The sequence below is a fragment of the Astatotilapia calliptera genome, chromosome 12, assembly GCF_900246225.1.
Source record: "Astatotilapia calliptera chromosome 12, fAstCal1.2, whole genome shotgun sequence".
Classification (NCBI taxonomy): Eukaryota; Metazoa; Chordata; class Actinopteri; order Cichliformes; family Cichlidae; genus Astatotilapia; species Astatotilapia calliptera.
Genome location: NC_039313.1, coordinates 29,981,006 through 30,203,296, shown reverse-complemented (window position 1 = coordinate 30,203,296; position 222,291 = coordinate 29,981,006). Strand labels below are relative to the sequence as shown.

Genomic DNA, 222,291 nt, shown 5'->3' with positions numbered 1-222,291 from the left:
CCATTAAGGTCGCAAGAATTTTACTCAGAGGTCAGGTTCAACAAGCATTTCTTTATTGACCTTTGGGCAATGTTACAGACACAGAAATATCCTTTATTGCCCATACTTGGGAAATTCACATGTTTCAGCACCAAAGTGACAGGCGGATACAGATTCTCACAAAAGTAAAGAATATAAAATAAAAAAAACAAGAAATGGAAAGCACAGGGCAAATTTACAATGTAAGAAAAAAAATACTGTATAGTTATTAAAAATATACCCAGGCTCAAAGAAATGTGCAGCTGAGTAGGATGGGTTTTTTTTTTCTTTTACAGAAGTACAAAAAGTGCTGTGAAAAGTGCTTAAAAACAACAAAGAGACACACTTTACAGGAAATTGAAAAACTGTGCAAATAACAGCAGTGATGCAAACAACTTATTGTGTTCATTGGGATCAGTGATGGATACAAAGTCTAACAACTGCTGGGAGGAAGGATCTGTGATAATGCTCCTTTGTGCAGCTAGGATGCAGCAGTCTGTCACTGAAGGAGCTCTCCAGTTCTGCAACAGATTCATACATGGGGTGGGAGACACTGCCCAAGATTGATTTATTTTGGCCAGAGTTCTTCTGCCTCCTACCACCTGCACTGGGTCAAGGGGGCATCCTAGAACAGAGCTGGTCTTCCTGATGAACTTATCAGGGCGATCGTCCGACTCTTGGGCGATCGTGGCTCAAGAGTTGGGCGTTCGTCTTGTAATCGGAAGGTTGCCGGTTCGAGCCCCGGCTCCGACAGTCTCGGTCATTGTGTCCTTGGGCGAGACACTTCACCTGTTGCCTACTGGTGGTGGTCAGAGGGCCCGGTGGCGCCAGTGTCCGGCAGCCTCGCCTCTGTTAGTGCGGCTACATGTAGCTTGCCATCACCAGTGTGTGAATGTGTGTGTGAATGGGTGGATGATTGTGTATAGTGTAAAGCGCTTTGGGGTCCTTAGGACCAAGTAAAGCGCTATACAAATACAGACCATTTATCCAACCACTTCCTTCCAGCTGTAGATAAGTTGCTGTTCCAACAGACAACACCACAGAAGATGGATGATGCCACCAAAGAGTCAAAAAAGTTCTTCAGGAGCACACCCTGCACTCTAAGAGATCTCAGTTTTCTCAGCAGGTAGTCTGCTCTGACTGTTCCAGTAAAGAGTATCCACGTTGTGACACCAGTCCAGATTATTGTTCAGGTAGGGGTACACCCAGGTACTTATAAGAGTCCATTATCTCAATGCTAGTTCCCTGGATGTTCACTAGTGTTGGTGTGGTTGATCTGAAACCCATCATCAGCTCCTTGGTTTTCCCTACATTGATCAGTAGATGATTCTGCTGGCACCAGGCCACTGTCTGTACTCTGGGTCATCCTCAACTTTGATGAGGCCTGCTATGGCAGAGTCATTAGAGAACTTTGGTAGATTTCAGCATGAGTAGTTGATGGAGGGGGGAAAGCAGCAAGTAATTATACTGATATTGTTTTGTTTACACTCTTGTGAAAAAAGTGTAAATAATTGTAATAATAGTAATAGTTATAATAATTGTAATCTTTTGTTTTAGTTGTTCATTCAAATCCGCTAAATGAACAGAAACTATTATGAGAATATTTGATGGCTTTTATTTTTGAAAACAAAACCGGAAGTCGTCACAGCTCGTTTCACACACCCTGCGTGCATGTGCCAAGCATCGGCATAAACCTGTAGCTTTAAGAGGAGGGGGCGTGTCTTTTCTAGGGCTGTCCCTTTATTTGAATATACAGTAGTTAAGCGGGGCTGGCGTATGGTTGCGTCGCATGTTTTTCTCTTTTCTGAGAGAAGCACCAGCGTGACGTGGGTTTTTTTTATTCGGCGGAAATACTCATGACCTATGTCTCTTTAACATTTGAATGATATCATCCAGCTAGGAAGGCGTCTTCTCCGCCGCATGCAGAAACAGAGCAGTGGAGAGGAACTGCTCGCAACCAGAAATATGGACTTGCACATATTGGACCACAGGCTGAGGGTCACCAGTATATCCAAGAATGGTCTGGTGAATTTCACACACCCACTGATAAAGCTGATATTTCTCCGGAACAGGACACGGTAAGGAGATTCGTTGATCGGGCCAGATGGTCATGTCGCTTTGCTTTACGAAACAGCTTTGGTAATCCAGTACGGATATATGAGATAACCTACAGCGCCTCTTCATTCACTGGGTGGCCGAGCTATTACTGGGTGATTTGCCTGCACATGCTTTGCCTCCATGAATCATTCACAACAGTGCATGTAGATGTAAAGAATTGCAGTAGCTTTTGTTTTTAGACATTCTGTTTTATAGTTGCATTTGCACAAAAATCTGCAGCATTTAAACGGAATTTTTGTGCCCTGCATACCTTTAATACGCGATTCTTCCAGTGGGCACAAAATCAGCTTTAATCAAACTACTTCAGAAGCGTGCAGTACCGTTGTGTATTTTGGTTGGATCCCGTCTCTCCGAAACAAACTTAATACATGACATCCTGCGCTCGAAACCAACGTTCAGCCTGCAAATTTTTCTCATCTCACCCAGGCATTAGTACCAGTTTTCAGCTAATCCCTGGATATCCCTCCATTGTTATGCAATTGTTTATTCTTGCGGCTGGCCCACATATAAACGACCAAAAGAAGAGATCGGCATCTGTCTTCAGACCACCATGATATAGGCCGTGCGGGGTTCAGCTGCAGCTCTCGTGTTGAGTAACAAAGAACCTGTAAACGACTGTCTAGAAAGCGCTTCCTTATGTCATCGCCTTAGTGGATTCTGAAGTCTGTACATCACACCATACTCTGAAAGGTTCTTATGATGTACCTTATTTTGGCTTCCTCTTAAAAAGAGAGCAACGTTTTCATTATTTGGGGCAGATGGGCAGTAAAAGTGCATCCTTACAAGACCATAGAGAAGTTACATCTAACATAAATCCATATGTCAAATGCATCTCTGTACATGCTCGATTGATTTCATCTGTACTTGGTTGAGTATTGGGTAATGGAATAAGTTTGACATGTTCAAACTAGACACACTGTGTCATGATGACTTATTCTACAGTACTGTAGAAAGTAAATAACATGTCTCTGTGAATAATCATAGATGTGTGGGATTTGTGTGAGGAAGGCATTGGGCAACCGGTTAACAAGAAAATCCATATAAATATATAGTTACTTTTAAAAACTCACTTGAAAGGTATAAACATTTTTTGAACAGGTTTAGTGAAGCATTCAGTATATGTTTAAAAAGTAGGCGAAGCACTGAATAAACCAGAAAGGGCATTTTGATCATGCTTTGGAGTTATGTCACCATTGTTTTTCCTGTTTCTTTTTCCATGAGCAAGAGGGATTTTTTATTTTTTCCACCTTTTGGTCAAATACTAGGTGATGCGGAATGGGGAGTGGTGGTGAAGTTTGTTTTTAGTTGCTTGATTTCAATCGGGGAGCAAAAACAAGCCTGATTGCTCCGGGACACTTTTAGCCATCTCCCTTTTTCAGGCCTCTGCTATTCATTTGTGAACAACTCCCTGTGCAAAGCGATTTGAACGCAGCTCTGAGCAGAATTTTAAGGAGGTAATCACATGTGGCATAGTGGATTTTTCTTCAGCGTCCATTCGCGTTGGAGCTTACTATGTCTATAGTGCAGAGGCTAAAAGTAGTGAAAGGAACACTTTTGCCTTGTCTACAAAAAAATATTCATATGACGGAATAAAGTTTGCACTATTAGCTACAATATTACTCTGTAAATGTCAGTGTCATTACCAACTTAAACATAAATGTCAAATACTCTGTTTTGCAGAATATAAAATATCAAAGTTATCAGTGAATTCTCCTAGAATGGCTGAAAAAATGTGCACCTTGAGCTTCTAAGCCATTCTAGTCTTATTAGTATTCTGGTTTTGTCTTTAGTAGTTGTTTACACTTTGTAGGTAGAGTAATAAACAAAGCTCAGCATCAGCTCAATATATTGTTCTTCCTGAATTGTGGATGTAGCCCCGCAGGCTCCACACCGTCCTCCTTTCTTCTCTTTGGCGGCTAACTAACAAGAGCATGGGTTGGAACAATACTTCAGCCGAGCCAGAAACCCGGTTGGGAGTTTTCCACTTGTCTGCTTCAGTGATCCGTCAAGGCTGGGGCTCCCGCTCCTCCTGTTTACAGAGGACTTCCCACACCCCGTACCCACCCGCCTTTATGAAACTGGGGGGGGGGAGCCCGAGAGAAAACTAGGAATCTTGTTTTCATAAGTTGCTAAGGTAGTAGACAACTTGTCGTGCTGTGATCATAGGACTTGAGTCGCTTGAGGCTCATTCCTCCCCCTTGAGCATCAGTTTTCTGTGTGCTTATCATGTTTTTTCAGCTGGAGCATCAGTTGCAGGCCCAGTGCCGTCACCAGCCCTCACTCCCTAAGTGCTGCTACCACCCGTTGTTTTGTGCAGCTGGATCAAAGTCCAACCTCTTGTGTGCTTGGTTTTCATCTTCCCCACTTGGCCGCTCCCTCGCTACCCGTTGCTTCCTCATCTCTTCTAGTTATTTTCATCTCCTTCTCTCAGTGTTCCTTCTACTTCAACAGAAGCTTATTTTTCCAACCCATGTTACTGGATGCTGTACGAAACATGTTTGGGGCACTGACTTTGCTTTGCCACTGTAGATTCTTTGCCTGAATCTACAGTGGCAAGCCTGCAAATGGATCTGTGCCACTGGTGTCCACCAAGTTATGAACAGCAATAACTCTTTTTGTTGAGCAGATTTATTCTTTGAAGGAAGCTGAAAGAAAATATACTTTTTCTACAACAGTAGACGTCAAATTGGATCTTCCTTTTGACTTCATAAGAGGTCCTTGGCTGTACTGACTGCAGTTCTGCAGTCTTCATGTGACCGCAAAAACAATGCAGTGCAAATGGTTTTCCAGCTTTCTTCTTAGTGCATTATAATGCATAGATGTATAGGTGAAACATCTGTCTTGCATGTACTTTGCAAACAGGAAACCAAATATGCACACTTGTTTCACAGATAGTTCCCTCAAACTGTCAGAATGTTGCTGAGCTGTGGCTTACTTGGATGTACAAAGTCAGTCTTCACCCTCTGCTCCAAACGACACAGCACATTCATTTGTGCACTAAACGTTGCCGTTTTTACTTGCAGGAAAGCTGCTTGACATACACTAGCTGCAGGAAACTGCTTGCTAGGGAAGGTGAGGGGTCAACAGGAAATGAGAGATGTATTGTAACACAATTGGCTGGCTGAGCTTGCTAGCAAAGCCGGTAGTTACTGTTAACAGCATTCTCTCTGCCTCTCTTTGTCTATGTGGCGTGATTGTCCCATTTCATGCCAGGGATTACTTTTTGCTGACTCAGGAGTTAGACTGTCTCTCTCAGGTTTTGGCTGTAGTAGTCTAAGCTGACTGATAAGCAGAGGAAGAGGAATGTATCTTCAGCGACATTGTAAGAATACAGGAAAATCGCACTTCCTTGTTAGGGTTTCAAATGAAACAAAGAGATCTTCGATTTAGAAACTGCTTTTAGGTTCTCCATCACTAAAAATAAAAACACTCGCTAATGAGGCCCCTGCTATAGCCTGACTTCTTTCTGGCAAAACGTGTTTATTATCCCCCATTGTTAATCCACCAGTTATTAGCAGATATCTCCCTTTTAAGGGTATAAGTATTAACTAGTTCTAGCTAAAATCTGGTTCCATAATTGCCAGTCCATCTAAATCATATGCTTTCAAGCTTATCAAATCCTTTCAGTGCTGCTTTTCTGACACTTGCAGAGGAGCACAAAATAATGACATCTGACCTGTGGCAGTGGAATTTGCACACCTGAAGTTTTTTTGTTTTTTGTTTTTTTTTAGGTCATTGATCAGTTGCTTTGGTCTGCCATTTGCTTTTGTTGTTTTGTTTTTTCAACACAGGACATTAAATAGGGACCAAATATTGACTTTAAAAAATCAGTGTTATGAAGAAGAATCAGTAAAAATATTGGTGTTTAATGAAATTCCAGAAATATCAACCCCTAATCCTTTGTTGCTTTGTATACTCATAGGGCACTTCATTGGGTGTACCTCTTTGTCCCTTTTGCCTTCAGAACTGCTGGAAGCATTCCTCAGATTTGTGTCCATATTGTGACATGATAACATCATACAGTTGCTGCAGATTTGCTAGCTGTACATCCATGATGTGAACTTCCTGTTCTACCACATTCCAGAGCACTCTGTTGCATTGAGATCTGGTGAACGTGGAGGCCATTTGATTACAGTGACTTCAGTTTTCAAGAAACGAGTCTGAAATTATTTGAGCTTTGGTGGTCATAGAAGGATGGACATGATGAGCAACAATATTTAGGTAGGCTGTGGTTTTTAAATGATGTTCAGTTGGTAGTAGAGGGGCCCAAAGGGTGCCAAGAAAACACTCTCCACACCATTACACCAACATCATGAGCCTGAATTGTTGATAAAAGGCAGGATGAATCCATGCTTTCATGTTGTTTACACCAAATTATGCCATTATTTATCCAAAGAACTACCACTCACTGGATATCTTCTTTTTTTTTTTTTTTTTTCTGGGAGAGAGCGTTGTGGGAAAATTCCTGTAGATCAGCAGTTTCTGAAATATTCACATTTAAAATCCCATAAATCACCAATCTTATGCTCTGTTTGAACTTGATGACATTGCTAAATACATACACTTACTACCAAATTATTGGCTAATTAGACATTTGTGTTGATTAGCAATTGAAAAGGTGTACCTAATAAAATGGTTGGTAAATATATATGCCAAGATTTGACTCTTCAGTATGAAGTTTCAAGTTTATCTATAGCAGCCTAGAAGACAGTGTTTACTATCACATTGCATTCTGTGAGACAAACATCATCAGCTGAGCTTTGAAGGACAGAGCCAGGCTACCTGTGTTTCCATCCCCAAGTCAAGCTTGACTTCAGAAATGTTTGATTGTAAGTGTTAGAAGCCCTCCAGTCCAGAATGGCACCAGATATGAAACAAAATGACAACAGTTTAAACTCAACACATCAGCAGTGTGAACTGTGGCTGTTTTTCTTTTTAAAGAAGTGCAAATCTTAAGTCTAGCCTGGCCAGTGAAAAACGAAACCCTGCTTTGTTTTGTCAAAGTTCATATTAATGTTTAAGTAGACAATAGACAGAGTTATGCACAGATCAGTTCTATCAGCTTCCCTTTGTATTCTTTACTTGTATGTTCTTTGAGAACGTACCAGATTGTTGAGTTTTTTTTCCTTTGTCAAACCACACAAAATCCTATTGGCCTAGTGTTTTTTTTTTTTTTGTTTGTTTGTTTGTTTTTTCACAGAGACACCATTCAGTAGGACTGAACATGAGCCACTGAGTCTGCCTTTTTACAACAAATAGCTCAAAGCTTGGTGAAGAGATTACAATAAATTGTCATCAATGTTCTGTCTTGTTTCATACCAGCTGCTCTTTTCTTCAAAAATTGTTAACCCTGTTGGGCTGTATCAGCAGGCAAAACGACACCGTTTTCAAACATTTAATGAAACTCACACTTTTTTTTTTTTTTTTTTAAAACAAGCTTCAAGAAGACCATAAAGATGTAAACTGTTGCCTATGGTTCATCCAGTTGTGAAAAACAGATTTAATTATAGATGTGTATAAACAATCTAGTGACTTTTATAAGCTCACATATCTCCTTTTAAACTGTGCTGCCCAGACATTATTTGAAAGGAGTGTTTGTCAGCCAAAGCAGTGCCCCAGTTTGGTATGTTTCCCCTCCATTTGCTATAGACAATGGAGTGATAGAAGCATAATATAGAGCTTTAGGCTTGTGATAATTAAAGGACATCCAGTCCTGAACCCCATGTACATATTGGTGAAAAATTCCATTTACTTGTTAAAGGAATATATTGAACCTCCTTTTGTTGGTTGCAAATGAATAACATGGCCTTTTTTCCTGTTTCTCTTTCCCCTATTGTCATCTCCTACTTTTCATTTTTTCTAATTTTGTGCCTCCTCTCCTGTTTCAGATGCAAGTTCTTTAGTCTGACTGAGACTCCAGAGAACTACACAGTTGTCCTTGACGAGGAAGGATTCAAAGGTATAATACCCTTGTTCATTTGCATTTCTATTTGGCAGGGGGTTATGTTTCCACATTTTAGTACCAACTGAACACTGTGTGCAGATATCGATAAATGTGTGCTATGTCTAATCTTTGTAGCATATCTGTTTGTCAGCCAGCCTTATCAGAAGAAAAAGAATCTACCAATAATGTAAAAATTTAGGAGAAAAAGAGGCAAAACGCACAGACACGGTCTGATAAACAATGTAAGGAAGCTACTGCCGATTCCAGTAAAAACACGATTTGGAATTAGTATGTATTCTTGAATTGGTCCACAACATAGGGCTGTGTTGTTTTAGCGGTCTAATGTTGCTTCCTTCCTTTCTTGTTCAGCCTCACAGATATCACACGGTAGAATGGTTGTAGACTTAAAACTGTGGAGATACAATGAGAAGAAAACAAGTCTTGTAAACTTAAATTATGTCAGTCGAGCAAAAAAAGTGTTTTTCGTGGCCTCCCAAAGAGCTTATGCAACTTTGCCATACTTCCAGTTTCACAGGAGATGATCTAATTTATCTCTGATATCAGTGAAGGAAAGAAGGACTGACAGTATAAAGCATCACTAAAGTGCTTTAAACTCCCTGCCACATCTTAACAATACATTCATATAGAACTTTATTCTACTCACTTTAAGCACTTTATCAACCCGACAGCCACGGCCAATTTAGATTTACCAGTGAACCTTACATGCACGTCTTTAGGATGTGGAAGGAAGCAGGAGTACCCAGAGGAAAACCCACAAAGGAACCCAGCCAGGGTTCAAACCAGAGACTTTCTTGATGTGAGGCGACAGTGCTAACCACTCCACCACATAAGGCTGTTGTCTTTGTGCAGAGTATAATCTGTTGCATACACGGACAGGTAGTCCATGGACGAGTCGTCGTTTGGTTTGCCTAGATGCCTGCACAGAGCCTCACACTTACCATCTGATGATGAAATGCACAGCACCACATAACCTACAGTGGTCTAATGCAACTTTCCGGGGGAAAAAAGTTCAGCTTATTTTGCTGAACTTAGTAGAAGAAGTAGAATCTTGTGTAAAAAGTAAAATAAATTGTTAGAGCAATTAAAAAAGGAAACGCAGCAATGAACTTTTCCAGACATCACGCAGAGAAGGTGTGTGTGACAGCACCTGCTGCCATCTCTAGTACAAAGTCTTTGTAATGTCAGAACGAGCCCGTGTGAATCTGTGAATAGACCAGTTGTCCAGAGAGTTCAGTGCAAGCGAATGGACGTCATGTGTCCTGCCTCTTACATGCTCTACCTAGGCACCACCTCTCAGCTAAACCATGTGAAGTGTTTCAAGTAGTGAAAACAAAATCTCCCATTGTGTTCTACTTGTGAGAAAATCCAACTTTAGACAATGCCTGGACCCGATTATCGCAACATTGTTGAAGTTCATTTGGAAAAACAACTTTCTGATCCCATCCAGTGCTTTTGCTGCCATTTTTGTCTCGTCCTTTAACACAAATGTAGTTGTTAAAGGCATGTACCGCCTCGGGGTTCTCCATTACTCTCCTCTCTTGCTCTCCTTCTGACGGAAAACCTATTTTAAGAGGTTAAAGCTGGTGTAGTGAAGCCGCAAGGGGCTTCCTGTGACAAATTATGGCGACCAGAACATTGCTTCTTTTGAAGGGTATAAAGAAACAGAAAGGGGAATATTCACTGCAGGAGGTAGACAACATTTAGTAATGTTCTACGTTGTGAAGGTTTCCCGAAGTTCAAATCAACGTGCATGTCAAAAAGTATTCATGGATGTGTTTTTGTTTTTTAAATGTTTATAAATAGTTTATGAAAGGTTTGGCATAAAAGATGAAAAGTTACAACATGCAATTCCCAAGCTTGTAACCTGAGTATCTCTGCCTAAGCTGTTATTGCACATGAACTCTGGGCAGTCAAGACATTGTATTCAGTTGCTTTTTGTCACAAAGCAGGTTTATGTAAGAGTGCTGCCTGGGTAAGGCGTGCCCACAGAGTTGCTGTGAATTCTTCTGACATTTAATGTTGCTATTACGTGGGCAGAACGTTGCAAGGACTGAAAGTAAAGACTACTTGGCGTATGATCTAACTGCATTGGATATATGTGATCTTGCATAAAGCTCATTGTGATAATGTTGAGAAAATTTCAGGGGTAGTGTGAATTTGTGAAAAATCTAGACTGTATATAAAAGATGGTTATAGCCGCCATGAAGGTGGGCTTTTTGTTGTTGTTGTTTTGGTTTTGGTTTTTTTATTCTCACTGTTGAAGCCCTTTGCATGATTGCCTCCACCTTCTTTTTGTTTTTTGCAGGGGGTTGTAATTATATTTGAACAACAGGATGAATTCCTTATGAGCTATTGCTAGTAAGCCTGGATGGGTGCATTGTGCAAACAGATGCCTGCTTTTTAGCATTAAGTAACATAAAAATATAAGGAAATACAGTTTTCCACTGGAGCAAACACTTATTAGATTGTCTATTAGACAGCTGATCATACGGCAAGCCATATTAATTTTGATATAAATGCAAAATAGCTTTAGAGAGTAAAACTTTTGGGCTGTAAAAATTGTGTGGGCCCCGCCTCAAGTGGCTACTACAGTTTTCGGCACTTCCACATTAGCCCCAGAGGTTGCCACTACCAGTTAAGTTACAGACATGCGTTGCGAGGGATCATCTATTTTAGCTTTGCCCCATAAAAGCACTGGTAGTAAGTCCCACTCTATGATCAAGCACTTGCTGTAGTGCTGCTCACATCTTATTTCACTGCTGGCCGTTTGCGGTGTAAATAGCGGGGACATGTTAGGTCTCTGTGGCAAAGGAAGAGAGAGCAGGTGGGAGAGAGAAAGTGTGGGTTCAGTGTAAAGAGCAGAAAAAGCAACAGGAAGTAATCTTTTAACACCGCCTCGTTTGCAGCCTCACAAAGATACAGATACATCAACAGCAGCAACATTTTAAGAATCCACTTTGCTGCACTTGATCCTAAAGTAGATTAAACTGCTACTGTTTGTGGAACTCATGACTGATCCTCTGAGAAGCTGTGCGGTTGCTCTATTAGAATTTTGAATATTTATCAAATGTAAAATATTTACACAACATGTACGCTCAGTGTGTTTTCAACGGCTATGCTGCCAGCTGCAACTTCTGAAAGTTTTGCACTTTTTTTTTTTTTTGCAGATTGAGCTTTATGAGAAAATTTGCTTGGTTTCCTATTAGTGTGACAGTGGCATCGTTATTATTTTCTTATAGATAAGTTCTTTTTTTTTTCTTTTTTTTTTTTTTTTGGTAAAACAAAAACATGGCAACAAATGTAAATGGAAGCCACCATGTTGGTAATTTTTAAACAGCATCTAGGCCTCTTAAGTCAAAGCACTTCCACAAAAGTAGGACAGATTTTCTTAAAAAGTGAATTATTAAAATCTGTGGCACCAAGGCAGTCCTGAGTTTTGAAATCTCTGCTTAAAAGTTCCAACACTGCATCCTATCAGTTCATCCCAACCCCAAATTTCTCAATCTACAGAAACCCCCCCTAGACTCGCCATGAAGGGAATACTGAAACATGCAACATTTTCACAGCCTGAGTAGTACATCAGCAGCATTTTAACAGTATTAATATGTAGTTGGGTCCTGCTGGACATTGAAATAAACACTAGCCAAGGGTATTCAATTAATATTAGCCTTTTTTTGTTTTCTTTTTTAATCTATCCATCTTTTTGTTTTTTGCTTACCAATCATCTTTACTCTTATTTCTACCCTTAGAGCTGCGGCCCTCTGAGCACCTCCAGGTAGAGAGCGCCATCTGGCTGCCACTCAACGTGGTCTCTAATGGCAGTGCCTCCAGCAGCTCTCAGGCTGTTGGCGTGACTAAGATTGCCAAGTCGGTCATTGCACCCCTTGCCCAGCAGCATGTCTCTGTTTTCATGCTCTCCACTTATCAGACTGACTTCATCCTGGTAAGCACCATCTATTTAAATCTGCAAACATTTTTTTTATCCATTTTTATTCTGCTTGATTACACTCCAGTCTTATTAGCTTCCACATCGTGTTTAATTAGCCACTCTAAACTATTCACGGTTGTATAATTTGGATCAATTTTTTTACATTCTAAATACAATTTTAAATGCATTTTTTTTTTAAAGTCACCCTGCAATTATGCACTGAAACCTTTTGCTACTACTGAGTTTTGCCAGATAAAAGAAGCCTGTGTTTGCATTTTGTCCATTCACCAATTTGGCAGTTAAGGGATTAATCCTCAACAGTGCTGAGGACACTAAAAAGTTACATATTAGATGTGAAAAGTGTGAAGTGGGCACAAATACATAACACCTTGACAGATGTTTGTGTCAGCAAGTATATTAATGTCTCACATGCTGCTTGAGCTCAGGTATTTCCTTAAAGTGAGCGAGTGTAGTATCCTGAAACAGCATGACATTATAGACAAATGAAATGCTTATGGAGGAGGTGTTGCATATGTTTAATCGATAAGCTGTCTTACTAGTGATGTTTATTTTCAACAATTTCTTTGTTGTGTAGGTGAAAGAGAAAGACCTGTCTGTGGTCGTCAGCACACTAGAGGAGGAGTTCAATATCTATAAGGAGGAGGGAGGAGAGTCTGTTCCTGTGCATTGTCAGGATGTTTCCAACGGCCTCCACAAGAACGGCAGAGAAGGTACAGGTCACAGGGCTATTTAGTATGGATTTATTCATTGATCCAATTTGTCTCAGAGGAAGTACGGACATTAAAATGCCAGAGCACCACGTTCACTAAGGCCGGTGTCATCAGGTGACTGTTTTACAGTCCAGGTCACAAATCATTAAACGACAACTGAAGAATGATTTTATCTATGGAAAAGTACTTAAAAGCAGTTTTTTTTTGTTTTGTTTTTTTCATTCCACAAGCATCTTATTTTAGAAAAGTCTAACACATGCAGTAGTGAGTATGTAACGCTAAGTATTTAGGACTAAATGATGACTTGAAGAAGAAGTTCTTTTATTGGGCCAGATTTGTGTTTGCAATGTCTTGTACATATATTGAATATGGGGAAGGGAAATGGAACCACAAGCATAATGTCTTATTTTAGCAGTGCTGTGATTTTCTGTGCAAGAGTCCTAAGATCCTTTTTTGGTCCTTTTCTTTTAAAGTTCACTTTTAAGGTATTCCTCCTTAGGGTCCAGCTTCATACAAGGGGGAAATATGTCCGTAATCCAAAGACGGCTAAGTGGGGGAAAAGAAAGAATGGTCCTACCGGCTCGCCACTTCAATATGAAGAAGATCAATTCAAAGAGGGAAAAAAAAACCTGACCTGTAGGTCAGAAAAATGTCCATTAGCACATCAAGTTCAATTCAGTTTACCGGTAAAAAAAAAAATGCTCTTCTGCAAGTCTAGGTAACAATGCAAATCATCATCAATCAATGTAAAACAGTTAAATCATTAATCATCTTGGCTACGTAGCTTAATCTATACATTCCAGTAGCGTTCGCTACAAACAATACAAAAACAACAATAAAGAAAAACAACTGTCTAACAGACAGCATAGCCGAATTCAAGGCAACACATAACAATAATCTTTCAATCGCACTTTGTTTCAAAGTAAGCCCATTAACATGCTTAAGTAAATAAAAGTGTTCAAAAACAGCGGTTTTTGAACCGGAGTTCTGCTTGCGGTGGGAGCGCTGCCGCAAAGTCATTTTTTAATCGCGAAAACGATCGGCTGGTTACTTACAACCAAAGGTTGAAAGATATTAAGGACACTTACCGCTGAGTTTAAAGTTTAAAGATGAATTGAGGGGAGAAAACGCTTTGTTTTCCAATACCGTTCTAAATGCCATAAGCTCACAGCCACAGCAGGAGTCGAACCCGGAAGTATCCCTCCACAGCCGGTTTTCAGAGTTGCCGCGACATGGAAGGAGCCAATCAGAAGAGGGACCTCAAATCAGCTGACGTGGGTCATGTGACAGGGAGTAGTTGATATGGGTTACAAGTACACTGCAAATATTGTAGCAGCTTCTGCTGTGAGTGGTCTTGCATTCTCAGACTAACATTTGTGCAACCTTACACAACTCAATTTGAATGTAAGGCAGCCATGTGAGCCCATGCAAAGTCATTATTGATGCAGCCGTGTCAGCGCTGGCATCACTGCTGTTCTTTGATATTTTATAACTCAGCAGTGCTGCCACGATGCTGTACTGAAGAAAGAGAAAATGCTACAGAGAGAAGCGAAGTCATGATTGAAAAGACAGCAACCAACTGGGACTTACAGCGCTGTGCAAAAGCCTTGACTAACCCTCATTTCCTTATATTTTGCTAGGAAAATGTGAAGTATGTGCAGTGATTTATTAAAACATGCACAGTATTTTAGGCAAAAACAGAGTTTGTACAATATGAATGAGCTTGAAGGTCAATATACACGTAGAAGCTGAAAAGCTACCACATTATTATTATTTTTTTACTTTTGTTTTTAACAATAGAAAACAGTAACAGAGTAGATCCATAGATCAACAAAGATCCACTGATAAAATGATTTTTGTCTTAAAAGACAATTTATTCTCTAGAAAAATCTGAAAAACCTGTGCGCAATGCCCATTTGTAGTAGTTCCAATCCTTCCCATTTTTACGGCTAACACTGTGCTTGTTCTTGCAGCCATTCAGCCTACAGTTCACCCGGTTCTGATCCCAAAGAACCAGTTTTGTGTCATGTCCCTGGATCCCGATACACTGCCGTCCATTGCCACTACACTCATCGATGTTCTCTTTTATTCCAGCAGGTGACGTTTTGTTTTTGTTTTTAATCACTTCACTGCAATACCTGTTTTAAAGCACAAGGTGGCAGCAGAAGACTCAAAGTAGAGTTCAGTTCAGTCAGTTCAGGCTTTTTTTGTTTTTGTTTTATTGATGGTAATATGAATTTATTTCATTTTTTTCTTTGCAGCATTGCTTTGATTGTGTTTATATTACCATTAAAGTGAAAATTTATAAAGTATTTTTATTAATTTTAGGACACGCTTGAAATGAAAAAACACTTGTAGCATATTTTATACTAAATCTAGGCTGATAAAGACTGCTTTTATTCTGCATACATATGTTTGTTTAACATGTTTTCACGTATAATTCTCCTAAAGTAAGACCAACATTTTTATTTATGACTTGCTTTTTTGCTCTGTGCTTGACAACCGTAATAAATGTGTGGCTGATGCAGTTTGTTATTGTGGTGTCCTTATTAAAAATTTAAAAAATGTTACTGTCTTTCTGTCACATTTAATGTGTTTCCTCCTTTTCAGTCCTAAAGAGGACCCCCAGCCAAGTCCAAGCCAGGATTGTGTTAAATTCTTCTCCTTCTCCCTCATCGATGGATACATCTCACTGGTGATGGACACTGAGGCTCAGAGACAGTAAGCAATCTAAATTTCCCACACTCTTAATTTACTTCATGGTTCTTTGCTGGCATCTATGACTTTCTTGCTTACGATGTATGAACAGGTATAACCCCTCAGGTTCTCTGGCACGAGTTATTCCAAAGTTCTGGATTAAATCTTTAAGTCATATGTTTTTGCCACTGAACAGTCAGAGGACTTGAGAGCCGAGGTTATTAAAGTTGAATAAAACTAAAGTAAAGTCAAAACCATTTTAGCTAGCTAAAATAAAAATACACTTAAGAAAATGTTTCAACTAACTAAAATGCTTTTATGAAAATAGAAAAAAGACAAAATAAATAAAAATAGACAGGAATTGACCTTAGTTTTAGTTACTGTCAGTCTGGATAAATCTGCCAACATGGCCTGCCTGAGAAGCCTTTGTGAACATTTATTAGTGCTTGCTGATGTCTTCATGACTCTTAAGTCACCTGCCTTTATAAAGTGTTTGAATTGTTAAATCTATGACTTTCCAAAGTCTTTTAGGATTAAGTTCAGAGGTTTTAGGTTTCATTTTACAAATTGTCTAAATAATTTCATTACAGATCATGAAGGCAAAATATATTTTAGAGCCCTTTAAAAAGAAAAATCCTTATTTTAGTATATTTGTTGTTTAATCTTCGGGTGGCAGCAAGAGCATTCTCTGGCAAGAGACAAAGCTTAGTTCATGGTTCAGTCCCCCACATAAGTAAACCCACATAAGTAAACTCATGCTTGATGAATCCAGACATTTCAAACTGAGTCTTATTCTGGCTTATAAATTGCTCAAGTTGCTTCATGTCTGAAGTACTTTGAGCTGCACATGAATAGGTGCCACATAAAAAGTTTGCTTACTTGAGTGAGTGCACTGAAGGCTGCTTTGAGTTCATAGCAGGTTTTCTGTCTTCTTAATGTCTCAGGCACAACACAGCTCATGTTGTTTGACGCTGCTCTATTTGATCATTTTAATGCAGGCGTTTTAAGCCAAGTGTGGACAATTTAACCTCATTGAGTCCAAAAAAATATGAATATCAAACTGAACAGCAGTTGTTTTGATGTTTTCTCAGCTCACTGCATTGCTGCTTTTGCAGTATTTTATCTGGTGATTGCTACAGGATGTTTTTCCCCGCTACATTTCTGACGTAACAAATCAGCGTTTGATTTGTGTGCTCCAGGTTTCCGGCCGATCTTCTCTTTACCAGCTCTTCCGGGGAGCTGTGGAGAATGGTTCGCATAGGAGGACAACCGCTGGGTTTCGGTACGATATTTTACTCATTCACCAAATGTTTCAAAATCAGCCATATGTGTTATCAAGAGGTAACTCTATGCATTTGGCTGTATCCGTCTTCACTTATCTCGACAACCGCAGATCTAGTCCACTTCCGATTTGGCAGGTAAGTAATTAGGAACTTGGTGATTGGTGGAAGTAAAGACTACTATGCTATCACACTTTCACAGCGACTTGTAGTTTGCCTGTCAGGCAGTTGGATAAATGTAATATAATATAAATTATACCTATGGGAAAAAACCCTGCCTTTAATTGTCCCCAAACGGATGTTTTACTGTGCTGACCAAATTAGCATACCTGATGGTTGAAGCCACTTTTACTTATCAGGTTTTTAAATGCTTAACAGACTTATGATTGATTTGATTTACCATAATCTTTGTCACCAAAAACTTGTTCTGTCAACAGGAGAATGAAATGAGCAGGCAACACTGTGCTCATTAAATTTACAAACAGCTGAACCCTCATTATTATTTTTTATTTCGCTTTATTATGATTGTGCTGCTTATTCTCCTTCTCTCGTTATGTTTCATAGATGAATGTGGTATAGTTGCCCAGATATCGCAGCCTCTCGCCGACAGTGACATCTCTGCCTATTACATAAGCACCTTCAGCTTTGACCATGCTCTGGTGAGTCCAGCATTTTGATCACCTTAAATTATGAACAGTCTCAATCTGACATGTCATGGGTTATGCAAATAAATCGAACAGATCACATTTGTGATTAATAGATAAATACGCCACACAAGCTTAGCAAAAGTATAACGTGTTATGACGCAACTAGGGAAATGTAATGTGTATACTGGAGGTTTAACTTATTCTGTTATTAGACGACAGCATGGAGGTCAAAAGATTAATGTGATTGGGTAACATCCTGAAGAGAAATCGAATCAGCAAATCAGTGGAAATGCAAATCACTTCTTGTCAGAGTTAAGATTAAGATTAAGCATAAAAACAGGATGCAGATGTTTGCCTTTCGAGTTGAAGTCACAAACTTTGTGTTCAGTCAGTCATATATGCTGCTAGTAATTCGATCATATAGATTCAACTAAGTCTATAATGTGAATCGTTATTCAGGCTATGGACCACGATTCCATCTTAAAAGACTATTGTAGGGTCAGATCCCAAACCCTATAGGCTAGGCTGCTACACTTTTTGCTTTGGATGCTTAAAAAAAGTGAAACTTAACTCAGTTTTATATCTCAGTATCATTTTTATTGTCTAAAGACTTCAGGTTTGGATCTGTGTCTTTATGCACAGATAAAAACCAAGTGTTGGTCACATAAATGTCATTCGTGGAAGCATTACTCAGCATGCTTAAACTGGTTGACTCACTTAAAGGATATTTTGTGCAGTATATTTTTGGATATTTAACATTTAAGTGAAATTTATAGAGGTAAGTCCTATATTACACTCTCAAAGCAAGTTTGTTTTTCTTTCCTCCACAGTTTATTTTAAATTCAATGTACCGGTACATGTAAGGTTACCTGTCCCTTACTCAGTCTGCCGTATTAGCCTCCACACACCTGAACCTTACCAAGATGAAGGTGATGGTAGCTAAATTGACTCCAAATACGATGCTGAAACTCTGTACTTTCCATGTGGTTTGATAGCACATCAAAATTTGACGTGTCTTCAAAGGTTCATTTTGATATGTACATTATCGTGCCTGTCAAAAATCGGTTGCATTGAAATTGTGTATGTGCCAGCTTGGTAAGCAAGTTATCTGCATTATCTTGAAAATTACTAAGAAAGCTTTATCTGGCTCATTTGTTGCCATTTCCGAGAAACCTCCCTGTGAATCAACAAAACCAAGTTTCCCCTCTACATTTAGGCAAGAAATGCTTTTTCTCATGGTGTCTGTAAAGTGAGTAGAGAGATCTGAGGTAAACCACGTATGATATTGCATTTCTCTACTGCAATATTAGACTTCTTATCTGCAGCTATAATCCAAATAAAAAAAGTAGCTGTCTTGTATAAAATGTAAATGAAATGATTTGAAAACCTTAAGAATCTTTGAGAACAGTACAATAATATAATAATAAAATTATACACCAATGCAGCGCCCGGGGAGCAGTGTGTAGGGACGGTACCTTGCTCAAGGGTACCTCAGGGTAGCCGTTCAGTGGAGTCGAACCCCCGACCTTCCGATCATGGGGCAACCACTCTACCTACTGAGCTATCCCTGCCCCTTGTGTGACAACAAAGTGTTGTTTTTAATTTAATGAAATATGGTGAAAGGCCAAATATCAAACAACTAGTTAAATTGATTAGTAACATGACTGGGTATTTAAAAAATAAATACATAAACTGACTCAGTCTTTCCAGACTAAAGATGTGGAGAGGCCCCCTACTCTGTAGAAGACTGCATAGGTGAATAATTCACCAATGAAATAAATAGTTCTCAACTATTTATTTTAGTTAAAATCCTTAAAAATAAAGGTATTGAAGAGGTGCAATCTTTGGGTGCTTAAGCAGCACAGCAATTAAAACCGACAAGATCTGGTTCTGGAAACCAGGACGTCGGGGATGGGCAACTCCAGGCTTCAAGGGCTGCTGTCCTACAGGTTTTAGATGTGTCCTTGATCCAAGACAGCTGATTTTAAATGGCTAAATGACCTCCTCAACATGTCTCGAAGTTCTCCAGAGGCCTGGTAATGAACTAATCATTTGATTCAGGTGTGTTGACCCAGGGTGATGACTAATACCTGCCGGACACAGGCCTTTGGGACCTGGAGTTACCCACCCCTGCAATACATGGATTAGAAAAATGTAAAAAAAAAAAATCTCATACCTCCCACAAACACAGGATCAAATTTAAAGAATGGCAAAGAAAAATGCAGCGATCTTGAGCTAATTTTCATTTAGACACGTTGTCTAAGGAGCTTGGAAAGAAAAGTGTCCGGACTTCTTTAAGTTGCTTGAAGTTTCACCTCTCATCCGAGAAGCTTCTTCAGTTCAAAAGGGTCAACTATGCGAGTGTACACCCCCCCCCCCCCCCCCCAAACAGGCACAATCGACGTCCTAATGATCCTCTACCTAATCACATGAGCCAAGGTGTGAAAACTGGTGTAGGTCATAGTCAGTCAAGGCTTCGCGCAAACTCATTTTGAAACTAGTGTGTGGTCCGTGTGTGTGGGCTTCCAGTAAACTTCAGGGTTGACGTTTCCATTCTCTTCAATGCCCGCGGCACAGTCCAGGAATGGCAAACAAAAACAACAACAACAAACTTTATTTATAGAGCACATTTAAAAACCAGCGGTATACCAAAGTGCTTAACATAAGAGACAGAGAAGTAACACGAATATTATAAGGCCTTAGCAAAGTATCAAATATACCCACAGGTCAATGCCACTAATACACAGGGGTAATATAAAATGCATATCAAAATAAAAACATAATAAAAGCACAAGCCATAAAAAAAATATGTATAAGGAAAAATAGAGTAAGTCTAAGAGTCAGGTGCGAGCATTAACAAGCAGGAAAGGCGAGATTAAAAAAAAAATAGGTTTTTAACCGTGATTTAAAAGATTGGATGGAATTGGACGCCCGGATCACAATCGGAAGGTTATTCCACAACTCTGGTGCAGCCAGGGCAAAGGCCCGGTCACCTCTAGACTTCAGCCGAGATCTAGGCTGCACCATCTTAATGCTCTGGCAGGAACATACGATTTAAGGAATTCCTTAAGGTAGCTCGGTGCTGTGTTGTTGGTAATTTTAAATGTAAGCAGCAGTATTTTAAATTGGATGCGGTATTTTATGGGTAGCCAATGCAGGTCAGCTACAGTTATCCTTTGTCTTCCCTGGTGACCTTTGTTTTTATCCACAGTGTTTATATGAGCAGTGAAGGATTCAACTTCTTGGGTTTTGAAGAAGACACTTTACAATCCCTTTATTCTGTTCTTATTTATGGTATGATTTATACAGTGTCCCATCTCTTTATGAAACAGGGTTATAAATTTTAAATATTTGTACAATGTTTCAATATAACATGGATGGGTGTATGGATGACGGGAGTAATAACCAAAGTCTTAGTCACGGAACACTATTGCTTTCTGTTCTGTCACTGCAATCAGGTGCTATCTTTACTTGTGAACCATAACCACACTGTTCTGTTAATAGCAAAGTCTTGCAACTTTAAGAGAAAAAAAGTAACAAAAAAGTAACAAAAAACACTTCCTGTGACGTCACAATGACGTGTGCACTTCTGAGAAATTCTTTGCATTAGTAGATAATTGCAATCCTGGAATATTTTTCTGCTATGTCATCCAGTTGTAGTATTTGAGATGTATTTCTTGCCAATGGGCACCCGCAAACAGAGGGTGTTTTGATGGGGAGTGGGGTAATGCCATCGTTACATTTTTTTTATTTTAAGAATTTTTTATTTTTTTTTTACACTGATGAAAAGGATTGAAAGTCATGTTAAACAACACAGCAAGAGGTGCAGTGACTCTTTCACATTACTGTAGAGCAAAATCATTTTAATTCAACCACACTGGAGGGTTTTCGAACACGAGTGACCCGTTTAACGTCAAGCCAAAGTATCTGGTCATATTTAAGACTTTAGTAGGCCACTCCAAAGCCATTCAGAGTGGAGGTCCTGGTGCCTTTCAGATAGTTGTGTTCCTGCATGATTATCATTATGTATTATTAGCATTATCCCCTAATAAAGGAAATCATTTAAAACTGCACTTTGGATTTACTTGCGTTATTTTTGCATAATGTTGAAATGTGATTGAATCTGAAACAAGTGTGACAAACATCCAAAAACAATTAATCAGAGGGGTGTTTTCAAAGCACTGTACGTCAGTAGTCCGTGTGAAAGAACATGTGCATATGAGATGGTGGTAGGTCAGCACCTTTCAGTGAATTTATCACAGTCATTTTATCTTTAACTAAAGTAGATGGGCCAGTAAATGTCAATTGATTTCATGGAAGTTAATCATTGTGTAAGCTCAATGTTTTGGTATTAGGAACTGTAACTTTACTGTTTTGGTTGATTCTTAGCACTGTGATTAACCTTGTCTGCATCCATATTAGGCTAATTTAACTGTAATAAAACAGTTGTTACACTACCTGCCCAGCAGAAAACACTGTACAAAGTGAGTCCAGATTTTTTTTTTTTTAAATGAGATAACAGAAGCAACCACAGTATTTCCATCATGTCAGCTTTATAAGATTATAACACAATAAAGCTGTTCTTTAAGTTGCCAAGCAATAAATGTAATAATACGTATTTAAATTTTTTTTTCTAGGTCCCTGAAGAGGACATAGTCAGTGTGACAGACATGCTTCAGCACCAGAGGAACGAACCAGCCACCAGCTGATTTCTGAAGGACTGATAGTTGTTGATGATCTTGGCTCTTTATGTCCTCTTGCTCCAGTTCTAACAGCTAGAGGTGTCAGGCCAGCAGAGAAGGAGACTAACTCTGTGCCTAGATTAAGACTGCATTGCCAGAAGTATTAACTACTACAAATTTGCCATGAACACCGCAAGCGCTTTTCTGTGGTGCGTGCACACAGTTTGTATGCGAGGCCTCCTGTTATACCTGTCGAGGCAGGATGCACAGGATGAGCCTTAGGGGGTCCTCAAGCTGACAAATGCACATCACAGTACACAAACACTTGAAAACGGACACAACCACACTTTAGCATTCAGTTTCACAAGCTGAAAGTTGGGCTTGAGCGTGTATAATAGACATGTATGGTCAGAAGATGAATTGTTTTGCAGCATAGACCAGAATACACTCAACACACATCTTAGTCTTCCAGTGTGGTGTTATATTATAATATCATGTCAAAGCAACAGTTGTTTTGTTTGTGGGGGAATTTTTTTTCTTCTTTTTTCATTTAAAGACCATTTGCAAGTATTGCTGTTTTCATTTGTGTTCAACTGGAAGTGTGTAGCTTGAAACGCAACGCGGTGACAAACAATCGTTTGTAATTATCATGCAAAAAATTTTTGGTTTTGACAACAGAGCTCACTTGTTCTGGTTTGAGAAGAAATATGTTGATTCTTGTGTCAAAACTACCACAATCTCTGTAGGGGGCGACCATTTCTCCTTTTTTAAATAAATAAATAAATAATGGGTCAGCATTTCTTAACCTGAGGTCAATAACACTATGTCTTATTTTTTGTTTTTTTTGTTTTTTTTGCACAATAAACTTTGTATCTAGCTATTATCACTTAGATCGTTTTTCGGTGGTACAAATGCATTTTATACAATTTGAAGTAAAATTCTTTTTGTGCTGCTTCAGTTAATAAAAGTTCTTTAAAATAAGTTCCATGTTGGCTTTGGTGTAAGTCATTCCAACAAGTACTGACAACAAATGTTGCTGTCATTTGTCCTACATGATGCAACTGGGCCTGTATTAAGTAGCTTTGATAATAGTTATTTATGGGAGGGGGGTTTCTTTTTGAAGAAACGGTTGAGACAGCTGAGAGGCGAAATGTGGTGTTCTTTTGGTTTTCATTTTAAGAGTATTAACAAACCTAAACCAACACACTAAAAAGTTCTTCCCAGCTAGAGGTGCAGTAGGGCTCAGATCAGTGATATTCCTGTTGTGGCTGTAACAGGAGCAATTACCTATTAAGCACATTTGTTGAAGATTTTCTTAAGTTCAACCCAAATCAACATTGAACAGGCTATTGGGCAAAAATCCTGACTGTTTACCTGCAGGAATTTGGTGTTTAAATGCTCATCGCTGAGTTTAAATTCCAAAGATGAAACCAAAGCATAGCTTGTGCGTATTTGAATAAACAATAATATTTATTAAACTGATTGTTGTCCAAAGGTGACATTTAAAAGACAAAGTGGAGGTCCCAGAATGGATCCTTAAGAAATAAAAGAAGGCTGATCTGTAGATCTCCAAGCAAAAGGGTTAAAAAAAAAAAGAAAGCGAGAGAGAGTCTGTTGCAGGTTTGCTCTGATCATTTTTGTTAATCACTGACTGAACTATACACCTACTTTACTGTTTTTGTAAGAAAAGTTGAAGAAAATGCGACAAAAGAAACATAACAATTTTGCTTAAGACAGCTTTTGAGCTTCTTCTACACCTCTTCTTTAAGGTTTTTCTTTTTCTCTGTAAGAGATTTTATTAAGCAACACCAGCAGCAACATAGCCGCAAACACAGCACCATGCTTTTCTGCGAAAGCAGGCTAAGTCTATTCTTGTCTGACAGGTTGGCGTCTGCGTGACGTCTTAAAGCTTCAGTCATAAAGGGAAATTTGTGGTTGGAAGTTACATAAAACCATGATGGGCAGGTAATATCGGAAAAACATAAGAGACAAATACGATTTTCTTTTTACTTGACATATACTGGATGCAGTTAATGTCCTTAATAAGACATAAATTAAAAAAAAATTTTTATCAAACCTATTTACACAATATTTCCCTACCTTTCTGACTTGTGTCCCCTTTAAACAGAAGTGGGTACTAATGAGTCTTTGTCAAAGTTTTAATATATTATTTTAATTAAATGGGATTTTCTTTTTCCTGTGTTAACTTTCAAATGGTTTATTGTTGAGCGTTATCCATGTTATCCAACTTCTGTTTAAAAACCTGGCCTATATAATGCAAGCCACATCGCATGCAGATGGAATGTTTTTCATGCTCTGATATATTTTGAGGATTTTAGTTATCTGAGGTCTATCTGACCATGGTCACACCTCTTATGAAATCATATGATCCAATAATATGTCATAATGTGAGTGATGTTAAAAAAAAATTTGTCATGGAATTCCTTTGTATGAGGTGAATGTGGGCGTACCTAAAATGCAATTTAAGCCGGCCTACCAAAGCAAAGTTGCATGTTGCTGTTTTGTATGGTTTATCACGGACCACTGAGGATAAGAGTTAGTACTGCTACTATGGGTTCTAAACTCAATAGATCTCTCCTGCACTATGGTAAATATATATTTTTATTATTATTTAACAAACACAAATTTGACATGGTTAGGCCATTAGATCAACAAATACAACTGATACTACATAGTTTCATCATTACATCAGGAAGCCTCATATACTACTCGTTTAATCTGGTTGCATTATTTTGGTAATTTTACAATTTCTTGTTTAAGAGAACATTGTCCAATTCCATTTGTTTTTGTTTTTCTTCAGCAATCCTCTTGATCTTCCTGGAAGTTCAGTGGAGTCCTGTGTTTTCTGCTCCGATTTGTCCATCTAATAACTCCTGTGATCATTTGAAGAGAACCAATGACCTTGCCAAGTTATTCGAATTCGAAGCAACTGAGCTACTGAATTTATCTGTAAGTACCATCTAGTTAATCTGCTGTCATATACTCTTTGCATGATTGCTGTAACTATACAGAGGACATTCTGTAGACTTTACCTAACTGCTGCAAAATTGATCCAAATCTTATATGTCATATTTAATCTCAATCATCTTCCAGAGTTTAGTCTTGATTTTTCACCTCATGTCTGTCCTCAGAGAAAGCCTGTTTAAAATGGTTTTAAACTCTAGAGTTTACTTCATGTAATATTTAAAACGCGTCTGTCGAAAATGTTTAAAATGCTCACTGATGTATAGTGGATGTTTGCATGAACAGATGTAGTCAGTAAGAGCTTAAGTAGCCAATACATAACGGTACTCTCAAAGGCCCCTCAGTGTAAATGCCTAGTGTCTTACTTGTGTGCTTTTAATCTAAACTACTAGTGCAAGAACCTGCTGGGGTTGCAACTTATGGAAGTATATAAATATAAATCTTAAATTAGTAATGCTGAATGACATGAATCCGTCATGTCTCTTTGAATCTGCTGTTTGTGAGCACAAAAATAGACAAGTTGACGACGTACACGGCACATTATTTTTTCCAAAGTGTATTTAGTTACATTTATTCACTCATGACTGTTCTTATTACTTGTATGAACGTGTCACAAAGCATCAAGTGGTTCTGTTCTTATTTGAATAGAGAATAAGAATTTTACAAGTTTTATGGTGAATTCTACCTGTTTTTTTTTTACCTACAGATAAAAAAATATGGAAAAAGGAATGAGACAATACGACCTGAAGTTCCTGACACCCAGATATCTGGTGAAAGCACTTGTGAGAAGCTGCAGAACATCTATATCAAGAATGAGCTTTTTAAGTTACACGTTTTACAAGCCAAAGAATATCACCAACAACTTTTGAGGTACCCAGTTGAAATTTTTAATAAAACAGAGCGCGTTGAAAAAACACTAGAAAATTTAAACATTATGATAAAGACTATGCTCGGACCATTCGATTTCACTCCCCCAACCCCACCCCGAGAGTTAACCGATCACCACAAACAAAAAATTTATGTATGGAGTGTTGCGGTCAGACTGACGGAATGGTCCAAACAAGTGCTGACGGTAGTTAATCAGACACTCTGTCACTAATAAGACTGAGAAAATATCTCTGTTATCTGGGATCCACCACCTCTCTGCTATTCCTGTCACGGTTAAGGTTTCCTTTTTAACCCTTGATGATGTTTTGACAGGGAATTCAAAGTTGTGCATTTCAGAATGGTCTCTTTGGCCATATATTAATTATTTACTGGTACCTTGTTTTTATTTATCTATTTCTTTGAATGTGAATATGATGTAGCTTAAATTTGCAAAATTATTTATATTTGAGAATATTTATTTATTTTGTTATGGTTAATATAATACCAGTCGCAGTGTTAACAATATCTTAAAATGTTTTATTATTTAATTGTTCCAGTGTTTCAGAAAGGTTCATTCATTAATTTGTCATTTATTTATAACTTAATATTATTCGAGTGTGCATATGTGCTGTGCTGGTGTGTGTGTATTTATTATCACATCCTGTTTAAGGTACAGTGATGAGTAAAACCAGTGTGCTCTTAAAACAGAGGAACTTGTCAAATTGTGTAAACTTTTTCTGCAATAATCAACCTTCTACTGAAATTGTGGGTTGTGTATGTGTACCCAGAGATTATGTAATACCAACAGAAAATTGTTTATGTGAATTGATGCCTTCAACTGAAATATGATGTTTCTGTATGTTTCTGAAATGCATACTGTATGTGGAGAGTATTACATAACTTGCAAGTTTTAGTTTTGTTTTGTTTTTCTGTTTGAAGCTTAATTTTCTGTAACCTATTTATTTATTTATTTTCCAGCCAGTTCTTTTTTAACTTATTTAGTGTTTTTATTATATATTTATCTCTTGAAAATGGCAACTGCTTTGTATACAAGAGGCAGGTGTCTGCGGTTTATATAAAGTGCAGCAATGACCTCACCTCTGTAAAGCCTTACGACCTACATTAAATTCAGATTCATCAGCTTGTTGTTTTGTTTTGTTTGAACTTACGCTGGGAAAGAGTCGTTTGTGTTTTGTAAATACAAAAATTTTACTTTTAATCCAACTTCAGCGTTTTGAATTGAGCTGCATTTCAAATTCTTCTCCCTCTGATTTGCTTGTGAGATCAACCAACAGGGTTGAGTTAAAATTTTAGTCAGGACATGAAACTAGTCAAAACTGTTGGGCTGTGGTTAGCTGCATCTACGCAGTACTGCATGACTCATTTATAGAATATTTCATAGAGTACATATGTCATCACAGAATTCTTGCTAAACTACTTACGTAAGCTAAAGAAAGCTCATTTAAAAACTAAGAAATAATCATGCATTTCACACTTACACAAACTACAATTTCACTTATGTTATGTAGCTCATATAAGATAAATAGCAGCCAGTTTTTAAAATATACCCTTGCTATCTACAACCTAGTTTCTTAGTCTCCTTTTTAAAATTTTTGCAGAGAAACTAACCCATTTATCTTTTAATATCAGTTTTTCTTTTCTTTTTTTTTTCTTTTTTTTAGTTTTCAACTCTATAATCTAACTGTTCTAGAGTCTAGAGAATACTTATCATCATCATCAGTAATTTCCTTTGGTGGAAGAGGTGGTGACCTGCCAGAAGAAACTGAATTGATTGGTTCAGTGGTTGACTTTCTTCATCAGAGGATATGGTTAAGTAAGCGATAGGGCAAAATTATATTTCACACACCTACTGCCCTTGTCACAGTAAACTATGAGGAGAATTACAATGGGAGAATATAGAGCAGGTACAGTATACCATGCAACAATGTGAAGTAGTTTGTATGAGAAAGTACACCAAACTTAAAATGTTGTGATTGTACACTTGGTTTACAGGTTTTCTGAAACTGGCTTGTATCTGGATGGCGATTCTGATGCACGGCTTGGATGCACAACTTGCACCAAAGAAACATGCTGCAGGTGCATCGTGCAGTCCCAAACACCTGACAGCCCTGACCGAAAGCTTGGTCAATGAAAGCTTGAGATGCTTTGTAAGTAACTTTAAAACTATTCATTTTCTCACCAGTGCAACCCAGAGAAGTGGTTTTGTGACGCTATTTGCAATCTGCCAGCGTGCTTGGATGACGCAATAGCTGTGGGGAGGTAGTCTGAATTTTTCTATCACTTAAATTTCGCAAAAACAGTGCAGCTCCCAAAGCTCTGCTGAGTAGTGCTGTGTCACAGCCTTCATTTCTAGAGTGTGTTACTCCAGATTAAGACACTTTTAGTGCCAGTACCATAGCAATTCTGTAGTCATTCTTTGAAACAGTTTCAGTTAAATTGCACTTTGTTGCTATTAAGATGTCTGCTTTTTTTTTTTTTTTAACAGAATTACATCTCAGGTGTAGATTAAACAAGTTTTATCTATGAAAGCGCATCAGCCAGAAAACTAACTAACTAAACTAACTGGGTATTTTTTTCTGGTTCTTACAAAATAAACAAGACATGTCCTTGTAGGGGATTGGAGGAATAGGACAGAAAAAGTTGTTATTTCTATTGCCTGAATAATCTCAGGAGACACAGATTTTTTGTGTATATAATGGGTTTAAAAACACATCGTTTGATTAAATCTAGTGTTAAGTTTCTTCTTTTGCTGTGGTATAGATTCATGCTGAGATGCTTTGCATGACCTTTCAGGGGCAGTTTAAGAGATTAGCTGCGTATTCATGGGATGAGCAACACACGTCTTCAAAATCTCCTCGCCTCACTCTTGTCTTTTCTTTTAGGATGAAGCCAATGGAAAACACCTTGGTATTTGGTTACCTGGCTTCCCTGAGCTCCACGTCCAGAAGAGCTTTCCTCCTAATTGGACAAAAGTTCATTGCAGCTTGCGCTTCATGTATGAAGGTCTAAATGACATCTTGGAGGACCAGAAAAACAACCTGAATCCTCAAAACGTTTCACTTCACAAGAAGCTAGAGGAAACCATTGCCAGGATTAAAATGCTTGCAAATTGTATAAACATCATCTTTAAAAGTACATGTCCCTCAAAGCCATCACCACCTAAAATGCCTAAACAAGTATTTGAGAGGAAACAGTGGAGTCATACCCTGCTAAAGGCAGCCGGGGATTACCTGGTATGGCTGGAGCAAATGTTTGTTTCATATGTTAAAGGAACAAAAATGGGGAAAGGTAAAGTAACAAAGACCCAGCCTCATAAGTACCTGGAGGGGAGTGGATACCTGCTCTGATTATGAACAAGTTTAGCTGAGTTTGTGGTGAAAATGCGGTTATAGTTTGTGGCAGCTTTTCTTTAGCCCCCCCCCCCCACCCCCGTCCAAGACTTTTAAATGCTACTTTTTCATGCATTCAGTATGCTGTTATGCATTAAGGATCTTTACAGTGTCTCTCTCTATAATATATCTGATATTTCAGTACAAACAACAACCGACATGGTTAAAACAGCCAAAGAGGGGTTTTTTTTTTTATAAAATTTATGAAGGGTGTACTTTGATATTTTGGAAAATTGAGCTGTTCTTATTATTTTAAATGAGAAAGTACATGCAAATGTCTAATCGACAACATAAGTAAGGCACAACTGGGGAAGCAATTATCCAAGCTTAAACCTGACAGACAAAAAAAAGGTGAAAATCGCTGCTTTTGTCTGCTATCACCCAAATCCACCAATCGGCACCTCTTAACAAATGTAAACCCCAGTACTGCTGCGCTAACAGCTGGATCTTTTTCTAGCTGGCTGCTATTTGACGCTTCACATTTGATATCACAGGTGTGAATGATAACAACCATCTCAACAAATTCTAATAAAGCAAATATCTCCGTTTACCAAAACGTCATGTTGCTACCATAAAAGCGTTATCGGAAATGTCTTTGTTCCAAACCTGATAGCTCAAAGCAATCAACATGTTCCCTTGTGGCAGTAATTAATCAACTTGCCAACCAGGAAAATGAGAAATGGCTCTAATACATCTCCTAATTATGACAGTTTGTTTTCCTCAGCCTTCACGTTGATTAATTGTTTTGCTCTGACCAACTATCCCATGTGTGGGGGCTACATTGCCTGAGGTAGAAAGAAACAGATAGCAATAACTTACAGAGAGCTATTAGTTTGGACTCCACATAAAAAACAATCAAGTTATATTAAATGTTTCTATATTTTCAAGAACTTTTAATCAAATTTTGATTTTTTTTTTACTGTTATTTATACTGAAATTCCTTGCATTATCTTTCTTTTCTGTGGAACTTATATTTATTCACCATAACTATTAATTTTTAAAAAATAAATAAATAAAAAAACAGCTGTTATTTCAAAATGATGTCTTGTTTGATTTTCTTCCTGGTGCTTTAGACCCACAAGCTTAATAAAATTTGAATGCATGACATTGCTATCTACCACTGTTATTTCAGTTAAATAAAACCTGCTAGAGTTAAACTGCCATTTAAACCACACTACTACAAAATCTACATGTCACCATTCAGAGAGAAAAAAGCAGAAACTCATTCAGTTTCACAGTCCCTTTTATTAAATAAGCATTTCATCTGCATGCACTATACACAGAGGTTAGGACACATTCTTTGCCATTTTAAAATGTTCAGAACAAAACAGAAAGGTTTGTTTGATTTCATGACATGACTTTATGACTTGTTTGAAGCAAGTGTTGATGGATGAGCTGCCTGCTAAATAGACCTGATGATCATCACGGATGAACGGATAAAGCGTATTATGCACTTATGAAGTGTAAATAATTTTAAAAAAGAAGAAAAAAAAAAGCATACAGCGTTTTGTCCTTTTTGAGGTTGGTCTTGCATTCCTTCATCTCTTTGCCACAATATTGCAAAATTGTCCAAGCATTTCATATGCACCATCTCTTCAACAAACACCCTTATTTGTCAATTGCTATTCCATTGCTCTTCGATTACTAAACACCAGAAGCAAGTCAAATAGGCTCATACAGGCAGAAGTTCTGGAGGACTCTCACCATAGCAGTACTTTGCTTGAGGGTTTCGGTACGTGTTTTCATGTTGAACGCTCTGGAGAAGGGGAAAAATAGAAATGAGACAAACTAAAAAGTTTTTTCACAAAGCACTTATATTGCTCTTCTCAATACTTTCACAGTACTGAAAATATTCAAAGCTTGTGCAGATTCAGTGATTTACAATGAGATTAGCCGAGAATCAGTTTTGTTTCTGTTTTTTATTTATTTTTATTTTGGGGAGTTTTTCAAATTTCTAAATGAACCAACTGTCTCAGGAAATTCATGAGAAAATCATTATGTGTCATAGTGATGCATCAAGTTCAAATAAAAGCGTATCTTTTGTCAACAACTGTCTGAAAAATATACAGATAAATGTATGAGCAAAATATCGACTTTGAATGTCAAGAGATAAGGGTAAGTGTTGCTGCATATCCGCCAGACTACTAATTTCACTATTCCTTTGTTTCCAAATGATTACAGTTATTGTTATTATGATTTGTATGGGTCAACACTTTAAAACTGGTTTGGAAAATCTAACAATTCATGTTTGTTTCTTCTGTTGAACTTAACATACTTGTGAAGATGTCCTACACTTGGCCAGACACAACTCAAAATGATCCTCGACAGCAGTGAAAAGATTCTGGAAACCTTCAGCTGCACGATTCAGGAAGCGCTCAAGAAGAAGTTGCTAAACAAAAATAGAAAGAAAAGAAATTGAACATGTACAAAAACATGTATAGATTTATAATCACTTAGATTTATTATCTGTTCCCATTGCATGCACTGCTTTGCTTAAAATGCAAACTCAATATGCAATTTTAAATGATATCTTTGGTTTCAAATAGGGCTGCTCGATTATGGCAAAAATGATAATCACGATTATTTTCACTGAAATTGAGATCACGATTATTTGACGATATTTATTTAACCCTTTAAGACCTACTATAGAACCAAGTCCGCCAGAGCTTATATTATTTTTTTACATGTTGTAGTGCCATTTATGGGAGCATTTCAAGTTGCTATACAACTGTTATAGCCCATATTTTAATAATATGTATGCATTAAGTCCATAGTAACTACATTAATTGCAAAAAAGTGCAATAAACTACAAAAAAAAATTGAAAATCGTTTTTGTTTGTTTTTTTACATATATTTCTACTTGGAGAAATTTAAGAGGTTTATCCCTCAAAACTTTAAATACAAAAAAGTTGCAAAAAATAGTTTACAACAACAGGAAACTTATTTTGAGTGTGTTCATAGTTTTATTTTGGAGATACACCAATTTTTATATACTGCAGGAAAAACAAAAAAACAATCCTATGATGCAAATTTGCAAAGAAAACAGCAGGTGCATCAAAATAAACTATTTCCAGCTGTGCAATTCGAGTTCTAAGCATCCCAGAAACTATTCAGAAAAGTCAAACATGACCAGTATAGGCCTTTAAGGCCTACAAGTAAAAAAAACTACATTTCCGCGAAAATGACGTCACTATCGGTTTCGGCCAGGAAATGGCGGACATGTGATAGTTCGCGCTGACGCCTGTTTCACTGTGGGAAGTGTTACGAACAGCTGATCGGATCAGCGAAGCGTGTTTCTGGAATATTATGTTTTTGTTCCTGCAAGCGCTTTTTATGCAATTTTTGCAAAGCTTTATGTGGAAGGAAACCGTGACCGAGGACAAGCTGATGGTATGAGATGTAAGTACAACTCCTCCGGTTTCATATGCAAAACAAATTATTGCGCTAGCTTACATGGTCCAGGTTCTACAGGGATTTAAAAATAGTTACACAAAACGGAGCGTGCTGCTCTGACGGCTTTAAAGGGTTAACAATGACTTTAAAAAATAATATAAAATAGTGTGCAACACCACTGAAGTTTTTTTTTTTTTTTACGTCTCTTTTCAACCAACGGCAGTCACTCTCCAAATAACTTCTGCTTAGCTTTCCGAGCTTCCCTCGGGTCCTCTTAATCAGCGGTCTCCAACCTTTTTTGCACCACGGACCGGTTTATGCCCGACAATATTTTCACGGACCGGCCTTTAAGGTGTCGCGGATAAACGAGGGAGGGGCTAATAATCGGCTCAGTCATTTTTAATGATCGTTGAAAGCCCAGATCGTAATCGTGATTAAAATTCGATTAATTGAGCAGCCCTAGTTTCAAATGTGTGCATGCAAAGGTGCACAGCATGTGGGCAGATATGCCTTTTCCGATGAAAGTTAAACGCGATGATCCTGAAGGCCCTTGATGTGACAGATTACCTTATCGGGCTGGAGACAGCATGACACGCAATACTCATAGATGCTACAGCATCCATTGGCCAGGCAACTTTTACATATGTACTGTCTGGTGCTGGGAGCATTGACGTTACAGCAGCCATTAACGAGCAAGTCTTTTCTCTCACAGACATATCCTGTAAAACATTAATGCAGATTATGATAAGCACTGGTTACAGGCTACATCCGATGTGTTATCACTGTATGGTGTTGAGTAATCTCACCAAGTTCGTCTGTAAGCAGTGTCTTGCCCTGGATGGAATTTCTACACTGAGTGATCTGTCGGCTGCTGTTCCCCAGGTTAAAGCGGACTTTCCAGGGGATGCGATGATCTGAATCTCTAACTTCTAAGAGTGTTCGGTCTCGTATGGTCCGCTCCTCCTGAAAAATGCACACATACAAGAAACGGGTCATGGAAAGCTAATGAAGAGCAACATAAATTTCAGAATATGGTTGCGCATATAACCCTATTCTAAATTCACTATATTATTATTCTGACAGATAATATCTGTCAATAACAGTAATGTTTCGAGAAACTATAGCCACTGTTTCAACAATGTAGAAGACAAGTAGAGTAAGAAGGCCATAGTGATCGATGTAGCAATACCCAGCAGTAGCAATACCAAGCAATAGCAACATCAGGATGAAGAAACACGAGAAGCTTGAGAAATACCAAGGGCTGAGAGAAGAGCCAGAGAAGATGTACAAGGAGAGGGGAACAGTGGTCACTTTGATGATCTGAACACTCTGGGCAGTGAAAAAGCAGATTCCAGGAATGAAAACCGACATCTTTGTCCAGAAAAGTGCAGTTCAAGGAAAAGCAAAGATCCTGCGCAGCATCACCGTAACCAAACTGAATAGGCACATGAGTCCGCACATGAGCACAGCATTGGAAATAACGGGTACGTTGACCAGTAGCTGGGTCAAAGCACCAGCTACTGGTGCAGCAGTAATCCGAGACTCTAGACATTAAGGTGTCATTCAGACTGAGTGAGTGTGTGGCTGAATGGTTAGAAAGAAAGTAAAGGTGATCTGGACTGAAGAGGTGGAGCTGCCAGGAGGCAGAACGGTCAGCTCAATGGTAGTCATCAGATAATAATAATAATAATAATAATAATAATAATAATAATGAGAGGGCCACAGGTGCCACTGATGAGTTCTCCACCCAAAGGCCATCACCCTGAGGCTCTATGAGCAACAGAGAGAGGAATAAAGAGGATTAATGAGTGTCAGAGCCACAATCCAGGAAGAAACGTGGAGCCTCCGTTAATGCATCAGACAGAGAGCCCCCAAGTTAAGCTGCTCTATGAGGTCTTCAGCTGGCTGAAGGCAGCTGGTGATGAGGAACAAGAGGAGCTATCATACAAGACCAAGCCCCTACATGGGGTGTACCATCAACAGATGGAGGAAGTGGCTGGCATCAAGAAATCCTACCAGTGGCTAGAGACTTAAAGGACAGCACAGAGGCAGCTCATGGCATCACAAGAATAGGCCCTAAGCACCAGATCCATAGAGGCAGGGGTCTACCACAGCTGACAGAAACCAAGCTGCAGACTGTGCAAAGGCTTCCTAGAACTATCCAGCACACTGCAGCAGAATCTAAGATGCAAGAAGGGACAACATACATTGAGAGGACCTATCAAGTGGCTGGGATAGTGTACGAGAATATCTATGCGCATATGTTTTAGAAGTCTACTATTACCTGCTGGCTGAAAACTGCAGGGCTAAGACCCTGTGGGACTTTCAGGATAGAGAAGAAGCTGATGGCCAGCCACACAGAAAGTGGTGGCTGACAAAAAGCAGGAGACTGCAAATGTCTCTATCCCATGGGACAACAACTTCAAAAAGAAAGCATGAGAAAACTGAGAAGCTGAAGGAACAACTGAAGCAGACGTGGAAGGAAAAGTCAAGTGGCCCCAGTGATACGAACTGTAAACCCCAAAATTGAATAGTGGCTCCAGCAGACTGCAGGCTGACCATCAGAGGCCTGTCCAGAAGAGTGCAGTCATAGGAACAGCTAAGATCAGAGCCCTCACATTCTCGGGCTGCTGGTAGAGGACCCAAGCTTGAGGAACACATACACACACAAAACAGAAAGCACAAACATTTTCATTTAGAAATCTGTCAAAAAAGTGGGCATAAATTATTGTTTAGATGCTGGTAAAAGTCTGTAATATTAGACCCAGCTACACTTTCAAAAAATAATGCCACAAATTGTGATTATTCAGAAGAATAGTTATTTGGACAAGGTAGAAGCTTGGATATACAGCTCCCTACTAATGCGTGTATGTTTGGTTTCCTACTTAGAATTGGCATGTAGTGTGTTTTTTTGTTTTTACAAAGCAAAGAAAAAAGAAAGTGACTAGATCTTTTTTTCCTCTTGCATGTTTTTTTCTGTAATCGACTTATCTCAGTGTGAGTTTCTGTACCTGTTTGAGTGTGCTGGTCAGAAAGTAGATGAGGGAGAGTCCAAAGACAACTCCCAGCACCCAGCGCTTTCTCAGTAGCCGCCGTAGCACCATCATAGCATGGCTTGCTTTGGGGAAATGCAAGTGACAGCCCAACACATCAAACCTCCACGGATAGCAGTTCTCTGGCTGTCTTCAATTTTCAGGAATATGAAAAGGCTAACTGTAAATAATGTAAAGCTAGCTCAGTTGGTGGTAAAAATGCAAATATAGGACATAGACGGAAAATAGCTAACTCTAGCTAACCCATGTTTTAACTCTTAAACTCACAATAGCAACCTTTAAATATAATGTTTTGAAACTACCGAATTACGCGCTGGACATGCAAGCTAAGTGTTTCACTGTAAATGCCAGCTTTGTTAGCCTGCTAGCTAGCGCCGTCTGCTCTCGGTGTTGCTAGATAAATAATGAGGAGCGATAACCAATAAGCTATGACGCTGTTTAATAACGCTTCTTCGTCTCCTCTGTAGATAATAATTCGATCATGTCCAAAATTATGTCTAGTAAGAAGAAACGGTGGGATTTTTTTTCAGCAAAATCTGACATCCAGCATCAGCAAAACAAATCCCCAGCACGGATGTAGTGTGGTCGGAAAGAAGGTGCTGATTGGTAGATGGCGGTCTTAGTGACGCCACACCGGAAGTTTCCCGAGCGGATCGTCTGGGCAGCAGCAGCAGCTGTCTAGCTAACCATTTACAACAACCATGACAAGAGCTGTAGTCCAGTACACCGCATTAATTCAGGTAAAGTGGTTTATATTTCTGGTCACTTCTGTGAATCACATACTGGTGATGATACTGTGGATTTGTGCGTTTACAGGACTGGACCATGTGGTGATGATCGGTATGCCATGCAGAGGAGACACAGCAGCAACACGGATGGCATGCCCTCTGAAAGGTGGGGAAAGGAGGTGCTGCACAAATGCACAGATGCTTTTGTCACCCCTTCTGCCTGCACCGCCTGTATGCTTTCTTGGTAGTTTTGGCAAGGCCACATATTTGCAATTGTAGGTTATATGTGCTTTCCAACATTGTTGCAACACTTTGAGTTTGGCCTTCCTCCATTTGTTGCCTTATAACTCTTAATTACTCTCAGCACAAAACAAAAGGAGTTATAGACCAGCATCATTTCATTTTGCCAGAATAAAAAATTGGAGCTCCAATCGCGTTTAGTTCAATAATTCAGTGAGCAACATACTGGCAGCGGAAATGAATGGCGCTCAGGCCGGCCTTTAGAGACATACTAAAGACCTCGGTCATACAGGAGGAACTCAGAATAAAGCTTTTACTCCTCTGCAATGAATGAATCAGTTGAAGTTGTTTGGGCATCTGACATCTGGACCACCTGAATGCCTCCTGGGTGAGGTGTTTGGGGCATCCCCTACTGTGAGGAGGCCTTGGGGAAGACCCAGGGTACGCTCAAGAGATTATGTCTCTGAGCTGGCTTGGGAATGTCTCAGTGTCCCCAGCAGAAGAGCTAGAGGACGTGGCTCTGAAGAGGGAGCTTTAGGCTTCTTCATTTCATTCATTTAACCCCTGTTTAAGAAAAACTGCAACTGAAAGCCAAACTCATCAAGTTTTATCATCAGTCTCAATTTAATATCTGTGACTTGGAGTAAAAGAAAAACACATCTTTGTCCCCAGAGGTTTTCTGATAATTGAAGAACACACTACACAGATTAAGATGCTGATGATTATTCAAAGACTGCATACTATACTACGTGCAATTTTTCTCCATTTAGGAGCCGAAGCCAAACTCTGGGATCGGAAAGCAGCCTGGATGAGGGTGGTGTGTTTGACTGCCTGAAGCCTGAATCACCCGCTTCTCCCCAGCAGATCTTCTCCGGCCTTGTTGGTGTCCCCTCCAGCTCTGTCTCCTCTGCCCAATTCCAGGCAGCCGGCTTAGTCTTGGGCTCTCCCCCTGAAGTTTTTATCCAGATGACAGCATCATCCAGAGAGGAAGGGGGGCCCCATCGCACAGAGGGTGGACCTTTTCTCCCTCGGCCACCTCAGCACCATCATCACCATCACCACTTCCACCATCAGCCCCTTCAGCATAGGACCTCGTCCCTGCTCCAGCAGGCTACCACAGCAGCTGGCTCAGAAAGGCACAGCTCCAGGGAGGAGGCCCAGGAAGACCAGTCCACCCCAGCCCCAGCTTTGTCTGAGTTGAAAGCAGTGGTCACCTGGCTACAGAGAGGCTTCCCCTTCATCCTTATTTTGTTGGCTAAAGTCTGCTTTCAGCATAAACTAGGTATTTCAGCTTGTGGAGGACTAATGTGGCTAAGATTGTTTAACGGTACCTCTCATGCACTGATGATATTGCACCTCTCTCGCAGGAATTGCTGTATGCGTGGGGATGGCCAGCACGTTTGCCTATGCCAATTCCACTTTAAGGCACCAAGTATCATTACGGGTAAATGGTAGAACAAAATCCAAGAAGTATAGCTATTTTATTCTTAGATCAGATTCACGCTAACGTTTTCCAAGCACGTTTTAGCACAGCAATTATTACTGAAAGATGTAATTATGTTCCTTATTTCTCTTTATTATACTTAATAAAACTGTTAAATGATATTAAATTAGTAATTATTATTATTAAATAATATTTTTAGTGATGTTAAAACAGAATGCACTGATCCATTTTTTGACGATATTGTGTGTTAAATGTAACGTAGTGCCGTTTCAATAACAATTGGACTACAACAGAGCTGTATTGTAAAAATAAATAAATAAGTGTAATCATTTTTTGGCAGACAGAAGATTTTGTAGGTGGATTAATTCATCATCGTCGTTGGTCTTGATGAGCATAAGAAAAATATACGCGCTGAATAAGTCTTATTCTAAACATCATAAATCAATTTGGTGTATAATCACTGAAATACCTTTTAAAATTGACTTTTTATGTACATGCTCTTTCACATTCAAACAAACTCATAACACACCAAGCATTCTGTTAGTTTGCAGCAGCACATTTAGAAGAAATGTATGGTGCATGTTGCTTGAAATCCCTCTATGTGTCTCTGTTACCAGGAGGAACGTTCTGTATTTGTTGCTCTATGGATCATCATGTTCCTTGGAGGGAACATCGTGTATATCTACTACACATTTAGTCATGAAGAGCTGCACAACAGGTAGTGTACCAGCAAAGATTTTTCTAGTAGTTCTGTGTTTCTTTGCCTGCCATTTTATTTTATTTTTTCTACATATACATTTAGGTTTTTCCCCATTCATTTTTATGTTGTGCGTTTTATTTTTACTTCCATTTCCTTCAGGCAGTGTTCCCGTTCTTGTCTGATCTTGTCCTGTGAGTATTTTTGTTTGTTTTGTTGTTTTGTTTCCACAGAGTTTCTGACATGTTCTGACATCTTTTCCTGCTGTTGTTTGTCATTAGACGAAGTGTAAGCAACACCATCCTTGACAATAAGTTGCTGATTCATTTTGTTTTTCTCTTCTAGCCTCATATTTGCCAAGCCCATCCTCAACAGCTTTGATTTCTTTGATCTGATCTGGGCAGTGGGCATCACAGATTTTGTACTCAAGTACGTCACCATCATCCTGAAATGCTTTGTCCTCTTTCTGCCTAAGATTCTCCTGGCATTCAAATCCAGGGTAAGAAATCCAGATTCATTCATTTTCTAGAGCTTTTTACAGAAAATGCACGTTTTTCATGTTAAAAAAAGATACAGAGACCAAGACAACATTTTGATTTCAGTGAAAGTGTAAATTAAGAAATAAGTATCCATTAATTCAGCGGTCCCTAACCTTTTTTGTGCCACAGACTGGTTTAATGTCAGACAATGTTTTCACGTACCGGCCTTTAAGGTGTCGAGGATGATACGACCAAGACAAAAAACTGTGGCATTTTGTAAAAATAATAATAAATGCAAATTCACTGTGTAATTGTGTAACTTTATTAGCAGCGTCCTCCTGAAATGCGCCAACGACATTGAGAGTAACATCAACTCTCGCGGCCCGGTACCAAACGACTCATGGACCGGTACCGGTCTGTGGCCCGGGGGTTGGGGACCACTGCTTTAATTTTCTTCCACTTAGATCGATGTCCAATAGAAACGTCCAGATTTTGCACATTTTTGAAAAACCTCATTTAGAATGTGGCCAGAAGGTATAATAGTCAGATAGCTAAATCATCTCAACCAGGTCCTTCCACTGTGACTGGGCAGCGGCTTTAATCTGAAACTCTGTGCTCATTACTCTGTCATCAGGTCTGGTCAGAGTGATGTAAGAGTGTTGTAGATTTCTTCATCAGATAGTGATGCAGTGAACAGATATAACAGATAAAAATGAATTCTTCTTTGCCTTGATTTTCACTGTAAAGCAATCATTTTGTCTGTGTTAAAATCAAGCGTACTCCTTTCCTTGACAGCAGTCCTCTTTTGCTCCTCCCTAAAAGTTCAACTTTACTCATTATTTAGCTCATTTAAGACCAAGATGATGGAAAAAGAGTATTTCGTTAACAAGCAGTAATAGACATAAAAGATTTCGGTAGGTAAACTTGTGGAAGGCAATTTAATGGTTGCAAGGTCTCAGGGGATTTCTCACAGTGTCCCCTTTTGGCGGTCAGTTGTTTGTTGGCTTTATGTTCTCAGTCTCTCTCCCCATGGCTACCACGCTGGCTTTGCAAGCACATTCAGCCCGGTCGTCTTGTTGCCTTCATCTGCAGGCCTCCTGCAGTGGAGGCTGCAGGCAGGGAGCGACTGCCAGGTGACTTTGCAGGAAGGGTCATAAACTCACAACCAGATGACTTGTGTCTTTGACCACGTTCACGTTTGCTTTTCATGCGATTTCTAATTAAAACCCAAGCAAATCCTGTATTTGGAAAAAAAGGGAATCAAATGCAAATGTTAAAGTTCATGAAAAATCATAAAATATCAAATAATTGAGATTATAATTATTGGCCATACAACTGATTAATTTTGATTAGGCTTTTACCAAAACTGAGCATCTTTACTTTCCAGATCATGTCATTCTTTTCTTCTTCGATTATCACACTGCAAATTATTATTATTAAGATTTAGAACAACTTGATCAAAAACCTTTCTTTCTCTTTAACTCATTAATGAAATACCAGGTTGTATATGTTGTAAGATTGTATAGCAAACTTGAAAGACATCTAAGCCAAGTTTCTGTCAAAAGGCAGTATTCATGCTTGTTCACAACATGTCAAGTTACAGGGTGCTCACTCTTAAAGTTGTTAAGCTCGGTTCATGAGGTGAAAAAAGAAAATTTGCTAAACTATGATGAAATACTCCACTGAGTGAACAAAGTGCTAAAGGGTCACAGTGTGAAGCTGTTTTGTATTCATTAGGTTTTAAACGGTACTCCTTAGGTGAGCCTTGTGAGTGCGGGTGTCTGCTTGTGTGGTTTTTTTCTGTCCTGAGGCGACAAAGTATGACTGCAAATGCGCACGCACACACACACACACACACACACACACTTTGATTTCCATACAGGTGCAGCTTGTATTCCTGTTGTGTGCTTGTGCGTTAAATGGGAGGTAGAGGAGGGGGGAGTTATAAAGTATTAGGATTAAATTTTCCACTGATAAACAAACCTAGAGGCCTATCAGAACCACACCAGCCAGCAACTGAGCTCATTTGCCCTCGAGGGGATTGCAGAGGTGAGGTCATCCCTCCCTGGAGCTGGACCATTACCTGTATCCTCCGCTCACAAACACACAAATATACACACACGGATTGAAGCTTCACAGTTGTGATGGGACACGTAAAATATTTTGGTAATCCCCAATTATATCATCAATTCTTAGCTTTTTTCTCATTGAAGCCAGACAGTGCTGTCTGTTCTGAACCCCATGAAGTCATATAATCTGCCTTTTGGATTCATTACTGTGTCCAGCTGTGGATACACTAATGATTCCACATAATCACTGCAGTCAGCACAAGTTTGCACAAGCAATAGCGGGCATGCGATTAGAAGTTCCATGACGGTTATGTTTTAAAGGCATAGACTCATAAAACTGCTTTTGCTTGAATCTTATTTAATGGGTAATTACTAAACATGTATTTTCAGTGTTATCAAGTTGTCGCTAATTTCAGTCGTGCTAATATGGAGTTAAATATATTTTAAATACATAAGATATACCTAATAAATCCCAAGAGTAGAGAAATTACTATAAAATAAATGCATATCGCAGGTATGCATATCAAAGACCTTTCACAGAGTCTTTGGATTTTTTTTTACTCTATTTCTTAAGAACATGACTTTCAGCTACTGTAATATACTGTAGATCATTTTTAGGGCATTTACTTCTTCTTTTGCCCTTCATTTTTCCTCATTTCTTTTAAGGACACACACTTTTAAAAAACAAAACAAGAAAAGTGTTCAACTGAAAATGGTCGAGTACAAAGACTGGACCGCACGACAAAGCTGCCAATGCCCAAAGAAAACCTTTAAAAGACCTTCAGAAAACCTGGGAAACTTTTGCTGAAGACTACTTTTTTTTTTAAAAAAATGACAAGAAAGGCTGGTTCCTTGGAAGAACAATATAAAGAAGTGAGCATTTGCGCAAGACCTTTGCACAGAAATGCAGCTCTGTTAAGAAAAAATAATAAAAATAAAATAAAAATAATAAACTAAAGAAGGTAAAGAATGCACAAAAATTATTTTAAATGTTTGTTCTGCCTACGCCAGATAGATTTCCTTTTTAGACTTTTGGTAGCTGTGGAAAAAATGACTCGAACAGGAGCGTCCAGTAAGTTCTATTAACTAAATCTCATTGTTAAAGTTTTTTAGTTTGAACAGTCATACAAAGTCAAATTGTATTACATGTAAGGCAGTATAGAACAAAGTAAATTCATGTTTCGGGTGAATTGAATAACTGTGTAGCTAATTTTAGTGATAAGATTTGTCCAGCTTGCAGTTTCTGTGTAACTGTCACTGCAATTGTTCTTCTTGTGTAACTTTCTTACCACCTCCATACACTCGTATTTTATATATAGCTAAATTTGAGTGACGCTATTATTACTGTTATTTTATTCATATTGTGATAATATTAGTGCATCCTTTTTTGTTTTGAGGTCCAAAATAACATTGGATATTGCAACAGCCCTAAAAGAATGACCCACAATGTGCCAGTCAAAGGAAGTAAGAATAAGCTATGACAGAACCGACTACACATTTTGTTTGTCAATCCTTTCTGAGTAATGTAGATTCCAGTCTTATAGATAAAAATGTACAGTAATGGCTAAGCTAAGGACTACTCAAGCAGTATCTGCTACTCACACTGGCTGGCTCATCTCCAAACTTTAAATTTGACAGTTTTTACGTGGGCGTGATGGGCACTGTGGGATGCCAGACTGAGGGGACAATAAGGAAGATGAATTAGTAGCTAGTAGAGGTCTACTTCCCCTGCCTACCCAGCTGCTTGTGCCTCTTTACCCACAGTCATCAATCTTTGTCAGCTATCATCCAGGAAGTCATTATGCAAGCCAGGGCAATCGGGGAATCAAGTTTGCCTTCGTTTTGTTCGCCCCCGCTTTTAACCGTCCCCAATTCACTTAACACACTTTGTGGCAGTGGGGACAGAAGTACATTTCTACTCTGTGATTACGGAAGGGAGGCCCTTTAAAGATAGCTAGCGAGCCCCCATAGGGCTGAGCTTAATGTGGGCACTGGGTAGCAGGTGGAAAGAGCCGCTGCCAGTTTCCCTTGCAGTGTGAGGAAATTGCTTGTACTGCTGTGAAACTGCTGAGATCTGGACAGCGGCCACATTTGGGCTGGAGGCATGCTGTTTTAAGCTTTTAATACCACACTGCTCTCAACTAGATAGAAGAGTGCCCTGAAGCTACTGAGTCCTTTTTGCTTTTTTGGACAGCTAGTGAGTGGAGCAGACAAAGAATACATATTGTCTCCACTGGGTATATATATTTTTTCCTTATATTTGAAACTTGTGTTATGTGTCTTTTTTGTTTCTTTTTCAAAAGTGCTGCCATTCAGTTTACATGGCCACATATAGTCACTGACACTGAATAATTGAAGTCTCAGCTATTGATGTAGTTTTTAATATTGTGTGTGTTTGTGCAGGGTAAGTTCTACCTGCTGATCGAGGAGCTGAGCCAGCTGTTTCGAGCCCTCGTTCCCATCCAGTTGTGGTACAAGTACATCATGGGAGAAGACCCCTCAAACAGTTACTTCCTGGGAGCTACACTCATCATCATCTACAGCCTCTGCAAGGTTTCAGCACCTGAGGGCAAAATTGCTTTTGTCCTTTTTTTTTTAGGTTTTGCATGGAAGGTTTCCACTAAAGACTTACTTTTAGACTTCTGGTAGAATTTTAGTGGTGCTCCTTTGCAAACAAATCATCAAAATTCAGTCATTATTTTCAGTCATGTATTGGTATGAGGGGGAGAGAATCCAGATGAGGGGTCATTTAAAATTATCAGACTTTTCCTCAACCATTCTTTTCTCCCCAATAATTGTAAGTCATTAGTACCATTTAGTCTGCTGTTCCCAGTATGGACAGGTAATGCCTCTGCAAATTTCTGTAAAACTGGTGGAAAAAAAAAAAAAAAACCCCAGCATTGTCACATTTGACAATGATGATGTTTTTAAGCAACATTAGTTTCAGAGTAAGAATGCACCTCAGCTCATGGACCCGTGACAGGGGAAGAAAGAAGGCAGAAAACTTAGTCAATGGTCACAGGAAGGTCAGCCTTTAAAAAGACTTCAAAACTCAGAAAATAGACTTTCTTGGGCAATGACTCACTAAAAGTTGGACACGACATTCTGTGGGAGAACAGAAATAGTGAAAATTAATGGAACATGAATGAGCAAGTCTATGGATGATGCAAAGATTATTTACACTCTGAGGCTATTCATTCTACAATGTGTGGTTACAATTATTGACCTGCTTTCTTTAAATATAACAGTGAATCAGATGTTGTAGTTCTTAAATATGGGGGTGTTCGACTGAGTTACGTGGGTAATCTCCTGGATGTGCGTACTCCATGTACAAGTTGCAGCACACAGGTGTTTTCCAGAATCAGGCAAAGCAAGGCTTGCTTTAGTATAACAGCATGCTGATATGAATGCTTCTTTGAGTCATTGTCGTCATAACGGTGTTGAATGACTGGGCAACAGTTGAATGAACTTCAAAGAAACGAGCTTACACCAGAAGGCTGTAGGTGAAGGAAGTTATCAAAGGTCTAGTTTGTGTGTAACTGAAACAATTTGGACTTTTGATCAATTTGTAATGGCTTTATTTCATATAAAGACAGTGAGATAAGAATTAAGTTAGTGAGGTGTGCCCCTAAAAGAAATCCATTTTTGTTGTTTTAAAGTTGAAATGAACAGTTATGTAAAATAGATTTTTGTTTCTTTGTTTTCATTTCAAAGCAGCGGTGTGCCCAAATATGGACTTGTGAATCTGTTTGCATGTCTGTAAACTAAGTCCTTTCTAATTTTGGATGAAATGGGGAATCCTGACGGATGCTGTAATTCCATATTTTTTTTATTTTTTAAATAATTGTGCTTTGTCTTGATCTTGATGGATTTGCAGTCCTTTGACATCTGCGGACGTATATCTGCAATACACAAGGCCTTGGTCATGCTCTGCAGCTCCCAGGTCAGTTGTGGGTTTTGTTTTTTGTTTTTTTAAGAATTTATAAAAAATCTAAATGACTATCCAGAAGATTTCACTCCTTTGTGTGTTTGTGCATATGTCATCCAGAGTTATGGAGTGAGAGCTGGCAGTCAGCAGTGCAGCGAGGCAGGTGATGTCTGTGCTATTTGTCAGGCTGATTTTAGAGACCCCATTGCACTTCTCTGTCAGGTAAGGGTTCATTAACTGGTAACAAAATGGTAAAAAAAAAAAAAAATCTAAATTTTGCAAATTATTTGGCTCATTTAAAGTCAAAATTGTTGTCACTGAATGTCACTATATACTGACTGTTATTTGGGTGTGGTTAAAAGTTAATATGACCTACTTTTGTTGCTCTGTTATCATCTGTAAATAACAATTATGTTATAGACTTCTATAAAAGATGGACATAGTTTCTGGGTCTGAAACCAAACCTGCATTCTTTCTAATGGCCAGCAGAGGGTGGCTCTGTGGTCACAAACAGCTTTTAGATTCCTTGATCCTCTAATAAGGGCTCAGTCACTAGGTTCAGTGACTGATGTTAATTTTTGAAATTACAGCCCCCTTTATCCAAAAGAGCAATAATGCAGGACAAGCCTAACATGTGATTATTGCTTTTGTTGTTTCCATGGTTATGTCACATGGTTTCACAGTCAGATGTTCCCTGCAGTTGTGACATCTGGTTTCGGAAGTGCTTATACGGAGGGTCAAGTATGCTCAATGTTTCACAACGAGGCTTCATTAACCCGTGATGATTTCATGGTGACTATGTCCATTTTTTTTAGATGCAGTTTTCACAAGAGTAGCTTGAGCGACAAATTTACTTATTTATTGGTATTTTTAGCAAGATATCCTAGCTATGTATGTGTCACACTTCTGCCATCAAATAAATGAAGATTTTGTTATTTTGCAGCACGTGTTCTGCGAGGAATGCCTGTGTTTGTGGTTCGATCGTGAGAGAACGTGTCCACTGTGTCGGTCTACTGTCATTGAGACCCTGAGATGCTGGAAGGATGGCACCACCTCAGCTCACTTCCAAATTTACTAAGTTCTAATAATATAGCATGAGCATCCAGAGATATGTGATTGTACTCTGAAGCCAGGTAAACAGTGATGTTTCTGTAAATGTCTTATATAAATCAGGCAAGGAATAATTGGGGTAATACATGATATATTGGGGACATTAAATTTATAGGCATTTGAGAAGGCCATAATCGAATATATTTAAAAACAATCATCTCCTATAAAGCTGGTGATTGAGGCCACATGTTTAAAGAAATGATCAATGTGGTAAAGGAACATAAACTTGAGCTCAATTTCAATGGTTTGCTACTGTTGTAATCTATGGGTAACTTTTTATTTGACTTTTTTTAATATAAAAGTTTGTTTTAAGTGCGGTTATTATGTAAAACGTGACTGAATATACACTCTGAGTTGTCTTTACAATTTCATCACATGTATTGATTTAGTTCTACAAATGACTTTATTTGAAAATGAAATGTCTCAGAATGATTCTTAATGGAAAATCAGTTTGTACTCTTTAGGTAGAAGATGTTGTGGTTGGTAAAACATAAGCATATATAGATACTGAATAAGGAACAAGGTGGTGTGTGCCGTTTAAGTAGCCTGACCATAAACGGTGCATTGTAAAAGTGTTGATATGTAGTACATACATTGTCACTGACATCAGAGGCACATATCTGATAATCGTCCACACTGTAAATTGTCTTCCATTGTTATTCCTCATTTATGTTGTTACTGTGTATTTTATTTAGAATAATTTTCCTCGGGCTGCTTAATAGACTCTAGGACTATATGGAAAATGCGCAGTGAAGCACTGAGATCATTGGTTTTGAAATAAAGCACTTAAGCTCAAATATCAGGTGTATTTCTTGTCTAAATGCAATGACACAAAGAACATATCTCAGTAAACGTTTTTTTATTATCAGGACTGCTAAAAATTCATATGAAATGTTTTAAAAGTATAAAGACCATACACTTTATAAAAGACCGTTTCAGGAATTTTACCCACATTACATTAAATATACTAGGGGGGAAAAAGCTTTTTTCTTTTTTGCAGAAATCACAGACAGCATAACAGCATAGCTTCCTAGGAGTTTTCTTTATAATAACAAGCCACATAACACTCCCCCCAACAGATTAAAAAAAAAGCAGAGTAATGTGTAAACATCATCTAAACACTGTAGAAAACACCTGTAAAAACCACTCTCATTATTTACATGCTTACACTTATAGCTTATGTTTAAAAAAAAGAAAAGGTACAGTGCATTATGAAGCTTGGAAACATTTCAGTGCATTATTAAGGATTGCTGCACTAATTGTAGCCTAGATACAGAAGGTCTAATGAGTTTAACCCCAGTTTTCACTGATGCACTCGCATTGTGGGAGGTGAAAATTTTAAAGGCGTACTATTAGTAAGCTTTTCCCTCCACTCTACCAGGGGAAGATTACATCACCGGCTTGTAGATGGGATGACAGAATTGGAGAGTCACGTAGGGGTAGATATAGCCGCTGACTGACTGCAGGGCTGCTGGTGTCGTCTCAGCTCGGTATAGTGCATCCATATCCGACCTGAGTTAGTCTTCATGCCACATGCAGAATAGTCAGAAACGCAGTTCCGTTCCTGAAACACAAATTTAACCCGCTTCCTCGTTTGTCGCTTTTCCACCCGCTGTGCACACTTCTTCCTGCACCGCGTCCTCCGACTCTCCTCCATCCTTTGCTTTAAGTGCAAATGATGAGAGCCCGTTGCTTTCCCTCATGCATAATCTTAAAGGCACCGTCTATGATGAGATAGAGATACACGCACTTTATTGAGACGCATTATAAGAAACGTGAAACCTGCAGTAGAGCTATAATTTCTATTTAGCACCGTCTGAAAATGAAATGTAGAGAATGGCATCAGTTCTATCCTAATATTTATTTCATCTCGTTTTCTGTAGAAGTGCGACTCTTAATAATTACCTAATACTTAAAACATTTTTATCGCCAAATTTATTTATCCAGTTTTTATGGTACCTTGATGAAAGTTGTTGTGCAAATATTGAGAGGTTAAATGTATTTTTATATCTTAAAATTGATTATTTCATTTGGGAAAGGCCAAGAAAAGTTGATGGAAGTAGTAAAGAAAATGTTTTCTTGGCCTGCGTCAAAAAAAGCATTTTTGTATTTATTTAGTGTGTGTGTGTGTTTCAATTTGACAAATATGCCTAAATGAATTTTCATCCAAATCTGAGATAGGCTTAGTGGTTTCGCGCTCGAACAGGTGACGTGACTCTGTTTACTCACCTGTTGCTGGTGAGGCAGCCTCGCGCCCTACAGGTGTCGCCTCGCGACGAACAGCACGAGCACGGTGAAGTGCAGCGCAACGCACAGGAAGCCCTCCTTCAGGTGACCCCGTCCGCTTACCACCACCGTCCCTCTGTCCCCGCAGCTGTAGCCGACGTCCGCCCGCTCGGTCGCCCAGCTTTTCTCCAGCTTATCCCCGATCCTTCGTAGGCGCGACGCGAGGAGTTGAGCCACGGAGCACGGCGAGGGTCGACGGGAGCTGCAGGTTGAGTCACCTGGAAGCAGCAGAGGATGGTCTATCGGCAGCCAGCACATCTCGTCTTCGCGGCAAAACGCACGGTCTACTCAGTTTAAGTCTTGAGGATACAGGACCCTCCTTCTCTTTTTCTCAGCAAACCTTTACAGTGTTTGCGTCCCCCCTTTCTCCCCCACCTCTCTCACTACTGTATTATTCATTACAGTGTCACATGGTGTGGGGTTTACATCATCTTTTCCCAAAAGAGCGATGCAATGATTAACTCTTGGATCGCTCCTGTTTGGTTTTATCTTGGGGAGTTTTCTGCATTAGCACGCTTAAATTCTTTTAAAGTTCTAATAAAAATTGCACTTTTTCTAAAATGTGATCATCCTGTACACATAACTATGTAATACGAAATAATAAATTTTGTATAAAAACAAATTGCCAAAACATTGCCCACAAATACAATATATCTCCCCCTGCAATCGACGCGTCTATAATAAAAATGCGGAATTAAAAGTTTGGCGGAACTTTTGCACATTTGCTCGCTTTCCCTCTTCGGACTATTTATACAGGAGGACGTGCTTGTTTTTTGTCGGTGTCGTTCTGTTTCTATTCTTAACTCGTCTGTAAAACTACAAAATTTTACTTTGTAATGTTGAAAAAAAAGTTAGATTTTCAGCGATGACAGAAGAATATGGCAGAGAACGATCTTGCTGCGTTCAGGGAGCGTTGGAAACGAGAGTTATCGAGTAAAAAGGGGGAGCAACGACTGGTTTGTGCGCCTTCCTCTTCCCGGGATATTGATGATCAGTTAGGCCAGAGAGACTTAAAAAATCTTAACAAGGCCGGTAGTTATTCAAAGCCAGAAGAAGGTGGTTGCACGGAGCATGTTCGTGTAGGGGGAAAACCTGCTGCTCTTGCTGCTGCCGCAGAGACAGAGGATCAGCCTCAGTATGTGTCCATTGCAAGTAGTTTGCTGGATGGAAGGACCAGCCCTCTGTTGGACAGAATTGAGGAGGAGAGGAGCAGGAGAAAGAGGCAATATCATAACATGACTAATGTCTGCAGCTCATCCTTGCAGCAGCAGCCTCAGGGAAAGGTCAAGAAAGAAGAAGAGCTGGTAGACCAACTCATTCAGGATCTGGTATGAGAGCGATAATGCACACCGTCAGATGGTACTTGACCACAGTCAGCTGGGTATATAATGTGTGTTTAATGATCTGTTTTGCAGAATGAAGTCAATGACATTCCCTTCTTTGATATTGAGTTGCCGTATGAGATAGCTTTGAAGATATTCCAATATCTCAACTGTGCAGAACTAGGCCGATGTGCCCAGGTAAGCAGTCTGAGTAAGAGGCTGGACAAACGTCACCTCAGGGGTGCAGGTCAGTGTTTTCATCCACCAGCTCCAGAATGAATCTTAGAGGTTAATCAGGTTTTTCACAAGACGACGTTGCAAGGCCTTGTATTCACTGATGGAAAACCCTGGTACTGTAGTTTTCAGCCAACAGAAGGGATTCATTTGATGAAAAAAGTGTTTACATAAATAGGACATTGTTTTGGCAGTCACTTCAAAATAAAATAAATTGTCCAATTAATGGGACAGGAATGGACATATGCTTATCTGGTTACTCGTGAGTATTCTTCGCTATTTTCTTGTGAAAATAGAGCTCTAAAATGTGTTTAAATGGGCAACAGAGAAATAAATCATTATTTTATTGAACTACTTGGTGACTTAAGTCTTGCTTAAGTGAGCGAGTGGATAACATCAAGGGGTTATTGCAAGTATCTATCTTTCACATTCTAAAAAGGGTTTTTGAACCTCTACTTTAGAAGAACAGTTGCACACTGACAAGCGTTACAATCTGGGAGTGATTCAAATTAAAACAACTCTGAGGCTAAAACAAATTATTTTGTTGCACAGGGACCAGAAATCTTCATGGCCAAAACCGCACCCCAGCTATACAATAGCGATGTGTTGTGATTTAAAAAGTTAAGTTCTTCATTTGTAGCAACACATACTGAATTGCTTAGGGCAGCTTTATTTGCCTTTCATGACTTAATTTGGTACAGATTAATAAATTACATTTTGTGTGCCAGACCCGCATGTGACGAGTCCATTTGGCAGTCAGCCGAGCTTGTTAAATAGAAATAAGTGATGCAAGCTCTTAATGTATGCTGACTCAATCCACAGTTACACGGTTGAATCTTCTCTCAGGTGAGCAGGGCATGGAGAGTCCTTGCAGAGGACTCTGTTCTGTGGTTCAAGTTGTGCGTGAGGGATGGTTACCATCAGAATGCCAGCATGTCTGACTCGCCCTGCTGGAAGAGTATGCTGCGAGACTGCAGGAACTCTTCTAAAACGGTGCGCTTCAACTGGAAGGTGAGCTTGAACTACTTTACTGTGGCGAATCAGATGCTTCCATCCAGCAGCTGTGCAAAATTGAAGAATAAGTCAAAAGACAGTCTTTGAATGACCTACAGATTCACAAAGATTTCATTTTCACTGCATTTCCTCACTGGACTTTGCACAACTGGAAAAGCTGGTGACAAGTTGACCTAGATAACTGCCTTTCCTGCTTTCTCAGAAAAAAGGCAGACTTTGGGAAAGCGTCTCCTGAAGCACTTACTATTCAAAACTGGGGCCCATTAAAATGTGGGACATTATGTCAATTTGTGATACTGGGACAGAGGATGAAAATCCTGTGCTGTCATACATAAACTGGGACATCGACTTACCCTAATTGTATCGGTAAAACTAACAGACAGACATGCACTCACACTTGCACCTACCTTCAAAATATGTGTGAGGTAGCCAGAGAAAAACCCGCACAGGCAGAAGAACATGGACACTATACAGCAAGGCCCTTACAAGCTTTCTTTTGTAAAGCATCACTGCTTCACTTCATTGGGAAATACTAATTGTTACTGTATTTCTCAGACTGATATTAGTGCAGAACTGACAGTAGACCAGCTGCGCGTCTCTCATCTAATAAAATATATCAGTTTTCAGCCAGCCTATAATTTTCACCTAGAATCGAGTGGGATCCATCAGCCAGCTGCAGTTCGAGTTGGGAAAGGTGCTCTGTGACGTCAGCTCCTATGACAACTTCGTCTTAGCTGGGTGAGTATCAAGGATGCATATAGGATGCTTCTGACAGCCGATTAGTAACGATGTTAACTGTAATGTTGACTCCTCATATACTCAATTCTTCTGCCTTGTGCTTCTGTCTCTTTTTCTTGTCAGGTGTCTTGGTGTAAATTAATCTTGATCATAACCTTTCTGATTCTTTCCTGGGTGTTTAATTAAACATGTATGACTATATGTCTTATTGCAGTGGTTACTGACAATCCAACACATTTGGTTTTCCCTTATTAGGGGGATAATTCATTTAAAGTCAATTGAAGAATCAAGTGAAGCAGTTAGAAATGTACTTGCAGTAACACTTAAGTGACTTCAATTTCATGGGATGAGACAGGCGGTGAATTTAAGACTATAAGCTGGTAATAATTTTCTGGTCAAAGATTTGGAACATGTGATAGTTAACAGTGTAAATAAATGATTTTCTAACATTGTTACCAAAAATTAACACGTAAGTCAGTACTTATCAAATATCGTTTATTGTTCCATTTTTACAGTTGAGATCAGTTTTTCACTTTGCTGACATTCACCACCACCACCCCAAATTTTGAGAAGCTTCAGAGAAAGAGGGTGGAGTTGAAGTGATGCAAAAGATTTTGAGACTAAAGAACGTGCACAGACGGATGCCTTAAGTATCCAAATGTATTGCCACATTCAGTCACGTGTCATTGGCCCACATGAGTGTGATGTCCACAATTATCATTCGTATAGCTCACAGCACTGACATTTACAAAAAAGCCTTAAAGCCTCCCATAGGGTTAGTTGCCAGGGGGCTAAACTGTTAGTGGACGTTCTATGTGCCATCTTCTAATTCCTTTTCCATTTCCATTTCTTTTGATGATGAAGATGAAGATGAAAATAAAGGCCAAGTTAAAAGAGCCATGATAATGTACTGAGTACTCTGGAATTTAGTGACTGGTGTGATTCAGTCAAAACGAGTGTCTTTATGGTCCTATGGTGAGGGAAGGGTTAAATAAATTGCAGTTTAAATAAACTGCAACTGCTTTGAACTAGTTGGCTGAGACAGTGATTGATTGTGAGTGGCCAAAGGGACCCAATAAGGCCTCAGAAATTTGGAGCATCTCTTTAGAGTGATGTGATTAGAGTCCCCTCAGTCCTGCTGTGTCCCACTGATAAAAAGCACATGTAAGACACATAAAACAACGAAAATTGCATTTATGAAATAAGGCACCTTGCACAATGTTAACATGCTGTTAAATTGTTCTTTTTCTTACTACTGCTATTAACAAATTAACAATATCAATACTTTTCCCATTATATTAAAAGTTAATTCAACTAAGGTAATTCAACTACTTGAATTTGTTTTTCTAGAAAGGAATCAATGGCCGTTAAGAGTAATCAGAAGTGATTCAATTGTCTCCACTAAATCTTATTAGAAAACCAGTGAAATGAGATTTGGCACTTAAAAAGCAACATAAGATGCTGTCTCGTTAACCCAACAGTTCTTAAAGTCACACAATAACATAGAGGCCGGATCTCCCGAGGCTTGCGTGAAGATTGCAGTAATCAGTGCACAACTCTTCTTGTACAAAGTTTTTGACGAGTTCCTTGGATATGATTCAACATCATCTTCCTCCTGTTGATAGCTGGCATTGTGCTGACGTACCAATTAAGTCAAAGTGTGTGTCCCAATTGTCTACTCTCTGCCAAACCCCGCTAACAAAGTCATGCATGCAAATAACGGGTGCTCGCATGAACACCCTGTGTCACACTTGCTGTGACTGCATGACACACTGCGACTGCACACTTGTTCAGACATGATGGTATCCGCGGAGGTGGGAACTTTGGCAGTTTGCTGTCTCCTGTAGAGAGAGCTCATTGGCTTAGGCGAAAAAAGAAAAAGAAAAAAACAGGAAAGAGGAAGGTTTGAGAGTTTTAGGTGTGATGGGATATAGTTAGGGCTTTTCCACTAACTTGGAGTCTGGTGAAATGACATGACATGAACAGAAGGTCATGTTCCAATCTGTTGAAGAAATTGTGCTACTAGAAATGTTATTTTTGAGTGAGCTGCATGAGGTATTTTATGATCAATTAATCATCCTTGCAAATAAATTCACTTTTGTGTAACTAATGTTAATTTAATCCCTGAGGTCTACATTGGTATGACCCATTGATTGGATTCCCGATAAGTTAGATTGGTTTGGCACCGAGTTAGGCAGACAGCATCAAATGTATGAAAGAAAATGAAAGAAAACCTTTTTTTGTTTTTTTTTCCTTGAAAGACTAAAAGTGGAGGAAAAAAAAAATCACCGAAATCAAATTTAAGCTTAATTTTAGCATCTGGTCTAGGGTTATTAATTAGTTTGTTGATAGATAAAAAATGTATTTCATTAAAACTTTTGAAGAAAAACTGGTAAAGTAATTTGTCAGCCAATTGACCAAATTAAAAGTTTTTAAATGTGAGAATTTCTCTAATATTTGTAAATTTGTAAATTGCATACCAATTAATTATCAAGCCAAACTTCATACATGGTCTGAATTAGTTTTGTTTTAATGTGTCTGAAATCGTACATGCATATTCTTCTTCTTATTATTCATTTTTTTAAATATATAATGCATCTCTATGTATTATAAGGTAAGCTAAAACTTTATTTATATAGCACCTTTCTAGATAAAAGATCACAAAGTGCTTCACACAACGACAACAAAGTATAAAACAAAACAGACAACAGTTAACTAAATGCAATTCTAAAAAAAGTGTTTTTATTTGTTTTTTTAAAAGAAGCTACTGAGTCCAGAGATCTTAAGCTCGGTGGGTGTGAGTTCCACAGTCTGGGAGCCACAGTGGCAAAAGCTCTGTCTCCCTTAGTTCTCAGCATTGTATAATGAATGACAAGTAGACCCTGCTTACATGACCTACAGTGACCTGCTAGGGACATAGGGCTGTAGAAGTTCAATGATGTAGGCAGGAGCTTGTCCATGAAGAGCACCAGAATGTTAAAATGGACTCTGAATTCAATGGGGAGCCAGTGCAGCTGTTTTGGTCAGAAGTCTTGCTGCAGTGTTTTGAAAAATCTGTAGACGCTCCAAAGAGTCTGTTTAAACACTTAAACAGTAAATTACAGTAGTCTTGATGAAATGAAAGTATAAACGACAATCTTCAGTTCAGTACGAGATACAATAGGGCTTAGTTTAGAAATGTTTCTTTAGTGATAAAAGCAGGACCGAACCAGAGATTTGACGTAAACATCCGAAGTGAAAGCTGGGTCAAAGATTGCCCCTAGATACCTGATAGACGATTTCACAAATGTTGCAAGGGGACCAAGAGCATTCATTATCTTAGGTACGTGTCTATCAGGAGAACATACAAGGACTTCAGTCTTTCCTTCTATAAGTTGGAGGAAGTTGTCAGCCATCCAAACTTTAATGGAATCTAAGCACTCATTCAAAATCTGTAGCTTAGAAACATCTTGGGGCTTAAAAGAAATGTATAACTGGATATTGTCTGCGTAGCAGTGGTAACAGATGTCCTCAAAGGGGCTCAAAACATGCTGGAGGGGAAGTAGATATATTAAGAACAATAAAGGCCCCAGCACAGAGCCTTGTGGCACACCATAGTACAGGGACGTCGAAGATGGCCTGTATTTAGAAACTACCACAAAAAAGTAACGTTCATACAGATATGATAAGAACCACTCTAAGGCAGATCCAGATACACCGACCCAGTATTTTAGTCTTTCAAGTAGGATGTGATGGTCAACGGTGTCAAAGGCCGACGTGAGATCCAACATCAGCAAAACAGAACATTTTCCTGCATCGTTTTGCAACAAAATATCACTGGAGACCCTAAGAAGGGCTGTTTCAGTAGAATGGGTTCTACGAAAGCCAGACCGGAATTTGTTAAGAATATTATGTTTGTCTAAAACTGTAACTGCTGGTAAGAAAAGGTCTAACTTAGGTTTTTTTAAAAGGGGTTGTATACCAGCATTTCTAAAATAAGAAGGGACTTTACCAGATGTCAGAGAGGTGTTAATTATGGTGAGCACACAGGGACCAGTGGAATGGAAGACACTTTTGAATAGCGATGCAGGCAAACAGTCAAGTGAACAGGAGGATGCTTTCATTGAGCTAACTATTTTTACCAGCTCGGGTAGTGAAATGGGTAGAAAATGTTCTAAAATAACAGACCAAGCTAGAGTAGGATCAGACAGTGCATAAGCTGATGGGGAAAAATAATTTCCTATATTACTAATTTTTTCTAGAAGGAAGGAAATTTTCACAGTCTTCATTTGAATAAATGGGGCAGCAGGTGGAGCAGGAGTAATAATGTCAATACAGTAATAGTGTCAAATAACACCTTAGGATTACCTCTGCCCTTTGCAACCAGATAAGATAAATAGGCAGCCCACGCATCTCTAATTGCATTGTTGAAAGAAACTAACAGATCCTTGAAGTAAAGGAGATGAACATTTAAATTAGTTTTCTTCCACAAGCTCTCAGCTTTGCGACAATCACGATTTAAGCAGGAAATATTGTCATTTAGCCAAGGTGAGGACTAAAAACAGAAGCTTGTCTCATTTTAACTGGACAAATTTCATCCAAAATGGAAAGACAATGCTTATTAAATAGATCTCTTAAGAAATCGGCATCGCTTTGAGGGGATGGATTTACATTAAAAGCATCTAAAAAAGTCCCGCTGTCGAGGAATTTATGAATACAGCGGCGAATACAGTGATGATCAGAGATAAAAATGTCATCAGAACAAATAAAATCAATATTCAAACCCAAAGTAAAATCAAGGTCCAGTGTGTATCACTGTGTATGTGTGCATATCCCAGTCTCAGTGAAAGTATACTTTTAAATAAATGATCAAATATTACTTCATTTGTAGTAAGACAGAAGTTTTAGAGCTGTGATGTATAAAAAATTTAAAAAGGAACTGAAAACTCGTGGTGCGCAAGCTGTCCTGGAAAATGGGGCGAAATGTTTGTTATTGTGTCGCCCAAACAACACCATCGTAATTGTCGAAAGATCGTGTAACAAAGGATGAAAACAAAATAACAAGTCAGAGTGAGCAAAGGAGGAGGATGTGAAAGGGGAAATGATTCAGCGGTGAGAGGGTGACGTCAGGTGTTCTCGAAGGTGGAAACTTTTCAACGTGCTGTAAAAAAAAAAAAGGTCAACAAAACTTTCCTTAGACTGATGAACTTTTTGCGTGTTTGGATTTAAGGTACATGTCTGGTGATGTGAGGCTGTGGGATACCCTCCACTGGGACTCAACGGCTTCGTACCTGAAGGCCAATAGTCTGTCTGCTAACACTGAGCCGAGACCACATGTTAGTCACGTCCAGGTCAACGGCACGCTGGCTGCTGCTGCGTATGAAGATGGTCAGTGTTTGTGTGTATATGTGTAATGCAGTGGTATCTTTTGGGCAAAGCATTGCCCACACCAAATACACACTATGTATAACTTCTAATCAAAAGCAAGGCAATCATTAGTCTTTTCAATCAACTTTTCTTTATCAAGCCTAGAAACCTATGGTTAGATGCACTTGTAATTTCTGTACATGATGCCCTTTGTTTATCATTTTTCCTTATGTGATAAATGCATACATTAAATGCATACAGTAAAAGACTTGGGGACTGTTTTTGGGATAGGCTGTGTAGACCTGTGGAGCACAGAGACAGGTGGGGAACCCATCTACCACTACCAGACTCCAGGGAGGATCCAAGTTCTGTCCCTAAGCCCTGACAGTCCTGTCCTGATCTCTGCCACTGGATCAGATGTTCGGCTTGACTGCGCAAAAGACTGTGGCTACTGGAGGACAGTATGCCAGACTCAGCTACCCAAGACTGTGAGTCAGAGTTCTTCATTTTTATCAGATGACACATTTCAATGTGCAATTATGTTAATTAATAGACTGTTGCTTTCAACTTTTCTCTGAATATCAAGTTAGAAATTGGCTTTCGTTGGGGTTTGGACTGTGGAGGAAATCACTTAAAGTACTGGTTATTTATTTAGTATCCTGGTAGTTTGAGTTCACAGGCATAGTAGTAGGCATTTATGTGGCAGGTAGGGAAGGACAAAAAAGACCAAGGTGACATGATCAAAGAATTAAAAAGTGCAGTGATTAAATGACTTGTACATAAGTGTGCAAGTAATGTACTAAAATGCAGTTATATACTTAATAAAGTCACTTTCTATACTGATGTATATGTAAAAAAAAATTGTGCTCCATCCTGTCTAATCTCACAGGTAGAGAGCATGACTTTAGTCCCAGGTAGGGACCAGCAATGTCCGTTGGCAGCTCTGGCAGCAGGAGAGTCCATGTACCTGTTGGACCCTCGGGAGGAGGAGCCATTGATGCTCCACTCAGTCTATGGTCATCCTGTTACCTGCTTGGATGCCTCAGAATCCCATGTTGCATTTGGGGTGAAGCGCACAGGCTGGGCCATGCATGACGGAGGGAACAAGGTGGGTTCAGCTTCTGTGTACAGTTCCCATAGAAAATGAACACATAGGTTTTAAAAGTACCTTAATTTAATCAGTGTAATTACACAGTTTCTTCAGAAAACCTAAAACTGAACCCTGGCACTTTTTTGCTATGTGATGTATATGGCACATGAAAAATCAAAGTTGAGTAGGCCTTAATGTTTATAAAGCACTGCAAAGCTTCAGGTCTGCTCGTGGATGAAATCAGCAATAAACAGTACAGCTGGCCATGATTGTCCAGTTTTTGACTATGATGATGTAGTATGAACAGGGAATTATTCGTCTGCTAATAGTGGCAAATGAACCATTTTCTAGTCTGGTGTAAAATCCATTTACTCAATAATAAATGGATTTTTTTTATTGGGAAAGTGAATTATTTTATTAAAACTAGGGGTTTTGTGATATACCAGCATTAACAATGATTATGACATTTAAAAATAAAAACACATGTAACATTTTTGTTTTTGTAAAGCTTATGCATGCTCACACATGCACACATATCAGGTGTTGCTAGTTAGTGGGGACATCTCATTGACATAATGCTTTTCCTAGCTGCTTATCCTAACCCTAACCATCAAAAATGAATGCCTTACCCTAAACCTAACCATAACCCAATTGTAACCCTGACACTAAAACCACATTTTGAGTGTGAAAAATGCCTTCAACCCCATAAGCACCTGGATTTTTGGTCCACATGTGGGCTGTTGGTCCCCACCAGTGTAGTAAATTTGAGATTTTGGTCCCCACCAAGACATTAAAAACACACACACACACACACACACACACACACACACACACACACACACACACACACACACACACACACACACACACACACACACACAAAAACAAGCTCTCAGTAAAAGCTATAAAAGTCAACATAAAGCACGTTGTTATAATGGTACATCTGCAACTCTTCACTTGACATATGCATTTTTTTTTTCTGGGAGAGAATAAAGTGATTATCCACAGTTTTGTTTTTTTTTGGCCACTAATTTACATGCTGTTATGATGATTATTTAAGCCTTTATGAAGGGCACTCCAGTATGTATGTATGTGGGATTGTAATCTAGTGTTTGTATGTTAATGGAATTGATGGAGCTGTATCAAGGTTTTGTGGTGGGTGGAATTGAAAATACTGCGAAACACAAATAAACCTAAACAAAACCTTGAACGTCGACCAACTAGATGGAAGGCCTCTGGACTCTGCAGCTGGATTTTAAATGTATAAAAAGCTACCTTGACCTCGCTAATTGAAATGGAAGGTTTCCATCAGAGTTAACAAGGTCAGCTGTGCTCACAGCAGGTGCGTAATGAAAAAATGGGAAGTTGTACGGGGTAAATAATTTGGTTTGTTTAAATGGAATGATGCATGTTTTGTTGCACAAATATAATTTACTGAGTGAAAAGCAGTGAGGACAAAAGTTTTGGCTTTAGGCCAGTGTCAGTTTTAATCACTGGCTTGTAGCTGAAATACCAATCTTCTCTTAGAAAAAAAAGAACAACATTTTGGGGAATAGATTCATTTTCCCTTTTTAAATCTGGTCTATATTTACAACTGCTTCTGGTTTTTAGGTGCTCTGCTCTGTGTCTAAACTTTCTTGCGGGTGTGATCACTATTACTTGAGGTCCCTTTAGACCCCCTGGGTCCCTTTAGAAATAATGTCATGTGCCTGTAGGGGATTAGTTTATAGCATAAATAGCTAGCCTAAATAATGCAAACCCTCTCTGGACCTCTGCTCTTAATTACTAGAGCTTTAGGAGCACCTTTTGTGGAGTGTTGTTCCTTGATCTGTATCTGTTTGCTTCTAATAATACTGTGTTTCTAAGGACTCCATGTACCTAATTGACTCTTAAGCCATTACTTAGAGACTACAAATAGCCATGAGACAAACTCATCTTTTGGGATCTGGGGACAACTAGTCAGCAGTTATTATGTGGTCAGGTTCACTTCATCTAAATCATGTATTTCTGTGATGATAAAGATTCAAGTAAACTGCTTATTCAAAGAAGGCAGTCTCAATTAAATGTGGTGGTGGAGTGGTAGCTGTAGAGCTGCAAATACCCACTGTGTGTGTGAGTGCACACACCAGTTTGTTGGTGACTTATTGCTTTTTGGCAAAGATACTACACTGACATCATTCCTGTTAGAAATCACAGCTGGAACGCTGCAGCACATTTTCAGCGACAGCACTGAAGCACCACATAGTGGACCAAAGAGAGACTAGCAGTGAAACCTTAATATATGATGATCCTCTTAAATAGTATAGAGACTGACATTTAGGTAAGCATTTGTTATTTTAAGGGTCTCACTTTTGTATCACTTAATTAAATCCACCAACCAAGAAGGTTATCTGATTGATTCAATTAATATATTTCTGTTTGTTTGTCTAATTGCTAACAGAATTTTTCAAAGATTCGAGCCAGAGTTGGGTGAAAATATTTACCTGGGGTAGAGCTCGATCCAACTGGAAAGTGGTTAACTTTTTTTTTTAGTTGGAATTTTGGAAGTATTTTATGCCATCGAAGCTGAGGCAAAGTTAGAAATTTCCTTTCATATCTTCACAAAACTCTTTAACTGAAACAAGAAAAACTGGGAAACATCGTCTTAATGTTCTCAAGAAAATATCACAAGCTAATACGGATGGATCCATGGATGCAGTCTCAAACGTGCTGTTTTTGCTGTTTCTGTATTTAATTTTGAGCTGATTTGTAGAAAAAATATTTGTAGCTTGATAAAAGAGGAAATTGGTTTTATAACTGAAAACATTCTTTGCTTCTTGCTTTTCCAGAGTGAGAATTATCTGTTTTTGTCTCTTTTTGCTTCATTTTTAATTGATTACTATCAGTTTTTCTTGTGGGATGTGGGGGTCTGTAAATCAGATAGCACCAGATATGAAATTTGTTTCCTAACTTACTGGTGTTCATAGACAGTGTGACAAAATATTTACTGGAAAAATTATAGACAGCTAAGTGGATCATTCAGGCTGTAGTTGGCGCCCTACTCCTAAAGTGTTATCCCGAGTACTGTACATTGTTGGGATTGCCTCTGATTCTAAAACCCCCCACCCAGCTCTAACATTATTCCGTAAACACAGCTAGTCTCAGACAGTCCAACTGAGATCATATTTTTTATCTTCAGCTTTAAAATTGGTTAAAATTTTAAAGCTGGTTAAAAATGAAAATCAAAGGTTCCTCTCCCAGTATGCACTGCCTTTTAGATCTGATTAATTTCACTCGCAGATCAGATACATGTGGTCTTTGGTATCCCATCTCAATTATGCCAATTCATGATTGGCATGACTAATTAAAATATCTTACAAATTTAATTAACTTGTCTGTCACTCCTGTCACGCTTCTATCAGCAATTTTCATACCGTGAAGAAGACAAAGCACAACTTGGCTGCAACTATTAGTTATGCCTTTAGTAAGAAAACATATGGTTCATTAAAATCTGTTAAGATACATGGAGGTGGCATCCAAGGAAGTCATGTAACACCTTTTTTTCCAGACAGAAGAGTGAAGTATTTCAATTTACAGCATTTTGACCCAGATAAAACTAACCGTGCTGCCACGTTTCTGTTGAGCTGACTAGAACTCGCTGTGTGACTTTATTGAAGTTTTGTTTGAAAATCAAAGTTTGTTTTGTGTCGATCACATCAGAGATTATCTCTCACACGTTGGCTTGCAACAGCTTTTAGCTTGCACCTTTTTCTTTCTTTCTTTTTTTTGTAAATCTCCCCTCCCTCGTTTGTGTGTGTGTCTCTGCGTGTGTGGTTGAAGCTACTCTCCAGGTCCTCATTACTACTAGTCTTCCCCTTGCCATTGGACTAGGGGCACCCTGGCATCTGCCCTGCTTGTGGCACTGCATTCAGAACAGGCTGGCTTCTTCACTGGCAAACTATCAATCCTCTGCAGTGGATCTACCGCTGAGCTCAAGTGCTGTCTGAAAACCTGTCATCTGCTTGTTGCCCAAAGTTCAGAGGGCTGGTTAGATGGGCTGTGTTTGTACAGCATGTACAAATGTGGGTTTTCTATATTTATATAGAGAACTACTAATCTGTCAGGACAGAAATCAGATCATTAGGGATGAATTGCTCAATAAAACCTGAAATGGGTTCCTTCCCAGGTAAATAATAATAATAATAATAATAATAATAAAGTTTGTAAAAGAGCCCAATAGCAATTTTCAGTCACCTGTGCATGATTAAGTAAATATTCTGTAAGTATGCAAATCTAAAAAGAGCAGCATGGCGCGACATCTGACGTATAAATGTAAATTTTTTGTTTGTCCATAGAGAATTCAGCCTCAATCCCAACCCTCTGTACGACACTGTAAGTGTTCACAAAGTGAAATGTAAAGTGCAAGTCTTAGAAAGTGTTGGCTGGAACAAACCTAACAATATGCGTTTCATCCGATGCGCTCACATCTGTCTGTCCGTATATTTAAAGCAAATATAGAGCTGAATCCAAACAAAAGGGTGTGGTCCAGTAAAAAAGCCCGCAGTCTGTAGGTTTTTTTTAAACCGGTGGATTCTTTTGTTGGAACAAAAACCAACAAAAGGATGATTTCCCATTACTGGTCTATGATATGACACACCAAGCCAGTTTCTGCGCTTTTGTACAGATTATCAAAGCATAAAAGATTTTCTTTGACATGTAGTAGTAATTGCTAAGCTTTTCATCTTTTTAAAAGCATACAGAGTAATTACATAAACATCCCAATACAAGCAACTATTAGAGCTGCTTTTGTTTGGAAGCCTCACTGGAGATTCATCTAATGCATTAACCTAACAGCTTCTCTGTCGCCATACGATTATCCTTTCTCTGCTGCTTTCTTTTAACTGCCTGTAATATTATCACTAAACAGCTCCTTTGCCTCCCTCAGCGATAATTTTAGTGGGTGAGGTAGGCAGATATTTAATAGAAGTATCTTCCAGAATCTGCAGTGATTCATTGTGAACAGCAGGCTTTGTGCCCCCCCCTCCTTTCTCAATTCATGGTACTCCCTCTTTTCTCCTGTCCAAATCCTATCAAGCTGTCATTTCAAAGTCCGGTGTGATTTGGGTTTTGCCCCGGGGTGGTGCACAATTAAAGCTCTGCTTGGCCCAAATAAGGGACACACAAAAACTGCTGGCACCTCCTCAAGGCTTACATCATCTTTCTCCTTTTTTGAAACTTCTTTTATGTTTCCTGCTGTCTCTCTACCCCCCTCCCTCCCTCTCTCTCTCTCTCGCTTTCTCTGTCTGTCCTTTTCTATCCCTCCTTTCCTTTTGGCCCTCTTTCGTTCTCTCCCTCCCTTCTCGCTTTAATTTCTTTGTCGTTTTAATTATTCAAAGACAATTTTGCCTGGCGGTTATCCTGTTTGTTCTGTCTCGTTTGGATGAGAAAACACCAGCCGCTAATTGACCAATTAGGCCAGCTCCAGATGACATCATTGTAACTTGTATGAGGAAAGTTTATTGCCGTCATCAAGCCAAAAGCAGGAAAGGCTGTAATTGAAGTTTTCCTTCAGGTCTTTTTTTCCCCCCTCAGTTCATCTTCATGCATTCACATAATTGGCCAAGGGTGTTTGCCGTTACCTGTAATTGTCAATTGTACAGTAAGTTAGTGCAGTATTACCGTCTATCCAGTATCACAAGTTTTACTTTGAGGTGTAGTTACATATTGTGTGTGTGTGTGTGTGTATAATTTATTTGAGGAAAACAAAGTGGATCAGAATGATCTAAGCATCATTCATTGTGATTCAGGCTTTAGCTATTTGAACTTTCTGATTTTTGGTCAATTTCCTGTAACATTGTAGGAGATTTGTGATTAAAGTTTAAAAACAATATTTTAATGGAGATAAACATAGTAATGTGTGTTTGAATATCTCTTGAAAATCCCAGCACTTAAACTATTACAATAGTTATTCACCTGTGCTTTCATTGCTGCACTTAAATTAGATGCAAAATGAAGCAGCCATTGTTGGGTAACATGAAAATGTTTGTAGCCTTATTGACTGTGTGTGCGCAGATCAGATAATCTATGAATTGTAACACTTTTTACACAAAATTTTATTAGCATATATAACTAGATGATGATTAACACCGATAAAAACAGTTAAAGTTGTTATATACAATAGATTCTTTTTAACTGTCTCTGTAACAGTGCAACCCACTGACAATGCACCCTTATGCAGTTTTTATATATTCCCTGGCGACACTCAGCTGGGCATGCTTGCTGGTTTTAGGAGCTTTTTGTTGTATTTCTAGTTTTTAAGTAGGATGCTGTTATTTCGGTTGATTTGGTTTCACACTTCCACTGTAGTGTCTTATATTGAGAGCTAAAATCTGCTGTACGGTTTATGCATGTGGTGACAGTCTTGGAAGTTGACTAACTGTCATATATGAAAAGAGTAATGTTTGTCTCAAATTTCAGATCCACATCTACAGCCTGGAGACGCGCAAACCGACAGTTTCTGTCGGCAACTCACCGGGAGATTTCACTTGCATCAACCTGAGAGACAGCTCTCCTCATCTGCTGGTGTGTGGGAACAAAGACAGGAGGTAGGACACAAAAACACACATACAGATGTAAAATCGTGCATAATATCAGAAACCTGAGCCAAGAATGCAAGCTAAAAGGAGTGTGCCTGTGAAATTGTTTTCTCAAAGCGACACCTGATGATGAAGAAGGCTGGAAAGCTAAGGTTACTTGAAGTGGATAACAGATGTTTTGAAAATGTGTGAAAGACGTGGCTTGATTAAATTTGTGAATTTTTTAGAGTACAACCTTTTATGTTGAAAAACAAGGCTTTGAAAAGCTTTTTGAGATGAAAATTAATTCATTAACAGTTTTTTAGAAGAGTGATGTTCTGTTCTTTGTCTTAAATAGACAAATATCTCGCTTTTCATTGTCTTTCTCCTCCAGTACCTGGGATACTATAGAAGAGAAAAATTTGGCTATCTTGATTCTCTTCATTCATGTAGACACACTTACCACATTGCTAACCTGGCTCTCCAGTTGAGAAAAGGACACATAAAAGAGCCATTCTCTACTTGTTAGTGGTGCTACAGTGCATGAGCTGGCAGGAAAGAAAAAAATCCCTGGCGTGTCTTTGTCCAAAGCTGCCCCCGCTGTTTCTATTCAGCACCAAATCCATCTGGCTGTTAAGTAGTTGGCTGACAGCAAAAGACAGACCACATCGTATTGTTTAGGTTCTATTTTTTTCCCCCTCTTCTTACTAGTTATGACTCCTGACATTCATACAAAAGCAGGAAATGCTCCACTAAAGATCTTTTGTCAAGTGTCACAGAATTGTGATTTTCATAGTAATATTCAACAGCACCCTTTGAATGAATAATTCAGTGATTTCCTCTTGGACTTTCTGATCAGATTTTGTCCAGAGAGGTACACACACCAGGTTGGCTCTTCCACTCTGGCCCCAGCTGATGCAGCGCACAGCCGAGGACAAATGGAAATTGGGAAACTGAGGGACAGTCTGAAATCTTGGCCCTTCAACAGGGTGGCTTAAGGCCAGAGCCTAATGCATCCCTTCTTTTTGTCCAAATGAGTTTTGTCCCTTTGTTTTTTGCGAGATCCAAGGAGCACATGAGGAGTCCAAATGATGGCTGTCGGGAAAAACCTTGCCATATTTGTGTAAACAGGAACAATGTAACAAAGGGAAATATTACATATATTTAGAAATTGAAGAAATAATGAGTACTGTTACAGTTAAGAAGGACTGCACATATTGTGTTCAGCTTTGAGACCGTTTTACTGGCAAACTTATCCTTCAATCAAATGTTTTGTGGCACGGCTTCATGAACAGCTATGCCAGTTTGAAGTTTGATAGGTTATACATGGGCTTATCATGCTGACCTACAGAGGTCCATTCTAACCAGGAACATCTCTGACATACAGTGAAACAGTTAAGGTTTTATTGAATGGTTTGGACCAAAATATTTCACAGACACTGTTGTGACCAGACATTTACATATGCTTGTAATGATTTCTTTAAACTGTTGATTTTTCAGGGTAGAGCGATTGTACAGCATGCATCTTTAATAATCTTTTTAAAAAAAGAAGACTTGGGTGTATAAGCCTGAATTTTGAATATTTTGGATTTTCTCTTTTGCAAATGCGGTCAAAATTATCCATGTACTTAAATACATATATTCACTTAAATCTTTTGAGGACAAAGGGAAAGTCCAAGGAAGGTCTAAGAAGGAGAACTGTAGATATACAAGTTAGGAAGGTTTTGGAATGGACTAAACAGGATAACACTAAGCTAATGACCCGCCCAAAGCTCTGACCTCAACAGTACTGATATTTTTGGACTGTGCTTAAAAGTCGAGTCTATGCGAGGAAACCAACCAATTTAAATAACTTCTTCCAATTCTACCTAGAGTGGTGAAGGATCCAGCCTGAATTATGAATGAAGGAGCTTGTTGATCACTACCAAAATCACCTGGTCAAGGTGCAACTTGCTACTGGACATTTACTTGAGCAAGTATACTTTAGACAGTATGTGGATTACAGATGCACAATGCACTAAAAGCTCCAAATTACCACGACAGTCATGCCCATGATGAGTGCTTGTAAACTTCTGACCAAAACTGTATTTACTTTCTTTTGTGGTCCTTGAACTTTTCTTCTAGAGAAATAATGCGGTTGATATTTGTGGTTTTCAATGAAATATTTTTCATTTGGCATTAAATTCCAAACCGCCATTTGTTTCCCACAAGAATAAATAAATAAATAAATCCTAATAGGATTAACATCACTCTCAGCTATACTTTGTGCTAATTAGAAAATGCTAGCATGCTTAGTCTCGAAACAAAAGAAAGAAATTTGATGTCCTTACGTCATGTCTGGGCTCGCCTCTGTAACAGAATGCAATCACTTATTTAGCCTTTTTTCCATCAATCTTTCTGAAAAAATGAATGTCCCTGTGTTTTCCATAATCAAAGACTAATGGACATCAACAACAGCACTTTACATCAGATACGAAAACCTAAGTGATTTTTGCTTTGTGGCATGCTTTTTTCACAAACCACAGATGCATATTTCAATCCAAAAATAGCAGGCTTTCAATTGAATAAAAAATTGCTCGAGAAACGCACAAGAAAATATGGGTTTAGTTGGAGATCGTGTTGCCCACTGCATATGCAAATGAATATTTTTGCTACAACATTTTCGGTGCACAGGCTATACGTGGCACAGCATTATCTGGCACGCAACACAAACTAGCAGTTTATTCTACGCTAAGGGGAGCATCCACAGTTGTGCACATTATATTACTCCAAAATCGATCAATTTAAAAAAAAAAATTGTGGTGGAATTTGGTTTATTCCACTTAAATCTCCATCTTATTGTTGATCATTTAATACTTAACCCATAACTTTGAATGGAAAAAAAACAAAATGAACTTAACAAATTATTTGAACACTGTTACTCAACTGTAGGAGCCAAAATTAGTTATTCCCAGTTTTTAAGACATCCATTTTAACGGAATATCAAGCTTAGCTAAAACTACAAGACCGGTGCAATCATCCAATCACACCACTGAATCGGTTGTCTCTCTCAGGGCGCAATGATTGATGTCTTCTTCCAGCGTTAGGTAAATAGCTTTTCAGGGGTTAACTGCACTTCTCCCACACATCTCGTATTAGGGAGAGCTCCTCTTGATTAATGAAGAAGAGCCTAGCCAGTGACAGTTAACTGAAGACAGAGCCGCCTTCTGCTTTAGATTTATGGTTCCCCAAGGTCTGGCAGTAATGGTCAGTCCTCATTGTTTAAACGTGTGCTTCCATCACGTAATGCCACTAAACAGGCAGAACTAACTGCAGACAACAAGTCCTCAGTGCCCATTTAGCTATTTAAGGCTGATTCTTTTAAAAAGTTTGGAAGGGAAAATGAAATCTGTCTGAGTCCCCAAAGTGAATTTGATTATGGTAATGAGGTCTTGGAAGAAGGTTGGGCCTGGATAGAGTCATGTCCTGGATGCTTTCAGCTGCAATAAACCCACAATGACAACAGATGGAGCTGAGGGTCCCCTGGGCTCATGTTGCTGATAAAACCTGGAGAGTAAAAAGCCTGCTCTTATTGCTTTTCATCCCTCAGATATACCAGCAAATTAATAATAATTATCATATCATCATAAAAGCTTATTTTAACACAGAAAGGATCAGAGAAACATAGAAAAGATTAAAAGAAAATCCTTGTCAAACTTTAAAAGAGAAAAACGGTAACGTTGAATACAAAAGTGAACAAAAGTACAACAAATGAAGTAAAACTTGCTACACTTTATTAAAAACATGAGGTGACAAAGATACGTGTTTGAAAATGGATCAGAGAAAGTATCCTTTGTCGTGTTCATTCTGTCACGTTCGACATATGAACTGTTTATTTACAGTGCACAATATACACTCCCTATATGTGCTGTCAAATATATTTATACACTTTGAATTCCTTCTTATTTTCTACAGTATCTGCACAACAGCAGCCTTTTCATTCCACATTTGTGCATGTGGGTGTTTTGCTCGCCCTTTGTGTTTTCTTTTTTTGCTTCGTTCTTGAATATTGTTTAGATCCTTGTTTAGTTGGTTTTGGATTTCTGTCTGTATTCCAGTTACTTATTAGTTGGTAGTCATGTTTAAATAACTACTATAATCTTGGTTTGTTGAATCAAATTATGAAATAGTTGTCCAGATGCGAGAACAAATCAAGCTGGGACTAAAGTTTGGAGTGGGCCATCTGTGCTGAAACGTTTCCTTCAAGAAGTGAGAATAGAGTCCTTTTGTCTGCAAATGAATGCACTCTTTGATAAACTGTAGCTCTCCCTTGGTATTAGATGTCCACTTTTGTTAAAAAAAATCCAAAATTAGCTAGAGTGCTATTGTACTTACTTCACTTATTTTTCTTTGGGTCTTACGCTGGATCGTCAGGGGAGTTTTATCAAGGATACCAACAATAAAGTGGCCTGTGAAGGATGTCTGACTTAAATAACTGTAGTTTTATGACAAAAGTAAGCACTTTTCTCTCAATAACTTAATATTAGTTTTGGTTTTTCCTTACTATGTCTCAGGGTGAGGGTGTTCGACATAAGATCTGGCTCTTCTGTCGCATCTCTGTACGCCCACCACTTGGGGGTCACCTCTGTGCAAGCGGATGACTGGAAGATTGTGAGCGGCGGAGGCGAGGGATTGGTGTGTGTCTGGGAGATGAGGATGGGAGCAAAGCTATGGGAGATGCACAACAGGTAGGACTGTTTTCAGTATAAACTGTCAGAAACACTAAAATTGTTTTTTAAACATGTTATTTCTGCTGTATCACATTATGAGTATGGTATTTGACTTTAACATTGTAGTAAATGTAGTTCCTCATTCGAACACATTTAACCAGTGATTATGATTACTCTGTTTTCTTCTCATTTCAGTTTCTTGTGCCACAGTTAACGTAATCTTCTCACATAAATGTTTTTATTTCATGTAAATTAAATTGCTTAAGACAATATTGTGGAGTCAGTTTAGTATCACACTCACATCTCCAAGCAGTAACTGTCATTTTTGTGGCGCCTTCACCGCATAGAAAACATTCAGCATCTTAACTGGTATCTTTTGTAGATGCTACAGTAGTGGATACATCCATCAGCGAAACACATGCTGGCAAGAATGCGATTTATATATTTAATATTCAAGGTGTTATCCATCTTTGCTGCAGGCATCCTGTAAGGCATGTACGCTTCAACACCAGCACTCTGGTAACAGCCAACATCCCTGATGACAAGTCGCCACGGGGAGCTTGCATCACAGATGATGACCTAACAGCTCATCGCAGGTCGTGATCTCCCTCCTACACTTTTTTTTGTTGTTGCCTGGATCTCTTCTATTCTTCTACCTCCTATAAGTCTCTTGTACAAAAGCTGGGATAGGCTCCAGCCACTATGCAACCCTGATAAGGACAAGCAGAAAAGAATGGAGGGATTGATGGTTGATTCCTTTTGAGAAAAGCGATACAGCTGTCATTTCTGAGTCCTCAGCAACCTGTTTTTCAACAGGTTGCTGAGGACCTTCATTAGCAAGAAGGTAGTCTCACTGTAACCAGAGGTAGCAAAAATCCTTAGGTGAGATCATGTTTTTGTACAGAACAACAGTACCTTCTTTTAGTAAGACCTTACTCATCACCTTACCTGTAATTTGAGAAATCTGTCTGCCTATGCTTCTGTCTGTTCTTGGTAGGTCTATTAGTGGACACACACACACACACACACACCCTGTGTCTTTGTTAGGATGAGCATTTTTCACATTTGAGCTAAAGCGTGTTACCAGCATCTCCCCAAAAATGACTGCTGTGTGGCTGCGTCGCTCAGACAAGCACGTTTGTTGGGCTATTTTTGTGAGGAGATTCGCTGTTAATGTAGTCACAAACTAACAAATTTAATTCGTACAGGCCTTTTGAATGGGTATGGAAAAAATGACAACTGGACAAACCATTTTACAATGTTTAGTCACAAAGAGATGCTAGACATGTTTTTGTAACGTCTTTGGCTTCCTTCAGTCACATTTCTTCAGAAAGCTACAGTCTGCCCTGAACACACACAAACAATCATTAAGTGATTGTTATCCCATATCCACATTTAAAAACAGTAATTTATGATTTTCTGGAGATGATGCATTTAGGAGATAAATGTGCTAAACTGCATGTCTGCCGTTTTGTCTCAGTCTTCTAAAGCAAAGTCTAAGCATAAATGACAATCAACAATACAAAACCTAACAGTTACTGATGTCAATGTTTTGTTTTTCTAAACTTCAGACACAGAGGAGTCATCTGCCACTATGACTTCTCTGAGGACGCCCTGTCACAGGATCACATCCTGCCCATCTGCAGGTCTGACTACATAGAGTCTTATGGCTACAACTACAACATCAGCCTAGCAGTGCCTTACGACAGGCTGTCTGGTTCCCATCCGTCCCAATGACACGCAGTTTTCCAGACTGCAAATGGACTTAATTGACTGCAATTGAAAAGACAGTAACATTTATCAGTTTGAACCTTTAAACTCTGTCGTTTTATTTAACAGGTCCTCTTTCATCATCCTGATCAAATCAAGGCTATTAAAATGTAGTAGTGTCGGTGTATTGTATATAACTGTTGCATAGGTATCTCTATGTTATTGTTGAATCTAGCTGCCCGATGAAACACTGGGTTTGATGTAGTCCAACATCACAGGAATAAAGTCATTTTTACCTCATTTACTATATGCAAATCATTTGAATATTTTTTCCTATTAAAACAAAAAAAATGTACACAAGCATTTTTCTTCACATTTATTTTGTTTATTAATAGAATTAATTGAGAGGGATGTCAGATTTCACCTTAGAGAAAGTACACTCTCCCATATACCAGTAATCAAAAATAGTGCATTTTTCTACAGTACATCAGTAGTGGTTGGTTAAACAGAGGAACACAGCAAAAAGAGCTATTCTGGAGCTACAGAGGAAATGGTGTGTGCCTGCAGCGTCTCACTTTGGATGCCATAACAGTTGACCCATGAATGCCAGAGTAGCCACTGAGTTAAGCTAAAGTGAAGATTCTCTCTAGTATAAAGAAACCCTCACATTACCTGCTGGCTGCAGTGGAGCTTGTAGAATAGTTGTAGTGCTGAGAGACTGGTGTGTGTTGTGACCAAAGCCTAAATGTAAACCTCACTGCATTCGTTCATACTAGCTATTTTTCAGATAATAAAACATAAAAACTGAATTCTTAAAGCTTAACTGAAGAACTCTAGAAAGGCACAAGTGACATGCAGTCTTTAAAACTGGCATGAAAATGAACTTACAGCAGTGTGTTACATTTATTTAGCATTTTTTCCTGTTCAAAAATATATTTGTTTGTCTTTATATATTTATTTATATCAGAAATGGCTGGCTTCATTCCTTTTTACGACTGGTGACACTGTGCTAAAACAGCAGCAACATAAATATTTCCTTACAACAACCCAATCAAGAGCTTAATTTCCCACAACGCATTGTTGCGGTGTTCATGTCCAAAAAGCGAATGGACATCCTGGACTCCATTTCAATGCCTTTTAAAATCTGTGGGCAGAAAACAAAATGTTTTTCTTACATTGAAAATATATTTATCCATCTAAATCTAATATATAGATATATCTGCATATATAAGGTAAGTGCAAACCTGTTCAAAATGCTCAAATGTGATTCCTTCATAGAAATCATCCGGGGCCTGGAATGAGACCAGTGACTGTGTTACTTCGCTGCACATGTGCAAATTTCTTGTAACATTTCAGCTTTGGTGAGTTCTCTTACCATGTGGGGCACATTTGTGCTTGCCACCTCCAGCATGGCAGCATCTGCTATCGACCTGGCAACCTCAGTCTCAATGGCTCCGCTTTGAGACAGCAGCTCCTCTACCACCTTGGATGTGAACAGAATATTACAAGTCGACTCCACACGATGATTTCCAAATACAGCGAGAGGTAAGAAATTCAGCTGTTATATTTTAAGAATGGTATTCGCAGCCAATCAGCTTGCTTCGATTAAGTGCCCAAAAATCCACTTGGATTTATATTAACAGTCTTTGTGATAAAACATTATCTGTAAATCTTGCTTTAACCCAACTTAACATCTGGGTTAATTCTTGCAAGTATGAACAGTCTTTTGAGCTATTAAACTCTAACTTGTTCTGCAGTTGGTTTGCAGTTAATCGCGTATGTGTCACAGCAGGTGCCTACCATGTTATTTTCACACGAAAATTAACGGTGAAGATGGCTGAAGAGTACTGTATGTTATATGTCTTTATGTGCTTTGGCTGATAATGCTGTTTGAGGGCCATGTGGGTGTGTACAGACTGGTTCAGTCAGTCTTTCAGTGCAAGGCATTTTAAATCTTTTGCAACATTAGCTGATGAGTCGTCTTAAATATAATTTCAAGGAGATTTCTGTTTTTAAACCTGAGATGTACATTTAGTCATCAACATTTCCACAGTCCAGCCTTTTAATACAAAATACTTAAAGTACATACACATTATGTGCAGGTGGCATTGTTTTATAATGCTGCCTAGTGTTTAAAACAAGGGCCAGTTGGGTTTCAGTAGAGTATATGACCTAGTCTGGTTATCTTAATCCCTGAAGAAAAAAAAAAATGTCAACACAAATAATTAAAAAAAAAAGTTCCTCAAGGGCACTTATGTACTATATCAGGACTGCTGAGGAAAAATGCATTTGTAAGTTCTGGTGAAAGCCAGCCCTTCAGATTTTCTTACACGCAAGGAGCTACATCATAGCCATAGTAAGCACTAGTTAAATTAATAAACCATTAAGAAATGTGCTTCACTTACAATCTCCCTTGATTACTTCATCCTTTATAATAGGAAAATAGATAACGCTGTCCCACAATTCAAAGTGACACAATAGTCGACTGTTCACAAAATCAGTCAACATAACTGACAGGACAGATAATGTAATTGTTGATTAAATAGAGTATTATTCTTTACCCGTCTTATTTTGAACCCACAGGTGAACTTTGAACATTACAGCACTGTAATAAAAAGGTTTGTGTAACATTGTTTTCGCCTGTGATGAATGTCATTTTTTAAAATGCTCTATAAATAATTTGAGCTATATTAAAGTAATTAAAGTGACTTTAATATTTACAATAATTACGTTTGTTATGTCCTCCGTTTAAATGTTCCTGTGTTGGAATTTTTACTTAAGGCTTCTTATCAGCAGCTATTGTGTATGCTAGTGTGTGCATGGTTAATTTCTCTTACCGTCCTGTACTCATCCAGAGTAATAATGCCATCATTGTCTGTGTCGTGCATGTTGAACAGGACTATAAAACACACAAACAAAGGAAAAATGGTTTATCAGATTTTCATCAAGTCACAGGATTTCACAGAGAAAGTTGAGGAAGAAGCAATTAGACGTATGCTTAAGAAGATACTGGAATAACAGTACTATAACTATTTACTGTAGCCCCATAACAAATTTACTAGTAACAGCCATAAACTACTCTCTGCTAATAACCAGACATTTTGACTATTTTGCTGATCTGAGATTTAATGTCGCATTGTCTCCGTTTTACAAATGTATCAGTGTGACAGTAGGAAGGCTATGCTAACTTAAAAGTTGCCCAAAGTTTAAATAAATAAAACATGGGAAGTAAATATTCAGAAACAACAGGTGACAACACAGAAAGCATTCCTTTCTTTTTATGTCAAGTAACTGACTGTTGGAGAGCAAACTGTTTTTCCTTCTTCTTGTTATTCTAAATGTCATTTATTCTTAAAAGGAGTTCCAAGAGTACACAAGAGGTCACATTAGTCACTTGCACGCCTCCATAGTTTAAGGTTGTCAGAGACTGAAACTTATATTACCTTTCTATTCATCCCTCCCTTCCTGCTCGTCATGGTTGTGTTAACATTAAAAATGTTTGTGGTATGCCATTTCTTCTCTTTAGAATTTAAAGAGGAATAAAACTGCCAAGAATAGTAAAAAAACTTTTCAAATTACATTTGTTCATGTTTTATCAAATTAGACATTTAGCCAGGAGACAAATTAGCTTTAAGGTCAAGTTTTATGGGCATATTTTTGTAAGACTTCAAAGAAGTCTTACACAATATACACTGTAAACATTCATTCATCAGGTATGATGAAACACAGAAAGAATATGCCAGGACCACACCAAATTAGGGCAGTTAAAAGAAATTAATAATTGCCTGTATGAACCATGAGTCACATCTGCTATTGTAGCTTCAGGTTTTGACCCATGGATCGAACAAGAAGGCCAACTACCTGGATCCTATCATGCATCTGTCATTTTGAGCTCTTCTGGTATCATACTGTGTCATGCTTCCTTGCCCCCGTGCAAAACTAAGAACCAAGCACTAGAATCCGGTACTGCTAAAGATAATTTTGCAGGTTGAGGAATGACTCAATTCATTTACAGACACACTTGTGCTCACAAATTACTCAGCTAACCCACAATTTGCTGTCACTTGCAAATGTTAAATATTCCTTATCATCTAACATTGTGTTATATGCATTTGTCCCACTATACAACAAGTAGCTTAAAAAGAAAGTGAGTCCAAAATAAAGAGAAATCACAAATGTAGACTGTAGTGCCTACTGGAACACTCTGACTAATTATTATCTATTCCTATAGAGATAAGATACTAAATTTATTTCAACCCACCCACACACACACACACACACACACACGTGTGGTTACAGGGGCATAACTACATGCGTAGACTCATTATTCAAATCTGACAACAACTGCTTAGAAGGATTCAAAAACAACCCCCCCCCAAAAAAACAACAAAAAACTGGTTTTAAAAAGCCTTCTTTCCCTTTAAACTGTACTTCAACCATGTTTTGGGTCCAAGGCTCTCCCACAGATTTCACGTCAGCATTTATTTGAATCTCATGTGTCTCACTCTTCTATAATAGGACGAATCATACCTTTATACTTGTGACATTTGACATTGTGTGGCTGTCCTGGGCAACATTCCCAGTCTGGTCATAAATACCTTTGTGGCTCTCAATATAGTACTGGACAAGCAGTGAAGAATTCAGTTGTCATTTATGTGTAAGCATCACCACACAGTCTTATCCAGAAGCACGGCACACTTTTTAAAAAAATTTAAACTTGAGATACACACAAAGAGAAGTGAAGACAGCAGTGGGGGGGGAAAAAACAAAAAAACAAAACCACCTCGATACTTACAGCGAAGCTTTTGTTTTCTTACAGTCACCTTCTCTTCTTCTGTCGCTGTTGAATTCACAGGGCGGAAGTGGGACATGACCATGAGGAACTGCTCAAAGCCAATCTCGTCAAGGGAGCCAACATCATTCTGATGCTGGTTCCTGTATCACAATCAAAACAAACCAATGTATAGGCTTGTTTTAACCAATGCAATTTCTGCATTTTCCTGCCTTTTCTGGTTAAAAAAAAAGAATAACTATAAATAATGATAATCCTAAACTATTCATTTTGATACAATGGATGAAAATATCTCCATATTGTGGGAAAATAAAACATTTTTTTCCTTATTCAGTTTGTCACAAGAGCTGTTTGCTTGTGAGCAGAAGCCACATGCATTCACAGACAGCTTGTTTATTATGCAGTTCATTGTGGTTTGTTCTGCTGCTTTCCACCCTCCAAAGCATGACACAGTGATTAAAAATGCCAACAACTGTCTTGTAATAGCAACAAAACCCTCATTTTCAAAGCTGCTGCTTCATGTGAACAGGTGGATAATGTGTGTTCACAAAGTGTATGGATGTTCTTTTAGCTGAAGACTGAACCCAACAATAACAGTTACTTCCACATATTAGGTTCTCTTCAGCCTATTGTTTTCATCAGCCAAAACACACAGAAGTTGACAGTAAACAACTGATTCTGATTAAAGAGTTCAGTCATCTTGACATTAACCATACAGGTAACAGAGAGAATATGGTGTCATTTGATTGTACTCACCTTTTATCAAAGAATGCAGTAATAATTTGCTTTCTGATTGGGTTGTTGTTCAGGGCCGGTATGCGCTCCAGGTCATCTCGGCTGCAGTGGGACAGGATAAGGTTTAATTCAGTTTTATTCATGTGGTACCAAATCGCAACCTGTCAACTCAAGGCACCTGTTGTTCACTATACTCCAGTCTACTACACAGTCAGATTGGGGTTTTTTTTTTTGGACAAATTTAAATAACATTAGAGGGTGGTAATGAGTGTGAATAGTACTATCTGTCCAACCTACCAGAACAAACATTTGTTCCCCCTTTCTTTTTCAAAATAAGGAACCAAAACCCAGCCACTGTGATCATGTGGCATGTCTATATATGAAGTGGTGTGTTTGCACAGTAAGTGTTTGCTCTGTATTACTAATGCATCATTATCTGCATGTTATATTTGCCTAATGTCTCTCTTTTGGTGTGTGTCTGTATTACCATTACATTACTTGTTTTTGTCTGTGCTGGAAAAGCCAGAAATCCTCACAGTTCCTCAGCCTGACCATACAGTATTTCATCTTTTAGCAGCAACTGCAACGTCTCCATTGTGAGTCTGAACTGCCACTCTGCAACTGCCATACTACTATATCAGCCAAAGAAAGCCCAGGTGTTTCCATTAAAACCACTTGCGAGCTGACCCCCATGTAACAAGACACGTTACCTTATTTTTTCATGATTTCCACTCAGCTGCTGGAATCTCTGGTAAAGATTTTTGATCTGCTCCTGTGAAACTGTAAAGAAGCACACATCAACAATGTGAATGTATTTGTGAAGATTTTTACAGTAATGCTTATAATTATACATTCACTTAACTTTGTTTGTTTTTAATCAAATTGCATGGGTGCTGCTTTGCTATCAGTCTAATGGCAGTGCAAACAAACTGAACACCTTTATGCAATTTCACATGGTTACTTAAATCAGCACTCATTTTTTTTAGGTCTACAAACACATACCAGAAGCCTTAAGCATGATTTTCTAGTTCTACCTGGTGCCTTATCAAACTAGTTTGGAATTTCTAATCATTGTGGACAACACCCCTGTTTATTGTGACCTTTCCCCCGTTTCCCAAGAGCATGTAAATTAATGCTTTTCTACAAACCAGTTTGTTAGTCATTGTTGGTGGTGCAACAAACACTCAACTTCATGGACCAATTAGCCAAAGCCAAAAGGGGGGGCAACAACAACAACAGAAGAATCTGTAGTATTGTGCTCAACAAAAAGCACACACACTTGTGGGTGCAATGAAACATATCAATTCATCAAACTGCGCAGAACTCAAGTCCAGAAAGCTCTCCAGCTGAGCCCAGAGAGAGACGCACCTTGAAGAAATGAAGGCAATAAAATAGTTCAAAGTCTCAAACATACAAAAGCCATAAAGTTGATTCAAATCTAATCCCCGTTTATCAGACTGGCATGCCGCTACTTGGAGACTCGCCTTTTAAAAAGAAGACGAAAAAACAAAAACTCTACTTACTAGTGTTTTAACTTGTTTATTTCACTCTTCCACATACAGACGGTAAAGTGTTGAGTGCCTCAATGCGCCAACAATGTATACAATCGCACTGAACAGTAGACCTGATTTTAAACTTGCGTCTGTTAGTCATAACTATCGCTATTAGATCGTTTTAAAGATCCTCTTTTGCATATTAAGTACGTAAATATTACACCTGTCACACCATGTGTCACATGTCGAGCCCATTTACACAAAGTTATGGGACCTTCTCATTTCTTTGACAGCTACTCCGTGTAAGCAATCAACCTCTCTTCTTCCCGTTGAGATTAGGTTTTTAATTTAAAAATAGCTAGGCGTTTGAAAAACATTGGAACAAAATGCGGTTATTGCTCTTTCCGCCTTAAACCGAAATTGACCTACTTTTGCTAAGTACCATTTAGACCTCTTTAAGATAAGCGGTTTTAATATCAGCCAGCACACTAGAAAAACAGGTCGGCACGGCTATCAACTAATTGTTAATCACTAGTCTCCCTTCGTTTCCTCGACGACGCGTATCACAGCTACCAGCCTTTCCACGATGCAAGTGAAGCACTTAACTCAAACAGCATGGTGCACGGCATCAAACGAGAATCTTCCTACTTACATCCACTTTTGTCAGTCAGATCGTCGTAGTTGTGCTCGGGGCGCGTCTGCGAAGCTCCCATTCTTGCTGCTTCACCGCTCCGTCAGAGCGCATACTTTGTTTGAACTTTTCTGTAGTGTTGCAATATTAACCCGCTTCCCTCTGCAAGACACTAGAAGTGTAGTTTGCTTCTGGCGTCCTGGGAACGTCTGGCGTCCTCAAGGTCCTAAATCCACACAGTGTGCGGATAAACCACCTGCTGCTTCATGTTTCTCATTAGCGCAGATGTAGTTAGTGATGTGTCGTGAACTAGAAAACAATGAATACACTAAGCGAGAGAAATGAGTCAGAAAGTAAGTATTACAACCTGGAACGCTTTATTCTTTTTGTCTCCTCAAAACTCAGTCATTTCGGCTTCAAGTAGTTGGTGTCCTTATTGGTTCCACTTATTTTTGTTTTTTTCATTAAAGACTGATGAGCCATGGCATCCTACTTATTTCACTTGTAAATATACAGGAAAAAAAATACTAGAAATGTGAAAGTTAGACCTTCATAAGTGAGTGTCACCATTAAAATACGGAGAAATAAAAGCAAAAGTCAATTTACAAAGTTAGTCGTCTGGGTGTCAATGTACTGGGGATTTAGGGTAAATGGTTTTAAGACTGGTGCTGGATGCGTGGAGTTGTGGGTAAAAGAGCATTCCTTGGTTTTAGACAATGGGGATTTGCAGCACGTGGACACTCATTCTGATATTTACTTGTCCGCTTAATTGTTTACTTTAAATCTAGTGGTTTCTAAAGTTAAATTATTCTGGTTTTGATTAATTTTCCAACTTGGCTCTCTGAAGGTATTTGGGTTGTGAAAAATACATCCCTGCTAAATGAGTATCATACATCATTGTCTGACAATTTGAACCTTGATTTTACAACAAATACACGGGTATTAGGACAGATGTATCAAAGCAAAAACTCTCTGTTCCACACGGCTAGAGGGGTCTACTACGAAGTAATTTCAATGGCTTAGCAAGCTACTTCCACATAAAGTATTCTGTGTCATGAAAGTGGTCGTCTTAACTGGCTAAATCACCATGGTAACTTGTAGTGTTCTCGTAACCTGGTCAGGAGCTGGTTATGTTCTGGTTTTTAGTTTGAAAATCATCTGGAAGCGCCAGGTTTTCACACATTGCTAAAGTGACTGAATAAAGGTTCTTTGCATTGTCACAGGAAGGTGAATGTATTAATTTGGTGATACTGAAAATGTATAATTTCTTTTATACTTTTATACTTTTTTTTATACCTATTCAGTCAAATTGATTTCACTTTGATCTGGTGAGTAAACAGTATTGCATTTTACTGTTATATTTTTCAAATTTCCTTATAGATTTTAATCACCTTTTATAATCATCATCATATAATGGCTCTGAATGGAAAGGGTAGCACTCATATGGGTCATTTTATATGCAAGAAGAGTTGCATGTCATGTGAAACTCCCCTCTTTTATGTGAGCACACACAGAGTTTGAAGCAGAAAGCTTAATAGAGAACGCTGACAACTACCGTCATGGTACCGATCATCTCCAACTGGGTTTTTAGGGTCTGTTACGCCAGCTAAGGCAACAAAAGCCTGGCTTTCTTGAATTTCCTTCATAGTATACCCCTCTGGTTTTGACAACAAAGCACCAGCTAAGTTAATTGTGACCTGTAAGCGGTTAGCCTGGGTTGGCAGAGTGCTAGACAGCGCTGCTTGCTACATAGACATGGCTTGTTGGTTGTTTTGGTCTGTGGTAGGAGCTTCTTCTTGGTTCCCAGCACTGGGTGTCAGTCTGTGATAGAACTCCCGGACTGTACACAAGGTTTCATCCATGTCCTCTGGGTATCGTGTCTGCAGTTCTTCATTGGCAACATAGTAGGTGTCAGCAAACTCGGAGAAGTAGCGACCCACCTCTGGGTGGCCAATCTCCAGGGGGGCTGAGTGAGGCTCCAGGTTCTCTGGAGAACAAAGGAAAAACATACTTCAGGTGGGACTGAGTATATGTGACATGTCCATAAGTATTTGAACAAGGACTTATGTTTTTGTAATTTTACCTCTGTAAACCACAGCTGTCAGTATTCAATAAATACTAGTGACACATTTTTACTGGCAGCCATACATGTTTGACAACTGATGTGGTATGCTTTGGATCATGAGCTGTTCTTTTCCCCTCTCCATGCTTTTCCCTTCCCATCATTCTGGTATAAATTCATCTTGGTTTCATCTGTCCAAAGAACGTCATCAACATTGTATCCATTTTTTCCCAGAACTTTGCAGCCTGCTCTAGAGGTTCTCTGGCACGGTGTAATCTGTCCTTTTAGCCCAACGATAGCCTCTACATCCTTATCGGCCTCTTCAGAGTGCAAGTGAACAGCTAACAAATGCAAGTTTAACACTTAAAATTAGCCCCAAATCCTTTATCTGCTGAATTTCTTATGCAATATTGGGGGAACTGACCTTGTCTGGCCATGAAACTGAATGTTAGTAAATGGAGTAATTACTTTTGAGCCTCTGAAAATGGGCATCTATGTACAAAAAAAAATGGGTATTTAAAATAATGCAATACTTGTTAAACCTTATAAATTGAAGCTGAAAGGGTGACACGAATCACATCTGATTGATTGATTTTAAAATCCACTGTGGCGCTGCACAGAGGACAATTACAAAATAACATGTCAAAATTGTGTAATGAAAAATTAAGTTCATCAAGATAATTTCAAATTAAATTTATTTTCACATCACAGCTTAAAGTCCTGTTCATTTCTGGAAAGTGGAATAAGCACCAGAGCAGTACAGAGAGACTGGCTAATGCTGCATTCTTAAACAAGTCTAAAGTTGGAAATTCAGCGTTCCCAGTCTGATTGTTTTTGTGGAATGCCCCTTTAACCTGGAATTCCCACTCAAAGTCAGAGCAGACCCACATACCCCAAGTTAGTAAAACTACAAACTTTCAATCTGTACTGCCACTGTTGTGTGCTTTTTACTCTGTAAATAAGCCATACGTAGAGCACTGATCAGACTCTGTCCATTAATGTGTATTACAAGTGCCAACAAAACCAAACAAACAGCTATATGCCACCTTGAAGGTGAAGGAATTTACCAAGTATATACATTATTTACACATTTTTGTTTTCAATCACACAACCTGTATACAGGGGATGTTAATAGTTACCATCACCACACTACTGTATATGATTCATACCTTGTGCTGCATAGCGGCAAGTCCCATCCTGCACGAGTACATTGTAGAAAGGCTGATTAGCCCCATTGGACAGCTGATGGACCCTCATGGTGGAGATCCACTCTGGACTCATTGTACATTTAGGGTCCCATCCATAGATCACACAGTTATACCCAGAGCTGATAAAACAGGTGGAAAAGAGCCAAAATGCTCAGGTGATCAAATATACAGGGTATGATCAGAGAGAAAGATCAGAAAGGATTTTAGGGTTTGTCATGTATGATGCATGGCGAATGACATTACAGTGTGACCTACCGCTTGTGTTTCATAATAAGGCCGACTGAATACTGGACTTCCAGGTGTTCTGGAGCACTACGCCTCTTCACCTCGGGTGTCACAGGGTGTTTCTTGTGCTGGATGTGCTCCAGCGTATGTTGCACCAAGTAACCCACCGCTCCGTGCTGGGAGGGATCCAGTGCCTGAATATGCTGCAGGATGTCAAGCACCTGGGAAAAGGATAAAAGTCAATCCACAATGTGTTTATGTCAGATATATGACCTCTGAGAATAGCTGTCCTATGCAGCTGCACATTATGTTACATATTAAACTATTGTGCAAGAGCAGTACAATGTTAATTGTTTTTTTTTATAATATTTAACACTTAATTTAGGTAGAGAATGAGGAAAACAATTCCAGTATAGTAACACTACAAAAACTACTTTCAGTAGTCTAAAAATCAAGACTTATTTTTAACACATAGTTGGCTATTCTGACCTTTTCTGGCCAGATTCCCAGGTGGAAGTAGAGGCGTGCCTGCAGCAGCAAATACTGCACATTATCTGGGTTGATTGTGAGGTAGAGGTCCAGAGAGTCTCGGAGTAGCTGGTAGGATTTTTCATTGCCCTCACTGACAAGGGGGGAAAAAAAAGAAAAAAAAAATAGAAATAAAATAGTAAAGAGAAGATGCTATTAATTTATTCATCTGACAGACATCAAATCCATTTTAATCATTTATTTTGCTTTGAGACCGTTTAATGCCATAATTATTTTGTCAGATCATAAAACAAAAAGATAAGCAGGAATTTAGAGCAACATTCTTGATTAGCCTCTTTGTTTTATCATCCACTGATCCGCCCTCCATTTATCTCTAAGCGATTGTAGCGATTGTAGAGTCAGGTGTTCAATTTCCCTTACCCTCTCTTGCCGATGTTAAGCAGGTTTCCCACCATCCTAAGCAGCACCTCTGTGGTGCTTATGGCACTGTAGTAATCTGCTGTAACCTGGTGGCCGATGAGGTACTCGCACTCCTTTGCTGTCAGCTGCTTGCCTTTTCCAAAGGCATCAATGTAGACAAAGTCATAGATATCCTCAGTCCTGCAGGAAAAAGAAATTCCATTAATGTCATAGAAATACACATTTCACATTAAACACACACTTTGCCACCAGCTTTAGCTTTGTATAATTTTATAAAACATAAATGATAATTAGCTTAGGAGTTTTAAGAATGTTAAAGGAAGTTAAAAAAATTGTTTGTCCTTATCTCTGAGTAAGGTGCAGAAATGTGTTTACACATGTTCCTATGTGTCTGTTAAAACACACTGGCATACATTTAACATACTCCAAACTCCCATTAGGAATGGTTGTTCTAACTACTGTAGCTGGATTTCATACCTCTGCTATGCAGCCATCGCCGTTTATCATTTGTGTCTATTACAGGTAACCTCAGCAAGGGAAATCAATGGCAAATGACTGTCTGTGGTAGCTTAAATCAAATGAAAGATAAAAAAAATAAATGAACATCACAAACTGTAAACTCCCACTTCCTAAAGCTGATGCTGATGAATGCTGATGGGTGTTGATTTACTGATTTATGTGTGCATAAACCCTGAAAATGGATGCTTTGATCTTGATTATTTATTCCTCTCCTCCATGCTTTCCCTTCCATAAACTTCATGCATGACAGCTTAAATTTCAGTCAGTAACTGGATCTGAATTTTTTTTTTTTTAAATGAAAGCTGTACCCTGTCGGTTTCTGGCACCAGCGCAGCAGGAAGTGATTGGGAAAGTTGACGGGTTCCAGCTGAACACCGAGCCTCTGGGCCAATGTCATGTAGAGAACGGAGAGGCTTATGGGAATGCCTGTACGACGTAGTAGCACCTGCACAATTACCAAGAAGATAAGTGAAAATATTCCACAAAGAAGAATAATTTGAAAATTATTCAAAAGCTTGACACCTTGAAGATAAAGGATTTCTGGAAAGTCTACCTGGTGGATATAAGAGTTGAGGGGGTTGTAGTAGTCACACTCATTGCCTTTGTATTGAAGCTGCTCATACAGGACAGAGTTAAGGGCACAAATGACCTGTCTCTGGAGCTCAAAGTCCTCTACAACAGAACAGTTACCTGCAATACACACAAGAAATAAAACATCAACCAAACTTTGCATTAAAGTGAAGGTTATGGATTTTGTGCAGCTGTGCCACCTTTGCCAAACATATTTGCTCATATTGACTTTTTTTAGAATGCACTAGAAATGGAAAGCCCAAGCCTTCAGGCTTTAGGCATCAACTGATGATAAATCTTTGGAGAAACATAATAAAGGGGAAAAAAGACAAGAAAAGAACGGAAAAGAAAAGAAAGCAAATGTTCTTTTCAAGTTCTGTGAGACTTAAAAGCTGACCTTGGGCAATACGCAGGCTGGGGTGAGATGGGTTCTTGATCCTCAGCATCTTCTTGACTTTCTCTGTGATTTCATCCAGCTGGGCTGATATGCTGTCAAGTGTAACATCAGCCAGTGGGTTACAATACTGATCAACTAGTACAGCACCTAAGGAGGAAAAAAAAGGAACCACAGGAATTACATAAGGAAAAGGCGGAAAGTTTAAATGCACTGTTATTTCAATATATTGTGCATAACAAATTTATTAGACCACCACCACAGTAGCCTAAACTCGTTTTTTCTAGGTTTCTGTAATGGGTAATTCACCAGTTTGCACAAGCTCGTCAATCGAAATTGTATCTTTTTATGCCAAAATAAAATGATTGAAGTGACTGTTATTTGTTTTGAAAAAAAGGTGGGAGAAAAATAGTAACTCACATTATTTTTTCTCAAGATGCCAAATGACAGGCATTTACTTGCATTCCTGAACAGAAAAATACATTTTAATGGTTGAATGTTGTCATGGATCAATGTCTGACTTCTCAGAACTCAGACGTTTGCCGGCTGAAATTTGAGTAGAAATTTTTAGTTTTAAAAAAGGTTTTTGACAGATTTCTAAAATATTTGTGTTTTTTTTGTAGTTGTTGTTGTTTTTATGACTAATAATTTGTTAAGCACAGTATAATGTTATAATTAGTAGCAAAATTAGTAGCTATAAATTATTAACACAGTAATAATAGAGATTTATAAGTCTACATAAATGTATAATAACTTTGTATTATCGGGACAGATGCCTCACCTTCTAGAGCTGACTGCTGCTCTGTGGGCTGCTCCAGGAAATTCTTCAGACTCTTCAGGATGTTTTGCTGTCTCAGGAAGTAAAGGATTTTCTTTGCATAGTACTTCAGGGTCAGGCTTTTCCTAATTTTGAGTCGAGAATGGAGAGATGGTAGATCAAAGGAGAGCGCATGCAACAAAACAAAAGCTATCATAATCACAGAGGTCTTAGAGAGGATTAACATGATCAACACCCAATTTGGCTGAATGTCCACTACATCCCAAAGGTGCTCTATCAGACTGAAATCTGGTGACTGTGAAAGCCGTTTGAGTGCTGTGAACTCACAGTCATGTTCAAAGGGATAAAAGTGTGCAAGAAAATATCAGCCACACTAATACACTACAACCACCAGCCTTACCTGCTGATACAAGACAGGATGGACCCCAGTTTCGTGTTGAGATGTTGGGTGTTCAGCATTTTCTGAAACTGCTAACTAACACCAGCCTGTATGGCACTAACAACCATGCTGCATTCAAAATCCCTTAAATTACTGTTCTTCCCCATTGTGATGTTGATGAACTGCATTAGGTCATCATTACAAGCCTAAATACATTGATTTTCTGTAATTGGCTTGTTAGACACTTGTGTTAATGAGCAACTGAACATGTGTACCTAATACAGAGGTCAGTGGGTGTGCAGCTACAGAGCAAGAATTTCAAGTACTGAGATTATAGTATAAACACAATGCTGCTCTCACCTCTTGTCAGAGTTGAGTATGAAGAGCAGCTCATCTTCACAGAAGTGCTCAGGCATTCCAAGTGACTCAATTTCTGCAAAGCTGTCTCCCAGCACCTGACCAACGCAAGGCTGCGTTACAGACCTCAAGATTAGTTTGGAACACTGAAAGCTCAGGTTTTCTTGCATAAATATGTGCGCATGAAAAACCAAACAAAGACCATTATATCTGTGTTTTCCATGCTAAATACTAGACTTGTAACCTGTACAGTTTGCATGTGTTAAGAAATATAAAAAAAATTCAGACGCATCCCACGTAATCTCTCACAAACATGCATTTAAGTTGGTAAGATCAAATGTTGCATCTTAAGTGAAATATGTATAACTGCTACTGATCCATGTGTTGCCAGTCTATCACAAGGTATTGAAGTCACACATAACACTAAAACAGATAATGAAAAAAAAACCCCAACACTGATAAAAATGATTACTCACAACTTCTGTGAAGAATCTCTTTGAGATCGATTCCACAGTCCTTCGTATTTGTATCCCAACTCTATGGCGTGTTTTGTATTCTCTGAGCCAGTCACAAGACTCATTCTGACGATAAAACCTCTGCAGTCTTGGCCATCTGTTAATAAAGGCAGTGTAATTATTTTATTACAGGAAAACAGATTAAAAATTCTGAATTATTTAACTGCCTGGTGCCTCAAGCATTAGATGTTAGTCTCTAGAACTGTTTATCATTTTGCTGAAGAGGTGTCTTTTGCTCTGCTTAAAAAAAAGAGCAAAGCTGTCAGCCAAGGCACTCAGGAGGAGGGCTTACAGTAACTAGCTTTTGCCAAGAGCTTCACTCTTCTGCAGATCAGAGGCTAACATTCAAGGTCATACAAATTCATTGTGAATGAATTCATTTGGTGTAATGGAGAATAAATCGCTACTTGCAAAAGCTGTAAACAATTATAAGCCTCATTGTTGTTGCAGGAGGTAAGCCACCGGCATGGCGTGATGATGAATTTGGTGCATCAGCACAATGTCAACGGCTGACAGCTGCCTGTGAGTTCGCAGTAAACGAACCCACCTCAGAGCAGACATTTGGAGATTAATAGCTCTAAACTACGCATAAATAACAAAAGAGTCAGATTCATTTCTATAGACAGCACAAAAAGTCACCAGAAGCCAGCATAGAGTACCACAAAAAAACAGCACCTGAGTTTATACTGGTGTCCCCAGACCTTCCCCCTTCCATGACAAACGTCGTGTAGCCGCTTGCAGCAACAGGAGACGTTACAAATGTCGACATGTTTGAGGACAGGGAAGCACAGGATGTGTTCGAGCAACTCGGTCGGCAGGTCTGTCAGTTTTTTTGTTTGGGGGTCGGGAATAGTCCCATTTAGACTTGGCTGTCCCTCTCCATCCACAGGCGTCGCCATCTTTACTGTTTACCCCGATTACCTCATTGCCTTTTCGCCGCCCCTTTATGGCGCAGGGGGCCGGGCCGAGGGTGGAGCCACGTTCACTCAAGAGGAAATAAAAAGCGGTGCCGCCTTCATGACCATCGGAAATTCTGCATATATTTTATTTATTTATTTATGTTTTATTTTTATTTTTTGCAAAACAAACTACAGGCAAGTCAAAAACATAAAAGGAAACTTTAAAAAAAAAAGTACAAGTTTTGTTTAATAGGCAAGTAGTGTCAGATGTAATTAACAGGTCTCACTTATATATTCTACAGCATTTTACCCTTTGAGAAATTATTTAAGATATTAATAATTATAATAATAACATCCATTGTCCCTCCTCTGCAAAAGTCCAAGCCACCGCCAACCAAGCATCTCTAAACTCTCGAAACTCACCCTTAGTGTATTGACTACACCATTTGGTGTAGTCATTTCTAAGGCAGCCCATGATCATTCCCATTGCAAATCTTCCCATTGTCAACTCTGCCTCCTCTAACTCTGCCTCCTGGCTATTTGTAGGTCCACTGTCTCCAAACCATCCATCATAACAGATCTTACTATCATCTTGTAGTACCATCTTCTCACATCTCCACGCTCTCTTCCACTACTACTACAACTACTACTAATAATAATAATATTCTGTGAGTGTTATGGTAGATAGTTATTGCACGTGGTACTGGTGGGTTACTGGTGTTGATTTCCAGGAACGAGATCCTGTATTTAGAACAGATGTATTTGTTCTTCAAGAATCCACTGCTCAAATGCCCAAGATGAGCTGATATTGTTTTCCTTTAATTTAAATGTTAATTACTTAATTAATTAATTTTACTGCCCAGCACTTTAAAATCAAATATATTCAGATTATGATCCCATTTCACAGACTAAAGCAGTTGCTTCTCATAACTGAGACACAACACAATTAGGTCTGCCATTTTTGTCTGAAAAATACAACAACATTTTTATTGATCACCAGAATAGTTGTGGATTTAGTCACCACAAAGTGAACCCCTTGAGCTTGTCTTAGAGTAAGAAAGCGAAGTGCATGCAAGTATTCATTTATAATGGCCTAGCCATAAATAGCATTCTCTCCCTGCCATAAAATAAAATGGCATTTTATGTCAATGCCATTATTATGTACTACTTTGTCATTACAACATTTTGGGCGGTACCCGAATGCATCATTGGATGAGATGGCTAACAAGTGGTTAGCAGCGGTTAGCTGGTGTTTCGCTTCCTTTTTAGCGTAGTTCATGTGTAACAAGTTAAGTGTTTTGACGTCTCCAGACGGAATGATTTGGGTGAGACGCATAAATGTGAACATTATCGTATTTCTTACGGGTTTATTTAAAGTTGTCGCCACTTAAGGGTTCATATTATATGTAATCTTAGTTAGCTAACTAATAGCAAGCCTAACAAGCCTACGCTGTATTTATCTGCTTGGGATGAATATATTGATAATTTTCTTTTTGGCAGTTAAAGGGAAAAATAACATAAATACGTAATTGCGGGACAACAATAGAGCAATAACATGCCAGTCAGAGTCTTAAAAACTCATGTAACTCTCGTTTGAGCATCCAGCGATAGATGAACGATAAATACTAAGTCTGGAAAGTCACATGCACAGCTGTGTTCATCTTTCAACTATGCCGGATGACTCGTCTTCTGTTTCCATCAGAGAGTTAAAAAAGTTAATCAAAATGGCTTGACCGTGCACTCAGTTTGTAGGTAAGTGTAGAAGCGACTTTGAACAATTGAATTGTTAGTTTTTTTGAACTGTTCGCCATGGCAAGTGCCTTTGCAGCAAAAATGGGATTTAACTCGCTGATGAGAAAACAAGCGAAGACCTTCAACGTCAGGATCTCCACAATGGAGTCGGACCTGGAGTTCAGCTGCGAGGTGAGACTAATCTTAAATCCATTCAGCTTGAGCCGAGACTTTTCGACATTTGTAGTGACCGTGGCCACAACGCCAGGTACTGCTAATAACGACTAGTTACTAATTGCTATGCATTGTAATGTATTTACAACTGCTTGATAAGAATCTAATGGATAGAGTAACTGAATGGGTACAGGTGTCCATTCCTTTTTAAGATAAACAATTAGCACTTTTCGACACTAGATGGCAGCAGTCAACTGTGACCCATGAACTGAACAGCTGTAGCTGATATTATGGTGATATCAACTACAGTTTATGTATAATATTATATATAAACATATAACATATAACAGATGATTATCTGTTATATATTTATCTGTGTCTTCTGCACCAATGTGATCAGGGAAATAGTTGGTGGCAAAAGTCAGTGCATTATAAGGTTTGCTGAAGTTTATCTGCTAACAGAGATTTATGCTGCTTTTTAAAATGTAATTTTGGCCTTTGTGTGGTGTTTTGGGTTTATCAAATGACTTGGGGATATGTGAGAATTGAAAGGCTTCAAAATGACTTGCAGACACCATGCCTTTTTTAATTTTTACAAGGGAGGAACCCCACTAAACTTTAGAGATAGTAATTACACATAACAGCGTCATCCGAGTTACAGGTTTCTATTTTCTGTGCTAGGATGACGATTGTATCAATTATGGGTTGAAGAAGAACCACATAATAAGTATTGGTCATATAGACAGTGTTCTTTCAGCCTTGCATAGAAGTATTGCATGGTCAAGGTTGCCATTCCTTGTGCATGGAGAGTTTTTTATCCTATTCTTTTGCGGTTCTTAGGGCATTTTTTCATGCCAGCCTTGGAAGCACTTGACAGTAGCTTGCAACCCAAGTTAACTCAGAGGCTAGAGATGAAAGCCAATCTAAATTGGATATGTGTCCCTGATATGCCTACCTCTTAGCTCTCAGCAGGATGAGGAGAACATGTATGATTCTCTGCTTGGAACCCAGTGTTGTAATAGAAATGCCAGTATGACTAGATAACAAAGATGCAGGATATTATGAATGCAAAATTCCCTCCTATTTTTTTCTGTGTTACAGGTCAAGTGGAAAGGAAAAGATCTTTTTGACTTGGTGTGCCGAACTCTTGGACTGAGAGAGACATGGTTCTTTGGTCTCCGGTATAACATCAAGGACACAGTTGCATGGCTTAAAATGGACAAAAAGGTGACTGCTGCACTTAAATTGTTTAAAAAAAACTATGTGCTATGTAAATGCTGTTAATATAGATATAGGAGTCATGACAATAAAAAAAAAAAAAGTTGTTTATTTGTTGTTGCAGGTTCTAGATCAGGAGGTGCCAAAAGAAGAACCCATCACCTTTCACTTCCTGGCCAAGTTTTACCCTGAAAATGCAGAGGAGGAGCTAGTGCAAGATATCACACAACATCTCTTCTTTCTACAAGTAACTATACGCTGTTTATGTGCATCATTTTGTACATTTAGACATTTGTTCTCTCATTGTCAATGTAAGTCAGGACATATGTAGTGCACACTGAAATATTTGATTTTACCAGATTTTTCTTCGGCCTCTGGGTTTGCTATGGAGCTTTTGCTTGTCTCTGACATTATGTTATCTCAGCAGCTCTATAAGTCAAAATTACTGCAGGATATTAGCTACACAGCATGCTTGTCTTGGAAGAACCGTGGATTTTGGATTATTACTTGGGTAATAGGGAAGAGCGTTTTTTCTCTCTCTACATTTTCCAGTGCAGGTGTGGGCATGTTTGAGCCTTTAAAACAACACAACATCAGAGGAGGAACTTTCTGAAAAAAAACAAACAAACAACCCCCCCCAACAAACCTGCACCTAAAGCTTTGAAAATACTTTGCAACACGGAGATTATCCATTGCACATTTGCACAACATGCATTTGGCTAATGTGCTTTTTCTGTGACTTTCTTACTCTTCTAATCCAGTGGCAACAGGGCCTCTGAATCTATATTTTTCCCCCTAGGTTCTTGAGCAGAAGGCTCTGTAATATACTTTTTCTGTTCTCTAGGTCTGATTGTGTGCGGCCACTTGGAATCAATGCACAACATATTACCACTATCCTTTCTATCCTTTTAATACTCTTCTAGGATTTCCCGCAGAGCCTGACACACCATTCCCCTCGCACAAGATAGGATTTGTAACTGTGCGCTTGTCGTCCAGTGCCACCGGCCACGTTTATCAATTAATAGTTAGATTTTAAAGGCTCAGTTATTGCCCCAATTAATAACATATCCTCTATGGAATGTTTATCTCCCCTAACACTCCCATCATATCTAGCCAAATGTGCTAGTTTAACGTGACTTTCAACTGCAGTGCATTCCAGTGTTTGGGTAGAGCACTTATCTACTTAAGGCATATAAAGTGTCTCTCTGTGTCCTTAATCCGTATAAAGGTAGTTGGAGTAATTTATTTATTCCAAAGGGAAGACCTTGCTTAAAAAAAGACAAGAGCAAAGAAATAAGAGCAGTGCACAAGAAGTGCAGAGCTACAAGGGGAAATAAATACAAATGTGTAGTGAATTGCGTTGCTTGTCTTCCTATTACTTTGCTCTCATTAATTCCTATAATGTCAAGAGGTGCTCTCTGTTTAGTGTCACAGGCATGTCAGGTGGATTAGTCCTTATCAGAAATGGTCACCCACCCGTATAGAAACACACACACAACACACATAGACACTTATCACATACTTTAGACCACTCGCACAAACAGACACATGCACATCTTTGTCACCTCAGCCTGTAATCTTAGCAACAACTTTGTCTCATTTGTAAACCAGATTCCAGCGTCAACCTCTGAGTGCATGCCATGATTAGGGGCTGTCACCTCTGGCTCCACACCTTTGTTAGTTCAAAAACAAGAGAAGACAGCATGACTGGCTTTGCAAATTAATGAGGTTAAAAGCATAAAATTGTCTTATATAAGTACAGCTGAAGTATGTTTGCACCATCTAGCCTTACCATTAGATTTTGTGCTCAGTATGCAGTTATGCAAGCATGAAACTCAGTTAGTTTGATAGGTGATGCTATTCAGGTAGTGACACCTAATGAGAAGCAGAACTCTTATCAGGAGGGACCTTGTTATAGGGGATTCATGCCCATTAAAAAAAGTCATATTAATATTGTGATCCTTGACAGTTAAGTCAACACTAAACATGCACCGGTCTTTCTGTAAGCTACAAACTGTTTACCACTCTTGACACTGAAAAGAGTGAATTCATAGACAGAACAGTTAATCCTGGAGATGCAGAAATAACACATATTATAAAAACGGGTGGTTCTCCTTTAGTTATCATTTGGTGCTTTTTTAGGACTTGTCATTAGGCTCTTCTGGTATCTAAGCTGGTATTCCTAGGGCATCTTAATGATCATATGAAATGGTGTTGTTTTATGTACATAGTTCCTGGCTCTGTCTAATAGGTCCCTATGTGACTATGATGTTTAAGTCTTACAATACAGTGGGGCAAAAAAGTATTTAGTCAGCCACCGATTGTGCAAGTTCCCCCACTTAAAATGATGACAGAGGTCAGTAATTTGCACCAGAGGTACACTTCAACTGTGAGAGACAGAATGTGAAAAAAAAAATCCATGAATTCACATGGTAGGATTTGTAAAGAATTTATTTGTAAATCAGGGTGGAAAATAAGTATTTGGTCAATAATAAAAATACAACTCAATACTTTGTAACATAACCTTTGTTGGCAATAACAGAGGTCAAACGTTTACTTTAGGTCTTTACCAGGTTTGCACACACAGTAGCTGGTATTTTGGCCCATTCCTCCATGCAGATCTTCTCGAGAGCAGTGATGTTTTGGGGCTGTCGCCGAGCAACACGGACTTTCAACTCCCGCCACAGATTTTCTATGGGGTTGAGGTCTGGAGACTGGCTAGGCCACTCCAGGACTTTCAAATGCTTCTTACGGAACCACTCCTTTGTTGCCCGGGCGGTGTGTTGTGGATCATTGTCATGTTGGAAGACCCAGCCTCGTTTCATCTTCAAAGTTCTCACTGTTGGAAGGAGGTTTTGGCTCAAAATCTCACGATACATGACCCCATTCATTCTGTCCTTAACACGGATCAGTCGTCCTGTCCCCTTGGCAGAAAAACAGCCCCATAGCATGATGTTTCCACCCCCATGCTTCACAGTAGGTATGGTGTTCTTGGGATGCAACTCAGTATTCTTCTTCCTCCAAACACGACGAGTTGAGTGTATACCAAAAAGTTCTACTTTGATTTCATCTGACCACATGACATTCTCCCAATCCTCTGCTGTATCATCCATGTGCTCTCTGGCAAACTTCAGACGGGCCTGGACATGCACTGGCTTCAGCAGCGGAACACGTCTGGCACTGCGGGATTTGATTCCCTGCCGTTGTAGTGTGTTACTGATGGTGACCTTTGTTACTTTGGTCCCAGCTCTCTGCAGGTCATTCACCAGGTCCCCCCGTGTGGTTCTGGGATCTTTGCTCACCGTTCTCATGATCATTTTGACCCCACGGGATGAGATCTTGCGTGGAGCCCCAGATCGAGGGAGATTATCAGTGGTCTTGTATGTCTTCCATTTTCTGATGATTGCTCCCACAGTTGATTTTTTCACACCAGGCTGCTTGCCTATTGTAGATTCACTCTTCCCAGTCTGGTGCAGGTCTACAATACTTTTCCTGGTGTCCTTCGAAAGCTCTTTGGTCTTGGCCATGGCGGAGTTTGGAGTCTGACTGTTTGAGGCTGTGGACAGGTGTCTTTTATACAGATGATGAGTTCAAACAGGTGCCATTCATACAGGTAACGAGTGGGGGACAGAAAAGCTTCTTACAGAAGAAGTTACAGGTCTGTGAGAGCCAGAGATTTTCCTTGTTTGAGGTGACCAAATACTTATTTGCCACCCTAATTTACGAATAAATTCTTTACAAATCCTACCATGTGAATTCATGGATTTTTTTTTTTTTCACATTCTGTCTCTCACAGTTGAAGTGTACCTCTGGTGCAAATTACTGACCTCTGTCATCATTTTAAGTGGGGGAACTTGCACAATCGGTGGCTGACTAAATACTTTTTTGCCCCACTGTATTTATTTGGCACACTTCATCCTGTTTCCAGACCTCTCTCGAAAGTGATCAAATACCAAACACTGTAGCAGTGATAGTTGAAAGTGAAGTTACCTGGTTTGAAGACTGCATTTATGTAAGGAAATAAACACATCCCTTGGCACTGTTGTTTTTAACCATCTTTGATCAAGCAAACACGTAATCTGCTTTGAAGCACTGCCTTTATAATGGTAATATGCTCAAAGACACATAAAATTGACATTTTGTCATAATTCAAATAAAACAGATGAGTCACAAGAAATTGCTAAGTATGATTGTGGGAATCTCGTGAAATCAGGTTGAATCATGCAGGAAGAGACTCAGAAGATCAAGGAGAGCAAAGATGGTCGCATGTGTTGACATGATGTACTGCTACCCAATTGTGAAAGCTATTTCTGTCAGGGTATATTTATACTCATTCGTTCTACACATTTCAAGTGTTATTTAAGCAAGGTCCATGCCTCTCTTCACAAAATTAGGTAAGAAAGATGGTTCTCAGGAAGAGATGAATAGAGACTGTTCTCTGAGGCTTTGAGCTGTCGGGTCTCTGAGACCTTATCAAATGGAAAAATCTACTCTAAACAGAAAATGTCTTACAAGCTCACACCTTCATTTATGACAGCTTCATATTTATAAAGTTAGAGTCTGTGGTTCCAGGTTTAGTACCAATGAATGGAAACTTTTTTGTGAAGTTAAAAATGGAAACTGTCTGATTAAAAAGCCTGACATAGCCAGGGTCAGGCCCTCTTTTGTATGTACCAAGATCTCAAGAGCTTTCTATGGCTTTCAGAGGAAAAAAGTAAAGCTGGTTATATTTCGGTACTCCTCAGGTGAAAAAGAAGATCCTTGACGAAGAGATTCATTGTCCCCCTGAGGCGTCTGTGCTGTTGGCCTCCTATGCTGTCCACGCTGAGGTAGGTACTCATTTTGGGACTTTGTGGATGCAGCTTACTAAAAACTTTCTAAAATGAACTTGTAAACAGCATGGATTTATTTTATGGGATTTCAGAAGAAATGGCATTTTCTCTGTTCAGTACCTGAATTTAGTACTGCATGTACTGTTTACTCTTATGAACTGTGGGTTTGACTTCTATAATCTTCTCATATTTGGCTTCGCCTAGAGAAGCCATAAATCATCCAATGTGGATCCAGATTGCTGCTGTTCAGTTCTTGATAAGGACCAGAAGAGCATATTTCATTTTCCCTTGATAGTTCCAGTGTTTTTTGGCTGTTTTTACAAAACTAAGAGGTGGAATTTTATGAACAGGAAGGAACTTGGTAAAAAAGTCTCCTTGAGAGATCACTGTCTTTAGGATAGTGGTAGGATATTAGAGCTCTGCCTTTTTCATGAGGTACTACACAACCTCAGCTGAAGTATACAAACCAAGAACCTAGCTACAAGCTTATTTTTTTTAAAATAAGTGTTCTAAAACATAGAATTAGCTACACTCCTAAAGCACCAGCTGGGTGTTGCAGCCACCCAGCAGGTGTGGAGGCAGCAGGAAATCTCAGCTAAATAAAATGGCACAATCCATTTTCATTAAACAGTAGCATGACATTCGTTACTAAACAGGTGTGAAAGAATAGTCCATTGTTCAGTTTCATGGCTTTAGCATTTTGCTCTTTTAAGTAAGGTGTACAAGCTGTAACAAGAACAAGGAACTTTGTAGTAATAGGGGTTAACACCTTGAAGGATGCAATACTGTTGTGGAAAAATCCTGCAGTTGGCAGCAAATGGTTTCCCGACAGAGAAGTCATAAATCACCCTTAATTGATCCAGATTGCTGCTGTCTAAGTGAAGGAGGTTGGGTATATTGAGGTCTTCTTCAAAGGCAAGACTATGATGATGCATGAGATCGATAGGGTGACTGATGGATTACGTGGTTAGTTGTTGTGTTTATGACATTCCAAACAACTTGCCAACAAGGAAGTTGCAGACTGACCTCTGGTGGACAAACTATGTAACACTTAGTCATGACATGGTTGAAAGGTGTTTCTTCTGTCTCTTACTCAAATTCAGTAGTTCATTTATCGGTCGTTATAAATGCTGAAATGGATATATTTCGGGAAATAGCAAATTTATAGGCCAGATAAGTTTTAGATCCTCAATAATTATTGTACACTCTAGTTCTAACTAATAATATACATAAAAATACAAATGTTGTTAACTAATATGGAAGAAGCTTGTAGTAGAGCCATTTGTCTAGGAGCCGGTTATGGAATTGGCTGAACAGTCATTCAGATTGCTAGACTTGCGTAAATGTTGATTTAAACAAATCAAAGCCTGAGAAATGAGAATGTAATCAATGTGAATCATTGAAGATTCCCAAAATGGAAGAAAATGCAACTAATTGCACTGGTGGATTATTCATGCCAGCTCAAACTGACCTTTCCAGAGTGGCTTTTGCCAAGGGTTAGGTTTAGGGTTTAATTTTGTTGGTTTTTACTTAAGATTATTAAAATTACTTTGATGTCTGTTAGCTGGTGATATGTGTATGCTAGTCAATATCTTTTCACTGTTTATTTTTTCAGTACTTTACATGAAAGTAGGCATATTATCTCTATAAAGTGCATTGCCCTGTATGAAATGTGCTCTGTTTTTATATGTCTTTGATCTATTGGTAAAGGATCACATATGTTACCTGTAGGCTATGGAAATCATTCCACACAAAAGAGCACACTTAATAAATGTCAAGCGATCTTAGTCGTCTTGGTTGAAGGATCCCATCTCTCTTAAACCCGCAAGAAAATGATCGGGAAACTGAGGTGCAGGCTTTTGCTTGCTACCTCAAAGATTTGCCCAAGAGGCCTCAGAGACTTGCCTTTCCATGCCAATTTGACAGGGCTAGGTTAAAAGAAACTGTGTGGATCAAGAAAAGTCAGCAAATCAGCACAATCCCTGTGCTCCCCGGTATCAGCAACAACATAACATACTGGTCCACAATCTGTTTTTTATTTAATCAGCAGTCCACTTTGATTAGTGTCAGTTCGAATAAAATGGGATTGTAGAAGAGGCAGGTAGTTGTTTAGTAGTGCAGCTGCTGAGAGGGTTTTGGCAGACGTTTCCCTTCTCCTTCTCTCATCATGAGCTTTTTTTGTCCATAACCACTGTGCAGACAGTGAAGTAGAGTATATCACACAGTGGGATCTACTTTGGTGCTCTGCCACATCTTTAATCATGATTATGCCACTCTGAAGACAGAAATAGGAGGAGAGTAAAGGCTTATTCAAGACCGCTTTAATGTTTAAAAGAGAATTTCTTTATAATGTGGATCATAGCTCTGTTCAGGTCACAGAGAATTCTTCTGTGTAATCAGTTTTAAAGGTTAGTAGAAAGTGCTGTATAACTCACAGTGAACGCAGTGGGAAGCTAGAAAAGCTAACATTACCATGCATGAGTTGTAAAGAATGCGCAAATAGAGCAGAAAATAGAGGGTGGCGAAATTTGTGTGTAGACAGAGACTCTTGATTCTTTTGCAACTCTGTGTGTAGACAGAGACTCTTGATTCTTTTGCAACTCTGTGCCCATGCACAGGTGAAAACCTGTGCATGGGCACAGAGTAATTTTCATACAGTGAATTCAAAGAATATAAAAAAATAAAATACTCAAAGGCATAAATAACCAGCACTATTTTCATCAGTGATTAATCTGACAGTAACATTCATCATGGTCTTGCCGATGGTCAATAAAATGCCCACTGCAATTTAATCAAGGCCAAGGTGAAGTCTTATGTAAGAGACTTCAGATTGTTTCACAGTCATGACTTGCACTTAGATGTAGAATACATATAATGGTTTATAGAAGTTTCCACCTTACACTCGCATACAGATCAGAAAAATGTGAAAATGTATAAAATAATTATTAGTTACTGGATTTGAGATCTATACCTGCTGCCCTGTGCTTATGTGTGTGTGTGTGGATTTTACAGTTGTGAAAAATTCAGTACACTCCATGGAAATTATTCTTTTTTATAGAAGTTAAACTTTGATCATCTCTTAAGCTGCACATATTAACCTGTCAGGGTTTTCAGTCTTTTATGTCAGTGTCTGATGTTTTCAACTCAGTGAATGATATTTCAAAAGAAATAATATAACATTTCAAAAAACTTGTTCTGAAATATCAGAAAGTAGAGAAATAGAGAAATGCAATATGCATTCAAGAGGTTGATCCATAATATAATTTGTTGACGGAGTATCGTCATTAAACGGTGAACTTGATATCAAAGGAAAGCTCGCTTTGTTAACTGAGAGTAAATGTTAAATCTTATAAATATATAAACCTTTAGCTTTTTTTTTGCTGCTAACAAAACTATATTCTTGAAATTCCATAAGAAAATAAGCATAAATTAGTCTCTATTAAACTTTTTTTTAATGATAAAGACAACATTCCTCTTTGAACTTTGGGGATATCTACTGTTGGTTCCAATTGTACACAGTTGTACACGTTGGACTTTGTGTGTTCTATATGTTCTTTATTGTATCCATTTTCTAAACATCTTATCAGGGAACGACAGGGGCCTGAGTAATGGAAAAATGAGCTGGAAAGGAAAAATATTCCACATATTTTACATCTAAGTGAAAGATTCAAGTCTACGATTGTGGGAAAAATCAGAAGTCTTTAAATTGAAGACATGACCTTGGTGGGGTTTTTTTTGACCATCTGATGATAAACCATGGACCAAGACCATGATAATTATTTTTTAGATAATAACTGATGAAAATAGCCCTGGAGATTTTTTGGTCATTTTCAGAATTTCATTAGGGAAGAGAAAACAGATAAGTTGCACAAAAAAGTAAGTACACCTCTACATTTTTTGGATCCATTAAAATTAACTTAGAGGGTTCAAACTAGATGCCAGTGACAACTTTTTGTTATTGAAGTGTGGTATGTTTTCATGCCAGCATCTAAAGAACTCTATGATTGTGGAATCTTGTGAGTCTGGAATGAAAGTCATCTAAAAGACTTGTCTTGAATTGGTTGCCCCAATGTATTCAGCCCAAAAGTACACTGTTTAATGTCTGTAAGATCACCAAAATGTCCTCAATATCTGCAGGTAATTCTCACAGCTGCTGGCTGGTTTGAAAGTGCATGTGTATACAGCCAGAAAGAGATTGCAGAAATTTGACCTGCATGGGAGGCATGCCAGGAAAAAAGCCTTTTATGATGAAAATGGTTTGGGGTTGAGTCACTGCCTCAGGAATTGGGCAGCTTGCAGTCATTGATTCAGCTTTGAATTCTGCATCAAATCAGAACATACTTAAAGATAACATGAGACCACATATCCAAAGCTGTTGTCAGAAACAGTGGGCAATTATTCAAAAATGACTTTAAGAAATGATATCTGGTGAAGGGAACAATCCTAGCTTATGTATTAAATCTTTCCACAGATATTAAAAGTATTCATATTTAACAGCGGTTGCCTGGTTTGAGTTTTCATGGTGACTTTGCACCCTTTGCAAAGTCAGTTTCAGTTTCTTCCTTCTGGATGAAGGTTTCTGGTCCCAAAATGTTGAACAACAAGGTTTAAGAACAGCTTTGTTCAGCAGCCATCACACAGATGAATAAATTATAGCTTTGTTACTTTGTGGATTACATGATGCTCAAAACTATTATTAGTTTTTAGTATTTTGTACTACGCTTATCTGTTGTCTGTTGTGTCTGTATTGAGAGTGTGCATGTGAGGATCGATGATTTACAACTGCAAACCAGACCTACCTACGGGTACAAATAAAGTAACCTGAACCTGAACCTTTTATTGGGAGATTACTGGAAAATTTCATTTTCTATGTGGTTGCATTCATGTAAATACCCTCTATGTTTTGGTTCTGTATCTGATGCGATGCCTTTCAGTAAAGCCAGCAGTGTCCATACTTTTTCAGCCTTTGTAGGTCTGCAGAAGTTTTACTGTGTCCTTTTTTATATCCTAAGCAAGTGCAGTGCTAGAAGGGAGTGTTGACATGGAATTTCAACAAGAAGCCACCCTGGAAAAATGTGCAGGCAGTCATTTTGGCACAGAGGGTATGTAGGGAATGAGACTGAATCACTCGGCCATTTGTAATACGTGTCGTGCTGAGTGGGGAGGGATATGAGAAGCTAAAAGGCATGAAAGACACAGGTGGGAATAGCTCTGTTTTACAGGTGGCTTTCACAAAACATGTACTAATATATATTTTTTGAAAATCCTGAGCCATAATCTACTTACTTTGTAGTTGTATCCCAGTCTGGGTTTTATGGGACAGATACAATGATTTCAAATATGTCGCTTTTTTCAGTTTAATTCTGGTTATTCAGTATTCATTGGAAGTTGTCAGCTTTGCCTTGAGAGTATTAAAATTCTACCTGTCCAAAGTGTTATAATGGGTAATCCTGCCACAGTCAGGTCATCTAGCATTAACATTTGTGACACTGAGGCAGGGAACTGTGGAAAAAATGATATAGACAACAAGCTGGTGAAACACATCAGGTTAATCCCCTTTTGCAGTCGTTCACTGTAGCAACAAGTAACTGGAAAAGCTTAGCTATGAAACCAGAAAGTATTTTTTATTTATTTGTCATTGTTGTTACTTATATTATTCCAACTGTAGTGCACATGGGTTAGGCTGAAGCATGTTTAAATATGATGACTTAAATGAACAAAGCCTTTCCCTGTTGGCTTCTTGCTTTTTCCAGACAGAGTGAGATTCAACCCTTGTTGTTTCAGCCAGATAAATCCATTTTGTAAAGCTTTTATTGCACTTGTAGTAATGTAACAAGTTGTCTCTAATTTGAGTAACACTCTTCTTCTCTACCTGACTGTGCTCCATGTGTTTGGTAGGGTTTTACTCAGTGAGTGTAAACAGTTATACCAGGAAACATCAAGCTAATTTACTAATATGAGAGCAGTTTGAAGCGGTCTGACACAAGCGTGTTGATGTCATGAAATATTGCACTTGCGTGGTCGATATGTAATCTTATTTTGTTGCCAAGATAATTGCTGGTAATTTGAGCTAAATACTGAGGCCTACTTACTGTTACATGGTAATTAAAGTAAATGCAATGTTTAAGATTTTCTCCATCTCTTTGTGCAAGCATCTTAAAATTGCCATTTAGCACAGAAATGTCTGAGAATTGTTGAATCCATAGAACATTTCCTTTGCTGGTGTGAGAAAATCTGTATTTTTCATTTTTTATTGGTTTTCTTTACATGGAATAGTGTGATAAATTCCCTTCTTCTGTTGTATTTGGGGTTTATTGAATATAATGTCCATTAATTAGCCGTTGCAGACTGCGGAGCTGCTGTTGGCGGTCATCAGTTAAAGATATTGACAAAAAGCTATCTTGGACAGTCGATTACCACAGGTAGTTTGGAGTTGTTTTGAAATAATTGGAAGGTAAGTAATCAGAACGTATCTGAGAGCATTGTCACTGGCAAAATATCACCGTGTCTGTCACTGAGCTGAAGCCCAGTGGAGCCACAAAACCTTAATAAGTCTATATATCATCAATTATGAAGCAATTACAAACAAGCAGGTGTTGAACCTCGGGAGCAGAAGTGGGAAGATGGGAAACTGAAATAAAGGGATCTAATTAAATGGCCATTGGCTTCACCAGTCTGTTAGTCACTGCAGTGATGTTCAGGATTTGCAGGCATATTACATTTAGGTCTGTTAAATACTGTTTTCACGCTATTGTGCACAAAAATAATATAAAAATACCAATATTAAAGCTTTAATCACAACCAAACAAAGTATTTGTTAATTTTACTTTGTTATAGACAGACACATGGTCAAAAGATAGACACTTAAAGTGCAAAAGATCATTGCGTTGAAAATTGCATTTCAAAGCTCATGTCATTGTTTATGGATGTATTTTCTATTGAATGCAACATCAAAGTACATGGTTTTGGTTCTTCATTTCCCAGTTTCTTTGTTGTGTGTATTTTTCTGCTTTACTTATTAACTAAAGGTGACTCAGTTACATTTTCAATACAATACCAGTAATAGCAGTAAACGGTTTTTAGCAGCCTTAACTTTATATAGAATAAGATTCCAGAATCAGAGTAAGGAAATTAATTTGTTTTGTACAGCACCTGTTTTTCACCAAGGTATAACAAAAAGGTTCACTAGTTGTAATGGTTGAAATCTATGTGAAGAGATATACAGACACAATACTTAAAAACAGAGTTGTTCAGTCATCTTTCAGTTGGATCAGACACTACTCAACCCAAGAAACGGAAAACTTCCAGAGAAGAAAACAGGGGACTGGAACACACTGATTAATTTAAAACCTTTAATTGTGTGATGGAAATGTTTTTACACTTTGCCTTCATCAGCGTCAACGTACACAAAGCCATGCAGCAAACAATTATAATCAAGCTAGAGCGGGTGTGCACTTGTCACTGGATATTTGGTTGAACAGGGTTTCAAAGGCTTGGAGTTTCACAGTCAGTCTCAAGTGGAAAACCCCAAGACAATGTCATAAATAAAAAACACCTTTCTGACTTATATTTACAATGATAACAGTCGAAATGTAAACATACATCAATTGTGGAAAATTAGAAGAAACGGGACAAATTAAATTTTTGATTTCTGCAGAGCCGCGAGGGTGTTTTTGTTTTCTTTTTCCCAGAACGTCTTCAGTGTACTGTTCACCAAGGTTCAGGAACTGCATAGGTGACTTTGATGGTTTCTCTCTTCAGTTTATGCACTTTAAGATGCCCTTAAAAGTAATTTTCTATAACGGTCTACCACAAAAGATGCAGCTCATCAGTGAGTTAGCATGATGGATTACAGATTCAGAAAACTGTTGAAGGGCAACTTTTAAATGGAGTTATATTTTCATATTAAAAACTGAGTGACTGGTAGTCACACAATAAAGAACTGTCTCGATGCGTGCTCAATCATCCAGGTAAGGAAATCTCAGAAAGTTGATTCGTGAAGTCACTTGGATGAGCGACAAAATGTTTCCCATTGAAAACGCTACGTCCAGATGAACAGAATCAACATTTTGGGACAGTAAAGTCTATTTGTTGCTTGGTGTAATTCCCAAAAATATAAACTATAGGATTAAAAATTGTTATCCTCATTACCAGACTCATCTTACATCAACCACAAAGTGCATAGTGCATATAGCAATGTACAGCTGTGCAGAAAAGAAAGTCAGTGTTCATATTAGCCTACTTTAAAAAATCTCCACTTTTCAGACTATAGCCGCATGTATAATTCACATCCTTCTACCTGTTTTACTGTAGCCCAGAGCAAATTCCCACAACTCCTCAGTTGGAGATGCCTAATCCATTTATATCTCTATTTAAACATGCATAATATAATTTGCACCTTAGATCTATGCTGATAAGTGATCTCAGTTGTCCAAGAGATATTTCTAATAACATCATTTACACTATCTCCCAACAGCTGGGCTCTGATATGTGCAGTGCATATGAATGACATTCATTGTCCAGGAAACCATTTTCTTAAAGGTGCTCTAGTTCTAACTTATGAACAGCTCCCAGGAGAGATATTGTCTTGGCTGTTATTGAATGAAAGGTGGATAGTGATTTTAACAACTGGGGCACTTTTGCTCTATTTTACAGTACGGAGATTATGACCCTGCTGTTCACAAGCCTGGCTTCTTGGCTGAGGAGGAACTGCTGCCAAAGAGGGTGAGTGATGGCCATTTACCGGCTGTGACAGAGAGGCTGATATTGTAACCGTTCACAAAAGCATAGCTGATATTGTTTTCACCTCGTGAGGCGGTGTGCGTGTGCGATCATGGCAAAATGTGGTCCTGGAGACACTTGATGTAGCAATGTATGTTTCTATGAATAGATGTTGTTAAATCAATAGGATTACAACAATTACAGTAATTTAAGGCTTTACAGGTGAGTAGTTGATCTCAAAATGAAGGCCAATTTACAGATAAGTGAACTGAAGTATCTGGTGTGATAGTTTACTCTCGATTGACATATTTGTTATATTATTGCATTATTAGCATTTTCCATCCATCCACCTTCTTCTGGTTATCCGAGGTCGGGTCACGTGGCCATTTTAATATGTGTTATATCCTCTGTATTTAAATCTGTTCCTCTCCATTTCAGGTGATTAACTTGTACCAGATGACTCCAGAAATGTGGGAGGAAAGGATCACAGCATGTTATGCGGAGCACAGGGGTAGGACTAGGTAAAAGCTGCCGCACTGAACTGGACTGCTGTGAAGTTCCACAGTCATCAGCACTATTTAAGTTTTGAGTTCACACGGGATGTGCCTAAAACTTGATACTGCAAGAAATGTTTTATGTAAAACTGGACTTGGCTTACATTGAAATGCAAAAAGGATTTCATAGCAGTTGTCTCTGAACTGAGGTTTTTTTGTATTTCAGCAGCATTACTAGATGGACTATTAAAAAATTCCATTAAATTAAAATTATTATTAATATTAATATTAAAAAGTCCATTAACTTATGAATTTACATCATTTAAGTGTAGCTAAACACCCTCTACATTCATAGGAAGCAAAATGAATGCAGCTATTTTAAGAGTAAATACTGCACTGTATATAGGTATTGCATTGCCCTAATTGCTGTAGTGAACCTAAAATGACAGGAGAATGAAAATCTATTTTTGTGCCATTGCACTTTGCTCCACCGCTAAACTGAGCTAAGCTGAAAATGATTAGGGAGCAAGTGTGAGGGATGTGGAGTGTCTTACAACTCTGTGGGTGGTGAGTTCAATGCTGGACAGTGATTTCTAAAAGCCATAAACCTCAGCACTTGGAAAAGTAATAACTGAGTCACTGGTACTGATCAATAACCCTCTCAACCCAATCAGTGGGAGGGAAGCTGGTGGTCCTCACCCAGCACGATGTCGTCCTGGAGACCCTTGCTATAGCCGGAACTCCCACTAAAGCAATTGCTTTGGTTGATTTGGCATGTATTTCTATTTCTTTAAAAACTCAGTACAGCCGTGAAGTTAGTGCATAAACACATCAAAGCAATTGACATGTTATGTGCTTCTACATGTTTTTCCATAAATCAAGCTCTCCCATATTATTTTTTCAGATCCTCAGTGTCCAACCTAGTTAAAATTTGTTTACTTGGCATAATTCTCTCTTTCCTGTTAAAACTTTGATGAAGCTTAAATCATCAATTTCCCAACCACCCATATCATGCAGCACACTATTAAAAGTTTAGGGCTAAGTCTGTCCTAATTTTTGCTCAGCCATCAAAGTATGCTAATGTTCTTTTTTTTTTTTTTTTTTGCTAAGTTGACCCTGACTTGCTAACAGCACTGTAGAAAGAAAGGGAGAAGAGTTTTGTGCATTTGTTTTCTCTCCTGCAGTATTTAGAGTCTTGGAGGCATCGGAATAAGTCTCGTTTGCCATCAAGCATGACCTCTTAAGCCTGTTAGGGAATTATAGTTGTGTTTTGTGTCAGCACTGTGGTTATGTTTTCACCCTCGCAAGAGCTGCGTGGCAGAGTTTTTATAGATCACACAAACACGACAGATGCCACACACGAAAGCAGAAGAAACAAGGTCTGATCTCCTGTTTCGCTCTACTTCTGCACCTCCTCTCCTCCCACCCTCTGTCTTTCTCTTCTCTTTCCTCTGGATCCCTCTCAATCGTTTTCTCTCTTTCTGTCTTTGAACTAGGGATGAAGCTGAGATGGAGTATTTAAAAATAGCTCAGGACCTGGACATGTATGGCGTGAATTACTTTTTAATCAGGGTGAGTCAATGCTGCTTCGCTCCATCATCGCAAAAGCAGGTGATATAAGGGATTTGGAGGTGTGTCAGTTTCACCATGTTGCTATTAATTAAAGAATAGCCTGACTTAACTGATTGCCTTTTGATTCTATTAGTTATATTTTAAGAAATAGGTATATTTTAGGTTAAATATAGTGCTATTTAGCTCTGTATTTTCTAGGTGAGTCATCACAAAAACAACCCTGTAACACAAAGTAATCCACTGGTGGTGGCTATGGCCTTTATCAGAGTGTTCACTAAAAGCCAAGACATTTTGAAGTATCAACAAAAAGTAAAACCCGACTTAAGTAAATAGTTTTCAAGCATTCCTTTTCAGATTAACAAACACAGACTGCATATATACACCTAGCAATTGGCATTGTTTATCACAAATCTAGCAAAAAGTTTTGGCAAGCAGGAGCATCACAAAGCCACTACTGTTTAATGCAGGTACAAATAAATGGTGGCCGGAAGGGTGGTTTCACAGCTGCTTGCCAGTGGCCCTGAACAGCTGGGTAATAAAAAAGCTTTGTTTATTCTGCTGATATGCTTCAGAATAAAAAGGGAACAGATCTTCTCCTGGGAGTAGATGCCCTGGGCCTGCACATATACGAACCAGACAACAAGCTGACACCCAAGTGCTCCTTTCCTTGGAATGAGATTCGCAATATCTCATACAGCGACAAAGAGGTGGGGAAATCTGCAGTTTAACGTCTTGATATATATTATTTGGACAAAAGAGAAGGTAATTGAAGTCATGGGAGTATAGGAGTGAGAGCTACCACTGTTCAGTGTCGGTTTTCAATCTTTTAATGAATTATGTTAAGCTTACGTTATCTAAGTTTATAATTGATAATACATTACAATAAAAAACATCAGTTAAAATAGGAGAAAAAAAATAATTCCCTGTTGTGTTTCTATGGATTCCAAAGAAACTGTCTTACAGAACAGGTGTGTTTTTTTTATTTTGTCATTTGACGATACATAATTATTATTGATGTTTGAGAATACATCTTCTTGTTTCTTCAATGTTTAGTTTACAATCAAACCTCTGGATAAGAAAGCCAACGTTTTCAAGTTCAACTCTTCACGGCTAAGAGTCAACAAGCTGGTGAGTTGAGCTGAGATTCAAGTTGTTTTGACCATGATTAGTAAGTACTGCTTTTCATCAAAACACTTGAGTAGGCTGAAAAACATAAAGACAAATACTAGTAGTTAGTGGGAAATTAGAGTTTTGTAAACCATTTCTGTTATGTAGATCCTCCAGCTATGCATTGGGAACCACGACCTGTTTATGCGCCGGCGGCGGGTGGACTCGCTTGAAGTACAGCAGATGAAGGCTCAGGCCAGAGAAGAGAGGGCAAGAAAACAGGTACCGGTAATAGAAAAGCACAGAAACAGAAGAATGGGTTGAACTTGTTTCCAAATTTCTAGTCAAATACAAACACAAATTTGAACCTGATTTCTCTCTAATAAAAATGGCGTGGTCACACCATGTCATCACATAGTTTTTGCTGCTTTGGTGTATTTCAGTAAAGCTTTGTCACATTGTCTTTTTGTGCATCATCTTTTCCACTTCAGTTACCTTTCCACCTTTATGTTAACAGATCTTTTTTTTAATCTGTCTTCTTACATGTTTCCATTTTTCCCCCACCATGTAATCTTATGTTTTACCACACTGCTAAATATATATGTATGTATAATTCAGGTAGAAAGACAACGTCTGCAAAGGGAGAAACAGCTGCGGGAGGAGGCGGAGAGAGCCAGGGACGAATTGAAAAGGAGACTAATTCAGCTGCAGGATGAAGCTCACATGGCCAATGAGGCACTGGTAAGATTGAGTTGGTTCGATCGTTCTGGAGTTTACCAGTGTTGATGGCTGTGACACATGCAGTATATGCCAGATTTAAAACAAAATAATTTTCTCTCAACATCAACAATATCTACAGGTAATTTCCTCCGAGTGTACATGCATGTACCTCCCGTTACAGTTTTTTCTTGGACATATCTTCTCTCTGTTTTTAACTTATCTTGTCCTCTATCTGTGTGTGTTTGCCCTTTCGTCCTGCGCTTCCTTCTTCTCTCCAGCTGCGTTCGGAGCAGACGGCGGACCTGCTGGCTGAAAAGGCCCAGATTGCAGAGGAGGAGGCCAAGCTGCTGGCCCAGAAAGCCGCCGAGGCTGAGACAGAGATGCAGCGTATCAAAGTGACTGCCATCCGTGGCCAGGAAGAGCGGCGACTCATGGAACAGAAGATGCTGGAGGCAAAGATGGTAGCCCTCAAGATGGCCGAGGAGTCCGAAAGGAGGTGGGGAGAAGAAGAAGGAGGACTGGGTGGATAAATGTAGAGTGTGTCCTGCTGTGGAGACTATACAGTGTATTTGTTTAGCTTTGTGGCTTTGGCTCAATAAGCAGCATTTCACTCAAATCCTCTCTCTTTGTATCCACATCAGACATTTGCACACAGTACATAATTTTCAGATATAAATAACTTATTCCCACATCTCACTAACTTCCCAAGAGTTGTTTTTCCTTATTGCCAGCTGCAACAGCAAGGATTGTATTGTTGTCACTTTGCAAGCCTGTTTGTCTGTGGTTGTGTGTGTGTGTGTGTGTGTGTGTGTGTGTGTGTGTGTGTGTGTGTGTGTGTGTGTGTGTGTGTGTGTGTGTGTGTGTGTGTGTGTGTGTGTGTGTGTGTGTTCACGTGCATATGGTGTATATGTCATTATAGTAAACAGTAAACAGTGTTCCTTGAGGCACCTGTTGTGTCGCAGAAACAACCAAAAGGGCGGTTTTGAGTGCTTTGTTAGGTTTTTATATGCCTGTCTGTTTGTGGAAAGAAATGATCAAGATCATGGCTACACTAATTTGCATTCACAGTCATAAATCCTTTTTTAAAATTTCTAGTTGGAATAACAATGAAGTCCTGAGTGGCCCAGGAGCACATCAAAAAATAAGAACTTAAAACTTGTTTAAAATTTTAATTTCAAAGGCATTTTTTTCTGCACTGCAGCTTGAGTCACTCTGTTGCACTACTTTGGTCTGAGGCACGTCATCTGAACTAGAAGCACTAATATTTGTGCTAGTTAACGGATAGTAGCAATACCAAGTGATGGTGGTAGTCCCTGTCAAAGAGTCTCTTTTATAACACCGTAGTACTTGTAAGTTCTACAATACTAAAAGTGTATTTTTTGATCTGGGTTTATCTCTTCCTTGCAAAGCAATTTTGACATTTTCTTTTTTAAACTTCCTGAAGTAGATAAAATCAATCAAGTACACCGTGCGCTCTTGACTTTTCTTATTTCGGTAGCAGTCAGATGGATATAAAGAGAGTGGGACTTGACTGAGTGGTTTTATAAAACTTAATAGATGCCGATCAATTCATTTCCATACAAAAACAATATACATACTAAGAATATCACTTTACAGCCTCTACTTCACAGTTTATTAGGCAATCATTTCAAATGGATACCATTAACCACTTCTCAGTAACTGGAATTTTTGGATGAGCACTTTTCTGCAACAGAGAAAATTTAAACCTGTGGTACTCAACATGTAAATGACTCTGTCCACTCAAACCCTCGAGGCACGTAGCTCCCCCACAACTGCTGAATGTTCAGGAACACAATCAAAAGAAATGTAATCTCTCGCATGTAACACTTTTATATCTTTGTGCGGATACTCGATGGTGAAATAATGGAGTCGGGAATGATTGTCTTCTGGGGTCATACATCAATCATCTACGTAATAACAAAGTGACATTCCAGGTTCACTGAGTACCAATGTACCAATTATGTAAGATAATTTTTGGATTTGGTTTAGATAATTCTGTTTCCTTGGAAGGACTGGGAGGTGAACGAAAGAATAAAGTATCAATCTCTCTGTCTGTTTATACCTCAGGGCCAAGGAGGCTGAGCAGCTGAAACAGGACCTGCTGGAAGCCAGGGATTCTGAGCGCAGAGCAAAAAACAAGCTGCTGGAGATTACCAGCAAGGCTGTCTATGTGGTAACTGACCCAAGGCACACACACAGGCTTGATCTTCACATATTCTTCAAACGCATAGGTAGATAACGTAATTCATGCAGTACATAGTATCTGAAAAGGTCAGATATGAGTGTTCACGATCAAACAGGGAGGCTGAAACTATTCACAATCTGTTTTCAGAAATACATCAGTAAGCCAATAATCAAGTAAAATGACCATATATTTTCTCATATTACCGAATCAGTTATACCATTTTACCTTTTGATCTGTGTACAGAGGATCAGAAAAGATAAAAGATATGCCCTTCATGACATCCTAAAGCACAAAATGATGTCACAAACCCCAACACACTTTTCCTACATGCATGCAAAACCAAAAAAAGCAGCATAATCATACATTATTGAGAATTTAAAGGAATGTCTGCTTAAAAATAACCAATACACCATTCATTGCATCTCTGTGTTTATAAAGATCACTCTAAATGTAATATACTTTTTTGTAATTTATATTTCTAAAGATTATGTTTCCTCCATAGTTCTTTGATATACTTTATGTATAATTTCCTAAAAGATTATCCATAAAAAATAACAAGTGACACAGAGAGAAAATATCTTCTGTGGAAAACCATCAACAAATGGTGGTGCAGGTGCACATGCAGTGTAGTTTCACAGAATGATAATGTATCCCCATCTGGAAAATTGTGTGTTGTGGGTCTTAAATATGACATGAGCATATAGGGTTACCAGTTTTATCTGGACTCCTTAAAACACACATGTTCACACACTGACACATGCAATTGTTTTCATACAAAGCCAAACAGAACAGGAGATACTTGCAAAAGACCAGGCACCACATCAGGCAGCCTACACAAGGGCTTTCAGCATGTTAAAAACCCACACATTCCACATTCATTAGCCTGTGCGTGCGCGCACACACACACACACACACACACACACACACACACACACACACACACACACACACACACACACACATTGAGATACTGGTGATTGATATAATATGAATGAGGATCCTAAAGAAATATATAAAGACATACTAGTGCACTTACACATTACACAATTTACATTTTGGTGTATTAGGTTGTGACATATGCATTTCAAAAAATTTAATCAAACCCTAAAAGCACATTTTTATCAGCTCATGTGCCCTTCTTCACTTTGTCTGTTACTATTGTGTCCTTGTGTCATATTTTCACACATTGTTGCTCATACACTCTGCAAAAACCACATATTTTTATTCTGTCTTGCTCGCTTTTGTTTCTCTTTCTATCATTTTTATGTCTGAAAGTAATGCCTTTTTTCCCCTATTTGTAATTTAAGATTACTGTCACTTCATAAACCTCTACCTCATTGTTTTTTTTTTCCAATCCTAGTCCCCAGGACTGGCACCTGACAGCATGCCTCAAGATGTCAGCTTCAGTAGAGAAAACCTCAGTTTTGACTTTAAAGATACTGACATGAAACGTCTATCCATGGAGATCGAGAAGGAGAAGTAAGTAGCCAATTCTGTGCTGATCCTACTTATTATTTTGACTTAAAACTGCACCTTCTCACTTTCTGGTTGTGTGGCTCCACCTATTTGCAGTTGTCATTGGAAGGAATTAATCAGTTGAAAAGAAATACATATTTTAAGTGCTTTTGAATAACCTCAGAATATGCTTGAGAAAGATTTAAATTGGTCCAGGAGCACCATCATTTTAAATATGCACATTTTAATTCAGGGCTCTGGTGAATATTTGACCCCTCAGCATTAACTGAAGTTGTTCTGCTGCCCGTATTTGGCCATTTTATTTCAGTAGTTCTTGTAGGTCACTGTTTGCAGACAGGAAAAAGTACATTTTGACAAGTGTGACCCTGACTGTACGGTTGGGTAAATTACCTGGGTCTTAGTTGTCATCTAATTGGGTAATTAGTTTTTTTTTTTTTTTCAAAGAGTAGGATTGCAGGGCAGCAGCTAGCTGGTAATTTTTCACAAAACCAGAAAACTGCAGCGGAGTTGAGAGACACATGCTGTAAAATAGCTGATTGATTTTTGTTGTTTTTCATTTAAGTATTTCTGGTAGCTAAAATAATAATTAAAAAAACAAACACTTGTATACATGTAAAAGTGAAATATTTGAACAACAGGGTGAGAGTAATGGTAAATAAAATGGTAAATGGCCTGCATTTGTATAGCGCTTTTCTAGTCCATAGGACCCCAAAGCGCTTTACACTACATTCAGTCATCCACCCATTCACACACACATTCACACACTGGCGATAGCAAGCTACATTGTAGCCACAGCTGCCCTGGGGCGCACTGACAGAGGCGAGGCTGCCGGACACAGGCGCCACCGGGCCCTCTGACCACCACCAGTAGGCAAACACGGGGTTAGTATCTTGCCCAAGGATATTGGGCATGCAGCCAGGATGCAGCCTGGGATCGAACCACCGACCTTCTGATTAGTGGCTGACCTGCTCTGCAACCTGAGCTACAGCCACCCCATGTACTAATGTACTAAAAAAATTATTACAGTGTAAATTCAGGTTTTTACGAATGTGTTTCTCTCTAAAATAGCAATTCAGGTCAGTGAGAGGCAACTGATTTATCCAGAAGAGAACTGCATTATGATGAACTTGTCCACTGTACAAACCTGAAACCTATGTGTAATAGCTGACCTGTACGATGTGTAGAGCACAAAAAATTAGTTACAGTCAAATGACAGGTCATCGATTTATTAATGGAGATACTTTTAATGTGCCTCATGCAGAAATGCATGTGCTGCTCTTATTTTTTCTGCAGGAATAGTGGGTCTCTGGGTACGTAGTAATTTAATCTTACACACTAACTCAGGTCCCATTAATATCTGCGTTTTGATAGACATTTCAATATGGTATTAAATTGCCCTGATAGAAGTAAAAAAAAAAAAAAGAAAGAAAGAAAGAAAATGAAGGAAGAAGAGAAAAAAAATGAGAATGTACATGAAGTCAGGATGTGTGTGAACTACCTTGCAAAACCCATGCAGAGATTTTTTTGTGTTCCAATGTCTGTGTAGAAATGTGTCTAAAAGCTAAAACACTGAAGAATGTAAACACGCATGCATGTATACTTTTTGTATCGGGGGGTTCTCCTCCCTCCCTCTGACATTTAGTATTTAGTATTTAGTATTTATTTATTTATTGTCATTGTCAAGAACAATGAAATTGCGTTTGGGGCTTCCATACAACCCCAAAAAAAGAAGAAAATAATAAATACCCCTTAAAACCCAAGTGTACATTACATGTTAAGTTCAGTTCAGTTCTGCTCTGTTTCATTAAAATACCAGTGTTATTGATTGGAACAGAAATACAGAAATGTACAATTTCTAGGAAACAATGTGTTGCAAATCTTATTCATGTAATGCATAATTCATTTAAATAAGTTGCTCCACAAATGTTGCATTCTGAAAAGTAAACTCATGTAAATACATATGCACAAAAATTCTCCTTTCCACACATCTCAGTTCTTTAGTAAGTACAGACAGTAGCATTTTAACAATGGTACACACTGCTAGTAAGTCTGGTTTGTTGTGCCTGATGCGTGTGTTTTCAGCAGTTTCACCATTACTATAGTGTGCTAAAGTAGCAAGTGATAAAAATTATTTATTACATTTTTCCAGCTCATTTTCCCCCTCTGCATTCACACGCATACCCAGCTCCACTTGATTAAAATTTCTCCACATTGTTGCCAACTTTATTACAATAAGAAGAGATCATTTAAAATGACTGAACATGATTTATTGAAGAAGAGAGTTTGAGTTTCTATTTGACTATTAGACTTCAATGAAGCTACATAGCAGAGCAGAGTGTGGCAATGGTAGGAAGTAGGACAGGACCCCCCGGAGTCCACATGTTTATGGTGGCAGAGATGAAGCAGGTGGAAGCCGAGATGGGAAGGACGTGGGTTGCAGGAAAGAGAGTCGGAGAGTTAGAATGACAGAGGAGCAGTGAGGTTTAAAGCACACAGAACACAAGCTGATTGGCTGACAGGAAGAAAGAAGAATAAAAATTGGTGATAGAAATGAGCGATGATGACAAAATTCAGTTTGAAAGTGTGGGAAAGAGGAAGTCATGGACAGGATAGACTAGCAGCACAGACTCCCAAGAATGCAGGCAAATGTGGGAATACAGATCTTCCTTATTGAACTTGCACATAAGCTTCTTTTAGTGATTTTTTTCAAAGCGCCCATTTTTTAATGCCCAAAAAGTTACACACTTTTTTCTCCCAGCAGCACATTCAGCTCATCACTTGGCAGCAGAATGAGCTGCACATGCAAACGTACTAGATCTTTGAAGATATAATAATTTTTAAATGCGAATATAGCTGAAATCAAAGGTTAGCTATTGCCTTTAGCTTATCTACGTAGCGATGTTGTCAGATTACATCACAGTGGGAAAATAAGGATTTTATCAAAACATCAACTTGGTCAACAGTCACTGTTTCATGCTCATTCTATTGTCTGATACCAGAAACTGAAAATTATGTGATGAAAACAGCCTTCTTGGGTATTATATGCAAGGACAGAAGGACAGCTGACACAGTGATGTCATGGATATGCTAATTACCGCGAGATGTCACTGTGGCAGGCTTTAGCTACTTCCTACAGACTGCTGGCAGTACATTTTCAAATGGAAAAGGACATTCTGTCTTTATCTTTAGTTAAACAGAATTTATATCAAAACTTGAATCCACATATTCTGTCTTTTTGTACGATGTCATATTATAGTGTTATACCGCTTTTAAAGCCAAACTTTTAATGTGTCCTTTGGCGGCCTATTTGATATGAAATCATATGGTGTAATTCTGGACTTAATTTAAGCTTATTGTCACTGTGTTTATTCTTAATGACCATGGAAATAATGGCTGTTTCTCAACTGGCAATTTGTTCATGCATAGGGTTGAGTACATGGAGAAGAGCAAGCACCTGCAGGAACAGCTGAATGAGCTGAAGACGGAAATTGAAAGTCTGAAGCTGAAAGAGAGGGAGACTTCTCTAGACATCATTCACAATCAGAACACAGAACAGGGGACCAGCAAGCACAGTAACTTTAAAAAGGTAACTCCCAGCTCAGCTGCCACATAAACATACACAGTCCTTAAAAAATAAGATGTTTCCCAGTAACCTTGGCTTGTCTGTCCATATTTGTGTTCACACAGAAATAGTTTTCAATAGGCCTTCAGATCCAAAACAGAAATCTGATTACCTCTGCTGTTTACCTCGAGGTTATATATTGGAAAAACGAATAATCAGATATTACACTACATAAATAAACACCCACACATCTGACAAAAAAAACCCATCTTTCTGAATTTTGAAAGTAAAATTTCAAGATGTCAGTGGGTGCATGGGCACTAGCAGTGCAGTTGCAGAGGAGAAGAGATAAGAAAGTGTGAGTAAAGCTGTCTCAGCAGCTACTACTATTTCAAGCTAATCTGACTTTAGTTTTAGGGGGAGGCAAACTGCTACTGATGCCAGGTACATGTGATCATTATTTTAATTAAAAACAGCAAATCTTGAAGCATAAAGTGGTTCTGGAAGTGAAGCAAATGCATTGGATATTTTTCTCATGGTTAATGAATATAAATGAGCACTAAAACATCTAATGAAGTGAGAAACACATCACTACATTTACAGTTATTTAAGCCATTCAACTGCTATCCAATGAGCTTACATGAGCCACATTTACAGTATTATGAAGTTTAAATAAACTCTGAATACTTCCTGGATGGCCCCCTCCTATTGTAGCGACAACAACTGTATATAAAAGATGGACTTAGCAACCAGGTCTAAAAAAATAAAGCTGTTGTTTCTAGTAGCAGGGCAACGACTATATGTGCAAAAACCAAGTATTCATGAATTTATGGTCTCAGTCACTCAAGTCTTATTGAGCTATTTTGTAAATTATGGTGCTCATTTGAGTCAAAAAGAAGGTTAAAGCAGGGTAAGCTACAGGGGTTATGTTTGTGATTGACAGGCAGCCATGAGCATGCAGTGCGATGTATTTCCAAATCATATATACCTGTTGCTGTGACACATCTGGTTCCAAAGACAAAAAATGCACCAGATAAAGAGGTCAGCTCAAGGCTTCACGTTGGAACAACAGGTGACGTCACAGTAGCCTACTTGTGTCCATCTTTTAGGTACAGTCTTTGTGAAAATCTGTGCGTTTGCATTCATCTTATAGCAACTCCATTAGTATTAGCGATTTCATCTCACCCAGTCTCTGGTTTAGTAATGATATAAAAACAGTAGATGTGACAGGCTCTTGGCCTGTGGGATATTTCATAATTGATTGGTCAAAGTCAGCAGCATTGTTATAAAAAGATTATATTTCCGCTGTCCTCTGATGAACTGGCAGATTAGACTTGTTCTCCTTTATCCTACCACTCCAGTATCTCTCTAATTTAAATAAAAGTATCAAATAAAAATTTGGGTTGTTCACAGCACATTGTGTAACAAAAGAGCCCACCCTCCTTCGTTTTGTCTCTTGAGTGTAAAATACGCTTGTTAGGGGGAGCACTAATTGATTTTTGCTTGGTGATTAGTCATTTGGATTGATGGGGGCACCTCTGACATGCAAGTGGAAAAGGAGCTGAGTTAAAAGTGTTGCTTTAATTGAACCAGAGGCGTTGGCATTTATCTTGTTAGTGAGGGAAGGGGCCAGGCCTCGTGGCATTGCAGGGGGAAGGGAAAAGAAATCAAGAGTGAGGAAGCTAAGTCAGCTTTGCTAAAAGAGGTGAGAAGTTTAGGGAAGGCGGGGGGCGCACTAAAAAGGAAGAGGAGTTTGAAGGAGGCTGAGTCACGGATAAGTTCCAAGAATGCACTGTGAAGTTAGTGACCAGGGGGTGGTTGGGGTGAGGAGGAGACGGTGGGAAAAGAAGAGCAGAGGGAATGTGGAACGAAGCACAGATCACTGAGCCCAAAGCATCAGGACCAGCTGCAACCCCGGGCAAAGTTTTCTCCTCCCAGACTCACTCTCCCCCTTTGGATGATTAATGAACGTTCCTTTGACACGGCACAGTGCCTTTGCACTTCATCCAGGCCACAGTTTCTGTTTTGTTAGCACCAGGGCTTACAGAGAGCTCATTCTCTGTAAATAAGTCTCAATACAAGAGCTTTAGAGATTCTGTGTGAAGTTTAAGAGAGGCAGTGCTTTTTTTATGCTATATGTGGCAGTCCATTCAGACCGTATGAAGTGGCAGACAAAGGAGGTTAGCTATTGTACAAAAGCATTTCTTTTCTGGAAATATCTTGCTGCTGTGTCTTTCATAGCACTAATACCTGGAACATCGAGGAAAGAGTTTTTGCTCTTTCTAAAGTGGAGTTTGTGACCAGTGTGGAGAAAAATGCTCGAGAGTTAGATACAGATAAGCATGCGGTCAGACTTTAACACACACAAATATAGCTCAGGCTTTCTGTCAGCAGGGACACTAGAAGGTGATCAGTAAACATAACACTGCTAATCCATCCCTTCCCACACATTATCTGTTTGGATTTGCTTAAGTCCCTCAATCAGCACATTCCCCAGAAAAAACTGGATTTCCTGAACTGTCCTCCTTCATCCCCCGTGTAATATTGACTTTGGCAGTCGGTTTAATTCCCTTTGCCCTGCAGATGTTAAAAAGAGAAACTAGTTTGCCCAGCCAATTTGCCTTGGTGCGGTCTTATGCAGTATTAGATAAGTCAACGGTTAGCTTCACCTGAATGGTTAAAGCACAGCCAGTGACCCGAATTAATCCATCACCAGCTCATTTAAACCTGGAGAGAAAGACAATTAACAGTTTTTTCTCTGACTGGCATTGATCTCCCACTTCTCTCCTCATCTGTTTGATTGTCTGTAGCAGAGAGCTGGAAAACCTGCAAAGTTGTGTTGTACCCTGATTGAGTTGTAAACCTTAATAGAGGCAGATTTTCTTTCAGTTTCTGGATATTATAATCTATGTAGGGTGTATCAACAACATTGCATGCCTTTACACCATCAGAGATTCATTACAATCAGAATAACCTTCGGGGTATATTTGCAGTAAACACGCCAAAGAATCTCCAATTATCCTCTTCTTGTGATCATTTAGTCTTTTGATTAGTCAAGGGAAACAAGTCAGATTATGTGTTTGGCTTTTCTAGTGTCTAATTAAAAGTGCTTCATCAGAGAAATAATTGGATTACACATGCATGTGTGTACATTCAGAATTACAGCTACCTGCTAACCAATTTTTTGTCAAATCACATTTCTTATTGTGTCAGTATGTATAAGCATGCTGACCATCTGCACGCTGCACTCTTTTTATGGTGTCTTGGTTGAAAGTCAGGGTCTTGCACACACTGTGTGTATTGGGAATAGACAGAAGGATTAGATCAGGCAAAAAGGCTAAGGGAAAGGCCAGGCGATGACTTTCATGATCAGAATCTCCAATAAAGATTTCTGTCTTTTTACTTATTTTGATTGCTTGCCAGAATACTCCTCCTCTTGTGTTTATTTTTACCCCTCATATAAAACCTCACCACACCTTTGTTATTGATTCTTACACAGCTTACACTACAGAGCACCAAGTCCAGGGTTGCCTTCTTTGAGGAACTTTAAACAACAGAGCTGCAGAGATGAGGATGAACAACTGCCAAGAACCTCTTCTATATGCACTCCTGGTCAGTTGAAAAGACAGATCACCCTGCAAGGCTTTATGGTTTTCTTCTTCCTAAAAAACACTGTGGACAAAAAGACAAAACAAAAAAATGCCCACTGCCTTAATCTGCACCAAATCTTCGTGCCTTGCGTATGCACAAACAAGAATGCATGCCTGTTCCTGCACTAAATCTTAAATTCATTCTTAAAATGAGTGCTTGTTTACAGTGAGAGTGTGTTTCATACAGCACAAGCTCCAGGAATGTTTTGAAGTGAACTTGTGTGTGGGATTTGTTATTGTCAGAGAATAAGCATTGACAGTGAAAAAGGGAGTGAAACTGCACTGTTCCTTTTCGACTCTGAGTCTGATGTGGTTATATTTGTGGTGCTTAAATTGGTTATTATATCTTGCCCAGCTCTGTATTGTCCGATTGCAGAGCTGTTTCACAATTCAAGAAGAAATTAACGTGAACAGATCTGAGCAAGAGAGGTGATGATTACATATCGATCCCACTTTGAAGCAAATGTTTAATATTTAGTGTTGTAAACAACAACTGATCTTAAACTTCCCGCTGCTTCAACACTGACCATTTGTTATAGTCAACTTTACTGATAATCCCAATGGATTCCGCCGTTGAAATTGAATGTTTGACCATTAAATACTGGTCATTTAGGGAGCCATTTTAATTTTATTGTTTGTGGTTTCTTTTTCTCAACACTAAAATGTATCTTTATAACCAGGAATTTGCCTTAGCTGTGTTGTGTGAGCAGTGTTTGTCTCAGAAAGCATGTCCATGTGTTAATCATGAGGCCTTAATACCTACATATATGTATTGTATACATAGAGATGTCACGCTACATATCTCTAGCTGCCTTGCGCATATAGTTATTGTGTCCTTACATAATGCACCGGGTGCACTGTGTTATACTCTTGAAAATGAGGAAATGGTCATTTTTACTAGGTGGTTCTTGGAATTTAAACTGGATCAAGGAAGTGTAATACCTTAGATGTGAGCTTTTGTCACATCTGAGATCCATCTCAGCTTTTTTATTGTATTTTCTGTTTTTTGTTTTTTTTGTTTTTACTTTTTTGTGACCACAACCACTTTTTTAAAAACATAAATTAGCATCTATTTTGAATTAATGTGTCTTTTTGAATTAATGTGTTCTTTCCCACTGAAAGCAATTTATTCTGGAGAATTATAATGTGATATATATATATATATATATATACCTACCTTCTGACTGCATTTAGCAAGGATAATAAGCAGTATTTAATGAAACTGTGGGTAAAGTTACAGTATCTATTTTACGTATCCATACATTTTCATAAAAACATGAGATTTGTAAGTTTTGCATATCAAATAAAAGTATATCAGGTATGATTTTTGTGTGTGTTGTGAATATCTTTTCACATCAAACGACTTTTTCTTATTATGGCAGACTTTGATGAATGTCAGCTTTGATATGGCTGGTGCACCCAGATGATTTTCACTTAACCCAAAAAGACATTCAATTACACCTTTAAAAAATCAAGTGTTATGTAAGCGCCCTCCATCCTGTGCCAGATCACATACTTTGCTTCCTTGAGTGACAAGGTGCTTGCGTATGTGTGTTTGTATGCCTATGGATGTGTGGGAGAGCGCCATGTGATGCATGGCCCCTGCAGTCATTTTCATGCCTCTGTGTGTTGTGTGTCACCGCATTAACCCTTAAATGTATGTTTCTGCTTGTGGCTTTGTGTCTCTCAGTCAGAATGACTTGCACTGAGTTCAAGGGGCTTCTCCATAACCATGCCTCCTCTGGTCTGCAACTGAAGTATGGCTACCTTTGGTTTGTAAGTGTTGTGACACTTTAAGCAGTGTCTTCAGGAGCTTAGCCCCTGCAGAGGGACAAGGGTGGAGAGTGTGCAGGGCTATCAGACAAACTGACAGATACACAGATTCTTCTTCATTGCTGCCTCCCCCTCAACATGTCTCTGAGGGAGAGTGAAAAGGGGCGGGGATGGGGAGGATCACATCTTTTGTCATTTATCCATTCTCAGAGGATCACAGTTAATGTCACACCTGCACACAGCGATGTGAGTACACAAATACACAACTTGCAGCATATTGGAAAAGGTTTGCAGTTTACCACAGGGCTGGGGAAGCTGACGAGCACTGCACTGAATCTGCCAAGTGCTTGAATTTAGCACAAGCACAAACAATAGAAAGGGAAAACCCTTCTCACATAATCCAGGGATAGCCTGCATTTAGGGAACCAATTCATGGATCAAATGTATGATGCAGTAGCAGTTTTACTGGCTGCTACTATAACCATTAAAATATCTTTATTATACTTTTACAATTTACGATGTAAATGTAAGGATATAGCCATGTAATAAACGTTAACTGCCAGTGCCTAATTAAATTTTGAATTGAACCGTTAAATTACTTTGCGGGTAGATGCACTGATTATTTTCATGTACCAAACACAAAAGATTTAGTAGAAAACTCACAAGAACTCTTAAGATGTTTAATACATATAGCTCAACCCTTTTTTCAAGCATGTACAAATTAAGTAATCAAAAATGCCTTTCATTTATTTTATTTTACTAAATGATGTTGCATGTAGCTTAGGTAAAAAACCAAATAGGTACTGTTGTTATGTAGCTTCCTAATTCAAATGCATAGGCATCAGAAAAATAGAGAATATGGTTTCATTTATAAAACTGTGCATAGGATCCGTACTAAAATAGGAAATGCACAAAAGCAGAAAACGCCTCTAGAATATTGATGTGTGAAATAATCCTTCTGATCAGTGGCTCTTTATCATGGAAACAAGCAAGAGAACAACAAGAGGCTCATTGTCCAGAAAATGTGTTTATGGATTCCTCAGTTTTAGTTCCAGTTTATGTTATTGCCAAAGATACTTGTAAAAATCTCATATTAATATATTATTAATCCTCATATTTAACAGTTTCAGGAATTGTTAGGTTATTACTACCATCAACATTTTAGCAAACTTTCAGTGACCAGCTTATCCCAACCTGAAACATTTTCTTTCACGTCTCATCTGCCGTGTCCTCCCGTGACATTTTGAGCTCCACAAACTAAACCATCCATTGTGTGTTTTATCTGCACCAGCTATGGTGGGGCTTGCTACATCCTGTGGGCTTATCAACTGCTTCCTCAAATCTACTCCCATTTGCTAATCTCTTCCCACCCATACCTGTCCTAATATATGCCAGCTATGAAATCCTTTAGTCTTTTCCCTTTATATTGTTATGGACAAATCCAGCAGTATATTTAAATCAGGTGACAAATCTATTTCTTCCTGAGCGATTTTTTTACTTGAGCTTTTATGTTAGCTGTCTTGGTAAGCTTAGACAACTGTCTAAGCTTACCAGTCCTCGCCATAAAAACACTCATTTATCAACTTCATAAGTTGGCATCAGAGCCGGTTTCTGCCAATTTTAATTGTGTAGATGATCCAGACCTAATCGAGTACTTTTAGCTGCATATTCTCACCACAGAAGTGACCGAAAACAGGACAGAAGGTGTTTAAACTGAGAAATGTTATGATGTTAAGACAGAGGCAGCAAGCATTCCTGGTGTTGGTGCCCAGTCCGTCGCAGAGCTAATACAAAGACATAAACAACCAATCTTGCTCACATTTATACTTATGGCTAATTTAGAATTGCCAGTTAATCTAACCCATGCTTGTCTTTGGGAGGAAGCTAAAGTTCCTTGAGAGAGTGCACACAAGCAGACCATGCAAGACCTATGCAAAAGGGGCCCTTTGGCTGTTAGATGTGAAATTGACTGTTATCATGCCTGTCTCAGATATGTCTGAGAAACTTTGTTTTGGTGAGTCATCTCTAACTATTTAGAAAATGCGGAATTCCATGACTATATTTTAATGTTCAAGCTCTGCAAATCAAAGCCTTCCAGTTGGTTGTGTGGTAATAAGCCAAAGGAAGGGTTTTGTAGGTCTAAAAATATCATATTTCTGTTATTTAGCTTGGATGACTGAATTTGGTGCCAAGTTATGCTTGTGTGCTCCAAGCATATGAAAATGCCTGATAGTACTGGTTTTCGGCTCTGGTGTGTCAATAAACGAATTGTAAGTGACTCCATCACAGTTAAGAAAATACTCTTAATATTACAATAAAAACAAATAAATATTTTGTGAATAGTGTAGAGATTTTAAAAAAAAATGTTCATGAAATAATCTCGGTCTGATGTGGGTGTAAACTTTGCCTACACAGGAATCTCAATAAGGCTTTTTTTCTAAGTGGGTTTTAGAAGTCATGTCAGTGCATTAGAGTTGTGATTTATGAACGGAATAACCACACTTTGAAACATAATTTAAATATCCACACATATACTGTACATCTGCAGTATATATTGACATATTTGAGTAAAACATTTATTTTTCAGCGTCTTTTGCCAAATTGAGGACGTTCCATTGAGTTTTTCTGTATGAAATGCTTCCTCACTGTGCCTCAGCATGTGGGGGTGATGTGTAGCAGCCTGACTGGTCCTGTCTTATTTACTAGATGTTGAGTATGAATCTTCTTGACATTATTCTTTTCAGATTTTCCTCATGCATGTATTCAGTTGATAGTGCATCACCTCGCCTTACACATATGTTTAGCGTGATTAAATTTTTCCAGTCCCTGGGCACTCTGTATGGTAGCAGCGAGGGTTGTATAGGATATAAAAGACTTGGAAGCTTCGCCTTGCTTCATCACTTGCTGGAGTTTGTGTATTTCTCACAGCCATGCACCCACACTCTGACAAACACACACTTACTCACACACACCCATAGAATCAAAAAATTCTTCTCGGTCCTTCCAGCCAAATTAGTATCTTCTTTCATTCCAGGATGCAGATGTCAGTGAAATACCTGTGGAAAATCGCCATGATTGGGTTCATTATGTTTCCTGCAGTTAGCAGGAATGGAAATGAGTTTGGTATTTTAGGCTGAAGAAATAAATAAATAAATTCTCCCTTTTCAACATATCAACTTGTTAGACTCATGAAGTGCTGCTGTCTACCTGTTTTTACATTTCTAGACTACTTGATGAAAAGCTACGAATAAATTTCCTTCTGACTGAAAGATAATGATAAACTCTGTTTTAGTTGTCTCTGCCCATTCTAATCTATACTATGAATATTTGCTTGTCTCTCTCATCATGATATAGATAAATCAAACTAAGAGGTATCCACTCTCTTTTCTTGCTTTATCAGTTATCTTTTTTTTTTTTTTTTTTAAATAAATCTGCTTTCCATGTCCGCTCCAGTGCTTCTGTGAGTGTCAGTGGACATCATAATCAGTCCATGCTCAACACTTCCCTCTGCACTCGAGCATAAAGTAAAAGAGTGTCTGCCTGTAAAGAATATCTAAGCAGCAAGACTATTAATGAGTCTATAACAAGTCAAGTCAATTTATTTTTCTTTTAGTGCCAAATCACAACAACACCAGTCTCAAGGCATTTTATATTGTAAGGCCAAGACCCTACAATAATACAGAGAAAACCCCAACAATCAGATGACGCCCCTGTGATGACAGTGGGAAGGAAGAACTCCCTTTTAACTGGAAGAAACCTCCAGCAGAACCAGACTCAGGGAGGGCCGACCAACTATGGATGCATATTATTTATAAGAAATAAAGAATTTGTAAATATTAGAGGCTAAATAGAACACAAATTGTATTATTTCTTTCACCAGTTCCAAAAACGAATCATTTGTGTACATACCCCAAGATGCTGTTCAGTACATCTCGCAATTTGTTTCTTCTTTCGCCTTTCATCTACTGCTCAGATTAGCCACTAGTGGCTTGTTTGGTTTGTCAGTCTGATTTTAAACCCACAAACTAGCCAAAAGAGGTGGGGTGGGCGTCCAGACAAGTATTGGAGGTATTAATTAGGTTGTAAAAGAGAAACCACATGTCACTTGTTCATCTATCTTGACCTGTTTGTCTGACCCACTTCTACCTGGTTGCTATGGTGTTGCAGAGCATGCATTAGTTGTGCTCTGGGAGAACAGGTTTTTGTTTTCCTGCTTAAGGCCTTTTTTTGATTTCACTGTGTACTTGGTTTTTCAAAGCGTGTCACCTCACCTTGTATCTCATCAGTAACAGTCTGACCCTCAGACGTAAGCTATTTCAGGAGCTTTCCTACAGTAACAACATTTTTAATTCAATTTCTTTCTAGTAACTTTTTTCCCCCTTGTTTTTAAAAAATTTTAAAAATCTCGTGGTATTTCATAAAGTTAGCTAAAACCTAGTAAAAAAATATTAGTTTGTTACTGGAAGCATGGCTATTCACATAAAATATAAGCAGATAGTCACAAATGAAAATCTGTTAAGAATTGTTCAAAAATTATAAACACCTAAATCTAAATTCTTGGAGTAAAAGCAAATGGATCTTAGGAGTCTGAAATGGTAGATTTTCAGATGCATTTGTTTGCAGGTATCCATTGTACTCGCTCTACAAATGAAAGTGCAGTTTAGGATATTTGAAATGAAAAGGTCAATGCGCACACACACACACGTGTGTGTGTGTGAATGCAGCTACTTTTTGTGCCAAAAAAAGTGTCATGATTAAGTTGCAGTGAGGCACCTTTTACAGTTAGGCAGACTCACGGTCGCCAATTGTCGCCTCTTTTGTTGGTGCTAGATTTGACCAGGAGGGATGCTCTATTGTTGTGTTTTGTTGTTTGGCTGACAGACAACTAATGTTGTGCTCTGCATTTGAAAGGTTGCACAGCAGCTAAATAGAGGACTTGACAAATTTCCTTTTTTCCCAACACAACCTAAATATGCTTAAAAGACTGTAAATTGTTCATGTATACCTCAGTTTAAAGCGTTCATAGTAAACAGCTAATTGTGTAACAGTGTCAGAAAATTTTTCCTAAATGCAAAATTGGGAAGATTTTGAATATATCATCACTCACAGTACATAAAACCATCAAAAGACTAGGAATCTGGAGAAATCTCTGTGTGCGAGGGATACGACCTAAAATCAATACAGGATCATTAATTTTGGGCCCTCAAGCAGAACTGCATTAAAACAGGCATGATTGAAATCACTGCATGGGCTCAGGAACACACCAGAAAGACAGTTCACCTTGCCATCTACGAATGCACATTAAACCAAATCATGCAAATAAGAAACCAGATTGAACATGATATAAAAACACTGCTGCCTTCTCTGGACCAATGATCATTTAAAATAGACTGAAGCGTATAAAACTGTTCCTCAGTCAATCTTAAACATTTAAATTATTATTTGGATAACATAGACAGTACAACCTCCAGACAAAGAGGGGAGCAAACATCTGGCTTATTATCACTATTTACCTCAAAAGTCTTCACTTCTGATGGTATGTTTGTTTGTTAGTTTCTATGCAATTGAAAGATGGCACATCTGGAAAGACTCCATCAGTGCTAGAAGATATATACTGTACAGATTTAGAGCAACATATGCTCCTTTACATTTTGTATTTTTCAGGAGAAGAAAATGATAAACATCATACTGAATCTATTATAGCAACTTGACTTGTCAGGGTAAGGAGTCCGGGTGCTGAACTGGCCTGCCTGCAGCCCAAATCTTTCACTAGCTGAAAATATTTGGCACATGATGATATAAAAAATAAAATAAAGATGGCCCTTAATTGCTGAATAGCTACAATCCTACACCAGACAAGAACAATGGACAATTATTCTCTCCCAAAAGTACATAAACTCATTTCCAGATTTTTATGGACTCTTTTTAACAGAAGAGTTGATGCTAAACATGGCCCTGTCCCAACTTGCTTTAGACATGTTGCTGCCATCAAATTCCAAATAAGCTCATATTTTTCATAAAATACCACATTTTCTCAGTTTCTGTTTTCTATGTCTTGCTTTGAATAAAGTATTGATTTATGAGATTTGCAATAATTTAGTTCATTTAGTCCTAACATTTCTGGAATTGAGTTTCTACACAAGTGACTGTACCAGCTGTTATGTTGCTATACCTTGATTTTTCCCACCAGTCTTTAAAGGACAGCAATATAAATCTTGCATTCAGACATGGTGTAGTGGATGTTTCTTAGAATGTAGGGCAAGTTCTACTTTAGAAGTCACACATTAAAAAGCTGAATTTGATTAAACCTACAGCCGGGGCTGCTGTGTTCGGTCGGCCATCTAATAATAGGTTGACAACATGGATGGGAATCCTGTTATATTTATATATACAATGCCTTACAAAGAGAGTGTATTATAAAAGTCTAAAGTATATTGTATTTATTTAATTTTTATTTGACATGTTTAAATGATGCGTTTCAGAAGGAATTTGTGGCTTTTGGGGTACAAGCAGCATAGAGGAGAAACAAGCTAACATTTTGTCTTTTACCATGGAGTCTTTGAAATAAAATAAATAAATAAAAATGCCAGCCCAATCCTTTCAGGACTGATTTCTATTTTGGTATGAAATCAAAATGGAAAAATAAGAAAGTGTTATTGAATCCAAGTATGCCAATTTTGGTTCATTTGTACTCTGGGGAATTTGGATGTAATATGGTGTTATGTAACGAGCAGGGATTGGGGCAGAATGCAGCGCAGAAGGCTGTGTTGCACTGGAGTTATGCGAGTTGCATTGCTCATTCATGTGCCTCACTCTGTCTCTCCAAGCTGCTAGCCTTCTAACACCCTTGTGGCAGACATCCCAATATCCCTCGTTGAGTGTAAGACGTTCACACACTTGGCATAGGGTTCTTCTCTCTTGATGTTCATATTTCTCTGTTTCTTAACAACAAAAGAAACATAACTCAAAACACTGTCAGCTCTGGAAGTGCTCCTACTGAGCCCTTGTTTTTAGGCTGGCAGTCAAACATCACATTTCAATTCTGCTTTATGCATTTCCCTTTCTGTCTAAAATCTATACTTGTGCATGGAATCTTTCTCGTCCTTCAGACTTGTCATCTCCATATTCCTGTGAGTTTTCTTCTTTTCTGCTGTTCTTTTTCTCCCCATTGCTGCCCAATTCTCTGCGGCCACCAAAACAGCAAATTAGACAAAGACCTCAAAGAAAAAATGCCACTAAAAATTGTCATATGACTCACTTCGCCACAACAAAAACATGCATTGTGAAGTAGCATGAGCCTGTCTACAGTGTTATAATTAGACTGTCCCCTCGTAGCCATTACTTGACTCAGCAGCTACTGTCAATATGTCCCTTTTTTCAGCTTTTCTCTTCCCTTTGTCTGTGATGTGAATCATGCCCCCCCTCCACCACGTTATAGGTTGTGGTTTCGTGACCTACTTGTCAGAGAGTGTAACATTTTCAGGCTTGTCACTTCTTTGCTTTCTACAGACATCACTGATTTGCATAGATGACACCTCATTACTCAGTCTGTGTGGTTTCTATATAAAACCATAGCCAGAATTGACCGGTAAACACTTTTGCAGTCTCAACTGCAAAAGTGTTATAGAGAATATACACCTCGCCAGTCCTGGGTTGGACACCTTTCTGCCGTCAGAACGTCTGTAATTCTTCATGGTATCGCTTCAACAAGGTGCTGGAAATATTCCTCAGATATTTTGTTCCATATTGATATGACAGCATCACACAGTTGTTGGAGATCTGTCAGCTGCATATCCATGATGCAAATCTCGTGTTCCACCATATCCCAAAGGGTTTCTATTGAACTGAGATCTACTGGTTGTGTAAACCACTTGAGCACAATGAGAGCCCACTGTCACACTCAAGGGTCTGAGATGATCTGGTCATAAAGAGACCCTCATGCTCAGCAGCAATGCTCAACTGGTAGTATTGGGTCCAAAGTATGCCAAGAAAATATCCCTCACACTGCTAAATTCTGACCCTACCATCTGAATATTACAACAAAAACACAGACTCAACAGAACAGACAACATTTTCCTAGTCTTCTCTGTGAACCTATGCAAAGTGTAGCCTTAGTTTCCTGTTCTGAGCTGATAGGATGTGTATTTCTGCATTCAAAGATGTTCTTCTGTATATCTTGGTTATAACAAGTGGTAATTTGAGTTAATGTTGCCTTACTGTCAGCTTGAAGGAGTCAGTCTATTCTCCTTTTATTTCTGACATCAATAAAGCATTTTCATTCAGAGAACTGCTGCTCACTGTATATTGTCTGTTTCTTAGATCATTCTCTATAAACAGTACAGGTGGTAGTTTGCGAAAATCCCAGTAGATCAGGATTCCCTGAAATAGTCAGATCAGCTTGTCTGGCGCCAGCAACCATGCCATGTTCAAAGTCACTTAAATCCCACTTTCCACCCATTCTGATGCTCAGTGTCAGTTTGAACTTCAGCAGGCCATCTTTGTCATGTCTGCATGGCTAAATGCATTGAGTTCCTGTCATGTTACTGGCTGATGAGATATCTGTGTTATACAAGAAGGTCATTAGGCTGACCTAATAAATTGGCTAATTAATGTACATTAAGGTACTGGCAGCTTGGTCTACCAGTATGAAAGTATTGCAGAACGTGGAATAATTTAAATAACTGTTACAAAGGAGTGCAATTAATGATATAAAATTAAAGAACATGACCAATAAAAAAAAAATGAATATGGCAATTCAAGAAGGTTGTTATTATATATATTCAATTCAAAACTATATTTTTGCTTTTAGTGTAATAAAGAAAAAGGCTGTTTTGAGTACGGGTTAAATTTTTTACAGTTTGGGTAAAATAGAAGTTCTGAAAGTGTAAAATTCCCCAAATACATTAAAGAAAACCCCAGAAACCTGCTGTGCTTTGCTACAGTGGCTAGTTACTGAGCTAGGTTTGGACAATTTCTTTGAGGGATTAGGGTTTTAGAAAATGGGTTATAATTTCAGTGGAATACTGTTATTATTGGCGTGGCAATATTCCAGTACAGCTTCCAAAAAAGGGAAAAAAGCCAAATGCAGCTTTAATAAAGGTGATGAAAGCATGTTAGGAAAATGGTTAACCCCCCTTGGCTCATATTTACAGTCTTCCAAGGTTTCTTAAGAGTGAGATTTGAGTGCCATCTCAGTTCCTGAGTACTGGAGCAGCACTGTTGTTTTATTAATAAGGAGGTCGCTCATTTATAGAGGGGTCCTCTGGGCTATTAATTCTGGATAGACATAAAAGACCACAGAAATTGGATAAGCCACTGATATTTGAAATGTAAAACGAAGCAGGAAGTTAAGGATTTGCTGAAATTGTATCACCCAGTAGCTCATATATTTTCTAACTATACTATAGATTTTCTCTAATTTTTGCATTAGAATGTTGAAAGACTATTGTTGGGAAATGAATTATGTCTCAAAACAGTGAAACTTTTAATTGCATTAAACCTCCTAGAGCGTTGTGAACCTGGCAGTGGGTCACTCGGTACAACCCAATATTACTCACAATACAACTCACAGAACTTTGTATTTTTAAATTCCTGAAGCTTCCATTGCCAAGTCCTGGATTATTTGTATTCATCAACAAGCTGGTCAAAAGCGGAAAATTCACAGAAAATGAGTGCTGTGAAGCAATTCTTTCATTTCCCCTTCACATATGAATTTGGTTACAAACAGAAACAAAAAACAAAACACCAGTGCCCTGGCACATTGTCACAGGGGAACATTGCTCACAGTTACAAAATCATGGAAGCACGCAAAAAACACTCTGGCAAAATAAACGGATGCATGATGATACCCTGTGTCACTACTATTCTGTTCAATTTCATGCCCACTGAGCACTGAAGCAGGTGCTCTCCATAGTCCAGCCATTTGATGCCAGGGGCACCTTTTCAGGTTTCTGCTTACCTATTGGTTTGTCATGAATGTCTGGGAATCCTGTTGGAGAACTAAATACACTCCATGATTAAGTAGCTTTTATCAGCAATAAGATGAAACAATTGTTTTCTGTATGACTTTATCAGTCCCCCACATTATTGTGTAGTTTTTCCTTTACATTCATTGTAATTGTAATTTTTTTTATGCATAATTCTCTTAAGTTCTTGTCAAAGCATTTTAATCAGGTTGAGGTCTGGCCATTGATTGCCTTGATTTTTTTTCTTTCAGCCATTCTGTTGTAGGTTTATTGCTGGGGATCATTGTCCTGTTGCATGACCAAATTTCAGCTTTAGCTGTCAGACACATGGCTTCATATTTGACTCTTTGACTACAGAGAAGTTCATGGTTGGCTCATTATTGGCTGCAATACAACACCAAAATCATAACTCCTTCACTTCCATGCTGGGCTGTTGTTATGAGGTATGATTTCTGATATGCATGGATCTGTGCGTTATGGGCAGACATATGCACGTTTCGCTCATCTGTCCAAGTACATTGTTCCAGAGGTTTTATGGTTTCAGATGCCACTTTGCAAACCTAAGTCATTCTGTTAGAGATGCTTGGCATCACTTCCAGACAAGCAATCGGTCAGTCTTTTTTTAATATGCCATCATGATGTGAACAGTTAACATGCTAACTGCAACCTGTAGAGTTTTGTAGAGTTTTGCAGTTTTTCTGAACATTGCTTGGTCAGACACTAGGATGGATTTTCTGGGACCTCTATTCCTCAGAAGATTGTAATGCTGTGTTAACATTTTGCTAAAATGTCTGCTTTAATAGAGATGGTCACACATGCTGCCTACCCCATGAATTCTTATGAGTGTATGTAGTTTTTAGCAGGACTACATAGAGTTCTGTGAAGATTTTCTTTTTGACATGACTACAATACATGGACAGATTTCTGAGTGACACATTTTCTGCAGATGGTAAATGGGTTAATTATGTTTACAGTATATTTAATTTAAAAGAAAGAAAACTGCACTGACAGTCTGTTATTATACAGGTTATTTCAAACTTCTACTACCAGAGGCTTCTTTACATTGATTAAAAATGCGTTTTTGTTATGTATTGGATGGCCTCTCTATGACATTATAGTCATAGATTTTAGTAACAAGTTCTTCAATGTCTTCAGAAAAAAAAAAAAATCAATGTAATCATTCCTTACACAAATATTTGTAGATGACACAGTATTTATTTCATATTTCGTTGAACTCTGTGAATTCATCACTGCTGTATAAACAAAGTTAAACTAATTTGAGTAATTTCTCACAAGGGTTGGGTCTGAGATGACAGCTGATTATAATAACTTATGTTTGGAAGCTGTGTCACTATCAAATTATTCCAACAAAAAGAAATATGTGTTTTCATTTTTAGTCACTTTGAGACATGTTGAAAAATGTGTGTGAGAAAGTTGGAATGCGTTTTAGCAGGGGAAGAGTTACGCATATTTAATGCAGTGAAAACGGCTTTTACAAAGAGGCAATTTTTTCGTCAGTCATTGCGGCTTTAATTACATCATTAATACACATTACAAATTTTGTTCAGGGCATCTTTGTTTCTGTCCTGTGAAACTTGCTTCTTGCAGTCAGGCTTACTGTTTGTTAACCGATGCCAAAAGTCAATTATTCACCGCAAGCCTCTGAGTAAAACTAGACAAGAAAAGAGAAAGAAAAAAGTGCACTGGGTGAAATTGCGATTTACCTCCCTGTGGCCCGTGTGGGTCTGTCAAAAAAGGGACGGTATTAGTTCACGTTTTTTTTTTTTTTTTAAACACATGAGTGAGTTTAATTGGGAAGCAGTTTCATCTTGGGGCTATCAATACCGAGACCTAGTCGGCTTGGGAACTGATGCGTGCCTTGTTCTCCAGGGGTAATTTCATTGGGATCGTCTACAATTGGCTCTCCTGCCTGTTTCCATTACCCTCAGAACTAGTGGAAAAATAAACAAGGTGAGATGAATGAGAATGCGGGGTGAAAAAGACAAAGCCGAAGGGGTGTTACAAGGAGCTCCTGCTGTCCGGCTTCTATGGTTGGGTGAACATTGCTTTAACAGAAAATGTGTGAAGCTGTTCTTTTTATTTTCTTTCACTCTCTTTTTTTTGTTTTAAGTTAGGCTTTGCATCAAAAATCCTCAGGTTGACACTGTGTATGCATCTGCATGTATTTGTGGATTTGTGAAAATACATATGCAGATGTCCTTGTGACGAGATTTCCAGATATAAAAATATTAAAACATACACACAATCTTGAGCTAGTAATAAATATTCTTTTTAGTGTGACAACAAAGCAATATTTGTGATGAAACTCCTATCACAAATTTCTTTCCAGAATAGCCTCACTGTCATCGATCAAATGCAGTCAGTACCATCTGGGAGACTTATATAAGTTCTGTAAGTCCCACCTTTTTTTTTTTTGCAGCTTTCACTTCTCTCTAACAAAGATATCTGACTTCAAAGACATTTCCAGAAAGCACTCCAGGCCCAAAGTGTCCTTTTGTGTCCTTCTACACTTTTTTTTCTTCCCCTCACACCAAGCAATCATTGCACGTGAAATGCCATGTGTCTAATTTCAAAAACAATAGATACCGTGTGTGTGTTTTGGGGGGAAAGATGTGGAAAGCACTCGGAAGAAAGAAAGAAAGAAAGGAAACGCTGCTTAAATTAAATAAGGATTAAGATGTGTTTGTGTCTATTTCACACTCCAGCTGTTGGCTCATGTTGAGGAGTAAAGCTAATTAATTCATCACAATCATAATGAAGTTATGTTGTCGTAGTTTTCATGCAACACTATCACTCACTTGACGACTGCTGTGAAATATCATTGTGATGTGAAACATATTTGGGTGAATGTGGACATTTATGGTTGATTTCTATGATTTTTAAAACGTAATTAGCTGATAAGGGTTTTTCAGAACAGCTAAGTAGTCTCTGAGATTCATGTGAGTTTTGGTATACTCTTTATGCTGACAAAATAGTCCCAGGAATTGTTTCTGTTACCATCTGCTGGCATAATATGTTTCACAACGTGTCTTGAAGCTTTCATCTCAGTGAAGTGCAGACTGCCAAAAACATTCAGATCCTTAAAAAGCAAACATATTGAGGATATTTTTGCACTTAAAGTTATGCACGGAAAGCATAGCGATGCCATTAGAAGATCCTGAAGTGCAGATATCAGAGAGATAGATATGGCCTTGAGGCATCTTTATCTTTCCACTGCCTGCTAACAGGAGCCAGAATGAGTGCAGAAGCTCTCTTCTTGGTTTGTGTGGTGATGTACTGTATGCGTCCGGTTAGAACAACATGTTTGTTTACAGCCTTGTCCCTGATTTAAAAATGTGACTTGTTCTTTTTTAATTTGTTTTGTGTTCAAGGTGACTTAAAGGGATGACATCTGTCTAAAGAGTTACCTCCTGATTACCCCTTTACAGTTTTTTCTGAATGCTTAAACCCTAACTGTGATTCCTGTAGCACAATCTCTAAAACTATTCAGACTTATAGCAAAACCACTCACTGAGTTTGCAAAACTAAAAGCACAAAAACTGCTTTGCACTCAGTTTGCAATTTTGTAACACACACTTTGCAAAACTGTAGGCACAATTCACTGCACAACACTCAATTACCAAATTTCCAACACACTCCTAGCAAAAGTATACACATGTATGGCTATCATTAACACTAATTTGCCAACTGTCTGGCACACTTTCACATGTGAAAACTTTTTTAGATAATTAGTTCACTTTGCACAAAGATTTGTAGCACTGCCATATGCCAATGAGAAACACACCAATACCATTGATGTAAAAATACTGAAATTGTTACTTTACAGAATTGCTAGATGACCAGATGCTGGGGGCAGAGGAAGCATGTTCACTGCAGACCAAGTAACCCATATAGTCATTATGGCGATTGCAAATAATCCTATACTTGGAAATAAACACTTGTGTTTGTTTTGATGTGTTTGAACAAACACCAGTACTTGAAGTTTGGATCCCTCTATGCTTATGGATCTATGACAGAAGTATGAGCTCAAACTGACATAGCCTACCTTGTGCACAGAGAAAGCAAAAGCCAGATGTGTTTTGTATTCATACCATCTTTGTGCAGTTGGCGCATTGTGTGCTTAGTAGATGATGGCTTGTGTGTACTGTTTGATACGGAAACACCACTTTTACGAAGGTGTGAAGAGTTAATCTAGCTGTGTTTGCTTTTGCAAGAGAACTACAATGTTTTGATTATTGGGTGACAGGTTTTCTTATTTGTGTGAAGAGTTTTGCAAAATTAGCCAATAGTTACAAAAAATGTGCTTAAGCAATCAGAAAAAACTGTAATGCACCACTGATAGATGGATCAGTAGTGGGAAATGGTTCTAAATTGCTGCATTCTTTTATATGTTGTAAAAACAGGCTGTTCTTACTAGGAAATGTTAGCACTCAACATTTATTCTAACAAAAAAGCATAATTTTTTCAATAAAAGATAATGAGCCACAACATTCAAAACACAGGTGAAGTCAATAAAATATATCTAATGGTTAATGGCACCTAATGTTCAGTCCCACTAGCGAACAAAATATGACTGCAGCCACCTTGTTTTGTTGTATTCACTGACCGACTGCAGTTTGACCACAAAAGTTGGGCGACCTTTTCCTATCGCAAGGTGATTGCACAGGTTACCTATTACGATGCAACCTGTCTCCATACAATTGTGGCCCAACTCAGACCGACTGCAGTCACTCTAAGACAGATAAAGGTTGACATCTAATTTGTAAATGCAGAGAGGCTGCATTAATAGAACTCATCTGTGGTACATCTCTTACCAACAGGGGAGCTGATTTAGCTGGCTAAGAACTGGTTGTATTCTGGTTATATTCTGTCACTATTTGTGAAGGAATTTCTATTTAAAATCGATGCGGTTGTGGCTTTAATTGAATGTAAGCAATGAATGTGAATTCATGTTTAACGTGGTTTTTACATGTATTTAGATGGCATTAGATTTACAGTTGTCACTGATTTATCAAAGACAATCACTGTATTGTTGCAAACAGATTGCATGTAATTGCAAACTTGGTGCAATAAGACAGAGTCAGTCTGCTAATGGAGCCAAGACTTTGATAACCAGGTGACTGCGAGTGGTCACAGACCTGTTTCTTATTTTTGGAAGCAGCAAGATCACAAATTCATAGCACACAATGAAAGCATGCAATAATTTCCGGTCATGCAATAGTCTCAAACCACTGTTTTCTCTACTGTGACACATCTTATGAGTCATGTTGTCAAATGCACTGTCTATAATATTGCCTTGTTAATGGCCTTATTAAAATAGAAAATGTACTTGAATGATTTTGGAGGCAATTATATTTATGGTTAGGCTGGTTAGCAAAGTGTCCACAGAAGAAGAATTCTTACATTTTTATAGTTAGTTTTTAATCCCAAATGTATTTTTTCTCTGGCACTACATTAGCTGCTTCCTGTTTATTAATCCAAACTGCTAGACCTTATTTATATCCGTGTGGAAATCTTGGACTCCTGGGCCCAACAAAGGCTGAGCATACAGTGACAAAATTATCTTAAACGATTATCCACTACCAATTAGGGGCACCCTGGAGTGTTTTATCTGCCTTTTTAATGCAATAAATATTTCCCTTCCTAAAACATCAGGCAACAAGGGGATAGGCCTCAGATGAAAATATATAAAAGGAATGTGTCCCTGAGAATGGTGACGCGCCAGAACCCTGGGAGGTAACATCTTGCGATCATGAATTTGCTTTTCTCACAAATATGTGTGAGATGTGTATGAGAGGTTGTCAAAAAAAAGCAGACCTATACTGAACTTTTTCATGACATCTAGTGGTATGAACATAGAGGCAAGAATCCAGGTCACACTGAACATCCTGGAGATATGTTAAAATCAGTACAATGATATAAATAATTGTTCCATATCAGAATGGCATTTTCAACTTCAATTGAGTTAAATCGATGTCATTCATCAATTCTGTCAACTGCCTGTCCAGCTTAGCTGGAGGATATACCAGCTGTCATATGAGGCATAAAGCCTTACCAATCCATTGCAGGGCTAACACAGAGAGACATACCAAGAGATAGTGAACATCAATACATTTTTGTGTAATGCTGTACCAGCACAACTCTGTGATAGGTAAGTCTATGTGAAATGTAGATTTGTTCATTAGGCATACCTTGCACACAAAGATGAGTAGAATCTGTTGCTGAAGGTGACTGAGGAGCCAAATAAAAAGAGGTCTTTTTGATTTTTTTGCTGCCTTTGTTGTTCTGTGATTATGTGATGACAGCACTCATCACTCATCAAGTAACAAAGACATTTTCAGGCACACCAATTGTAGTGCCCTGGCCCTAATCCACATAAAAGACAGCATGCAGAGTGCAAGTTAAAATATCAAATATAGGTAATACAAGTGAGCTACAAATAATACCTTGATGTTACTAAACAGGTCAAGTGCACAAGTTTTTTTTTGGAAGTCACATACATTTATGTCCTACTATTTCTCCTTTTCAAGATAATTTTCATGAATGATGTTGCTTCACAGTTCTTTGAACTCTGACACACAGAGTTAAAGTTTTTTCTCAATTGCAAGTCACTTCATAGTAATCCTGATGCCAGCTGTTATCTTTTTAGTTGTACATTCAAAGATCTCTGTGAGCCAAGGTCAGAGTTAAAAATGACAGAGCTTTTAGGCCAAAGTGGCAATCGAGGCATGCAAGTGGAACGTGATTTGTATTTTTGACTATAAATAACAACGCATGAGGGTAAAATATAAATTCCCAGCATCCATTCTGTGTCCATTCTCTCCAATGCATTCCTCACTTTTCCATGTTGCTGCCATCTCTTTTATTCTCTGTTGCCAGTGCCGCCATGCCAGAGGTTTTTCTCTTTCTTCTTTTTGCTGGGTAGGGGTATGCATGTGAAGACATTTCCTTAGTTGACTGTGCTGCAGTACCATTGCAGCTCAAATGACAGGTTGGAAACAAGTGTGTTGCAGAGAGAGAATAAAAAAGAGAGAGAGAAAGAGAGAGAAGGCATTTGGGTAGGGAAGGTGTAGCAGACTGTAGCTGTGTGTGTGTGTGTGTGTGTGTGTGTGTGTGTGTGTGTGTGTGTGTGTGTGTGTGTGTGTGTGTGTGTGTGTGTGTATCTAATATAAGGGAGCAGGGAGAAGAGAGAGCTGCAAGGTGGAGAATAGAGAGAATGAGAGAGAGACCGAGTAAGCTAGAGAATACCCCCTCCACCCTTGAGTGAAACCTCAACAGGCGTGTTGTGCAGAATCTTAATGGACTCTGCTGTCAGATATGGGGATTTTCCATCCAAATCCTCAGACATAAAGGACACTTACACACACATACACGCATACATAAACACTTACACATTCCTAAGCTACTCAGGGAGGGAAAGCACCCTGAAGCAGATGAAGCAGATAACATGCTTCTCAAATTGTGTATTTATATTTGCAAGACAGTGAGAGAGAGAGAGAGAGAAATTGTGCTGACAGCAATTTAATCAATCAATATCCTATTATCTACTACTGATAGTGCATTACTTTTGCTGTTTGGCCAGCAGAGATAGGGTTTTATCTAATCAGTCGACAGTGAAACATTCACTGGCATGCACTGTTGGGAGTCACTCAGTATGGGAATTGTAACGTCAACTCAAACACTTGCTTTCGAAGACAATTTTCCAATATTTGCAGCAGCCAAAGGTTGGAACAGTATAGAAAATACAGTATATTCAGTCTGTATTCTAAATGTCACAGTTGGGTTTGGTGTTTTCTCACTAAAATAATTTTAGTTTAGTCAAATAAAGATTTTTTTTTTTAACAATTTCTGACCCACTTTATTAAGGAGAAAGAATCCAGAGAAAAACTAAACTGCTAACAGGGGAGATTTTTTTGCAAATTAGACTTATTTGCTTTTGTGTCCCACTTTAATATATAAATGTTGTCATTTGAAGTGTCTGCTGTGTAGTCTAAATCACTTGTTATCAGCTTATGTTAAGCTGGTATACAACTATATCTAAGAAAATGAGCATAAGCACTGTTAAGTGGGCTACATAAATTAACTAACATATAGCTATTGTAATTTCTTTCATACAGTCGCAATTATGTTTTTTTTATAGCAGTAGAAAAGAACTTCATGCATATCATTCATACAGAGATATGTAAAAACTGTGGTGCTTTTAAAAATTTTAAACTGTTCTATGGGATTTGGGACAATAAAACATTTTTCCATATTTCTTTCTGTACTATTAATTCAACATGTCTAGCAGTAATTTGGCCAGTCAAACTGAATCACAGTTAATTCCTGATTAAACAAGACTGATTACATTTCCACATAGGACCAGGTAACTTTGAAAAGTTTTTATTCACCCTTAATAAATGAAATTATTATTTAAAAAAAATGCATTTCGTATTTTGGTTATTATTGGTTCTTCGATGTTTTAAAACATGCAAGTATGACAAATTATACTGTAAAAAAAAAAATCCATAAAAATACAGTACAATGTGCATAAATGTGAAGGAATTTTTCATATTAGTTATTTACAGGCATTTTTCCATATTTCTTAACTACTGCAATGCACTGTGGGGAAAAGAACGCCAAAAAGATGGAACCGTAAGAGGGAGGGCAGTCATTACACTGACAGGCCTGCACGATTCTGAAAAAAAGTTCTTTGGACAGTCAAAGCCAAGTTTTGTATTTAATGATGGAAAAAGAAAAGCACAGAGAAGAATAGAAACAGTTTGTGATCCAAAGCATACCGCAACATGGAACTGGGTCACTAGGGCTTATTGATGATCTGAATTAGGGGTGTATGGTGACTTTTACAGCAAGATGTTCAAACTATTCTTTTAGGAAAGGAAACAATAAAACACTATGAAACCATTTACTACACACAAAACTGTATTGCTTGAGTAAAAAGTAAGAATAAAAAAGTATGTTCAAATAGATTAATAACAAAGAAAACTTTAGTTGAATTAAAAGGCTTGAGCAGCATGTTAATTATTAATATTAAACATTATTAATGACAGATTAAGGTGGAATGTTAGCAAAACATCTGGTTAAATTTATTACATTCAGTCAACCAAATAATTTATCATAGATCCTAATGTCAAAGTACAGGTTGAGTCTGCATCTGGTTAACTTGCCTGTTTTATTAGACATAGAGCTGCTGTCTCTTCTCTATCATCATCAAAGCTTTCCCCCTCTGATGTACTGGAGGAGTTATTAACAGCTTTTATATACTGTCTTCTCTACATCACACATGTTGGCCAAGGTGGTTAGCATAAGGAAACTAGCTCATCTGATATGATGATAAATCAATGAAGCTTATTTACTTGCTAAGGCTAGCTATGCTTCCATACAAAGTGCAGATTGTAACTGATCTCAAATCAGTGAAAGCAGAGGACGCAGCAGCTTGCCTCACATGCTGGTCTCCTGTCAGTTTACTGTGAAAGACTAGAAGTTTATGCGTATGCACGAACCACCAGAAAAAAGCTGGTAGCCTTCCAGCCTGCCCAGCTCAAGCTATTATTAATGGGAGATGAGTGAATATAAAATGGAGAGAGCTATAGTTGCCTAAGAATACAAAACAAGCCAAACCTTTAGCAACAATAGCCAGTTGTGGCCACAAGATGGCACTTTTTGACAGTGCTGCCTGAGGTGAAAGGAGAGAGATTGCTTTACTTTGGTACATTTTATGTTAATTTTTAAATTTGCTTGTTTTGATGGCATGCCCCCCATATAACTCTAGGCAAAAATCACAGGATGTATTCTGAGTTGTATATGGCTACACTCTCAACTCTTGTTCAGCCAAATGAAGTATTCACACAATGAACATGGATAATTACCCTTTAAAGCAAACTGAAAAGCAACCCAGGAGTTTCTCAGCATGCTTTTTGGTTAGTAAAAGCCAATTGAAGGTAAAAAGACCCACAAAATAAGCAGCGATGGAAGAAACAACATTTAGTGATGTCTATAGCTTCTAGACTCCAGTTATTGATTGTAAAGGATTTTCACACAGTTATTAAAAACAATCCTTATATTCAATATTGTATTAGTTTGTTCAACTACTTTTAAAGCTACTTATAGTTACTTGTCACAAGGAGACATTACAGTAGGTAGCTAAGGGTCTTAGCAGATGAAATGTTGAGGCTTGGAGGCTTAAGATTTCCATACAAGCATCAGCACTTAATATATTTTCACAGTAGCTATCTTATAGATTGCATATTAAGATATATTCACTAACAACAGTGACATAGCTAGTTTAAAGTTTGAGAAACATCAGCATTTTTTGAATACATGTCCCCTGAGTGTTTTTGAGAAGCACTCTGGGGAAGTTGCACCTTTAGTGTATGAACAGCACTATTTGGTGCACCACATACCTAAGCAATTGCAAACTTAAAATAGGGCCCTATATGACAATTTTAACTATGCCGACAATCAGAGACAGCTTTGAATAACAAGCAAAAACAACTCAGGGAGTGAAGCTGTCTAGATGGCTGAGGTGGAGCTGCTAAATAAACTGTGGGAGGCTACATGCATAATTCAAAGAGCTGTCCTGACATATACCTGCCTCAGATACAAAATAACATTTTTGTTCTCAGGTAAAGAATTTTATACTATCAAGGCCCTTAGAACATTAATTATAAAAGTAATTAAAGTTTGCAAGGTATTTAAATTAATATTGCCTGTGTAACTCAGTCACTTTTAATAGAGGTTATGTATATTTATCTAAAAATATACAAATAATAATAATAAAAAAAATCAATGCAAAATGTAATTAGCTCATTTTATGACACTTTTCATCACAGACAACAGATTGCCTTACTTAATTATGCAACCTAAAAAAGTGAAATTAACTATGAAGCACAGACCTATCAGTATATCCATTCAGAAATACAAAAATTATTTCACTATTTGAAAAAAAAAAATATTTCCATCGCCTCATTAAACTGCAGCCAGAGAGAGATTTAGTTTCCTGTAAATAAGGCAGAAGTGTGACAGCACTGAAAGCACCGCTTTCCTGTCTCTGAAACTGAATTCTATTTCTGCACATTGATAAATTTGCTGGCATTTCCTTCTTGACTGCTGGAATTCAGGAACTCCTGACAACGTTGCAGGGCAAACACATTCATAAGTGCATATTTGCATAATGACATATTAGGCTGTTTAGATTGAAAAGGAAGCAACAATTAGTGACAAGACCACAGAGTGGGGGGGATTAAGGGACACCTGTTGAGATGATATTAGAGGTAATTAGACAGGTCGCTTGAGTACTGTATATAAGTTAAACTAGAAGAGGTCCTTCTTATTAGAAGTGCTTCTACCTCCTAATTAGCTAGAACACAAATATAAGCAAAAAAACATTGTTTCCTACTTTATGAGTGAACGACTGCCGTATACATTGTATGCCTTTTAAAATAAAAAAAATATCTGATCAGCATACTGTCATGTGAAATGGGGAATGAGGGAACTAAACTCAAAATCACAGCTTTATTGCTAGTTAGAGGTGATGAAAACACAAGCAAAACTATAACAGGGCACTGACTGACTGACAGGAAGACTGATGGACAGAAGCTACAACCACAATGAGGGAGGACATAACAAAGAACAGAGGGACATGTGGACGATATATACACAGAAGGGCATTAGGGCAGAGTGGACACACCTGGGGGATCACAGCTGAATAGAATATGACTGACAAGACAAGGGAATTAAAACTAAACATCACACCCTCACGCACACATATGCACATTGAGACTCAGAATAGAAATTGACTGGATGCAAAAGGGGAACTAAAGTAAACGAGAAAGAAGAAATATGAATATAAAGATACACCCCCCCCACACACACACACTTTTTTTTAATTTATGAGTTCGTTCTTGAGCGAAAGAAAATTCCAATCATATGACTGATACATACCACTTATACACGGACTGCTGTTTTCCGAGGATAGAAATAATTAAAAAGTTTAATCTTCGCTGAATAATAAGCTACAAGTTTATTCATACTGCAGGTGCAATGAGTTTGTGATTGAAATGTTATAAAGTTTGGACAGAAAAATATTCCATTTTCTATTCCCTTTGGTGGCGCCTTTTATAATGGATTGTTTTAGTGAATTAATGCAACTACCCAGCAAGCACTGATTAGGTAGCAATTGAAAATGAATACAGAAAAAAAAAAAGAGTCAATTGTTTCTGAGTTTACTATCTACCTAAGCAGTGCACGCTAATGTCTCTGTGTATTATTTTTGCAGTGTGGTTTTTCCGTATATTTCTCTCAGAAATTAAAGTTGTCCACACCTGGAGCAAACTGAGCAGGACTTCATTTAATTAAATGCATTGTGTGGGTAAATCTCTGCTGGACTGATGGCTACATTCATACATTACAATTTTGCTGCCACAAATCATCCCTGGTTCCCTGGTTGTGAAGCTCTATTGAATATTGGCAGATTTCTAGTAACCTGTTTGAAGTGTTGGATCATTAAATAGTTTCCACTACCCAGCCACACATGTTACAGATGTATACAGAACCTGGACAAATACATACTGTATGTAACAAATGTATGTCCAAACTAGAGCTCATTGGCACACACAAGCATGACTCTGTCATAATACACTGTCCTCTTTTCTTATATTCAATCTGGGTGTAAATCAACACAAACTGGAGCTGGACATCTGTGCGCCTACTTTCCCACATGTGTGTCCACTGAGAACCGATCACAACACCTGGACATCACCCATTAGGCTGTGCTAGCTGACCTGGACAACTGCGATGGTGAACATCTGTCAGCAAGCCACGTTCTCCATCCCACTGTTACTTATCCCTCTCCAGTCTGCCAGACTGTCCTTACTCTGTCCTTTTATCTTTTTCTCAGTCAGTCATTCTCTCATGCACACAAACACACATACACACAAACAAACAAATATCCCCCTAATGAGATTTAGTTGTCAAGTAATGGTTTGATTCATGACATGCAACAGCAAGGCGCCTGAATAAACATGAGGCTGCAAACTCTCAGTAGAATACATGTCCCATTTGCTGGATAGGTGGTCATGTGCATTAATTGCAGCACAGGTGGCCCCAGGGAGAAAGAAACTAACTGCGCTCTAGTTTCCAGCACCACAAAACGAGAACCTCATCAGTTCAAATTTGCTGTTTTTCCTCCCGTCGTCACTGCCATAAAACATTAGTAAGAACTGCCAACTTTCTACACATGCTGGTATGAGAGTAGGATACCACAGTAGCATGCCAAATTGAGATGTGTTAAGAATGAGAAAAGGCAGTGCCAGAGTGTCTTCAGCTCTCTTACAAGACCGAGCAGTGGCTGTCACAAGCTGTCCAGGAAGTGACTGTTGATTTTGGAAAGTCCCCACTGGAACAGCTGTTCCATTATAATGAGTTTGGAAGAGGTGTCTTTTTCATTTGCCTAGCTGAAGTTGTTGTGATCCAGCTGGTGAATGCTGGTTGGTGCTGTACACACCAGGAAAAAACATTTTAACTTGATCCGACAATATTGGGAAAGCACATAATATGTATCACTCTCATGCCAGAGATAATTTGCGACTGCTCCCCTAAAGTGTAATATCCCGCTGACAGATGTTGGTGTGGTGGGTCAGTTGTCCAGCTGTCAGATGTGATAACATCCTCACAGTCTAAGATGCACATCAGTGTCTCTTTTCTTATCTTGTTTAGACTTCTGGTTTTCCCTGTACTCTTCAAGCAGATAAAAATTAGCTTCACTGCTACACTGACTTCAGAAGCAGTTAAACTCACAACTAATAGAAAATAAAGAGCACAAAATTTCAAGTTCCGAATTTCTCGGGGTTTAAAGATGGCTTTAAAATTTAATTGCATATGAGAGCATGAGGGTGGGAATGGATGTTTGTATCTGTGTGTGCCTGTATGTCTGTGTCTATATGTCAGGTTGGCTATCAGACGCCACCTCTCTAGGGACATCTCAGGTCCTCCAAGGTATGGAGGCCTATCTCCCCCTACCACCACTTCCCCTGCCAGTGGCAGACGCCCTCAGACATCGGTGCATTGGTGGTTCTTTGTGTCCGGGGATGGGCGTCCAGGTACACACCGGCTCACTCCTTGGTGGCTGCTTGTCGGGGCCTGGAGCCCGGGGCTCGCTCGGGCCACTTCGGAGGTGGGGTGCCCTCAGCCTCTCGGCCTGGGGCTCCGTCACTCTGGCGCAGCTGGCTGCCGGTGGAGCTCACTGGCATGTCACTGCAACCCCCCCTGGCTTCTGCTCCGCGGCTGCTGAGTGACCCCTCATCTGGGACTCTCCTCAGCTCTTTCTGGGACAGTGGCGCGGCTGCCCCTCTGTTGGTCTCTTGTGTTCTGAGGGCCTCTGGATGTCTGGAGTTTTGATCTACTCCATACCTGCTTCATGCCCTGGAGGACGGGGCTGTGGCTCCCCACACCCTCTAGCAGATCATGAAGGAACCTTTTAAATACAAGCGCACTCATGCTCACAGGTGTACACACGGGTGCTCACACACACAAACTACACCCTTTTTGGCTCCTACCTCAAAGCACACTGTGCGCTGTTGATCTTACGTGCTGCACAATAATGTTTAATATTTAGTATTTACTGTTATATTCCCATAGATCATCGTGATGTTGTTTATTGTATTGCTCTCGTTTTCTTCTGCTTGTTTTCTCTTTTTTCTTTCTCAACAGGTGATCCAGGTGATCGATATATGTATATTTGTCTGCCTATTTTGTTGGTTTTTGTTTTTTGCCCTTTATCCCCGTCCCTCTTCTCCACTGTTTTTCTTTCCCTCTTTCTTTCTCCCCTTTCTTTTCCCCAGTCAAGTCGGTCCCGTATTTAGCAAGTGAAAATAAAATAAAATAAACAACAAAAGGTGAATCAAATAGATCATTACGGCAAGGCTGGGATGGTCCATTTGGTAAAGTAAATCCATTGGGCATCTTTCTTCGCCTTTAGACAATAATTCTGATAGCAAAAGAGCCAAACAGGACAGGCAAAAAAAAAAGAAAAAAAAGATGGCTTTAAAAGGCCAAAGCTATTGCAGGTTTTACTAATAAGGATTTATGCTATTCAGTCATCGATATAGTAGCGGTTTGTTCCAGTTGGCTTTAAATAGTATAAGACACAATCGTTGTAAAGGAGAGATTTCCAGTAATCTTTTGCAAATTTAAATCAGAAGGAGAACAACTGACAGCTGAACACCGACATTATTCTGTTCAATCTTCAACTCTGTCTAAAATAACCTTTAGCTATCAGTCCTCACAGCACGACAGTTATGACACTAAGGGTAATATCAGCTACACACTGTGTGAAATTAAATGTGTGATTTGCACAAATTGTGTTTTTTTTTTCTGCAAATATAGGATCAGTACATGATATATAATAGCATATTATACATGAAAATATTACAGGATAATATAATATGCTTTAAGATGTATTACATTAAATTAATTAACCATAAATGTTTCTTTGTGTAGTTTGGCCTCCTAATGGTTACTTTTTGTCCCAAAAGTATTGTTTAATTTCTACTCTGCAAGCTTTTCAAAAGCTTTTGTCTTTGTGAAAAATAGATTCAAGATGCTCGGAATTTATGAATAGATGACTGTGATCATTGTTAGAATGAAATTTATCTACTAAGAAATCAGAATCAGAATCCTAAGGAAATTATGTGGTTCAAGTTGCTCTAAGACAATACGAACAGTAATAGACTGAACTACATTTAATAATACAACATTTTACAAAGTTACAAAATATACGAAAAAGCTCTAATATATAGCTCAATTATAAATATCCAGAATATTACAGAGATATATATGGTTGACATTTTACTCTAAAATGTAAACTGTAAAACGTTGTTATTTTGTTATTTTCACTGTAGAGAATGTGTAAAAGGGTGTAACTATTACACTGTGCATGGTGCATTAGATGGAGGAGTTGTACAGGGAATGATTTCCTATGTTGTTCAGTGGTGCATTTGGGTAACCTCAATCTCTCACTGAACTGTGACTGGCCAGCACATTGTGGATGGGTGGCAGGTATTGTCCAGTATTGTCCTTATCTTGGACAACATCTTGGACAATAAGTAATAAGTTTTAAAATAAGAGTATAAGAATATAAGAATTACGTTTTGAAGCCAAGAATTTCAGCATATGCATAATCAAAAACACATCATTTACTTAGCTTTCAACTAAAAACTTCACAGGCAACAGTTAAAAATTAACCAGACTTGTGCATTGATTATCTGATTATCTGTTAATATATGAATAGACAAAGCTCCTTCTGCAGTATGTCCAACATTACATTTCAGACTTTAGTAGTGCAAATACAAGGAAATGTCTGTTTCTGAAACTAAGTCACAGTCATTGTTTTCTTTCTGAAGAAAGGACGACAGCATTTGCCTCTTCTGCTTCCAAGATGGATGTCAAAACTTTAGCAATATTTCATCTTCTTTCCTTTAAATTATTCTTTCTTGAAATTAAATCTTGACTTGTTTTCCACATTTTCAACACCAAAAGACGCTTCCTCTGGTATCAGGAAGTGGACCTAAATCTTCCCATATGTCAACATAATCACTCCCATGGCTAGACTAAAGCTACTATGTCAAATACATCCCTCTCTGTCTTCCTTACTTCCTCACAAGGGTTTCATTTATCCCATGATACCAGTCTGTGATGTTATATTGATTTGCAGCAGCAAACTTAGCAAAGGCCTTGTCTCAAGCTGTGATTGACAGTGCTGCCGCATGCGGGCTCTGACGCCGGAACTGAAACATTGACTGTAGGCAGAATCAAATCAATCAAGATCACTTAGGCATGACCAGCTCAGGCCATCGCTCCATAACCATGGCTGTCAGGTGACTTGTCAGATGGAGAATTGACTTGACTGCGGGATGAAAGGCCTGTGTAAACATTGTTGGGATCCAATGCATTTTCCGCACTAGAACTAAGTTATTGACATGACTTCATTCTAATAATATTAAAAGCAGCTAATATCTTGCTAGCTAGAGAATTTACCAGAACTTCTAAACTATGTTTCCCACCCATGAAGGAACCATGAACAACAGCAGTAGCATGATATATAGTTGTATTGCTTTTAAAATTGATCAGTGTTTGTTGTTTGAGATAAGAAGATTAGAAACTAGCTACGTTCATCTGGGTGCAACACTGCAATTATTTGTGAACAGTGATAGGTTTGCAGAATGTTTCCATTGCAGTAATATCAATGTACTGTGGCAAAGATATACGGTAGAGACACAAAGGATAAATACAAGGGATTGCATTAATGCATTAATATTGTCGTGGGAGGACATTGCTTATAATAACAAAAGTTTGCCAAAAGTTTGCAGAGATGAATAAAAACTAACAATTAAATGTGGAGGTGTATAAAGATATAGTCAAGTGCAGGCTACTGGGGAAATCCATGATGCATTGAGTGTTTCTTTTTTAATCAGCATTTTCACTCACTAAGGCAGGACTCAGGATCCAACCCTAACGATATGCTTTATCAAAAAAGGAAAGTTTTAAGCCTTTTTAGCTTATTTTTCTTCAAATCCTTTAGCTTTTCAGCGCCATCTTTTCATCACTTCTTCCACACTACTCTGCTCTACATGGTGCATGAGTGCACAGCAAAGGTCTGCCCATCTGCCCAAAAGTGGATCAGCCCACCGGGTAAATACCTGGTTTTTCAGATTACCAGTTCAGCCCTGTCTGTAAGCTAATCGATGCTTGGGGCTGGTAAAACCAATGGTGGGAAGTAGGCAAACAGTTTTATTAATGTTGTCTTTTTTAACCTAATCTCCTCTACCTTTGGGAGAGAAACATTGTGCTGTATCCTACTTTTCTACACTTTTTGCCATTTCCAGTTATTTCTAGTTAGTTGTAATTTTCACACCATGATTTGATTCATAAATTTAATGCATGAGTGTAGCCTTCTTAACCCTTTTAATGCATTTCATCCTTTACCCAAAAGAGTAAGATTGCTCAGATTTTTAAGGACCCATCACCCAATTCTTTTTGACAAAAGAACTTAACTTTTCAGGAGTTACAACTATCTTTCTGAAGAACAAGCAATTTAGGTGTCTGAAGAACATTCTGCTTCTATTCCATTCTTTGGTATGAATTGTTGAATACAGGATTTATTGTTGAGGTGTTACAGTGGCCAGAGATGACTATCAAAACCTTGAATAGCAAGGGAAGTCTTACATTTGTTGAAAAGCAATTCCAAAACACATGATACTTTCATATAAAGACATAACACTTTATTAGGACTTCTAGAAGGTATTTGTATTGAAATGAATTAAATAAAATTTTATTTATATAGTGCCAAATCACAACAACAGTTGTTAGTAAGGTAAAGACATTACAATAATAGCACACTACAATAATTTAACATTAATTGGTAATGAATGATTAAAGTTGACATTAATTATGGAAAACTTGTGGTTGGTAAAACCATCAATATGTATTTAATGATGAATACAAAACTGCTTTGTTGGTACCTTCAAGAATTTATCCTTCCTCTTTACTAACTTGACCACCAACAGATTTCTAGACTCTGTGGGATCAAGTCTTCTCTCTTATCATCATGAGTCTATGTGCTTTATGAGGATGCCTCACACTGATGAGGTCTAATTGCCTTTGTCTTTATCGGTAGCTAACTTAATAAACATTTCTATATTTCTCGTTCTTTTTGATATACTACTTAGGCAAAGATATGACATATTTGGGGCAGTTCCCTGATGTATTTATATGCAAACACATCCCTTGCTCATCTTTAATAAGAACCTTTGCTGATACAAACCTGTATATCTAACTTTAGAGGTGCCTGCCTAAAATATTAAGGATTATCAGATACCTGAATCCTCCAGCCGTGGAATCCCTAATCTCTTCTCAAGCATGGAGAGGACTGCCAATTTCAGATGGTGTTGCTGGGAAAGATAAGGGATAGTTTTTTTTTAAATAGTCTAAAGAAGGCTCTTTACCCTCCCGCAGTGGACACAGTTTGATATTTCTCAACAGGCAGTACTACATTAGCCTCTGTCTGTCCATTTCCCATTTGACACCATAACACAGCCAGACGTGGAGTCGTGGAGGGAGCATAGTGGGATCAGGATTGAATGAGAATCCCACACTTTTCCTTTATTGTGAACCTCTTATTGACATCTGAAGTTACCCCTTTCAGTAATGCAAATAGTACATCACATGGTAATAAACGCCAGGCATTAAAAATCCATAAAGGGCCATAATATGAAAAAAATTACCCTTTTTCGTCTCCTAACTCAGTGATTTATTTGAACAGCAGTAGATAAGGGAAGATTTATGATTCATTTTCTGGCCACCTTTCAACAGCTAGCATAACATATTTGTATGCGGCCTGAGTAATGTTTGTGGTTCACTGGTTACAATCAGCGCTGGGTTATAATAGCAGGGCAGCACCACAAATAGGACCTGACACAGAGAGAGAGAGAGAGTAATAAGAGAAACAGGGTATTACATCAAGTATTCACTGTAAATTTGTTTTACTGTGTGCATTCGAGCTGGCACGAATTTATGTGTAATCTTTTCTTTCCCAGTTAATTATTCTGTTTCTGTATTATTATTTCAGAGCAATAATGCTAAATTTAAAAAAAAAAAATCTACTATAGCCAACACGTAGGACAATTTTATCATGTCTCCCAAAGGCAGGTTTGTGTTTGTCTGATGTTCAGCTTGTCTTTGAAGATGTGACCGTTAGTCTGCTGTTGACCTTGGTGACTCTGGCACTGTTCCTGCTCTCTTATCTTCCTCGCTCATCATGACTGCTGTAAAGCCAATCTTGATAAGGTTCTCGGGTCATGTGGACTCTTCAATCCCTCTACAGTCCCTTAATCCATCTCTTGAAATGACAAGCTTATGATGTAGTGTATATTCACAATGCATGCAAACATATTCTCACCTTTCCAACAGAAGTCACAAAGACTGATATATCATACTATATTTCTGCTGCTGTTACCATTCATAGACAAGAAACATCAGAGCTGTCTAGTGTCAAAAGTCTTTAGTAGAAGTGTATGGATGTGTCCACAACAAATAGCTCAATCAAAGGATTAAATTGAAGCTCAGCGTATTTAAGTGTTTTTGTTTTTGTAGTTTTTGCTTTGGTCTTGTCCTCGCCATCACTGACAGTGACAGGAGTAAAGACATTTTTTGTTCTTAAAGATATACAGCAGACACAGAAAATGGTGTTTTCTCTATGTCATCCATCAGAATTTGAGCATCGTGTCACTAGAATATGTTTACATTCAACATTCAGGATCTATGATTGCATCCAATAACTTTACAGTGCTTACATTGTAGGTTTGGTTTTATTCTTTTTTTGGCAGGCACCACACAGAAAAACTCAAAAGCTGCCTTGTGCCAGATTTAGCAACCAGCTAATTTCCATTTGCAGCCCACAGAATCTGTGGTTCACCATCACCCTGTAAAGAAACCTTGTAAAAGGTTTTTCATTTGTCATCCATCTGTATAGAAGACAAATGAAAGGCTCTTGAGCTCTTATCTGAGGTTTGCTGGCTCCCTTGTGACAAATTCATTCGTACAAGAAAAAGGATCTACGCAACAGGTATTTGCCTTTTTACAGGTGTTCATGTTTGTGCAAGCATTTGCTAAGATTTATTTCCTCTTCAAAAACTATGGTCAGTAAAAAACTGACTGCTGCTATAGCAGTGCAAGAAACGATGGTACCCGTGACCTCTAGGGTGGAATAAAAAGAAGTTAGAAAACAAAGCAAAGACGTTGACCTGGAATTTTATAAATGGGGCAAGACTCTGACACACCCTGCTGTCTTTGTGTGAATGCAGCCTTTGATCCTTTGGAAGTTTCTCTGGGGAAATTAACGGGTATTCTTTTCATTCCGTAGAAACACTTTGGATTCTTTCACTGTTTCTGCAGTTTGAGTTTGTTTTATGATTGCCATGATTCTAAAACCATTTTGAAAAGAGGGAGAACAAAGCAGTTTTTTCTAATGTGTACTTAACTTGTACGTTTCACTTCTAATTTGATTAACAAATTCACCAGCGTTAAAAAAAAAAAAAAAAATACAAAACACTCTTTGGAGACTACAGGCAGCATGAAGTCATGACAGTGATGTAATGAATGATTGCAGGGCCAAATGTATCACAGTTACACAACATGTTACTATCCAGCAAAGAACAATTTACAAGTAGTGGAAAAAAAAGATAACGCCGGGTCCATCTGTGTCGATACTTGAGTGTGAGCATATATTCGTAGTGTCACAGGCAAATAGAGTGTTTCACAGCAGGGAGATATCGACCACAAGCTGTTACTTGGAAGAAATGCTTTTGTGAGGAGAGACTTGGGGCGGGAGGATGGGCAGATTGATAGACAGGACCTATTGAACGGCTCCTTTGAACTACTGCTCTTTTAGAAGTGTTTGCATCAGAGGTGTGATTGCATATGGTGTGTCATGGCATCTGTAAAATCAAGCAGGAATTAAGGGTGGCACTCCCAGCTGTCTGTCATACCTGCCTTTATTGCCTCCAGTTTGGCTACTGGCAACACATCCAGCCACGCCAAGGACACCAGGATGCCCTTCATCAGTGTGGGGAAAAGCAGAGTTTCTTTTCTCTGACTGCACTTCTGACAGGAACCTCACAAACCTTTGAGTGCGGAGTGATTTCACATATGTACCTCTCCGTCATGAAATCACCAAGTATGATTCAACAAAGCTAATTCAAGGAGGTAAAAATAGAATCACTGCAGTGAAAGTCTTCTCATGGCAGTCAGAGGAAAGGAATATTACTCATACTTTTCTGAATGTGAAAGACATTAAAGAAATGAGTTAAATGAGTTATGTGGCTCATTTACATTTTACAGCTAAATTTTCATAATGTATGCATGCAGTAATGCAGGACTCTGGAGTAATCTAACCGGAGATTTCACTATGTGTAGCAGAATTGCAAAGTAGATATTATGGGTGTATCTCTAACAGAAAATAAGACAAATAAAGAGAGTTATATAAAAAATATCCTCATTGCGCTTAATTTATTCCAACCATCACCTTACAACCACAGGTAAAACAATGAATTCATAAGAGCAAGATAAATGTGACAGCCTTATTACTTACAATATGAATTTATTATTTTAATGATGACTATCATTCACCAACAAATGAGTAGAAAATGACATTTAATAAGAAGAAAAAATACGGAATTCAAAAATAAATGTTGCAATTAAGTCACACAATTATCTTCCTGCATGTCCATTAAAATAAACTGACAGGTGAACTGCATACCATTATGTTTGGCACGAACCAGAACCATCAGCTACCATTTCTCTCTTCCATTTCTTTTGTCACGGTCTATTGGTTCTACCTCACAGAGCAGGAAGGGGGGTCGGGAAATCTTAAGAAAGGCCGTAAAAAAAAGATCCCATGGCAGGTTAGCATTCAGATCCACTTTTCTTTAGCTTTATTGGTCATGCAGCAATGCAATAATGTACCATTAAGATACTGACGCAAGAAGCAGAAGAGCATCACTGGTTTGGTATTCAGGAGGTTTGGTATCCTGTGCGGTGAAGTGGAGAGGACTGACAGCAAGCAAACAAGTGAAAGTATGTGTCTGTCAGGCTTTATTGACTGCTGTGATCAACCTCAGGGTTACACTGTAAATAAAACATGCTTTACTTCTAAATAAGAGTAAAGCAGAGAGGCTAAGCCGATTAAGAGCGAAGTACAAGAAACTGACAGATTTCTCTGTTAAAAGCGTTCATACATAACCACAGTACCAAAAGCAATAAGCAGTTCCTTCCATTTTTCAGTGTCTACAACAAAAAATAATACTGAATATTATTATACTACATCCACCTTCACTTATAAATGACTTTTGTAGGTCATTGTTCTGATCTATAAATTAATATGGCAAGAAGATTTTCTTCATTTATTTCTGAATATACTTGTATTATAGTGTTTTAATGAGAAAGTTATGCTGCAAGCCAATTACTAATGTTACCCGGGGGCTTATGTAGTTTTTTTGTATGGCTTTTACAATCCCTATTCCAAAAGCAGTCAAACACTGTAAAATGTAAATAAATGCAATGATTTTTAAATCTTATAATAGTTTATTCACAGTGGAACATAGAAAACATAGCAAGTGTTTAAACTCAAACATTTTTTCTATTTCACGAAAAAGATTAGCTCATCGTGAATTCGATGGCGTCGTCACAACGAGCAGATGTGAATTCTGCAATGGGCCACTGCATGTTCCTCCAATCATTCTCTGTGAAGAGAGTTTACGGTGCCGTTCACAAATGCAGGTCAAAGCTTTTTTATGCAAAGCAGAGAAATTCTGGAAGACATGGACACCACATCCTCAGGGCTAAAGAGCAGTGAGACCATCAACTCTTTTTATCAGCACACATTTTAAAAGCCTGCATCTCTGATGGCATGGGGGTTTCTTTGAGTCTATGGAATTGGTAGCTTGCGCATTTAGAAAGGCACCATCTGTGCTGAAAGGTAAATACACATTTTACGGTCCCATTCAGGTGACGTCTTTTTTCAGGGAAGGCCTCGCATACTGGACCCAGAACTAAGGTAAACCACATACTACATCTTAAACACAAGGCAGACTTCCTGAACAGAGTGGCCTAAAGTAGAGAGCTGTTGCTAATTAACATTTTTTTTAGTGTGTCACGAACAGTGTTGGTCAAGTTACTTGAAAATAGTAATGAGTTACTAATTACTGACTACTTCTCCAAGAAAGTAATCCCATTACTTTACTGATTACTTATATCCAAAAGTATTTTTTTACCTTATTACTTTTTTACTTTTTAAAAACATGATACACATCCTGAATACGTAATAAAGCAATAGACCTTTCAGCCGAGCTCTATTTTTTTCTGCATAATCCATCAGATAAAATTGAATCAAATGAAAAAGTCTCTTTTTAAAACTTGTTTTATTAGTTTTAATCTTGTAACTTTATGCACATTGCATCAAGCAAAAACTTAATTATATGCAACTTTGACTTGAAATCTGTTGAACATTTAAACCTATTTTCTGCATTTTCCAGCATACAAAATAAAATAGTTTTTTTTTGTGTTTACACTCACTCTTTCAAATAGATGCAAGTAAAACACAGCAATAAATAAATAAAATAAAATATTCAGTGGCACTGAGTCCTGTTGCTCTTAAATCTATTTTCACCTGTTTAGTTTGAGTGAGGCTGCTGGAGGTTTGCCCGGTGCTGCAGCGGTCATGTCAGTGGGAGGATCACATTCCCGGGGTGGCGTGCTAGGTGCTTGCTCAGATTTGAAGTTTAATTTTTCACTGTAGAAAGACATTTTCTTCCCACGCAGAGTGTACAGAGGACGCTAATCTTTATGTCAGAGTACCGTAATGTCAGTACTTCCAAGCTTTAAAAGCTGCACGGTCGTACTCTTTCCCGCACTCCATCCATTGTTGATCTGCACACGTCTGACGTCATTGTCATGAGACACTCTCACAAACGAAATCACTGTTCAGTAATGCAGTATGCTTCCGGGAAGTAACAGTAATCTAATTACTTTAAAAAATAGTAATCCCTTACTTTACTCGTTACTTGAAAAAAGTAATAGGATTACAGTTACTGCCCATCTCTGGTCATGAAAAGAAAACTACAACAAAGATGATCAAGGACTGTTGAGCGAATAGACTCCTGTATCGGACAAGAACTTGACAACATTGATCTCACAGATGTGTACAAAGTGTTGTTAAAAGACGTGAGCAGATTACACAGTGGTAAACATGCCCTGTACCAACTTAAAGTGATACATTTTCTCTGTGTAAACTAGTTTTGATAAGTTTTCTGTGTTTTACTGTGAAGAAAATAAACAGTAGGCTTATGAGATTTAAAGTGGTTACATTGTGTCTTTACTTACATCTTACACAGCATTCCAGCTGTATTTGAAATTTGCATTTGTAAATGAGAAACCCAGTAAACCCATACTTGTTAGCATAATGCATAGAAACCATAAAAACTTTAAGCTCTTACATAATATGGAATGGAACTGAAAATCACAACTTATCTTACTCTAAGGAGCCAATATTTGTTGGTTTGCTGCATAGAAATTAACATAAATCTTATTTAGAGTCTATGGAGAAACTCAACCTCATTTGATGTCTGCACCTAGAGGAAAAATATTGCTGCACACAACAGTCTTCTTGTTCACTCATAGTCAGTAATAAATCATCTCTTTTTGGGGGATTTCCTGACCTGTTTTTCCTATAATTTCCCTTAGGAGAAATAGTGAGCAATGAATAAATCAATTTAAAACAAATTATACTGTACAGTTTGAGAATAACAAGTGAAAGAAGGGAAAAACAGGAGATAAAGTATTAAGCCATGAATTTGATAACTGAGCAAAAAAAATATTAGATATTGTGGAGTCTCATTTATAAGCCAATAAAGTTTTATTTTGAATATCACTGATTAGTTCAGACAAATAAAGATTGGTGAGGTAAGATGAAAATCAAAAAGCATTTTAAGATCTTAAACTGTTATCAGACTGAGATGAGTGAAAGACTGTTTCCTGGGAGCTTAATTGAAGAATTATTAGAAAATGACAAAAGTGAGCTCAAAGAAAATATCTCATCTGGTTTCATTTAAACACCAAATGCCTTCCTTTTCCTTTTGAAGTAGCCCAAGATTCCACCAGGTTTTCATGCAATACTAAATTTTTGGTTTTAACCACCACTACAAATATCCCATGTGTAAGCAAACTTAGGGTAATTTCCAGTTTATGTAGTTTCTAGAGCTAACTTTATTACATAGTCAAAAAGAACCCTGGACTGTATTACTTCTAAGTGAGGGATTTTCAAGCAAGAAGAGTTCGTTGGGGGAGTGTTTGAAAATGTAGTACAGTCAGTAGACATGTAGTTCAAGCTTATTAAGCATCCTGAACTTAAGGGTTAAATGTACTTATGTATGGAGTAGCAAGTGCAGAAGTACCCTCAGACATATTATGTGGCACTTCACAACAATTTACCATCTGTGTATGGTCATTTATTGAACTTCACATTCTGAAGTCATATATACAGTGAGTTTTTCTGTGGGATATGCACAAAACAACATGGCTGACATTGTGTGAGACCCAGCCAACAGCTAACGAAGACAGACAGCCATTCATGCTCACATTATACCTGTGGTAAATTTAGACTAACCAATTAACCCAACATTCTTGCAGAGGAAGCCAACGCATGCAGAGCAAACCCGTGCAGGCACAGGGAGAACCTGGAAGTTCTTTACCTGCAGTAAAGGCATTAAAACTCTTCACAGAGAGGCCTCTGCTGAATATAGAATATTCTTGCTTGGAGACAGCACTGCTACTACATCTCTATGTCCTCTAACAATTTAATTTCTGTTTATTCTTTTGGCTAAATTCATCTTATCCAATTTGTGGGGTGTCTTTATATAATAGGCAGTTACCTCAGACTTTGGTTACAGGCTGTGTTGGGACAGACTGCTCATTGGAGTGGTTAATAAATTTGGAGGAGGAAAATGGACAAGATAACTATAGGAAGGGTATTTGACTGACTCATACTGGAAAGTGACAGAACAGCTTTGAATAAAAACATTTTTTTTCTCTGTCTTAAAGTGATGCCTACAAATGGATGTAAAATACTACTATACTTGAAACAAAAAGCTGAATTGGGGACACTGGGTAAATCAGTGTCTGTTAAGTACACTGTAAAATTCTATCTGAGATGATTTTTTCACTATAGTACATTTTCAAGCCCTAATGTATGTGGAAGCTATCCATCCATCCGTCCGTCTGCTCATCCTTTCCAGGGTCGTGGGGGGCGCTGGAGCCTATCCCAGAATTGAATATATCTTCAAACAGAATTGAAGATATATTCAGTGCATACAGTTCAGATTTAGGTGTTTTAGTAGTATACATGTCTTTTTTAAGGGCAACATTTGAGACCAGAACAATTTAAGTGTATCTTTTTCTCTGGACGAAGCCAAAAACTCCCCACAAAACAACAGAGCCAGTGGATCCCATTATTGTAGAGGCTCAGGATTTAGGTTCTCTCTTAAATTTGTCACCATTTAGCAATAACTATAGTAAAATTTTGTTCTTGTCAGCTGACATAACATTAGATGTGTGCTAATAATTCCAGATGGGGGCATATGGTATAACAGAGAAAGAGGAAGCTTTAGAGGAAACACTTCCAGTCATAAAGCACACAGAAAAAACAGTGCACCACCGTTCTCTATGAAAGATTCACAACTTGTCAGCAGTGGGAAGACTCCACACTAAAGAGACACTGTAACCTTTTCCTATCTGCTCTTGCAGACCTGTCTGAGAGGCCCATTTCCTCAGCGGGGTTCAGTCATGGAGGAGATGGTAGTGGCAGAGAGGGTTTTCCCAAATACACTCTTCATCTCAAATGTTACTCACATTATAATAAAGCCAAGCTCGAACCTTTCACGTACTCAAACACTTACACACTTTGAATCATCTTAGGAGACTACCGGGCCTCCACATCCCTTGAGATGACTGTGAATAATTGATTTTAACCAGGGAGACGTTTGCGCCCCACCCCCCATTTCCATATAGAGGAGAGTTTCGAGGAGGTGATTCAATAGTTGACTGATACTTGCAACACTTCACCAAAGTTTGAGAAAGTACATTTTGTAGGCCTAGGATTTCCCCCCCGAGGAATTTGCGAAATAATATCAAGTTTCCGTGAGAAATCTGAATGAAATTTTATCGCGTTCACTTAGATGTCAACATTTAAAGTAACACGGTACTAAAGCAAGGCTTGCAATATACTAAGTAGATGATATGCACCAGAAATGTTTAAGAAATCAGAATATTGCCATGTTTAAGGACTTTTGCTGGAACATTTTATGCCCTCAGGATAACTGGTGCAAAAAGAAATAAATAAGCAAAAACATAACCCCCCAAAAAAGACAACAAAGAACATTTTCACTGGTGTCACGGTTATCTAATCAGATTTCACCTCACTCTTACTGAACTTGGAGTTTGCTTAACTTTTTTCAAAAGGCTACATTCCCCTGTGGTTTCTCTTTCCACCGCCTTCAGTGTTGTCTTTCATTTCTGGGTCATGAGAGGGAAAACAGACTGGGGCGTTTTTGATGTGTCGAAACGTTTCCTGTAGAAAAGGTGTGTAAACACTCAGCATCTCACTCAGGAGGTAAACATGACAAGGCTTTATTACCCTAGTTTCCACAACTTTGATGTTTGGGAGATGGCATTAACATTCTGGAGGGAGGGTGAGCTTCGTGCCGTGTTTATCTGATTTCCCTTAACCTAGGAGCTTAAAGCAGTCCATCACAAATTTTTGTGCTCTTAAGTCCTTTTCTGATTATTCTCTTGCTGTTTAGTTGCCTCTGGCTGCTGGTAACAGTCAATCTGACATCAGACAACATTTTTGAGAAACTGGAGGGCAAATATGTGCTGCCCTTTCAAAAGATGATATCTCTCCGATATCATAACACCTGCATTACTCTCAGTTCTGGGGCTTTATAAGGACTAATGGGCATCCAAACTATTTAAAATATGATTGATGTACTCTTAATGGAACATTAAATTTCATAAAACGCCTGGGGGATAACCCTTCCATGACTGGCAGCACAGGTTTCCTGATTTTTACGAATAGTGGCCTGGGTAATAAAATGCATGCAGAGTATTAGTTATGCATTTAAAACTGGTCACTCTGGCCTCTTGCGCTTAGCTTGGAGTCAGCTGGTGTCAATACTGTAAGCCCTGAGGTATCATAGTTCAGAAACCAGTGATTAAAAAGACTAATTAAGTACTGGAATGTACTGAAAAATGATTCAACAGAAATTGAATGGTGAAATTACTTTTCCACAAAATTACACACAGTAGTGTTTGATTCTTCAAACCCTAAAGCAAGTAAGTTCATTTAAAAAATATCTGTGCATGAACACTATTTTGTAGTTAAGGTTCTAGGACAATAATGACAAGTTTAGAAAAAATATTGTTACGCTTTGATTAATATTACACAAAATTTGTGCTTTTAGGCCAAGACGCTGCAGGCAACTAAACTAAACTTAAAAACTGAGTGTTTTATACACATTATGAACTAAACTTCAGCTGAAGGCTAATGAGAGAACACAAAATCGAGATGTTAACTTAACAAACTTATAGAAGCATCCAATACGAAATCAGTATTGAGGATGTCTTTTGTATTACTTTGTAGCATGTGACATGTGAAATCTCTATTTCACAACATGATTGCCTGAAGTTGGCAGTTTTTGAGCAATAATGAAGGGAAAAGGTATGTTTAGTTATTGTATTTTACAGTAATTTTTAACAGAAAAAACATGTAATCTGATTACAATAATAATAACATTAGGGTTGCTCATTTTTACAGGTTTGCAAATGTTCTCTGAACTCCTCTGGTGACTTTTATTTGCCTTTATTTATAAAGTTATGTTTATAAAACCAATTCATCAGTAAATATTTTCTCCTTGCATACACAGGCTTTATGAATAACAAGATAATACAGGACAGGTAAACATAAATGTCAAAGCATAGTACAAGATGTGAAATATTTTGAATAATGCCATTCATTTTATTTCCTGTCTTTTATGACAGCATCTCAAATGCACGATTTTTAGTTGGATCATCAAGAGCCTGTTACTTCAGGGAAGAACCAGCCTGCATCTGTTTGCCACCAGGGGTTGCTATTTCTTTCTTCCACAAATAAAGAGGTTTTCTTTTCTTCTAAATCCAATCTTTTTTCCCCTCCTACACCTCCTCCCGGCGGAAGCTCCCCAAATAGCAAAGCAGCACTTCAAACAGACGCCAACATCCAAAAAACTGTTGACAGGGTCCAGCTTGGGGCTGTCCAGTTAGGGAAGGAAAGAGAAGAGGGTGTGACGCAATGATAGATACAAGCCAAAACACCTTGGGAATACATGTTTGGGCCTGCAGTGCAGCTTATGTTGATCCTGTAGCTTCATTCAGAGGCGGATTCAGTGCAGGCGCCTACAGAGAGAGCCGTAATTCCCTCGCAGATTGGAACTCCTCTTCCCACAGAAACTTTTAAGAATGGCAACACCAGGCCAACCACGTTGGTCGTGAGGAGACACATAATCTCCAAAGAAGGCTGATGCAAGATCTCAGTGTGAATGAATAGTGTGGAGGAGAAATCCATGATAATGCTTAGTCACTAATGTCAGACTTTTGTCAGCATTTAAGGCAACCAAAATAACTTTTTTGTCATTCATACATCTTGAAAATGCTTCACCTAATTACATAAACTGGCTTTAATGCAGAGCTTTATTGACATAAGCCTGTTAAGAGGGTTTCAGAAATGACCAGATTCGTCTTTCCTGTTTCTCCCAAACAGACAGGAAAAGCTTTTCTCTCCATCTATTCCCTTTAGTCTCTAGCCGTCTCTGGCTCCATGCATATAATCCTAGACCAGCTCAATGGCTTGCAATATGGGCCATTATTCACTCCAATACATTTTCTCTGTGCCGGTCAATAGCAAAGGACGTAGTCGGAATTGAAAAGTTTATTTCTTTCACGAGAGCAGATGGATCTGACCACAGGGGCAGCATCACAACAAGCCCTCAACTTATGTACTCCACAGTTTTTATAGAAAAATGGTGCCCGAGGATGCCCACATTTTACCCATGCATCTTGGTTTGTTTATTTGTCCCTTTTCCCTGTCACTCAGGTGATTTAAGACATTTATTTATTTGATATTTATTAGGAAATAAGGTAAATCCTCAGACGTAACAACTTGTGGCAGGTAGCCTGACATGGAATTGCAGTCTTTCACTTCATTTACTTTTAATCTGCAACAATTCAATCAGGCAGCTTGTGTGTGCACCCGGGTTCTTCCTTGTGCTTTATCCTTGTTATATGCCTTTCTTTTTGCTCATTTGAGGATGAGATGTGTGGAAAAGGAGCGTGAGGATTTCAATTTGGCCCCATTGCAGTCAGGTGAGCTGGGAATAACGAGAATAACGAAATCAGAGAGGTGTACAGTCAAGGTAAGATATACCTGATTTTACTCAGGGTAACATTACACCATTTGTGTAGCAGATAATAAAATGTAAGCCATACCACATTTGTGTGTGGTAGCAAAGCTTTAAATAGATCTTATACCTCTGATTTTGCATGATTAAGGCAAATGACTATAATCTGTATTAGCCTTCTGTACTGTTATGACTACTGTCTCATCTATTTGCGTCAAAGTCTGCTGGATGATTATGTAGTTATAGAAAAAACAGAAGGCAGAGCAGCCTGCAAAAACTGAAATCCCATATTAATACTGTATATTTCAAAAGCATGACCAACAGCTACCATGGGGCATGGACAAATGTAATTTGCATCTAAAATCTGATTTTTTTTGTCTTGTGGTTTAACTATTTTTGTCTTTAATTACTTATTTCTTCTTCTTTAAAAAAAAACAACTTTATGTCTCTGACCAGATGGATAAATGTAGCAAAGGCGCCAGATTCTTGCTGACTTTAGGCAGTTGCAATCTTAGTAGCCTATTTCTTACTGTGTTGCCAACATGCATTCAGAATCAGTTACTACTAATCTGGAAATTAAATCCTGTTTAATGCTACTGACTATATTTTCAGGCCATTTTGATAAAGATCTTTAATCTACTCTATATGGTTAATTTGTGAAAACAATGACTAATTTATTCCTCTTTTTGTTCAATTTTCCTCTTTATCAAAGATGAGAAATTCTCAGGCACTCTTGGTCCTACAGCGTTCCTTAAGCAACGGGATGCAGAATTTTATTGTTTCAAATGATTAACTCAAGTGCAAGTTATAAACTTTACATTGAATAATGAATGACACTGAAAATCTTTCTATAGAAACCAAATGTGCTTGAATGCACATTAAGGTTTAGGCTTGTGTTTTGCAACTCGCAGTCTTGCTTATCAGCAGATGAAGGCAGCAGGGGCAGACTGCTGTAGGGTAAAGCATGGTGAATGAGAGAATTCAGGGGTTTAATGAAGAAAATATTGGACAATCATTTGGCTTCAGAAGACTTGGATAATTATGCCAAACTGTTTAGGTTCATTTGTTTGCCATTTTATACACTTTTGGAACTCAGAAAGAACATGTTCAGCTGATTCAAACGGGGACTTTGGTTGTTAAGAGTATAATGTGCCAAAAACACCACCACAAAAATCATTACGTGGGGTGACTGATATTTGCTTTCAAGACTAGGTCTCAGTGCAGCACCAGCTCTCCTCTGTTTTTGTTTCTCAAGGTAATTAGAAAGTATTGTGGTCCAAGAAATTTTCAAAGCATGGAACAAGCATGAATCTCTTCGGATTTGATCTTGTTATCATAGACTGAGACATTAATGTTGAGATTGGGATTCAGAGGAAACCATACCATCTGTTACAGGCCTAGTACCTGAACAAAAAGTTCTAGTTGACAAAAATGATATACAGTCATGAAAAAAAAGATTTTTTTTCACAGGACACTATGCTGTACTGAGAACGACATCACAGACTCTACAGGACTCAGCATGTTAAATGTTAAAGTTCATGGCAGTACAATTATAAAAAGATTGAATATGTATGCAAGCGTTTTCACCAGGAACCTGGAATGTCATTTGGACAAATGAAAACAAAATAGAGATGTTTGGTCATAACTCACAATACTATGTTTGGCCAAAACCAAACACCCTATTTCAGTTGCCAACCGTGGTAATAGAGGGGTGATGATTTAGGGGCTTGTTTAAAGTTGAGTATGAGCTCTTCTACTAAAGTATTGCAGAAGCCAAATGTAGGGCCATCTGTCTGAAAGATGGAGCTTTGCCCAAATTGGGTCATGCAACAGGACAATGATCAAGCACGCTAGCAAATCTAGTATAGAATGGCTGAAAACAAAAAGAATCACAATGTTGCAAAGGCCCAGTCATAGCCTAGTCCCCAACCTCACTGAAATGCTCTACCAAGACTTGAAGGGATCTGTGCATAAGCCAATGCCTGCAATAATGTCTTAAAGAAGAATGTGCAAGAATTTATCTAATGAGATGTGAGAGACTGATAAAGCCACACAGAAAATGATTACTTCAAATTATTGCTGCTAAAGGTGGTTCTACAAGCTACTGAAATCACAGGAAAAAAAGAGGACTGTTAAGAGTCCCCCCCCCCCATTTTAGTTTTGTTATATTTAGGTTTTCTTACATGTATTTATATTTGCATCCACAGCAGTACTTAAAAACCAAAGTGAGAGGGTGCTGGATTTGTAGGATCAGCTGACATCTTGTGCCAGAAAGTGTATAAAGTGTATGAATAACCTTAGCTTATAGGGGGTAATCATTAAACATTTTCAGTGACAAAAGAACCCCGTGATGCATTGGAGTTAGAAAATTGTGGCTATTGGATCTGAAAGTGGTCTGACCTTCAAAGTTTCCCCCTGTCAAGAGAGCTTTAGGTGGACTGTTTTTGCAGAAATAAAAGGTGCCACATGTCACCTGAGGATACAAAGTTGGCGGTGCCCTTTTGTGTGCAGCCAGTGGTTCGTGGACTCTGCTGACTCTGTCAGACTGACCAATGGTCTGTTAAACATTTGAAAATGCCAGCCAGCACTTTGGATATTTTTATATGTGCACTTGGAGTGACTGAGTTTGGAGGAGTCCCAACTTTTATGAAACATTTTAGACTTTGGAGATTACAATTGATCAGGTCTCTTTTGACCCAAAATAGGTGCTTCTTCAACTGCTACAATATGCATTCACCGCCATTTTAATGGTTTTTTTAATTGCCTGTTAAAGGGTGCAGACAGTATTTATAACTTTAACACAAAAAGATAAGACGAGTGAGGTTGAACGTAGCAGATACACAAAGAAATAAACTTAATAAAGTGGAGTTCAGTAACACATTTGTCACTCTTTGTCAGTTGCCACTTGGAAATATTGGTAACTTGGAAGTATTACAGTGTCTAAGACCACATCTCTAGGTTAACTACTGTACGTGTTTATTTGCTCTTTGCTTGCTGCTGGTGTTGACAGCACCTTAAAGGCAGCACTGCCCTGCCAAATGCCAAACATGTCTATCTAGACTGTTGCGTCATTTTACCACCACAGAACTGCTAAGCTACAGCTGTTCATTTCAGAGGGTCACTCTGCACTGTTATGCAGCTGAGTATCCAACTGGAGAAGATGACACAAGAAAGCTGCAGTGTCTTTTAACTCCCTTTCTCTTTTAAAAACTATAAATCACTTCCTACTCTTGTTTTCCCAGGAGTCAATTTACACACTGACCGCAGTCTGAGCAGCTAAATTGGCAGTATTGTGTATGCAGCTTTGCGTCATTACAAAGGTTCTAGTGCATAATAAGTGCTATGCCTTCAGCCTCATGGATTATAATTTAGGCATTTGGGGTTGCAAGCCATTCATCCCCCCGGCTTTCCAGCGGTAGAAGGAAATCAACCATACACCCACCATTCATACGGTAATCAATCACACTTATGATTTTAGTGTAATGTCGGCGAGCAACCGGAATGCTCAGGGTGAGAGTAATTAAAAGGGAAAAAAGAAGAAAACAAAGATCAGAGAAACCGACAGGGCAGGGAGGGTGTATTGCGTTTATGTGCTGTGTTGTGGGATTGCCTGCGTCCACACGCTGAGCGAATAAGTGTGTGTGTAAGTGCGCATGTATGTATGTATGTGAGAGACAGAGTGACGGGGGCGATACAGAGAAGGGAGAGACTACATATCTGATCCACACAGAGAGCTTCCTTTCACAAAAACACTGAAGACTGAACAACTGGATTGCACTGCGCCCAGTGCTCACGACCAATTAAGAGCCAGCGAGTAATTATTGTCTGTAAGGATCCGGATGCGCCCTACTTTACCTGCCATCATATCGGGCTTTTAAGACACACATTTAGATCTTTTATGCTATTCACTCATCATTAAAAAAAAGATTTTTAACACGTCGTTTCTGTGGATGAAGCTGGCTGGAGCCTGAGGACGGAGTGCGTCAAGTTAGCGCATGTATCCAACAAGTGGATGCATGTGTTTCATCACGGCAGGCAATCATCGGGACTAAAAAAAACACAAGAAATCGATGGATTCATAACCCGCAATTTTATCACAATTGTTGTTTACAGCAGAGACGGAAAACGTGCTAATTAGCTCAGATGTGGAGGTTGTCTGAGCTGATGGTGATGTTTCTATGTGCGCATTTTGTCGGTGTTCTGCACTGCTCCTTTTACTGACTTTGTGTGTTATTCCTTCTAAACATATAACAACTGCAGAGAGGTAAGAGCCCCCCCACACACATTTTCTTGCTCTTCATTCATTGACCAAAAGGCATATTGAGGCGGACACGCTGCGGAATCCACGTTTTCCCTTCGCACCCCCAGCCCCTCATCCATGGATTTGCTTTTCCGTCGGTGACTGAGCGGGGAAGTTAGGATCCTCTCTGTAGACATTTCTGTATGACGAGGGCGCAGGTGGTATCCAGAGGTCGCAGCCATGCCGATGCATCCAGTCACCTCCACGCTGATGTACCGGGGGATCTGCACCATCCCTGACATCCTCTCCTACAGCGCGCCGGTGAACCTGCCTGAAGACGAAGTAGAAGGTGAGAATAATGATACCTGCTCACATAGAACTGAATGTTATCAGGACTTGTGAGTATACGGGAGGTGTTACTTTGTGCAGCGGCAGTGTATGTGGCCGCGGTCAGCTCCTGCGGTGGAGTTCCTTTAAACTGGCGCGCGGTCAGGACCTTGGACAGCGCTCGGAGAGCTTTGATTTAATACACAAGTATCGAGACTAGAAGTGATTTGGATTTTAAGGGCAGTTTTTATTTTCACAGTTCCCTTTCTTTATCTTGTTATATAAAACAGAATGTGCTACAATAATCCTCATTTTCGATTTTTTTTCACTGATTGAATAAAAAAAAATGTTTTCAGTCTATTCACATTATCACATCATTATTTTCCATAAGTTCAAAGCAGGATTTCTTAAGAAAGGAATTTTGTTATAAAACGTTGCTCTGTGAGGTTAGTGATGCATTGGCTCGATCTAGTACCAGAAGCTAGGGCTGGAATTCACTGGCCTGTTAAGCCTGGCCACACTGACACTGAATGGTTTAGAGATATTTTATGCATCTTATCCCCATCTTTCCTGAAGAATGTGAAGCATTTGTCCCACATCTGCAAGATTATTAAATTAAGGGTAAATCCCATCATTTTTAAAAAAGTTGAATACATCTGAAACATCACAGCACTAAATATCAACACCAAGAAGCATGCTGAAAAATGACAGCTACACAGGACAATGTGTATTTCAGGATCATGAGAGCGTTTATGCCAGGAGTGCTTGCAATATGAACCTGTGACATCTGCACATTATCATACAGCAGCCCCTGAGACATGACTGAAGTCCCCAAGTGGATGTGATTAGAGGAAGTTCTTGTTTTGCTGCAAGTGTGTTTATGCTGTAAGCTGACATATTAATGCTAAATGATTCGTCCCCTGCACCTCTGATCCTTTTCCCCCCATAATGATTAAACGCACTTTCTTTGAAAAACAAAGGACAAACACATTTCTGACAAATTCGACTCCTTCGCTGGACAGATTCAGAGAGATGAGTGGGCACACAAACCTTTAAAACCTTTTCTTGACAGCTGCATTTCATGTATATGTGTGAAGTACAGACAAGCCTGGTCTTGTGAAAAATTTCTGTCTGTGAGTGCTGGAGCACAGACACCAAGAAGCAAACTGCTAATGTTACCTGCAGGTGCACAAATTTTGTCTCACATAAACAGGTTTGCATTTGCAATACTTGCAAAGAACCACTTGTAAACACATAATACGGTTGGCATCTTCACACTGAGGTTGATGTTAATTATAAAAGCTGAGTGGAAGAGGCCAAATATATATTGGTTTTGACTCCCAGAGGGTATTCAAAGGCAGAACATCCCCAGTGCATTTTGAACATTCTGTTTCAGAAAACACCAGAAATATCCAGAAAAGCTAAGATACGCAATACACATCTCCCTTGTTCATTTAATGCTTTTTGCCTTTTTCTTTTCTTTCATTTTTTTTTGCTTTGAAATCCAAAAAATAAATAAAATAAAATAAAGATCAAAGAGATACATGTCAATGCCAAAAGTGATCCTTGCATGATGTTATGCTCTTAATTTCAGCATTGCATCACAGTGCTTTATTGTCAAACATGTGTACTTCAGGTTTCAGAAGTAGCTCTTGACTGTTGAGACTGACAAATCTCAGTTTTCTTTTCACCCCACCCAACCACTTTACTGTCAGCTCTGGATGCAATAAACAAACAACACTTCATTTTAGCTGCAATTAGTCAAATCCACTTATCTGCCACATGTGTCAGGAGACAAAGTGAGCCATTTGGGTTTTACAGCTCAACTTATAGTGGCAGTTTGATTGGAGAAGGCTGTGGTAATGCACAGTTAACAGCAGTGACAGAGCCTTTTGCAGCTGTTGTGATGCTGTGTGAGGGATGCCTTAGAGAAAGCGAAAGAGGCAGACTTTTAAGCCAGCGTCAATGAAGGGATTTGAACATTGTTGTTGTTGTCGTTGTCAAGTGACAGCTTCACAGCTTTTCCCACTAGAAAGCACAAAATGAGAATAATATAGAACATGACAGGGCTGAATGGTTTGTTGAATAATAGCAGAAAAAGAAAATGAAATGTTATGTGCCAGTATTGGTGCTTACTTTTAGTTAACTAAATTTTAAATCTATGGAAACAATATTGATATTACTCTCATTATTGTTTTCAGTGTCGCAGAGATGGAAGACAGTAACGCAAGCTGGAGTTAATTTATTCTGTGCAACCACTGCAGCTCTTAGAAAGTGTATTAGCCAGTATTACCATAGCTTCATTTCCTATTTAAGCTGTAGACAGTATATAAAAGATGGGCATAGCTTCTGAGTCCTCTTTCACCCATAAATTGAACAGTAAAGCTTGAAACAGCCTCTGAGTCTAAGAAGTGAAGCCAGTTTCAGTTTTCTGTGAATATAACTTAATGCTCATTTTGTTCATTACTCATATTAGTCACTATGAGATTGTCTGTTATTAAGAAACAACTTCTGTCCTGTTGTTAGTAGGAACATAAATTGTTTCTGTTTATATTCTTAATCCAAATCTGCTGAGCACCTTCGTCTTCCACACAGCCAGAAAACCTATGTAAAACATCTCAGATGGAGGTTTCTATGTGACGTAAAGGCTTGTGCATTTTGCACTCAGTCTTATTCCAAAGGTGGAATTTATTACGACTGTTGGAGCAGCTGACAACTGCACAGACTCGCCCTTATTTTCTAGATGTTGCTGTCAAAAGTAGCAAGAAAGTGATGAGGAAGAATAAAAGTCGTAGGACCTCTTGCATTAAAAACAGACATACATATTGTATAAAGATGCCACTGCAGTATTGGTGAGTGGTACGCTCCAGATGCCAAACATGATTTTTTTATGTGTGACATATTTTAACACAAAATCACATTTGGGTGATTTATTTATTTTTTAAATGTGCAGCTTATATAACGAATAACAGAAAAAATGTTTTTCTTCTTTATGTAACGACAAATTTTAAGTGAAAGACGAGGAGACAAGATTTTCATTCTGGATCTTAACTGACAAATTATGATCAAAAATAATGCCCAAACCCTAAATATGGATATCTGGAATAATATGGCTACTAGTACTTAAAGGCAATTTTAACAAACTGAACTTCCAGTGATAAAGTATTTCCTAGATTGGAGACACTGCAAATATTGAAAACATAAAAATTTAAAATATATAGTAACATCATTAAACATATTTTGATAAAATTTTGACAGCAGTGACGTTTCAGAAATGACTTGTAAATGAGGAACGCATTACCCGAGCGACCCTGTGGCTCTTCTCTAGAGAGGGACGAGAATTGGCTGGAAGTGTGAGGTGTCACAATCATCAGCTTGGCCGTCAGAGATTTGTCAGAAAATGAAATAGCACATTAGTGAATATGTGTATGTGAGCGCATGTAGAGGCATAGGAGGCTAAAGCCCTATTGGCACACATAACCAAGTACTTGATTTTCAATTACTGGCTTGGACACCCAAGGGAATGGACCAGTGGCACCAAACATCTTGACCAAGAAGGCTGTCTAAGCTATAATTGAAAAAAAAAAGAAAAAGCAACTCAATTTTTTTCTAATGCTTTGTGTGTGTGTGCATGTGTGTGTGTGTGTGTGCATGAGAGAAACTTAGAGGTGGTAACAACTACTTTAATGTACAGTAATGTGACCATAATTTGAATTGGACTCCAGATTGTCCATTTCCCCTCCTACACAAGAGGAAAAAAAAAACAGTTGGTCATATTACAGGTGCTCAATATAGTTTAGACCTCCTCCACCACTACACACACACACACACACACACACACACACACACACACACACACACACACACACACACACACACACACACACACACACACACACACACACACACACACATTTATATATACACACAGCTCCGTGTCAATATCACTGCAGGTGGAATTAAGTGGGTAGCCCATTTCCACACAGCCTAACAACAGCACTATTGGAAGTAGCTTCAAAATAGTCCCAAGGCTGAGCTTTAAGCATTTGTATCAGGTCCCAGAGAAAGGCTCATGGAAATAGATGCCAGGAGATGCTGGTACACACTCAAACGATAAGAGAGAAGCAAAATGTTTGCATTTTCTTAGCAAACTTGCGATAATACAGTTTGTTTATTGTTGCAGTTGAAATCTCCTCCGCCTTTTCCCCTGCACTGTTGAAATACACAAGAACATTGAAGGAAACATCTGCTGACACAACTTTTAGTTCCATCTTTTCTTCATTCCCTCTGTTTTATGACCGTGAGGACATCTTTGGAAGGAAATGTGCTTTTGTATCGTTTTTTAAATCAGCCCCAAATTTCCTCTGTTGCTGACAGACTCTTGGAAGCTTCGCCCCGAAAAAACACTCTGTATTCATCATGTATTCATCAGTAGTAAATAAATTCGGGCATTAAGGCAAATTAATCCATTTGACATACTTATGCAAACTGCTCAAAAAGCCAAACAAAAGGATAACTCACCAGTTTTCTAATAACATAATTTTCTGCCTAAAAGCAAGACCATTATAATGGCTATTTATGGAAGGAGTAAATGAATTCAGAACAAAAATAAGTAAATATCACATTAGCATTATATTCTACATGTCTAGCTACCAGAAGGAAAATGTTAGTGCATATTAGTTTCAGCTATTTCACATGCTTGCAGGTATTATTACTCAGCACATGCAGCAAAATAAACATGTAAGCAGTCAGTATTTGACATAATTTGCATAGAATTTACAGTGAATAGACATTGTATTCGAAGATTTTAATAAAACCTGTCTTTATTTCTACTTTCACTGTGTTGGTATTAGTATTAAAAAAGATTCTCTTAATCATCATTACGGAAAGATGCAAGCATATCCCGACCCCAACCTGTCACAGAGCACCAGCAGGGACAAATCTCTCACGGAGCATTTTAAACTCACCAATTAACCATCTACACAGCAATTGAAATCAGTGCAGCCTACAAAGTTATCTCTCCATTTGTGCACACTTGTGGCAGAGTGAGGGGGCTTTCCTCGTCTCAAGATCAAACACAGATTCGACTGTCGTCTGCACCCCTCCCGTGGCACAGAGCCGCCGAGATGGTGCAAACGGGAAGTGACTGGAACAATGAGACTGAAATCAGTGAGACTGAAAGCTGGATTTAGAGATACTGCATTTTTAGTATTATTTTATGAAATATCAAACAAATGATGGTGAGAATTTACCACTTCCTTCATATATTTGTGGTTACAACAATATCACTAAATGGAGCTTTATATGTTGCTTTGTGCCAGAGAAAAAGACACTCTGGTGGGAGAGAGAGGATGTGAATGTAAAACCTTCCTCAAACAACCAGCAGAGTTTGATTATTTGGATGATGAAACTACTGAAGTCAGCGTTTTTGTGGTAGTGTACAGGACTGACTGCAGAGCTTGTTTACTTCATCAAAATGCATTTAGAATATTGAATATTCAGATTTAGTTTATTCAATGAGTTTTCCTCTCAGTACCAGGCATTTAACATTTACTGGGGCTTCTTTTTCAGTTTTTTTAGTCATTCCCTTGGCAGAGTTTTTGTGACTGCAAATCGTTTTGACTGACAGCTACTCAAAAAAAACCACCGACACCACTGTGTTTCTAATGGCATAAACTGCCTGTGAGGCGTTGTTGATGTTTCTGCTCGACTCCTACTGTAGCTGCAGCAGCAACATTGACTCATTTCTTTGCCCTGAGGTGGAGGGTTGACTTCCATTCCTTTGGAAATACTTACATGAATACAAATGAAGATATTTAAAGGCACCGGCATCTGCTCGGAAAGACAGAAATTATGCGTATAACGTATTGCTGGTGCAGAATCCGTAGGCGTTGCGGGGGTGTACTTCTAAGGGGTCAACTGAGACCATTTTAAAGCATATATATTGCTAAGAAGATTTGGACATAACAAATGACCAGTGCTGATAGATGAAGATACGCTGGCTCATTTTCAGGAGTGTGGAGTGTGCAAACGATCCAGAAGTGTTTACCAAAACCAAACACTTATTTTTCTCTCCTATTCACATCAGCTATCGACTGCTATTTGCATGCTCTCTCCTAGGAAGCCAAAATTAGCTCAATTATTGTTCTCGTTCAGAAAAAAACACCATGTTCTACCCTTAAATTGGATCCCCCCAAAAAACATGGCTTGCATCCTTGAATCCTTGAATGCTTTCATACCCTCCTGCAGAAGAGTTTGTTTTTATCTAAACACTTTCTCTTAAAAAAATATATTGAAAAAAAAAATTAACAATAAAGTGAATCAAGCTAATAAATGAAGTGCCTTTCTACTGCTGAAACCATCGCTCTTGTACTCACAAATCAAGTCCTTTTCACATTGATACAAGTCTGCCAAACATCAAGCTCAAGCTCAAAAGGGCTTTTGTTGATTAACAAAGAAGAAGGACGCACAGCAGCACAGACTGCTGTAATTTTTCAATTGCTCCAATTTTTTTTAAAAAAAGCCAATAAAGCCAGCATATTCATTATGAATTTGACTTTTTATGCACATGGATTTGTGAGTACCAGTGAAGGACGGTGAGATAATGTTGCGTAAGTTTAGAAGAAAGATCAAAAACCTGCAGAAAAATCTTACGGAAAACTCTTTCCTGCCTACTATAAAAAATGATAAAAAAGGATATATAAAAAACACAAGCAAGACAAAAACATTAAAATAATTAATTTTAGAAGAGAAACCCAAGTGACAGGTGCGTGTCACTTGGGACGGCCATTAAAGCGCCGTCCTTGTATGTAATCAGGCTGAGGATAATAAATCTCACTTTGTTTTTCTTCCCATCTCTTCTCAGTTCTGCGTAGATGCAGGGTCATCTTACACAGCCTGTAAGACAAACAGGCAGGCAGACAGGACTGGATTTGAAAATGGATTTCATAAATGTATCACCTGCCTGGATGGAAAAGCTCTGCTTGACATAGATGGTGAAAAAGATGTTAACTGAGCCTCAAATGAGCCTCTTCTTAGAGGGCAAAGTGCCCCAGCACCACAGGTGTCACCACAAGGTCACAGACACACACAAAAAAATCTTAAAGGGTTTGAAAATTGTCTACCAGAAAAATATATGAAGGTTAATTTGATTAAGAGAATTTTAATTTTGAGGTTATGGAGTTGAAAAGCAATTTTTTTTCAGTACCATAAACAGCAAGCATAAAGCAGGGTGGGAATGGGCCTGACTTTATCTGGAGGTGACTGGATCACATCTCCATTCAAAACTCTGATGTATTGTTTTCACACTTTTTTGAATAAATCAACAAAATAAGGGGAGATTTTGAGGTATTCAGATATATATTTTTTCTCTGAACAAAACCTCCTCTATGCAATATTTGTGGTGATATGACAAACAAAGCATTTCCCCCAATTTATTACCTAAGCAGAAGACAAGTCTTCATTTCTTTGCATACATCTTTTCTTCATAATGAGGAAAAGAAAAAGTTAAAGTCTTGACACTGACATTTATTATTTTCCTGACCCTTGTTATAGTTTAGTTATTTGACATTTCGATCCCATCGATATCTATATACTCATATAAATTCTGAGTTAATCAGTCAGTGTAATCTGGTATGGCATTCTATCACGCCAAAATGGGTTTTGATGAAAAACATGTGCTGCAGACTAACGGGGAATATCATGAAATGCTTTGATTATGGCTGCCTGGTGGCTTCAAGTTAAGTCATTTATTTCCATCTTGATTGATTGCCACAAAGAAGTGAATCCCGCAGACTTTATTACCTGTGAAATGAACTGTGATGAGTTCTGGGAGGTGAAGTGCTTTTTCTCCAGGGTAATATTCCTTTCCTTTGATGAACAATACACCAAAAGTCTTTATCACGCAATAATAGTGGTAGAAAAACAACATCCATAAGTGAGTGTGCACTGTTAGCCTGGTGGAACTGATGGGGGGAATGTACTGTGTAGTGGAGGCTTTTGATTCTTCCTGACTGACCTGTGCTTGAAGTGCTTCTGACGGGTTTTTGTCTTGTGGCTATCGGGCCCATCTCAGCTTGGCATCATCTGTGATAATGAAAACTTTATGCCTTGCAAAGAATAAGAGTGAGAGAAGAAAGATGGAAAGATCTCCATGTTTTTTTTTCCTTTTCAGAAAAGAAAAACTGAACATCAGACTAAAATTTCACTGCCTGTCACTGGCTACAGTCATTCAAATAAAGTTTTTCCCTGTGGTCACTTCAGTGCTGCATTGGCAAAGTTAAGGCACTTTAAATTTTCTAACGAAGGGTGGAATTTCATTTCAAACCCAAAGACGAGCTTCCCCCCCCCCACACACACACACACTTCACCATATACTCCTTTCAAATCCCCAAGAGCCTTATTAGAAGCCTGTTATGGTAATATTTAAATCTTTTGGATGTCCAAGTCAGCCCATATCCAGCTAAAGATGGATTAAGGTTGCTATGAGTGTTTAAAAATAGTCACCCAAGGTTTGCACACACAGAGCAGAGCAGTGTTTTTCTCACAGTGATAAGGTCTCACATAAAGAGTGGGTGTGCTTCAATTACCGATCCAAAGCAGCCCTAAGCAGATGCAGGTCTGAATGAGGCAAAGAGGATCCCTGGCTCTGAAAAACAAGCCCTGGATTAGGTTCACGGATGCATTGCTGTTACAAAAGCCCTGGCATTAGTCTGCTCAAAAAAACACCATGTGTAATTGGCAAAAGTTTTAAGTGAAGCTAAATTTATCCTGAAAATGGTTAAAAACCAAAACACTCAAAACTCTCAAGTAAATATTTTCATTGTTTAATCTATTTTCTGATTTTTTTTCTGTCTTAGCACTTTAATATGTTAATATGCTGTGTATTTGGTTAGTATTAAACTATAATATGTGTGACAGGATAAAAGCAAAAAACAAAGGGGGGAAACTAATCTTTATTTTTGACCCATTTATCTCATATTAGATCTGTAGAATAGCAACTGTTAATATCAATTTCTTAACTTGTTAGTACTAAAATAAATTAGACATTAATGTTACTTAATTAACTTTTACCTGTCAAAGAAAAAGTCCCAGTGTTGCTTAAAGGAAAACACTGCAGAGAAAGTGGAACTTGCGAGCCTTGTCGAGCCTTTTCCATTTATATGCATGAATAAGCTCCACTTCTAAGTGGTTCCTCACTTTGTTTAGAGCTGTGTACAGACTGTTTAGCAACTCCGTGCTGCTGCAAGGATGCAGCTCAATTCACTGATAAACAGCAGTATACAGGGAGCGTAGTGCAAAAGGGAGTGCACTGCACCTTTCTCTTGTGGGTGTTCTGCTTTAGAAGCTTGGCTCTTTCAGCCGCTGAGCTTAACTTGAGGTTTCATCCTATGTCAGATCACACCACAGGGGACTATGTGGCATTGCATCTGAAGGCCAACAAGCACCTCTGTACATCAAAGCAAATATCACATGCTTTCAGCGAAAATATTCCCACTTCCCTGGTGAAGCTATGGTCCCAGAAACAGAGCTGAAGAAGCAGCTTTAAAAAGAAAAAAATCGATTAAATTATGTATATTAATAAGGCAGAAGCTGAAAATTACATTAGTCGGAATTTAAAAGGCTGGAAGCAAAAATAAAAACTTTTGGGATGCAGTGTAAAATATAAATAAACACAATTCAATGGTAAACCCATATTTTATTCACAAAAGAATGTAGAAAACATCACATTTTTAAACTGGCACACTTGAATGGTTCAAAAAAGTTGGGACAGCAGCGTATTTATCCATGTATAGCATCCCATCTTGTTTTAACAACAGTCTGCAGGATAGTTGTTGGACTTCTAGGAGAGGAATGTTGTGAATTTAGCTGCTCCGCAGTCCTGGGTCTCCTTTGTAGTGTTTTTCATTTTATGATGTGCCAAATGTTTTCAGCTGGTGAAAGGTCTCGAGCGCTTGCAAGCCGGTTCATCACCCAGACCCTAATATTTTACGGGGGTATGTGTTGCTCTAAAACCATTCAACATTTATTGTGCTTTTCAATGTGTGTGAGCATCTTCCATAAGCAATAATACACAACCCATACCATCAGATATGCAGGGACCTGATAACATGTCAGGTGGTCTCTTTCCTCTTTAGTGAAGAAAATGTGATGTCCATATTTTCCAAATAGAATTTTAAATTTAGATTTGTCTGACCAAAGAACAGGTTTCCACTTTGCCTCCAATTTTAAATGAGATCAGCCCAGAAAAGACTGTGGTGTTTCTGGATCATATTCATATACACCCATTTCTTTGCATCATAGCATTTAACCTACATTTGTGGATAGCATGGTGAACTGTGTTCACATACATGTCCCTGAGTCCATGACAAAATCATTCCTGCAGTGCCACCTGAGGCCCTGAAGATCACAGGCATCCAATATTAATTTTAGGCTTTGTCTCTTGTGAACAGAAATTTCTAGATTCTAATAGTCTTTGATGATACTTTAAACTGTTAATGATGAGATATTAACAGTTTATGTTGAGGAACAATGTTTCACACTTTGTAGAAATATAGATATATATTTTGCAGATAGGTGAACATCTGCCCATTTTCTGAGAAACTCTGCCTCTAAGATGCTCCTTTTCGTATCCTGTCATGTTACTGACTTGTTGCGATTCAGAATCTAATGAGTTGCAAAAAGTTCCTACAGCTGCTTTTATTTAGACCTGTGTACAAGCCTTTTATTGTCCCATCCCAGCATTTTGAGATTTGTTACTGCCATCAAATTCAAAATTTCTTAATACAGAACAGTTTCTCAGTTCATAAATTTGATATGTTCTCTTCATTTATTTACATTTTATGCAGTTTCCCAAGTTTTTCTGAGCAGGGATTGAAAAAACATGGCATTTTAAAGGGAACTGCTTGTCACTTGTACGGCCTCTGGTTGATTTTTGAACAAGTCAAATTTGACATTTACAAACAACTTTTTCTCATTTTTAAATTTTTAAAATTTATTATGCATATCCTGAGAACCAGCCTATTCATTTATGTCCTCTGTTTTTGGTCTATATCTTTTGACTTATATGAGTGACCTTACAAAATCCTGATGTACTAAATAGAGGACATCCTGGGCTTTCAATTGATATTTCATGTGTTCGGGTGGCCTCCAAAGAGGCAGGAAATCTCAAAAAAGTTCATTGGGAAGGTTCTTTTTTCTCAATTCTCAGGAGGATATGCTGATTTCAGAAAGCTGCTTCCTTATGAATTTTGTTAACAAGTTAAACAAAGGAAAAAAGTGAAAACATGACTAGGTACAAGTGAGTGAATGTAAGGACAAGCTTCTGGCTCGGTAGCTTTCACGATCTTCTGCATCTTCCCATTAAAAATGCCCTCTGGCACTGGTGCCCAGAGACAATGATGCCATTTTAAAGGCTAGCTAGGCTGAGCATTTAAAACCTGTTATACTCAACTTAAACAAGTATTTGTCTCTTTGATTAGTGTGCAGTGCAATTTAATTAATTGATTTTTCTTTTTTTAAATTATTGTTATAGAGAGAGTGTCTTCTTTACAGTACAGTTAGTACATAATACATATGAGTCCAGTCCATTTTGGGCAAAAGAATAAAATTAAAAGGAAAGAATAAAGCTGTATCTTCTGGGTAAAATTAAGATATAGTGCTATCTCTTTGAGAATTTATTTATCTGGATAGAATGTGGTCAAGAATAGAAAAATTAATTATTTTAGAGACTGATTAGTCAGCCTAGTCAGCCTATGGAGATTACACATGGTCTTCTTTACTTCAGAGATTTGTTACTTCATTCAAGTAGCACTCTGGCCTAGTTTCATGTGGAACCAAGTGGTTTTGATAAAATATTTGAACTAACTCTAAATTTTCCAGCATTATGCTCATGTATCTCACAGGAGACGATAATCCATTCATTATATTTCAAGCCTGTACAACACAACAGTTTCAGTATTCTGTAAATGATGTTTGTCACCACATAAAATCATCCTCCAACAGGTTATTTTTAAATAACAAATATAATGATACACTATAACTACTAATAGTAACACTGCTACTTTGGCCTTTGATCCATGAAAAGGCTTTCATGAAGGAGATCATTTGCAAAAACAGTTTTGGCACCTCATTTGAGAATGTGCTTGCTTCCTGCAAGGCACCAACATGTTTTAGCAGCAAGTGTCTGCTGGAAAGCCCCTCTTTCTAAAGTAAACAGATGGAGCAGGGTCCTCAGGTGGATACTGAGCTATTATTTTTTCTATAAACAATAACATCATACCCAGTGAAGGAAAAAACACAGCTGGAGGCTCTCGGTGATTCAGAATATATCTTCAGTTAGACATTTTGCAGTGGAAATTGATGTCAAAACAGCTGCTGTGAATGTCACCAGACTTGGCTTTATAAATTGCATATCCAGACGTAATCTGTTGAAAAACATGATTTTTAAGTAGCCTTGTCCCCTTCGTGCAGTTTCTTTTCTATCCTATGCATTTACTTGATTGTAACAGACTATTTCCTGGATTTACTACTATACAGTACAGCACAATTATATGCTCTTTTCTACCATCACTGACATTTTATGGGTTTTTTTTCTGCTGAGAAATTTGTTGTACTGTCACACTGTCGATATTACCTTAGGCTTGTCTATTCATTACCCTGCTTCAAATGATGTACACTCGTTTAGCATTAGAGTTCAGTAATTTAACGGCAGCTACTGGCTGCAAGCTGAAAAGTATTTTAAAAAAACAATTTTATTTTCCTTACCCAGAAAGCTTTTATTGGAACTAAATCCTATAATAGAGACAGGTTATGTATTATTTAGTAGCAGCATTCACTTATTGTTTCCATTATTCATTCCAAACCTACTCAACATTTTTCTTATTTACACACCTAAATTATCTTTGTCTTTACTCTGACCTGATCTAAAACTTCCTCAGACGTGTGGGGAATTTAAATGTTCCTGAATCTTATTACAAAGTCCGCATGAGATTTATCATCAGTTGTGAGGGACCAAGCAGCCAAAGCAAAGAGGAAACAGGCAAAAAAGTATCTTCAAAAAGGGTTTTCTTTATTTTAACCCTCAAAAAGTCCAAAATTAACAAAATTCAAAAACATACTTAGCAGGCCCATAAAAGAGGTCAACTAAAAATAACTTTACGAAAAGTAATTTCCAGAAACTTAAACAAAACAAAGTGAGACACAACTTAACTCACAAACTGACCTAATTACAAAGACACATGAGGGTAGCTTTTATAATGATTTGGCCAAACCATTTACACACAATAAGGGGGGGAAACAAAAACACACTAATATTAACTAAGCACAGAATAACCTAACTAAACCTAAAACACCCCTGCTCCTGGTAAGCCCATGGTTGGTCCTGCTGAGCAGGCATGTTGTTCCCAGAGTCCTCAGCCACGCCTTTTGCCCAGACAGGAAACAGCCACCGCCCAAACCCAGGTAACTCAAAGAAAGAGAAACATAATTAATATAACAAAACATTTTAGAAAAACCACACAATGCTACTATGTGCGCGCCTCATAATATCAGTGTTAGGTTTAACCAAATGATTAATGAAGAAAAGCAAACTAATAAAGTGAAAAAATGGACTGACTTACCCCTGTGTAGCTGATGCCATCACATCGGTCTTTAGTGATACATTTCATCTCAACAAACGAATTACAAATACTGCCAATCTGACATGTGATTTCCTGAGCACTATGTATTGTCTCTTTAAGATTCATCCCCAGCTCTGCTCTTGTGTGCTAATCAGGCTTGTAAGACGAGGATGTGACAAGTTTCAAATTGTAGGTGACTCGGTCGTGGATGTTGTTGCATAAATTAAGGGATTCAGTCCCTCGTGAAAGGTAAACAAGTGGAGAATGAAGGGAAATATGCAGTGGGGCAAAGAGGAGCAATTAACTGCTGAAAGATTTCCCATAGTGATTGAACTCAAGGTTTCAAAGTTTAGAAGAAGCTTTCTGCTGACACAGAGTAGTTGCAACACTTAATGCCCTTTGCTGTCGAGTTTGTTAGTTTATGTTTAAAGTAAGTGCTGTAAAAATAATACTAAAAACAAAAGAAAAAAAACACACACACACATTACTCTGATTTCTTACTGTTGTAGTGTGGATTTCTAGTTGTCTGTGATGGGGGGAAAAAAACACTTAGAGTACCTCAGCCTCAGCTGCACTTAATTTGAACACTATCTGTCATAATGCGGCAGTGTGCAGGCAGGATGGGGACCCAATCGCAAACTCACGGAGGCAGGAATGAACTCAAAATTCACAGCTTTATTGCTGGAGAGCAAAACCATGCAAACTAAACTGGGAAACTATAACACACAGCCATGAATAAGGGAGAACACGACGCAGAACTGAGAGAGACGCGGACATAAATACACAGAGGGTTAACGAGGGAAGTGGGGGAACACAGGTGACACTGATAATCATAACGAGACACGGCAGGAGTAAACACAACACTGGCGGGAGACTGTCAAAGTAAAACAGGAAGGGCACAGAGGTGCAGACAGGAGGAGAGAGAAAGCACGGGGAGAGCACAGACATACCGGGCTGGGGAAACATGGAATAAAACACAAGGAGGGGAGGACTCACCGATACACAGAGGGGCACACAGGGGGTAAAGTCACAAGGGGAAATCAAATAAGGAACATCTTAACAGAACAACCTAGGAACCGAGGCATAAATAAGGAACAAAATACAAAACGCGCGAAAACTAAGAATGCTGGGTCAACATGGCCCAGGATCATGACACCATCAAACTAATAATTATTATTATTGTTATTTTTATAATTATTATCATTGTTGTTGTTGTTAATACTGGTCAGTGGATGTGAGATTTGATATGTTAACATTATAAAAACATCAAAAGAAATGATTAAAAACTAAGGGACTCATCAGCTCCTACTTGTATGTCGTCTGCTACTCTAAACACTAAAACCCAAACACTCACAGTGGAGGATCCAACAGACTGGGATGGTTTCATTAACCAGGAAAAGGCAGAGATTTTGTACGCCAAAATCATAAAAATCAGAAGAAACGGTAGCTTTTTGATCATGTATTTGTATTTGTACAGTGTTAAAGTGGTGGATGCTCATGTTAAAATCATAATATTATATTAAAATTAATTTATAATTACATTTGAAATGGCAAATATATTAAAAATATTGCATGATAAGGTCATTTTGTGTACACATCATTTCTATGAGCCAAATACTCAAGCTTTGGATTACATGAATCTGCATGTGATTCATGTAAGAGGGGACGGGATATCCTTGAGACCCACATAGCAAGGAGGTCTGGCCCGGATCTGGTATCAAGCCGGCACTGCTGGCTGACTTCTGGCATGATATGTCATCCAGATATAGGCCAGGCCTGGCATAAATGGCACTGTCTATGTGATGGCATGCCATATCTGGCTCGATTGTGGTTTCGTTAATGTGGCCTAGGCCCATAGAAAACAGGTCTGGCCTGGATCTGGCATCAAGCTGGCACTTCGGACTGACTGGTATCATGGCAGAGTGTATGTCAACCAGATGTGCGCCATGTCTGGCAATGATAGCACTGTTTATGTGATGCCATGCAATATCTGACTCAATTGTGGTTTGGGTTATGTGGCCCAGGCTCATAGAAAACAGGTCTGGCCCGGATCTGCCATCAAGCTGGCACTTCTGACTGACTGGTGTCATGGCAAACTGTATGTCAACCAGATGTATGCCAGGTCTGGCAATGATGGCGCTATTTATGTTCCTATTTTCCTATTTTAGTTAGAAGATCCACATGCCATGTTGCAATACTGTACTGCTATGGTAGCCAACGTTTCAAATGCAGGTTTGACAGGTTTGTGAGTGTACACTTTATCCAAAACCTAGTGAGGTTTACTCATGTTTACCACTGGGTGGCTGTAGCTCATGCGGTAGAGCAGATCCCCTACTGATCGCAAGGTTAGTGGTTCGATCCCTGGCTCCTCCAGTCTGCATTTCACATCTGGCAAACCAGATCTGGGCCACCAAAGGGCCGTCATTCTTTGCCGTACGTGGGCCATGTGTAAGCACATTGTGTGGGCCAGATCCGGGCCATACCAATTTTGCTATGTGGGGAGGGGATATCCTTACTCTAGTCATACCAGCCAACATGTAGTTCAAACCTTCTGTATGTGAGGGCCAGCCAGTGAGACGATGTCTCTGGTGTCTTGGTGCAGCCACAACAACCTGGTGCTGAATGCCCAGAAGACAGTGGAGATTATTGTGGACTTCAGGAAGCACACAGCCCCACTCCCCCCCCATCATCCTGACTGACACCCCCATCACCTCTGTGGACTCATTCCGCTTCCTGGGTACCACCATCACCCAGGACCTGAAGTGGGAGCCCACCATCACCTCCGTCATCAAGAAAGCCCAGCAGAGGATGTACTTCCTGAGGCAGCTGAAGAAATTCAACCTGCCAACACGGACGATGATGCAATTCTACACTGCAATCATCGAGTCCATCCTCACCTCCTCCATCACCGTGTGGTACGCTGGAGCTACTATCAGGGACAAACAGAGACTGCAGCGTGTTGTGCGCTCTGCTGAGAAGGTGATTGGCTGCAGACTCCCATCTCTGCAGGACCTGTACACCTCCAGGACACTGCGGCGTGCAGCTTGGATCTCAGCTGACCCTTCTCACCCTGGACACAGTCTGTTTGACCTGCTCCCCTCAGGCAGGAGGCTCCGGTCCATTCGCACCAGAACCTCTCGCCACAAGAACAGTTTCTTCCCCTCTGCTGTTGGACACATGAACAATAACCACATGACTGTCCCCGCCACTAACACATGACCCTACGCTGTGTCACTGCATCATTTCATGTTTGGCACTGATCACCACCTGCACTCATGTATATATCTTTCTACGTAGCACTCATAATTCTTATTCTCATGTATATATCTCATGTATATCTCATGCACATATCTTTCTTTCTACATAGCACTTTAATTCTTATTGTCTGCACTGAAGCACCGCAGCAATTTCCTAATGTTGTAAACCTCAACATCTGGCAATAAACCCATTCTGATTCTGATTCTGATTCTGATTCTGATAACCGGCTCAAAGGGGTAGTAAAGCGAGGTTAGCTAAAACAGGTCATTTCAGACAGTGGATGAATTGAATATACCAAGGGATGGTATAAGATTAAGGATTATTCGGAACTGCGATAATGCAAGGTTGCAAGAAACCCAAACAGAAATATAGAATTGGGATTTACAATAAGTCACCCTTCAATGATAAATGAAAAATAAAAGACCTCTGTTCTAGTTTCAGGTTCATACACAGTGAAAACATAAACTGAAATGCAGCTCTCCTTCAATGAAAAGATTTAAATTGTCAAAAGAGAAAATAAATCAATGAACACTGATTTTAGAACAAGAAACTCTGAGCTATAGTGACAACTAAATATTCTTAGTAATACTGAAAAAATAACTAGACAGCTTGGGGACTGGAAGCTCTATGTACAAAAAGAGGAAGGGAAAGTATTTTAAGCAATGCTTATTCCCGTGATGTATCTTGATAAGATCTCATTGTTAGACCATCCCTGCCTCATAAAGGCCCATGCTGTTCAAACTCCATGGCTACAGCCTGAAATGCAGACTGGCTCTTAACAATTTGTAGTCTCATGATCCAAGGTATTGAATTTATAAGATTTTTTTTTTTTTGTCTCATCGGTAAGCTCCTCCTCCACAGAAACGGCTCCAAACATACTACAATTGAGGTTTGGTTTTAATGTGACTTGAGTTTGTAGTTTTTCTTCCACTGATGACAGAGAGTGCATACATTTGGATACAAACTGTAACTGATCATTTGTTAAGATACTTAATAACAAAACAGACTCAAATACAAAAAAGCCACACATCCAACAGATGTTTTCAATTTGGACTGCCAAATGTTTTGACACAAACATCTCAAGTCTCTTTGGACCCCACAATAATTAGATTTCTAACAAAATGATAAGTATGTGTTTGTGCTGTGGAGCTAGTTTAAAATCAGCTCATCACTTTTACTGTAGCAATTCCTTCACATTACAGTGAGTGATTTTATTTCATCTGATGATGCCATTCCTTACACAGAGAAGTTTTACAGTATTTTTGAGTTGCTGGTCCATTGGTAGTTTCCAATCTCATTTCAACCTGACTGTCATTTATTAAAGAATTGGCAGAAAGCATTTACCAGAATGTCTCTGTTTTCCCTCTCAGTGTGGCAGAATTACACACTATTTTTAGATAGTAAAAAAACAACAACCTTCTGTTATTTAATAAGTTTAAATCATCCCTATCAAAATACAAGGCAGAGACTACTGCCCTTACAGTTTGTCTTGATCTCATTGCGTTGTGTTCAAGGTTTTTTTTTTTTTTTTACTCTTTTTTTGGCAGTTAACTTGTGTTCTCCTGAGCTGCCAACCCCCATATAACTATGACTCAAGCAGTGATGCAGCATAACAAATGTGTCTTTGGTGTGTGGAAAATTTCCCACTTTCATATCCTCGTTTGCCGTAAGACTTCAGCTTGTGTGTGTGTGTGTTTGTGTGTGTGTCTTTTTCTGCAGAGATCCGTGAGGCCTTCAAAGTCTTTGACCGCGATGGGAATGGGTTCATCTCAAAGCAGGAGCTGGGCATGGCCATGCGTTCCCTTGGCTACATGCCAAATGAGGTGGAGTTGGAAGTCATCATCCAGAGACTGGACATGGATGGTGAGGCCAGCAAACAGATTGGATTTTACTATTTTAAATCACAAAAGCGCAGATGCTTTGTTCTGCTTTTGCCCACAAAACTAGGCTTTACTGCAGAAAAGAAAAAATCAGCTACAATGAACACTAACTGTTCCTCTTTTCTGCAGGTGACGGCCAGGTGGATTTTGAGGAGTTTGTTACTCTTCTGGGTCCAAAGCTCACAGCAGCTGGGTTACCAGACAAATTCAGTGGCACTGACTTTGACTCAGTTTTTTGGAAGGTGCTCATTATAAAACATTATTTCTTGTTATTAAAAGGAGACAAAGACATCATTAATGTGGTAAACTTCAAAGCTATTAAACATTTAGGTTCTTTAAAGGAATAGCTGTTTAAATTGTTACATCCACTGATTTGTTAATGGAATCCTGGATCTTTGTTTGCATGTGGCGGCAGTCTTATCACTTAGTCAAGTCAATTTTTCATGCAAAATAGATATTAATTTATTTACAGACACCTCATTAGACAATCAGCTGTTCATTTTGACAGTGTGATAGAAATTAGTGGGGATGTAGCTCATGTCAGGGTTGTTTTTGTTGTAGCTGTGTGATAATAGCATTGAAATGCCTGTCAAAAAAAACGAGGTTCCAAACTGAGTCTGAAAGAAAGGGAATTAATGTGAGTTTTTCATATGCTCAGTGCACAAAAGAAGAATCACACCTGCTGAGGGAGTCGAGAAGCCCAAGAGAGTGTTGCATAGCATCGTGTAACATTATATAACAGAATACTAGTATGAAGCATGTGCTGCTGGATTGATCACACAGTGCCTTCAGTCACAACAGCGAGATGAGCTTAGGCTGAGCTCAATTCATATGTGACAAGCTGGGAGTGAGACTGGTGTCTGTGCAGTGATGCACAATATTGACACCAAAGGGTCATTTATGTGTCTGAGATGCCAGGGTGCTGACGAGACTGACCAGTGATCACTAATTAAGAAAGAATGGTTTTATTGTTCTGTGAACAAATTTCTCTTTAACAATTCTGTTCACATAAAAATGAGAAATGAGAAATTAATAGTAGTTTAGAAAGTAATTACACTCACCAGACATTTAATTAGGTAGACCTTGCAAGCACTGGGTTGCCTTAATTCTTTGTGGCATGGATTCAACAAGGTGCTAGAAACATTGCTTCGAGATCCGCTCCTCTCTGGATAGTTTCTTTTTTTCTGACCAGTCCCTGTATACCATAAAAAATGGTGGTGTGGAAAAATCCCAGTAGATCAGCATTTTCTGAAATACTCAGCCTAATATGGCACCAACAACCATTGCTCATTCAAAGTGATTTAAATCACCTTTCTTCCCTGTTCTAATGCTCAGTTTGAAATTGAGTTACTGCCATGTAATTAGCTGATCAGATATTTGTATTAAACAGTTGAAGAAGTGTATCTAAAACAGTGTTCAGGGAAAGTACTTTAGATTACACCAACTAAAGGGGAATGTAAGGGATGTGGTAAAGGCTAGTAAATACTTTTTTTGCTGCCTTATTCACCTTTATTAGATTGACTTCAGCGATTATGTTGCATTTGTTTTCCATTTTATGAAATATTTAAGATAATCTAATATTTATTATTTACTGAAAAAAACACAAAATCCCAAGGTTAAAATTTTAGATCTGGGGCACATGTTTCACCTAAAATGAGGAGCTTGCACTCAAATCAGAAATAGGATTTGTTGAGTAACAGATCCACCTGGGGAATCTCTCACTCAAATTTTCCTTTGATCTAAATGTCATTCATTTAGAAATCTAAAATGCACATTGATATCACTCATATTTTCCATCTTCTGGTAAAGCCTACACTGCAGTGCTATTTATGCACTTACATTCTCTTTATATTTTATGCCTGTGTGTGTTTATAGATTTCTGTCTTTGCATTTGAATGTTTTTACTGTGCCTTCCAGCCTGTGTCCACGTTAATGTTTGGTGTGTCTATCCCCAGTGTGACATGCAGAAGCTTACAGTGGAGGAGCTGAAGAGGCTACTGTATGACACCTTCTGTGATCATCTTTCCATGAAAGACATCGAAAACATCATAATGACTGAGGAGAATCACATAGAGAACCCCGAGGACTGCCAGGTGGACATAGACAGTAAGGAACCTCCTATATTTCAGCATACTGCTGTGTGTTTTGTACCCTGAAGTTAAAGCGAAAGTCTAGAACGTAATCAAGATTTTCTAGAGACAAAATAAATAAATAAATAAAATAAACAAATAAATGAATAAAATATGAATATTGAATAAAAAATAACATTCTGGGTTTTTTTTCTTCTTCTTTTTTTTTTTTAACTTTTAACTGCTTTGTAGAAATTAGCATTGCTTATAGGTTATAGGTCCCTAAAGCTATATGAAACATGGTGTAGCTCTTCATGGTGTATTTAAAAGATATGACATTTACATATAATAATGTATTATTTATGCTAATAACAATGTCTTTGTAAACAAAGCACAAGGTTTCCTGGGCTGTTCAGGCCCTGATAATCACAGACACTCTCTACACACAAATGGTTGTTAATTGTTGTAAATGATATCTGTTATTAATTTCACAAATGATCTTCACTTGTAAATTACATCACATTTGCAAGCTCTGTCCTTTTCTATGATTATGTATTTGTCTAAAGTATGAGATTTCGAATTATAGGGAAAGGCCAGTATAAATAGTAAAAGCACTAAAAGCAACAATAACAAGGACCATAGAAAGAAGATGAAAAGACAACAACACATAAAAGCAAGTCTGGAAAAAATGGGGCTTTTAAGAAGGGATTTAAAAGAAGTCACGATTCTGAGAGCCCTACCTCCCCAGGCAGGTCACTCCAAAGCTAAGGGGCCCTGCTAAAAAAGCACAGCCACCTTTAGATTTAAACTTTGACTTTGAAAAAGCCAAGAGGCCTCCACCTGTGGATCCAAAGCTGCTAACTGGCTTATAGGGGGTCAGTATTTCTGTCATGTACTTCAGTGAGGAAAATCTTAAGATAAATTCTAGAATGATTAAGGAGTCAACAATAAGTAAGCCAGGATTGTGTAATGCGATACCATCTGCTAAACCTATCATGGTCTCTGGGTCTTTGAGTACTTTTTCTTTCTTAAATGTTTAATTCCTTTGGCTTTGTGTAAAGAAATGTATGTTCAAGTTCTTTTCTTTTTTGTTTTCTCTTGACATTTTTTGTATTTTACTATATATTGTTAATTATTATATCTTTCCAGCAACCTCTGTCTAAATTTTTGCTTAGTATTAAAGGTCTACTTTTTAGGTTATCTCTGGTTTTTTGTGTATCTTGGTTGTCAGTGTTTATTTTTCTATATATGCCGTTGTTGTTATTCCCTTTTGTGTCCTAAGTCTTGTTCATCTCCTGCTTTGTATAGGTTTTTATTGCTTATTTTCTAGCCTTGTTTATTTAGTGAACTTCATTTAGTTCACTTTGTGTTTCCATTGTGTTTCACTTTGTCTGATGTTTGTTTGTCTTTCTGTGTTCACCTGGTCCTCTTGTCTTCTTCACGTGTCAAGTTAATCCAATTCTCCTATTCTGTTGTGTCACACTTCCTGTTTTATTTTATAACTGTTGGTCTCTGTGTCGTGTGTTGAGCTTAACTTCCCCCGCCTCTCATTGTGTCTCCAGCTGTGTATCCCACCTGTTAGCTCTCCACTTGTGAACCTGTGTGTAATCTTGTCTCGTTCATTGCTGTGATGTCCTCATAGCTGTATCTTTCAGCTCTCTTCTCTGCATTGCTGAGTATCTCCTTGCTTGGTTCCCTGTGAGTCTGTCTTTTCGATCACTGGCTTTCTTCCCGAGTTGGCCCTGAAATTTTGGACTTTGTATTTTTGGACTAATCAACTTGTTTTGAATTAAGCTTCCGCCTTCCAGCATCCAATTCAGTTTGCTTGTACTTATATTGTCCCAAATCATAATAATAATACAGTAACAACTATTTACATTGTCGAACAGTATGAATACATTATTATTTCTTTCAGATTAAGTTCTCATACTTCAAAATTCCCCACAATCGCATTTGAAAACAAAAAACAAACAAACAAAAAAAAAAAAACCACACCAAAACTCAGCCCTCCCATCAACCAGTTTCTCCCATCAGCAAGCTCACTCGATTAAAATGTGCTCTAGGTGCTTATCAGCAGTAAGTGAACTGCTGTGCTCTTATAGGCTGCTGTTCTGTAATATGAAAAATATGACATTATTTCTACTCCCCTCTGTCTTTCTTCTCACTCAGTGGGGGGAAAAAAACAAAACAGAAAAAACAAAACAAAAAAACAAATTATGCCTCTTTATTATTAGATACATGAAATTTGCTGATGATTTTCTCTCAAAAGTAATTTGATTTTTTCTCCTATGTAAATTGTTTTTAAACAATATTTTATCAATTTTCATTTATTTATTTTTTATTGGGGAAGCGGAGATGTAAAAGTACAACAGATATGAACTCTAACTTTACTGGAGATGATTCTGCAGCTGCGTTGGACCTAAACAATTACACCTTTGATTCACAATAGTTTTGATGATGTTTTGTCCTTTAATATGCCAGTCGGGTGCCCTTTCATTGGTTTATTGTTCCAAAACTCCAATTAACATTTCAATCTAGATGTAATTATGTAGCATACAGGTGTGAAAGCAAATTTTCTTGGCTGTGCACACTCCCCTTCATTTGTGTTCTTGTAGTTGTATGATTTTGTGGTGAGCTTTTCATTTGGAAATAACAATCAAATGTCTTTCAACCATTAAATAATACCAGATTCAGTGGACCTTCAGCTCATTTTGCTTTTCCTTGTGTCTCTTCCTACTTCCTTTTCCCCAGGCTCCAGCCCGACGCAGCAAGTCAAGCAAACTTGTGTGCGCAAAAGCCTGATATGCGCCTTTGCCATTGCTTTCATCATCAGCGTCATGCTCATCGCAGCTAATCAGGTGCTGCGAAGTGGCATGAAATAAGAGTTGAGGCGTTTTCTGCCTTGACCAGCATTTACTGGCTACCATAAAAGACTGTGAAGATGAAACTCAAAAACAAATACAGACAATCACATGCGTGTAAAATAAAACATGACTGTAGAATACAAAAACTGGAGTCCCCAAGGACACAGACATTTGTCTTGGTGGCAAATACATGCCGACAACTTACAGTTCCAAGGACACCTGGACCTTACGTACCAAGAAACAGTGGCGCTCTTATAATGGACAACTAACTACACATATCACTCTTCGTAACACAACATTTAGTATTCATTAGCTATGTGCATTTGAGCAGTGTTGCATTCAGTATGGTGGCAGCTATAGAGAGTTTAGTGACTGTCCAGTTTTGTATTTGTTCAGTGTACTATGGGGTTTGTTAATATTAAATAGAAAGAATCTGTGAAATATTGTGGGAAGTGTCAATGTGTGCAAGGTCTGGAGTGCACGGTGCTCTGCAGAAATTGTATGGGGTGCAACATTGTTCAGAACCACTTGGGAATAACAATAGCTTGGTAAGAAAGTGAGATAATAGTTTATAGGGTTTAATAGGTTTGCAGGGCGGTGGATGTGACTGTGTGGATGCTCCCATTCATTCACAGGCTGCGGGGCTTTGGTCTTAGCAGGATGGTGCAGGGTGAAGTAGGTTAACTGTTCTCGGGGGGAAGATGCTGAACTGACAGGCAACTGGCTGAAAATAACTGGTCATGCAGTAAACACTCGGCTCTGTCTGCTTTGCAGGCTTGAGACAATGATCATCATCTATGCATGACATGCATGGATTTAAACAGTCGTCTTGACACATTTGTAAAAGTTCTTCTTAATGTATTAATTGTTATGACTGTGTACTAGAGCTGTTTTCGATTCCTTAATGAAAACTGTGAGCAATTGTGTGTGGTGCAGGGTATCAGCATTCACAACAAATATAAAGCATACAACTGCATGACAAAGAAGGGCTGTGGTAATATACAGTATGCTCCTAGAAAAAGTCTTTTTTTTGGAATTGCTAAGCTATGGACATGCAGGCCTGAAGTCATCACACACTCACGGGGCAGTAACTGAGTAAAAAATACATCACTCAAGTATTTAAAGAATATGCATCTGGTTGGTAATAGGGAAAAATGTGAAGCAATGTATTTTGTTCTTTTTAAGTGTTTTTATGTCTGGACATGTTGCTAAAGAGCAATAACTGTATGTGAAATAGACACAAGACGTTACACAAAACTCAGTACAGACATGAATCCTTGAAATTGTTTTGCATTAGTTTTCTATAGCACTTCTAGAGCAGATATATTTGGTGATGTTCAAGGGAAAATGGAACTACTGTCTTATTCATTGAGATGGAAAGCTCAAGCACGAGAAGACTGTATGTCTGAAGCTGCCCATTGAGTTAAAGTTTAACAGGGGCTGGATGGCAAAGAATTGCAATAAAATAATAACATGTGAAACAACACACAAAGTGTGTAGTTTAGATTGTTGTGCATGCAATTAGGTACGGTCTCTTGTTATTAATGTGTATTGTACATATAAGCCAACATTACCAAAGCTAAGGAGGAATCTGTGACTGGAGAACTGGGCCACATAAGGGCACAATTTCTGAAATCTGATCATTTTGAATTATTGAACAGAAATCAGAAATGCTGCAGTCTCTTATAAACTTGTATTTAACACCAGCCAAAGATATAAAAAAAGCCCTCCACAGTACCCTGAAAAAAGACTCTATAAAGACAGATCTTATGAATATCCCTTGTTAAGTCGTGATGTATTGACCTTTTGATGATACTGTTTTCTGCCCAAGCCTCTACTGTGTTGTCTGAGATGCGAGTGTTTTAAGTGCTGCAGTGCTGTGTCCCTCATTCAGTAGATCTGAGTCAAATGGGAAAAAATCATCATTCTGCCACTGCCAGCTTCTTATTAGCAAAATTCATTTTTAGCATACATTTAAGTTACGCTTTTATAAACTCATTGTACCCTGCACTACTATTTAAATGGTTCACAAAAAGATCTAATACTGCTCAACAACAATGTCTATATAAATTATTTTGGCAGATGAGACGTCGTCATTGCAATAACTTGGAAATCATGACTAACCTTGTGTTATAGATGGTGTTTTCTAAGCTTTCGGGCACTTGCAGAGGAATTATTTCACCAACAATTAGCCAAATGAGTTGCAGCTACTTTCATGAAATTGTATGTCCAAAAGCCTAACTTCAATCCCAGTTTGATTTTTGTTAATACCCAAAGTTATAGCAGTGCTGATCTATATTTTTTTAATACTTTGTTTTAAAAATACTCAACTTCTAACTCCTCTCAACCTTATACATCCTCCTTTTTCATGGGTGCCTGTACTACACAGGAAAACAGCTACAATAACCACTGAAATGGTGCCTCGCTGTTTGCTTGCATTTGGGATCTGAGGGAGTATTTGGACCCAGTAATGGCTATTACATCAGACTTAACAAGGAGATTGGCTGTTCCTCAAACTTGGATCTAAAAGGAGCCAAAACCACAAACAGGAATCAAAAACACAACTATCTCACAGAGCCAGGCAGGGTAAGGACTATCACATGCACCTCAGCAATTTGTCAAAAGTGTCAGCTCTTAGGGGAACACAGACAAAAACAATAAAAGTCCATTTATTCAGATAAACCTTTGTTTCCATTTTGCACTTTAACATGTGCTGCAACGCACAAATACAGCTCACCGCCATGATTGTTCATCCATTTCCAAAAATAATTTAGACATAAAGAATCACTTTACCATAGATGTATCTATTTTTTTTTTTTTTTTTACTAGAATGTGATGAATAGATTATTACCTGACTGGCAAAAGATGCTCGCATTCACTTCCTATATTACCAGTGAGGGAACATTGTCATTGGGGAATAAAGTTATTAATTTGATTTGTTGCCATATTCTCAGACATTTTGGCATTGTACACAAACATAGAAATCCATCAGACATGGATGTATTATTTATTATCAGAGCAAAATGTACAAACCAATATTTATTTTCTTTTAACAGGTGAAAAAAAACTGTACAAACATGTTGGTAGTCTACTGAATGTTCTGCATTGCACTGTACTTTATACCTGTCTTTGGATCTTGCAAAAATGTTTATTGAACATGTGATATCTGTTCATTGACTCCACCTGATGTTCTTCTATGTCTGTGGAATAGTGTTTCACCTGAATAAACCATATAACAACTGTGTCTATATTGTGTCTGAAATCATTTTCGATTTGTCAAATCCTCAATCACAGACCACGGGATAACTCTATGACATGGTGTGGATCAGTTTCAGTGGTATTGATCGACATCCTGACATTTCAGATTAAAATCCACAGAAAATGATGGATTTTTTGTGGTGTATTGAATCCATGGATTGCTTTATTCTATTTGGAAACACCCTTTGGCTTAGAGTGTTTTGGCCCCATCTGTCACATTTATCCCGACAAAATGACCTTTTCTATTTCATATTTCCAAGAGCTATAGTCAGGCTGCCCTAATCTAAAGCAGTCTAGAGGATACTATTTCTAACAGTAACTAACTATAACCTGCTGGCTTATATGCACATAATAGAATTTACAGTACTATTACTGTATGACTTAAAACAATTCTATCTAAGACTGTCTTGAATAACTAAAACGGCAGTATGTCATATAATTGAATCATTTTGACACGTCAGTAATTGTCTGTAAAGTAAGGTAGCCAACAATGTAAAGTAGCTAAATTCCAAAGACATCTTGAGATGCAAAACCTATCCAAATACCACATGACTTACTGTTTATGTTTTTGCAAAAAGACAAAAAACCCTGTGGATGGTGAAAATTTTAAAATGCATTAGTATGTATTTTTTGTTTCAGCTTTTGATAGCAGTTTAAAAATGACACTATCAACATTAAGACTGATTGCCAAGAAAACTTTCTTTCATTGCTGCCACTAGGGCTGACATTTTCTTATGCTAAATGGCATTGGATTTCCAGCAAAAGGGAAGTATGTTTACAATTCTGTATTATTGTAGGGTCTTTACCTCACAATATAAAGCACCTTCAGGCAGTCTGTTGTTGTGATTTGGCACTATATAAAAATAAATAAACTGAATTGAGCAAACTGGCCTGGAGCAGCTCGCAGTTAGGGTTTCAGAGTTACCGATGGACATCTTCAGCATGGCAGATCCAAAATTTTAAAAAAGCCGCTTCACTGGAGGAAGAACTTTTTTTTTTACACTGATTGTTACCTTACACCAAATACAAATATAATATACATTAGCTTTTTGAATCAAAGTACATTTAAATTCTCATCTATAAAATGGTATACTTATTTATAATAATAAGTACTGGCAAATAAAACTTAATTCTGTGGATATCAATTTTTAAACAAAGTATATCCAAGTAAAATGCCTTTCTTTCCTGAGTCTGTGGAACTCAAATAGGTTGTAATGTGTTTTAACTTTCAGAAAGCTCTCACCACCTGCAACAGTCGTACGCAGCATGCAAATTATATGCAGAGCAATGCACACTTCTCGAAAACTGCTCTATTTATGTGGTTTATAATGATAATGCATGACTGCAAAAAACAGTGTGTAGAAAAAAAAACACTCAAGAGGCGCTTGGTGCTAACATTTCTGTTAGAAATGAAGCAAGCTAACAAACACTTGGAAAGTCAAGCACTTTCTTTCATATGGACTTAGCTATGAGCTTTATTTTCACTTGTCTCTCTTTAAATTTAAATATTTTATTGCTTAGTACAGTAGCAACACTTTTAAGATTAGCCACGTTGCTAGTAGCAGCTAGCTGAAACAGTCTGAAATCATGGCCTTAAAAAAAAAAAGGAAAAACATCCATGTCTGTTGTTGAAACTGACCAAGCGACCTACACTAAATTAAATAAGACAACAGGCATAAGGAGTAGGATACTTTGAAGGATTGCTAATATAAGGGAAGAACATGGACACTCCATTCCAACATTTTCTTTGTAAAATAAAGTGTGCTGGAGCCCAGTATATAAAAAGGAATACATGACAATGAAGGACTACTGTTTTTTCTTTATTTATGACTCTGTGTGCTGTATGATGGTTGTCAGATTATGAAGAAACAAGTGATACTTGTAGTGATATTTGTAAGCTCAGGTTGGTGAAGACATAGGCTCCTTAACAAACTACCTAGTCTGCAGAGCCATTCTTGGATGTATTTGTCAGTAGACTCAAATAAACTCACGTCTAAATAACAATGTATTGGCTTTGTTTCCTAAATTCAGATTTTTTTTTCTGTCTTTGGCATGAAAAACTCTCAAATCAGAATCAGAATCAGAATACTTTATTGATCCCTGGGGGAAATTATTTTTTGTTACAGTGCTCCATTTTAAACCAACATTAAGACAAGACAGACAATACACTAACTAAGAATAGTACAATATATACATATATATACATACATACATACATAAGTCACTTATAAATAAATATTTGGAAAAGAAACATGTGTAGTTGTAGCAGCAAACAGTGTGTTAAGTGGATGCGTTGTACAGGGAGATGGCCACAGGCAGGAAAGATTTCCTGTGTCGTTCAGTGGTGCTTTTCGGTAATCTCAGTCTCTCACTGAACGAGCTCCTGTGACTGACCAACATGTCATGGAGTGGGTGGGAGGTGTTATCCAACATTGTCTTTATCTTGGACAGCATCCGCCTCTCCGACACCACCTTGAGGGAGTCCAGCTCCATCCCCACAACATTGCTGGCCTTACGGATCAGTTTATTAAGTCTGTTGGCATCTGCGACCCTCAGCCTGCTCCCCCAGCATGCAACAGCATAGAGGATCGCACTGGCCACCACAGACTCATAGAAAATCCTCAGCATTTTCTGGCAGATGTTGAAGGACCTCAGTCGCCTCAAAAAATAGAAACGACTCTGGCCCTTCCTGTAAAGTGCTGTGGTGTTTTTAGCCCAGTCCAGTTTATTGTCAATGTGTACTCCAAAGTATTTATAGTCCTCCACAATGTCAACACTGACCCCCTGGATTGAAACAGGGGTCAAGTGTTTCCTGGTCTTCCTGAAGTCCACGATCAGTTCCTTGGTCTTTGCCACGTTGAGCTGCAGATGATTCTGCTCACACCACGTGACAAAGGAGTCGACCACAGCCCGGTACTCTGTCTCATCATCCCTGCTGATGCATCCAACCACCGCAGAGTCATCAGAAAACTTCTGAAGATGGCAGGTCTCTGTGCAGTGGCTGAAGTCTGTGGTGTAGAGGGTGAAGAGGAAGGGGGAGAGGACAGTCCCTTGTGGTGCCCCTGTGTTGCTAATCACCTTGTCAGACACACACTGTGGGAGACGTACATATTGTGGTCTTCCTGTCAGGTAATCAACAATCCAGGACACCAGAGAAGCATCCACCTGCATCGCTGCTAACTTATCACCCAGGAGGGTCGGCCTGATGGTGTTGAAAGCACTGGAAAAGTCAAAAAACATGACCCTCACAGTGCTCGCCGGCTGGTCCAGATGGGTGTAGACACGATTGAGCAGGTAGATGATGGCGTCCTCTGTTCCGAGACGAGGCTGATAAGCGAACTGAAGGGGATCCAGATGTGGTCTTACTATGGGTCGCAGCTGGTCCAGGATGAGCCTTTCCAGGGTCTTCATGATGTGGGAGGTCAGTGCCACGGGCCTGTAATCCTGGGGGCCACTGGGACGAGGCGTCTTTGGTACAGGGACGAGGCATGATGTCTTCCACATCACCGGGACCCTCTGCAGACTCAGACTCAGCATAAACAGTTTATGAAAGACTCCACACAGCTGGGGGGCACAGGCCTTGAGGACAAGGGGACTCACTCCGTCTGGTCCAGCAGACTTGCCTGAGTGAAGTCTCCTCATTTGCATCTCAACCTGGTATTGAGTGAAGGTGATGGGTGGGGGAGGGGTGTCAGGAATCTCACAGGAGGCAACATGTGAAGAGAGAGGCTGGCACAGTGGTGTGGCTCTGGATTCCAGGCTGACTGCAGGTGAGGTTGTGGGGGTGGGAGCAGACACTGTGGTGTCGAATCTATTGAAAAACAGATTCAACTCGTCGGCTCTATTCTCGCCTCCCTCAGCTCCCCTGCTGTTGGTTGGCCTGAATCCAGTGATGGTCTTCATGCCCCTCCACACCTCTCTCATGCTGTTCTGCTGGAGTTTCCACTCCAGCTTCCTCCTGTAATTGTCCTTAGCCTCTCTGATCTTGTCCTTTAGTAACACCTGGACCTTCCTCACCTCCTCTTTGTTGCCCCCTCTGAAAGCCCTCTTCTTGTTGTTGAGGAGGGCTTTGATGTCCTTAGTCACCCACGGCTTGTTATTTGGGTAACAATGAACAGTCTGAGCTGGAACAATGGAGTCGGTGCAGAAAGTTATGTAGCCTGTGATACACTCAGTAAGCCCATTGATGTCCTCGGCGTGAGGCTCACAGAGTGTTTCCCAGTCGGTCACCTCGAAACAGCCCTGTAGTTCCGCTATTGCCTCCTCTGACCACCTCCTAACAGTCCTGGTGGTCACAGGTTCCCTCCTCACAATTGGCACATAGCGGGGGGTGAGGTGAATCAGGTTATGATCTGACCTACCAAGTGGGGGGAGGGAGGAGGAGCTGTATGCATCCTTGACGTTAGCATACAGTAAGTCTAAAGTTTTCTCTCCCCTGGTGGGACAGTCCACATATTGTTTGAATGTTGGTAGTGTATTGTCCAGTGATACATGGTTGAAGTCACCCGAGATCACAATAAAGGCACTCGGGTGCTGAGTCTGTAGCCGAGCTATGGCAGAGTGGATAGAATGTCAGTTGTGTTCATGAAATTACATAAAGGACACATAATGTGTGAAGACATTGGCCTCATATTCCCCTGGAACAGGAAAGGAGTATCATGATTGATAAACAAAAGTAACAGAGCTTACCACTTTAAATAATACTGAGAAATACTCAACATTATTAAATACAGCAATATAAGTAGTGAAATAGAATATCCTTGTATATACATGTTTTTCCCCTGTATGTAGAAATGTATGTGTAGGTAAGGGGAATAAATATAAAAATCTCTACAGACACAATTAAACAAAATAATGTATGTGCTTTTTCACTTGTTAATCCATCGTGGACTTACATTTCCACTAATAAGGTTTATACTGTTTTATAATGTGTCCACATTTTTTACAACCCGACTAGATAGCAAATAGCAGCGTAAGCCCTTACCCGAGTGAGTAACAGGTTTGTCAATCCCAGAGGGGGAGGAAATCGGAAAGTATTTCATTTCTTTTGTCTCAACATTAATCAGTTTCCGAATGCCTCAAGGTGAACACTGGTAATCAAAAGGAAATAACCGGTATGACATTCATCTTTTCTGTGCGCTACGTAAAAACCTTGGAGACACAGAAAAGAAATAGTCCTTAGTACAAACCAATGGAAGAGCAACAAACCATTATTGTGACCTAATGATCAGTGGAGGTCAGAAAATGAAGCTGCACATGAACCCACAAATCATGGTTGAAAAAGAAGAGTCACTCCTCAGTTTCTACTTGAAGGTGCAGTGCTAAAGTTAGAAGCTTTGTTGTTTAAAACCCCCCAACTTTTTTCCCTTTAAGAGAAAAGCTAGAGTTATCGCAGATTTACTATGGGATTGGTGACTCACGGTAATATTATCGCTCAACTGCAGTGCAAAAAGAAGCTCTTATTGCATCAGTCCAAAAGGGGATTTCACTGAAGTTCTGCATATCACTAGTGTCTTTGTTGCTCTGAGGCAGAAACTTGTGAAAGCTTAAAAACTTTGCCCTTGTTTCAGTTAAAAGAAAATAAAAACATGTCAGTCTGGTAAAGTCTGGTATTGACTGATAATTGAAAACCCAAAACTATTAAATAGGGTTTGTTTGGAGGAACACACATTTAAATAGTGTTTGTTAATAATAGCCATGTAATGTTTCTAGTTATGGCTTCACTTCACATTCGACCTCTTGCCTTGGTGACTGTATCATATCAGTATCAGCAACATATTACAGAGACAGTCTCTTGACATTGTAACATACCTCCTGTATTTTATGAGACTGACATTGTTCCCTGGATCTCCTATGAGTGAAACCGCAGGAACATTCCCTATTTATGAGCCATATTGTTTGTGTGTGTGTGTTTGTTTTGATATTTCACTGGAAACGATGTCAAACAGTGTTGTTCTCTTTTTATTTGAATTTGATACTAAATTCAAGTGGATATTCTTGTTTCAGCCAATTCTTCCAAATACCCTACTCCCTTTAGTACACAACAGGTCATTATCATTCCCCAATATTGTGCTTAACACATTTAAACTATCCAACTAAATTCATTGTCAGGGGACTCTCTGTAGTGTTTGCCAGTCATTGTAAAACTGGACTGCCCATACAGCATACAGATTACTGGTGCAGCGAAATTGCAGCGTTGTCAATTATATCAGTGCATATTGCAACATCTGATCACGTTGTTTTTAACAGGGACATTAGCAGTCACATCAGGCCACAATATTTCTCACAGAGTGCAAATGATTAAAAGCGCTGGTTCTCACAGCAGCAGAAAAATCGAGACATTTCTCATCCATTACTGATGAGCCTGTTTAGCCTTCATAGATGAAACCCTGGATAGGCTCATTAGTCTTTGGTTTTTTATTTCCATATTTTAGTAAGACCAGAATTAGAAATGATTAAATACTTCATCTGAGTCATAATAATCCAGACCAGCCAACAGTAAACAAAGGTGTAGAAGGCAGAACTATAATACACATTTGCAGTGTGCAGAACACAATTTACTTTAGGCTCAAGCTTATTTATAAGTCCTATAAAAGTAGTTTGAACTCATTTTAAAGTCATCCCCTAATTCCCCACTGATCACACATAAATTAGAAAACAGAAAAATAATGTGTTGTGTGTCTCTTAATTTGTATGTGAACTGCCAGTGCCACCGAGTCACACCCGAAACCTCTCACCGCAGTCCTGCCTCCTTCAAAACTGTCTGAGAAATCCGTAAGTCTAGGAACAAATAGGCTTTCTGACAGACAAAATAAAATCAGATCAAAGATCAAGATCAAATATTTATTGAAAATAAAATCAGTATGCTGTCCTCCCTGACACCTCTCTGAACAGACAGTAGGTGCAATGGTCTTGGGTCGGTGACCCAGTGTTTTAGTTTTTTGTATTATTATTATTATTATTATTATTATTATTATTATTATTATTATTATTATTATTGATCTTGGATTTGATCATGGTTTTTTGACTACTAGTGTTTTTGGTTTCGATTTTGTATTTCTTGCTTTCCAGTTCTTCTTGGTTTGTGATTTCTTGTTCTTAGGTTTTGGTTCCTGTGTACTTGTGTTTAGCGTAGGTTTAGTTCAGTGTCAAGTCTGTGCCTGTCGTGTTTCCTGTTTTACTTTGAAAGTGCATGTCTCATGTCAGCATGTCTGGATTGCTTCCCCTTGTCTTGTTAGCTCTGATTTCTCCCAGCTGTGTTTCCCTCCTGTCTCCCATTCCCTTGTTGTGTATTTTAGCCCTGTGTTTTCCTTGCTGTGGTGTGTTGTACCCTCACCAAGCTGTGTGTTCTGTCTGCCCGCCTGCCTAGTTTATTTTGTACTTTCAAGTTTAGTTAGGCGTCTAGCAATAAAGCTGCTTTTGAGTCTAAGTTTCTGTCTTTGTGTTTGAAATCATATAATAAAACACTAAAACTCACACTGAAGCTAATAAATACTAAATTAAAACTAAACTTAAATATGCAAACCTATTATGGAAACTAAGTGAAATTACATTGAATGTAATGAAAATGTTAGAATGATATAAAATAAAAAACTAATTAGAAATATTAAACTATAATAACCATGTTGATAGTCATCACATGTTTTCATTTTGATAATTATGGCTTTTAGCAAATTAAAAATCTAAAGTCTATGATTTGAAATGATTAGAAAATTACACTACAGAAATGTCAAACTTATGTAAACTGTGTTCATTTATTCATTCAATTCTTGATTAGCACTCCTTTATCACAAATTACTTCAGTAATGCCACGTGGCACACAAGCAATTGGCTTATGTCAGTGCTGAGGTTTTATTGCTTTGAAAGACGACTTCAACTTATCTCTATTTTTGGGTTGGATGGTTCTCTTCTTCCTCTTCACACTATCACACAGATTCTCTATGGGGTTCACATCAGACAAGTTAGCTGGGCAATCAAGCACAGAAATAACATGGTCAGCAAACCAGTTGGCAGTAGTTTTGGCGCCACTGGCAGCTGCTAAGTCCTGCTGGAAAAGAAAATTGGCATATCTGTAAAGCTTGTCAGCAGATGGAAGCGTGAAGCACTCCTGTGGATGACTGCACTGTCATCTACCAGCAACCACCAATACCAGCATATGATATGGCACATCACATCATAAATTTAAAATTTCAAAATGAAATGCAGAATTTACTTTCATTTGAAAAGAAGACTTTGGAAGACTGAGCAACAGTCCAGGTCTTCTTCCCCTTAGCCCACATAAGATGTCTCTGATGTTGTGTCAGCTTCAGATGCTTGATATTAGGAATGTAGGAACTGCAGTCATGCCTTTTGCTCATGCATAATTTTCTAGCACACTTTTCCCTTGTTATCAACTTTTCATTAATATGGTTCGACGCAGCACTCTGTAAAACAGCAAGCCTTTTCAGCAGTGACCTTCTGTGGCTTACCCTCCTTGTGGAGAATATTAATCATCATCTGGACAACTGTCAAGCCAGCATACTCCACGAAGTTTTAATTTTGATGATTCTTAGTCATAATAATCAAAACTAAAGCAAAAAGTGCTTGAAATATTTGTTTTTTAACATATGTTGTAAATGAATTTTACTTCTTGATATTATACATTTTTTTAAATGCACAAAAGTTGAAAACAGGGGAAAACAATATGTCGGAAACCCTTCTTCTGTGGGGTCGAGTGCAAAATGCAGCAGTTGTTTGTTATTAAGAAAAAAGACTTTAGCATGGCACATTATTGGAGCCAGAAAAGATACACAAGGAGATTATCTTCACAAGAAATAAGTCTGGTCTTTTTAGTAAAATAACTACAGCGGAAAATTAACAAAGAAGTTATATAATAGGATTTCACACAGACAAACACGAAAGCTGCTCATCTTCAGCCAACTTCCACTTAGATTTCACTGGAACAACATGTAATTTCATCCAAGCCAGCCACTTCCTCCCTCCTCCGGCCTCATCCAGCATGTTCACAGCTCAGGAGATAAAGCAATCAGAAGACTTTCAGGAAATCAAACAATGCTGCATTTCCTGCCAAGGAGAGATGTCAAGTTTACTTGTGTGAGTGAGGATCTAGGAGACCTATTTCATGCCATCAGTGTCAACACTGATAGCAGATGAAGCGTTCACTGCCGATGCTGGATCGCTACATTTAGTCCTATTCAAGATTTCTTTTTACTCTTCATTGTTTGGTTTCATTTTTTCCTTGTGTATTTGTTTTTGACAAGAAACGTTTTTAGTGTTTGCAGTTGAATCCTGCCCGCGATCGAGCTATGTTAGCGAGATTTGAAAATTTTCTAAGCAATCTTTCTCTCCATTTTTTTTTATCCATTCTGTTTGGCTTGTAATATTGCTTCTATAACCTAATCACTATAGATAACTTCTAGATATATTAATGAGCAAAAATATATAGGATATAAATGGAATTTTCCCAAGATCACAAAAACAAAAAAGAAGGATTTGAATGCATTCTCTCAAGTCTTAAAAACCAGGCGTATATAACAATAGCTGGAATATCTACAGTATGTTCCTAGTGGAATCCACTAAGTCGGTTTTATTCCCCATTCGCACTTATATTCATGTAACACTTCACTTCATGCCTCTAAGCACTTAATATCATACTCACAATCCAAAGGATGAATCAGTTAAGAACACTTCAAAATGCACACTAAAAAGATCAAACCACCGACCTGCTGATTAATACAGTAGATGACCTGCTCTACCCTCTGAGTGCCCCTGCACAAAGTGTACAATCGTTCTCTTTCCCTGAGCGGAAGCCTAAAAGACAAGTTATATGTAAGTGTTACAAATAACTTGTCCTAATACTAGTACAAGTCTTATCCTAATGCTAGTTTTAGGGATTTAGTTTTGTCGCTGATTTACTTAAACTAAGGTAACTGTAGCAATCAGCCAGCTGTGACTGGCAAGTCAGCATTTTTTCTTTCAATTTATTAACCACCAGTTATTGTTTTCTGCAAATGTTCTCAAGAGTTTCTCTAAGGAGCTTGGAAAGAAAAGCGTCTGGACTTCTTTCGTCTGGACGCTTTTCTTTCCAAGCTCCTTAGACTACGATGACCTGGATGACTGAGATGCTTCACAGACTCTAGAGTTTCTCCTTCTCTGATTATAGTTCCACATCATTAGCACTGGAAATAAATATGGACTTACAACAGCATAACCACAAAACAGCCTTGGATGAAACACTTTTCTTCCAGCACTGAAGTAAAACACAGTCTCTTTTTAGACAGTTGTTCATCACACAGCAGTGACTTACAGGCATATGCTTGCGTTTTTAAAAATTCATTTCTATAAGTTTTCATCACGATGCCAGATTCTGTACTGTCTTGCTTCTGTCTTTCTCGGTAGTTGTCTTCAGTGTCATTATCATTCACGTCATGCTCATGGACCAGAGCCAAGACCTTGATTGGATCAAGAGTCACAGAACTTCAAGTTTTAATTGAATTGAAGCTGCTCTCCCCAGGAGTCTACCAGTGGTCCGTGGAAAGAAATGACTAAGCAGGGCATTAAGAATAAGCATGAGACGGTTAAGGGTGCATTAACTGGAGGCTTAAAAGAGGCAAATAGCAACTGAATATCAGTACTGTGCCAATATAATTTTTCTTCTAAGTGTAGCATGACATCAGAATTAGAAAAAATAATAATATAAAAACAAATCAATATTCTATGCTTGCATGACTATTTCGTGAGCGTGTCTTTCAGCTCTTTTCAGCTCTGTGTATGCATATGCATATAATATATGTGTACATATGGGACTCACTTGAAGAACTGTCAGCACCCTCTGATATGTTTTTCCCTCAGCTGTTTGTCAGCTTGCAGGCAGCTCGATCATCCGGCTAACTATCACAGTTAAAACATGTTTTCCCATAAGCGCCTTTGGAGAATTCTAAGAAGCTCAGTGGCTTCCAGCTTCTGCTGTTGCTGCCTCCTGACAAAAACAGAGAGGCAAAACATGCAGAAAATAGAGTTCAGAAGCAACCACTTTAGGGGAGATTGGGAAATAAATCATGCTTTGTGAATGAATTATTATTATTATTATTCAAAAATTGATTAGCATTTTCTTGTGTTTGGGCGTACAAGCGCACCCACACACGCGCACACCAAATGTTTTCATACTGTCGATCAATTAGCTTAACTGCTCTTATCCTCCTGGAATCTCACAGACCAAAGACTTTAGTGCTTTTGTCTGAAAACACCTCAAACAGAAACCAGCCCAGCCTGAATCAAACTGGCAGGCCTGCAACTGTTTCATCCCAGCTTGGAAATGGAACTCTGCTGCTCAGTTTTTTTAATACAAGTGCCCAAATGAGCCTCATATTCATATCATCAAACTCTCTTTTGAGAACAAAGGAAGAGCTGGTCAAATGCTACTATAGCAAGCAATTTATCTGAAGAACCATAACTTCATACAGAATATGTAATATAAATCAAAGGTTTGAGAAAATAGAGCTGACAGTGATTTAACTTTTGAAAAATCTTGAAAAATTAGTTGCATAGCTGATATCAAATTGAAGATTAAGCTTGAAGAAAATGTGAGATGGAAAATCAGGTCTTGAAAGCACCTGCAGTATTCTGGGCATTGTACTAGATTGTTGTGATGACAAAGGACCTGAGCCAGGAGGCAAGGTTTTCGATTTATCTATAATCCAGCCCTCACCTATGGTGAGTTCTGACCAAAACAATGAGACTGCAGATACAAACACTATGAATCTGTTATCTGTGTGAGGTGGCTGTAGAGATGGAGTGAAGAGCTGGAGTCTGAGTCTCTGATGACTCACTTGGTTGGTTTATGCTTCCAGAGCGCCTTACTTTAACTCTCTGGAAGGATCTCATCTGGCCTTGAGATTCCTCAGGAAAAACAAACAGCAAATTGTTGCTGGAGATAAGAGTGCCTGAAATACTCCCCTTAGTATTTTGCCACATGGGTAGTGCCAGCAGTGGATATTCTGTAGTAAATTTCTAACCACAGTGATATTTCAGATACTTCTGGAGGTCACAAAGGAGCTTAAAAAGAAAACAACTGGACTTCTTTAAGTTTCGTAATGTCATGTGACCCTCTAAGCAAGTCCTTAAACCAAAGGGAAAAGCAATTCATGGTGTTCCACTGATTGTTTGTATTGTGAGAAAGTCTATCCTTGTCACTTCTGTCTGCTTGCAAACTACTGAAAACACTACCAACAGTTAATGTGATGAGTAGAGTGTGGATTGTAATGTGGAGGATCTAAATGTGAATGTGAAACCAAAGAACGAACTGAAAATGAGCCTTTAATGGCTGATGCAAATAGAAACAAAAGGGAAGAAAGCAGTCATCCAAAAACCAAAGCATGAGGAATAATTCTAAGGACATGAACAGCCTACATCCAAGGACAACTTGACAAGGGTAAAAGGACACACTGCACTATTATATATGCATATAGAGGACTATTCATTAATGATAAACAGGATGGAGAGGAACACAGGTGAGCAACAGGTGAAAACAATCTGGGGATCATTGGAAAACACTAAAGAAGCAAAACTAACAGAAAAACAACAGAAAATAACCAAGGGAGACAATAATACTAACACTAAATAAGATTTATGAGACAAAGAAATGAAAGGGACCAAGGTATAAACACAGTATGAGACAGAGCGAGGCCAAAGAGAAAAGCTGGGGAGGCTACTTCTACTAAATTATAATAAAAATAGACACAAAGCAAATCTCATCACAATAAGTAAACACAAAACTAAAGACCTTGTAATGCAAGAATAAGACTGACAGAAAACTAAACTAATAGGAAATCTAAAAATTCAAACAAAAAGTTAGAACCTCAAACACCAGAACAACAAAACACCACAAATAAACTAAGGTTGTAATATATAAGCTAACAATCAAAAAACAAGAATTCAGCACAGACCAAACAAGAGAACCCAGGGATCACTACAGGTATGCTAAAGAATGTTCACAGCATGCACACTGTGATATAGTGAAATCTGGAGGGATTGGAAAGCTATCTTGTAAGATTATACTTGCACATTATTCATCCTAGTTATTTGTTAGGATTTTCTAGACTGTTGTTAAGCAAAACACCATCACACAAATGAAAACCAGCTGTAGATTTGTGTAATGCTACTGGGTTTTTTTTGTTTTGTTTTTTTGCCTGTCCCGTTTTGGCTCTTTTGCCATCAGAATTATTGTCTAAAGGGGAAAAGAAAGGGGAGAAAGAAAGAGGGAAAGAAAAACAGCGGGGAAGAGGGACGGGGATAAAGGGCAAAAAACAAAAAACAACAAAATAAGTTAATTACCTGATATTTGTTGTCTTACACACACACACACACACACACACACACACACACACACACACACACACACACACACACACGGAAAATAACTTACAATTACACCTCTTTCTTTGCAGGCACCTCCCTGGAGCAGGACAATATCGAAGGTCTTGAAAGCAAAATAGTGCATTTGTACAGTCTCTTCAACAGCCAAGACTATAGTATATCCATGAAGTGTCAAACGGAAGTGCCCTTGAGAGAGATGACTAACCCTCATCAGTTGACTGCTCCTTTGATTAGTTAAATGGCTCAGCTGCAATTCACATCTGCCCAAGTGTAACAATCCTGTCCTCTTTTCATTTATTGTTTAAACCAAACTCACTGTAGTTTATTGTCGAAATAACTTTGAATAACTTTGTTTACAAATTAAATGGACTTTGTAGAAGTGGCAGCAAATTACCATAAAGCTCCAATATAGGTACTACCCAAGGGCCTTTATTACACAGGTTGCAGCTTGTGACACAAAACTGAGAAAGTCATATGGAAGACCATGTATTAACGCTACTATGTTATGCAGGCTCTAGAAATGAAATGAAGTACTTCCATGCATCATGTGTAACTAGAACCCGCGTCAAAAAAAAAAAGAAAGAAAAATATGGAAATCTGGAATTATAACAAATAAAGCCAAAAATGAATATAACAGGATTCCAGTCCTTCATCAAGGCTCTGAGTGCTTTTTATTGAATCTTGTCTGCTAAGGGAGAAATAAAGGCTGGCTGGCTCTGGCTCATGTAAGGCCAGAGAAAGTCTGTAAAATAACACAAACCAAAACCTCCTCCCTCCAGTGCAGCAGTCTGTCAGCCATACCAGGATCCTGATGGCAGCTGCATGTCACCAGTCACACCATGTGTGAATACAAGAAGACAGCTGAGCTAGTGAGGCCCCAGGTTGTGCCAGACGAGTGTAACTCTCAATTCACTCCGCAACTTCCTGCTGCCATGCGCCCCAGTCCAAGTTCATTCTTGTTAGCCAAAAAGTCTTTAAGGACTCCCTCAACAGTTGCAAAATACAAGTGGCAGCATGCTGCTTTCAATGACATTGAAATCAGGTAATGGTGCATTCCCTTTATACTTCAATATATATTAATGCTTATAAAAAAAATAAAAATATCATCTGCCTTTTGTCTGAGTGAAAGAAAATTGCTGACAACAAAGATAAAGAACAGCTGGAAAACCTGTGCAGACAATATATGGCAATATATGCAATTTCAAAACACGGTATTTTGTTTACCTGTCTGGCTAGTCTAGCAGTAAGAGAGCCAAAGGGACAAATACCAGGTTGATTTGAAAGTTTTGTTGCAGATTTTAAGCAGCATTTTTGCATTTTGCAGATGTGCTGCTAGCAACCTCACATCACACTGATTCCACTGGATCATATATCAAGGAAGCTTCTCCGCCCCATATGATTTGGGTGGAAATGTATTTGGACCAAGGTTGGATCAGCTTCTTCAGACCACAGATAATACCAATACTGTCAATATATTGTGCTGTGAAAATAGATTTAGCAATAAGAACATACCTGGAATTTTTGCCCTAATTCCCCATATTATCTTCAGCATCCACAAGAAGTTAGGCTGTTTCAGAAGAAATCAATAGATACATGTGGTTGAATATGGGAGCATGGGGGACTATTCATCGCATGATATTTGCCTTCAAATCTCAGATCATTTATTTATGTATTTATTTATTCCCACAATGATCATTATTATGCCACCATTCCAAAAAAACAAAACAAAAAAACCTTATCACAGCTAATGCATCTGTCAGATCGTCTGTATTTATGTTTGTGTGTCAGATGGTGAGGTATTCAGTTGTTACTACAACACTAAGGGCAAGGAATATGGCAGGCAGATGGATTGCTTCAATGGTGTAGTTAAATATCATTTGTAATGAAAGAGGATTTACAACTTCTGCTGCTGAACATTTCAGCTGTTGGTTGGCAAATGTAAGAGTTACATTTTCTGAGCAGTGAAGAGTGTTGGACTATCTAAAATTCACTATCATCTTAGAAGATTTAAAGATCTACTCAGCAGACACCCTGCTGTAATCTTGGTTGTCGATAACCATCCACTCTCATCACATGTAATTCAGATGCAAACATGTATGGATGGATATGAGAAAGAGCCATTTCAAAACAAGCAACTATTGCTTAGCTTGTTTTCAAAATCTGGAAGTGAAGATGCTCACATTAGAGCACTGGGTCCTGCTTATAGGAATTCAGAGAAGGGGCAGCCAATCACAGGAGGGCAGGATTTTTTTTTGTTTTTTTTTTACTTCTCTAATGGAATCCAGATATAACAATATAGAGCTGGAAATTAGTGTTTAGTAAGGCTGTTAAAAACAGCGCCCCTCGATTTTACACTCAAGGCAATAGATTCTCCCATGTCATCAAACCCTCAGATTTAATACTGCTGCTATAGATAAAATATTCCATCTGTACTGTATGCTGAGTATCCGTTTAAACCACAGGGAGAAGTGAATTGCCCTGCCATTCCACTCGCCCAGGTAATCAGACCCCAAATTGAAAATATCCAGCTGCCAATTTCAGTCCAGTTTCAATATTCCCTGCCTGCCAGTGTGATGTCGCGTTTCCTGCAGGCTGTAAAGGTGGAGACAATATAAGTGGCTTATGAATGAAATTTGAATTTCATGGCCCAATATCATTTAGAGTCAGTAATTGAGCAATATGTGTCCTCTATAAAATGTCTTCTGCTTATTCTGATTTGACTGGTGAAGCAGCTGGGTCATCACAATGGCATCAAATAACAGAACCATACATGTGTCTCCATCAACTACCGTATTGCCCCTTCTTTGCAGACACTAAGGTCTAACCAACTGTATCTAGGAAAATGAATTAAAAAAAAAACAAGATTGAAAAATATCCCAGAGGATTTACCACTGAGCCCCTGTTAGACGTTGTATATTTTTGAAAGAAATTCCCCTCAATTTTTAATGGAAACAGGTTATAGAGGTATAGCGGTGTGCTCTAGAAGAGGGTCGGCTGCTAATGTGCTATTTATTTAACAAGTCTTTAAAAAAAAAGGGGGAAACAAAATACAAGAAGGCTTCAGACAGTTAAACATTTTAATATTTTAAACAAGAACGTGAAAAAAAAGTGAGTAAAATTGAAAAAACAGTTTAAGTACTTTAAGTGTGTCGCAGTCTTCATAAGCCACACCTGCAAGTCCTTGTCCTCAGCTGTTTCTGAGGAAAATTTCTCCTGAAACTTGAAGTGTTTTGAAAGTTCTTTAAAGGTTTGTTTTTCTCAGGCTATGAGACAGCTCCTTTTTTTTTATATATGCTGGATTTGCTTTTTAAGTTGAAAATTTTATTGTGTGGCATTTCTGTGTGTGTAATACCTGAACCTAATTCAGTGCTGAATAGCGGTCCCAAACTTCTTTTTTTTTTTTGCTTTGGCTTTTGTCTAATTCAGAAAGCAACACCAGCAGGGCTGAAGAGTTTTGATTGCCCTTTCAATACAAACCCAAGCAGACATTACCTAAACAACAGTATATCGAACATTTTTACTAAAGTATTTTCAGCCAAAGAAGCATTTATTGTTTCATCACAACAAAAAATGTTTATAGAAAATAATTAGCATAAAAAAAGAAAAAAAGAAAAAAAAAACCCTAACGATTTAGTAACTGGTACTAACAACTTCTCACCATAATTTATATTGAAGCTGGACTATAATAGTCTGTGAGGGTAAGGCTCATTGTATAAGCACCTGGAATTGAGAGGGCAGGAACACTTCCAGGCATCTTGGCAGCACTGGCAAGCTCTCCACCATGAAGGATTACTGAAATAAGGCATAAGGATGTCCCTGTGATGTCTTGGATATTGCCTCCCGCTGGTGCTTAGCACAGCCTCGTCAGTCACATTTGTGATTACCTCTGAGCTGTACCCAATCATAATTAAGGTGATGACATTCTCACTAATGCACGGCTGACGATGAGCTATGCTGCTGAATTTTGGACACGACGGGAAGAAGAAAACTTTTGCAGAAGAGCATAAAAAGCATGAGGCAAGCAATTTGTTTAGTGAGACGAAAAAGAAAATGCAACAAGACTATTAAAGGCTATTGTTCGGTGCGTGCTAAAGAAAGGCGATTTGATGAGGGAAAAGGTGCAAGGAGCTGCTTCAGATGTGACCACTGTGTCTCCAGGGGGGTGATTTCTATTTCATTTCTTCCCCACCAGCTGAATAATCTCACTCTGCAGCACCTAATAGGAGTTCATAATTAAAACCAGATATATAGAGAAGTAGGATGAACATGAAGTACTCTCTGGAGAATGGAAAGTCTGAACATGATGCTAAAATAAAGATGAAAACAAGACTGTTGTACTACTATCTTTTAGTAGCCACAGTGAATGTTTAGTGGCAAAAATACATACATTGAAAAAAAAGCTCTTATTAATAGTTTCAGTCCACCTTTTCTCTTTTTGTCCCTCTTTGACTTTACTGAGGAGAATAAAGACAATAAACATGATTTATCACTGTGCACATGAATTGACTTGTTCTATAAAGCTATGAAGTAATACAGTAGTTCTTCTTTAAAATCTGACTCAAAACAGCATAGAGCCCACAATCAGCTCCTACTCTCTACAATTGTCTAGTTAATGTGGGAGGAATTCAAAGTAATGACAAATTACTCAAACTCTTTTTTTCCTAGTGCTGAAGGAAACAAATTTCAGCATGATCTGCATTGTAACCATTCAGCCAAACACAACGAATTCATGTACGATTATTTTTATGACAGTGACTTTTAGTGTTAAAAATGTCAAAGCATGAAACATGGTCTGAGGTGTGAATGCTGGAACACATAATCACAGCAGCTGCATCACTAGTTCAAACAGTTGGGACCGAACACTACCCAATGTATAAAAACTGAGAAAAACTAATGAGTACCAAGGTGCAGCTGGGCAGGCAGGCAGGTGAACCTAATCAGGTGATGAAGTGAGAGACTAATGATACAACCCGGCATAAGTGGAGATGTCCATGCACGTTCCTATCAAAAACCTATGCTCTAACTTTCAGTTACACACACTCATCACCCCTCAAGTCACTAGTTAGACTTAAAAAAGGAAGATGCCGGAGGGTTGACATGGTAATTATTTCTTCTGTAGTCTTTAAAAGAATCCCCACTTAAACACTGTGTGTAAATATATTGTGCAGGTAGATGCTTACAAAGATGCAGGGACACATTTTTGCATGTTTAAATATGGCCATAAATCACTTTTGTGGTGCATATTTATGCTGTTGCAGATGACAGCAACTTTAAATTATTTCCTTTTTATGGATTTAGATTCTGCTGCTAATAATAAAATCATGACTAAACTACTTTTTTCTGTTTTTATCAGTGGTTTACTTTATTTTGCTGTTGTGGTGGAAACACCACACCAAGCTGTTTCGTTATCAGTACTAATGGCTGTTTCCTTAAACTCTCTAAAGTTACATATATACATAAATACATAAATACAACTTATGGCTTTACAGTTTATGTTCAACTAACTCTTGAATTCTTAGGGAGGGGAGGGGGGAGGGGTTCAAATCCTTTTTTAAAAGATGCAGTAATATGCAAGCTTATGTTTAGGGTATCGTTTACGCATCTGCTTCTGCATACAGTGCATAATTTCCACCCTCTAAAGGTTTTTCTATTTCCTCCTCTCCATGAACCATGCAGCAACCACTGCAGCTTGTTGTTTCCTGAATGTAAAGTAGAGCGGAATAAGCATGTTGTATCACAGAAACTGTGTCTCTCAAGTAACCGGGTTCTTATCTGTTTAATGCACCACTCCCTAAATAATTTCTCACCAGGAAAGAAATATTAAATCACACAACAATGTTATTTTAAAAACCAGTCAGGCATATACAATGACAATTAGAAGTAAGAGGTTACAATTAAAATGATGTTATTGATTTTCATGTATACTTGACTTGGAGTTAAAAACGATTAAAAAAATACCTCATTTCCGAATGTAGACAGGGCTAACCTTTAATTCTCTGCCAGAGGGTTTCCTGATCAGGACATGTGGTGCATAATAATCTATACTCATTGGACTTTGCAACACTGTCAGATGATCCCCCATCCCTCTTTTGGTCACTGACTGCCACTGTGTGGTCATAAATATTTAACACAGTTCTGCTACAATTCAGTTTACACTCTTTTACTGTACAAGGTTTAAAAAATTTGATTCCTGCAACCCACTTATCAGATTGTAATACGGCATCCTGTAGCCATGACTGAGATAAATTAGAAATATTTTTTTATTGAAGTATCACAGTCCTCCCAGAAATAGGCTGAAATATACCTGGGGAGAGACTCAACTTTTCTTGTGGGCAAGAAGGTAATCTGCCTCGGCAAAATAATTCCGTTCCACCAACACTACAGGCTCCATCATCCATCATCATTAAGAAAGGAAAGGAAAAAAAGGAAACACTATAATACTGATGAAAGCAGCCACAAGCACTGTACTGCCTTGTATTTCTGATCTAATTTTATTGTTTGATAGTGTGTTTTACCTTACTCCCCTGTAAATGTGTCACTCCATGACAGTTTGGCTGACGTGGCATCAAGTTTTGACATTGAGGCTTGGGCTAAAATGTTGTTTTTCATCTTTTAAAAACATCAGTAAATGTCAGAATGTGGCATCAGAGTTAGTATGTGATTTTTATTTTATTTTTCAAAGGTCTGTCATTTTATACACCATCAAAAGCCATACAGAAAGATCTAGAGCACCCAAATTTCAGCACAACAGTGGCCTAAAAAGTTCTGAATTCTATGCAGTCATAATAAACGCAGACCCGCAGAGCAGAGTTTTACAAAATAGGTGGTTTCTAAATGCTTTCTTTTAAATAATAAATGAATGCTCACACTCATGCTTTGGCAGCTGTTGAAGATTTTCTGGAAAGTTTCAAATATGTGGTTCCTACAACACTAGATTTGATACCTATGTTATTAGGAAAGGATGGATGTTTGCTTTAATTGTAGATATCCTGGGTGGCTGACACTGGCAGCACACTGCGGTGATAAGAAAGCCCATATACTGGGCTCATCCCTGTGTGGTGGAAGCTGTCCACCTTGCCAAGCTGCCGCAGATGGAAGAGCAGGGTGAGCTTTCGGGTCATGGTTCTAAGTGCCAAGAAGGAGGCCAGGATCTGGGCGAGCAGGAAGAGGAGATAGAGGGAGTGGACAGCTCTCTCCAGAGGCAGGATGATAATTCCTTCATCGGTCAGGAAGAACAGCAGCACTGGCAGCTGGAACATGAAAGACAGGAGCCAGAAGGCTGCCAGCTCTGGCACCTGATGACAGGGAGGAAAAGAGAGAAAATTTGGGTTGGCGTGCACAAACGATGAAAAGATGCAGCAGTCATCCATCAAGTGCTCTGGTTGAATCCACATGAAAGCAAAGACACACATTCACTAAAACTCAGTAGGCACTTGTAGCCACAAGCAGGTAGAAAACTCCGCAGTTTCCTCCTCTGTGTTTTTTCAGGGTTCATAAAAGAGCTTCATGTAGTTCAGTGCAAGATATAAATTTGAAATACCTTTTCTTTGAGGTTGCCAGTGTAGCCCAGATAAAGTCGAACCACTTCGATGACCGTTAGTAGGATCATCCCAGTAATGAGCAGAGCTTGATAGTACCCAGGAAGATAGTAGAACTGGCAAAAGTGAAGGGCTGTAATTAATGAGCATGATCAAGGTGTGTGTGTGTGTGTGTGTGTGTGTGTGTGTGTGTGTGTGTGTGTGTGTGTGTGTGTGTGTGTGTGCGCGCGCACAGGCATGTTAGATTTTTATGTAAACTTTTTTTTCAAAATATTGATGAAACAAGTTTTATTTTTCAAAAAGACAGTGGATGTTGAGTTCACTGCTTGTGCCTCTTCTGAGTTTATGTGAGGAGGCTTAGTGTTCATTTTGAAGACACCACTAGATGGAGCCAAAGTCAAACGTTTTCGAATTGATACACTGGGCTTAGTAAATAGATTCGGTTCATCAAAACCTGAACTGTTGACTTCAAGAGGAATACTTCTATTCTCTTGTGTGTGTTTGGCACTAACCTTTACTTCCAGCATGAACACAGCTGAAAACCACCAACAAGGAAAATAAAACATATTGAAATACAGGAGCATTTGAAGGGGGAGGTGAGAAACCAGCTCGTTGACCACTGCAAGACAAATAACAGTGCACAAAACATTAAGTTGAAAAACTGAAGTGAAATTTGACCAAACGAAGAAAAACCTTTAATAGCTGACGTTACAACAGATCTAAAAAGAAGCAATCTGCGCACTGTGATTTACTTGAGAATTAAGTCATAAGATGTCTTGTCCAATCTCTGATCTCTGCCTTTACATTCTCCAGTACGAGATAGCATTGTGCTGTATAGTAAACATATTAAACTAAAGTTCCAAACAGTCTTTGGAAGCACAAACTAACCAGATGCATCCTCTTGCTCCCTGGTGAAGTCACTGTCTGCTGTCCTGTTGTTTGTGAACACAGAACCTCCCATAGACACCAGACCCAGCGGCAGGTTTTCGGGAACAGGCGAGTAAAACACAGGCATTGTTGACAGAGGTGGTGATCATGACAGAGCCAAGGAGTCAGGAGGTTTACAGTTCCAAAAATATGTTTTCAGTATCTGTTGCTCATTTTTGTCTTAAGTTAATCAATCGCACAATACCAGGCTAGAAGAGATACAAGTGGACACATAAAGGCACATGCTGGCAGACGCTACTGCTAATCTGATTATTGTGAAGGAGGCGGGCTGAAGATTAGCCTGAAACAGTTGCATGCTTACTTGAAGTTAGTGTCCATCTATGATGATAATTTGATTTTCTAATTAGGGAATTCAGCAGATACTTAAACTTTATAGAGATAAAGTTGCACGTACTCTTTGCAGTATGTTTGAAAATTCTACATTCTTTGTACACATATTTAAAGCGAAGGTTCACTCTGGCAGGTTTTGGTGTATTTTATAGTCTTTTTATTTAAATTCTGCAGATAAACACAATGACATAAGACTCTGCTCAATGCACCCGGCCAGCGAGTCATCAGAGTGGTGCCTGGCTTATTTTGGCCTTTGGGCCTCACTCGTCATTATTGTGACCATGGTGCAGAGACAGAGTTTGGCCACAAGGTGTCATCACAGCTCGTCCCTGGGGGCGCGCAGGGGAAAATGCTGAAACTCCTCTGGCACCTCTTCCCCTTTCTTGGACCTCTTGTAGAAGCCAAGTGAGTCTAACAAGCTGCTGATCTCGTCTGCCTTCATTTTCTTCACAGAAACAGTCTGATCCACAGACACATACACATACACAGGAGGGCAGACATGTTTGGTTCACAACGTGGTTAAAGGCAGTAATGCTTGTATATTAGCTGTATATGTAGATATAACATGATTTACTAAACCCCTGTTTTTACTTTGAAGTGTTTAGCCACTACAGATTTAGAGGATCCAGCTATTTTTTTGTTTCTCCTTACCTAAAGTCAAATTATAATCTCCCAGAGAAGCCACATTAGAAAAACTTTAGCCTCTAAACGAAGCTTTAGATGGAAAATTTAAAAGGCTTTACTCAAGAAAGCAGTAATACCTGGCTTTTTTTCGATGTAGGCCAGCATTAAGAAAATTCATTTTTATTGGTTTTAATGGAGAGGCTAATTGGGCAATAACTGCAACAGGGGTTTTCTACCCTGGAAAAATAAATGACATGTGAGAAGTGCTTTCAAGGCACACAATTTTCAAAGTCACATCAACTCTCCTGTCTCGGTACAAAAAATATTGCTCCATTCTCAGAATCCCCAAGTTCATATACTGTATGTATTTTTTTTTTTAACTCTCATTCAAGTACATCCTCTTTCTTGGTATCTGACAGATGATCTGATATCACATGAAGTAATATCGAAACTTTCCCACATGAATCCTGTTTGACATCTCTTGATAAGCTCCATCACAAGGCAGCGGAATAAAAGGTCCCTGTACTCACTTCTCACCTTAACAATCTCATCCTTTTCATTGTAGAATATCAGACGGGGTTTCTTCTCTTCCGATGAATCATATTCCAAGTTGTGGCTACACAGGAAAAAGCAGATCAAGGAAAACAGGTAGGGGGGGTTGTGAAGAACAAGGCATATCCATCTGTTTCGCTATTTTTAGGCTCATTTAACATGATTTTTTTTACTTGGAATGCTCACAGAGCTGGCACTGAACTTGGCAGCTTGCTAGGAATACTGTTTTGTTTACAAAAGAGGTCATGAGAAAATCAGTAGTGATTTTTGTGGAAAGCTCACAGCTTAGCAAAGAATCCTGAGGAACATGAAAACAATACAAGGATACTATAAAGCCATTCGCTCCATGAGAAAATGATAGAGCTCAGGCATTTTCTTTATGCTTCATCCGACCACACTGGGAGCCTGCAGGGATGACAAGAGACATTTGTTAAAACAGCATGACAAAGAGGAGTGTACATATCTCATTCTTTATGTGATCAAAGGTGACAAAAAAGGTGTCACATTACAGCAGAAAATAAACTGCCATGACAGCACAAGACCTATCCATCACCATGCACACTATTTCCTCACTTGTTTTTTGAATATTATGTGTAGATTTCATTTTTCACTTCACAGGAGTTTGCTCTATACTTACCAGCAGTTTAGCTCTGGCTATAATGAGCTTTTCTTCACCTACTGTGTCATTGTTAGCTTCGGATAGCCTAAGAGCGAGGGTAAGAGTAAGCACCAAGAAGGTCCACATTTTTACTAGATGGTAAAATCTTTAGCTCCTTTTTCTGAGTTGAAGCACTGATAAGTGACCCTTTAATACTCTTGGACAGTTTTTTCAGGGAGGACAAGACCATGGCCACCTCTGTAGGGGAGCAATGCACACCTGGGCTGAGCTGTTAATCTCACTTTTGTGATTTTCTGTCATAGATTGTGTGTTAGTATAAGAATTAGGCTGGTAGCTTACCAAGTAGGTAACCACCACATACTTATTCAGCAACAGAGTTAGCTGTTAGGGTGTTTTTCTATATGTCAAAGGGGCCCCCAGGTTTATATTTTATAGTTTCTTCCAGATCAGATGTCATTGGGGGAACACAGAACATCTGCACTCTTATCAGTTTTTCCCATGCAGTAAACTTGCAGGTGGTTAATGGTCACAGAGAACCACATGTTACTACCGACTCACTCCCCCAATACAGCTAAACTGGTTCATGACTAAAAACTTCATGAAACCATCTGCCATCGCAGGAATAAGAACATGACAATGTTAGCCTATGATCACATTCACATCTATGGGCAATTTCAAATAACTGATAACCCCAACTTGCACTTCTTTGACTTGTAAGAGAAAAAAAACCCACCGAAACACACAGAAAGTCCTCCACATGTCACATTTTTTCCAAGTAATGTAGCTTTATAATTACATTTACATAGAAGACGAATATAACTGCTAATACAGTAAAATATTAGAAAGATCACTGAGTGTACAGAACATTTCAATGCCAAATATTGAGTATATTTGCTACAGATACAGTACAACTTTTTGCACTATTTGGGGGCAGCAGCAAAAATTCTGAGACTGACAAAGCATCCATCCATTCAATCTGATGTGTAAAAGGTTTCACAATGCAACTGTCTATGCATAGGTTCAAACGACACAGAGAAAAATTCTAATTTACAGCATGTAAAAGAAGTATTGAAAACATCACCAATTTTCTGAGTAAATATATTTCTAAAGCTGCTATTGGCATGAAGTTCTCATCGACTGTCATTAACAACCCATCAAATCCACACATGCAAAGAAATCAAATCATAGATGTCTAGAAATTATGTCTAATAATGAGAAAAGACGCAGGGAAAACATATTGAATACATTTACTGAAATGTATTTCATACTTTGTACAAAAGCCTTTGTTGGTGATGACAGCTTCCTGTAAGAAGAAGCTACATTGTTTGCCTACTGTATATGAAGCTGCATTGCTCAGGTGTGACACTGGCCCATTCTTTCACACAAAAACAGTCTGCATGGGATTTGGTAATGTGTTCAATGCTCATTATACCTGCTGTATATGCAGTTTTAGCCACTTTGGGATTGTATGGAGTCTTAATACATCCTTTTATCTGTGACAGGCAGAGTAGCTGCCTTACCCTACTTCCAGTCATTGTACTAAGCTAAACTATCACCGTTCAGTTCTGGAGCTTTACTGCACAGACATGACGGTGTTAGGGATCTTCACATGTAACTCTCACCAAAAAAGCTATTAAGTATATTTTCTAAAACATCGGACTAATCCATTAAGTCTCAGCGATATCCTTTTATTCCGCATTGTTTAGGACTTTGAACAGAATGTTTCTCTTGACACACATTTCTTAAGTCATATTTTGTAAATCCTGCAGTTATGTAGTTGAACAAAACACTAGCTCTATTCTGATCCATGAAAGCAGTATATGGCTTGTTCCCACTGTTTTTTCATTCTGACTTTCCCTTTTCTAACTTTCTTTCTATGCAATGTTTAATTCCATTGTGCTCTCTCAATGAAATCAGGCCTTGTGACAGCATAGCACATTTGCACTGTGTCAACACCCTGGGGGGAAGAAAACATCTCGGCCCTCCAAGTTTACTCTACTGCTTTGTATTGTGCAAAACTCCAATTCATTAGGTCACCATAAGAGGGCGGTAACACCCACATGTACACTTCCTGGCAGTTTGGCGGGTAACGTGTACTTCCAAATCCTAGCCACAGACAATTATGTTTCCAACAAAAATAAACCATTCCTGCCTGGAATGCTGAAGCGAAAACCATCTTTCTGTCTCTGTCTTTTCCAGACACAGAGCGTTGCAGCTCAGAGTCTTGCGCTCTGCATGTACTGTTTGGGATTATGTGTCAAACGGCAATAAAACAGTCCTCTTTTTTAACAGGGTTTCCTCCCCTTGGCAGCTGTTGTAAATCTACAGGCTTGTACACTTGCAGCAGTTTTACGTCTGCATCTTTGTATCGTACTGTTCCAGGTCTCTCTTTCACAATGAAAGTTGGACCCAAAAGAAGTGAATGAGAAATAAGAATTTTGAGAAAAAGGATGGCTTACATGAAAAAGAGAGAGAGAGAAAAGCACACAATGAGCGGTGGGGGTGGGGAGAGCTTGCCGAGGCTGACTCCTCAGTCTATACGTGTGGATGCATACCATATGTGTTCACAATCAGCATGTTTCAGCTTACATCACATGGTGCATGCCAAAAGGGGGCTGTTGTTATTATTACTCTGCTGACAAAGGGGAAATACAGTCATTAATAACTGGAAGGTTATGGAGCTTAGACGGGAGATGATGAAAACATTTACAAAGTTCGCACTGAGCAACTTTTTCCAGTAGGAGTTTTAAAAATTGCAACACTAGCAGCTGTTAAAAGATCAAAAGCTACAACACCTCACTGCAATCCTCCCTCCTTCAGAGAGCTTGTTATAAAGATACACACTTCCTTTTTCTCCAAAGCACCGGATGCTGCCTACCAGCCGGCAACCAACAATTACTCTGTGTGTCTGTTCTCTTATGATGTGGACAATTATTTGTGGGTGTTTGTGAGAAATGTTTGACTCTTGTGTCTCCTCTGTGCTCCAATGCTAATATCTATAAGTATGTTCAAGAATAAGCAAAGTAGATGGTTAAAAATGTATCTTGACTAAGTTCTAAACGTTCAGCTCTGTCTTTTCTTGCTCTCTCTCTCTCTCTGTGTGTGTGTGTGTGTGTGTGTGTGTGTGTGTGTGTGTGTGTGTGTGTGTGTGTGTGTGTGTGTGTGTGTGCGCGCGCGCGCGTGCGCTTATCTGTCTGGTGCCGTGGGGCAGCTGCTGCAAAGTCTGATGTCTGCCTGCCTGCTGTGCTCGAGTCAGCTTATAAAAGAGAGGCAGCATTGAAGGAAGTGAAGGAGGATGTGGAGGACTTTTAAAAAGATTATAATGCTAATGAGTGTGCTCCACTTCAAACATACAATAACCTTGCTGTACAGTAGCATCAAATAGTTTGGCAGAACTTGCTCACCACGATGCTTCTGTCATTACCGCTGGGCAGCTTAACACAACTTAAAGGTTCAATTTAAAAACTATAAGAGGGAATTAGGAAATAAAAACAGGAGAACCTAGGGAAATGTCTATGCGTGACAGTAACTGTAAGCAAATTTACGGCTCAAGGGAGTCACCGAGTTTGATTTAGCTTGTGGTTTAGCTTGAACCTACGACCTAAAATAAGTGGCTCCAATTTTCTTCACGCAAGGAGGCCACAAAAGGCTGTGCGAAGCTGCTGGCCTTGGCAGAGAATCTATCTTGTACAGGCATGAAATACAAGGACGGTTCTTGGAGCTTGTTCGCTGCGTGATGGTGAAAGTGAAATAGGATGGCTGCTTTTCAGTAAGAGCTTCTTTTAGAGTATTTAATACCTGATTAATTGTTTACAAGTTGACAATGACTGTTTTGAACAATGTACACTCTCTGTGTAGATAAATGCTTTTATTCAAGTAAATTGAATTAAACTTTCAAGGATGTTTACTGAGCGGTTCAACTTTAATATACTTTTAATAAGACATTTTGAATAAAAATGCTCTGCAAATGAACATTTTAAATAAAACAGTGCAGTATTTAGAATTGTAAATACATGCAGCTGTAACCCTCAAAATTCTGCTTCACTGCAGAGGTAATATAAAACAATATTAAAAATATATAAAATACAAAGGCCATAAAGAGAAGTGATTACTTACTGCATAATATTACTTTTCAAGCACACAAAACTTTAATGTGAGATTCAATAGGGTTTTCTGTTTTTATAAAGTCCATCCATCCATCTTCATCCGGCCAGGTCGTGGGGTTCAGCAGCCTAAGCAGAGAAGCCCAGACCTCTCTCTCCCCAGCCACCTCCTCCAGCTTATCCGGGGGAACACCAAGGCGTTCCCAGGCCAGCCGAGCGATATAATCTCTCCAGCGTGTCCTGGGTCTGCCCCGGGGCCTCCTCCCGGTGGGACATGCCCGGAACACCGACCCCAGGAGGCACCCAGTAGGCATCCTTGTCAGATGCCCAAACCACCTCAGCTGGCTCCTTTCAATGTGGAGGAGCAGCGGCTCTACTCTGAGCCCCTCCCAGATAACCGAACCTCTCACCCTATCTCTAAGGGAGAGGCCAGCCACCCTTCGGAGGGAGCTCATTTCCGCCGTTCGTTCTTTCGGTCACTACCCACAGCT

General features: G+C 38.6%; 10 protein-coding genes and 1 long non-coding RNA gene across 14 annotated transcripts; 5 read left to right on the top strand and 6 right to left on the bottom strand.

Annotated features, from left to right (window-relative positions):
- The first annotated feature begins 1,642 nt into the window (after positions 1-1,642).
- Positions 1,643-23,047, top strand: castor1 (cytosolic arginine sensor for mTORC1 subunit 1). Its single transcript, XM_026187777.1, has 9 exons — positions 1,643-2,096; positions 8,025-8,095; positions 11,851-12,044; positions 12,625-12,760; positions 14,734-14,857; positions 15,371-15,481; positions 16,657-16,739; positions 17,302-17,396; positions 22,022-23,047. The coding sequence occupies exons 1-9, from the start codon at positions 1,939-1,941 to the stop codon at positions 22,091-22,093; spliced, it is 1,044 nt and encodes a 347-aa protein (XP_026043562.1). The 5' UTR covers positions 1,643-1,938; the 3' UTR covers positions 22,094-23,047.
- Positions 23,048-30,553: 7,506 nt separating this feature from the next.
- On the bottom strand, positions 30,554-36,365 carry spring1 (SREBF pathway regulator in golgi 1). The gene is made up of 5 exons (XM_026188838.1): positions 35,733-36,365; positions 33,528-33,684; positions 33,289-33,440; positions 31,604-31,717; positions 30,554-31,084 (listed from the first exon to the last, which is right to left on the bottom strand). The coding sequence occupies exons 1-5, from the start codon at positions 35,826-35,828 to the stop codon at positions 31,001-31,003; spliced, it is 603 nt and encodes a 200-aa protein (XP_026044623.1). The 5' UTR covers positions 35,829-36,365; the 3' UTR covers positions 30,554-31,000.
- Positions 36,366-36,399: 34 nt separating this feature from the next.
- Positions 36,400-47,266, top strand: rnft2 (ring finger protein, transmembrane 2). The gene is made up of 10 exons (XM_026188835.1): positions 36,400-36,514; positions 36,591-36,668; positions 37,513-38,024; positions 38,110-38,186; positions 38,804-38,904; positions 39,229-39,382; positions 43,835-43,984; positions 45,309-45,374; positions 45,480-45,581; positions 46,303-47,266. The coding sequence occupies exons 2-10, from the start codon at positions 36,622-36,624 to the stop codon at positions 46,435-46,437; spliced, it is 1,344 nt and encodes a 447-aa protein (XP_026044620.1). The 5' UTR covers positions 36,400-36,514; positions 36,591-36,621; the 3' UTR covers positions 46,438-47,266.
- A 47-nt stretch (positions 47,267-47,313) lies between these two features.
- LOC113034356 (uncharacterized) lies at positions 47,314-49,218 on the bottom strand. The gene is made up of 2 exons (XR_003274161.1): positions 48,699-49,218; positions 47,314-48,193 (listed from the first exon to the last, which is right to left on the bottom strand). It is a non-coding gene; the product is annotated as an uncharacterized LOC113034356 (long non-coding RNA).
- A 274-nt stretch (positions 49,219-49,492) lies between these two features.
- On the top strand, positions 49,493-71,832 carry fbxw8 (F-box and WD repeat domain containing 8). The gene is made up of 11 exons (XM_026188832.1): positions 49,493-50,083; positions 50,171-50,275; positions 51,158-51,322; positions 51,975-52,063; positions 57,273-57,430; positions 57,701-57,897; positions 58,299-58,517; positions 64,956-65,083; positions 69,607-69,780; positions 70,242-70,358; positions 71,334-71,832. The coding sequence occupies exons 1-11, from the start codon at positions 49,634-49,636 to the stop codon at positions 71,497-71,499; spliced, it is 1,968 nt and encodes a 655-aa protein (XP_026044617.1). The 5' UTR covers positions 49,493-49,633; the 3' UTR covers positions 71,500-71,832.
- A 3-nt stretch (positions 71,833-71,835) lies between these two features.
- On the bottom strand, positions 71,836-79,407 carry tesca (tescalcin a). Of its 2 annotated transcripts, none has more exons than XM_026188836.1 (8): positions 79,145-79,407; positions 77,710-77,779; positions 77,021-77,101; positions 76,268-76,407; positions 74,310-74,371; positions 72,848-72,955; positions 72,717-72,764; positions 71,836-72,616 (listed from the first exon to the last, which is right to left on the bottom strand). In XM_026188836.1, the coding sequence occupies exons 1-8, from the start codon at positions 79,203-79,205 to the stop codon at positions 72,524-72,526; spliced, it is 663 nt and encodes a 220-aa protein (XP_026044621.1). In that variant the 5' UTR covers positions 79,206-79,407; the 3' UTR covers positions 71,836-72,523. The 2 variants fall into 2 exon arrangements, with proteins under 2 accessions (XP_026044621.1, XP_026044622.1); XM_026188837.1 differs by lacking the exon at positions 79,145-79,407 and adding an exon at positions 78,922-79,095.
- A 70-nt stretch (positions 79,408-79,477) lies between these two features.
- fbxo21 (F-box protein 21) lies at positions 79,478-88,052 on the bottom strand. 2 transcript variants are annotated; one of them, XM_026188834.1, is made up of 12 exons: positions 87,715-88,052; positions 87,001-87,136; positions 86,528-86,622; positions 85,792-85,913; positions 85,014-85,160; positions 84,600-84,736; positions 84,355-84,491; positions 83,528-83,707; positions 83,108-83,240; positions 82,649-82,839; positions 82,355-82,512; positions 79,478-81,110 (listed from the first exon to the last, which is right to left on the bottom strand). In XM_026188834.1, the coding sequence occupies exons 1-12, from the start codon at positions 87,936-87,938 to the stop codon at positions 80,869-80,871; spliced, it is 1,902 nt and encodes a 633-aa protein (XP_026044619.1). In that variant the 5' UTR covers positions 87,939-88,052; the 3' UTR covers positions 79,478-80,868. The 2 variants fall into 2 exon arrangements, with proteins under 2 accessions (XP_026044619.1, XP_026044618.1); XM_026188833.1 differs by having other exon boundaries at positions 86,528-86,637; positions 87,715-88,051.
- Positions 88,053-89,150: 1,098 nt separating this feature from the next.
- Positions 89,151-120,697, top strand: nf2a (NF2, moesin-ezrin-radixin like (MERLIN) tumor suppressor a). The gene is made up of 16 exons (XM_026187186.1): positions 89,151-89,861; positions 90,945-91,070; positions 91,186-91,308; positions 95,807-95,890; positions 104,549-104,617; positions 105,053-105,135; positions 106,605-106,680; positions 107,253-107,387; positions 107,734-107,808; positions 107,956-108,069; positions 108,406-108,528; positions 108,786-109,003; positions 110,596-110,701; positions 112,074-112,192; positions 115,616-115,775; positions 119,251-120,697. The coding sequence occupies exons 1-16, from the start codon at positions 89,748-89,750 to the stop codon at positions 119,299-119,301; spliced, it is 1,776 nt and encodes a 591-aa protein (XP_026042971.1). The 5' UTR covers positions 89,151-89,747; the 3' UTR covers positions 119,302-120,697.
- Positions 120,698-165,792: 45,095 nt separating this feature from the next.
- cabp7a (calcium binding protein 7a) lies at positions 165,793-193,702 on the top strand. Of its 2 annotated transcripts, none has more exons than XM_026187882.1 (5): positions 165,793-166,786; positions 185,361-185,504; positions 185,651-185,763; positions 187,477-187,627; positions 190,342-193,702. In XM_026187882.1, exons 1-5 carry the CDS (start codon positions 166,678-166,680, stop codon positions 190,470-190,472), a joined length of 648 nt encoding a protein of 215 aa, XP_026043667.1. In that variant the 5' UTR covers positions 165,793-166,677; the 3' UTR covers positions 190,473-193,702. The 2 variants fall into 2 exon arrangements, with proteins under 2 accessions (XP_026043667.1, XP_026043668.1); XM_026187883.1 differs by lacking the exon at positions 165,793-166,786 and adding an exon at positions 180,046-180,225.
- Positions 193,703-213,730: 20,028 nt separating this feature from the next.
- Positions 213,731-215,916, bottom strand: LOC113034365 (transmembrane protein 17A). The gene is made up of 4 exons (XM_026188852.1): positions 215,513-215,916; positions 215,137-215,243; positions 214,627-214,740; positions 213,731-214,381 (listed from the first exon to the last, which is right to left on the bottom strand). The coding sequence occupies exons 1-4, from the start codon at positions 215,637-215,639 to the stop codon at positions 214,061-214,063; spliced, it is 669 nt and encodes a 222-aa protein (XP_026044637.1). The 5' UTR covers positions 215,640-215,916; the 3' UTR covers positions 213,731-214,060.
- A 111-nt stretch (positions 215,917-216,027) lies between these two features.
- selenoe (selenoprotein e) lies at positions 216,028-217,912 on the bottom strand. Its single transcript, XM_026188853.1, has 4 exons — positions 217,716-217,912; positions 217,407-217,483; positions 217,064-217,142; positions 216,028-216,362 (listed from the first exon to the last, which is right to left on the bottom strand). The coding sequence occupies exons 1-4, from the start codon at positions 217,821-217,823 to the stop codon at positions 216,219-216,221; spliced, it is 408 nt and encodes a 135-aa protein (XP_026044638.1). The 5' UTR covers positions 217,824-217,912; the 3' UTR covers positions 216,028-216,218.
- Positions 217,913-222,291: the final 4,379 nt, after the last annotated feature.

What these genes read in the sequence shown, in the direction of transcription:
- castor1 (XM_026187777.1), top strand. Translation starts at nt 1,939, where the DNA reads ATGCAGAAACAGAGCAGTGGAGAGGAACTGCTCGCAACCAGAAATATG. An exon ending in TTTCTCCGGAACAGGACACG is followed by an intron (nt 2,097 to 8,024) that starts GTAAGGAGATTC and finishes CTCCTGTTTCAG; the next exon opens with ATGCAAGTTCTTTAGTCTGA. An exon ending in CCACAAGAACGGCAGAGAAG is followed by an intron (nt 12,761 to 14,733) that starts GTACAGGTCACA and finishes TTGTTCTTGCAG; the next exon opens with CCATTCAGCCTACAGTTCAC.
- spring1 (XM_026188838.1), bottom strand. Translation starts at nt 35,828, where the DNA reads ATGATGGTGCTACGGCGGCTACTGAGAAAGCGCTGGGTGCTGGGAGTT. An exon ending in GCTGTCTCCAGCCCGATAAG is followed by an intron (nt 31,718 to 33,288) that starts GTAATCTGTCAC and finishes ATTTTTGTTTAG; the next exon opens with CAACTTCTTCTTGAGCGCTT. An exon ending in AGTGTAGGACATCTTCACAA is followed by an intron (nt 31,085 to 31,603) that starts GTATGTTAAGTT and finishes CCCCTTCTCCAG; the next exon opens with AGCGTTCAACATGAAAACAC.
- rnft2 (XM_026188835.1), top strand. Translation starts at nt 36,622, where the DNA reads ATGCAGAGGAGACACAGCAGCAACACGGATGGCATGCCCTCTGAAAG. An exon ending in GGCACCAAGTATCATTACGG is followed by an intron (nt 38,187 to 38,803) that starts GTAAATGGTAGA and finishes CTCTGTTACCAG; the next exon opens with GAGGAACGTTCTGTATTTGT. An exon ending in CCATTGCACTTCTCTGTCAG is followed by an intron (nt 45,582 to 46,302) that starts GTAAGGGTTCAT and finishes GTTATTTTGCAG; the next exon opens with CACGTGTTCTGCGAGGAATG.
- fbxw8 (XM_026188832.1), top strand. Translation starts at nt 49,634, where the DNA reads ATGGCAGAGAACGATCTTGCTGCGTTCAGGGAGCGTTGGAAACGAGAG. An exon ending in AGACTCAGCTACCCAAGACT is followed by an intron (nt 57,898 to 58,298) that starts GTGAGTCAGAGT and finishes CTAATCTCACAG; the next exon opens with GTAGAGAGCATGACTTTAGT. An exon ending in TGTGGGAACAAAGACAGGAG is followed by an intron (nt 65,084 to 69,606) that starts GTAGGACACAAA and finishes ACTATGTCTCAG; the next exon opens with GGTGAGGGTGTTCGACATAA.
- tesca (XM_026188836.1), bottom strand. Translation starts at nt 79,205, where the DNA reads ATGGGAGCTTCGCAGACGCGCCCCGAGCACAACTACGACGATCTGACT. An exon ending in GGAAATCATGAAAAAATAAG is followed by an intron (nt 77,102 to 77,709) that starts GTAACGTGTCTT and finishes GTCCCACTGCAG; the next exon opens with CCGAGATGACCTGGAGCGCA. An exon ending in CTCTGGATGAGTACAGGACG is followed by an intron (nt 72,956 to 74,309) that starts GTAAGAGAAATT and finishes TTCACATCCAAG; the next exon opens with GTGGTAGAGGAGCTGCTGTC.
- fbxo21 (XM_026188833.1), bottom strand. Translation starts at nt 87,938, where the DNA reads ATGGCGACGCCTGTGGATGGAGAGGGACAGCCAAGTCTAAATGGGACT. An exon ending in TGGGAATCTGGCCAGAAAAG is followed by an intron (nt 82,840 to 83,107) that starts GTCAGAATAGCC and finishes TCCTTTTCCCAG; the next exon opens with GTGCTTGACATCCTGCAGCA. An exon ending in CTTATTATGAAACACAAGCG is followed by an intron (nt 82,513 to 82,648) that starts GTAGGTCACACT and finishes CTGTTTTATCAG; the next exon opens with CTCTGGGTATAACTGTGTGA.
- nf2a (XM_026187186.1), top strand. Translation starts at nt 89,748, where the DNA reads ATGGCAAGTGCCTTTGCAGCAAAAATGGGATTTAACTCGCTGATGAGA. An exon ending in AGGAACTGCTGCCAAAGAGG is followed by an intron (nt 104,618 to 105,052) that starts GTGAGTGATGGC and finishes TCTCCATTTCAG; the next exon opens with GTGATTAACTTGTACCAGAT. An exon ending in CCAGCAAGGCTGTCTATGTG is followed by an intron (nt 110,702 to 112,073) that starts GTAACTGACCCA and finishes TTCCAATCCTAG; the next exon opens with TCCCCAGGACTGGCACCTGA.
- cabp7a (XM_026187882.1), top strand. Translation starts at nt 166,678, where the DNA reads ATGCCGATGCATCCAGTCACCTCCACGCTGATGTACCGGGGGATCTGC. An exon ending in TTGACTCAGTTTTTTGGAAG is followed by an intron (nt 185,764 to 187,476) that starts GTGCTCATTATA and finishes GTCTATCCCCAG; the next exon opens with TGTGACATGCAGAAGCTTAC. An exon ending in CTGCCAGGTGGACATAGACA is followed by an intron (nt 187,628 to 190,341) that starts GTAAGGAACCTC and finishes CCTTTTCCCCAG; the next exon opens with GCTCCAGCCCGACGCAGCAA.
- LOC113034365 (XM_026188852.1), bottom strand. Translation starts at nt 215,639, where the DNA reads ATGCCTGTGTTTTACTCGCCTGTTCCCGAAAACCTGCCGCTGGGTCTG. An exon ending in GGAGCAAGAGGATGCATCTG is followed by an intron (nt 215,244 to 215,512) that starts GTTAGTTTGTGC and finishes TTTGTCTTGCAG; the next exon opens with TGGTCAACGAGCTGGTTTCT. An exon ending in CTGGCAACCTCAAAGAAAAG is followed by an intron (nt 214,382 to 214,626) that starts GTATTTCAAATT and finishes CCCTGTCATCAG; the next exon opens with GTGCCAGAGCTGGCAGCCTT.